A 268,268-nucleotide genomic window follows, 5' to 3' on the forward strand; every position below is an offset into this window, starting at 1 on the left:
ATATACCTCATAGAATACTACACAGCCATAAAAATGAACAAAATTATGTCCTTTGCAGCAACAGGGATGCAGCTAGAGGCCATTATCCCAAGCGAATTAGTGCAGGAACAGAAAACAAATACCGCACGTTCCCACTTATAAATGGGAGCTAAACATTGGGTACTCATGAACATAAAGATGGCAACAATAAACACTGGGGACTGATAGAGGAGGGAGGGAATTAGGGGAGCAAGAATTGAAAAACTAGCTTTTGGATACTATGCTCAGTACCTGGGTGATGGAATCAATCATACCCCAAACCTCAGGATCATGTACGATTCCCAGTAACAAACCTGCACACATACCACCTGAATTTAGAAGTTAAAATTGTGTTTTCTAAAATATATATATACATATTATATATATAAGCATTAATCAACTCATCCTTGGGAACCATTCTTGTGATTGGGCATTAACTTGCATCAATTGACAAATGAGGAGGAAGGATGGTCATTAGAAAAGAGATCATGGCAACCCCTCCTAGGAACTCTTCTCTTTATTCTCTTCCAAATAATCATAAACCTTTACTGTTAACTTATATGCTATGTTATGACATATTTTACTTCCTGAACTTGATGCTGATGTGCTTGACAAGTGAAACATTTTTTCAACCTTAAGTTTTCTACTATGCCTAAGGTAATACCTTGCATACTATAAATATTTTTAAATTTATAAATGAAAAGACTGTGTGTACATGTAACTGTATTCTGTAAATTAACAGAGCTATCACTGATATTGGCTAATTTTGAATAAATGAGTAGGGTTTACTTATAAAAAAAAGAAAGAAAAAAGATGCCCATCTGGGCATCTGATCTTGTGGCCCCCACCCAGGAACTGACTCAGCGCAAGAGGACAGCTTCAATTCCCTATGATTTCATCTCCTACCTAACCAGTCAGCACTCCTGGCCACTGGCTTCCTCATACTCACCAAGGTGTCCTTAAAACCTCTGATCCCCAAATGCTCAGGGAGACTGATTTGAGTAACCATAAAACTCCTGTCTCCCATGTAGCCGGTTCTGTGTGAATTACTCTTTATTGCAATTCCCCTGTCTTGATAAATCAGCTCTGTCTAGGCAGCAGACAAGGTGAACCCACCGGGCAGTTACAGTGTAAAGTCAGGAGGGACAGAGCTGGGAGTTCAGCCTCGCCTTCCCTGGTTGCCCGGTGCGTGACAGGGCCTCTGCTCCTCCTTCCCATGCAGGGAGGGGTCCCTCCTTGTTTGAATCATAGGCCTTCAATTTCTTCATCATTTCTACATCTCCACTAGTTCATGCATGATGTGAAGCACAGAAATGTGAAAAGCCTGTTTCTGCTGAGCAGCGAGGAAGACACAGCAGGAACAGACACATCCGTGATAAGAAGAGGAGGTGGAAGGGGTCTCTGTAGCATTCCCAGCAGGGCAGGGCCCTGGGACGCTAAGCCATTAAACCTGGCCGCAGAATGGAGACCCGTAACAGAGGCAGGGCCAGCTGATAGCCACAGCACAGCCTATAAGATGTGCCACGTCAGTGGCCATCCTCAAGAGTAGGGGAGGAAACCCAGGTGAGGTGGAGCACAGGGAGGAAAATAGATTCACAGAGGGTGCTTCTCGGGTCATCCAGGCAGTGTCACATTTTCCTGCCACCACCCTCCCTGCAACTGGCACCTGAGGTGGGGGATGGCATTATGAAAATGAGCTCTTAACCTGGGGGATCTGCCCTGACTCAGGTTGGTTTCAGAAGTGAGTAAAATTGGAGAACACCAGCTCGTATTGGAGAATTGGTCAAGAAAACCCACACATCTGGTGTCAGAAATGAAGTATCGAGAGTAATAGTGGAGTACTGCGGAAAGCAGTGTGTTTTTCCTATTCGCTCCCTCATGAGAGAGTGGCAGAGACCACAGATACCATTTATGCTGAGTTTACCCGACCTCATCACCACCAGCTAATAACAATGTAGCCAGTTCCTCTTTTTGGGACACTGCCCTTTTTTCAAGTGTTCTATAAACAAGGCTGCAATGACAACTACAATAGCCGAGTCATTCTGCTCACTGTAAGATATTTCCTGAAGGCACATTACTTGAAGTGGAAAACTTTCTCATGCAAGTTGCAAAACTGCTCCCAGGAGGGGTCTTCCAAGTTGTTACATCCAAGAGAGTAGGAAATGCTTCAGATCTGTACAACACTATGTGTGTCTGTGTCTGTATGTGCCTGTGTGTATATATATGTGCTTGTATGTGTATGTGCATGTGTGTATATGTGTCTGTGTGTATGTGTGTATATACATATTGTGTGTGTACATGTGTCTGTGTGTGCATGTATGTGCATGTATATGTTTGTGTGCCTGTGTACTTGTTTATGGAGCTTTGCAATTGTTAATTTTAAAATACTACATTATTGTGGCCTCTATTTTTTTATCAACAGTAAATATTTTTCGATATGAACTGACCGTTTGTTTGAATCTGTATGTATGCATTACCTGTGTGTGGCTTTATTGCATTTTCTATCCTGGTTCTTACCTGTTTTAGTTTTAACAGCCTCCTGCCACTCTATATACTATAGATATTAAGAATTTTTAGGATAATAGTGTAATTTATTGTCTAAATCAGGGCATTTGAGAGTAGAAGTGTTACAGTCAATAATTATGCACGAAAACAGGCAGAAACCAGGACTCTCTGGAGCAAATCAGAATCATAGGACATCTAATCATCAGCCCCCATTGTAAATGTTTTTTCTGAGTTGCCATTTGCCTTTCAATTTTGCTTAAGATTTGATGGGCAGAGATTTGAATGTTTGTAGAATCAAATCTTCTCTCTTAATAGCTTCTCCTATTTATAGTTTACATTTATTTATTTATTTATTTATTTATTTATTTATTTTACTTTAAGTTCCAGGATACATGTGCAGAATTGCAGGTTACATAGGTATACCTGTGTCACGGTGGTTTGCTGCACCTATCAACCTGTCATCTAGGTTTTAAGCCCCACCTGCATTAGGTATTTGTCCTAATGCTCTCCCTCCCCTGCCCTCTACCCCGACAAGCTCTGGTGTGTGTTGTTCCCCTCCCTGTGTCCATGTGTTCTCACTGTTCAACTCCCACTTATGGGTGAGAACATGTGGTGTTTGGTTTTCTGTTCCTGTGTTAGTTTGCTGAGGACCATGGCTTCCAGCTTCATCCATGTCCCTGCAAAGAACATGATCTCATTCTTGGTTTTATTTATTTTTATTTTTTTTGACAGAGTCTGTCACCCAGGCTGGTGTGCAGTGGCATGATCTCCACTCACTGCAAGCTTCACCTCCCGGGTTCACGCCATTCTCCTGCCTCAGCCTCCCAAGTAGCTGGGACTACAGGTGCCTGCCACCATGCTCGGTTAATTTTTTTTGTATTTTTAGTAGAGACAGGGTTTCACTGTGTTAGCCAGGATGGTCTCGATCTCCTGACCTGGTGACCTGCCCACCTCAGCCTCCCAAGATCTCATTCTTTTTTTTGGCTGGATAGTATTCCATGGTGTATATGTACCACATTTTCTTTATCCAGTCAGTCATTGATGGGCACTTGCATTGGTTCCATGTCTTTGCTAATTGTAAATAGTGTGGCAATAAACATATATGTGCATGTCTCTTTATAGTAGAATGATTTATATTCCTTTGGTATATAGCTTTGGGTATACACCCAGTAATGGGATTGCTGAGTCAAATGTTATTTCTGGTTCTAGATCCTTGAGGAATCGCCACACTATTTTCCACAATGGTTGAACTAATTTACATTCCCACCAACAGTGTAAAAGTGTTCCTTTTTCTCCATAGCCTCACCAGCATGTATTGTTTCTTGACTTTTTCATAATCACCATTCTGACTGATGTGACATGGTATCTCACTGTGGTTTTGATTTGCATTTCTCTGATGATCAGTGATGTTGGAGTCTTTGTTCATGTTTTTTGGCTGCATAAAATGTCTTCTTTTGAGAGTGTCTGTTCATATCCATTGCCCATTTTTTGATGGGGCTGGTTTTTTCTTGTAAATTTGTTTAAGTTCCTTGTAGATTCTGAATATTAGACCTTTGTCAGATGGGTAGATTGCAAAACTTTTCTCCCATTCTGTAGGTTGTCTGTTCACTCTGATGACAGTTTCTTTTGCTATGCAGAAGCTCTTTAGTTTAATTAGATCCCATTTGTTAATTTTGGCTTTTGTTGCAGTTGCTTTTGGTGTTTTTGTGATGAAGTCTTTGCCCATGCCTACATCCTGAATGGGCATCCTGAGTGGTATTGCCCAGGTTTTATTCTAGGGTTTTTATGGTTTTAGGTTTTACATTTAAGTCTTTAATCTATCTTGAGTTAATTTTTGTATAAAGTGTAAGGAACGGGTCCAGTTTCAGTTTCCTGCATATGACTATCCAGTTTTCCCAGCATCATTTATTAAATAGGGAATCCTTTCCCCGTTGCTTGTTTTTGTCAGGTTTGTTGAAGATCAGATGGTTGTAGATGTGTGGTATTATTTCATAGGTCTTTGTTCTGTTCCATTGGTATATATGTCTGTTTTGGTACCAGTACCATGCTGTTTTGGTTACTGTAGACTTGTAGCATAGTTTGAAGTCAGATACTGTGATGCCTCCATCTTTGTTCTTTTTGTTTAGGATTGTCTTGGTTATACAAGCTCTTTTTTTGGTTCCATATGAAATTTAAAGTAGTTTTTTTCTAATTCTGTGAAGAATGTCAGTAGTAGTTTGATGGACTAGCATTGAATCTATAAATTACTTTGGGCGATATGACCATTTTCACAATGTTGATTCTTCCTACTCATGAGGATGGGATGCTTTTCCATTTGTTTGTGTCTTCTCTTATTTCCTTGAGCAGTGGTTTGCAGTTCTCCTTGAAGAAGTCCTTCATGTCTTTGTTAGCTGTATTCCCAGGCATTTTATTCTCTTTGTAGCAATTGTGAATGGGAGTTCATTCACGATTTGGCTCCCTGACTGTCAATTGTTGGTATATAGGAATGCTTGTGATTTTTGCACATCGATTTTGTATCCTGAGACTTTGTTGAAGTTGCTTATCAGCTTAAAGAGTTTTGGGGCTGAGATGATGGGGTTTTCTAAATATGGAATCATGTCATCTGCAAAACAAGACAATTTGACTTCCTCTCTATTTGAATATGCTTTATTTCTTCTCTTGCTTGATTGCCCTGGCCAGAACTTCCAATACTATGTTAAATAGGAGTGGTGAGAGAAGCCATCCTTGCCTCGTGCCGGTTTTCAAAGGGAATGCATACAGCGTTTGCACATTCAGTAAGATTATGGGTTTGTCATAAATAGCTCTTATTATTTGGAAATATGTTCCATCAAAACCTAGTTTATTGAGTTTTTAACATGAAGGGATGTTGAACTTTATTGAAGGCCTTTTCTGCATCTATTGAGGAAATGATGTGGTTTTTGTCAATGGTTCTGTTCATGTGATGGATTACATTTATTGATTTGCATATATTGAACCAGCCTTGCATCCCAGGGATGAAGCCAACTTGATCATGATGCATAAGCTTTTTGATGTGCTGCTGGGTTTTGTTTGCCAGTATTTTATTGAGGATTTTCACATCAATGTTTATCAGGGATATTGGCCTGAAGTTTTCTTTTTTTATGGTGTCTCTGTCAGGTTTTGGTATTAGGATGATGCTGGCTTCATAAAACGAGTTAGGGAGGAGTCTCCCCTTTTCAGTTGTTTGGAATCGTTTCAGAAGAAATGGTACCAGCTTCTCTGTGTACCTCTGGTAGAATTCGGCTGTGAATCCATCTGGTCCTGGGCTTTTTGTGGTTGGTAGGCTATTAATTACTGCCTCAGTTTCAGAACTTGTTATTGGTCTATTCAGGGATTTGACTTCTTCCTGTTTTAGTCTTGGGAGGGTGTATGTATCCAGGAATTAATCTATTTCTTCTAGATTTTCTAGTTTATTTGCGTAGAGGTGTTTATAGTATTCTCTGATGGTAGTTTGTATTTCTGTGGGGTCAGTGGTGACATCCCCTTTATCATTTTTTATTGTGTCTGTTTGATTCTTCTCTTTTTTCTTCTTCATTAGTTTAACTAGTGGTCTATTTTGTTAATTTTTTCAAAAAAACAGCTCCTATATTCATTGATTTTTTGAAGGGTTTTTCCTGTCTCTCTTTTAGTTCTGCTCTGATCTTAGTTATTTCTTGTCTTCTGCTAGCTTTGGGGTTTGTTTGCTAATTTTTCTAGTTCTTTTAATTGTGATGTTAGGATGTTGATTTGAGATCTTTCCAGCTTTCTGATATGGGCACTTAGTGCTATAAATTTCCCTCTTAACACTGCTTTAGCTGTGTTCCAGGGATGCTGGTATGTTGTCTCTTTGTTCTTACCGGTTTCAAAGAACTTCTTGATTTCTGCCTTAATTTCATTATTTACCAAGGAGTCATTCAGGACCAGGTTGTTCAATTTCCATGTAGTTGTGTGGTTTTGAGTGAGTTCCTTAATCCTGAGTTCTAACTTGATTGCACTGTGGTCTGACAGACTGTTATGATTTCGGTTCTTTTGCACTTGCTGAGGAATGTTTTACTTCCAATTATGTGGTCAATTTTAGAATAAATACCATATGGCATTGAGAAGAATGTATATTGTGTTGATTTGAGGTGGAAAGTTCTGTAGATGTCTATTAGGTCCACTTAATCCAGAGCTGAGTTCAAGTCCTGAATATCCTTGTTAATTTTCTGTCTTGTTGATCTAATATTGACATTGGGGTGTTAAAGTCTCCCACTATTATTGTGTAGGAGTCTAAGTCTCTTTGTAGGTCTCTAAGCACTTGTTTTATAAATCTGAGTGCTCCTGATTTGGGTGCATATATGTTTAGGATAGTTAGCTCTTCTCATTGAACTGATCCCTTTAGCATTATGTAATGCCCTTCTTTGTCGTTTTAGATCTTTGTTGGCTTAAAATCTGTTTTATCAGAGACTAGGATTGCAACCCTGGCTTTTTTTTTTCTTTCTATTTGCTTGGTAAATTTTCCTCTATTCCTTTCTTTTGAGCCTATGTGTGTCTTTGCACTTGAGATGGGTCTCCTGAATACAGCACACCAATGGGCTTTGACTCTTTATCCAATTTGCTAGTGTGTGTCTTTTAATTGGGGCATTTAGCCCATTTACATTTAAGGTTAATATTGTTATGCATGTATTTCATCCTGTCATCATGATGCTAGCCGGTTATTTTGCACATTAGTTGATGCAGTTTCTTCATAGTGTCATTGGTCTTTATATTTTCATGTGTTTTTGCAGTGGCTGGTACCAGTTTTTCCTTTCCATATTTAGTGCTTCCTTCAGGGGCTCTTGCAAAGCAGGTCTGGTGGTGATGAAACCCCTTAGGATTTGCTTGTCTGGAAAGGATTTTATTTCTCTTTCACTTATGAAGCTTAGTTTGGCTGGATATGAAGTTCTGGGTTGAAAATTCTTTAAGAATTTTTTTTTTTCTTGAGATGGAATCTCGCTCTGTCACCCAGGCTGGAGTGCCGTGGCACAATCTTGGCTCACTGCAAGCTCCGCCTCCTGGGTTCACACCATTCTCCTGCCTCAGCACCCTGAGTAGCTGGGACTACAGGTGCCCACCACCACACCCAGCTAATTTTTTGTATTTTTAGTAGAGACGAGGTTTCACCGTGTTAGCCAGGATGGTCTCAATCTCCTGACCTTGTGATCCACCCACCTTGGCCTCCCAAAGTGCTTTAAGAATGTTGAATATTGGCCCCCACTCTCTTCTGGCTTGTGAGGTTTCTGCTGAGAGATCTGGTGTTAGTCTGATGGGCTTCCCTTTGTAGGTGACCTGACCTTTCTCTTTGGCTTCCCTTAATATTTTCTCCTGTGTTTCAACCTTGAAGAATCTGAAGATTATGTGTCTTGAGGTTGCTCTTTTCCAGGAGTATCTTAGTGGTGTTCTCTGTATTTCCTGAATTTGAATGTTGGCCTGTCTTGCTAGGTTGCGGAAGTTCTCCTGGATAACATCCTGAAGTATGTTTTCCAACTTGGTTCCATTCTCCCAGTCATTTTCAGGTACTCCAATCAATTGTAGGTTCGGTCTTTTTACATATTCCCATATTTCTCAGAGGTTTTGTTCATTCCTTTTCATTCTTTTTGCTCTAATCTTGTCTGCATGCCTTATTTCAGAGGTCTTCAAACTCTGATATCCTTTCTTCTGTTTGATCAGTTCAGCTACTGATACTTGTGTATGCTTCACAAAGTTCTCATGTTGTGTTTTTCAGCTACATCAGGTCATTTATGTTTCTCTTTACAAGGTTATTCTAGTTACAGCTCCTGTAACCTTTTATCAAGATTCTTAGCTTCTTTGCATTGGGTTAGAACATGCTGGTTGAGCTCAGTGGAGTTAGTTATTACCCACCTTCTGAAGCTTACTTCTGTCAATTCACCCATCTCATTCTACATCCAATTCTGTGCCCTTGCTGGAGAGGTGTTGCAATCATTTGGAAGAGAGGAGGCATTCTGGCATTTGGAATTTTCTGCATTTTTGTGCTGGTTTTTCCTCATCTTTGTGGATTTATCTACTTTTGATCTTTGAGGCTGATGACTTTTTGATGGTGTTTTTTGGGGGGGCGGGGGGGTATTTTTGTTGATGATGTTGTTGTTGCTTTCTGTTAGTTTTTTTTTTTTTTTCTAACAGTCAGGCCCCTCTTCTGCAGGTCTGCTGCAGTTTGCTCCATGCACCAACCTGCTCCATGGGGTATACATGGATTATTTTCCCAGTGCTGACACTGGTGTCCACAATACCACCTGTAAGTCAGCAGAGCAGAGCTCAGTAGGACAAACGTCAGCTCTCCTGCAGGACTGTCTACACCCAGAATAGAAACCACAGCCATTGCCATGCTGGTCCATTGCTCTGGCCAACTGAGCTTGCAGTTGTGCCATTCGCTGACTGGGCTCAGTGCCCCAACGTGCTCTCCCACACAGGAAGCTCTGGATCTTCAAAAATGGCTTGAAGAGAACTGAAAGGTGTTCTTCTGGGATGTCATTCAAGTCAAATGCATCAGCAGCCCAGAAGGCTCTCTTTCCTCACTACAGCCCCCAAGCTAATTACACGAGGTTTTTACAAGATGAACTATTGATTTACTGTCCACTGCCTCAAGCCAGTGTCTTGGAAATGAACACCAGAGCCTGAGAGCAGGAGGACTCATTCTATGAATATGTGCAGGTGAAACCCTGCCTTGCAGCTCATGGAAACTCTAATCTCCTACCGATTTCACGGCATGGAGCATCTCTTCCCCTTGGTTCAAACCCTGCAGGGACAACAGCTCTCCAGGGTATTCCCCAGCACCAAGCCCATGGCCACACCAGGAACTGCTCCAAACAGAGCTTCTTGCCATGGGGCAGGGGACCACAATCCTTCTCCCCCAGGCTAGGGTACCTCTGGTTTCTGCTCAGGGAGCTGCAGGGGAAGTCAGGCTACAGATTCCCCACTCAGAAGCTTCTCATCTGCTTTGTATTCATCTCTTCTAGTCAGTGATGTCTTAGGTGTGCTTAACATTCAGAGCAGAGCAGTTTTTAAAACCCACCTCTTCTATATGATAAAATTATTTTCAGTAATAAGCAACTACAAATTTACAAAAATAAAACCAGTGTAGTATTGGCACAGGTCATCACATATATCAATGGAACAAAATTTTCTGGAAATAGACTATGCATATATGATTAATTGATTTTTTTTTTTGAGACGGAGTTTCGCTCTTGTTGCCCAAGCTGGAGTGCAATGGCGTGATCTTGGCTCACTGCAATTTCCACCTCCTGGGTTCAAGCAATTCTCCTACCTCAGCCTCCTGAGTAACTGGGATTACAGGCATGTGTCACCATGCCTGGCTAAGTATTTGTGTATTTAGTAGAGACAGGGTTTCTCCATGGTGGTCAGGTTGGTCTCAAACTCCCAACCTCAGGTGGCCCCCCTGCCTCAGCCTCCCAAAGTGTTGGGATTACAGGAGTGAGCCACCACACCCAGCAATTAATTGATTTTTACAAATGTGCCAAGGTAATCCAATAGGGAAAAGATAGTCTCTTCAAATGGTGCTGGAACAAGTGAACAATCATATGCATAAAATAACTTCAACCCTTACCTTCCACCATATGCAAAAATTAACTCAAAATGAATCATAAACTAAATGCAGAAGCTGAAACTACAAAACTTCCAGAAGAAAACATGAGGAAAAAAATTTTGTGACATTGGTTTGAAAAGTAAGTTGTTGCTAGAATACCAAAAATGACTCATAAAAGAAGAAAATGATAAACTAGACTTGACGAAAATGAAAACCTTTTGTTTTACAAAGAGACACTATTAAGAAAATCAAAACCCACACACTGAGAGAAAATATTTACTGATTAAGGCCTGCATACCTGATAAAGGAATTGTATCTGAATGTATATAAAGAAATCTCAAAACTCAATAATAAGAAAACAAACAGTCTAACTTAAAAAGATGGGAAAAGATTTGAGGAGACACTCCATTTAGAAGAGCTATGGGTGGTCAGAGGCTCTGCATCACTAGGCAAGAGGGAAATGCAAATGAGCCCTCACCTCACCTCACCTCACACTAAAATGATTAAAATTAAGAGTACAGACAGCGAGCTGGGGGCAGTGGCTTACACCTGTAATCCCAACACTTTGGGAGACTGAGGCAGGATGATTGCTTGAGCGCAGAAGTTCAAGACCAGCCTAGGAAACACAGCAAGACCTCATCTCTAACAAAATTTTAAAAATTTTAAAAAAGTAGCCAGGTATGGTAGCGAATGATTTTAGTCTCAACTACTCAGGAGGCTGAAGTGAGAGGGTAGCTTAAGCCTGAGAGGTTGAGGCTGCAGTGAGCTAGGATTGCACCACAGCATTCCAGCCTGGATGACAAAGAGAGACCCCATATCATATATATATATATATATATATATGGCTATATATGTGGCTATATATTTGTGGCTATATATATATATAGATAGATAATCTAAACAGAAGAATACAGATAATGACAAGTGATGGTGAGGTATGAAGTGAATGGAACTTTCATACTTGGCTGGTGGGAATGTAAGTAGTACCACATTTTGAAAAAGAGTTTGGCAGTTTCTAATAAAGTTAAGTATATGTAATTGCTCAATGGGTTCTTCCAGCCCATTACACAGACAAAATCAATTTGCTGAGACCATGCCATTGCAGTAAATAAAAAGTTTAATTAACACCAGGCCAGCCATGCAGGATAACTCAAGTTATCACTCAATCAGTCTCCTAGAAGGCTCAGAGGTTACGGTTTTTCAAGGACGGTTCGGTGGGCCAGGGTCTAAGGAATGGGTGCTGCTGCCTGGCTGGGGATAAAATCATACGGGTGTGGAAAACAGTTCTTGTGCACTGAGTCCACCTCTTTGGGGGGGGCATGGGACCATTGAGTCACAAGCCTCAAGTCTAGGTAGCATCACTAGTTATCAGAAATGCAGAAGTCTGGGGGAAAAAAATCTCAAAAGGCCAATCTTGGGTTCTACAATAAGAATGTCATCTACAGGAGTAATTGGAGAAGTCACACTTCTTGTGACTTCTGGAACAATGGCTAGTATTGGTTAACTACACCTGCATCTTAGTAGAATTCAGCCCCTCTCAAAATCCTAAGCTTGTGGCCTTTCATTAGTTTTTACAAAGGTGTCTTAGTTTTGGGGAAGAGCTATTATCATCCTTGCTTTAAGGTTAAACTATAAACTAAATTTCTCCCAAAGTTAGCTTGGCCTATGCCAAGCAATGACCAAAGACAGCTTGGAGTTAGAAGCAAGATGGAGTCAACTCTGTTAGATTTCTCTCACTGTCATAATTTTGCAAAGGCGGTTTCACATATATTTACCATACAACACCATAGTCAAACTCTTAGGTTCTAACCCAAGAGAAATCATCAAATTGTTCACGTAAAAGGGTGAGTTTTAATCTGCAAATTATACCTCAATAAACTTAACTTTAAAAGTAAACAGTCATGTGATAATCATTAATAATCATTATTTTCTTGGTTTGTTTAGATTTAAAGTGATTAACAATTTTAATGGAAGCAGAAATTTCTGCTAATGTTATTAATCAAATTCAGCAAAGTATTTCCTGCGAGAAAACAAAAGAACTTTTGCCTGAGGAATGCAAGTCCTTTTAAATTGTCAGATCCAGAGAGAGTTAAATGAGACAGCAATCGCATCCTACCCAACCTTGAGCTATGTGAACATCTCCTGAAACCACTTCCTAATGACACAAGTAGCTGTAAATTAACTGAATAATGCCACACCAGACACTATTACCCGCACCCTACATACAGCTTAACAATGTACGGCCCATCACTAATCAATGTTATTTCTGTAAACCAGTGAGAATCCCTGACAAACAACTTTGTATCAGCCACCTCCCTGTCCCTTGCTACTTTTTTTGCCTTTAAAAATCTGCTTGTAACAGGTTACTTGAGGCTGAGTCTTTCAGGTAGCTCTCCTCACCTTGACTCAAGTAAATTCTTTAAATTATATTTTGTGTTTCAGTCTCCTCCTTTTAGCTTTACATAAGAACCAAAATTTGCTCTTACAAAAAAAAAAAAGGAAAAGAAAACCTCAAAAGTCATTCTCTATTTCACTGTTTTAAATTTTAATCATAAATTAAAACTGAATGGTCACACAGAATGATAGAATTAATAACTCAAGTTCTCTTCATTGCCTTTACAGATACATTGCAATCATGTTTTATTTAGAATTGAAACCACCTCTGCAAAGATTATGACAGTGACAGAAATCTAGCATGGCCAACTCCATCTTGCTTCTAGCCTCACAGGCGGGCTGTCTTCACTCATTCCTGGGTATGGGCCAAGATAACCATGAGAGGAATTTGGTTTATGGTTTAACTTGGAGGCAAGGATAAAAGTCCCTCCCCAAAACTAACTCCCTCCTGGCTCAGGGACTGAAACTACTAAAAGGCAATGAGATTAGCATTACAGGAGAGGGCTGAATTCTGCTAAGATATCAGCATAGTTCCTATAATACCTTACTGCTCAGGAGTCATGTGGCCAGAGGTCACAAGATTTGTGATTTCCCCAATTGCTCCTATAGGTAACATTACTTATTGTAAAACCTAAGATTGGCCTTTTGATATGCTTTTCAGATATTTGCATTCTGGCCACTAACTGATCCCATCTGAACTCATGACTCAACTGGTCCTGTGGCCCCACCCAGAGGCAGACTCAGTGCATGAGGACCATTTTCCACATCCCTATTAATTAATCCCCAGCTAGTCAGCAGTACTCATTCCCTAGTCCCCTACTTACCAAGTTATCCATAAAAACCCTAGCCTCTGAGTTCTCAGGGAGTCTGATTCAAGTGATGACTCCAGTCCTCCCTCTCAGAGGCCCTGCATCAACTAAACTCTTTCTCTACTGCAATACCATGGCCTCAGTGAATTGGTTTTGTCTGTGCTGTAGCCAGGAAGAACACATTGGGTGATTACAGAACCAACAGTGTAAACACAGGAATGTGGAGGACCATGGGGTTTGAAGCCATCAACTGCAAAGACACACCTGAGTCAAGCTCAAATAATCCTGCATGGCTGTGGATGGACACTCAAAACAAAATCAGATGGCTAAATCTAGGTGTGCCGGGGCTGCCTCTGTAGGTGAGAGTTCGCCGATTAACTGTTCTGTAGAAAATACTTTTTTAAAAGATAATACATGTCTGTTAATTTGAAGCTTATATATAATATACAAACTGACAACCAAAATGAGTGATTGCAGCATAAGTCTCAAACCACTAAGGCTTTTTGAGCCAGCTGGAGGATGTGCCCAGGAGAAAGTCAAGTCACGGAGGCATCTGTGGCTGTTTTATCCAAAGAAGTTCTTAGAGGGGTTCTTATATAGACATTTTCCTTAAAAAGGAGGGGGACAGCAATGAGAGAAATGATTACATAATTGTGAGATTTGAGTTAATGCCAAGTAAATCTAAATTTTACATAAGATAAGGTGAACATTTGAAGAAAAAGGGAATGGAGCAAGCAGAGATCTTGGGGAGGGGTGAAGGAATGATGAGCTTAATCTCATGCTTTGTCTTTGCTCTGTACCTGGGAAGATCAGCTAGCAGTCTTTCGAAAGGCCTAATTTCTCTTTAACTCTTAGGGAAGAAAACCTAATGGCTGTTCACAAGGGAGGGGTCAGTGAGGTTATGTCTGATCTCCCATCTCATCATGGCCGTGAATTCAGCTTCCAAGGTTCCCCTGGTGTTCCATTGGCCAAGAGGGGATCCATTCAGTCAGCTGAGGGAGCTTGGAATTTCTTTATTTCTCAATACACATTATATATATATATATTCAACAATAATCAAAGCAATTGTTTAGAGCTTAGACCAACAAGAGTTTTTTTTCAGGAAGCAATATTTTATCACTGACACTGTTTAGTATTGCCAGTGCACAGTCATAACAACAAGCAGAGAGATGTCAGTTTTATTATCGTTGTAAAATTCTCTACAGGCAAGGCCTTCTCTGCCTGCACTGGAGGTCCCTCCTTGGGGCACCTGTGTCAGTTTCACTGTGACCTAGAGCATGGGCACTGACTTTCCCCCCTGTCAAGACCCCAAGCCCCAGCTTGTTGGATGCTCCCTACTTCTGCCAAGAACCCTCCCCTCTTCCCAGTGCTGATGCCCCCATCTTTCTTTGCACCACTTGTTCAGTGAATGTAGCAAGACCAAGTCACAGAGCCCTCAACATCCTTCTGTGGTAACCTGTCAATGAGAGATAAAACACAGACATGTCCTTTGGTTACTCCTGTAACAGATCTCTCTGATGAAAGGATTTCAGAAGCCAACAGAGCTCCAGTGGGTGGTCCGCTTATGTGGGGGTTCCTCACAGCCTCTCAGTGCCACAAACACCCATATGTGCATCCACTCTGTAAAACTGACTGGGTGGCTTTCACCTATTAGCTAAGAAGTCACAAGACAGGCAGTCAGAAAGCTGGCCTGGTCACTGTGCCCCCTGAATAAGACACAGAGCCTTTGGACAAATCACATCCCATCTCTGGGTCTCAGTTTCCTCATCTGTAAAATCAGAGAACCAGACCAGGAGGTCTTTAAGACACTTCCATGCCCCAGGGTTAAATGTCTTGCCATATCTGTTACACTGAGTTACCTAAGCCAAAACCACTAAGTGAAAATGGGGGAAATTGCCCTGTAGCTAACTTATCTGCTCATTATCTCAAATGATTGTTTTTACTCAACTGACTGAAGGGACTTGCTGTCTGGTGTTTTTAAATCATGACAATTTTAGGCATAATGAAATTACCTTCGCAAAATTTTGACAGTGAGAGAAATCTGACATAGTTGACTCCATCTTGCTTCTAACTCCAAGCTGTCCTTGGTCATTCCTTGGCATAAGCCAAGCTAAGTTTAGAAGGAATTTAGTTTATAGTTTAACTTTAAAACAAGGATGATAAGAGTCCTTCCCAAAACTAAACCACCTTTGTAAAACTAATGAAAGGCCACAGTTAGGGTTATAAGAGGGATTAAGATATAGATGTAGTTAACGAATACCAGCCATTGTTCTGAAGGTCACAAGATTTGCAACTTAACCAATTGCTGCTGCAGATGACATCACTACTATAGAACTTAAGATTGGTCTTTTGAGATAATTTTCAGATTTTTACATTCTGGCAACTGACTGACCCCACCCAGAGGTGGACTCGACTCATGACCCAATCAGTCCTGTGGTCCCCATCCAGACGCAGATTCCATGAAGGAGGACCATTTTCCACACCCCTATGATTGCATCCCAGCCAATCAGCAGCACCCATTCCCTAGCCCTCCGCCCACCAAACCATCCTTGAAAACCGTGACCTCTGAGCCTTCAGAGAGACTGAGTGAAACCTTCACCTTCCATATGGCTGACCTGGCGTTCATTAAACTCTTCTTTTCTTCAATGCCCTGGTCTCAGTGAGCTTATTTGGTTTGTGCTGTGGCAGGAAGCACCTGTTGGGTGATTACAGTAACACATGAAAGAGGAGAGCCCAGCCTTTGAAGGAGGAGATGTTTGAGATAGTTATGCTAATGGGTCAAAAATTAAAGAAAATGAGCTTAAAGGACAGGGCAGCCCTGGAGCACCATCCCCCGGCTCTCTGAGCCACCTCCTCTATATCTGCTCCCTTCCTAAATCTGGTCTTTGAACACCTGCAGGGCAAGTGCCACCCTCCGTGGCCTCCTGAGCTCTATGAAGACCTCCCCAGAGTCCATCCCTGCCTGCTGCTTGGGGCCAGACGTCCCTAAAGAGCCCACCGCCCAGCGCTCAGGGCTGTGAAGATGGTGGCCGAGGAGGGGCCATCCCATCCTGAGGAGTGGGAGTGAGTGGGTGTCATCTTCAGGCTTGTTGCAGGTAGGGGGCTGCCATTATCACACCCTCACCTTCAGACGGAGGATAAAAGACACGCTCCCACCACAAGGGGCGAGGGAGGCCCTGCAGCCCTGGGCGCTGAATCCCTTGTCCATATTCCAGGGCACAAAGCAGGATGAGATGAGGGATGCTGCAGAGGTGCTGAGGTCCCAGGAAAGAAAGCGGAGAGGCAGACAGGGGTACCCCTCACACTTCCTTCTGTCTGGGTGCGGCCTGAACTCCACATCTCACCCTCCCAAGGACTCAGAGGGCAGAAGATACATGGTTTGTGCCCGTTTACAGCTTTTCAACCTGCTAATCCTCCATTGGGAAATATTACTTGTCCACAGAAAGTTGTCTTGCCTCTTGCGAATGTGAAAGACGAGCCATGTCAACTCTGGCACCATCATGCCACTGCAGGTCCCTGCACTGCTCCCTCCTCCCAAGCCCTCAGGGCCCGCTAAGTGCACACACGGTGCCTGCTCCCCATGCCACGTGGTGCTGCCCACCAACCCAGCCCCGTGCCCACATGCAGTTCCTCTATGATTGACCTACCCATTTTTGAAAACCTGATGTTTAAGAAATGTGAAATTAAAGATTTCTAACCACTTACACAATTGTCCATTCTTTCACAAATAACAAAGAGATGACCTTGCGATTTGGGTTTCCACAGTGCCCCACAAAGAGGGGGGACTTTCCCGTTCCTCCACACTCTCGTCCTGAAAGAAATGGGCAGCCCATGGCCTTCCAACTTCCAAATCCGTCAAATGAAGGGAAGAGGTGTGTCCGGAATTGGTTCCTTCAGGTGGGTTCTTGATCTGGCTGACTTCAAGAATGAAGCCGCAGACCCTCGCAGTGTTACAGTTCCTAAAGATGGTGTGTCTGGAGTTTGTTCCTTCAGATGTTCAGGTGTGTCCAGAGTTTCTTCCTTCCGGTGGGTTCGTGGTCTTGCTGACTTCAGGAGTGAAGCCGCAGACCTTCGCAGTGAGTGTTATAGCTCTTAAAAGTGGAGCATCCAAAGTTGTTTGTTCCTTCCGGTGGGTTCGTGGTCTCACTGACTTAAGGAATGAAGCCACAAACCCCGGTGCAGTGAGTGTTATAGCTCATAAAGGTAGTAGGGACCCAAAGAGGCAGCAGCAGCAGCAAGATTTACTGTGAAGAGTGAAAGAACAAAGCCTCCTCAGCATGGAAGGGGACCCGAGTGGGTTACCACTGCTGGCTCGGGTGGCCTGCTTTTATTCCCTTATTTGGCTCTGCCCACATCCTGCTGACTGGTCCATTTTACAGAGTGCTGATTGGTACGTTTACAATCCTTTAGCTAGATATAGAGCGCTGATTGGTGCATTTACAATCCTTTAGCTAGATACAAAAGTTCTCCAAGTCCCTACCCTATCCAGAAGGCCAGCTGGCTTCACCTCTCAGAGGGACCAAAATCACGAGTTAGATTGGGTGCATGGAGGCCAGCTGGCAGTGCACCAACCACAGGACCTCTGCCTGCACACTTTCTAGGGGCTGTCAGGATGACAGGAAGGCCCTGGTGCCAGCATCCTGGTGCCCAAAGGAGAGCACTGGGAGGTCCTCAGATACCTAAAGGCGGGTTCACAGGGGTACAGACCACCCCCAAAGGAAAATCCCCAGCGTCCAGTCCCTGCACCCCTGAGGGAAGCCGCCCCCAGGTACTGTTCTAGTCAACTTTGATCAGCAGCCTACAGGCGGACCCTCGCAGGACCAACCACACGGGAGGGGCACAGGCGGACCCTTGCGGGACCCACCAGGCAGGAGGGGCACAGGGCTGGGAGGGAAGGCGCATCTATTGACAGCAAATCAGAGAGGCCCTGGTGGGCTAGCATCGGGCCAAAAATCACCTGATGTGAGGTCCTGCATTTGACCTCAAACATTTATTATCCAGAAATGATATAGAAGAGACTCAAATTACCAGCAGTTCCTGTGGAACTGCAGAACATTTTTAACTCCTCAGAAGCCTCCATATGAACCAACACTAACTTGGCTATTAGAACTGTTAGTGTATGAGCTGGGGCATCTGCAGAGGCTCCAAGGAGTTCTGTGGCTGCCGCCAGTCACCTCCCTGTCTCTGCCTCCATCACCCTCACATCGCTAGTATCCACTCCGTCTTCGTCTTGCAGTTCATACCTGAGCTTCAGACATGTCTCATCTACCCGCGAGGCCTTTCTGCCTGAGCATCTCACAGACACCTAAAAGTGAACACAGCACCCACTGTCCACCTGCCACAATCACGCCATAACCGTTCCTGTCAAGCCTGCAGCCCAATTCCCACGGCTCCAGGTGGCCCCAGCACCACCACAGCCACCAGCGTAGATGCCTGAGTGTTGTCTCGAATCCATCCCCGTTCCTCTTCCTCACCCTCTGCCAACACCACTTACCATAGGGCATCCTCTGCTGACCAGTGACTGCCTGCCTTGGCTCTGGCTACCAGCATCTCTTGCCATCAGCACCCCCTGCCTGGGCCACAGCAACAGCCTCCCATTTGGTCTCTTTTCTTCATTTCACTTCCTCTGGTCCATTCACCGAAGAGCAAGCAGAATTATTTTTCAAAATGCAATTCCAATTGTTATCACACCTCTTCTCCACATTCCTCATCTCCTGCAGAGTAAAACCCAAACCCTGCAGCAACGCTTCTGAGGGCCCTCGTGACCCAGCTCCTGCACTCTCTCCCAACCTGCCTGCCACTCCCAGTCTATGTAGGACCCCCTCCCCCTTGCTGTACATTCGTCCCTACCACGCTGTCAGTAGGCGCTGTCAGTAGGCACTCCCATTTCAGCCCACCCCAGCTCCTTGGTAAGTCTCCACCGCTCCTAGCAAATGTCAATTCTGTGACGAGCTCCCCACTCCAAAAGCAATCTTCTCCTCTCTGCTTGAATGTTCTCCAGTGATGGCACTCATCACACTGTATATGAATTTCTGCTTACGTGTCAGTCTCAGACACAAGACTGAGCAACTTGAGGGCAAGACCATGTCTTGTTTCTGTAACCCCAGCAACAGGCTCAGAGTCTTCAAATGCTTATACAGAAAAGTTAGTTTGTTTGTTTGTTAATGCCTAAATAAATGGGTGGATAGATGGAGGGAGGTTTGGGTGGATGGAGGTTTCGGTGGAGAGAGCTAAGGGAGGGAGTTTTGGGTGGAAGCAGGTTTGCAGGGAGGGAACTGTGGGTGGGTGGGTGGATGGATGGATGGATGGATGGATGGATGGATGGATGGATGGGTGGGTGGATGGGTGGATGGATGAGTGAGTGGGGTCTACCCTCCATTCCTTTGTATACTACATTGCCCCCTCCTGCTGCACTAGCTAAGTCTCCATCAGGCATCTTCTCCTGGTGGCTTTTACAGCAGCAGGTGCTGTCCTTCCAAAGCCAGCCCAGGGCCCACCAGTGTGCGAACATGTATATGGCAGGCATCTCTAATAAGACCCAAAAGGCAGAGGGAGCTTTGGGGCATAGCAGGGTGCTGCCTCTTGAGCTGCTTATGGGAGCTGTGACCCTAGCTGCTGGAAGGAGAAGGGGGCCTTTCCAGATGGGTGTGAGAGCCACAGATGAGTTCCTAAAGGAAGTCCTCAGGACCAGAGGAAAGTCATTGCATCACTGTCTCCAGTTGGAAATTATCCCTTGGAGGAAATGAGATAGAGGGAATGACACCCAGAAGAGGAGAGGCAAAGCAACTTCCCTGAACTTTTCATAGCCTGCAACTGCCAAGCAACCAGTGACTCTGGAAGCCATGCTGAATAATGAGTAGGGAGCAGTGACTGTTTGCAGATCCATTACATTGAAAAATGGAAGGGAATTTTATTGACTACTAATTAAAATCTTATCCCCTTTCAGAGCATCTGGCAATACAGCAAAAGCACTCATTACGTGTACAGGACTCAAAATATATGGGCAATCAGTGTATTTTTATCCTTTGAGAAACATTCAAAGGACTTAATGCCCAGATCTTGAGAAGGGTCCAGTGATTGGAAAACATTCTAGTGGTGTTTAAATGCCAACATCCAGAACGCCTTTAAAGGTCTGCACTTTTGTTGGTTGTCATTTCATGCAGTGCTATTTACTTATCTCTCATGACTTAAAAGCAAGAGCTACTTGAATTCTGGTTGAAGCTTTATTACATCAGCTATCAAGAGATATTTTTATGTTAAGGCCCTTTGTTTTGTTGTCTGTTATCTTGGCAAATCAGAGAGGCAATAAGATGCCAGCAGGATAGATCTAAAGGTGAAATATTTTCTAAGGAACCATTGTAATATTGTAAGTCAAGCTTCCATCTAATTTAATACGTGGTCAGGTTTCTATTGGCCTTGGTTTAATAGTCACTCAAAGTGAAGGAAAATGGATAGAAAGAACAGACAAAGAGAGAAGAAAGAAATAGCTGCCATTAGGGTACTAATATGTGGCCATTTTACAGACATAGAAACCAAGATTGAGAGAAATTTTTAAAGGGTAGCCCAGGGTCACACAGCTGTTGAGTTGTAAGGCCAGAATGTGAGGCTGGACTTACCATATGTCTGAAGTGGGTGAGGAGGAAGATTTGCAAGGAGAAAGCAATTGCAAAGCCCCCGCAGGGCAGCGTGGGCCCTGGGATCTGGCTGAGGCAGAAGGGGTTGTGGGGGCAAGGAGCTTGTCTAACACCAGAACCTGTCAGGGAACAAGGCCAGAGCCTCGGCTGTACAGCAGGGGGAACTGACACAGTTCTGATGCTGAAAGGAGACCTTGGAGTTTTGAAAGAGAAAGACCTCTCTGCTGAGAAGACAACACCTCTGTGGGCTGGGGCTGGAAGTCCCATTGCCTCTGTGGTGGAAAAGTACAAACTGAAAATCCAGGTTAAGGTAGACCTAGATCCGCAGTCTCCAGGCACCTGACAGAAGCAAACTTATATCCTGCCTGGAGGTATTTTCAACACAAACCACAAAGAATCCCCGCAGATAAACTTGAAATGCTGGCATCCCAGGTGATACTGGCACTGCTGGTCAAAGACCACACCAACAGGCACAGCTGACATCACCTCCGAGAGCCTGCTGTGTGCCATACATCATGTTGAATGATTAACAAGTGGGCACTCACTTAGCCGGTCCTTATCAGAACTTCAAAGCAGATAATACCGTTCCCACCAGGAGATGCTGCCTTAGAGAAGGCAGCGCGGTTTGCCATAGCAGGATAAACACAGGCCCTGGAGCCAGAGACCCCAGGGGCACATGCAGGCTACTCAGCAGGCAGAGGGTGCTACACGCCACTCTCTCCAGGCTCTCAAGTGGGCATCTGGCATGGTCATCAGCAAATGTCTAGGGAATGAAATTAGCCAAATAATTAATGCAAGAATAACATATAACAGACACATCTGAAATATAAGGCTACAGAAGAGTTGAAACTAAAATAATAAGAAAAACCTATTGTGGCAATGCTAACATCAGACAAAAAGCAGTAATACAGATAAGGGGCATTCTAGAATGACAGAAGGTGACAACCAAACAGAAATGCAATGTTCTAAACTATTGGCATGAAATAACATGCATCCTAAGCAAAACCTTGCAGAACCAAAAGGAGCAGTAGACAAGTCCACGACCATAGGGGTAGATTCAAACCTCTCTCTATATATAACTGACAGAACATGAAGGGAAAAAATCAGCAGAGATCTAGGAGAAACAACACAATGACCCAATTTGACCTGAATCCCAACAACCGCAGAGTGTGCATTGCTTCCGAGAGTACTTGGAGCATTCGCAACACTCAACAAAGTTCAAAGGACCAGTCATATGGGGAACATACACCATGTAACTAAGCTAGAAATCATTTTAAAATAACTAGAAAATCCCCATATGTTTGGATATTATGCAATACACTTCTAAATAACATGAGTCAATACATCTTTTCAGCCAAATTTCTCTTGCAAGCATTTGCACTAACCTCAACTCTCATGTTTAAGAAATTCCATTTCCCCACATCCCTGTCACTGCTTGATATGGTTTGGCTCAGTGACCCCAACAAAATGTCATCTCAAATTGTAATGCCTGCTTGTTGATGGAGGGACCTGCTGTTCTGGTGATAGTGAGTGAGTTCTCACAAGATCTGATGGTTTAAAAGTGCAGGACTTCTCTCTCTCTCTCGCCATCTTGTGAAGAAAGTGCCTGCTTCCCCTTCGCCTTCAACCATGACTAAGTTTTCTGAGGCTTCCCCAGCCATGCAGAGCTGTGAGTCAATTAAACTTCTTTTCTTTATAAATTATCCAGTCTCAGGTATTCTTTATAGCAGTGTGAAAATGGTCTAGTACAGGAAAATGTTACCAAAAGTGGGGCACTACTATACAGATAACCTGAAAATGTGGAAGCAATCTTAGAACTGGATAATGGGCAGAGGTTGGAATAGTTTGGAGGGCTCAGAAGAATACAGAATGATATGGGAAAATTTGGAACTTTCTAGAGACTTGTTTTGACCAAACTGTTGATAGTGATATGGACAATGAAATCCAGGCTGAGGTGGTCACAGGTGGAGATGAGAAACTTATTGGAAACTGGAGCAAGGGTCACTTTTTCTATGCTTTAGTAAAGAGACTGGCAGCATTTTGCCCCTACCCTAGAGATCTGTGGAACTTTGAACTTGAGAGAGAAGATTTAGGGTACATGGCAGAAAACATTTCTAAGCAGCAAAGCATTCAAGAAGTGACCTGGCTGATTCTGAAAGCATTTAGTCATACGCATTCACACAAAGATGGTTTGAAATTGGAACTTATGGTTAAAAGAGAAGCAGAACATAAAGGTTTAGAAAATTTGCAGCCTGACCATGTGGTAGAAAAAAAAAGAAAATCATTTTCTGGGGAGAAATTCAAGCTGGCTGCAGAAATTTGCATAAGTAACAAGGACTTGAATGTTAATAGCCAAGACAATGGGGAAAATGTCTCCAGGGCATTTCAGAGTTCTTCATAGCAGCCCCTCCCATCACAGGCCTGGAGGCCTAGGAAGAAAACATGGTTTGTGGACAGGCCCAGGGCCCTGCTAATCTGTGCAGCCTTAGGACATGGCACCCCAAGTCCCAGCTGCTCCAGCTCCAGCCATGGCTAAAAGGGGCCAAGGTACACATTGGGCCATGGCTTCCAAGGGTGCAAGCCCCAAGCCTTGGCTACTTCCACATGGTATTGGACCTGCAGGTGCACAGAAGACAAGAGTTGAGATTTGGAGTCTCCACCTATGTTTCAGAGGGTGTATGGAAATGCCTATATGTCCAGGCAGAAGTCTGCTGCAGGGGTGGAGCCCTCATGGAGACCCTCTGCTAGGGCAGTATGGAAGGGAAATGTGGGGTTGGAGCCCCCACAGGGAGTCCCCACTGGAGCACTGCCTAGTGGAACTGTGAGAAGAGATCTGATGGTTTTATAAGGGGCTCCCTCCTTCATTCACTCTTGGCTGCCACCATGTAAGATGTGCCTTTGCTTCTCCTTCACCTTCTGCCATGATTGTAAGTTTCCTGAGGCCTCCGCAGCCATTTGGAAATGTGAGTCAATTAAACTTCTTTTCTTTACAAATGATCCAGTCTTAGGCACATAGTTCTGGAGGCTGGGAAGTCCAAGAGCATGGCACTGGCATCTTGTGGGGATCTCCCTGCTACAGCTTCCCATGGAAGAGGGCATCACATGGAGACAGGACAAGAATGTGCCAGATGAGGTCTTCCTCTTCTTATAAAGCCACTGGTCCCATCATGGGGGCCCCACTGGGATGACCTTTTGTAACCCCAATCACCTCCCAAAGGCCCTACCTCCAATCAACATATGGATTTGGGGACTAAGTTTCCAACACCTGAAGTTTGGGGAACATATTCAAACCATAGCAGTCCCATATCCTGAAAGGCTCCTCCTGGCCCAAGTCTCAGGTGTGTGAGTAGAGCCAGCCCTGCAGGTGTGAGAAATTGTTTCCCTGACCCATAATATGGGAAACCCAGGTATGGATGCATGTGTCATGTCACATGAGCTCTGCAGGGCCAGGTGTGGGAGACAGTTTTGCTGTGGTGTGTGAGGGCATGTGACATCTCCACAGTGGGACAACCAGATATGGAGCCACAGATGTTCATGTCTCTGGCTCAGCTCCTGCCCTCAGGAAACACAGAGTGGGAAGAGAGACAAAAATCACACAGGAAAGGTGATAACAAGGTAGAATACAGGTGTCCTTAAAGTGTAGGCACAGAGAAGGCTCTAGGGTCATTCACAGGAGCAGTTCCTCCCTCTAAAAGAATCAAGGGCATCTGGCAGGGAAGCTGAGCCTCGAAAGGGGTTGGTCAGGAACATGGGGATAGAAGGGAGTGGAAAGTGTGGATGGAGGGAGCATGTGTGCATAGGTGTACAGGTGGGCACACATTAGCATAAGTGCTGGTTATCTCCTGCTACAAAACAGATTACCCAAACCTAGTGGCTTAGCACTCCAAGCATGTATTATCTCACACAACATCTGAGGGCAGGGATTGGGAGTGGCTCAGTTGGGTGTGGAGTTTCTGACTCAGGGTCTCTCACAGGCTGGTGGTCAAGGTGCAGCTGGGACTGTGGTCATGGAGGCGTGACTGAGCAGGAGAACCCACATCCATGGTGGCTCACTCACAGAGCTGTAGACAGATAGTCTCAGTGCCTTGCCTCCTGTACCTCTCTGTACAGCTGGTGGATCAGATGGGAACTGATCAGCACATGCTGCAAGGAAGCCTCCTGACACAGGAAAGAACCCTGGAAAGGAAGAAAGGGAGTTGTAGTCACTCCCACTCAGGGCCAGAAGTGGTGACAGCTCCCACCAGCCACACCAGGCACTGAGAAGAGTCCTCGAAGAATCTGGCCCCATTTGTGGGAACATCAGCCCTCAACTAAAGGCCTTTCTTGCTTGTTCCACTAATAATGTTTAAAAGTCAGACCAAAATGGATCCAACTGTTTCCAAATAACTTCATTGCATCCCAGAACAAAGCTCAAAAATATTTTAGAAATACAAAAGTGCCCAGCACCCAACAAGGTAAAATTCACAATCTATGACAGCCAATCAAAAATTACCAAGCGCATAAAGAAATAGGAAAATATGACCTATAACAAACATCAAAAACTACAAAATACTTAGTGATAAATCTGGGGAAAAAAAGGTGATGATGACCCATTGATCCTCCTCCCAGGTGTCCTGAGGAAACACACAGGAATGTTCTTCAGGTGTCGTGATAGCATTCAAGACAACCCACATGCCACCATCAGAAGGAGGGAGTAACTGAATGTCAAAGGCACATAAAAAGACTAACAGCTGACTGGGCACAGTGGCTTATGCCTGTAATCCCAGCACTTTGGGAGGCCAGGGCAGGTGAATCACCTGGGCTCAGGAGTTCAAGACCACTCAAGGCAACATGGTGAAACCCCGTCTCTACTAAAAATAGAAAAAAATTAACCAGGTGTGGTGGTGTGCCCCTGTAGTCCCAGCTACTTGGGAGGCTGAGGCAAGAGAATCGCTTGAGCCCCAGAGGCGAAGGTTGCAGTGAGCCGAGATTGCGCCACTGCACTCCAGCTTGGGCTACAGATTGAGACTCCATCTCAAAAAAAAAAAAAAAAAAAACACTAACAGCTGCACAAAGCAATGCCAGAGGCCCAGGAAGGACCGTGTGAATCTGAAAAGCATCAGGCTGAGAGCAGAGGTAAGAAATAGGAGATGGATAGTGCACTTGCATTCATTGAAAACACACAGATAGACCTTCACATCTCACAGAGTTTCAGAGTGGAAGTGTGTGGGGCAGGCTGAGGATGGTGACATGGGAGGAGCGGAGCTGGGGGCAGACAGAGTCCATGGAGCAACGACGCAGAGGCACTGCCAGCTCTGCAATGCCCTGCAGGCTCCACACCCCCGGGACCCCTCTTCACACACACCAGGTCACTGCTGATCCATCTTGAGGGTCCTCTGACCCTCAAGGGATGAGAAGATGGAAAGAGATACTGACAGGTGAGTTTATAAATGTGTTTTGGTCACAATAGCTAAATTTTGAATAACGCAGAATTATTGACACATAACAGACATCGGACTCTCTGTGCCTCCCAGGAGGAGACAAATGTCATTCTTTATCAGCTCTGTCCTGTGCATGCGCACGCCACACCTGCCTGCAGTAAAAGCATCCAGAAGAGTTTGAGGCTGTCCGTCTCCCACACTTCTTCCTACCACAAGCATTGCTGGGCACTTCCTGTGCGCCCGGCACCCCTTAGAGATCCATCCCTGGCCTCCCAACGCCTTCAGTCTGGCTACAGAGAATAGCTCAGGGTCTGATGAGGGCTATAAGGGATCCACCATGGAAGCCCCAGGGGAAGACTCCCCTCTCACACACTCCTCCATGTAGCTAGTTTTGAGCCCACTTATGTCAGATGCTGAGCTTGACGCCTACTCGGTGAAGAACAGGATGACCTAGACATGCTTTATGTCTGGTAGCCTGTGAAGGATGCTTTGGACAACACTGTAGATTGAGCCATAGTCTGCAAAAAACAGTCAGCTGAGCTCCAAGGTGTCCCCTGGGCCATGGGCAGATTAGCACTGCCTGGGAGTGTCTGCCCCAGAACCCATGGACACAGAGACACCACCCAACTCAGGCCGCTCCTGCTGGTACCCTATTTGCCAGCCTGCCCACGCCAGTGTCATTCATGGAGTCTCTCCCTGCGTCATCAAGTCCTCCCAGTGCCAGAGCCAGGTCTGTCCAGAGCAGGAGGTGGATCAGCTACCTCTGCCCACCAGGCAGGAGTTAGAGGATAGACCTGGAGTGGGAGTTTCAGCTACCCCAAAACTCAGCCACTTAAATTAACGGTCACTTTGTTTGCTAGGATTCTGCAAGCAGGGCTGGGCTCAGCTGGGGACATCTCCTGCTGGCCTAGCCAGCGGTCAGGCACATGCTGCGTGGAGCTGAAGGGTCAGTGGGGCCGGGCTCAGCTGGGAGGCTGGGGCAGCTGCACCTCACTCTCTCCACAAGTCTCGGGGCTCAGCACATTTTGCGGCAGCTCAGGCTCCCCCAGTGCAAAAGCAAAAGCTTAGGCCTCCTCGAGCTTAGGCCTGGAACTGGCACAGTTCCCTGTCACTCCCTCCTGCTTCATTGGTTACAGTGAGTCACATGACGGGGGACCCCGAAGCATAGATACCAGGAGGCTTGCTCACCAGTGACCTCAAAGTGACCGACTCCAGCAGAATGTGCCCCTAAACTTGGAGCATCCCTGCTCCCTCCCACCTTCCCCTGCTCCCCAACTGTGGCTGCATCCTGGTCCTCCAGCAGAATCCCATTCCCCTTTGGGCAGAACCTCTGACCTAAATTTCAGGCCACTCCCTGACGGCCCATCAGGTCTTGCCCACCCTCTCCTCCCAAAGGGATGGTGGCTGTGGCCAGACTGAGTCTCAGAGCGGCTTGGTTCCTACCAGCCTGAAAATGCCTGAGTCTCACTGCTGCTAAACCCCTATTCTCCTCGTGCCCACACACCCCAATCACCCACACAGAGGAGGAAGTGCTGATGGGATTGGCCAGGGCCAGGCATTCATGAGGCCCATGTTACTAGTGGGCAGGACTCCCATGCCTTCAAATTCACCATCCTCGCCTGACTCTAAGGCTCCACTTCTGCTTCTTGGTCATCGCATCTTCTCCCAACCCACCCACCAAGCTGAGCAAACCTGTCCTGAGATTCACATTGGGTTTGAGGTAGATACCTGCTTCGGCCCTCCAGTGTCAGCTACATTTCCAACCCATCCTCCTCCAGTGGCCCTGCATGAGGAAACAGTGGGGGTGCCTGCATCCCTTTATCACAGCCATGCCCTGAAGAACCTCTCCCAGTAGAAAGGCACTTGACATTTAATACTCAGAGTTCACAGAAAGGACATATCTCTCAGCTGATTTTTAAATGCAATCATGCTCTGCATGACGACCTTTTGTTCAACAACAGACCACATATAGGATGGTGGCCCCATAGATTATAATATCATATTTCTACTATACCTTTTCTATGTTCAGATATGTATAGATACACAAATACTGACCATTATGTTATAGTTACCCACAGTAGTCAGTACAGGGACATGTTGTACAGATTTGCAGCGTGGGAACAATAGGCCATACCATACAGCCTAGGTGTGCAGTAGGGTCTGCCATCCGGGTTTGTGTAAGTACACTTCCATGTTCATACGATAACAAAATCACATAAGGACACATTTCTCAGAACGTATCTGTCATTGAGCAATTTATGTCTGTACTTTTTTTCTGAAACAATTTTTATTAAGACATAATTCACATACTATGGAATTCACCCTTTCAAAATATAAAATTCAGTGGGTCTTCTTAGTATATTTACAAGGTTGTACAACTATCTAATTCGAGAACACTTTCATCAAAGAAATCCCATCCTCATTAGCAGTCACTCTCCACCTCTCTGTCCCCAGCCCTGGTGACCAGCAATCCACTGTCTGTATCCATGGATTTGCATATCAGAGGAATTCTACAATACGCAGCCTTTTGCGTCAGGCTTATTTCTCTTAGCATCAAGAATTATTCATGCTGGTGCATAAGTTAGTACTTTGTTCCATTTTATGGCTGGATATTTCCTCCTATGGCTATTCCACATGCTGTTGACCTATTCATCAGATGAACATCTGAGTCTGAGCTGTCCCCACCTCTTAGATATTATGAACAATGCTGCTATGAACGTTCATGTACAAGGTTTTGTGCAAATGCACATTTTCAATTCTCTTAGATGTATATGTAGGAGTGGACTGCTGGATGGGCTTAACTTCTTGGGGAACTGCCAAACTCTTTTCCAAAGTGGCTGCACCACTCTCATTCCCAGCAGCAGTGGCCAAGGGCCCTGACTGACCCACATCCTCAGCAACACTTGTTACCATCCATCTTTTATATCGTAGCTCTCCTAGCAGGCCTCAGCGGATTTACAGGGGAACATTTCATTTTTACGTTCCAAAAATTTCAGTACACAAGTTTTAACAAAATGATGGCAAAAAAAGTCTCAAGCCACTTTCCAAGTACAATTAGTAGAATGTGTGAATCACATGTGATGTTTACAACTACATGACTTCTCTACTCCACAAGCTGTTCTCCAATGCAGCCCTAACACTGCTCCACTGAGAAGGCCCTCCTCCCTGGACCTACCGACCAACAGACAGAGGTGACGTGATGTGACTTTGAGACACGTCCTAAGGCAAGGCAGCTCCACCTGTTCTCTGCAGCCCTCACTCCTGGAGCCCTGGCCATGTCAGAAGTCCCGCTGTGATGAGCTGCCACACGCAGAGCCCCTGAGAGGGCGCTGGGGGATGACACGGCCCCCCGCTGCCAGACTTGGGCTTTCCCAGCTGAGGCCCCAACACTGTGGAGCAAAGTCCAGCTGGCCCCTGTATCCTCCCCAGCCCAGACTCACAGAAACTATGAGCACAACAAAATGGCCACCCTGGGCCCCCTGCTGTAGGGTCAGCCTTCACACAGTGACAGTACTGCAGCTGCGGTGGCGATTGCCCTGAACAGGGCTGGTCCAAGGGCAGTGCAGTCACCCCTTGTGGTCCTTGCACAGCTGTGCTGAAGTCATGCACCGCTGACCATGCAGGGACAGGCTGAGCATGGGTCATCACAGCCCCACAGATTCTCCCTCACCAGGAGGCACGATCTCATGTTTCTGTTATGTTTGGGGGACTTGTTCAGGGATCTTAATTATAAATAAGCACTTTATCGTGTTTTAGATACATTTTGGGGACTTGCATGGAGGGTTTAGGGCAACAAGCAATGCATTATCATTTTTCCCATTTAAAGTAATGGGAGCAGGCTCCCGGTTTGTGCTGTCAGACAGGAAGTCTCATTTTAGCAGCAGATTGTCAGCATCAAGCAAGCCATGCTTGGACTGGCCTCTGCCCAACCTGTGTGGGTGACGCCCTCAGGACCCCACATGGAGGCGCACTGTTGGCATCAGGCTGTACTCAGCCCAGGATCTTATGCCCTCTGACCCCATCAGACAACATCAAAAATCCCCTCGAGGTACCACCCTTCTGCTGGAGGGAGCCCCTGCTCCTGCCCCAGGCACAGGGTGCTTTGAGAATCTGCCGGCTAAGCCTGCACATCCTGCAGCCACGGGCATGCCCCAGGCCAGTTCCTCCTGCTTCCACCTTCCTCCCTGCCCCTCCTGGAGCCCGGGCTCCCCAGCTGCCCCTCAAGACCCAAGTATCCATGAGGAGACGCCAGAGGGAAGGGAGTGTGGCTGGATGTGCAGCGAGGGTGGGAAGACCAGAGGGTGTCAGTGGCTCCTAACTCCCACTCATTGCCTTTCCTTGCCAAGTCCTCCTTCCAGAGCCTCCTGCTGTGCGCAGAAGGAGAAGAAGGGAGGGACAGGAGAGGAGCTGGGAGGTGGGATGGGGGAGGCACAGCGAGGCTCTGAGATATTTCTCAGGGGAGCAAGTGCAGCCCTAAGCAAGGCGGGCCATTCTGGGCTGGGGTTTTATCTGCTGCACTGGAATCAATGAGATAAACGGGAGGCCTTTCACTAGGAGCCTTGGCACACAGCAGCGTCAGGGTTCCTCTCATGATGCAGCAGGGGAGCAGAGTGGGGCTCTCCATCAGCCCCTGCAACTAGGGGCTCTCTTTGATACTTAGAGAAGAGAGAGCAGAACCAGGCTGAGCCCCAGGTAAGCCCACTCTACCCTGAAACACACACACATGCACTCCCACAGTGGCCCTGGAGACCACCAACACATTCGTCACCCGGTCACTCACCTACAGCCCTCATTCCTCCAGCAGGACACAGCAGTCAGGCATCAAGGCCATCTGAGGTCAGGAGAGGCAGCTCATGTTAGAAGGAAAGGGAGGTGGCCCCACATTAGGCATGGGCTGTCTGGGGCCAGGACACTCAGTGGGAAGCAAAGCTGTGATCCCTCTCCCTGACATGCCCAGGCGGCAGTGGGGCTAGGGCCCTCAGGCCTGCAGGTGGAGTTGGCTCCCTATGGTCTGGAAACATAATCGCTTTATCCCCATAGTGACTACCAGCAGCATCCCCAGGGGAAGGGGGAGGGTGGCAACCAGCCCCCACCATGGGGACCAGGAGGAGGAGAGGCTTCTGCTGCCGCCTGGCTGCCCTCCAGCTTGGCCCCTGCACCCTGTGAGGAGGGATGGGGGTTCCCGACTTCATTTCCTCTCCTGCTTCTCACTCTTTAGAGCTGGTGAGCAGCTGGCTGGGGGCCAGGGCGCTCAGGCACCGAGGTCGGGCTGCCCAGGTGGTGCAGGTCCCCGGGGTCTGAACCTGCTGGGAGGTGGCAGGGGAGGTGGTGCATGGGGACAAGCCTCAGCAGAGCCTGTGTTCAGCACACAGGCTTCCTCCCTCGAAGTGGGGTAACGGCAGCAGCTTCCAAGGGAGGCCAAGCACCCCAGCTCCCGTGCTGGGGACTGTGTGTAAAACCACCCAGGCTGGAGGCGCTGCTGCTTCTGTGCAACGCCTGTGCAACACAAGGACAGTGCTTGTGGGCGAGGGCCGTGTCCAGGGAGTGGAGCGGCTGTCCTCGCTGCCCCCACTGACTGACACACGACAGATGAAACAAAAACAGCGCTCACTGGAGTGTGCTGGGTGGGTCACCCTTGAGTGAGGCAAAGCAGACACACAGAGATGGTGACCTGATCACTGGGGTTGCAGGGAGAGCCTCGGCCCCCAGACTCAGGGACCAGACAGCTCCACCGGCCGGGCACGTGAACCCCGCAGGCTGCGGGGAAGGAGGCCAGCCTCCGTGGGGGTGCTTCTCGTGGGGTCAGACTGCCGCGTCTTCTCTGGTGTCCTCTGGAGGGAGGCAGCACAGGACGGAGCAGCTGAACAGGAAGGAAGCACGCAGGGAGACAGGGACTGCCGGGGCCGCTGTCATCGCTGGGTGTCCTGATCCTACTTCCTCCTGACACCCCTGCCCCTGTCTGGTCATGGCAGGAAGGCCTCGTCCAAGGGAGCACATCCCCGACCACAGGGGTACTGAGGCCACCTCGCCCTCTGCCCAATGACTTCAGCACGCTAGCTCCATCAGAAGGTCTCTGTTGGAGGAGAGGATGCCCAACTGCTTAGGGCTCCAAATGAGAAAGGAAACATTGCTGTAGGAGGCCACCACCACCAATCATTTCCTTTCCAAAGGAAGCCAAAAACACACACAAAGCCACGGCCTCCTCATGACCACTGTGTCTGGCACCACCTTGGACCCTAACGTCTGTCTGGGGCCCTGTCCCATGCCGCACCCTGGGTCAGCTCCCACCACTCAAATCTTCACCCCACACCATGTGCCCTCACCCCAGGAGGGATTACACAAGGGAGGGCAGAGGGTGGAGAACAGTTACACACCCCCAATTCCTGAGCCAAGGACTGCCCAGACAGGGGTTCACATGGCCACTCAGAGACTTTGTCCTCACTCCTGCCCAGGATGCCATGGGGAAGAGCAAGATAGCATCGAAGCCTTCATGAGTGGGGGTTCCCGAATGTCTGCCCAGGCCTTTGAGAAGGACCCTACACCTGACTGTGAGAATGCGGCACGAGAACTGTTTCCTTTTGTGTTCTCAAATGAAGGGCTCGGGTGAAAGCTTTCTGTCCGATATCCGCCTGTTAGAGTTCTAAACCTCTTGCTTTCTACCTGATAAAATTGGTTTATGTATACGTTTGGGGCCTGGCAGGGAGAAAGGAGAATGTCCTGCTATCTGGGCACAAGGCCCCCAGAGCACCCTCTAGACTCCCCGCTGCAGCCCCACCCCGAAGGCCCCACAGAGAACAAAGCAAGCCTGGGTCTCCAATTCAAGATCAGTGTGGGGTCTCATCCACTGCTCTTGCATCTGGTGCCACCCCTGCACCCCCTGTTCTTCCTTCTTCCTGCTCACGCTGGGCCTCAATACCGTCAGCCTCCTGGAAGCCCCCAGACACAGGTGGAGGCCTCCCATTCAGACGTGGCAGGCCTTCTCCAGCAACCTGTGCTTCAGATGCCTTTTCAGGGACAGGCCACTGGCATCATTTGTGCTGGAATGTAAATGACTGACTGGCTCCCTGACGCGTGGCTGCTTTCTAAGAGGAGGGCACTCCTGTCTGTGGCTCAGCATGTACTTGCCTCTCTTCCCTCCCAGGCCAGCAAATGAATTCTACAGGGAATGAACCTCTTGCCACAAAAAGAACTGGAAGCAGGTGGTCAGCAAGCCAGCACGAGATTACAATCAATTTCTGGAAGGCAGAAGCAGATGGAAACGTGTTGGTGATGAAACAGGGCGGGAGCTGCATCCCAAAATACAGGCAGGTGGGCAAGTCTTCCTGGAAGGACCCAGAGAGGCCTGGGCTCAACCACAGGGAGGGGACATTTGGGAAGCATCGTTGGGAAAGAGCAGCAGGACACACCAAGGAAGGGGGACCCACCTCCTGCCCCTTAAGCAGGAAAGTCAAGGAGACTGGCCTGTCCCATCAGGTCCCAACAGACAGCATGTTCCTTCCTGCTCAGAGCAGCTCCTGGACCTGGGGCAACCAAAAGCAAAGTGAGACCTTCCCAAGTCCAGGCGAGGACTCTCCCTCACCTGGCTCTCCCTCCCTGTGACTGCTGACCAGCAAAATGGGTTATGCCAGAAAGAGCCCAACCCAGCCAGGACCTCAGAGCTCAGGCCTCCTGCTTCGCCTGCCCAGGAGGGACCAGCCAGCCCAGCCCAACCTTCAGCTGCCCTGTGTCCAGGGCGTGCCTGGCATGTGCCCAGAACACGACTGATGCTGTGGGAGACAAAGAGCACCCCACCCGTAAGGGGTCCCAGCACTCACGGTATGATGCAAGCAAATAAAGTCAACGGATGACAGAGCACCCTGCAGGAACATAAGCTTCCCACGTCCTCAGCTCTTCCTCCTCTATCCCCACAGACACACACACCTGGGGCCTGGAGATCCCAGTGAGGAGAAATGCCTCAGGTGGCAATTTATACACCCCAGCCTGATTCAGAGCTGGATCCATTTAATCCTCATTCCAACTCTATGCAGTAGGGATCATCACCCTCCTTTTACAGAAATGGGAACCAAGGCACACAGCTAAGTAAAGGGGCCGGGACTCGAACCCAGGGGTCTGCCCTGAGAGGGAGCACTTACCCTGCTCAGTACTGCCTGGCAACAGCACACTGTTCATGCTTTAGTTATTTCTTAAATGTATACACAGTAAAAGTCATTGTTTGGGGTTACAGTTCTAAGGGTTTTGACAACTGTATGCAGTCACACAACCACCACCACAATCAAGATTCATAATGGTCTCATTACCGCAAAACAATCCTTATGCCGTCCCTCTGTGGTCAGCCTCACACCCACCCCAGCCCCTGGCTGCTGCTGTTCTGTTCTGTGTCCAAATATCAACAACACATTTGTTTGGTTGTTTTGTTGTTTGTTTTTTGAGACAGGGTCTTGCTCTGTTACCCAGGCTAGAGTGTAGTGGCGTGATCTTGACTCACTGCAGCCTCAACCTCCCAGGCTCAAATGATCCTCCTACCTCAGCCTCCTGAGTAGCTGGGACTACAGGTGCATGCCACTATCCCTGGCTAATTTTTTTTCTAATTTTTGTAGAGACAGAATCTCACTTTGTTGCCCAGGCTGCTCTCGAAATCCTGGTCTCAAGTGATCCTCCCACCTCAGCCTCCCAAAGTATTGGGATTACAGGTATAAGCAACCACACCCCACCAACAGCACATTTTTAAAGACAAGTCTGTTGGTATACAGGACTTCATCCCTCTCCCAAAGCCATGCCCCTTAGAATCCAGGGACAATGTGAATTAAGACCAAAAACATGTGAGTGACCAAAACTTAGAAACATTTATGACATGTCTCCCACATAACTGGAGTCAAAAGTTACCCGGCCAAGCCTGGATTGAATAGAAAAGCTTCACAAAGATTCAATAAGCCCCAAATCATATGACTTCCTGAGTCTTCTCATTCCTAGTTGTAAAAGTTAACAGTAACCACAACCTGACATGGTAGTCACATGTAAAATAATGAAGTTGTGCCCTACCTCACACCACGTACAAAAAATTAACTCAAAGTGGGTCAAAGACCTAAACATAAGAGGGAAAACTATATAGCTCATAGAGGAAAACAGGTAAAGGTTCATGACATTGGACTCAGCAATGATTTCTTGGATATGACAACAAAAGTGCAAGCAACAAAAGGAAAATGCACAACTTGGACTTCATGAGAATTAAAACCTTTTGTGCAACAAAGGTACTATCGACAAAGTAAAAGGGCAACCCATGGAATGGGAGAAAATATTTGCAAATCACTTATCTGGTAGGGGATTAATATCCAGAATTTATAAAGAACTCCTGAGACTCAATAACAATAAAACAAACAATCCCATTTTTAAATGGGCAAAGGACTTAATAGACATTTCTTCAAAGAAGACATAAACATGGCCACTAATTGCATGAGGCCAGGTGTGGTGGCTCATGCTTGTAATCCTGTCATTGTGGGAAGTCAAGGTGGGCAGATCACTTGAGGCCAGGAGTTCGAGACCAGCTTGGGCAATATAGTGAGACCCCCATCTCTACTAAAAATTTTTAAAATTTTTTAAATAAGTGCATGAAAAGATGCTCAACATGACAGATCATTAGGGAAATGCAAATCAAAACCACAATGAGATACTACCTCACACCAATTAGGATGGTCAAAATACAGAGAAAGAGAGAGAATAACAAATATCAGTGAGAACGTGGGGAAATTGGAACGCTTGTGCATTGCTGGTGGGAATATAAAATGGTGCAGCTGCTGGGAAAAATAGTATGGTGGCTCCTCAAAAACCTAAACATAGAATTACCTTACGGCCCAGCAATTTCATATCTGGATATACAGTCAAAATAATTGAAAGCAAGGTTTTGAAGAGATATTTGTATACCTATGTTCATAGCAGCATTATTCACAATAGCCAAAAGATGAAAACAACTCAAGTGCCCATCGACAGATGAGTGGATAAACAAAGCACGGTGTACACACACAATGGAATGTTATTTAGCCTTAAAAAGGAATGAAGGTGCAATACATCCTACAATGTGGATAAACCTCAAAAGCGTTATGCTAAATGGAATAAGCCAGACATAAAATGATAAATAATGTATGATTACACTTACATGATATACCTAGAATAGGCAAATTCAGAGAGACAGAAAGTAGAATAGTGGATACCAGTGGCTGGAGGGAGGAAGTGTGGGCACTTACTGGTTAATGGTTACAGAGTTTCTATTTGGAGTGATGAAAGAGTTTTGGAAATGAATAGCAGTAACCACAACACTGTGAATGTAATTAATGCCACTGAATTATATACTTAAAAATGGTTAAAATGGCAAATTTTATGTTATGTGTATTTTACCAAATTTTTAAATTAATAATACACCAAAAGCCATTGAATGTATACTTTGAGTGAATTGTATAATATATGAACTATATCTCAATAAAACTATTTAAAAAGAGAAAAAATCTTAGTAGTGGCCACCACCTGGCACAAGGCACTGGGGAAGGCTTGTGCCCTTGGCCTTTGGTGCTGGGACAGTTAGTATTTTGTGGTCATTAGCATCTGCCTGTAAGTCACAAGGCACACCAGAAACTTCAAAATTTCAATTCTTCTGTGCCAGATTAAAAAAAAAAAAAAAAAAAAAACGGATAGTTTCCACCTTTCCTGGCCACAGCCCCATTTTTTTTATTATACTTTAAGTTTTAGGGTACATGTCACAATGTGCAGGTTAGTTACATATGTATACATGTGCCATGTTGGTGTGCTGTACCCATTAACTCGTCATTTAACATTAGGTATATCTCCTAATGCTATCCCTCCCCACTCCTCCCACCCCACAACAGGTCCCAGCCTGTGATGTTCCCCTTCCTGTGTCCATGTGTTCTCATTGATCATTAAAAAGTCAGGAAACAACAGGTGCTGGAGAGGATGTGGAGAAATAGGAACACTTTTACACTGTTGGTGGGGCTGTAAACTAGTTCAACCATTGTGGAAGTCAGTGTGGCGATTCCTCAGGGATCTTGAACTAGAAATACCATTTGACCTAGCAATCCCATTACTGGGTATATACCCAAAGGATTATAAATCATGCTGCTATAAAGACATATGCACACGTATGTTTATTGCAGCACTATTCACAGGCCTATTTACAAGAACTTAGCTGAGCACCAGGCCGGAGACTTGTTTGCACAGCAATGACCTGGGGACCCAAGGACTGCCATGGACCTGCCGGGAGCTGCGAAGCCCGCACATGGGACACACTAGGAAAGGTGGCTGGTCTTAAGTTCTCTACCCTGCTCCTCACCAGCTCTATTTCATGTTAGACCTCATAAAAGTGGTTAGCATTATAATTGAAAGAACACGTGCAAACTATTGGCTTCATTATGTTGTTATCAATCTCCTGGAGGCATTACATATGACTTATTGATTATTTAAAGAGGAAGAACACCTCATTTCTTTATATGCACATTCTCTTCTGGACATTAGCAGCACTGCATATGCACAGATGTCAAATCGAGTGAGAAATTCAGACTGGAGAGAATAGGCTAGGATCCATTGTGGGCTCTTCATCAGGAGAGTTGCTGGAGGGAAGCAGAAATTGGGGATTACTCTGATAGCCCTATGCAGTGCTGGACAAGACAGACTGGCCTAGACCTCACCAACTAGAGTCTGATATGACAAATTGTCATTACCACGTGCAGGACTCTTGTCCACAGTGGGCCCTGGAGCTACCAGGACAGGCCTCACAAAACTGCAGCAATGAGAACCATTAACTGGACTGGTTCTCCATGCCAGACACAGCTGCCTCTGGCCATGCCTGAGAAAACTGAGCCTTCGTGAGACTGAGAATCCCTAAGCCACACAGAGTGGAAGCAGCAAAGCCAAGTGCCTAGACAAAGCCACCTCCTTCCCTGAGCCCCACACCCTGATTCCTCAGCAATGGCCACTGGGCTCAAACAACTCCAAATAAAGTGAGAAGGAGGCAGCACAGAGGGCCTGGGGTACGGAGCACCTGGATCAGAGCTAAAGCTCAGCAACATCTGCCGACATTATTCTCAACTGCATACAAGTCACGAGACTATTCACAGGGTCCACTGACTGGCACTATGGTCATCGGAACACTAATTCAATCCACTGCACCACCTTACTCTGAGTAGCAAGATTACACATCCAGAACCTTGCCATGCACTTTGTGGTTGCCCCACTTAAGAGGCAGGGGACATTTCCCTGCCCCTGGCCTCTGGGTTTGGCCAATAGGATAGAAAAGGGCAGAAGTAATGGTGCCCCGACCCCAAGAAAAGCCCTGGAGGCCTTGTGTTCTTCCACTTGCCTTGTCGTGCTTCTCCCAGGACCACGTGCACACTCCCAGGCCTGCCTGCTGGAGCACTGGAAACAGAGGGAGCACAGCCCCTGGCCTCCATCAGCAACTCCCAGCCAGCTGGCCCAGCCGCTGGGCCTCAGCACCCTTGGTTACACAGCAAGAACTGGTTGGCTCGATGGTCATTTCTTCTTGCAAGGTGAGCAGTGTGGGCATCACTCTCCCACCCTGCTGAGGAGGCTGGGGTGCAGGGGTGCCCGAGATCATCTCAGTTGTATGTGATGATGCTGTAAGTTAAACACAGGTTGTCTGGGTCCCAGGCAAAGCACTCTGCTGTCTTCTTGCCACCCTTCCTGGAACAGAGCCAAGGTTCCTGAAATTACCTTTAACTGGATAGCTGTTTTCCACTGAAGCTTTCTGCTTCTGCTTCTGTTTCTGTTTCTTGGGCTCGGTGCATCAAGTTTCTTGGTTTCCATTAAAAGCCAACACCATGACGAGAAAAAAGAAAAGCTCTGGAAATGGCACAGGGCCTTTCTTTAAGGGATGTGGTTGTCAGCTCCGTGCATGAGACTGGTGTGTGATTGGACTCTCTGTTGGCAGCCTTCATGGGAATGTGCCAACTTGTGGTCTCCAACTTCCCAGCCAAGCCTTGTTCACAAATGTGTGAAAAATAAAGCTACCCTTTTTCAAGTTTTAACAGCAACTGTAAACTCATTCCAAGTCTCATGGTTAAGAGGTATGGGACATCTTGTTTTTCAGCCTGCTTCAGCTTAGGGGCACAGTCCTTGGTCATTTGTATTTATACATGATAGGTCTAACTTCTATATTACTAACATAATTAAATAGCATCATCTACCTTCACTCCTGGAAAACTGAGGAATTTTTAGGAGCCCAGTTCACTGCATAAATCAGGTCTTGAAACATGGACCAGTGCTCCCTACAGACAGTTACCAGCCTACTACATTTCTAAGACACTAGTGTGGCAAATAAAGTTAGCTGACAGGCATTTCTCCTTTTTCTGGCCAGCAAACCTCACTGGTGTTCACACAACTACAGCCTAACTCCAAGGGGGTGAGGGTGCATCATAAATTGGGCCAAGCCAGTCTAAGAAGACTAATTCCTTTTGAAGTGACTTGTTCATATGTGGACATACAACCCAGTACTGGCCAATGAGACATTAGGAGAAATCTTCTGCGGACTTTGAGGAAGACATTTTTCCTCTATGATAAAAAGAAAGGAGAAGCCAAGATGCATCTCTTTCTCTCTCTCTCACTCCCTCCCTTTTCACCCCCTCTCTTCTCAGGCAATCGATTTGCTGCTTGCCTGTGATCTTGTCTCTGAACATTATACATGGGGGAGATAGTGTGGGAAAACAGAACCTGGAGCTGAGGCAGCTGTCTTGTGAACACGATGCAGCAAGCCCAAAGACAAAAGTCCAACAGACCCAGGGTGGCAGACAGAAAAGATGGACAGACCCTGGGCCCTGGATGACAGCAATGAGCCACTGATTCAGCCCTGGCACCAGCTCCCTCTCTACTTGTAATGTGAAATAATTCTGTGACTTTTTCTGTTAAGTCTGGATGCTCAATTCCTTGCAATTGAAAGCAACAAACACACAGATGCAGCAACTTGTTTTATGAGGCCATGATAACGTTACTTCCCAAACCTGAAAAGGACACTTTGAGAATGGAACATTAGATGTCATTCTTTCTCATGAACATAAATGCAAATATCTTAAAGAAAATATTAGCAAATCAAATTCAACAGTATATTTGAATGGTAATAGAATGTTCAAGTTGGGCTTATTCCAGAAATGCAAGCTTGACCTATCATTTGTATTTCACCACATTAACATAATAAAGGAGAAAACCTATGGCCATTTCAATAAGTGCAGACAAGCATTTGATAAAACACCCACACATAGGTGGGGACAGGAGGGGCTACAATGGGACTGATCTGGATGATGGTCATATAAGTGTGTTCACTGTAAAAATTCCTGAAGTTGTAACTAATGAACTGGACATTTTTCCATATGTATGTTACAGTCCATTTGAAAAGCTTACTTAAGAATGATGGCTCAAATTTTCTCATAACAATTAAAATTAAATTGAATTAAAAGTTAAAATCTTTTCAAATAAAAAGCACCAGGCCCAGATGGCTTTACAGGCAATTTCCAGTCAGGTGACATATTGAACAAAAGTTCTCTGCAATTGCACAACTTCTCCAGAGCATGTAAGCACTTGAGTTACAAGGATGGTAAAACAAACCTAAATGACTCCTAATGCAAGATCACTCAAACCTAATGACTTCTAATGCAAGATCACTTAAAAATATAAATTTGAAATCCTACACAAACCTAATGACCAAACCTAAATGACTTCTAATGCAGGATCACTCAAAACTATAAATCTGAAATCCTACACAAATTTTAGGAATTTGAATGTAGTAATTAAAAACTGATGGCATGGCAAAGTAAGGTTTATCTCAAAAATGCAATGTTGGTTTAAAATTGTTGAAGGTAGTTTACCACATAATGGATAAAAGAAAAAGTCAAGACTATCAATAGATGCAAAAAAAAAGGCATTTGATAAAATTCAATAGCTCATGAATTAAAAACTCTTAGCAAACATTCTGGGAAGATAGCAGAATAGAAAGCAAATCTGTCTCTCCACCAAGATGACAATTGCACTGGTGGAATCTCTCTGACGTAGCTATTTTGGAACTCTAGAGTCTATTTAAGACGGTAACTTCATGGAAAATGTTAGGGCATTCAATTGCAGTTAACTACAGTCAATTCTAGCTCTTAGCTACCCTTAGTACCAGCTACACAGCCCCAGCCCCCAGCCCTGTGGCAGGCAGCTGTGCACATGTTCCTGGAGCACACAACTAGTGGATTCCAGAGTGGACAAAAAGATCATGTCCTCCATATATCTAAGATTGGTGCTCTGATTGCTGCTCCTGATCACAGAGATGCAGAGAGACAGAGGTAGTGGCCATTGTGGCACTCCCAGGCCCTCACCACATTATTGTATGCCCCTCTCCTTTGGCCAAAGTGACATCCAGGGCATTTAAAGGGCTAGCGCCCTTCCCACCATACCCTTTGTTTTATTTTTCTTCCCTTCTTGGGAGCTAGGCATTGAAGACTAAGTCACTCAAAAGCAACCACTTTTAAGTGGGAAACAGACCCAAGGGGTCTGTTTAAGTGGGAAATAGACCCAAGGTTTAAGTGGGAAACAGACCCAAGGTTTAAGTGGGAAACAGACCCAAGGTTTAAGTGGGAAATAGACCCAACCACTTTTAAGGGGAAACAGACCCAAGGAAAGGCAGAGACTCAGAAAAGACGTGAGAAGATCTTGAGTTTACACTTTAGGTTGATCCTTGGCACAGAGATGCCTTATAGCAATCAAAAAATAATAACATGATATAAGAGACTAACACATAAAAAAAACAGCAAGCCCTAGGGAAGTGAAAATATCTGATTTTCAGAATTATCATATTATTAGACTCAAAGTTCTAGTTTTCAACAAAAAATTACAAGGCATACAAAGAAATAAGAAGTTATGGCCCATTCAAAAGAAAAATAATCAGCAAAAACTGTCCCTACAAAAGACCTGATGGCAGATGTACTGGATAAACATTTTAAAACACCTGTCTTAAAGATGCTCAAAGAACTACAGGAATACGTGGAGGAAGTTAAGAAAGCAATTTATGAACAAAATGGAAATATCAACAAAGAGATAGAAAATCTAAAACAAAACTCTGGAGCTGAAGAGTATAGTAACTGAAATAAAATTTGGTAGAGGATTCAAAAGCAAATTTGAGTGAGCAAAAGAAAGAATCAGCAAACTTGAAGATAGGAGAATGGAAATTATCAAGTCTGAGGAACAGAAAGAAAAAGGATTGAGAAAAAGTAAACAGAACCAAAAGGACCTGCGCCAAGAAGACCAACATACCCATTGTGGAAATCCCAGAAGGAGAAGAGCAAAAAAGAGGCAGAATGAATGTTTGAATAAATAATAATCAAAAAAACTTCCCAAATTTGATGAAATACATGAATATAGACATCCAAGAAGCTCAATGAATTTCAAGTATGATTAATTCAAAGAAACCCACACTAACACACTTTACAATTAAACTGTCAAAAGCCAAAGACAAAAAGAGAGTTTTGAAAGCAACAGAAGATATGCAATTTGGCACACACAAAGGATCCTCAATAACATTATTAGCAGATTGCTCATCAGAAACTTTGGAAGCCAGAAGGCAGTGGGCTGATATATTCAAAGTGTTAAAAGAAAATAGCCTGTAAACCAATAATCCTATACCCAGGAAAACTGTCCTATAAAAGTGAGGGAGAAAATTAAGACATTCTCAGATAAACAAATGCTAAGGAAGTCTGTTACTTCTAGACACTCCCTGTAAGAAATGCTGAAGGGAATCCTGCATGTTGAAATGGAAGAACACTAGACAGTAATTTGAAGGCACATGAAGAAATTAAAATTTTAGTAAAGGAAAATACACAGGAAATTATAAAAGCTAGTATTGTTGAAACAATAATGTGTAACTTCACTTTTCTTTCATGATATAAGAGACTAACACATTTTAAAAAAAGACTAAAAGTTAGTATTATTGTAACTTTAGTTTATAACTCCACATTTGTTTTCCACTTTTTAAGAGACCAATGCATTAAAAAATTATTAGTTTATGTTTTGGACATGCAACGTATAAACATGTAATTCTGTGATATCAACAAATGAAGGGATGAGGGCAGAGCTCTTAAAGGAAGAGAATTTTTCTATGTTGTTAACGTTTAAGCTGTTATAAATTTAAATTAGAATATTATAACTTTAGGACGTTGCATGTAATCCCTATAGCAACAACAAAAGACATAACTAAAGAATACACACAAGTGGAAATGAGAAGGGACTTTAAATGTTTTACTACAAAAATATTGACTAAACATGACAGAATACACTAATGGAGGAAATGAGGGACACAAATGCAATAAGGCACACAGAAAGTAAATAGCCAAATGGCAGAAGTAAGTCTTTGTTTTAGTCCATTTGTGCTGCTATAACAGAATACCACACAGTAGGTAATTTACCAATATAAACTTATTTTCTCAAAGTTCTGGAGGCTGGGAAGTCAAAGTCCAAAGCACCTTTTTTGTATTATCACATGACAAAAGGCAGAAGGGCAAAAGACACAAGGGCATCAAACTCAACCATTTAAAAGGGCATTAATCCCACCCACAATAAAAGAGCCTTCATGACCTAATCACCTCTCAGAGGCCCCACTCCTTAGCACTGTTGCTATGGCAATTAAATTTTAACATGAGTTTTGCAGGGGACTAATATTCAAACCATAGCACCTTGTTATTACTAATTAAGTGTAAAAGGGCTTAAGCTTTCCAACCAAAAGACAGGGATTTGCAGAATGGATTTTTAAAATCATGATCCAAATGCATGCTGTCTATGAGAAACTTACTTTAGATCCAAAGAGGTTGAAAGTGAAAGAATGAAAAAAGATATTTCATGTAAATAGTGACCAAAAGAGAGCAATCATGGCTATACTAATATGAGACAAAATAGACTTTAAACTTCAAAAGATTGCAAGAGACATAAAGGATATTATATATTAATAAAAGCTTCACTTCACAAGAAAATATAACACTCTTCAAAAAGTGTTATATATTTTGAATTGAAGCTCTTGTGAAAAGCTTCAATTCGCAAGAAAATATAAACATTTATACATCTAACAACAGACCATCAAAATATATAAAGCAAAACTTGATAGAATTGAAAGTAAAAACAGGCAGTCCTACAATAAAATTTGGAGACATCAATACCCTACTCTCAATAATAGACAAAATAACTAGACAGAAGATAAGTAAGAAAACAGAAGATTTGAACAATACCTACTAGATCTAACAAACGTCTAAAGAACAGTCTACCCAGCAACAACAGAATACATAGTCTTCTCAAGTGCACTTGAGAAGTTTCCAGGATAGGCCATATGTTAGGCAACAAATTAAATTTCAATAGGTTTCAAAAGATATGTATCACATGAATTATCTTCTCCAAGCATGACAGTATATAATTACAAACCAATAACAGGGAAAACTGAAAAATTTGCAAAGCTTTAGAAATTAAACAACACACTCTTAATCAATGGATCAAAGAAGAATTCCAAAAGAAAATTAGAAAATACTTACAGACAAATGAAAATAAAAATACAACATACCAAAATTTATGGGAGACAGTGAAAGCAGTTCTAAGGGAGAAATGTATAGCTATCAATGCTTACATTAAAAAAAAAAAAAGACAGATCTCTCAAATCAACAACTTAACTTTATATCTTAGGAACAAACTAAACCCAAAACTAACAGAAGAAATGATAAAGACTAGAGACAAGTTAAATAGAGAATATAAAAATAAGAGAAAATTAACAAAACCAAAATTTGTTTTTTCAAATCTTTAGCTAGATGGACTAAGCAAAAAGAGAAGACTCAAGTTACTAAAATCAGAAATGAAAGTGGGGACATCACCATCAATTCTACAGCAATAAAAAGGATTATAAGATAGTACCAAGAGCAACTACACTCCAACAAATTAGATAACTTAGATGAAATGGGAAAATGTCTATAAATACAAAATCTACCAAGATTAAACCACAAAAAAATAGAAAATCTGAATAGATCTGTAACTACTAAGGAAATTGAATCACTAATCAAAAATCTCCTGACAAAGAAAAGCCCTGTAGCTGATTGGTTTCACTACTGAATTCTACAAAACATTTAAAGAAGAACTAACACCACTCCTCAAACTTTTCAAAAAAGATTGAAAAGGAAGAGACACTGCCTAATTCATTCTATGAAGCTAGTATTCCCTGATACTAAAGTCAGGTAAAGATATTATGAACAAAACATCCTTTCATGATAAAAGCACTGCAAAAGTAGTAATAGAAGGAAACTACCTCAAGATAATAAAAACCATATATTAACACCCTACAGCAAACACCATACTCAATGGTGAAAGACTGAAAGCTTTTCCGCTAAGATTGGGAACAAAGCAAGGATCCCTGCCATCAAAACTTCTATATAACACTGTACTAGAAGTCTTGCCAGAACAATTAAGCATGAAAAAATAATGAAAGGAATTTAAATAAGAAAGAAAGAAGTAAAATTGTCTTTGCTCATAGATAATATTATCTCATATGTAGAAAACCCTGAGGATTTCACCAAAACACTGCTAGAACTAAGAAACAAATTCAGTGAAGCAGCAGCGAAGTCCACACACAAAAGTCAATATTTGCATTTCTATATACTAACAATGGAAAAAATCCATAAAGGAAATTAAGATAACGACTCCATTTGCAATACTTAGGAATTAACCTAACCAAGGAAATAAAAGTTTTGTACAATAAAAACTATAAAATATTTCTGAAAAAACATCAAATAAGGCATAAATAAATGGAAGACACTCCTGATTATAGATTGGGATACCTAATATTGCTGAAATGTCAATATTAGGCAAAGAAAATCTACATATTTAATGCAGTCCCTATCAAAATTTCAATGATGTGTTTTAGAGAAATTTTTAAAAACCCATTCTGAAATTTATACTGAATATCATGAAACCCTAAATTGTCAAGAAAATTCTGAAGTTGGAGAATCAAATTATATCTATCTGATAAGGAATTGTTATCCAGAATACATAGAGAATTCCTAAAACTCAATGACAAAAAACAAACAACCCAATTTAAAAATGGGCAGACAGACATCTAGACCAATGAAATAGACTAGGCAGGCCAAAAATAAACCCTCACAATAATGTCCAAATAATTCTCAACAAAGGTGCCAAGACCATTCAGTAGAAAAAGATCTCTTTTCAACAAATGGGCTGAGCAAACTGGATTTCCACATGCAAAATGATAAAGTTAGACTCTTACCTAATACCATATACAAAGATTAACTCAACAGGGATCAAAGATCTAAATGTAAGAGGTAAAACTATGAAACTCTTACAAGAAAAATAGGGGGAATCTTCATGAAAGTGGATTTGGCAGTGTTTTCTTAGATATGACACCAAAGGTGCAGGCAACAAAAGAAAAAAAAGTAGACAAATTAGACTTTATTTTGTAAAAATTTAAAAATTTTGTGCATTAAAAGACACTATCAACAAAGTAAGAGGGCAATCCATAGAATGGGAGAAATTATTTGCAAATTATATCTATCTGATAAGGGATTGTTATCCAGAATACATAGAGAATTCCTAAAACTCAATGACGAAAAACAAACAACCCAATTTAAAAATGGGCAAAGAACTTTAATAGACATTTATCTAAAGAAGATGTAAAAATGATCAATAAGCAGACGGAAAGATGTTCAATATCACTATTAGGGAAATACAAATCAAAACTCTAATGAGCTACCACCTCACATCTATTAGGGTGGCTATTATCAAAAGAAAACAGAAAATAAGATGAATTGGTGAAGACGTGAAGCAATTGAAACCCTTGTACACTGTTGATAGGAATATAAAATGGTGCAGACACTGTGGAAAACAATATGGCGGTTCCTCAAAAAATTGAGCATAGAATTACCACATGATGCAGCAATTTTACTTCAGGTCATGTAGTCAAAAGAAAGCAGAGCCTCAAAAAGATATGTGTACACCCATTCACAATAGCTAAAACATGGAAGAAATCCAAGTGTCCATCAATGGATGAAAGAATAAGTGAAATTTGGTGCACACAGAAAATGAAATTTGGTGCATACAGAAAGTGAAATTTGGTGCATACAGAGAATCTATATGGAATCTCACCTCTGAAAAGGAAAGAAATTCTGACACACACTACAACATACACAAACCTTGAGGAGCTTATACTAAATGAAATAAGCCAACCCCAAAAAGACAAATATCATAGGACTCCCTTATATGAGGCACTTATAGTAGTCCAAATCATAGAGACAGTAAGTTGGAATGGTGTTGCCAGGGGCTGGGGGGAGGGTAGAATGAGGAGTTAGTGTTTAATGGGCATAGAGCTTCCGTTTTGCAAAATAAAGAGTTCTGGAGATGGATGGTGGTGGTGGTTGCACAATGATATGAATGTACCTAATACCACTGAACTCTACACTTAAAAATGGTTAAGGCCAGGCATGGTGGCTCACACCTGTAATGCCAGCATTTTGAGAGACCGAGGCAGATAGACCACTTGAGGCCAGGATCTCGAGACCAGCTTGGACAACATGGTGAAACCCTGTCTCTACTAAAAATACAAAAATTAGCCTGGCATGGTGGCAGGCGCCTGTAATCCCAGCTACTCGGGTGGCTGAGGCACAAGAGTCACTTGAGCCCAGGAGGCAGAGGTTGCAGTGAGCCGAGACCACCCCACTGCACTCCAGCCTGGGTGACAGAGTGAGACTCAGGCTCAAAAAAAAAAAAAAAAAAAAAGATGGTTAAAATGGAAATCTTATGTTTCTTATGTTATGTGTGTTTTATCACAATAAAAAAACTGGAAAAATATCTTTGATAAAAACGTTTGTTAAGTCTTAGCACATTAGGAGTACAAAGACATTTGCCCAACCTAACAAGTTGAGCAAAAAGACTCGAGCAAACCTCATACACAATGCACAAAGTTGAAAAGCAGACCCCTTTAAAATCAGAACATAACAAGGACATCTGTGTTCACAACTTCTATTCAACATCCACTGGAGGTGCTTAGCCAGCAAAAGAAGACAAGTAAAATTCTTTTTTAAGCATGTAAGAATTGGAAAGGAGGAAACAAATGTGCCAATTACAATTGATTTGGCTGTCTACATAGAAAACCCAAGGAAAAAGAAGTGACAGGCAAATTATTAGAATTCAAATTTAGCAAGAGCCCTAGATAATGAAATCATATTCAAAACTCAACTGTATTTCTATAGACCAGAAAAACATAGAAAATTTGAAAAATAACAGTTACAGTGGTTTACTTTTTAATTAAATCAATTTTAAAAGTGCATAAAAATAAGTCTAACAAAAGATACATGAGACTTTATGGGGGGGAAATGCATAAGATTGATTGAGAGACATTTTAAAAGATCTAAATATTTTAAAATACATTTTATTGTGTATATTCGAGATTTACAATATGATGTTTTAGGATATGTATGGATAGGAAAATGGTTAAATGAAAAGCTATGGATAGGAGGACTTGATATCACAATGTTAGTCCTTCACAACCATCAGTGGATTTAATGTAATCCCATCAAAATCTTCATAAGATTTTTTTTTGGAAATTGACACGTTGGTTCTAAAATGCACGTGGAGAGTCAAAGGCCTTAGCAAAGCCCACACCTACCTGAGGAGGGAAAGTCCAGGGGAAGACTTGCCCTACTTGAGACTTGCCCTACAACTCAATATAAAACCAAATAATTCACACTGAGATAAAGAGTGGGCAAGAACAGAACAGAATGCAGAGTCCAGAAACAGACCCCGAGTGCACGCAACCTAGTGTAAGGCAAAGGCAGAGCTTCAGACCAGTGGAGAGGGACATGCATGAGTGCCGTGGAAGAGAGTGAAAATGGGTCGCCAGCTCTGCCATACACACAACCGATTCCGGCTGGATGGAGACTAAATGCACATGTAGCACCATGAAGACTTTAGGAGCTAACACAAGAAAATATCGTCAGGACTCTATAGAAGAAAACGGTTCATTCAACAAGACATGAGATTCGATACTGGTACATTTGCTTTTGTTATTTAAAAATGTTCAACAGATGCCAGTCTACAGAGATTGGAAAGATAAGTCAAACACTAGGAGAATATTTGCAAGGTATGTTTCTTAAAAGAGATTTTGAAGCCACAATATATGCAGATCTCTTTAAAAATATAAAAATTACAAACAATCTAATGGGAAAACACATAGATTTGCATTTCACTGAAGACAAACCCCAAATGGTCAGTAAACAGATGAAAAGGTGCTTAACTTCATTTCTAATCAGAGAATTCAAAATATAACCGTAAAGAATTACAACTTCACAGCAACCAGACTGGGGAAGAAATGAAAACTTTAAATCTGAAAATTTAAGACTGGGCCAGAATGTGGAGCTAGGGGAACTCTTGCTCATAGGAAAAGTAACTGGTACACCCAACAAGAAAACCATTTGCCCTCAGCTAGAAAGGCTGCAAGAGACCATTTCCTGCAACTGGAAATTCTGTTTCCCAACAATGCCCTAGAGAACCTTCTAAAAAGTGCATTGCTTATGGCCACATATACATGCAATAATAATACTAAAACATGGATAGAAAAGCTGAATATCCGCTTCCGAATAGTTGGAGGGAGGGGACTGTAGTTAAGGATGTGCAGAAATGGCTTTCAACTGTGCCAATAATGTTTGTTTCTTTAAAAAATAAGTTAATCTGAAGCAAAGAGGATAAATCATGAACACTGGTTGAATCTGAGTGACAGGTGTACAGTGATAGGACCGTGACGCTTTTCTGTAAGTTTGAAATATTTCATAATTTTAAAGTCAGTATCAGTTTTAAAGAGCAAGAACCTCGGTTAGCTTTGTAGTCCTGGTGGAGTGGCTGGTCTCTCTTCTATGGAGCCAGAATCTGCCCTGAAATTTATGAACAAGGAGGAAAAATATCCCAAAAAGAAGGTGCTGGGTTAGGACCTAGGCAAAGGGGGAGTGTGGAACTTTACAGTGGTTTAGCAGGAGGGAGGCCACTACAGCGTTCGGGAGTCTAAGGGTGCGCTTGTGAAATCTGCCCGCAGTGTTAAGGGGAGTCAGGTGCACTCTTAATCCGATTACACATGATCAGCCTCTGCGGGGAGGTGGAGATGGAGGCCCTCGCCAGCCACACCCTCTGAGCTGCCTGCCTTTCCCCAGGATCCCGAGATGACTGGCACCCACCATTCTCTTCCCAGCATCCCTGGAGCTTCCAGGCAGCCGGTACTCGGGATGGGGTGAGAAGCAAGGCACCGGGAAGGGCCCGCATACAGCCGCAGCAGCAGCAACAACCGCGCAGCCTTCGGGGAATGCCTCCTGGGGGTCAGAAGCCTGAGGGCTCCTGTCCTTGGTGATCCAGCTTCCTTCCAAAGGGCCCCGAGGTTCTCGAGACTCAAGGACCCGGACGGGAGCCCCTCCCAGCCTTTGCGATTGTGGCGGCCACAGCTTCCCCTGTGGAGGTGGTCCTCACAGGGGTAGATGGGCCTGAGACGTGCACAGAATCCGCTCCCAGGAGGGCAAAGGCCAGCGGGACCCCAGATGCCGCCCTTCTGTTGTCCTCTCACAACAGGAACATCGTGGCTCGAAATCTGGCCCTGGGTGTAAACCACTCCAGCAGGCTCGGGGTGTAGACTGATCTCAGCCGCCCACCCTTGCTGCACGGACACCCCCAGCCCCGCAGATGCCCTGCAACAGACGGAAACGTCCTAACAATTCCAAATGTCTCACGTCTCTGGGAGTGCCCACAACGAACATCCATTCCCTGCATGCCTTTGGCCAACCCTAATGGCTACAGGTGCCCGGTCCAGCTATGTCAATGAGGACACACTGGGGTCACCTCCTCTCCTTGAAGAAATACCTTTCTTTCCAACAGCCAGGGCCCCCTGTCTCCGGCCACAGGGGCTGTCTTCTGCCCTTTTGGACAGGTGCAGCTTCTCTTTTCTACCCTCACTAGGCTCTCACCCGCCGGCAGGCTGTGCTGAGAGGTTCATTGAGCCAACAGGGGCTAATCTCCCGGATGCCTCCCACTCCCTGGGGCCTGAGCAGCATCTGTGTGAGGAGACGGGCTGGCTGGTGGAGAGCAAGGGACCGCAAGGGAGGGGGTGAGCAGGGTCTTGAGCGTGGGCTTGAGCGAGCTGCAGGCTTGGCAGGGGTTTAGAGGCGAGGGCAGTGGCCCCAACCTGTGCCAAACTCTGGCCCATTCATGGGAGGTCTCACGAGGTCTGGGTAGGTGGTAGGGCTCTCTCGGGGTCCTGACTCAGTTAGGACTTGGCCCATTTGGGGAGCAAAACACCTCAAGCAGTCATTTGGTCACAATACCAAATTTTATGACCGAGTGGCATGAGAAGCAGAGTCCCCCAGACTCGGGCATCCCGGCGTGGGGTCCTCGCCTGGGGCCACCTGATGAGTGCTCGGGATGAGGTCAGACTCGGGCATCCCAGGGTGGGGTCCTCGCCTGGGGCCACCTGATGAGTGCTTGGCGTGAGGTCCAGATTGGAGGACCCTGGCCAAGGCCCTGCCCCCATGTGGGGGGATGGACATCCAAGGTGGGGCTGGAAATGGGGGAGTGACATGTAGGAGGGAGAGGAGGTGGAGGTGGGCGAGAAATGGGGGAGGACCCAGCAAGGCACAGGAACTGGATGGCATCTTATAGCATGGAAGATCACGGCATTTCCTCCACTGTGTGGCAGCTCCCCTACATCCAAAGACCTCGTATGGGTTCCACTGCTGGCGAAAGCCAAGTAAACTCTCAGACCAACCTTCCAGTAGATAAAAACTCTAGGCAGAACACAAAGTCAACCACCTGCAGGTCTGAGGAGCCCCCGGGACAGGCAGATGCCAGTCAGGCACTGACGTGTAGAGGAAAGGGGACCTGAGGGAGTTTCTGATGCCCACATTCCGCCCTGTGGTGTCCCCCACCAGCACCTGAAGCAGCTGGAAGTCTAGGAGCAAATGCGCAGAAAAGGAGAGGACAACATGGGGCTGCCACAGCCTTTCCGAGAGCAGGCAGGTGGAGCCCCAAGTCCCGCACAGCCTGCCTGACCCCGCTGAGCTTGAATCCCAAGCATCTGACTGGGCTCCCACGAACCCCCTGTGGATTTTGCACAAGCCCCTGAACTCTCCCAGCGGCAGCACACCCAGAGCTGTCAAGAATGCAGACTCCCAGGCCCTGCCCTAGCTAAACTGAATCAGAGTCTCTGTGTGGGGCCCAGGACTTTTTTTAAACAAGATCCGCACCTGACTCACATGCATGCCAAAGTTTGAGAAGCAAGCCAAAGGTTCTCTCTATCTCTGAAGTAATAGGTTTGGGGTCTTCAGTCTTCAGTTAGGGGATGGGAGTGTGAGGCTGCAGGGCCAGTGACCTGGGCCACATTGGAGCTCTGCAATCTGGGTACAATGCTGGGCTTACTCACCAAACCCAAATTCAGCTGCAGTTTGCTTGGAAGGCAGAATTAGGACCCCTCACTGCAGTGAGAATGAATCGAGGTCACGCATGGAAGCAGCTTGCTCATAGCGAATGCTCTTGGTGCTTCATAACTGCTAGCTGTGGTCGTGGCAGTAAGGGCCAAGGTGTGCTCATGGCTGCAGAGCAAAGGGCAGGGAGACTATCTCCCTCTTCTCAGGTTCCGCAGGATCCTACGGATGCGGTAAAGTTACTGGAAGACCACTCCAAGCTCAGGGTGTACTGGACACTCCCCCTGCAGGGCTCCCTGTAATGGGAGTTGTTACATGGATGATTTCCACCCCCGTGAAGCAAACTGCAGGACGAAAAAATGCTGAGAATGGTCCATTTTTCCCACCCTCTGTTCCTTACTAAATGCAGAGTCCAGTGGTGTCCAGATACATGGGGCCCTGTTCCTGTCCTCTTCCCACATCCCAAATCCACCCAGGCTCTAGAGCTGCCTCAGGGATGGGGCAGTGAGCATGGGGTGCAGATCAGCCTTCAGTGGACATGACCAAGAAGAGGCAACTCAGCCCAGCCCACATCAACAGCTGAAGAAAGTGTGGCACAGTAGAGACAGGCCCCGGCTCTAGACCCAGACGTCTGGGATTCAGATCCTGCCTTGCAGCTTCTCACTGCTGACCTTGGGCAGTTATGTGACCATTTTGTGCCGTGGTGTCCTCAGTCATGAAATTGAGAGAATGACAGTTTATCATTACATTATGCCTCATAGGATAGAAGTGGCGTGAGGATTGATAGGAGCTTAGGAAGCTCAGGAGGGGGCCTGCACATATTAATGCTCAATAGATGCTGCTTGTCATGACCCCATTTGGGATCCATAAAAACACAAAATCCAAGCAAGTATGTTCTCACAGCTGAGAGGGGAGGGACTTGTGTGGAAGTCGATCATACAAATCAGGTCATTTTTGTCATACCCAACTAAAACAGAGTTGAGAGGCCAGGGGAGAAAACCACTCAAGGCACAAGACATTGCTCAAAAATGTAATTCTCTGCAAGCCTGGCTGCTGAGACTGCCTGCTATTGCCTGAAACCAGTTTTATCTGTGGCTACTGAAACAAGCTGCTACAACTCTAAGACTAATTTTACCCACCAAGGTCACTCACCAGTCAGAGCCTGCCAGCTCCCATAACCTTAAAAGTGACAATGAGCATCCTGGACAAACAATACATCCTTTCTTTGTGTAAAACTGCAACCTCCTCTTTGTCCTTTGGATATAGTGAAGACCACTCAATCTGTGAGAACACCCCTGAATACTATGTTCTCAATTGCTATAAAGAACTACTAGACTGGGTAATTTATAAAGAAAAGAGGTTGAATTCGCTCACGGTTCCACAACCTGTACAGGAAGTATGGCTGGGGAGGCCTCACGAAACGTACAATCATGGCAGAAGGCAAAGGGGAAGCAGGCATGTCCTACATGGCTGGAGCAGGAAGAAGAGAGAGCAGGAGGAGGTGCTATGAACTTTTAACAACTAGATCTCATGATAACTCACTCACTATCACAAGAACGGCAAGGGGAAGTCCACCGCATGATCCAGTCACCACCCACCAGGCCCCTCCTCCAACACTGGGGATCCCAATTTGACATGAGATTTGGACGGGGACACAAATCCAAACTACATCAGCCTCAAACTACTATTATTGCATCCCAAATAAAACAGTAAATTTAGAGATTTCTCTCCACATTTTTTATTTGACTTCAACACTTGGAACCATTGTTCTTCACTCAATACTACTGAGCCTTTTGCTGGGAGGGCACGAAGACCTGGGCCAGCCCTCAAGAGCCACCAATGGTACCCTGTCTGTCATGCCACCTGCGTCCTATGGGAAGGGAGACTGCAGGACTGAGTCAAGGACCACGCAGCCCTAGGGAGGGCTACTTCCAAGGAGTCTCATCAGCGGGGTGGGAAGAGAGTGCTGGTCCCCTCATTTAAGAGAGACATTGACTAACTGGCCAGGAATGCCTTCCCAAAACCAGGATGAGGGTGCTGCAATCAAATTTGTTTCCGATTCAGGGAAAGCAGGGCCCTCCAACCATGAAATGGGCTGGCCACCAAATGCAGTCACGCAAACACTGGAAATTTTATGGAAGAGCCATCCCGGGATCCCCTTACACACAGCTTACACATGGAGATTGTGGGATTCCAGTCACAAACTTGTGACTCATGTGGGAGGCTTGTATGTTCCCTGCATATGTCCTGTGGCCATGGGAAGCTAGACCCATCTCTACAAGTGCTCTGAGGTCAATAGCATCCACGCAGCCCCTTTCGCAGCTCTAACCTGCTGTGGTGCAGACTGCGTGTGTGTATCGTGTTTTTGCATGTCAGCATTAAGACATGCACAGCTGCCACTTGATGTGTGACCCTTGTCTGGAGGCAGATTCAATCAAAACAGTTGTGAGAAGTTCCCATCTTCCTGGTGGGGGGAATGAGACAGTGTTAGGAATGGGCCATGACAGAGCAGGGAGGTTATGTTCTTGTAGAAAGTCCTCACCAGGCAGGGATGTGTAATAAAGTATCTTCTAGTGAAATGACATGATGTGTGGGATTTGCTTCAAAACATTCCAACAAGAAAAAATGGGTAGTTTCTGTCTTGGGGCTGGGAGGCATAGATAACAGAGGCCTGGCAACACCTGCCAAGGGCAGAAGCCATGATGTGAACACGGGGACTCATTATACTGTTCTTCTACTACTGTATATGCTGGACATTTTATAATAAAGAGTTAAATCATTTTGATCACTGTTTTTAAGGCTTGTCTGTGTGTAAAAACACACACAAACACATACACACATAGTTTTTCCTCTGCGTTCTGTATGGCAGAACCACCTGACAGCAACAACTCAAGCTCATCCTAAGAATGACCCTAGGGTCTAAGAAGGATGTGGGCTGGGTCCCGAGCTAGGGAATCAGGAGTGGCCAACCTGGAGGCTCACACCTTATCTGCAAAGGACTTTTGCAGATAAGACCCCTGACTCATTCCTTGGAAATCAGAACATGCAAGGAAGCAAGGCCCTTTGTTTTGGGTTAAATGGAGGTTGCCAGGTGGAGGGTGCTAAGTGAAAATGCTAGAGAACTGCATGCTTTTTGTGAACGGCAGCAGTTTTCCTGTCCAGCCAACCACTCCTGGATTGCCCGTTATGTAAGTCCTTGATAAACCCTACATCTCGTTCCACAGCTATGGGTCTCTTCTTCAGCCTCTCAGTCACATTGGTGTCAACAGGATCCAGCAGGACATTTTTACACGGCAATAAACACAAAATGCTTCCATGACCAAATATGGGGGAGCCTCCCCACACACTAAGCAAGCGATTCTGCAGCAGACACCAGCGGGGTGTCCTCTAATTCGATTCATTTCCAACCCTGTCTACCTGGAGACAGAGCCAAATCACACAGCTCAGTTCCCAAGGGTGCTCCCCCACCCCATCTTGTGAGGCCAGTGTGAGCCCCAGGTTATGACCTGTGCTTCTGATGGACTGGCTATAAATCAGGGGTTCCCATGACCCCTTGCTTGGGTTCAGCTAATTTGCTAGAGTGGCTCACAGAACTCAGAGAAACACATTTACTGGTTTATTATAAAGGATATTACAAAGGATATAGATGAAGAGATGTGTAAGGCTAGGTATGAAGAAGGGACACGGAGCTTCCACACCTTCCTGGGCACCACCCTCCAGGAACCTCCATGCATTCTGCTATCTGGAAGCTCCAGGAACCCAGTCCTTCTGGGGTTTGTGGAGGCTTCACTGTGTAGGCATAATCGACTAAACCACTGGCCATTGGTGATCAACTCGACCCCCAGCCTCTCTCCCCTCCCCAGAGGTCAGGGGTTTAGGCTGAAAACCTTAACCCTCAAACCTGCCTTGGTGTTTAAGATGACCAGCCCCACCCTGAAACTACCCAGGGCACCCAGCCACCAGCTATCGCATTAGGATATAAAAGACATTCTTTGTGCTAGAGATTCCGCAGGTTTTAGGAGTTGTGTGTTAGGAAATGGGTCAAAGACCAAATACAGATCTCAGGTATCAGAGTGAGTAACCATCTCCAGCAGCCCAGCCAGGCTCGGGAGTGTGGATGTGCACTGGCCTCCTCCACCTGCACCCAGGGACCTCACAATGCGGCTGGAATTGGCATGGGTGGAAGTACCTATGCCTGAAAACCAATAAGGGCCTCTCTCTCACTTTCTTTTTCTTCATATAACCAGTAGAGAAAGAAAAACAAACAAACAAACAACCCTTATTATCTGAGGAATGCAAAGCTCCTTTAAATTATCAGGCTCAGAACAGCTTTGGAATGAAACAGCAGTCAGTGCTGCATTCGCCCCTGAAGCTAAATCATCACCTCCTGAAGGCAGCTGCCACATGGGCTCTGGACTGATGTCATGCAACCATCAAACACCAAGGGCTGATGCCATCACTCACACCCTGCAGCTTGACAGCAGGAGCCACTCTGTAACCGATGTAGGATTTTTCTTCTCAGTCACTTTGCAAGCCAGGGACCCCCAGCCAGTGATGCCCCACTCGGGCCTCACTCAGCCATGCTGGCATGCCCCAGCTCACCTGTGTTATAGCTTGTACCTACATTCAGTGGTTCCCAAGCTCTTGTACCATACCCAGAGAGAAAGAGGATACACTGGACATTGAAGGGTGAGGAAGGCAGAGAAGATTTTTATCGAGCAATGAAAACAGCTTTCAGCAGAGAGGGGACCTGGGGCCTCTTATGGACTCAGAATGGGGAGTGCATGCTGATTGTGAGCATGCAAAAAAGGTTAAAGGGAGGACACCACTCAAAGGTGGCCACAACAGTGTAGAAAACCAATTAGGAAAGGGTAGATATTTGTAAAATAGGTGAAGGCTGGGGACCAATCAGAGGAAATCACACCAAACAGGAAGACAAGTTCTCAATCTGATCCAGTGATTTAACTTGTAGCTTGGCTTTCAGGGTTTGGATTGGAGGTGGGGCTTCACCGGGACCTGCCTCTATCTGCCTGGGCATTTGGCTGCCTCCTGCCTCTATCATTTCACCCCTCTGAAGAGGTACATCTAACTGCCATAAGAATAGGGACGATGACTGATCTTAACTGCTTCCTGCCAACAAGGGGCACTGTTTTGGGAAGACAACAGTGAGATTCTTATTGCACAGATGCAATAACCATATTGCCATAACTTAAGAATACTCACAAATAGTTTCCAAATTCTAGAGAAACCAGGCAGAGCAAAATAAATATGCACCAAATTTTGTTCACAGGGGAATATCTTACTTGATTCAAAGGTAGGCATGACAGTGTAGAAAAACAATTAGGAAAGGGTAGGTATATATAAAATAGGTGAAGGCTGGGGACCAATCAGAGGAAATCACACCAAAACAGGAGGACACATTCTCAATCCGGTCTGAGGATTTAACTGTAGCTTGGCTGTCAGGCTTTAAACTGCCTTCAGCTTGGAGGTGGGGTTTCACCAGGACCCATCCCATCTACCTGGGCATTTGGCTGCCTCCCGTTGCTATCATAATCAAAGCTCTTCCTGTGAAACACAGAGCACTCCTGTCAAACACTTTTATATCTGCACACTCATTTTCCCCTGTTTACCTTAAGAACCTGCTTATAACAAAAGCTGAACAGGAGCACTTCCCAAGGCAACTTGGAAATGTGTCCCAGGCAACTGGCCTCACTTTGGCTCAAGTAAACTCTTTAAATTACATTTTATGTCTCAGCCTCTTCCTTTTAGGTCAACACAGTTGATTACTATTTCCCAAAACCCCTCTGAACAGAGCCTTCTAACTCCTGCTCTGGCTGATGCATGCACCTCTAGACACACAGATTGGATCCTGTCCTCCAACTCCCAGTGGCTTCTCACAGGCAGCTGGCCTCACTGCAGTGGATATGCATGCTCCCCCTGGGGAAATCCCCTGGGATTTCCACCTCCAAGCATCTCTCCCACACCGCCCCTCACCTGGAGGGCCCTCTACACCCCTGCAGGCCCATGCTGCCGACCTTCAGGCCCAGGCTAAAGGGCACTTCCATGGAGCTTGTTACCTGCTGCGGGACACAAGTTCTCTCATGCCCCACTAACCTCTGCTTCCAACTGCCCATAGCACACATTACCTGTGCATTCCAGGAGGCCTGGGCTCCTACCAGTGGGATGGAGCAGGGACCCCTCACATGGGCCTGCTGGACCACCCCACACAAGGAAATAAAGGAAAATCTTGAGTTATTTCGAGGGTCTAATGAGGCTGGACCTGCAGTCAGACAGCTTGGAGTTGGTGGGGGTCGGGGGGTTCCGCTTTCCTCCCCTGATGCTGGGCGCCTCTGTGACTGTCCCAGCAGCTAGGCTGGCCACACATGTGGGTCACAGCTGAGACAGCCTACAGGCAAACTCACAGAAGACACCTCTATCTTCCTGTGGAATTCTCTCAGGGACACTCTCCCACCTAGAGGGCTGATTGATTTGTGAGTATGCTTAAAAAGGTCTAACTGCAAGGAGGAGCCAAGATGGCCAAATACGAACAGCTCCAGTCTACAGCTCCCAGCGTGAGCGATGCAGAAGATGGTGATTTCTGCATTTCCATCTGAGGTACCAGGTTCATCTCACTAGGGAGTGCCAGACAGTGGGCGCAGGTCAGTGGGTGTGTGCACCGTGCACGAGCCGAAGCAGGGCGAGGCATTGCCTCACTCGGGAAGTGCAAGGGGTCAGGGAGTTCCCTTTCTGAGTCTAAGAAAGTGGTGACAGACGGCACCTGGAAAATCAGGTCACTCCCACCCGAATACTGCGCTTTTCTGACGGGCTTGAAAAACGGTGCACCAGGAGATTATATCCCGCACCTGGCTTGGAGGGTCCTACGCCCACGGAGTCTCACTGATTGCTAGCACAGCAGTCTGAGATCAAACTGCAAGGCAGCAGCGAGGCTGGGGGAGGGGCGCCCGCCATTGCCCAGGCTTGCTTAGGTAAACAAAGCAACCAGGAAGCTCAAACTGGGTGGAGCCCACCACAGCTCAAGGAGGCCTGCCTGCCTCTGTAGGCTCCACCTCTGGGGGCAGGGCACAGACAAACAAAAAGACAGCAGTAACCTCTGCAGTCTTAAATTTCGCTGTCTGACAGCTTTGAAGAGAGCAGTGGTTGTCCCAGCACGCAGCTGGAGATATGAGAATGGGCAGACTGCCTCCTCAAGTGTGTCCCTGACCCCTGACCCCCAAGCAGCCTAACTGGGAGGCAACCCCCAGCAGGGGCACACTGACACCTCACATGGCAGGGTATTCCAACAGACCTGCAGCTGAGGGTCCTGTCTGTTAGAAGGAAAACTAACAAACAGAAAGGACATCCACACCAAAAACCCATCTCTACATCACCATCATCAAAGACCAAAAGTAGATAAAACCACAAAGATGGGGAAAAAACAGAGCAGAAAAACTGGAAACTCTAAAAAGCAGAGCGCCTCTCCTCCTCCAAAGGAATGCAGTTTCTCACCAGCAATGGAACAAAGCTGGATGGAGAATGACTTTGACGAGCTGAGAGAAGAAGTCTTCAGACGATCAAATTACGGGAGGACATTCAAACCAAGGGCAAAGAAGTTGAAAACTTTGAAAAAAATTTAGAAGAATGTATAACTAGAATAACCAATACAGAGAAGTGCTTAAAGGAGCTGATGGAGTTGAAAACCAAGGCTCGAGAACTACGTGAAGAATGCAGAAGCCTCAGGAGCCGATGCGATCAACTGGAAAAAAGGGTATCAGCGATGGAAGATGAAATGAATGAAATGAAGCGAGAAGGGAAGTTTAGAGAAAAAAGAATAAAAAGAAATGAGCAAAGCCTCCAAGAAATATGGGACTATGTGAAAAGACCAAATCTACGTCTGATTGGGGTACCTGAAAGCGATGGGGAGAATGGAACCAAGTTGGAAAACACTCTCCAGGATATTATCCAGGAGAACTTCCCCAATCTAGCAAGGCAGGCCAACGTTCAGATTCAGGAAATACAGAGAACGCCACAAAGATACTCCTCGAGAAGAGCAACTCCAAGACACATAATTGTTAGATTCACCAAAGTTGAAATGAAGGAAAAAATATTAAGGGCAGCCAGAGAGAAACGTCAGGTTACCCTCAAAGGGAAGCCCATCGGACTAACAGCGGATCTCTCGGCAGAAACCCTACAAGCCAGAAGAGAGTGGGGGCCAATATTCAACATTCTTAAAGAAAAGAATTTTCAATCCAGAATTTCATATCCAGCCAAACTAAGCTTCATAAGCGAAGGAGAAATAAAATACTTTACAGATAAGCAAATGCTGAGAGATTTTGTCACCACCAGGCCTGCCCTAAAAGAGCTCCTGAAGGAAGCACTAAACATGGAAAGGAACAACCAGTACCAGCCGCTGCAAAATCATGCCAAAATGTAAAGACCATCCGGACTAGGAAGAAACTGCATCAACTAACGAGCAAAATAACCAGCTAACATCATAATGACAGGATCAAATTCACACATAACAATATTAACTTTAAATGTAAATGGACTAAATGCTCCAATTAAAAGACACAGACTGGCAAATTGGATAAAGAGTCAAGACCCATCACTGTGCTGTATTCAGGAAACCCATCTCGCGTGCAGAGACACACATAGGCTCAAAATAAAGGGATGGAGGAAGATCTACCAAGCAAATGGAAAACAAAAAAAGGCAGGGGTTGCAATCCTAGTCTCTGATAAAACAGACTTTAAACCAACACAGATCAAAAGAGACAAAGAAGGCCATTACATAATGGTAAAGGAATCAATTCAACAAGAAGAGCTAACTATCCTAAATATATATGCATCCAATACAGGAGCACCAAGATTCATAAAGCAAGTCCTGAGTGACCTACAAAGAGATTTAGACTCCCACACATTAAAAATGGGAGACTTTAACACCCCACTGTCAACATTAGACAGATCAACAAGACAGAAAGTTAACAAGGATACCCAGGAATTGAACTCAGCTTTGCACCAAGTGGACCTAATAGACATCTACAGAACTCTCCACCCCAAATCAACAGAACATATATTTTTTTCAGCACCACACCACACCTATTCCAAAATTGACCACATCCTTGGAAGTAAAGCACTCCTCAGCAAATGTAAAAGAACAGAAATTATAACAAACTTTCTCTCAGACCACAGTGCAATCAAACTAGAACTCAGGATTAAGAATCTCACTCAAAACCGCTCAACTACATGGAAACTGAACAACCTGCTCCTGAATGACTACTGGATACATAACGAAATGAAGGCAGAAATAAAGATGTTCTTTGAAACCAATGAAAACAAAGACACAATATACCAGAATCTCTGGGACGCATTCAATGCAGTGGGTAGAGGGAAATTTATAACACTAAATGCCCACAAGAGAATGCAGGAAAGATCCAAAATTGACACCCTAACATCACAATTAAAAGAACTAGCAAAGCAAGAGCAAACACATTCAAAAGCTAGCAGAAGGCAAGAAATAACTAAAATCAGAGCAGAACTGAAGGAAATAGAGACACAAAAAACCCTTCAAAAAATTAATGAATCTAGGAGCTGGTTTTTTGAAAGGATCAACAAAATTGATAGACTGCTAGCAAGACTAATAAAGAAAAAAAGAGAGAAGAATCAAATAGATGCAATAAAAAATGATAAAGGGGATATCACCACCAATCCCACAGAAATACAAACTACCATCAGAGAATACTACAAACACCTCTACGCAAATAAACTAGAAAATGTAGAAGAAATGGATAAATTCCTCAACACATACACTCTCCCAAGACTAAACCAGGAAGAAGTTGAATCTCTGAATAGACCAGTAACAGGATCTGAAATTGTGGCAATAATCAATAGCTTACCAACCAAAAAGAGTCCAGGACCAGATGGATTCACAGCCGAATTCTACCAGAGGTACAAGGAGGAACTGGTACCGTTCCTTCTGAAAATATTCCAATCAATAGAAAAAGAGGGAATCCTCCCTAACTCTTTTTATGATGCCAGCATCATTCTGACACCAAAGCCGGGCAGAGACACAACCAAAAAAGATAATTTTAGACCAATATCCTTGATGAACATTGATGCAAAAATCCTCAATAAAATACTGGCAAAACGAATCCAGCAGCACATCAAAAAGCTTATCCACCATGATCAAGTGGGCTTCATCCCTGGGATGCAAGGCTGCTTCAATATACGCAAATCAATAAATGTAACCCAGCATATAAACAGAGCCAAAGACAAAAACTACATGATTATCTCAATAGATGCAGAAAAGGCCTTTGACAAAATTCAACAACTCTTCATTCTAAAAACTCTCAATAAATTAGGTATTGATGGGACATATTTCAAAATAAAAAGAGCTATCTATGACAAACCCACAGCCAATATCATACTGAATGGGCAAAAACTGGAAGCATTCCCTTTGAAAACTGGCACAAGAGAGGGATGCCCTCTCTCACCACTCCTATTCAACATAGTGTTGGAAGTTCTGGCCAGGGCAATTAGGCAGGAGAAGGAAATAAAGGGTATTCAATTAGGAAAAGAGGAAGTCAAATTGTCCCTGTTTGCAGACGACATGATTCTTTATCTAGAAAACCCCATTGTCTCAGCCGAAAATCTCCTTAAGCTGATAAGCAACTTCAGCAAAGTCTCAGGATACAAAATCAATGTGCAAAAATCACAAGCATTATTATACACCAATAACAGACAAACAGAGAGCCAAATCATGAGTGAACTCCCATTCACAATTGCTTCAAAGAGAATAAAATACCTAGGAATCCAATTTACAAGAGATGTGAAGGACCTCTTCAAGGAGAACTACAAACCACTGCTCAAGGAAATAAAAGAGGATACAAACAAATGGAAGAACATTCTATGCTCATGGGTACGAAGAATCAATATCATGAAAATGGCCATACTGCCCAAGGTAATTTACAGATTCAATGCCATCCCCATCAAGATACCAAAGCCTTTCTTCACAGAATTGGAAAAAACGACTTTAAAGTTCATATGGAACCAAAAAAGAGCCTGCATCGCCAAGTCAATCCTAAGCCAAAAGAACAAAGCTGGAGGCATCACACTACCTGACTTCAAACTATGCTACAAGGCTACAGTAACCAAAACAGCATGGTACTGGTACCAAAACAGAGATATAGATCAATGGAACAGAACAGAGCCCTCAGAAATAATGCCGCATATCTACAACTATCTGATCTTTGACAAACCTGAGAAAAACAAGCAATGGGGAAACGATTCCCTATTTAATAAATGGTTTTGGGAAAACTGGCTAGCCATATGTAGAAAGCTGAAACTGGATCCCTTCCTTACACCTTATACAAAAATCAGTTCAAGATGGATTGAAGACTTAAACGTTAGACCTAAAACCATAAAAACCCTAGAAGAAAACCTAGGCTTTACCATTCAGGACATAGGCATGGGCAAGGACTTCATGTCTAAAACACCAAAAGCAATGGCAACAAAAGACAAAATTGACAAATGGGATCTAATTAAACTAAAGAGCTTCTGCACAGCAAAAGAAACTACCATCAGAGTGAATAGGCAACCTACAAAATGGGAGAAAATTTTCGCAACCTACTCATCTGACAAAGGTCTAATATCCAGAATCTACAATGAACTCAAACAAATTTACAAGAAAAAAACAAACAACCCCATCAAAAAGTGGGCGAAGGACATGAACAGACCCTTCTCAAAAGAAGACATTTATGCAGCCAAAAAACACCTGAAAAAATGCTCATCATCACTGGCCATCAGAGAAATGCAAATCAAAACCACAATGAGATACCATCTCACACCAGTTACAATGGCAATCATTAAAAAGTCAGGAAACAACAGGTGCTGGAGAGGATGTGGAGAAATAGGAACACTTTTACACTGTTGGTGGGACTGTAAACTAGTTCAACCATTGTGGAAGTCAGTGTGGCAATTCCTCAGGGATCTAGAACTGGAAGTACCATTTGACCCAGCCATCCCATTACTGGGTATATACCCAAAGGACTATAAATCATGCTGCTATAAAGACACATGCACACGTATGTTTATTGTGGCATTATTCACAATAGCAAAGACTTGGAACCAACCCAAATGTCCAACAATGATAGACTGGATTAAGAAAATGTGGCACATATACACCATGGAATACTATGCAGCCATAAAAAAGGATGAGTTCATGTCCTTTGTAGGGACATGGATGAAATTGGAAGTCATCATTCTCAGTAAACTATCGCAAGAACAAAAAAACAAACACTGCGAATTCTCACTCATAGGTGGGAATTGAACAATGAAATCACATGGACACAGGAAGGGGAATACCACACTCTGGGGACTGTTGTGGGATGGGGGGAGGGGGGAGGGACAGCATTGGGAGATATACCTAATGCTAGATGACGAGTTGGTGGGTGCAGCGCATCAGCATGGCACATGTATACATATGTAACTAACCTGCACAATGTGCACATGTACCCTAAAACTTTAATAAAAAAAAAATAATTAAAAAAAAGGTCTAACTGCATCTCAGTCAAAAGTAGATGAAGTTGTAGAAAGTAGAAAGCACACATCAAAATTCTGCTCATGAAAAGACTATATTTAGAGAAAAAAAGACAAACCACAGACTGGGGAAAATTTTTATGATGTGTATATCTGATAAGGGACCAATATCTAGCATATATAAAGAAACACAAATCAATAAAAAGACAAACAATCCAATTTTAAAATGGGTAAAAAAACATGAAAATATGTTTTACAAAATAAAGTATATTGATGTCCAATAAGCACATGAAAGTATGCTCAGCATCATTTGTTATCAGGGAAATGCAAATTAAAACCACAATGAGATGCTGTTCCACATCCACCAAAGTGGCTAAAATTAAAGACAGATAGCATCAAGTGCTGATGAGGAAGTGGAGCAACAGGAACTCTCTCATTCATTGCTGGTGAGAATACAAAATGGTGTAGCCACTTTAGAAAATGGTCCGGCAGTTTCTTATAAAACTAAACACACACCTACCCAATGACTCAACAATTCCCCCAAAAGAGAAATGAAAATATATGTCCACACAGTTTATTGTGCAATGGCAGATATGGCAGCATTCTTCATAATAGCCAAACACTAGATAAAAGATAACATACATCAACAAGTTAACAGATAAAATGTGGTCTGTTTATAAAATGTAATACTACTGGTCAATAAAAATGAGTGAATGACTAACACACACAGCATGTTCAACCTCAAAAAACATTACATTACACAAATGAAGTGTGATACAGCAGAGAGTGAACTATACGATTCCACTTACACAGAGTAAGAACAAGCGAGGCTGACCTAGGTGATGGAATTGGAATAACAGTTGCCTAGGAAGCAGGGTGGACTGACTGCTGGGGGCACCAGGGAGATTCTGTGTGACAGATTCACTAATTCAATTGGGATGTGGGTTACCCAAGTGTATATATGTATCAAAGCTCATGGAATCTCAGATCTTATGTTTCACTGTAGATAAATATTACCTCAATCAAAACAAATTTGCCAGCTGTTCTGGTTTGAATGGGTGTCCCAAAAGTTCAACTGTTGGCTTCTCAAAAGAAGACATACATGCAGCCAACCAACACATGATAAAAAAGCTCAACATCACTGATTGTTAGAGAAATGCAAATCAAAACTACAATGAGATACCATCTCATACCAGTCAGAATGGCTACTATTAAGTCAAAAAACCACAGATGCTGGCAAGGTTGTGGAGAAAAAGGAATGTTTTTACACTGTTGGTGGGAGTGTAAATTAGTTCAGCCATTGTGAAAGACAGTGTGGTGATTCCTCAAAGACCTAGAGAGCAGAAATATCATTTGACCCAGCAATCCCATTATTAGTTATATATCCAAAGGAATGTAAATCATTCTGTTATTAAGGCACATGCATGCATATGTTCATTGCAGCACTATTCACAATAGCAAAGACATGGAATCAACCTAAATGCCCATCAATGATAGACTGGATAAAGAAAATGTGGTATATATGCACTATAGACTATTATGCAGCCGTAAAAAGGGATGAGATCATGTCCTTTGCAGGAACATGGATGGAGTTGGAGGCCATCGTCCCCAGCATACTAATGCAGGAACAGAAAACCAAATACTGCATGTTCTCACTTATAAGTGGGGGCTGACCAATGAGAACACATGGACACATAGGGGAAAAAACACACACTGGGCCCTGTTGGAGGGGTGGGAGGTGGGAGGAGGGAGAGCCTCAGGAATAATAGCTAATGGATGCTGGGCTTAATGCCTAGGTGATGGGATGATCTGTGCAGCAAATCACCGTGACACGTGCTTACCTATGTAACAAACCTGGACATCCTGCACATGTACTCCTGAACCTAAAATAAAAGTTGGAAATAAATTAAAAAGAAATTGAAACAGAAATTCATTGAATTTAAATAAAATTTAAAATTCAGTAACTTAAGAAATGTGTTGGAACTTGGTTCCCAAAGCAATAGTGCTGAGAGGTAGAACCTTGGGAGGTGACTGAGTTCCAAGGGTCCTGCTCTCAGGAATAGACTAATCCACTCCTTGATTGATTAATGGATTAATAGGTTATTGAGGGAGTGGGTTAGTCATCACCAGGGTGGGTTCTCTAGAAAAACTGATTTGGCTCTCAGTGCATCCCTGTGATGCACTGTGATGCTCCTCCGGCCCTGTGATGCTGTCTGCTCATGCCAGAAGCTACTGCCATGCCCTTGGACTTCCCAGCCTCCAAAACCATTAGCTAAATAAATTTCTTTTTTTATACAAATTACCCAGTCTCTGGTGTCCAGTTATAGCTACAGAAAACAGACTAAGACACCAGCCTCAAAGATCAACATTGGATTTATTTGGATTTGGTGTCACAGGGAATTCAAGGCAGGCTGAGGCACCTCCACCCAACAGAACTCAACCCCTCAGCCATGAAAGACCTCAGTCTTGTGCCTCAGGGCAGTGACTACCTGCCAGGGACCTCCTGGCTCCAGGGTGCTGGAGTTTATGACCTGGGTTTGGGGAATGATGTGTACAAATGTGTATTTCAAATGAAATTCTCATTATTTCTTCCCATTTTCTCCACGGCCTCCTCCTCAGACCGCCGTCCATGCTCTGACCTTTCCCCACATCACCTCACCTCTGACATCTTTGTCTTTATTGGGCTTCCCCAAAGCATACTGGGAGAAAGGGCTTGCTGTGGGCAGTTTACTGGGAGGACTACTCCAGGCAACAGGACAAGGGTGGGTGGCAAGGCCCGGAAAGGGGCTCACTATTGCCCACAGCTCAGCCACTGTCTCACCCATCCCGCTGGGAGTTCTGACACTGTGGAAGGTGCCCCTCGGGGGCCCCCCATAGGCAGGCAGTGTTCACCCACTGACCCTGTCCCTCCCTGGTTGGGGCTGGCTGCCTCCCAGCCCTCCTGGTTCTGTGGGCGGGGATGCAATGGGCAGGTAACCCCAGGAGGAGCCACACACTGCTGACATCCGATCCCCTTGACAGCCCCGAGACACAAAATGGAAAAGCTTAATTCCTGCTCCTTCCCCAGGGGGGCTGGCCAGCTGTGGACCCCAGCCCAGTAAACTTCAGGGGTCAGCAGTGATGTGCCCACATGGGGCCTGGGGTGAGCCCCTTGCCTCACTTCTGTAGGGCAACATCCCTGATCCGCACCCCACCACTTACAAGCGATGGTCTGGACCCGAGCATGAGTCTTCACAGGCCACGTCTATGCATGCCTTTGATGGCCAAGGTCTTGTTTCCAAGTTCAGCCCTTTTGTTTCTGATGCAGTAAGTTCTCACTGCAACCTTGGGTGCCCCCCCGTAGAAAAGTGACCATCATCATTTCTGATGGAGAGGAATTGCCCTCTAGCCAGAACACATAAAGCAACTTAATCCACCCCATGGCAGAGCATAGCACCAGCCTCCGTCCTGGCAGCCCAGGAGCATCGAAGTAAATTGGACACCAGGGGAGGCTGTGGGCTGCAGAAGGTAATAAAACATATTGACACCGGCAAGAGTTAATTAAAGATTTTATAAGAGTTCACTCAAGGAAGGCCTTTGAGTTCAAGCCAAACCCCAAAGCATGGAGAAATTAATGAAATCCACACTCATCCCTGCCTGGACATCTTCATCAGTAACAATAAGCACCTACAATTATCACAGGTTCACTCTTTCCTTAATTACTTAATTTGCAAGAGCAGAGGGTGAAATTCAGCATTCCCCAGCCTGCATAAAGAGGTAAAAGTACTGTCCAGGCACGCATTTGTCTTTTAATACAACATTTTAGCTTTGGACAGTGAGGAAATAAATTGGGCAAAGATGGGTTGCTGGGTGCCAGGGTTCATCCAGTTCTAATGGTGACACCACTCTCTGGGGACTTGGCCAGGACCCCAGCCCCAGGTGCTCAGCAGAGCTAGTGACACGTGGGAATGGAGAGAGTCACAGAGGGTACTCTATGGCCTGGCCAGCCCCTGAGAAGACCCCACCTGAGAGGGAGCCATGCACCAAATGCAAGCAACCTGCTCCAGGGAGGCACCTGCCCCTGGCTGGCAGCCAGAGTGCCTGAGGCCACCTGCAGAGGGGCTGGTATGGCTGCCTCGAGAGTAAGACAGGCATCCTCAGGCAGGACGCCCAGGACTCTGGCTACCACTCTAGACCTTCTGGCTTTTTTAGGGACAATTGATTCCCCAGGAAACTGTGTAAGCTTAGACCAGCAATTCTCCAGGTGGGGCCCTGGGTGGGCAGCACCAGCCTCCCCTGGGAGCTGGTGAGAGAAGCTGGAGAGTCCCCTGCATAAGAAGACCTGGGCATGGGCCCAGCCCTGTGCTCTCCATCTCTTGAACAGAGATCAAGCAGGCATTGGGACGGGGGGGTCCTGGGAATTTAACATTCACTGTAGTGCAGTTTACTTTGAAAAGTGCCAAAACAATAATCAAATTCATGCATGGATAAATGGATAGATACAGGATAAATGAAGAAAGAGTTCACTGTGAAATCTAGCGTGTGGGCATGTGAGTGTTCACTGAACAATTCATCCAGCTTTCCTGGAAAAGTTTAAAAACCTTTATAATAAAATGTTGCAGGAAGAAATCAAATGAAGAACTGAGTGAGATCCCTTCCAATCCCGGATCGCGGTTCTCCCACATCAGGTGGTAACTGACACCAACACCAACCACATGGAATAATCTGCAAATCTAAGCCAGCTGAACACACCTAGGGCAGAGCCCCCTGGAGACTAACCACGGTCACCAAGGATGGGTCAAGGGCGAGAGAAGAGGGGAAATCAACCCTAAACTCATCCACACAAAGGGGGGTTTGCTCAATAAAGACCAATGCAGAAATTGCAACCTGGAAATTTACACAAGAGCTACAGAAGTTAATGATAGAACAAAAGCCGGTGAAATACATTTATCCTCAGTTCCATGTCAGCACTGGGCAGATGAGTGACACCCGGGAGCTACAGATGCCTGCGGGGAAGATCCACGGGAGCTTAATTACACAGTCATAATGGGTCATCAGAGCAGAAGGGGATTGAGGCAGAAACGCCATCTCCATAAATTTACATCAGCACTCATGCTGGGAGAAACAGGAGGGAGGTCCTGGAGAGAAAGTGAGTGAGGCGGGGCAGGAGCCTCAGCTGGGTAGCCTGCCTGTGAACCCCGTGGAGACACCATGCACAAGGTTCTACCTGGGTGCATGGGAGCCTGTGAAATGCTCATTCCTGGGCTCCACACTCTGATCTACAGAATGAAACCAGAAATAAAATTCTGAGTCCCCTAACCGACTGCTGGACCCCTCCTCTCAGCCAAGGACATTCCAACATAAACCTGAACATCTAATTCTGGCCATGATGGGAAGGTGGGGGCCGGACAGACCTCATTATTTCCTCCTCTCATTTGAATCCAGGCACAGCTGACCAGCATTGACATCAAAATAGGGCAAGACCCTGTAGCAATGAGACACCAAATTCCAACCTAACTCTAGTATAGCCCCACATGACAGGCAGCAGGCCCTGAAAGAAACCGAAGTATTTTACACTAAAATATCTTTTTTTGACATGTTTTGAAATGTCCCTGCAAAGCTGTCTCTTGTGGGGAGAATCCACATTCTGTAGAGAATCCCCTTCCTTTCCAGGTCTCTTCCATGATCCAGGAGAGAATTAACTAAGGGCCTGGCACCCGTTCAGGTCTGATAAGAGCTCTGAAGCCGCTACCTGGAGGCTTCATCTGCGTGATAAATCCTGCTCTCCACAATCCCCCATCTTAACCCATACATTCCCTTCTATTGATTCCAGGTCTTTGGATAATAACTCTTTCAGCCAGTTGCCGATCCACCTATGACCTGGAAGCCTCCTCCTCTTTGAGTTGCCCTGCCTTTCTGGACTGAACCAATGTACACCTTCCATGTATTGATTGATGTCTTATGTCTCCCTAAAACTCAAAAACAAGCTGCAGCCCGATCACCCTGGGGATCTCCTGGGGCTGTGTCATGGGCCCTTGGTCCTTATATGTGGCACAGAATAAATTTATTCAAATATTTTATGGAGTTTTTCATGGAGAAGAATGAGGGGTCCTTGAGGAACATTGGCTGCGTGTTCCCAGGTTTGCTGGCTGTTCTGATGAGCAGCACTGGAAGAGCCAGAAAGCCCCAGGGACCCCACCCACACCCCAGTGCCTCTCTGGGCTCCAACCCGCTGACCCAGGGGCCACCGCCAGCACCATCTCTGCCTGCTCTTGCATGCGGGAGGCACAGTCCAGGGCTGCTGCCCTCCACCTTGAGCTTAGCAGCCACCTCCCCTCCTGTGGCCAGCATGAGGCTCCCAGGGAGCCTGAGCCCCAGTGTCCATGGCCACAGCTGCCTTAGCCCTCCCTGTTCAGATGGCTCATGACCCTGCCCGGCCCATAGCCTGCCCTCCCGCCATGTGCCCTGGCACAGAAACAGACAAAGACCATCCAAAGGAGCCTAGGGGCTCAAGGCATGCAGCAGTGGGAGGCAGCACCACCAGGCGGGACCTGCATGCAGGCAGGGGTGGGAAAGCCTCATAGAGGAAAGAGGGGGCTTCAGAGGTGCCCCAGTGAGGGTGGCTATTGGGCAAGCAGGAAGGGCTGCTAGAAGTGGGGTAGCCCCTGTGACTGGTCAGCGGAGCATGTCTGGCTTTCTTCTCTGGCTGATCCTCAGTTGAAGAAGGATGAGGGAAACTGGCAGTTACTGGCCAAGCCTGTGGGCAGTAGTGGTCTGGCTTCCTGGGCTGGTGCTACAGGCTACGGGTCCGAGTTCTCCCGTCCTGCGTGCTCTGGCGGTCACCTATTAGTATATTTCATCTCTCTCTGGGGTGCCCGCCCAGAGGCACTGCCTGTGCTGCAACCTGTGTCTCAGGGTCTGTTCTGGGGGACTTAGCACAAGATCCTCCCTGGGGAATGAGGATGAAGGCTACCTGGGGAATGAGGATGAAGGCTACCTGGGGAATGACGATGAAGGCTACCTGGGGAATGAGGATGAAGGCTACCTGGGGAATGAGGATGAAGGCTACCTGGGGAATGAAGATGAAGGCTACCTGGGGAATGACGATGAAGGCTACCTGGGAATGAGGATGAAGGCTACCTGGGAATGAGGATGAAGGCTACCTGGGGAATGAGGATGAAGGCTACCTGGCTGTAACTGGTCTGAGCTGCAGGGCACGCCCCGGAGCCCTTACCAGCCCCCTACTGTGGCAGGCCAGGTCCCACTAACACAGGCCTCCATAACAACTGTTTCAGCTCTGACTGAGTGGTTAAGTTAAATACTAAAAGCCGAGAGAGCCAGTCCCCTTATACAGAGGCTGGAATGTAACAAAAGCCCACCAAGAGTTTTGCCTAGGCCTTTCCTGGGCCTTGAAGCATGACAAAATAACAAAAGAATTCTTAACAGAATCTATTTAGGATTAAACAAGTTTTACTGGGGGTTCTGAAGAAACTCCCCAGTCCTCCACAAACAAGTTTACTGGGGTCTGAAAGAACTCCCCAAACCTCCATGATTTAGCAGGAGACAAGATAAGGGTAATCACCCCAGCACCTGGACCCAGCTAGATTTAGTCAATTTACTGAGGCTACAAAGGAAGGTCTTCAGGACTCAGACCTCAGTTATAGATTAGAAGAAGTTAATCACTTATGTCTTTAGATGATTGCACACTTACACATAGACATATAGCTTAGAAGGTGTATAAGCTCTGGAAAACTTTGTAATTTTGAGTTGGTCTGGTGATATTTTCCAGGCCTTCTCCCTATACCCGGTTACAGAAATAAAAACTTTCTTCCTCCCCAGTTCATCTGCATCTTGTTAATGGGCTGCCAGAAATAGCAGCCCAACCCTCAGTTAGGTCTGGGAACACTACCCCCCAACACACACACACACACAAAGGGCCAGACGGGTCCGGCCGGAGCTCCCCGGCAGCACAGGGGGCTGCTTCTTCCTCCTTCCTGATAAGCCCTGCAGCCCCCAGCGATGCCCCTCCTAACCCTGGAACCTGTGACTGTGTGCCTTGAGACAGGAGATTGGCTTGGATCATCCAGGTGGAGCCTAAATCTTATCATGTGAGTTCTCAAAAGTGAGGAACCTTTCCCAGCTTTGGTCAGAAAGACATGAAGAGGGTAGAGGGTCAGAGAGCTGCCTCCCTCAGCCATTGCCAGCCCCCAGGGTTCCCCTGAGGCCCCAGTGCCAGCAGCTCCCTGCCCTGCACCTTCCCCTCCCATCCTCAGGCCTCAGCTCCCTGCCCTGCTCCTTCCCCACCCGTCCTCAGGCCTCAGCTCCCTGCCCTGCGCCTCCCCTGTCCTCAGGTCTCGGCCTCTCCCAAGGCTTTCCCAGATTTCCAGGTCCCGTCCTTGGGGGAGAGGCTACTAGTTCTAGGCTATGAAACCATCTGAGGGCTGTAGCTGGAGGTGCTCTCAGCAGGGCAGGGTGGGGTCGTCTTAGGGTGGACACGGAGTCCAGATCCACAGACAGCCCTCGGTTCTCTCAGTGCCAGGAAACAGGTCACATGTCCATCTGCAGGGTGAGCCACTGGACATGTGGCCCTGCTGATGACTGCAGAACCAACTTCTTCCCTTGGAGCAAACCGTTCTGGGGTCAGGAAACTCCAAGAAGTGACCAGAGACCCATGGGGGACCACATGATGTCTGATGGGCAGCAGAACCCCCCAGACCCTGCTCCAGCCACAGTGAGCTGCCTCAGTGCCCTAACAAGGAGCACCCCATGCCACAGGCCACACCTCTGCTCACGCTGTCCCTCTGCTTTCACCCCTCTTTCCCTTCCAAGAAAACTCTTACACCAGCATCACAATCCAACTTAAATACCCCTTCTACGGAGACTGTGTGTCCCACTTGTTACATGTGAGCACCCAGTGGTCAAAGGAGAAGGCGCTCTGAGCAGGAGCCTGGGAGACGCGGGTGGTGGGAACCCGGGCTGCGATGGGCCTGCACAGATGTCCTGCCATGAGCCACAGCAGCCCTTACAAAGGGCGTGACTTTGTGGTAAGTGGCTCTTTTCTGCCAAGGGCAACTCCAGAGAGGCAGCTGGGGGGTGAGCATCTGAGTCCTGCTGTGGGGCCTGAGTGGTGCACCGAGTCCACCAAGCAGCCTCAGGTCAAGTGAGCAACTCCATCCCCAGCTCCCTGCAGATTCTGCAGACAGGTTCATCCCTGTCTAAGCGATGTCTGTCCTCCCCTCCAGGGGTGAGCCTTTTGGATCCAGCCTGGGCCTCAGTCAACACTTAGGCAGGCACCGAGAGCTCTGCAGACAGATCTGCTATCTCCCGACTCCCACCTGGAGTTCAAGGGAGAAACCACTGCAGCCTTCAAAACCCCCAGTAGGAGCTTAATGCCAGCAGCCAGCCCTGATAAACTCTCCAATGAGCCCACTGGCCAGGGCCAGAATGCAGACCCCACACTGCTGAGTGTGACATCAGGGCCCCTGAGAGCGCTTCGTGCGTGCAAGCCATGAGGGGCCAAGGCGCAAAGGGCAATAGGAGTGCTGTCCTGCCGATACCAGGTGCTTCCCTTGCTGGTGACCAAGCCCGAACCCACAGGCTGGCCATGGTGGTCAGGCTGGCCCCCCAGGGCTCCAAGCTGTGAGCTCCCCAACTCCACAAGACAGAAGCCCACATAAAGAGCCAGCCACTTCAACCTTCTATAAAGTTCTCCAGGCTACCGAAAGGTAGGCTGACAGATTTCACAGATAAAGACACAGGATGCTCAGTTAAATTTGAATTTCAGATCATGAATGATTTTTAGTATAAGCGCATCCTATGCAATATATAGGACATATTTATGCTAAATATTTTTGTGTTGTTTATCTGAAATTCAAACTTAGTCTTTCTACTGGCCACTGTAGGTAGCAGGGAAGCCACACAAGACCTGAAAGTCATCCCTGGGTGAACACCACAGTGCTGGGCACAGCAAGGCAGGTTCATCTGCCTCCAAGGACCAACCCCACCTTTGCCTGCTCAGAACTGACCATGCATAACCCCTGTCATCAGCTCTAACCTTCAATCCTGTCTTCCATCACCTGGGAAAGGCTCTCAGTTCTTCCAGTAAATATCATTTCCAGGCTCTCCAACCCTCCCCCGTTCCTGATGATCTGGCCACTGGCAACTTGCACCCCTGATACTGACCCAGCCACAGAGCTGCTTCTCATCTGTGTCAGTTACAGTCCCTCCATGCTGAAAGCAAAACCGGAAAACTCAACTGGAATCATCTTAAACAGTAAGGGGATTTATGGGAACTCCTACCTGGAAAATCTAGTGGTAAGTGAGTTTCAGGGTGGGCTCGATCTAGGGGTTTGTCATGACTGAGTCTCTACAATTCTCCCCCTTCCAGCTTCTCCTGAGCCTGGCTGCCCCTGTGTACCAAAAAGGCTGTCAGCAGCTTAGGGGCTACACACAGCTTCATACATATCCATGGGAGGGAAAGTGGGACAGAGAGAGGGGTAGATACTTTTCTCCCACAATGATAGAACATAAGTCTTTCACAAGACGCTGACTGAGCCACCTTCCATCCCTGCCCACCTCTAAAGCAACTGAACCAAAGTGGGCCAAGAAGAATCGCTGCATGAGCTGGAATGGGCCGGCCCCTCCTGCACCGGGCACTGCAGGACCACAGTCTCCACTGCCCCAGCTGTGCCCAGCATTGCGGGAAGCAGGCGGCCCCTGCGCAGGTTCATGAAGCTCACTTACTGCTAGATTCTCCAGGTAGGAGTTTCAGAAATCCCTTTACTGTTTAAAACCATTCCAGTTGGGTTCTCCAGTTTTGGTTGGCTTTGTTTTTCAGCATGGAGGAGCTGCAGCTGACACAGGTGAGCAGCAGCTCTGTGGCTGGGTCAGTATCAGGGGTGAGAGTTGCCAGTGGCCAGCAAGTGGGGAATGGTGAGGGCTAGAGAGGCTGGAAATGGCATTTCTCCGAAGAACCGAGAGCCCTCCTGGGAGGCTTAGACTTTAATTCTCTCTGGACACACTTGAGCAGATGACGTTCCAAAGGTGCCACACCAGTACGTCCCTCCCATCTGCTTTCTGGTGATAGGACCTGACACTGTCCCACCAAGAGGTGGGGTCTGCTTGGTTTCCCATCTCTTGAATCTGAGCGGGTCTGCAATTCTGGCAAAAGTGATACTAGGTGACTTTCGAGGCTAAGTCATAAAAAAGGATGACTTCCACTTGCTGCTCCAGGGAACTCTCATGCTCAGAGCCCGGCCACCAGGCTGTGAGGAAGCCCAGGTGGCCACCAGGCAGGCCACGTGGAGGCGTTCCCACCCCAGCCCACCGAGATCCAGCCAGCAGCCAGCGCCACTCCAGATATGTGAAGGAAGAGCCTTCCATGATGCCAGGCCCCACCCTCGGATCCCCCAGCTAGCATCCCAGACCTGGTGGCCACAGGCCCCCACCACGTGGTCCCGATCCCTGGCCTCAGAAGGTCTGAGAATGATGGAAGGGATGGTGGCTCCAGGACTAAGCTTTGCAGTGACCCGTGCAGCTAAGTTAAGTGGAACCCTCCAACCCCCAAACGCCGAGATTCTCCACGCCAGAGGCCCGGTGGGTGGGTGAGGGGCCTGCCAAGCCTGGGAGATTTATTTGCAGGATTTTCCCCACGGACTCATAACTGAAATCGCAGAAGGCCTTGCGGTTTAGAGGCCCTGTCTCATGCCCCAAATTGCATTTTCCCGGAAAGGGCTCAGGGCGACTGAGGTCCCCACCGCCGCTGCGGAGCAGGCTAGGGACTGGGGCAGGTCCCGGCACAGGGGAGGGGGGCGGGGGCGCTGCCAAGGTCTCACAGCTGAAGAGGGAAGCCAGCCGGGGCCTACGGAAAGCTGGAAAATGCGCTCAGGCCGGGCCGTGCTCATGGCTGGGATCACAGCGCCACCCTGTGGCCGACGCTCTCCTTCGGCTCGCAACAGTCTGGAGAAATTGAATTGCATTCTTCATGGAGAAACACAGACCGAAAAAGATCTTCCAGCCCAGCAGCAAGAAAACCACCACTGACTTTTAGAAGTCGAGTGCAAACAGAACAGAAAGGTAGTGAACGCCACCTCCCCCTGACTCCTCTCTTTCTCTGGAAATCTGCCCCAGGAGGTTTTGTGTTTCTTTCATACATTGTTTTTGCACAGAAAAAGTCTCTCTCATGCACACATGAGACTCCTGAGACCACCTCACTCCTGCCCTGCACACTTTGTGCACACTCCTGGATCAGCGATGCCCTTCTGTCTCCTGGCACACGCAGGCCACAGCCAGAGGCCACCCCCACCCCACTGGCAAGTTGGCGTCTGCAGGCAGAGTTCACGGGTCACTCAATCCCAGGCCTGGGCCCAGCAGGGGCCTGAGTGGTCCTTGCCCACAAGGCGGACAGCCTTGAGGACCCAGGAGCCAGGACCATGCTGCCGGGGCCTGATCCCCAGCCTTGCGTAACTTCTGGCAACTTCTTGCTCTCTGCATGCCCGTTTCCTTGTCTGTAAAATGATAGGATTCAATGAAGACACAGCTGGTTCAAGAGATCTGTTGTACAACGTGGTGACTCTAGTTAGTGACAGTGTACACCTGCTTGAACATTGCTACATAGGATCTTAAGTGTTCTTATGGAATGAGACCACCACTTCTCCTGTTGTCCTTCCCAGCTTCCCCACCTCCCCTTTTCCCTAGTTTATAAGACAGTAGAAAAGGGAGAAAGCAAAAAGTTGGAAAGAAACAGAAGTAAGATAAATAGCTAGACGACCTTGGCGCCGCCACCTGGCCCTGGTGGTTAAAACAATAATAATAATATTAACCCCTGACCAAAACTACTGGTGTTATCTGTAAATTCCAGACATTGTATGAGAAAGCACTGCAAAACTTTTTGTTCTGTTAGCTGATGTATGTAGCCCCTAGTCACGTTCCTCACACTTACTTGATCTATCATGACCCTTTCACGTGGACCCCTTAGAGTTGTAAGCCCTTAAAAGGGCTAGGAATTTCTTTTTCGGGGAGCTCAGCTCTTAAGACTTGAGTCTGCCGATGCTACCAGCCGAATAAAAACCTCTTCCTTCTCTTCCTTCTTTAATCCGGGTCTGAGGAGTTTTGTCTGCGGCTCATCCTGCTACATTTCTTGGTTCCCTGACCGGGAAGCGAGGTGATTACTGGATGGTCGAGTCAGCCCCTTAGGCAGCTTAGGCCTGCCCTGTGGAGCATCCCTGCGGGGGACTCCGGCCAGCTCGAGCGACGTGGATCCTGAGAGCGTTCCCGGGTAGGCACTTGCCCCTGTGGAACGCCTCATCAGAGCAGTGTATGGCAGGCCCCCATGGAGGATCAACGCAGTGGCTGAACACCAGGAAGGAACTGGCACTTTAAGTCTGGACATCTGAAACTTGGTAAGACTGGTCTTTGGAACTTGCCCCACTCCATTTGAGTGGAAGCGTGGCCTGATCACCCATGGTGTGCCTGTACTGGCATTTTGGTTTTTGTTTTTGACTTGACTTGAATTGCTTGATACTTTGGTTTTGGTTTTGACCTGGCTTGGATTTCTGGATGCTCTGATTTTGGTTTTGATTCTGTTTGGTGTAAACTGAAAAAGTGTGTTTGTGCCCTTTTAACCCGTTCTTTGTTCTGTGGTGTGCGTGGTATGAGCTTGGTGTTTTGTCTCGAGGAAACATGGGTCAGACACAAAGTAAGCTCACTCCACTAGGAACTATGTTGAAAAATTTTAAGAAGGGATTTAATGGACACTATGGGGTTACTATGACATCAGAGAAACTTAGAACTTTGTGTGAAATAGATTGGCCAACATTAGAAGTAGGTTGGCCATCAGAAGGAAGCCTGGACAGATCCCTTGTTTCTAAGGTATGGCACATGGTAACTGGTAAGTCAGGACACTCAGACCAGTTCCCGTACATAGACACTTGGTTACAGCTGGTGCTAGACCCCCCACAGTGGCTAAAAGGGCAGGCAGCAGCAGTGCTAGTAGCAAAGGGACAGATAGCCAAGGAAGGATCCCGCTCCACCTGCCAAGGGAAATCAACTCCCGAAGTTCTGTTCAACCCAACATCAGAAGATCCATTGCAGGAGATGGCACCAGTGATCCCAGTGGTGCCCTCCCCTTACCAGAGAAAGAGGCTCCCCACTCTTGAGCCCACAGTGCTTGCACCTCCACAAAACAAACATATCCTTAGGCCACCCAGAGTAAACAAGAGAGGAGTTGAAGCCTCCGGAGAAACTCCTCCCTTGGCAGCTCATTTAAGACCCAAAACTGGGATACAAATGCTCCTGAGAGAGCAGCAGTATACTGGGATAGATGAGGATGGTCATGTTGTGGAGAGGCATGTTTTTGCATACCAGCCCTTCACCTCTGCCGACCTTCTCAACTGGAAAAACAATACCCCGTCCTATACTGAAAAGCCACAAGCTCTAACTGATTTGCTCCAAACTATTATCCAGACCCATAACCCCACTTGGGCTGATTGCCACCAGCTGCTCATGTTCCTCTTTAACACAGATGTAAGGTGGAGAGTGCTCCAAGCAGCAACTAAGTGGCTAGAGGAACGTGCACTGGCTGATTACCAAAATCCCCAAGAGTATGTAAGGACCCAGTTACCAGGAACCGAACCCCAGTGGGACCCAAATGAAAGAGAGGATATGCAAAGGCTAAACTGATACAGGGAAGCTCTCTTGGAAGGATTAAAGAGGGGATCCCAGAAGGCCACAAATGTTAACAAGGTCTCTGAGGTCATTCAGGGAAAAGAAGAAAGTCCAGCACAATTCTACGAGAGATTGTGTGAGGCCTATCGTATGCATACTCCCTTTGATCCTGATAGCCCTGAAAATCAGTGCATGATTAACATGGCTTTAGTTAGTCAAAGCACTGAAGACATTAGAAGAAAACTGCAGAAACAGGATGGGTTTGCAAGGATGAATACATCACAGTTATTAGAAGTAGCTAACCAGGTGTTTGTAAACAGGGATGCAGTAAGCTGTAAGGAAAATTGCAAAGAGAATGAACGTCAGGCCCGGCGAAACACCGACCTGTTTGTTAGCTGCAGCAATCAGAGGGGTACCCCCAAAGAGGCAAGGGAAGGGGAGCCCTGGGAAAGAAACTCAGCCTTGAGAAACAGCTCCAGTCTACAGCTCCCAGCGTGAGCGATGCAGAAGATGGGTGATTTCTGCATTTCCATCTGAGGTACCGGGTTCATCTCACTAGGGAGTGCCAGACAGTGGGAGCAGGACAGTGGGTGCAGCACACTCTGCGAGAGCCAAAGCAAGGTGAGGCACTGCCTCACTCGGGAAGTGCAAGGGGTCAGGGAGTTCCCTTTCCTAGTCAGAGAAAGGGGTGACAGACGGCACCTGGAAAATCGGGTCACTCCCACCCTAATACTGCACTTTTCCAACAGGCTTAAAAAAATGGCACACCAGGAGATTATATCCCGCACATGGCTCGGAGGGTCCTATGCCTGCGGAGTCTCACTGATTGCTAGCACAGCAGTCTGAGATCAAACTGCAAGGTGGTAGCAAGGCTGGGGGAGGGGCGCTTGCCATTGCCCAGGCTTGATTAGGTAAACAAAGCAGCTGGGAAGCTCGAACTGGGTGGAGCCCAACACAGCTCAAGGAGGCCTTCCTGCCTCTGTAGGCTCCACCTCTGGGGGGCAGGGCACAGACATACAAAAAGACAGCAGTAATCTCTGCAGACTTAAATGTCCCTGTCTGACAGCTTTGAAGAGAGCAGTGGTTCTCCCAGCATGAAGCTGGAGATATGAGAACGGGCAGACTGCCTCCTCAAGTGGGTCCCTGACCCCCGACCCCCAAGCAGCCTAACTGGGAAGCACCCCCCAGTAGGGGCAGACTGACACCTCACACGGCCGGGTACTCCTCTGAGACAAAACTTCCAGAGGAACGATCAGGCAGCAGCATTTGCAGTTCACCAATATCCGCTGTTCTACAGCCACCACTGTTCTGCAGCCACCGCTGCTGATACCCAGGCAAACAGGGTCTGGAGTGGAACTCTAGCAAACTCTAGCAGACCTGCAGCTGAGGGTCCTGTCTGTTAGAAGGAAAACTAACAAACAGAAAGGACATCCACACCAAAAACCCATCTGTACATCACCATCATCAAAGACAAAAGTAGATAAAACCACAAAGATGGGGAAAAAACAGAGCAGAAAAACTGGAAACTCTAAAAAGCAGAGCGCCTCTCCTCCTCCAAAGGAACACAGCTCCTCACCAGCAATGGAACAAAGCTGGATGGAGAATGACTTTGACGAGATGAGAGAAGAAGGCTTCAGACGATCAAACTACTCTGACCTACAGGAGGAAATTCAAACCAATGGCAAAGAAGTTAAAAACTTTGAAAAAAAATAGACGAATGGATATCTAGAATAACCAATGCAGAGAAGTCCTTAAAGGAGCTGATGGAGCTGAAAGCAAAGGCTCGAGAACTACATGAAGAATGCAGAAGCCTCAGGAGCTGATGGAATCAACTGGAAGAAAGGGTATCAGTGATGGAAGATGAAATGAATGAAATGAAGTGAGAAGGAAAGTTTAGAGAAAAAAGAATAAAAAGAAACAAACAACACCTCCAAGAAATATGGGACTATGTGAAAAGACCAAATCTACGTCTGATTGCTGTACCTGAAAGTGACGGGGAGAATGAAAACAAGTTGGAAAACACTCTCCAGGATATTATCCAGGAGAACTTCCCCAGTCTAGCAAGGCAGGCCAACATTCAGATTCAGGAAATACAGAGAATGCCACAAAGATACTCCTCAAGAAGAGCAACTCCAAGACACATAATTGTCAGATTCACCAAAGTTGAAATGAAGGAAAAAATGTTAAGGGCAGCCAGAGAGAAAGGTCGGGTTACCCAAAAAGGGAAGCCCATGAGACTAACAGTGGATCTCTTGGCAGAAACTCTACAAGCCAGAAGAGAGTGGGGGCCAATATTCAACGTTCTTAAGGAAAAGAATTTTTAACCCAGAATTTTATATCCAGCCAAACTAAGCTTCGTAAGTGAAGGAGAAATAAAATCCTTTACAGAAAAGCAAATGTTGAGAGATTTTGTCACCACCAGGCCTGCCCTAAAAGAGCTCCTGAAGGAAGCACTAAACATGGAAAGGAACAACCGGTACCAGCCACTGCAAAAACATGCCAAAATATAAAGACCATCAAGGCTAGGAAGAAACCGCATCAACTAACAAGCAAAATAACCAGCTAACATCATAATGACAGGATCAAATTCACACATAACAATACTAACTTTAAATGTAAATGGGCTAAATGTTCCAATTAAAAGACACAGACTGGCAAATTGGATAAAGAGTCAAGACCCATCAGTGTGCTGTATTCAGGAAACCCATCTCATGTGCAGAGACACACATAGGCTCAAAATAAAGGGATGGAAGAAGATCTACCAAGTAAATGGAAAACAAAAAAAGGCAGGGGTTGCAATCCTAGTCTCTGATAAAACAGACTTTAAACCAACAAAGATCAAAAGAGACAAAGGAGGCCATTACATAATGGTAAAGGGATCAATTCAACAAGAAGAGCTAACTATCCTAAATATATATGCACTCAATACAGGAGCACCCAGATTCATAAAGCAAGTTCTAAGTGACCTACAAAGAGACTTAGACTCCCACACAATAATAATGGGAGACTTTAACACCCCATTGTCAACATTAGACAGATCAACAAGACAGAAAGTTAACAAGGATACCCAGGAATTGAACTCAGCTCTGCACCAAGCAGACCTAATAGACATCTACAGAACTCTCCACCCCAAATCAACAGAATATACATTTTTTTCAGCACCACACCACACCTATTCCAAAATTGACCACATACTTGGAAGTAAAGCACTCCTCAGCAAATGTAAAAGAACAGAAATTATAACAAACTGTCTCTCAGACCACAGTGCAATCAAGCTAGAACTCAGGATTAAGAAACTCACTCAAAACTGCTCAACTACATGGAAACTGAACAACCTGCTCCTGAATGACTACTGGGTACATAACAAAATGAAGGCAGAAATAAAGATGTTCTTTGAAACCAACGAGAACAAAGACACAACATACCAGAATCTCTGGGACACATTCAAAGCAGTGTGTAGAGGGAAATTTATAGCACTAAATGCCCACAAGAGAAAGCAGGAAAGATCCAAAATTGACACCCTTACATCACAATTAAAAGAACTAGCAAAGCAAGAGCAAACACATTCAAAAGCTAGCAGAAGGCAAGAAATAACTAAAATCAGAGCAGAACTGAAAGAAATAGAGACACAAAAAACCCTTCAAAAAATTAATGAATCCAGGAGTTGGTTTTTTGAAAAGATCAACAAAATTGATTGACCGCTAGCAAGACTAATAAAGAAGAAAAGAGAGAAGAAGAAGAAGAAAAAAAAGAAGAAAAGAGAAGAATCAAATAGACGCAATAAAAAGTGATAAAGGGGATATCACCACTGATCCCACAGAAATACAAACTACCATCAGAGAACACTACAAACACCTCTATGCAAATAAACTAGAAAATGTAGAAGAAATGGATAAATTCCTTGACACTTACACCCTCCCAAGACTAAACCAGGAGGAAGTTGAATCTCTGAATAGACCAATAACAGGCTCTGAAATTGTGGCAATAATCAATAGCTTACCAACCAAAAACAGTCCAGGACCAGATGGATTCACAGCCAAATTCTACCAGAGGTACAAGGAGGAGCTGGTACCATTCCCCCTGAAAATATTCCAATCAATAGAAAAAGAGGGAATCCTCCCTAACTCATTTTATGAGGCCAACATCATCCTGATACCAAAGCCTGGCAGAGACACAACCAAAAAAGAGAATTTTAGACCAATATCCTTGATGAACATTGATGCAAAAGCCCTCAATAAAATACTGGCAAACAGAATCCAGCAGCACATCAAAAAGCTTATCCACCATGATCAAGTGGGCTTCATCCCTGGGATGCAAGTCTGGTTCAACATATGCAAATCAATAAATGTAATCCAGCATATAAACAGAACCAAAGATAAAAACCACATGATTATCTCAACAGATGCAGAAAAGGCCTTTGACAAAATTCAACAACCTTCATGCTAAAAACTCTCAATACATTAGGTATTGATGGGACATATCTCAAAATAATAAGAGCTATCTATGACAAACCCACAGCCAATATCATACTGAATGGGCAAAAACTGGAAGCATTCCCTTTGAAAACTGGCACAAGAGAGGGATGCCCTCTCTCACCACTCCTATTCAACATAGTGTTGGAAGTTCTGGCCAGGGCAATTAAGCAGGAGAGGGAAATAAAGGGTATTCAATTAGGAAAAGAGGAAGTCAAATTGTCCCTGTTTGCAGATGACGTGACTGTATATCTAGAAAACCCCATTGTCTCAGACCAAAATCTCCTTAAGCTGATAAGCAACTTCAGCAAAGTCTCAGGATACAAAATCAATGTGCAAAAATCACAAACATTCTTATACACCAATAACAGACAAAAAGAGAGCCAAATCATGAGTGAACTCCCATTCACAATTGCTTCAAAGAGAATAAAATACCTAGGAATCCAACTTACAAGAGATGTGAAGGACCTCTTCAAGGAGAACTACAAACCACTCCTCAAGGAAATAAAAGAGGATACAAACAAATGGAAGAACATTCCATGCTCATGGGTAGGAAGAATGAATATCGTGAAAATGGCCATACTGCCCAAGGAAATTTATAGATTCAATGCCATCCCCATGAAGCTAGCAATGACTTTCTTCACAGAATTGGAAAAAATTACTTTAGAGTTCATATTGAACCAGAAAAGAGCCCACATCACCAAGTCAATCCTAAGCCAAAAGAACAAAGCTGGAGGCATCACGCTACCTGACTTCAAACTATACTACGAGGCTACAGTAACCAAAACAGCATGGTACTGGTACCAAAACAGAGATATAGATCAATGGAACAGAACGGAGCCCTCAGAAATAATGCCGCATATCTACAACCATCTGATCTTTGACAAACCTGAGAAAAACAAGCAATGGGGAAACGATTCCCTATTTAATAAATGGTGCTGGGAAAACTGGCTAGCCATATGTAGAAGGCTGAAACTGGATCCCTTCCTTACATCTTATACAAAAATTAATTCAAGATGGATTAAAGACTTAAATTTTAGACCAAAAACCATAAAAACCCTAGAAGAAAACCTGGGCAATACCATTCAGGACATAGGCATGGGCAAGGACTTCATGTCTAAAACACCAAAAGCCATGGCAACAGAAGCCAAAATTGACAAATGGGATGTAATTAAACTAAAGAGCTTCTGGACAGCAAAAGAAACTACCATCAGAGTGAAAAGGCAACCTACAAAATGGGAGAAAATTTTCACAACCTACTCATCTGACAAAGGGCTAATATCCAGAATCTACAATGAACTCAAACAAATTTACAGGAAAAAAACAAACAACCCCATCAAAAAGTGGGCAAAGGATATGAACAGACACTTCTCAAAAGAAGACATTTATGCAGCCAAAAAACACGTGGAAAAAACGCTCATCATCACTGGCCATCAGAGAAATGCAAATCAAATCCACAATGAGATACCATCTCACACCAGTTAGAATGGCAATCATTAAAAAGTCAGGAAACAATAGGTGCTGGAGAGGATGTGGAGAAATAGGAACACTTTTACACTGTTGGTGGGACTGTAAACTAGTTCAACCATTGTGGATATCAGTGTGGCGATTCCTCAGGGATCTAGAACTAGAAATACCATTTGACCCAGCCATGCCATTACTAGGTATATACCCAAAGGATTATAAATCATGCTGCTATAAAGACACATGCACACGTATGTTTATTGCGGCACTATTCACAATAGCAAAGACTTGGAACCAACCCAAATGTCCAACAATGATAGACTGGATTAAGAAAATGTGGCACATATACACCATGGAATACTATGCAGCCATAAAAAATGATGAGCTCATGTCCTTTGTAGGGACATGGATGAAACTGGAAACCATCATTCTCAGCAAACTATCACAAGGACAAAAAAAACAAACATCTCATGTTCTCACTCATAGGTGGGAATTGAACAATGAGAACACATGGACACAGGAAGGGGAACATCACACTCCGGGGACTGTTGTGGGGTGGGGGGAGGGGGGAGGGATAGTATTAGGAGATATGCCTAATGCTAAATGATGAGTTAATGGGTGCAGCACACCAACATGCCACATGTATACATATGTAACAAACCTGCACATTGTGCACATGTACCCTAAAACTTAAAGTATAATAATAATAAAATAAAATAAAAAGTTATTTTCAGTAATTAAAAAAAAAAAAAAGAAACTCAGCCTGGCTATCAGAGCTTGCAGTGTAACCAGTGTGCTTATTGTAAAGAAATAGGACATTGGAAGAACAAATGCCCTCAGCTAAAAGGAAAACAAGGTGACTCAGAGCAGCAGGCCCCAGACAAGGAGGATGGGGCCCTGCTCAACCTGGCAGAAGGGTTACTGGAATGAGGGGGACTGGGCTCAAGGGCCCCCAAAAAGCCTGTGGTCAGGATGAAAGTTGGGGGTAAAGACATTGATTTTCTTTTAGATACCGGTGCTGAACATTCTGTAGTAACCACCCCGGTCGCCCCCTTATCCAAAAAGACTCAACATAATTGGAGCCATGGGGGTTTCAGCAAAGCAAGCTTTCTGCTTGCCCCGGACTTGTACTGCAGGAGGACATAAAGTGATTCATCAGTTTTTGTACATGCCTGACTGTCCCTTGCCCTTGTTGGGAAGGGACTTGCTTAGCAAGCTGAGAGCCACTGTCTCTTTTACAGAGCATGGCTCTTTGCTGCTAAAGTTACCCAGAACGGGAGTTATTATGACCCTTACGGTCCCCCGAGAGGAGGAATGGAGACTTTTCTTAATGAGCCAGGCCAAGTGGTGGCCAAGAGTGTGGGCAGAAGACAACCCTCCAGGGTTGGCAGTCAACCAAGCCCCCGTACTTATAGAAGTTAAGCCTGGGGCCCAGCCAGTTAGGCAAAAACAGTACCCGGTCCCCAGAGAAGCTCTTGAAGGTATCCAGGTCCATCAAGCGCCTAAGAACCTTTGGAATTATGGCTCCTTGTCAATCTCCATGGAACACTCCCCTCCTGCCTGTTCCCAAGCCTGGGACCAAGGACTAAAGGCCGGTACAGGATTTGCACTTGGTTAATCAAGCTACAGTGACTTTACATCTAACAGTACCTAACCCGTACACATTGTTGGGGTTGCTGCCAGCTGAGGACAGCTGGCTCACCTGCTTGGACCTTTCTTTAGCATCAGATTAGCCCCTGAGAGCCAGAAACTGTTTGCCTTTCAGTGGGAAGATCCAGAGTCAGGTGTTACTACTCAGTACACTTGGACCCAGCTTCCCCGAGGGTTCAAGAACTCCCCCACCATCTTGGGGGAGGAGACCTCCAGAAGTTTCCCACCAGAGACCTAGGCTGCATGTTGCTCCAGTACATTGATGACTTTCTGCTGGGACACCCCACGGCAGTCGGGTGGGCCAAGGGAACAGATGCCCTACTCTGGCACCTGGAGGACTGTGGGTATAAAGTGTCCAAGAAAAAAGCTCAGATCTGCCGACAGCAGGTACGTTACTTGGGATTTACTATCTGACAGGGGGAGCGCAGCCTGGGATCAGAAAGAAAGCAGGTCATTTGCAATCTACCAGAGCCTAAGACCAGAAGGCAGGTGAGAGAATTCTTAGGAGCTGTGGGGTTTTGCAGACTGTGGATCCCAAACTTTGCAGTATTAGCCAAGCCTTTGTATGAGGTCACAAAGTGGGGGGAACAGGAACTTTTTGAATGGGAATCCCGACAACAACAAGCCTTTCATAAGTTAAAGGAAAAACTTATGTCAGCCCCAGCCCTGGGGCTACCCGATCTGACAAAGCCTTTTACATTGTATGTGTCAGAGAGAGAAAAGATGGCAGTTGGAGTTTTAACCCAAACTGTGGGGCCCTGGCCGAGGCCGGTGGCCTACCTCTCTAAACAACTACATGGGGTTTCTAAAGAATGGCCCCCATGTTTGAGGGCCTTGGCAGCAACTGCCCTGCTAGTACAAGAAGCAGATAAGCTGACTCTTGGGCAAAACCTGAACATAAAGGCTCCCCATGCTGTGGTGACATTAATGAATACTAAAGGACATCATTGGCTAACGAATGTTAGACTCACCAAGTACCAAAGTTTGCTCTGTGAAAATCCCTGTATAACCATTAAAGTTTGTAACACCCTGAACCCTGCTACCTTGATCCCAGTATCAGAGAGCCCTGTCAAGCATGACTGTGTAGAAGTGTTGGACTCAGTCTACTCTAGCAGATCTGACCTCTGAGACCGGCCTTGGGCATCAGTAGACTGGGAACTATACGTGGATGGGAGCAGCTTCATCAACCCACAAGGAGAGAGATGTGCAGGGTATGCTATGGTAACCCTGGACACTGTTATTGAAGACAGATCATTGCCCCAGGGCACTTCAGCCTAGAGAGCTGAACTCATTGCTTTAATTTGGGCCCTAGAACTCAGTGAAGGTAAGACTGTAAACATTTACACTGACTCTCGGTATGCCTTTTTAACCCTTCAAGTGCATGGAGCGTTATATAAAGAAAAGGGCCTATTGAACTCTGGGGGAAAGGACATAAAATATCAACAAGAAATTTTGCAATTATTAGAAGCAGCATGGAAACCCCACAAGGTGGCAGTTATGCATTGCAGAGGACACCAGCGAGCTTCCATCTTGGTGGGTTTGGGGAATTCCTGCGCTGACTCAGAGGCTCGAAAAGCAGCATCTGCCCCCTTCCAGGCATCAGTCACAGACCCCCTGCTCCCTCAAGCACTTGATCTTGTAGCTACTTATTCGGGAGAATAGCTCTGCCACAGCTGCTAGGAGCCGCAATTGTACTGGTTTTGCATGAAACCACCCATCTAGGTCAGGAGTCACTTGAAAAGTTGTTAGGCCGGTATTTCTACATCTCATATTTGTCAACCCTTGCCAAAACAGTGACGCAGCAGTGTGTTACCTGCCGACAGCATAATGTGAGGCAAGGTCTAGCTGTTCCCCCCCGGCATACAAGCTTATAGAGCAGCCTCCTTTGAAGATCTCCAGGTGGACTTCACAGAGATGCCAAAGTGTGGAGGTAACAAGTATTTACTAGTTCTTTTGTGTACCTACTGTGGGTGGGTGGAGGCTTATCCAACACTAACTGAGAAAGCTCGTGAAGTAACCTGTGTGCTTCTTCGAGATCTTATTCCTAGATTTGGACTGCCCTTACGGATCAGCTCAGATAATGGGCTAACGTTTGTGGCTGACTTGGTACAGAAGATAGCAAAGGTATTGGGGATCATTTGGAAACTGCATGCCGCCTACCGGCCTCAGAGTTCCAGAAAGGCAGAGCAGATGAATCAGACTATCAAAAATAGTTTAGGGAAAGTATGTCAGGAAACAGGATTAAAATGGATACATGCTCTCTATAGTATTATTTAAAATTAGATGTACCCCTTCTAAAAGAACAGGATATTCCCCTTAGGAAATATTATATCATGGGACCCTTCCCATATTGCAGGGACTTCCAGGCACTTCCTGAGAGTTAGGTGAAATTGAGTTACAGCGACAGCTACAGGCTTTAGGAAAAATTACACAAACAATCTCAGCCTGGGTAAATGAGAGACCCTGTTAGCTTATTCTCCCCAGTTCACCTTTTCTCCCCAGGTGTTCGAGTGTGGATCAAGGACTGGAACGTAGCCTCTTTGTGCCCATGGTGGAAAGGACCCCAGACTGTCGTCCTGATCACTCCCACTGCTGTGAACGTAGAGAGAATCCTAGCCTGGATCCATCACAACCGTGTAAAACCTGCAGCGCCTGAATCCTGGGAGGCAAGACCAAGTCTGGACAACCCCTGCAGAGTGACCCTGAAGAAGATGACAAGCCCTGCTCCAGTCACACCCAGAAGCTGACTGGTCCACGCACAGCCGAAGCATGAGGAAGCTCATTGTGGGCTTCATTTTTCTTAAATTTTGGACTTACAGTAAGGGCTTCAACTGTTCTTACTCAAACTGGGGACTATTCCCAGTGTATTCATCAGGTCAGTGAGGTAGGACAGCAAATGAAAACAATCTTTCTGTTCTATAGTTATTATCAATGTATGGGAACGTTAAAAGAGACTTGTTTGTATAATGCCACTCAGTACAAGGTATGTAGCCCAGGAAATGACTGACCTGATGTGTGTTATAACCCATCTGAGCCCCCTACAACCACCAGTTTTGAAATAAGATTAAGAACTGGCCTTTTCCTAGGTGATACAAGTGAAATAATAACTAGAACAGAAGAAAAAGGAATCCCCAAACAAGTAACTTTAAGATTTGACGCTTGTGCAGCCATTAATAGTAACAAGCTAGGAACAGGATGTGGTTCTCTTAACTGGGAAAGGAGCTACAGAGTAGAAAATAAATATGTTTGTCATGAGTCAGGGGTTTGTGAAAATTGTGCCTTTTGGCCATGTGTTATTTAGGCTACTTGGAAAAAGAACAAAAAGGACTTGGTTCATCTTCAGAAAGGGGAAGCCAACCCCTCCTGTGCTGCCAGTCACTGTAACCCACTAGAACTAATAATTACCAATCCCCTAGATCCCCATTGGAAAAAGGGAGAATGTGTAACCCTGGGGATCAAAGGGACAGGGTTAAACCCCCAAGTTGCCATTTTAGTTCAAGGGGAGGTCCACAAGCACTCTCCCAAACCAGTGTTTCAAACCTTTTATGAGGAGTTAAATCTGCCAGCACCAGAACTTCTGAAAAAGATAAAAAATTTGTTTCTCCAATTAGCAGAAAATGTAGCTCATTCCCTTAATGTTACTTCTTGTTATATATGCGGGGGAACCACTATCAGAGACCGATGGCCTTGGGAAGCCTGAGAGTTGGTGCCCACTGATCCAGCTCCTGATATAATGGGGGCTTGTCCAGGATCTCATCAGGACTGGATGGCTCTCGCTGGACTATACTGGATATGTGGGCAGAGAGCCTACATTCAGTTACCTAATGAATGGGCAGACAGTTGTGTTATTGGCACTATTAAGCCATCCTTTTTCTTATTACCGATAAAAACTACTGGTACTATCTGTAAATTCCAGACATTGTATGAGAAAGCACTGTAAAACTTTTTGTTCTGTTAGCTGATATATGTAGCCTCCAGTCACATTCCTCATGCTTACTTGATCTATCATGACCCTTTCACGTGGACCCCTTAGAGTTGTAAGCCCTTAAAAGGGCTAGGAATTTCTTTTTGGGGGAGCTTGGCTCTTAAGACATGAGTCTGCCAATGCTACCGGCCAAATAAAAACCTCTTCCTTCTTTAATCCAGTGTCTCAAGAGTTTTGTCTGCAGCTCATCCTGCTACATTCTCTTCATCAATAAGGATGTATGGTAGTGTAGATGTTCATTGGCTTGATTTAGCCATTCCACAGTGCAGACAGACATACTTGCAAAACTTCATGCTATACACCATATGTGTTCAATATGTATTTGTCAATTAAAATAAATTTTGTTAAAGAGAAAAGGGAAGAAAGTCATACAGTGTTAAGGAGGTGCCTGGTGCCTCGTAGTACTATAAACACCTTCCTCTCATCATTATTATTTCTAGCATTGTAATTAATGATATTATGTTACCCTGTGGCCCCCTGGTGCCCTTGGTGGAGGCTGTAGTTTTGGAGGCCACAAGTCAACTCAGGTCCCTGCCCTTCTCACAGGGTGGCACGGCAGGGCCACTGGGACAGGACAGCCCCACCATGAGCACTGCATGATTCCATCAACCCACACCCACATGGCACAAATGCCTCCCTGCAGGAGCCCGGCCCTCCCAGCCTCTCCTGGGAGCCCAGTCCCAGCACTCTGGGTCAACCACGACCTCCCTCCCAGTGGGGGCTCTGATGGCCACACCCTGCTGTCCCTGCAGCCCTGCAGCTGGGTGTGGTGAGGACTGCATGCTGAGGTCCATGCTGATGTCAGCACCAGCTGCAAGGACAGAGGGTCCCCTTCCCAGAACTGAGCACACTTGCTTCAGATGACCGCTCGCAAGGACCCCAACTCACAACCCACCAAGCCGTGTTCTGGCCCCCACACTCATCCTTGCCTCTGCAGAAACAACAGACACTCAGGGAGTCACAGGTCAGACCTGCAGGCCTTCCCTTCAGAAAAGGGGTAGCCTCCAGCGGTGCCCTAGGCTTGCAGTTCCAGAATGTTCTCAAGTCACCAGATGGATGCATTTGCAAGCAGACAGCTATGCAGATGGTCAGACCATGGCCTGAGCTGTCAGAAAGGGCAGGGAGTAAATGAGCCTCACTGCCCTGAACCTCAGTTTTCTCATGTGTAAAGTGGGGACACTCACATGCACCTGAAAGGGTCATGATGAAATGAATGGAACCAATGTGAGAACGCACACAGGAGGCCATCAGTACATGTCAACTACTCTGAGGATCTCCATCCACTCAGCCACCTCCACGTTTGCTGCCTCCAGCTGCAGCTCTTGGGGTGGCTCTGGGTGTCAGTATAGGTGAGTCGACCCTGGGAACGCAGGTGCAGGGCCACACAGCCGGCTGCTTTGACATGTCTTTCAGGAAACATGGCTTTTCACAATCAAGACTATAACAGCTGCTGCTTTTTGAGTGCTGTGTGGGGACTGCTCTAAGTGCCCCAGGGCACTGTCTCATTTACCCTCACAGGGCTTCCAGCATTGGCCATTTCACCCCCATATGTCTTCAGATGAGATGGAGGCCAAGGCTGGCTTCACAGGTGCGGCACTCCCCACAGCCCCACAGAACCTGGCTGGGGCCCTTCGTGCAGGGCAGAGTCCGAGGTTCAGAAGGCCTGTGTGCCACCTGCAGTCACAGAGGCAGCTGAGCTGGGGCCAAACTCAGGGTCCCCGACAACCAGGCCCATGCCCACCCAACAGGCCTGACTGCCCTCAGCCTCTAGCACCCCCAGCCAGGGTCAACAGCATGGGACCCGCCCTGACAGGAATCCTGTCTTGACTAGGCCCAGGAATGCTGTGTCACATCAGGCCTTCCTTCCCATGCACCCTCAAAACCCCACGGTGGGCAGCTGCAGGACAGATCCGCAACTCCCTTCAGAGTTCTAGGCATTGCCCTGTTCTTCATTTCTGTGGCTCCCCACCTGTCCCATGCAAAGGCCCTCAAACCCAAGCCCCAGATGGCACCAGAGATGCTCTGAGCAGAGGCAGTTCCATCTGCCTTTGTAAGTGAATATGAGCATCTGCACACTATACATGCTTCTAAAGGCTCTGAGAAGTCCTGCATCAAGAGACTGCTTGGTTTTCTTTACCTCCACATTCCTCATGTGTTTTTGTGCAAGAGAACGTATGGGTACACACACCTGACATCTGAGAGTTTGGAAGCCCCATTCCTGCTATAAGGATAACAGAAAACCACCTAGCTGTCAGGGAGCTCAAACTGAGCCATGCCCCATCACTCCTCTCCACCTCACACGAAGCCTAAGAGATGAACAGTCAAACCTCTCCTTTATCCCTTCTTTTGTTTGGGTTTGTTTTGTAACAGACAGGGAAACTAGAGTATGGGGAAGTCCAGCGAGCCCCCTGCATCCCACAGCCGGCACCCAGGAGACCCCTGAGGCCTCCCAGGAACATGTCATTCCATGGGTCAAGGAGGGTGGCAGGGTTCCCAGTGCAGAGAAGGGCTGGGCACCACTTCTCCTTCCTGAACTTTCTGAAGGCCAGAAGGACACCACCATGGCTGGGCATGTGGCATAGGGATCAGTGCCTGGGAGAAGGGGCCCCACTGGCCCCACAGCCCTTGGAGGTTGCAGAGGGATTATAATGATTCTCATTGTCATCATTATCAGTATCATATGGATCTCGATGCTTTTTAAATATCTGTGTATTTTAATCCCCTGTAGTTATTATTCTTATTGATGCTAACTTGTCCCTTCCCTGGGCTGGTGGGAGCCTCTTCAGCTTGGCTCCCATGCCTTTGACATGGCCCTGACAGGCTTTGAGGGTTTCCCTGCTCTCTGGAAGGGGAGATGTTTCTGGCTTATCTTGTACATTTCCTGCCCTGGCCTGGAATCAGCCATTTCTCCAACAGCCTTAGTCCTTAGTGAGAAACCACTTTTGGGGTGCTCACTGCCACCTGGTTGGTCACTTTTTGTGGCCTCTTCAGTGCAGAGTTAGCGAGGGTTTGTAGTAAACTTTAGTAAGTGTGGCAACAGGCTCTGTGGTGGCTCCATGGTCCCAGCCCTGTGCTGTCCCTCCCCTTCAGTGTGGGTGGGACCTGTGACTCACTTCCAGCCACTGGAATATGGCAAAAGTGATGGGAGGTCACATCCATGTTAATGGCATGTGAGACTGTAACCCATTTTTCCAAGATGCAATCTCTCCTGTGCCAGCTTTCAGGAAGCCAGTGGCACTGTCAGGAAGGCCCACATGGCTAGGAGCTCAAGGCGGCCTCCAGCCAACAGCCAGTAAGGAGGTGAAACTGACTATCTCAAGGAACTGACAGCTGAAAGCCCTTCACCTGAGAAGCAGCCCCTTCCACAGTTGAGCCTCTGATGAGACTGCAGCCCCTGCCCGCCCTACATTGCAGCCCCAGTCACATTGCCCTGCTCCAGCTCTGGCCAGCTTGGTGAGACTCAGAGCACCCATCTCAGCCAGGCCAGACTCCAGGCCCACAGAAACCATGAGACAGAAGAGTATGTTGTTTGAGCTGTGAAGTTCGTTGTCATTGCTGCAGTAGATGACTAATACCAATAACAGCCCACTTCATTAGATTCTCCTTACAGGTTGCAGAATTGATCCACAATCATAGTAACAAGGCAAGTGACCCTGAAGGCAGGGCCTATCCAGGGCATCTACACAGCAATGCCATCTGTACTGAGATGGGACCTATCTAGTAAAATACAATGGGATTGAACTCTGTGCTGAGCTGTAGGAGATGGGGTACAGGACAGTGGGGGAAACCCAGCAGCCAGCTTCCCAGGGGTCCAGGCCACCCACACTCCACCTCCCTCTTCTTCACCCCAAGGCCAGGCAGGGAAGGGCTCCCAGGAGACACACAGGGGAGGAGAACAGAAGACAGCCTGTGACTGTTGGAATCCCTCCAATTACACAGACAGTCCTTCCTGCCCACCTGAGTGAGAGCAAGGAGGCTCCCTGCAGCATGGGCCAGCCTTAGAAGTCCTGGCTCCACAGAGCCTGGGGGCTTCACAGCCAGTGAAAGATGCATCAGTGGGCGTGGCACACCCATGGGGGAGAAGCACATGCCTGTAGCCTTGGCTTTGCTGTGCCCACGTCTATAGGCCACCCCTTGTCCCTCCCACATTCACTCACAGCCCTCGGGACAACAGATCTTGTGCAGGAGCCCTGCCTTATGACCAGGGAATGGGCAAAGTTGAGTTCTCTGCAAGGTTAGATGACTGGCCAAGGTCAGCACTGGGCACACCATGGAGGCCAGAGGACATCATGCGTTACAGGAAGGAGAGGATGGGGAGCAACAACACAGGTTAAATCAAAGCTTCTCAAACCTTGGAGGCCAAAACTTCTCCTGGAGGGTTTGTGACGACAGACCCTGGGCCCCACCCTTGGGGAGTCGAATCCAGCAGGTCTGGGATAGGGCTGAGAATGTGCATTTCCACCAGGTTCCCAGGGACGCTGGTTCTGCTGGCCCAGGGGCCACATTTTAAGTAGCAAGGGGCTAAAGGATGGGTGAGTGAATGAATGGATGAATGAAGAAATGAAGGACTGACACTCAGCACGGAGCCCATCACCCCTGCAGCAGGTCAGTGGTGCCTTGGATGAGAAATAGTGCACTTAACACATACAACCACACATGGACACAGAGAGATACACGCAGACATGCACACATCCACACATGTGCAGTTTCACACACATGTTCACTCACATGCAGAGACATATATACAGAGCCTTTCAGCCAGACTCACAGAACACAGACACATATAAACACAAACACACAGACATGAAGACACAGACACACAAACAATATGCACTTGCACACATTGAGACAGAGGCACAGACACAAGTGCACTTGTGTCACTTGTTTCTAGTCAGGGCTCTCCCGAGATTGAGCATTCAGCCAGCTTGGCTTTGGTGGGTGGAAGTCCACATTGCTGAGCCCATGCACAACCTCCATCCCTGCCACCATGGCCACCTTGTTCATGAGCCTATTGGTGATGGCAGGGGGTGCTGGGGAAAGAGGCTGACTGGCATCCACAGACTGGGTCATCCTATCCAGTTGATTATTAAAATCCTCCTGTGCTGAGGTCATCCTTTGATGAGCATTCACATAAAACACAAATATCATCATGCTTTTTGTTGCCCACTCAGAGGAATCTGTCCACATGCCTCTTCCCCAATTTCCTTCTAACTAATTTTCCAATTATGCTCCGTCCAAGTCCCTGACCATCAGTCAAGCCATTAGCTACAGCCCATGAATATATATATTATCACACATCTGGCCATTTCTCCTTCCAAGCAGAGTTCTTGTCTGGAGTTCTGCCCACAGGGAGGATTTCCCTTTACCACTGTCCTTCCGGGATGTCCCAGAAAGGGGTTGTGGTGCTGCAGCCTCCACTTTCAGGTGGTGCCTGCCTATCATGCAGAACCATCTGTAAACCAGGCTAGAGTCTTCTCTTTCTCTTCTCTTTCCTTGATTGTAGGGAATTCCCCATGAGGCCATTAGTGTGTCTGGAAGAGGGAAGGCAGCTTAACAGGAATGGGAACCTTGGGCATCTGGTCCACTGCTTCATGTAACTTACTTGTGTCTTCAGAGCCTGCTGAGGCCTGATCTTGTATAGACCACTTCCATTGGTGATGGAGTGCAGCTGTGCATGCCTAAGTTTATGGCTTTCGGGGTCAGATAACACCCAGTTCATGATAGACAGCTCAGGGCGCATGGTGACTTGGTGGTCCATGGTTAATTAAGTGTTCAGCCTGTACTAAGGCCCAGTGGCAGGCCAAGAGCTGCTCCTCAAAGTGAGAGCAGTCTTCTGAGGAAGATGGCAGGACTTCACTCCAAAATCCTAACGGCCCGCACTGTGATTCACATAGAGGGGCCTGCTAAAGGCTCCACACAGTATCTCCATCTGCCACTGACACCTCAAGCAGCATAGGATCTGCTGGGTCGCATGGCCCACCTGGCAGAGCAGCTTGTGCAGCAGCTGGACCTGTTTCAGAGCCTTGTCTTGTTCTGGGCCCCACTCAAAACTAGCAGCTCTTTTAGTTGCTTGGTACCTGGGCTGGAGTAGCAGCCCAAGTAATGAATACGTTGCCCCCCAAATCCAAAGAGGCCCACTAGGCATTGTGCTTCATTTTTGGTTGTAGGAGATGCCAGAAGAAACAACTTATCCTTAGAAGGGCTTAGAAGGGCTTAATCTTAGAAAGGTTGCTAGGGCCCTAGAAATTTCACTAAGGTAGGAGACCCTGAGTTTTTTGTTGGATTTATTTCCTAGCTCTGACACACAAATGTCTTATTAGTAAGTCTAGAGTATCTGCTCCTTCTTGTACGCTCACTGGCTCTGATCAGCATCATGGCATCAATGTAATCGACCAGTGTGACATCTTGTGGCAGGAAACAGCAATCAGGATCCCTGAGAATGAAAGTGTGGGAGGGGGCTGGAGTACTGATACATCCTGAGGCAGGATAGTGCAGATGGACTGCTGGCCTTTCCAGCTGAAAACAAACTGCTTCGGGTGGTCTTTATTAGCAGGGACAGAGGAAAAAATAACATTTGCCGGATCAATGGCTGTATACCAGGTACCAGGAGATGTGTTGATTTGCTCAAGCAATGAAACCACATCTGGCACAGAAGCCTGTGATTGTAGTTACCACCCAGTTAAGCCTATGCTTAATTGTCATTCTCCAAGATCCATCTCTCTCCTGCACAGGCCAACAGGAGAGATGAATGGGAATGCAATGGGAATTGCCACCTCTGCATCCTTCAAATCTTTGATGGCAGCAGTAATCTCTGCCATTCCTCCAGTAATGTGGTATTGCTTTCTGTTTACTACTGGTGGGGGGTGGTTAGAGAAGGCACTAGTGGCTTCCACATGGTCTTTCTCATCATAATAGCCCTCACTATGTAGGTTAGGGAACCAATGTGGGGATTCTGCCATGTGCTGAACATGTCTTCAATTATGCATTCCAGAACTGGGGAAATAGCCATAGCATGGGCTCTGGGGCCATTGGACCCACTGTGAGATGGACCTGAGCTAAAACTCCACTGATCTCCTAACCTCCATAAGCCCCTATTCTGACTGGAGGGCCACAGTGACATATCAGGTCTCCTGGAATTAGTATCAGTTCAGAATCCGTATCCCGTAGTCTCAGAAAGGTCTGATTATTTCCTTTTTCCCAATGCACAGTAACCCTGGTAAAAAAAAAAAAAAAGCTGTAGATCCCTTTCGAGAAGGCTGGGAGAAATATTGACAGTATAAATGTTTGGGACTGTACTGGGGTTCTTTCTCAAAGGAAAGTGACGTCCCCTTCATTCAAGGGATTCTGGGTCTGTAAACTGGCTCAAGTCTTTGAATTGATTGAGGGAGTGTGACTCCCTGTTTTTATGATTCAGGTTCGAATTTTGTTCACTTGACCTAGAACTTTTCTGCTTATTCAGATCAACGAGGAATTTAATGGGTATCCTATCCATTTCACTTCTAGGAACACCATGATCAACTAGCTGATGTCATGGGTATATGGGAGTCAGACTACTTGATTGCTGCCTTGACCATGCCGTCCATCAGTATAACCATTCTCACCTTGTCTTTGGTGGTGCCAAGAATGCTGCCTCTTGGTCTCTGTCACCCCAGGATGCAAATACTCCCACTGCGTTTAGGTTTCCCAACTGAGTGGCTGCCATTTTGGCCCAAAGAGAAGAGTGACCACAGAGGTCTTCAAAGATGCTGGGGTTCCCCCTCACAAATCTATTTCTCAAAGGAGTTGTAAAAGGGGAGTCTTTTGGGCCTTCCCAGTGGGGGAGTAGCCCTTAAATAACAAATTCACTCTAACACTCCAATCTCCTAAAGCCTTTCAATCCTTTTCTCTACATTAAACCAAAGCAGGCCAGGCATTTTCAATTCACTTACTATGCGTCATCATTTGATCCATGTTTCAGCCAACCAACGAGCCAAACGGCTAAAGCCCTTTCTAACTCTCTGAGCTGCAACATTAAATGCAGAATTTTTGCTTAGTGAGCCTATGTCAATAAATTCAACTTGATCCAACTTTATGTTTCTTCCACCATTATATTATACAAAACCCTCAATATCTATTTTCACACATGTCCCCTAGATTTCTATTCACATAGATTAGAAAACCTGAGTAGCTCTTTAAGAGTTTAGCACATCTCCTCATGGGTCATACCCTGTACCTCACCTTGAGGGACCTGATGGGACTTGAGCCTAGGTATAGGCCTAGAAGCAAAGGGGGTGGGTCCTGAGAAGAATCAGTATTGTCTTCCTTCCAGGACAATTGTCATTACAGTTTCCTCAGGAAATGCAGAGTTAACTCCTGAGAGAGCGGGATGCACCTTTCACTGAAAATGGAAAGGCCTCTCCACTGGCAAAGAAGACCCATTAGAATTTAGGGGCTCAATGTCTCCAGTTTCATCAGAATCTTCCCACATGTCCCCATTCTAACTTATAGGATCTCATTTTTTCCCAGTCAATGCCCTCACTTTAACAGTCAACCTCAGCAAGGCTGAGAGTTCAACTTACATTCAGCCAATGGAAAGATGAGATTCTATGTTTGATTTTCAGCAATCTCAGCCTTGTGGCTTCAGGGAATACCAAGCAGCTTTCAGGTCATGTATGCAACACTATTGAGCTGGGAATTCAAATCCTTGAGTTCATCTTTTACTTTCACCACTTTGTCCAGTGACATTAGGAACAACCAGCCAACCCCATTATATTTGTTAGATTTACAAAAACGTTTGGAAGTATTATATGCATGGTCACCCAGAACTTGTTTCTTACAACTGATTGATTAGCAGAACCCAAAGAAGATATTTTTCATATTGTTATTGCCAGATCACACCAGCTCTGGCACACACACAGACTACCAATGCTCTCTTTACTACTGGAAATACAGTCACTAACAGTCTTTAAATCTAATCATATCAGAGAGCCAATTCCAGAAATTCCAGAACAAATGCAGAAAACTTATCCTTAAAATTTTATTCCTTTACAACCCCACTCCTGACAAAATCTGTATTAACCAGGGTTCTCCAGAGAAACAGAATCAATAGAAGTATAGAAAGACAGAGATAGAGACATATAAAAACATACATACATTTATTATAAAGAATTGGTTCACACAATTGTGGAGGCTCAGAAGTCCAGACCTAGGATAGCTGGATGGTATAAGTTCCAGTATAAGTCTGAAGCCCTGAGAACCAGGAGAGCCAATGGTGTAAGTTCCTCCACAAATCCAAAAATCAGGAGAGTCAATGGTGCAAGTTCCAGTCCAAGTCCAAAGGCAGGAGAAGACTGATGTCCCAGCTCAAAGAAAGGCAGAAAGAGAGAATTCTTTCTTACTCAGCCTCTTATTCTATTTAGGCCTTTAATGGATAGATGAGGCCCACTCACACTGGGGAGGGCAGTCTGTGTCACTGAGTCCACCAATTCCAATGGTGATCCCATCCAGAAATGCCCCCCAGACAAACCAGAAATATTTAACCAAATATATGGCCACCCTATGGTTCAATTTGACACATAAAATCAACCATCACAGCAAACATACACAGACTTACACACATGCATATAAGCACATATACATTCAGAAAATATTTACACACATTCACACTAGACAAAGACAGACTTCTGGACACACATGCATACAGACACAGAGACACAAACACATTTACACACATCTACACACATATCATGTACACACGCACACATTTCCCCAGAACCCATGACCATGTTACTGTAACAGTAGCCGCTCACTACTGTGGCATTTTATGACTTAACTGGGGCCACCATGTGCCTTTGTTTGCCTGGCAGGCCTCGGCATGGCAAGGCCAGAGAGTGTGAGCGACCATCACCCACATTCACAGATGGGAGGGCCTAGGCTGAGTGAAGCTGTAAGGACCGAGCCAAGTCCCACATCCACTCTGAGCTTCGTCCAGTGAGTCTGAAAGTGAGAAAAGCACATGACACTACCAGCAGCAGCAAGCAGTGACAACAATCTGCCCTCCCGGCTCCCTGGAGGGTAAAATCTGTTTCCCTGCCTGTGTTTGGTCATGGGCAAAGTCACCAATGCTGAGGCCCCTGAGGTCTTGCCTCTCCCTCTGCAGGAGTGAATCCCAGATGGGACACATGAAATCAGGGCACAGAGGCCTGGAGAAGAGTCCTCGCCCACAGCCCTGGTGCACAGTGGCCAAAAGCCAGAGGATTTGAGTTTCAGGACCAGCAGAGCAGGACAGGCAGAGCAATGGGGGACAGTCGCAGCAGCTGCTTTTTCCTGAATGCCACCTTCTACCATGTGCTAAATTCCTTTTCCTGGTAACAATCCTCACAACAAATCTCCAAGTAGGCAAAGACCTGAGAGGCCCTGAGAGATTATGTGGCTTGTTCAGTCCTGCAAACCCAGATCTCCCTGCCTGAAATCTGGTATGACCCAGCAGGACCCACCTGGGGCACAGCTTCCCTGGGATGGTGTTAAAATGAAGGTTCTGACTCTGACTCTGATGGCCGGTCAAGCAGCTCCTCCCGCCATGACCTTCAAGGCCCAGGTGTCTCCCTCTCCTTCCCACTGCCTACACCGCCCAGTTCAGAAGAGGGTACAGGAACTCGCCTGAGGCTGAAGCCATAACTGCCAGCTCTATTCCAAGCCCTGAGCATTTACACTGAGGAAGTCTGCAAATCCTCACCACAGCTTCTAGGGGGAAACTGAGGTTGGGAGGGACTCTTCCTTGGCTAAGGTCACCGAGGTGTTGGGAGGCAGAACAAGGGTTTTGATGCAGGCCACCTGGCTCCAGGGCCCCACCCCAACCATGGGCTGAACATGGAAATGAATGCTTAGGCCAGGAAACCAGAACCTCTGGGTTCTTTCCTCCTGGGCTGCATACTGTTCTTTCCCCTCTTTTATAGAATTTGAGCCAAAGATGGAAAGTGATCAATTGCTTCATCAGCAAACCCTGCTCATCTGTTTTCCAGGTGCAGAAATCACCAAAGGCAGGGGGAGGACACGTGCTGAGATGTTCATCCTCGGAAGCTGCAGTCAGGACCTACCTTCCCATGGAGTTGCCACAGCCAGATGCCCACTCACCCCATAGGGAGAGAGAGCCTCCTGCCTGGGGCCACTTGGAACACCAGAAGTTTGGGCAGGAGGGGTATACGGTTTGGAGAAGAAAATCAAGTGATTTCTCAAAACTGGTTATTCTAGTTAGCAATTCATCTAACTTTTTTTTTTTTTTGACCTGATGTTGTTGAAAAACACAGCATGAGAACTTTGTGAAGCATACACAAGTATCATAGCCAAATCAATCAAGTGGAAGAAAGGATATCAGAAATTGAGGATCAACTTAATGAAATAAAGCAAGAAGACAAGATGAGAGCAAAAGGAATGAAAAGGAATAAACAAAGCCTCCAAGAAATATGGGACTATGTGAAAAGACCAAATCTACATTTGATTGGTGTACCTGAAAGTGACAGGGAGAATGGAACCAAGCTGGAAAACACTCTTCAGGATATTATCCAGGATAACTGCCCCAACCTAGCAAGACAGGCCAACATTCAAATTCAGGAAATATAGACAACACCACAAAGATACTCCTTGAGAACAGCAGCCCCAAGACACATAATCATCAGATTCACCAAGCTTGAAATGAAGGAAAAATGTTAAGGGCAGCCAGAGAGAAAGGTTGGGTTACCCACAAAGGAAAACCCATCAGACTAACAGCAGATCTCTCTGCAGAAACCCTACAAGCCAGAAGACAGTGGGGGCCAATATTCAACATTCTTAAAGAAAAGAATTTTCAACCCAGAATTGCATATCCAGCCAAACTAAGCTTCATAAGTGAAGGAGAAATAAAATCCTTTACAGACAAGCAAATGCTGGGAGATTTTGTCACCACCAGGCCTGCCTTACAAGAGCTCCTGAAGGAAGCACTAAACATGGAAAGGAACAGCTGGTACCAGCCACTGCAAAAACATATCAAATTGTAAAGACCATTGACACGATGAAGAAACTGCATCAACTCATGGGCAAAATAACCAGCTAGCATCATAATGACAAGATCAAAATCATAATAATAATATTAACCATAAATGTAAATGGGCTAAATGCCCCAATTAAAAGACACAGACTGGCAAATTGAATGGAGTCAAGACTCATTGGTGTGCTGTGTTCAGGAGACCCATCTCACATGCGAAGACACAAATAGGCTCAAAATAAATACATGGAGGAATATTTACCAAGCAAATGGAAACCAAAAACAAAGCAAGGGTTGCAATCCTAGTCTCTGATAAAACAGACTTCAAACCAACAAAGATCAAAAACGACAAAGAAGGGTATTACATAATGGTAAAGGTATTAATTCAACAAGAAGAACTAACTATCCTAAATATACATGCACCCAATACAGAAGCACCTACATTCATAAAGCAAGTTCTTAGAGACCTACAAAGAGACCTACACTCCCACACAATAATAATGGGAGATTTTAACACCCTGTCAATATTATAACAATGAGACAGAAAATTAATAAGGATATTCAGGATTTGAACTAAGCTCTGGACCATGCAGACCTAATAGACATCTACAGAACTCTCCACCCCAAATCAACAGAATATACATTCTTCTCAGCATCTCATTGCACTTATTCTAAAATTGACCACATAATTGGAAGTAAAACACTCCTCAGCAAATACTAAAGAATGGAAGTCATAACAAACAGTCTCTCAGACCACAGTGCAATCAAATTAGAACTCAGGATTAAGAAACTCACTCAAACCTGAACAACTACATGGAAACTGAACAACCTGCTCCTGAATGACTACTGCGTACATAATGAAATTAAGGCAGAAATAAAGATGTTCTCTGAAACCAATCAGAACAAAGACACAATGTACCAGAATCTCTAGGACACATTTATAGCAGTGTGTAGAGGGAAATTTATAGCACTAAATGCCCACAAGAGAAAGCAGGAAAGATCTAAAATTGACACCCTAACATCACAAGTAAAAGAACTAAAGAAGCATGAGCAAACAAATTCAAAAGCTAGCAGAAGACAAGAAATAACTAAGATCAGAGCAGAACTGAAAGTGATAGAGACATGAAAAACCTTTCAAAAAATCAATGAATCAAGGAGCTGGTGTTTTGAAGAGATCAACAAAATAGATAGACCACTAGCAAGACTAATAAAGAAGAAAAGAGAGAAGAATCAAATAGATGCAATAAAAAATGATAAAGGGGATATCACCAGTGATCCCATAGAAATACAAACTACCATCAGAGAATACTGTAAATGCCTCTAAACTAATAAACTAGAAAATCTAGAAGAAATGGGTAAATTCCTGGACACACACACCCTCCCAAGTCTAAACCAGGAAGAAGTCGAATCCCTGAATCGATCAATAACAAGTTCTGAAATTGAGGCAGTAATTAATAGCCTACCAACCAAAAAAAAGTCCAGGACCAGATGGATTCACAGCTGAATTCTACCAGAGGTACAAAGAGGCGCTGCTACCATTCCTTCTGAAACTATTCCAAACAAGAGAAAAAGAGGGAATCCTCCCTAACTCATTTTATGAGGCCAGCATCATCCTAATACCAAAACCTGGCAGAAACACAACAAAAAGAAAATTTCAGGCCAATATCCCTGATGTCCCATCAATGTGAAAATCCTCAATAAAATATGGCAAACTGAATCCAGCAGCACATCAAAACTTATCCACCATGATCAAGTCAGCTTCATACCTGGAATGCAAGGCTGGTTCAACATATGCAAATCAATAAACGTAATCCAGCATATAAACAGAACCAATGAGAAAAACCACATGATTATCTTAATAGATGCAGAAAAGGCCTTCAACAAAATTCAACACCCCTTCATGCTAAAAACTCTGAATAAAGTAGGTTTTGATGAACTGTATCTTAAAATAATAAGAGCTATTTATGACAAACCCACAGCCAATATCATACTGAATGGACAAAAACTTGAAGCATTCCCTTTGAAAACTGGCACAAGACTAGGATGCCCTCTCTCACCACTCCTATTCAACATAGTGTTGGAAGTTCTGGCCAGGGCAATTAGGCAGGAGAAGGAAATAAAGAGTATTCAAATAGGAAAAGAGGGAGTCAAATTGTCTCTGTTTGCAGATGACATGACTGTATATTTAGAAAACCCCATCATCTCAGCCCAAAATCTCCACAAGCTGATAAGCAACTTCAGCAAAGTCTCAGGATACAAAATCAATGTGCAAAAATCACAAACATTCCTATACACCAATAATAGACAAACAGAGAGTGAAATTATAAGTGAACTCCCATTCACAATTGCTACAAAGAGAATAAAATACCTAGGAATACAACTTACAAGGGATGTGAAGGACCTCTTCAAGGAGAACTACAAACCACTGTTCAAGGAAATAAGAGAGGATACAAATAAATGGAAAAACATTCCATGCTCATGGATAGGAAGAATCAATGTTGTGAAAATGGCCATACTGCCCAAAGTAATTTATAGATTCAGTGATATCCCCCATCAAGCTATCATTGACTTTCTTCACAGAATTGGAAAAAACTACTTTAAAGTTCATAGGGAACCAAAAAAGAGCCTGCATAGCCAAGACAATCCTAAGCAAAAAGAACAAAGCTGGAGGCATCATGCTATCTGACTTCAAACCATACTACAAGCCTACAGTAACCAAAACAGCATGGTACTGGTACCAAAACAGATATATAGACCAATGGAACAGAACAGAAGCCCAGAAATAACACCACACATCAACAACCACCTGATCTTTGACAAACCTGACTAAAACAACCAATGGGGAAAGGATTCCCTATTTAATAAATGGTGTTGGGAAAACTGGCTAGCCATTTGCAGAAAACTGAAACTGGACCCCTTCCTTACACCTTATACAAAAATTAACTCAACATGGATTAAGGACTTAAGACCTAAAACCATAAAAACCCTAGAAGAAAACCTAGGCAGTACCATTCAGGACATAGGCATGGGCAAAGACTTCATGACTAAAACACCAAAAGGAATAGCAACAAAAGCCAAAATTGATAAATGGGACCTAATTAAACTAATGAACTTCCACACAGCAAAAGAAACTGTCATCAGAGTGAACAGGCAACCTACAGAATGGGAGAAAATTTTTGCAATATATCCATTTGACAAAGAGCTAATGTCGAGAATCTACAAGGAACTTAAACAATTGACAAGAAAAAAACAACCCCATCAAAAATTGGGTGAAGGATATGAACAGACACTAAAAAGAAGACATTTATGCAGCCAAGAAACATATGAAAAAACGCTCATCATCACTGGTCATTAGAGAAATGCAAATCAAAACCACAATGAGGTACCATCTCATGCCAGTTAGAATGGTGATCGTTAAAAAGTCAGGAAGCAACAGATGCTGGAGAGGATGTGGAGAAATAGGAACGCTTTTACACTGTTGGTGGGAGTGTAAATTAGTTCAACCATTGTGGAAGACAGTGTGGTGATTCCTCAAGGATCTAGAACCAGAAATACCATTTGACCCAGCAATTTCATTACTGGGTATATACTCAAAAATCATTCTACTATAAAGACACATGCACACGTATGTTTACTGCAGCACTAGTCACAATAGCAAAGACTTGGAACCAACCCAAATGCCCATCAATGGTAGACTGGATAAAGAAAATGTGGCACATATACACCATGGAATACTATGCAGCCATAAAAAAGATGAGTTCATGTCCTTTGCAGGGACATGGATGAAGCTGGAAACCATCATTCTCAGCAAACTAACACAAGAACAGAAAACCAAACACCGCATGTTCTCATTCATAGGTGGGAGTTGAACAATGAGAACACATGGACACAGGGAGGGGAACATCACACACCAAGGACTATCTGGGGATCCGGGGCCAGGGGAGGGATAGCATTTGGAGAAATACCTAATGTAGATGATGGGTTGATGGGTGCAGCAAACCACCATGGCACGTGTATACCTATGTAACAAACCTGCATGTTCTGCACATGTACCCCAGAACTTAAGTAATTAAAAGAAAAAGGAAAATCAAGTGATTTTGCTTTTGAAAATTCCTGCTAATGTTTTTCATGCAACATCTCTTTCGTGTGTGGCTCAGGGGTAGAACATTGCATCAGGATTTGCTCATGGGTCTCATGTCTCTTCCTCCTCCCCCAGCAAATGACGGCTGCTCGGAAACTTTTATAAAGGAAGCGGTTGCTTTGTGGCTGATAGATCTGAAGGTGAAGAGCTTCTGGCCAAAATGATTCAGCAGCAAAACACTCCCCTCCCCAGCACCACGCAGGCAGCCCCCTAGCCCCGCCCCTGCCCCATCCCACAGTGGTTTGCAGGGTGGGGTTCCATGCTGTGGCCCTGGCACCTGCCCCTGGGCTGGGACAGCCCACTGTTCCATGCTGCCCAAGAAGGCTCAGCACAGGCACAAACCATTGCCCGGCACTGGCCCGTGCTGCCTGAGAAGGATTGGCACGGGCACAGACCACTGCCCCCACCTGCCCTGCGCCATCTACCCAAGAAGGCTCGGCACGGGCACCAACCACTGCCTCCAACTGCCCCATGCTGCCTGAGAAGGCACTGCACGGCCACCCCCAACTGCCCCGCACTGTCCCTACCCGGGCAGCCATGCGAGCGGCTGGAACTCTGCTGGCCTTCTGCTGCCTGGTCTTGAGCACCACTGGGGGCCCTTCCCCAGGTAAGTGGCGTTCTCCCCTGTCCGCTCCCCGGGGGTCTCTCCCTGAGATTGGCCACTGGTGCCTTGGGTCTTCCCCAGGGCACTTTCCTAGCTTGGAGCCCCCACAGGACCATGCGGTGGTGAGAGGTGCTGGGAGTGGTGAGAGGGGCAAGGGGCTCCATCTGGCTGCAGCTACCTTTGGGGGTAGCAGGCTACAGGGATGAAGGGTTTGGGGGCTGCCCCAGAAGGCTAGGGGCAAGGGAAGCATCTTCTATTCTCTGGCTCTTCACAGAGGTCTGAGAAAGGTCTAAGTAAGGCAGGTCTCCCGCAGCTCCTCTGCGGGACGGAGGCGACAGGGCAGCCACATGCCTGTGGTTAGCCGCTTCTATCTGATGGCTTGTCATTCCTTCCTGCTGGCTGTTGTCCTGTGACTTGGCTCCAGGGACCCTAACGATCAGACTCTTTCACCCTTCCTGAAATCCACTCCCTGAGGGTCAGCACTCAGGGGGAGGGGGGACAGGGAGGAAAGAGCCACTGCCTGTGCACTGGGAAACTGAGACACAGCCAGGCTAGGTGATTTGCCCAAGTCACACAGCCAGGGACAACCTGCTCTCCCCCAAAGGGAACTGGGCCATGGCCTCCCTGGCACAGGAATCAGACCAGGATACTGATGGGGACTTGGGAGGCCCCCACCTCATTTAACCAACCAGGAAGCTGGCACCAGAGGGCTGAGGTGACCCGCTCAAGTCATATGACCCCCACCCAGCAGACAGGGACAGAAGGGGGCTGGAGCCTGGCCAAAGGGGCCCAGGTGGGGGCTGTGCAGCAGGACCACTGACAAGAGGATGGCTCCAGAGCACCCAAGGGGTTCTTGGAGGGTTCTCACCTCCTCCTGGTGAGTCAGGATACTGAGGACTCAGTGATGCTGGGGGACACTGTGTCGAGCTCCCAGGCCTGGCCTAGGGCGGACGCTGCGACTGAGCAGCCAAGGGGACACGGCAGGCTGGAGGAGGGGCCGGGGGCAGCTTCTGCTCTCACTGATGGGAACATGCCACCGCCACCAGCTCTGGGTAGTGCTCAGCGAACATGGAGCTGACCCATGGCTGGCAGAAGGCTGGGGACAGCATACCCGGCCCTGCCTCCCAGCTTGGGAGCCTTCTTAGCTCACGCAAGGAGCCCTCCACCTGCTTCCCAGCCTCACAGGGGCCTCTCCTCCTGGCCCTGTCCTGATGCAGTGCTGCCTGCCTGCTGCCATTCTGTGCCCTGCCCCTTCGTGTCTCCAAGGTCCAAGGGGGAAGCAGGGAAGAGAGGCAAGTTCACTCCAGAGAAGTGGCTCGTTCTCACACCTCAGAAAAGGCTCTCCTGGAGGGGACATGGAGCCAGCTGTCCTAGCGTGTCCTGGGATCTAATTAAACCTACTGACTGCTGAGGGGTTTCAGAGCTCTGCTCATCTCACGGAGCAGGCTAGGGACTATAACAGGGTGGCGTGGGAGCCGATGTGCTGGGCAGCTGGCAACGTCATTTTCCTGGGTGGTGTTCCCGGCCCCTCGCTGGTATGTAATGCTGCACCAAGCCTTTCCCTCCATTCTCAGCAGACCTGCTGTCAGCCACCAAACCCCAGAGAGAAGCTCCAGAGCCCACGTTCACACACACAGAGCGGGCCCTCAGCCTCAGTCCTACCATCCATGAAATGGGAAGATAACTGCACCCCGTCTCCGGCCCTGGGGAGGCTGAACAGAGGTGGCTCGGGGAAGGCACAGGCATGGAGGCACATGGGGCATGGGGTGCTCTCCGCCAGCCTCAGCCCCCTGCTCTGTCTAGTGCAGGCCCTTCTGCCACTGTGCTGGTGACAGCCCCCAGCACCCTGCCCAGGCGCTGTGATCATTTCTGGTGCTTCCAGCAAGGGCCTTCAGTCTTCGGCTGTATAGGGAGGGTGCTGGGAGGCCCCCAGTCTAGCAGCAAAAAAGAGATGGGAACCTGGGCCCCAGACACAAGCATGCGTCCTGCCCCCACTCCACAACTCCTACAGCCCCTCCGCTGCCTCCTCTGAGAATAAATTACAGAGCCTTCCTCATGACTGAGGGGGGTAGGGGGCGGGGAAGCAACAGGGACCCCAAGGGTGGTGCCGTCTGAGCATCTGGCCTCTCTCCACACCCATGCACTGAACTGCACAGACCATAGCGCTGAGCCCCTCAGGGCACCTCTCCTCCCTGAGGCTTTCAGAACCTAGGAAATTGCCACACTGGCTTCCGCCACCCTTTTGAAAAGGGCTGTTTCTTTCTCAATCTGATGGGCATCTCTTCTGGGAAGCTCTGCCAGGTGCCATGTCATCCTCTGCCCCCTCCACTCTAGCTGCAACGGCCCATCTGCCTGGACAGGGGCCCTGGGGTCAGGGAGCCATTTCAGCTTCCCTCTGCAAGGTGATGTCAGTCCTTACTTCCCAGTAGCAGAGAGACCACTTGCAGCCCGGGGACCTCCTGCCTCCTGGGGAGCACTGGGAGCTGCCGCAGGCTGAGCCACCGTCTACGTGGCAAGATTTGTTTTTCCCAATGGGGGCATTCATTTGCCCTGAGACCCCTGCTGTGGCCATGTGCATTTTGATATATTGATAATGATTACAGTTTTGCACATCATTTATTGACAAGTGCTTCGTGTATGTTGCCTCATATATTCTCACTGTCGTCAGCATCCTCATTTTACAGGTGAGGACACGGAGGCTCAGAGAGGTTAGGCAGCTTGCCTGAGATCATACAGCCAGTGAGAAGCAGAGCTGGAATTCAAACTCCGGGTGTGTCCCAGTGGGTTAAGGTCGGGACTGATCTGGTAGAGCTCAGTGTCCTGTCTGTGCCAGGGGCATGTGTGTGCCCTCAAAAGATAGACTCCGCCATTAGCCATCAGGCAGAGACCCAAGAGCACAGCGGGCAGGTGTGGCCCCAAGGACCCAGGCTCTCTGAATTTTGATGGTGTCATGTGAGAGGGCTTGGGGTGAAGCGTCTCCAGGTGGGCAGAGTGAACACCAGCACCTCTAAGCTGGACTTGCACCCCCCCAACACCCCAGTGCTCAGGCACAGCCATGCAGACCTTATGCTCTGGGTGATGGGGGCCGATGGGGCCCCTCTCAAAGGGTCTCCCCACCCAGCTCAGTACTGGCCCATGGAAAGGGCACCCCCTGAGGTGACACAGGGAGGGACACCAGCAGGGACCATCTGCGTCCAGCTCTCGGCACCCAGGTCCCCATCTCAGGGATGGTTTCACAAGCAGGGGCTTCCCAACCTCCCGGCCACACCTAGAACACTCCTGAAAGAGGGAGGAGGTGGGCAATGCCAGCCCCCGCTGTGCCCACCCATTTTCCTACTAAAGGCAGGTGGGAAGGGTCTGCCTGGTGCCACCACAGCGATCCCTGCCCATGTTTTCTCTCCTCAGGTTGGCTTAGTGCCAGCTCTGCCACTGGGCCTATGCTCTGAGGACAGGAACGTACCCTGCCCAGGGCATGCCCAGCAGCTGTCAGAAACTGCAGCTCCCTGCTGCCTTGGGCAGAGGCCCTGGCAACTCCCCTGGCCTGGCAGCTTCACATCTGCACCCCATTGCACACTGGTCCTCGGGCACCCGGACAGGACTTTGCCCCATGCACACAGCCAGTAGATGCTCAGAAACACGGGGCTGCAGCAGAAAAGCAGGGTGATCGCAGGATCACCAGACAAGGAGATGGAGGAAACTCAAATCCATCTCCCCGAGGAGGCTGGGGCCCGGGTTTTTAAGGGTTCTGGAGCTCGATAGCTGGAAGGGGCAGCGTGATGTCACAGCACAGGGAGAGGAAGAAGCTGTATTTTCGTGATGATCCTGTTCCTCCGTGGGGGGTTTCCAAACTGGTTGCTGGAATTGGGATCTGAAAAACATCTTGGGCCAGCAGCAGCCTGATTCAAGCTTAATTATGAGTATCTTTCTGTCCAGAACCTGGCATGCAATTCTTGTCAACCTTAGGGGACAGTTTCATTTGCCTTCCTGTGACCATGTGTCCTGGGGCCTGCTCAGCACCTGGTATCATCAGGCCCTGCCCGCCCCTGCCTCACCTCCAGCTTCTACGTCTGGAAGCTCCCTACCTGTCTCAGGCATGGCCCACCTCCCCTCCCACCCCGCATTAGAAGCAGTGGTGGGCTGGGGTCAGGCTGCCCCGGCAGGCTCCTGGTGCGAGCCTCGCACATGGCAGGTCCCCCATTCCCCTCGAGCAGGCCTGGCCTGCCCCAGGCATTGTTTCTATACAGACGGATTTTATGTGCCTTTTGTTTCTTCTCACAAGCCTGACGGTCCGTGGGTTCTTTCCGTTGACGTCATCGCGGCCATCACCACCATCACCCTCTGCACCCAGCAGCAGCCTCCAGCGGGGTCTCCCCAACTCTTCCCAGCACGTAGCTCCCTCCTCCCCTAGGCCAGTTCAGCCACCTTGCAGCTGCTCCCCCATCCCCTGCCCCTCTGCTCACCCATTTTACCCTCAGGTTGGTGTCCTCTCCTGTGCCCCAGGCCTGCTCTGCCTCCCCACCACTGTGGGCGGGGCCTGTCTTAGAGTCCACCCTGCATCTCCCCTAGCACCTGCCAAACAGTCCGTCTTGAATGAGGAAAAAGTGAGAGTGGTGTTTCGAATTAGTCACACCTGGGTTTAGCCCCCCACCCTGCACTCCAAGCTCTTGGTCTCCTCGCCTGCAGAATGGGCACACATGAGAAGAAACAGCATCGCAGGGCCCTCCAGACAGAGCAGGCAGAGGAGGAGAGCACCCATTCTCCCGCTCCCTGCCTTCAGTTGCACGGAGCAAACCCAGAGCCCCCTCCCTGGGGGGTCCTCTTCACAGTTCCTTGACTCCATCGGAGGCTCTCAAAGAGCTGCATTCGCTCACCACCTGCTGGACTGCTTGTTTTCTTCCCTGAAGATGAGTGGCCTCTTTGGGGTGTTAATTCTTAATGATCAACATTTCCTTGTTAATTTCTCTAAACAAATCATCCTAAAAATAGGTTTGACTTTTAAACAATTTTAAATTAAAAACTGAGCTTTTAATATCTGTTTAGACAACTGTAAGACAGTGAAAGGTTTATTGACTTGAAGCCTACATTTTAGGAAACATGTAGTTAAATAAAAAATACCAATTTCAGTATTTTTCATAACCTTTTTGTAACTTTACCACAATCTTTTAGGAACTAACGTCATGAGCTTGGAAGGGAAATTTATTTGAAGTTCAGCGTAAACTGAGTTTCACTTCATTTTTAAAATTCTGTTAATCTCAAGCAAAAGTAAATACATTTTATTTTTTAAAAAAGTTAATAGTGGTTAGCTTTAAGATATTAAAAATAATTATTTTTTGTTATGCTCCTCTGTATTTTTCAAATTTCTACCAAAAATAGGTAAGTTTATAGTCAGAAAAAGCCATAAAATGTAGTTTTTACAAAGAAAACAATGGACAGCCATATTAATGTAATGTGAGGAAAGAAAGCAAAACAACAACAACAACAACAAAAAAAAACGCTAATCTGACAGCAAAAATACACTGAACACATGCTACCCCTTCCATACACGTGTCTCTTTCTCTGCTGTTCAGATGACAGTGATGAGCTGAAACCAAGCTGGTTTCCAGAACAGTTTTTTGTTTTAACTAAAAGCCACATTCAACTTCCTGTCATCAACAAGCACAAGGACCAGAAGGAGCTGCCTTTGGCTCTGGGGACCCCTCCTTCCTGATGGTAACACTGCAGGTCCCAAGGGACCCCTCACTGCCAACACCAGTGTCAGAGTCACCTGAGAGCCTGGGGAAATGCAGGTTCCAGGACCTCCCCTAGATGGCCAAGCTCAGCCCCTGGTGCTCAGGAACAGAGCGGTTTCTATTCCATCTTCAGAGGCCTAAAGTCTTTTTTTTTTTTTTTTTTTCTGAGACGGAGTCTCGCTCTGTTGCCCAGGCTGGAGTGCAGTGGCGCGATCTCGGCTCACTGCAAGCTCCGCCTCCCGGGTTCACGCCATTCTCCTGCCTCATCCTCCCGAGTACCTGGGACTACAGGTGCCCGCCACCATGTCCAGCTAATTTTTTGTATTTTTAGTAGAGACCAGGTTTCACCGTGTTTGCCAGGATGGCCTCGATCTCCTGACCTCGTGATCTGCCCGCCTCGGCCTCCCAAAGTGCTGGGATTACAGACGTGAGCCACCTAAAGTCTTCTTAAGCAAAGGCTGCAGCAGTTTCAGGGGGGATGTGTGTGACACTAATTAGTGTGAAGGACAGTCCCAGGGCATGCCAGCGCAGGACACAGCTATCCACCAGCACACAGGACCAGCACGTGGCCAGCATTCTCTATGGGGTGGGGCACCAGCACTGCGCTGCTTTTTTGGGATGGAAGGCCAGGCTCCCTGGGCTGCTAAAGCACAAGGCAGGCACAGTCATCCAAAGCCCAGCCATGAAGCTCACCTTCTGGCCCAGAACCAACCACGGGACAGCCATTTGCCAGGTGGCCTCCCTTCACAATGGAGACTCTTTACCGGGATGGGGCGACAATCCCAAGGCCACAGAACTTCCAGTCCCATGCTTCTCTGCCCACTCCCGGCGCTGCACCACCCAGCCTGGGGGTGCCACGTGGTGACCAGAAACCTCGTCATCCTGTCTACCCTTGGTGGGGTCTGGTGTGCACCCACAGACATCCAGGACCCAGGAAAGGCCTCTTGCAGACCTCACACAGCAGTGGGAATGGCCTCCTCTGGGGCCCTCGCTCTGAGTTGACACTGACGTCCTGGCAAGGCCTCCCTGCAGTGCCCAGCTATGAAGCCTGTCCCCTCCCATTCCCCAATCACCCTGCCCTCAACACCCTGGGGCCCAGCTTTCCATCCAGTCCATAGCAGGCACAAAGACGCACGTCCTGCAGCCTCAGGCACAGATACTAGGGGACATGACTGTGGGGGAGGCCCCCGATGCTGCTTCCCCATCTTTTATCCAAATATAGCCCTCCTTGGTACAGGAAGGGCAGGCCTCCCCGACCCCAACGAAGCTTGGGGACACAGTGCACTGTCACTCATAGGAGTGAAAAAGACTGTCCCTGGAAAGTCAGGAGGCAGCGCAGGGGTACCAAGTGCTGCAGGCTGCCAGGAGGGGTGCCCTCCTGGGGGCTGGGCCTGAGACTGAGAGCCAGGCGGGCAAAAGGTCTTGAGACGAGGACGGCGCCATCTCCTTCCGGTGGGAGGCACTACCTCCATCTACCGCCCAGAGGGCCAGGCTGGGGTTGACTTTCCCTACATCCTAAGGCTACATCCCGTACTGAGGATCTCACCTGTGGGACATGTTCCGCTTTTAACACTTACGTTGGAAATAACCCTGGGTTCTGAAAGTGGGGGACAGGTTCATTGCACCCCCTGGCACCTGGTCCTCAGCTCTGAAAATGGAGCAATAAATGCACTGCAGGGGTGTCGGGGGGGACAGGTGAGGGGGCAGGTGAGGGGGGCAGGTGAGGGGAGCAGGTGAGAGGGGGCAGGTGAGGGAGAACAGGTGAGGGGGCAGGTGAGGGGGGCAGGTTAGGGGTGGGTAGGGTGGGGGCAGGTAAGCAGGGACAGGTGACAGGGGTAGGTAAGAGGGGGAGCAGGTGAGGGGTGGGTAGGGCCAGGACACACACGCCAGCAGAGAACTGAGCATCACAGAGGCATGAGGCGTGACACCTGGACTGAAGGCCCCACTAACATCAGTGTTCTTGTCTGGCTCTTTGTCTCTTTCAGATACTTGTTCCCAGGACCTTAACTCACGTGTGAAGCCAGGATTTCCTAAAACAATAAAGACCAATGACCCAGGAGTCCTCCAAGCAGCCAGATACAGTGTTGAAAAGTTCAACAACTGCACGAACGACATGTTCTTGTTCAAGGAGTCCCGCATCACAAGGGCCCTAGTTCAGGTAACGGTCTGGGTTCTGGTCACATATCACGGACACCCCTAGGAAGCCGAGCTGCTACAACGCGACACCTAGGAGAGCAGGGCGGATATAATGTGAAGTCCCTGCTGAGTGCAGAGCTCTGAGCAGAAAGCAGATGCACAAGGGGTGGGAGTGGACAGCAGCAGCTGAGGCCAGCATCCCCCAGGGCCAAGCGCAAAGGTTACACAAAGCACACGGCTCCTGGGTGGTTACCAGGCCCCTGGCCCAGAGCCTACTAGGCATGGGGTAAGGAGGTGCCAGGGCCCTAATGGGGCTCCTGAGGCAGGCGCCAAGGCTGATGGGGGAGAAAGCCGCTGTCCGAGGAGCTGCCCCTGCTGGGACCAGGGTCCTCACCCGGCCTCACCCCTCACGTGCCCTGCAGCCCAGAGGTGTCTTTGCCACTTTCCCCCTGGAGTGCTCACTCACATCCCAGAGTCCAAGAGCTCTGCCCAAGCCACTGCCCTTTCCCTGACTCATTCCTACTGCGCCCGCTCAGCACCCTCCCTCCTAGAGGACCCTTGTCTGTGTCCTGAGAACACCCACTTGCTAATGTGGGATGCAGGCTGTGGATGACACCCACCACCGTGTGCTGGTGCCTGTAAGGGGCAGAAGCAGCCCTGTCCAAGGCAGTCTTCACAGTGTTCATGGTTATGCTGGGTCACAGGGAGGGGTGATTTTTATAACCTAATTATTTTTGACAATTGCAAACTTGTGAAGGACAGCATGTTTTCATATGAGAATCGTGGGTGTGTAGCCAGGGTCCTCGCTCTGCAGCCTGGCCTCAGGGACAGGGGATCTTCCCTGGGTGATGCAGGCCCTCCCTCCTTCTCCGGGTAGGCCAGTGGGATGCCCTGGTTCTGAGTCCTTGGGGTTCTCTGGGAGGGGACTTGGAGGTTGTCTCTCTCTAGCTTGGTGATATTGGGGACAACGTAATTCCCCTAAAGCTGAGACTAAAACCTGAGGAATTTTTCTTCAACTCCTCTAAGACCACAAATGAGAATGAACAAGGCGGCTGCCATATCCAAGTGGAGAAGGGCTGTCCAGAAACTCAAAACTCCCGACCCCAGGAATGGAGAGGGGAAGCCCGCAGACCCCAGGCCTGACACAGAGGCCACAAGAAACAGCCATCATGGGGCTGGAGTGAGGGCTGCAGGGCGGGCCCAGCAGGGCATGCAGGAGACCTAGTGTGACGTCCCTCCTGAGTGCAGAGCTCTGGCCAGAAAGGAGACATCTGTCTCAGGAAGGGGCACAAACCCAGCACGGGGCAGGGAGGGGAGTGGGAGGGGTCTGCAGGCTCTGCCGTAAGCCCGAAGCATTGCCCCAAGATGCTGGCCCACTTCCCTTCTCCTCGGTGGGCACCTGCACCACTGTCTTGAGGCCCTGCTTCCTAGTGGAGAAGCCTGCCCTCCCTCCCCTGTGCCCAGTAACCCAGTCCCTTTGCTCCCTCCAGATAGTGAAAGGCCTGAAATATATGCTGGAGGTGGAAATTGGCAGAACTACCTGCAAGAAAAACCAGCACCTGCGTCTGGATGACTGTGACTTCCAAACCAACCACACCTTGAAGCAGGTAAAGCAGCAGGCCCTTCTCTCAGATGTGCCCTCTCTTCCCCAGCCCACTCCCTCCCAGGACTGTGAAAAACACCGTCACCACGTCTCTAACGCAGCGCCCCAAACCTCACCCCTGAGGAAGCCAGGCCTCCCAGACTCCCGCACGACTGAGGATCCGGGAGAACAGGAGGTAGAGCCTGTGCCAGGAGCTCCTCAGATGACATCCTCCCGTCCCAGAGGCGGAGACACAGCTCTGGAAGAGCGTCCTGGGGTGCGAGTGGAGAGGGTTAGAGTAAGAAAAGCTTTCAAACAATCCAGAAATTATATATGTATCATATACATACATATGATATGTATCATATGTATATCATATATAGCATATCTCTGCAGAGAGAGCAAGAGAACGGGAACACAGCAACATTTAGCAATTACAGAGGTGAAAAGCACATTTTCTTAAATCGTTCTTTCAAGTTTTCTGTAGGTTTGAAATTTTTCAAAATGAAAAATAGGGGCAGGAGAAGAGCTCCTCCATGAGGACCACCCCTCCACGGGCAGAGGGCTCCCCGCAGGGAAAGTCTAAGCTCTCAGGTGTGCCCTTCTCTGTTTCAGACTCTGAGCTGCTACTCTGAAGTCTGGGTCGTGCCCTGGCTCCAGCACTTCGAGGTGCCTGTTCTCCGTTGTCACTGACCCCCGCCTCTTCAGCAAGACCACAGCCATGACAAACACCAGGATGCATGCTCCTTGTCCCCTCCCACCCGCCTCATGACCCAGCCTCACAGACCCTCTCAGGCCTCTGACGAGTGAGCGGGTGAAGTGCCACTGGGTCACCGCAGGGCAGCTGGAATGGCAGCATGGTAGCACCTCCTAACAGATTAAATAGATCACATTTGCTTCTAAAATTAACTCCTGTTTCTGAGGCTTCCCACCTAGATTCCGGGTCTGGGTGCAGGGGACTGAGTCAATGGAGGGAGTTGTGAAACTAAGGGATGATCCCCTGTGGCTACAGGCCCCCAGGAGAGCAGGGGTACAGCTCTGGGTCTGAATAATCAGCAGAGATGTGGGTGGGGACACTGTTGGCCACTGGGCGCCTTGGCCGGTTGTGATGAACACAACTGGGAATCAAGATGAACAGCCAGCAGCAGCCATGCCGGCCCTTTTACGGGAGAGTCGGGAGGTGAGGCAAGCCTTACCAGGGATCTCCCTTACCAAGGGGTCTGACAAGTTGAAGTTACTTCCTCTGGGGGGCTGGCCAGCCTGAGCTGCTAGCTATAACCCCCCGAAGGCCAAAGCCCCAGAACAGGTGAGCTGTCCGCACCAGGAGGAGCAGGGCCACAACTGTGCCTCCCTGAGTTTCAGGCCTCCCAGGGACTTGCCCTGCTGCCTGAGTGGGGGCAGAGCAGCAGACCGCTCCCCAGAGCCCTCCAGAGAGGACGCCCCACTGAAGATGACTCTGTTGGGGGTGCACGAGGAGGGAGAGGCCACCGAGGGCTGGAGGGCACCAGGATTGGAAGAAGACTGGAAGAAGTGCCAGACTGGGCTACCTTGAGCCCTGGGCGCCCCAGAGGACTCTGCTGTGCAGCCAAGGCTCGAGTCAGTGCCCTGCCATGATCCACAGGCTGCAGGGGCCACTGCCCAGTCAGGCACTGTCACCCTTGCTCCCAGCTTCACCTGCGCTTTCTCCAGTCACATCCCTGGGAGGCTGGCTCGGCTGTGCCAGCTGTGACTCTGGCAGTCACTAACCTAACCCCTTGGAGCCTCAGTTCCCATTGGTGCAATGAGGCCATGTCTTCTGGAATCATTAAGAGTCAGCGTATGTGAACAACTTTCAGAACTACAGGCCACTCTGCAAGTGTAGTAAGCTGATGATAAAAATCTCAAACTGATATCTCTGTCCTATGAAACGTAATAGCTGAATCTTGATGGAGTTTCTGTAAGGGATAACAGAGGCACATAATGAGTCACCTGATTAAGAGCATGTTAGTAATTCAGGTTAGAACGAATCCCTTTTATGTTTACAGCAAAAGCTATCACATATTTAAACCTAATAAGAAGACTCTATTTCACACCTCACCATGTCAAATTACCAGATAAAACACAGGAAATGACACTTGGAGACAGAAAATCAACAGCTAAGTCAACATCAAGACTCCATTGCTAAAAACTGTGAAAACCAGTTTGCCAGCTTCTCTATATTTGTGAAAATTAAGCACTGAAAGCAAAGCTCTCTGTTCTCAATTTAAAAAGGGAATCTACCTATAAGCCCAGCACATTTAAATTGTTTGTATGACAGAATGATTAGGTATTATTTTCTTTGTATACTTGACATACAAGGCACATCATTTATTACTAAAAGTATTTCTAATGACCACTAATTTTCTTTCCTATAGAGTCACACAAAAAACTTTGAGTTGTTTATCTGACACAATGTGGGTCACACCAATTAGACAGAAGCCAATCTTTGCCTCTGTCCTACTGGTGCTGCCTCCAGGAGCCAGCCTTGAGAAGCGGGGACACTCCCGACTCTCTACCCCCAACACGGGGCCTGACCAGCCCTGGGGGAATTAACCATCAGACTCCCAACTCTCTTCCCCCAATATGGGGCCTGACCAGCACTGGCGGAATTAACCATCAGACTCCCAACTCTCTTCCCCCAATATGGGGCCTGGCCAGCGCTGGAGGAATTGACCATCAGAATCCCAACTCTCTTCCCACAACACGGGGCCTGACCAGCGCTGGGAGAAATTAACCATCAGACCCCCGACTCTCTTCCCAACACGGGGCTTGGCCAGAGCTGGGGGAATTAACTATTGGACTCCCAACTCTCTTCCCCTAACATGAGGCCTGGCCAGCGCTGGGAGAATTAAACATCAGACTCCCGATTCTCTTCCCCTAACATGGGGCCTGACCAGCACTGGGGGAATTAACCAACAGACTCCCGACTCTCTTCCCCTAACATGAGGCCTGGCCAGAGCTGGGGGAATTAACTGTCAGACCCCCGACTCTCTTCTCCCGACACAGGGCATGACCAGCGCCGGGGGGAATTAACCATCAGACTCCCGACTCTCTTCCCAACATGGGGCTTGGCCAGAGCTGGGGGAATTTACTATCGGACTCCCGACTCTCTTCCCCTAACATGAGGCCTGGCCAGCGCTGGGAGAATTAAACATCAGACTCCCAACTCTCTTCCCCCAACATGGGGCCTGACTAGCACTGGGGGAATTAACCATCAGACTCCCGACTCTCTTCCCCCAACAAGGGGCCTGACCAGAGCTGGGGGAATCAACTACCAGACTTCCGACTCTCTTCCCCCAACATGGGGCCTGACCAGCACTGGGGGAATTAACCATCAGACTCCCAACTCTCTTCCCCCAACAGGGCCTGGCCACCACTCAGGGGAAAGGAGGACACAGGAGTCCAAGGCCAGCCAGTGCACACAGATGGTCCCAATGTTACCACAGCTATCAGTTCTCTGAATTTTTGTATCATTACATATTTATCTGATTTTTTTCTGACTTTGATATCTATTTAAAATACTGTCTGTGAAGTTATTCCAAACATCTTTGGAGACACAATCTCTTGTTACTCTCACAAATACCCAGGAAAGAAAGGAACAGATGTCAGCCCCATTTCGTAGGCTGGAAAACAGGAGGGAAGTGTAATATCAACTTACGCCAGAGGGAGTCGGCATCAAGAGCAGATGGTCTAAGGTCGCCTGCTCCTTGCCTGAAGACGGCTGCCTGAGAGAAGTCCCACAGCTTCCCTCCTGAGCTAGTCGGATGGACTGTTTGGCCTTAAAACATCATCCTCACCAAGACAATCCTTACATTGACACCTGATGGAATTAAATTTCAGTACTGTTAATTAAAGTAGAGAAGAAACTCCCAGGCCACACCATCAAAAAAGGTTAATCAGCAGAAGTCGATTTATCGTTATTTATTATCAAAATCATGACCAGTGTGTAGACATACTTGTGAAAATATACAGCAACTTGGGGCTTATAACACATGAGCAAAGATGACATTAACACGTGCACTGTTCACATCTTGGGGTCTAGAGGTCAAGAACAAAGATCACAGACAAGACGTTACTAAACGGACCCCTGCAGTAGGTCCCGAATTGCAGAATCATCCAATTCCAGCATGGTCAGCACGGAGATATTCACAGAAAGAAACCCAGCAAAGTCCTCTCTGAGCCGCTAGAGTCAACAAGCTTTTCATACACACTATGGAGAGCCCACGCCCCACATAACCCTTGAGAACACAGTTCCATGTCTTGGCTAACACGGCTCTCACCGCTGGCCTCAACACCCCTGGGCCATGCTCCCTCTGCTCTTCCATCCCCACCACAACGAAGAAAGGTATGACCGCACGTTATATATAGTAAAGAAGAACTTTGAGGCCGCAGGACAGGGCCGCAGCAGCAAGCTCTCTGGGTAGTGCCTTACTGCTCCACCCACCTGAGCCCTGTTCCAAGTGCAAGGAGCTTCCCAAATCCTAGAGAATGACTGTACTTAGAAAGTTTTGTTTTGTTTAAGAGAAAATGGCTTTACATGAATTTATGTTCCTCATGGCAGATATGTTACACTTCCCTCTAAACAGAAAGACAAGCCCAGGTGGGGCCCGGGCATCCTCGAGGAATGAAGCAGCCATTCCCACCACCTCTCAGGGACTAACAGGTGCATGTGGACACTTGAACCACGACTGTGTCCACAGCTCCTCCTGGACCAGGCCTGGTGCCTGAGTGTGAAGACTCCTGGCCTGCGTGGCAGGGGCAGCTATCTGGGAGGGCTAAACAGCCTGGAGGCTGAGTCTGCAGAGGAAGGGGGACCTGAAAGAGCCCAGGTACAGGTGCCCATCGTGTTCGTGCACCTCGCTGATGTAGGTGGCCACCAGCCCATCGGGATCATGCAGGCTTCTCCGGAAGGCACCGCTGTCGCTGAGTTCTAGGACGAGGCTGTACCGCGGCACAAACTTCATCACCGTCTCTTGACTAAAGAGCTAGAGGGAAGCACAGTGCAGGGAAAGTTCACCAGCTGGCCAAGAACACTGTGCGCAGATCAACCGTGCCGCCCCCACCATCCAGGAACGGTCTGACTCCTTCCCATGACAGGGCAGCCCCACAGGGCAGTGCCCCACAGGACAGCTAATCCAGCTCCCACTCCCAGCCCAGGGGCCCCAAAGCAGGCCCCACCCCACCCCTGTCCCTGTGAAGATCAGGCCAAAGAGGCTCCCCAGCACAAGGACAGCAACGCAAGCACATCTCTGGATGGCCTGGCTGAACTGAGAGAGACATATCACATCCGACGTGGTCACAGCACTGCAGCCAAGGCTCAGAATGACCTCCACTCACCAGATCACAACCAGCGCAGCTTCCCTGGAATACACAAGTCTTCTGTTTAGATTTAAAACATTTCAAATAGGCAAGGTGCAAATGATGGAGATTTGAGAGCAGCTCACATTCAAAAAAAGCAAGCAGGTCCACAGACCACACAACATGGCTTCCAAAACAAAAAGCAAAATCCCACTGCTTTCCTCAAAGCGGGGCGTGCAGATCCTGAGGGACGCCTACAGGGACGGAGGCAAAAGAGCTTAGACCTGGACTCTGTGGTCACACGGGACTGTTGAAGAGTATTAAGCAGAGAACAGATGGCGAGAGGCGTGATTTCTGGCAGAGCAGAAGGACACCTGGTCGGAAATTATGACAAAGCACTCCACTGCCTAAGACCAAGGAATGGAAATTAACAGACAGATTTCTAGCTTTTAATACAAGGGAAAATACCCAAACAAGTGTCCAACGAATAATGTCTCCCAGTCACTGGAAATGTTCAAGCAGACAGACAAGCTGACTAGACTCTAGGTTCAACAGCGATAGATCAACTGCATTACAGCTCAAAAAATTCCCAAGGCTTCCCACTACCTAGGAAATGCCATCTCCTGCTGTTCGGCCGTGGATCCTTCCCACTCTCCTCTCTTCTCTCTTCCCCCTAAGAGATCTCATCCTCTCTCACTATTACAACTAGTCACTTTCCCAGAAAGCTCTCAAATCGCCATCTCCAACACCAGTGCTAAGTTTCTCACTGTCTGGGACCCATGTCTGCCTGGCCTTTCTAATAGCACTTCAAATTCAACAGCCTCCCCAGCTCTGGAGACAGGGCCAGGACCCCAGCCTTCCCTTGATCCCAGTCTCTCTGTGCCCTACAAGCCCAGCTGCCAGTCTTGCCATCTGTTGTGTGTGTCCCTGGCCTGGGCCCTGCCCTGCCGCCTCTCCCCAGTCACTGAGACAGCTTCCACACAGGCTCCCACAGCCAGCTGAGCCCTGCTGCAAGCTGTTCTCCTTGCAGTAGCTGCAGTTCTCTTTAAAAACATTCTTTGTACTACATCACTCCCCTCCTAAACAACTCCATCAGGAGCATGGGGCTGAGCAGGGTACATGTGTGCAGGGGATGGCAGACCATGGTGACCCAGACAAGCCCACTCCGCTTGGGTGAGGAGGTGTCCCTGCAGGGGAGTGGCCTGGCACGGGCTGTCAGGGCCCACACGGGGTGAGGAGGTGTCCCCACAGTGAGGCCCAGATCAGGCTGTGAGAGCCCATGCAAGTGAGGAGGTGTACACCCAGGGACAGCCCGGTGCAGGGATCACAGCCCTTGAGGCGAAAGGCAGCCTCCAGCACATGGTCAGGGAGGAAGGGGACAGCCCAGCATGGGGTGCTACAGCCCTGGATGGGGCCATGTGACAGGGCACAGCAACCACAGATTGGTCACATGCACAGAAAATGGTTGAACAGGTAAACCTAGGGAGGACAATGGGATCCAGGTTTCTCACTGTTGGAGAGGTACAAATAGGGGGAAAAATAAGGGGAGAAAACTTGGATCAGTCCTGTGGTGTTGTCATGGTTTTCAATTTACAGATGACAGATGCAGGCATAAGCGTGAGTGGTGTGTGTGTGTGATGTCTACGCGTGCAGGTATATGTGAGTATGCATCGTGTGCTTGTACTCCCAGCGTTGTCCCTTAGGGACCTGGGAGCAGCGACACCCAAAGCAGCGAGTACACTCAGCACCCAGATCTCCTCCACAAGGAACCAGGGCTCCTGGGAGAAATGGCCGATTGCAGAGCTGAAGCAGGGACAATACAAGAGGAAACTGGAACGACTTATGTGCTGGAAAGTGAGGAGCTAGCCCAAGACAAGAGGACATGCCCAAAGGCCCAGAAGCCACACTGAAGGGGCTCCTCCTGGCCACAGATGGGTAATTTGAGCATCAAAATCAATGATGACTGTAACATAATCACCATTAAGAACATGGGAAACCATAAGATGGCACTGGTGATTACTTACAAAAACCACCTCTCTGCGAGCAACTCAGTAATTAGACATGAAAGAACCACGTCCAGGTGGAGACACCTGGCATTCCCTGCCTGAATCAGGTGGCCAAAGTTGCCACCACCCCAACAGAGCAAACTGGTATCGCGCCCTCATGACAGCCGCGCCAAGATGAGCACAGCTTCACTGCTGCGCCACTGCTGCCAACGATGCGAGAGCAGAATCTAAATATGAAAAACAAACCCTACTGGAGGGACATTCTGGGACACAGCTGACCTGTACGCTTTCAAAGGATCAAGGCCAAAAATTCAAAAAAAGACAGGAGCTGAATATCCCCCAGACTGAAGGAGATTAAACAGCTGACAACTAAACACCACTCCTGATCCTGGGTTGAATCATTTGTTATAAAGGACAACACCGGGACAACTGGCAAAATCTGAATGGGGCCTGCAGACCGGACAGTCACAGGGGAGCTGTGGGCATCTCCTGGTTTCACTCAGTGGTAATGAAGGAGAATGTGCCAAACACATGCTCAGGCATCTGCAGTGAGTGACAGGGCATTAGGCCAGCCGCTAACTCGGAAACAGTGCTGGGAAAAAAATCCCTTGTACCCTCCCTCTTTCCACAGCTTTGATACTGCCTCGAAATTAAAAAAAGAAAAAAATCAGGCCGGGCATGGTGGCTCACGCTTGTAATCCCAGAACTTTGGGAGGCTGAGACGGGTGGATTACTTGAGGTCAGGCGTTCGAGACCAGCCTGGCCAACATGGTGAAAACTCGTCTCTATTAAAAATACAAAAAATTAGCCAAGCGTGGTGGTACACACCTGTAGTCCCAGCTAGTCAGGAGGCTGAGGCAGGAGAATCACTTGAGCCCAGGAGGCAGAGGTTGCAGTGAGCCGAGATCACGCCACTGCACTCCATCCTGGGTGACAGGGCGAGGCTCCGTCTCAAAAACAAAAAACAAAAAAATCTTCAATGACTTGGATTACATTTTGAATAAAACTGAACCTTCTTTCCAAGTCCATGGGGCTGTGGTCCTCCCTCTCACCCCTCCTCACCCAGCTGCAGGAAGACTCCATGTTCCCTCATGCTTGCAGCCCCCTCCCTAACTGTGCCCTCAATCAACGGTACGTCCTCGCACCTACATGTGCCAGGCACTGTTGCAGGTGTGGAGGATGACAAATGAACTATGCATGAACTAAACAGAAAAACACCTGCTCTGATGGTATGCACATTCTATTCAGGGGAAGAGACACAACCACCACTCATACTACCCTACGCTAAGGGCACTATGTGCAGATTCTCACTAAATGTTCCCAGCACCTGATGAGGCACTATTATTCTTTCCACTTTACAGACAGAGCACCTGAGGCAGCGAGTCCAAGTCCCCGGCCCAGGATCCCACAGCTGGTCTGGCAGCCTCCAAAACCCCTGTGCTAGCCCACCTGCCATTTTGCCTCCCCCTAGGTCCCAGCAGGAACAGATGCTGTCTCTGGAGCCAATAAGGCAAAGAGAAGGACAGATTTCTCAACAGATTAGGACTTCCCACACAGCGACCCACAGAACTCACATCACTGAAGGCCGTGAGCCAGTCTAACTGAGAATGTGCACGCAGCCCCCAGGAGGGGTCCAGACACACAGCCCAGCAACAGGACTCAGCAACTGCTGCCTGTCAGCCCCAGGACCATAAGCTAGTATTTCCATATCGGTTCAAATATTCAGTATCAATTTAAAATACCTATTCAGCCTGTGACACGGAGCTTGCTGGAAAAGCAGATCTCTGTATTACACAAGTGCCCACATCAGCAAGTGACCCCTCCACAGTGTAAACGTGCTGAGTTATTATGTGGGGTGCTTCATGGAAGCCACTGGGAAAATGGCAAGATTTAAAGGCTGTGTTGAAGGGGCTGTTGTGTTGAAGGGGCCATGGCTGGCCATTGGTGGGGGTGGGTGACTTTTTTTTAAAAAGGGAAAGATTTGGGTGTGGTAAGAGGTCAAAGGGCAGAACTCCATAGAGAAGAGTGCCTGGCAGTGAGGCTGCAAGAAGGCAGCAGGGAGCAGGCGGGATGGCAGCTGTGGTGACTAGGTTACAGGGGTGGCCACACCTGCAGGGAGGGGAGGAAAGGGCACCTGCCGACTCTTTCCCTGAGGAGGCAGAGAGGGGGGTGGAGAGCACAGAAGGCCTGGCAAAGCCATGGCAGATGGAGGAGCAAGACTGACAGGCACGCAGATGCCCAGAGCCACGATGGTGAGGGTGGCAATCAAAACACCCAGAAACAGGGAACCAGAGACTGACAGGCAGGCAGATGCCCAAAGCCACGATGGTGAGGGTGACAATAAAAACACCCAGAAAAAGGAAAACCATAAGAACCAAAGGGTCCAAATGTTTAAATCTGCATTTCAGGATGAAGAATGAAATGTGTTTCTAAGTGTCATTCAGAGCCAAATACTACAAGCAGAACTAGATTTTTAAGCTATAAGGGTCAAAAAAATATGATTCAATTCATTTCCATTTTCTTTCTTGGAATAACAGTTTTCACAGTTACCTTAAAAATCATCCTTTTAATCCAGGGTCTCTCAGATAAGAAATCCAGCATGGAAAACCCAGGGTTAGGGCGGATGGTCGACATGCCCACCCAGTACCCCCCAGAGCTGCTGGGCCGGATGTTGTCTGGAAATCCAGGCATGTTCTCCACAAACAGATCAGCCCCGCCCTTCATCAGGCCAGAAACGTAGACTCTGAAAAATTCACCCAAGCAGAGAGTGAACCATAGCCCCTCAATTTCAGAAAAAAAATTTTAGCCAAGCACCAAACTGGTCTTGGTCCAAATATATATATGGAAAGTGCTCTATGACCATCATGAACAAAGGCTCAGCTGCTGAGAAGAAACCTTTGTGCACAGGGCCCAGTATGAACAGAGGGGAAGTAGGTCAGGGGAGGACCAAGGCCCTGCCAGCAGGGGAATGGGGCCCGGGCTGCACCAGTCAGCCTTAAGACACTCTTCCGGACTGCGACTCGCAATGGGAGAAAGAAAGCGCACCCTTGAATTTTCTTTAACATGCCATGCAGAAGGTGCGCTGCTGCCTCTGATTTCTGTCGATCCCATTTCCATGCCCACCCCACCCCGGCCATGATGCGCTCTGGCCAGTAACTGATGGCTCAGCTAATCCCACACACACCTTCGTATCCTGGCCATGGTTGTTTCTGCCACCAGGACAAAGTCTTCTGCAGGAGACAGCTGGACTCCATTCGGGAACCGCAGCTGGTCCAATAAAACTTTTACTTCCCTGGTCACAGTATCATACTCCAGCAGGCTGTGGAACACCAAAAGCAGAGGGTTATGGGGGAGAATCCCTGGCTCCCACTCTGGGCCTTCAGGGTATGGGCCTGAAGAAGGTGACTCCGCCTCACCCCGGAGCAACAGGCCCTGGGTGCCCTGCTCAAACTTGATTCGAGGCTGGCCCCTGGGGGCCCTTCCCCATCCACAGCAGATCCAGTGTCCCCTCCAGGGAACCCCAAGGTCAGTTATCTTGCTCACCTGGGAGCTGGACAGGAATACCCCTCAGAGAGGCAACCCAAAGCCCAGGCCTGCCTCCGGGGTCTCTCTCGACTGCCTAGACTTGCACCCTCAGACGGACTGGCCTGTTTTATTTCCTCAGAGAAAACGAAAGCACCTTGTTCCATTTTGTGACATCCATCACCTGCCTCCAGAAGCCACTAAGGTCCTGTCCTAGAAGCTGAAATATGATGCTGGAAATACTCCCTTGGTCCCTAGAAGTAACAGGCTCTGCTGAAGCAACTGGCCTGGCTGGTGAACTCAACAAATGGGAGACCTGGAGCAAGGCCTCACCGCCCGTCATCTGTGCCCTCCATCACCAGAAGCAGGTAGTCTCGTCTTTGCCATTTGCTGCTAGAATCGGTGAAATAAATCTTCCTCCCATCCTGAGTGACTGTAAGATCATTCACAAAGGACATGTTCTTCCCCTCAATGGGTGTCTCGGAGGACAGCAGCAGTTTCACTTCACCTGAAGTTTAAAAAGAAAGAAAAAGATTGACTTGAACTAGGAACTTCTCAATAATTGCAAAATATTAACCAACCTAACTGATTTAAAAAGAAAAACTGAAACTTCTCCATGTCATTTGTCAGAAGATTTATTCCTTCTTATAGTAAAAACAGTATTAGGTGTTAAATGATTTTTTTAGACTAATTTCATTAAAGGCAGAATCTTTTCTATAAGGATGAGGAATTCCTTCTTTTACTAAGGCCAACTGACTTGATAACATCTACTGCAAGTGTTAGGCAGGCTTCAGTTCTATTTGTTAGTTCTATTTGAGAGAAATATGACATTCTACTCATCTCCTTTTAGAAAAGAAAAGTAGTAGTAAGTTTTGAAAAATAATAGAAAGAACATGGATTGAGTGCTAAGCACTCTCGAGGTGTGATCGCCTTTAAACCCTCGCAACAATCCCACAGGCAGGGCTACTATGACCCCAATTTGATGAGGAAGCTGGGCAGAGAGCAACTAAGGGACCTGCAGTCACAGCTGGTGGCCAGCAGAGTGGAATGCCCCCAAGCAGCTGGGCTGCAGGGCCTATGTTCGGGCCCCCACGCACAAGACAACGGACTCCTCCCCAGCAGGAACCTCCACTGAGACACACAGCACGTATTACAGCCTGATCAAGGGGACTCATGAGCAATCAGGGGAGAGAAGAGGAGGAACTACAGGAGAAAACAGAAAGGAAGAGACAAAGGGGAGGGCCACAGAGAAGAAAGAGAGAAAACAAATAGACAAGACGCAGAGAGACACACAGAAAAATCAAGACAGAAAGAGGTCTAACTTCCTCAAAATAAGTCCTTTTGAGACCCTGTGGCTAAAATATAAATACTAGGAGGAAATTAGGATACGGACCAAATGGAATCATGGGTAGGGAGTTTTCTGGTGTTTAAAACTAGCTGACTTTTGCAGGCAATGTTTTCAGTACTGTTCAGTGAATAAGAAATATCAGAGTCTTTAGTAGACTGTTGCTAACAAATCCTATTAAGTCTACACATACATATATTGTTTAAAAGATCTAAAATCTTCATAGAAGGAAACGAGATATTGTCACATACGTTTCCAGGGATTTACTTCAAATAGTCCCTTGTATGCATCGGCCACAAAGAGAGTCCCATTGGGCCCTGCACGGATACCCAGGGGTCTCCCACACACAGGCTCATCATCTCGGGTTTCTAGAAAAACAAACAGATGGGGATTGGTAGCTGGTCCCGGATTCTACATGTGCTGTTCTCAGTATCCAAGCATCTCATCCATCCCTTCCCATACATCATGCTGTACAGAACAAGACAAGACCATGGCATTAGAGCTACAACTGCCCTGCAGGTGCTCACTGCAGGTGCTTATTGCAAGGTGTTCATTGTGGGGTGCTCACTGCAGGGTGCTTACTGTAGGTGCTTACTGCAGGGTGTTCACTGTGGGGTGTTCACTGCAGGTGCTTATTGCAGGGTGCTCACTACAGTTGCTTATTGCAGGGTGTTCACTGTGAGGTGCTCACTGCAGGTGCTTATTGCAGGGTGTTCACTGTGGGGTACTCACTGCAGGTGCTTATTGCAGGGTGCTCACTGCAGGTGCTTACTGCAGGGTGTTCACTGTGGGGTGCTCACTACAGGTGCTTACTGCAGGGTGTTTGTGTAGAGTGCTCACTGCAGGTGCTTATTGTAGGGTGTTCACTGTGGGGTGCTCACTGCAGGTGGTTATTGCAGGGTGTTCACTGTGGGGTGCTCATTGCAGGTGCTTATTGCAAGGTGTTCACTGTGGGGTGCTCACTGCAGGTGCTTATTGCAGGGTGTTCACTGTGAGGTACTCACTGCAGGTGCTTACTGCAGGGTGTTCAAGTGGAGTGCTCACTGCAGGTGCTTATTGCAGGGTGTTATTGCAGGGTGTTCACTGTGGGGTGCTCACCACAGGGGCTTATTGCAAGATGTTCACTGTGGGGTGCTCACTGCAGGTGCTTATTGCAGGGTGTTCACTGTGAGGTACTCACTGCAGGTGCTTACTGCAGGGTGTTCAAGTGGAGTGCTCACTGCAGGCGCTTATTGCAGGGTGTTATTGCAGGGTGGTCACTGTGGGGTGCTCACCGCAGGGGCTTACTGCAGGGAGTTCACTGTGGGGTGTTCACTGCAGATGCTTATTGCAAGGTGTTCACTGTGGGGTCCTCACTGAAGGTGCTCACTACAGGTGCTTATTGCAGGGTGTTCACTGTGGGGTGCTCACTACAGGTGCTTATTGCAGGGTGCTCACTACAGGTGCTTTTGTGGGTCATTAACTGTAGGGTGCTCATTGCAAGTACCACTGCAGGTGTTCACTATAGGTGCTCACTGTAGGTGCTTACTGCAGGGTGTTCACTGTGGGGTGCTCACTGCAGGTGCTTACTGTAGGGTGCTCACCATGGGTGATCACTCCAGGTGCTATTGTAGGTGCTGACCATGGGTGCTCACTGCAAATGCTTATTGCAGGGTGTTCACTGTGGGATGCTCACTGCAGGGTGCTTACTGCCAAAATGGCACGGAAAAAGGCAGGTTAAAGAACTGATGTAGGGTATAATTCCATCATACGTGTGGGTGTGCATGTCCATGAACAAAAAGATGTCTGAAAAGTGAACCACTAAAATGTTCATAACAATTACATCTGAAAAGACTCAGGTGATTTTTATTTTCTCCTTTGTACCTTTGTGTTGTTTGTGTTTATGAAAATACATCACTTTAATAAAAACATTCCAGCTATTAAAAAATGATAACTATTAAGTCTATAGACTATCAGTTTTAAACAGTGAGTCTTCTACTCTAGTTTTCCAAAATTTGAATGACTTAAGGGTATTCTCACTTACAGGGCTGAAATTCCTGAGACCAAGGCAGAATAACACTTACACATCCAAGTAATGACAAGGCCACCTACTTTTCCACAGCAGCACTGTGATAACACCTATTAGCCTCTGAAGTACCGCAAAGGTAAACGGGGACCCCAATAAAATGGTGAGGGGCGAGGCCCATGCAGTACCAAGCAGGGGCCACAGCCACTACCCAGCTGCAAAATGGGGACTGTAGGTGACCATCAGGCACCGTGAGGCCCAAGGACCACCCGGCAAATGAAGAGCTCGTAGTGACGTCATGTTCCATCTACTAGATGGTCAGAGGTTCTTTTTCTCCCACAGGCATTCTAGGGAAAAGCAGTTCCACACAACGATCCAACATCTTTCTGAAAGACTGGAAGAGACACATCGAGGGATTATCACCAACTTACTGCAAGGGCCCGAACCAAACCGGGCAATGGTCTCTATTTCACCATTTTCAAGTTTTACGACCCGGCCATCTGCTGTCCCAGTAAACATCACATCTGTTTAAAAACACAAAAAGGAGGAAGAGCAATGTTAGCCTAAGAAATGTGACTAAGCCGCCTTCTCCTACAAGAGGGCTTGTTTACATGTTCCCCCTGCCCTATAGAGGAAATGCCAATTCTCAAGATGGAAGAGAAGCAATTTCTGGGAATATGAAAAATCCTTAAAACTTACAGTGATAAAACTGCGGGGGCCTAGGGAAGCAGCCTGTGGGCATGAACCTGACTCAAAAGCAAGGGTGCAGCAGATACCAGTCAGTGATGAGAACTGTGAGGATTTTCTCCAGTCCTGAAGCACTCAAGCTGACACTCAGCACTTAGGGGCATGAGTTCATATTCACCTCACATCAGTGTCTGCTGCTGATATTGATTATATCCAACTAAAGGAGAAGAACTGCCAGAAATCCTTTAGAAGAAAATTACAGCACATTAAGTGCTTACTTCAGCAGCACATATACTAAAATTAGAATGATACAGAGAAGACTACTAGCATGCCCCTTGAGCAATGATGATACACAAATTCATAAAACATTCCATAGTTTTCAAATGTATATTGCAAACTCAAGGGTAACCACTACAAAAAGTAAAAAAAAGAAGTATAACTGATATGCTAAGAAAGGAGAGAAAATGGAATCATATAAAATACTCAGTTTAAAACTACAAAAGACAAAAAGAGAGTAGAATGCAAAAATAGAAACAAAGAATAAGGGCAAAGAATAGAAAACAGTAACAAATACGGTAGATATTAATCCAATATATCAATAATCACTTTAAACATAAATGGTCTAAATATACCAACTGAAAGAGAGACATTGCCAGAATTATTCAAAAAACAAGACCCAACTCTATGTTGTGTACAAGAAACCCACTTTAAATATAAAGACATATATAGATTAAAAGTGAAGGGATGAAGAAAGTACATCATGTTAACACTAACCAAAAGCAACCCAGAATAGCTGTATTAAATTCAGACAGAGAACACTTCAGACCAAGGAAAGTTATCAGGGATAAAGAGGAGCATCACACAATGACAAAGGGGTCAATGCCTCAAAAAAACATAAGAACCTTTAATGTGTATATGCTTCACAATAGAGCACCAATATGTGAGGCAAAAACTGATGAAACTGCAAGGAGAAACAGAATCCACTATCACAGTTAGAGACTTCAACAATCTAAACAAGAATAATCACATGATCATATCAACAGATACAGAAAAAAACATCTAGTAACATCCAACACCCATTCATGATTAAAAACTCTCAGCAAGCTGGGAGTAGAGGGGAAACTTTCTTAACTTGATCAAGAATATCTATAAAAAAATCTACATATAACATCATACTTATGGATGACAAACTAGAAGCTTTCCTGCTAAGATCAAGAACAAGGCAAAGATGCCCCTATCACCACTCCTTTTCAGTATCATACTTGAAGACCTAGCTAATGCAGTAAGACATGAAAAGGAAACAAAAGGTATACAGATTGAGAAGAAAGAAATAAAACTTTCTTTGTTTGCAAGTGACATAATTGTCTAGATAGAAAATCTGAAAGAATCAACAACAACAAAAAACCCTCCTGGAACCAAGCAATTATAGCATGGTTGCAGGATATTGCAAGATATTGACTCACCTTCCTTTATACTAACAATGAACAAATGGAATTTGGAATTGAAAACACAATACTATGTACATTAGCATCCAAAAGATTGGCATACTTAGGTATAAATATAATATAATATACACGAGGTCTATATGAGGAAAACTAGAATATTCTGATGAAAGAAATCAAAGAACTAAATAAATGGAGAGATATTCCATGTTCATGGACAGGAATACTCAATATTGTCAAGATGTCAGTTTTTCCCAACCTTAATCTATAGATTCAATGCAATCCCAATCAAAATCCCAGCAAGTTATTTTGTAGATACAGACAAATGAATCCTAAAGTTCATATGGAGAGGGCGAAGACTCAAAATATCCAATACAATATTGAAGGAAAAGAATAAAGTCAGAGGACTGAAACTACTCAACTTCAAGATTCTCTATAAAGCTACAGTAATCAAGACAATGTGGTATTAGCAAAAGAATAGAAAAATAAATCAATAGAACAGATAAAATTTTTAGCCCAGAGACAGACCCACATAAATACAATCAACTGATCTTTTGACAAAGGAGTAAAGGCAATGCATAATGGAGAAAAGACAGTGTTTTCCACAAATGGTGCTGGAACAAATTTGTTTGCATCCACATGCAAACAAATAAATCTAGACACAAACCTTATACCCTTCACAAAAATGGAATTCAAAATGGATCATAGACCTAAATATAAAATACAAAACAAATTCCTAGAACATAGGAGAAAATCTAGGTATGATGATGAATTTTTAGATATAACACCTAGGGTATGATGATGAATTTTTAGATATAAAACCAAGGTGAGATACATGAAGAAATAATTAATAAGTGAAACTTCATTAAAATTAAAAACTCTTGCTCTACAGAAGATACTGTCAAAAGAATGAGAAGCCACAGACTGGAGAAAATATTGGCAAACAACATGTCTGATAAAGAACTATTATCCAAAATACACAAACAACTCTTAAAACTCAACAATAAGAAAATGAACAACCCAATTACAAAAATGGGCAAAAGGCCTGAACAGACACATCACCAAGAAGATATACAGATGGCAGGTAGGCATATGAAGATATTCCACATCAAATATCATCAGAGAAATGCAAATTAAAACAACGAGACACCACTATACACCTATTAAAAGGGCCAAAATCCAAAACACTGACACCACCAAATGCTGGCGAGGACATGGAGCATCAGGAACTCTCACTAATTGTTAATGGGAAGGCAAATGGTACAGCCACTTTGGAAACGCTTGGTGGTTTCTTACAAAACTTAACTCTTACCATACAATCCAGCAATTATGCTTTTCGGTATTTACCCAAATGAGCTGAAAACTTAGGTCCACACAAAAACCTGCCCACAGATGTTTATACCAGCCTTATTCATAACTGCCAAAACTTAGCAGCAACCAAGATGTACTTCAGTAGGTAACTAAACTGTGGCACATCCATACAATGGAATATTACTCAGTGCTAAAAAGAAATGAGCTATCAACCCATGGAAAGACATGGAGGAATTTTAAATAAATGCATACTACTAAGTGAAAGATGCCAATCTGAAAAGGCTACATACTGTATGAGTCCAGCTACATAACATTCTGGAAAAGGCAAAACTATGGAGATGGCAAAAAGATCAGTGGTTGCCATGGGTTAAAAGAAAAGGGTGGAATGAACAGGCAGAGCAAAGAGGATTTTCAGGGCAGTGAAAACACCCTGTAAGATACCATAACAGTGGATACATGGCATTTGTCCAAACCCATAGAATGTATAAAACCAAGAGTGAACCCTACCGTAAACTACAGACTCCGAGTACTATTGACGTATTGATGTGAGTACATCACTTGTAACAAACTTACCCTTGTGGTGGGGGATGTTGATCATGTGGGAGGCTGTGCATGGCATGTGTGCAGAAAAAGTATTTGACGAAATGCAACACCCAATCGTAATAAAAACTCTTTTTCAGAAAATCTCTGTACCTTCTGCTCAATTTTGCTGTGAACCTAAAACTGCTCTTAAAAATAAAGTCTACTTAAAAACAAATAAAATAAAGCCTGCTATAGTTGGTGGTTACTCTCTCCCAGCACTCCCCAGAGCTAGTACCTCCTTCCACTGTCAGCAACCTGCCAGCCAGCCCCCAGGACAGCTTCCAAATGAGGTGGCAGAGACAGCAGTGGCAGGTCCCTGCGGCTCACACCCACCAGAGAGGACCCCACTGTGCCTGGCCAAGAAATGTCACCAGCTCATCAAAGAAAGAGAAAAAGCTGGGACCTGGTGACAAAGTACAATGAGAAGTAACCCAGTGAAAAAGAAAAAGACAGGAAAGTGCTCTCTTTGGGAGGTAAGATCATTGGTTTGCACTTCAACTGCTGTTAAGTTTCAGTTTTAAAGAGCAAGATTTGATTTTTCACCAAAAAAAGCTAAAGCTTTTAAAATTTACACAAATAAATGCCAATGTCTTTTTAAGAGAAATACAAAGTTCTATCATGATATTTACTCTTCTTGAAACAATTTTGACTTTGACAGCCAAGAAAACAAACCAACTGCAGAAATGGACCAGTCCTTGGGGCCTGTGTCAAATAACAGGGCCCAGGCAAGAGAAGCTGGTCAAACGTCACTAGAAGAGAGGCCACTGACCGGCCTTGAGAGCACAACAGAAGCACCCTGTGTGCACATATCCACAGCCACCCACTGCCTGGAGAACAGTGTGCTTCAGAATAACAAGCGGCACTTCCAAAGAAGCTGCTCAGCAAGCCCATACCAGATTAAGTTTTAAACTATCTGTGACTATCTGTGCCTTCCCAATACTAAACTTAATTCTCATTTTAACAAACAGAAAATGCCTTGTTCAAGGTTGCTAGAGATGCAAGTATTAGAACCAGACCCAATTCTAGTTCTGAGGCATGGGCAAGTGTGATGCAGATGGTTACCCTTAAGTGTACCCATCAAGGTGAGATTTCAAACAGTCAGACAAAAACAGTGGAAATATTGAGAACCATTTGTCTTCATCACAGTGAAATCTATACAAAGCAAATGGAACTAAGAAATACTGTGCTGTCAAATAGCTATTTAACTTTGATAAATGAACTAAAAATCAGTATCTGTATTTGGCCTTTTTCCTTTCACAACACTTTGAGCACAACAAAGTGTTCCATAGAGATGAATTCAAAATCACCCAGTGCTAAAATGGCATGCAAACTGGGCAGATGAGACCAGCAGAAAGAGCCACTAGGGCCTCCCATGTGATGTCTGAGGGCCAAGTCCCACGTCCGCAGCTAAGAAGGATGTGCAGGGCCCCAGTCCAGGGGCAGCGTGCCACTGCAGCTGCTCCCACAGAACCCGCCCCCTCAGACAACAGACAGCCTGGAAGGCTCCCCCCCCACCCAAGCTTAGACTTACCCCCAATATGTGCTATGGACTCCGGTCCAACAAGTTGATTTTCAAACAGCCTTTCTGCCTGTCGCAGCTTCGTATTTGGATGCAGAACACCAAGCAAGAGCGGGGGTTCTTTGAAGCTGCAAAATAATGCAATTCCAGAGATCTGTCTATAAATACACATGTGAAGAAAATGTGTACCGAGCACCTGCTCTCAGTTCTTTGATAAAGATGGCACTTTCTAACAACATCCTCAGTTGCCAGAAATACAAGGGTTAAGAAAAAACTGTTCTAGGATATCAGAAAACATCATGGTACAAAAGAAATATAAAAATATAAATGTGCTAGTGCAAGACCTTCAGCAATCTTGTCACCTGAGAGCATCCTGAGGCCTGTGCCCACCCATCCTCCAGCCTCCCCAGCTCCCCACCCCCATCCAATGCCTCAGGGCAGCTGGACCTCCTCACCCCTGTGACTCACAGCCCTACAGCCACTGGAGTCTACCTAGGGTGGTGGGGGGCAGTGCCCACGTTTCACACCTGATGACCCGGCCTCGTATTTCACAGAGAAGATGGAAGGAGCAAGGGGAGACCTTCCTGGGACTGGAGCCACCGTCCCATGGTCCAGCACAGGGCACGCCACCTCCCGCTGATATTCTCGAGGCCCACCAGGCTCTTCCTGAAGCAGGAGCCTGAGCTGGGCCCTGGAGCCCTTCTACTCACAGACACGGCTCCAGAAACTCCTGCCTCTACTCGTCCTTCCCATCCACATGCCAGTATGTCACGCCTCCCAACCCACCATCAAGTTCTGCTGAGGCCACTTTGAAAAGACACCATTGAACCCGTCTCCCCATGTCCTCCTTACAACCCTGGCTGGGGCCACCATCCTCTCGCCTCGCCCCTGCTCCCTCCCTTGACCCCTGTAGTCTATTCTCAATCCAGCAGCCATGCCGGATCATGACCTTCCTCTATTCAGAGCCCCACAATGGCCCCCTCTCACCTAGAGCCAAGTCCTGGCAGCAGCCTCTGAGCACCGCAACCTGGCCACAGCACCTTCTTGCCCCCTCTCTCCCTTGTGCCTTCTGCATCCCTCACACCAGCCCCTCCCTGCTGGGTCCTAACCACACCAGCATCTCCCTATCCAGGGCCTTCACACCAGCTCTTTGCTCCACTTGGAACAGCAACCATCCCCCACCCAGGAGGCCCACTCTGACCACCCAACTAAATATCCGATACCTCCCCCGAACCCAGGCCCCTGCCCTACTCCATGCTCCTCATAGCACACACCAGCTTCTCATGCACTGTGTGATCTGCTTCTGTTATGTTTATGGTCTGTTTGTCCCCACTAGAACATACGCTCCATGAGATCAGGGATTTCTTTCTGTGTTTTTCTCTACTGTATTCCCAGCATCTGGCACCCAACATGGCACACAGAAGGCTCCCAACGAGCACTGCTGGAGGAAACCAAAGTAGAGAGGAATATCTTCCGATTATCCCCTGTCCCCTGCCTCCAGCAAGGCAGAGAATTCAAGAACAGGAAGGAGCTAAGCGTTGGGGAAAAGTTTATGACAACAGCAAAAAGAGCTTCTTTAAAGCTCTCTTCACAGCAAAAGAGGAAGGAAGGGAAACCCCACCTGGGGCAATTGGTGCCATGCTACGATGACAAGCAGAGCTGCCAGCTTCGCTCGGCCTCGGTCACCTCAACACGCCGGGCAGCATGGGGTCACCATAGTCAAGAGGCCATGCTCGGCCTCGGTCACCTCTACACGCTGGGCAGCGCGGGGCCACCATGGTCAAGAGGCTATGCCACGATGACAAAAGCAGACCTACCAGCTTCGCTTGGCCTCGGTCACCTCTACGCGCCGGGCAGTGCAGGGCCACCACAGTCAAGAGGCCATGCTACCATGACAAAAGCAGACCTACCAGCTTCGCTCAGCCTCTGTCACCTCTACACACTGGGCAGCGTGGCGTCACCATGGTCAAGAGGCCATGCCACAATGACAAAAGCAGACCTACCAGCTTCGCTCGGCCTCGGTCACTTCTACACACCGGGCAGTGTGGGGTCACCATGGTCAAGAGGCCATGCCACGATGACAAGCAGAGCTGCCAGCTTCGCTCGGCCTCCATCACCTCTACACGCCAGGCAGCGCAGGGCCACCATGGTCAAGAGGATCAGGCCAGCAGACGGGGCAGAAACGGCCACTCAGCTGATGGACGGGTGTTTGGGAGTCTACCCAGGATACTACATCACTCCCGTGAGAGCTTAGACCACACTTAGAAATCTCTAAAAAATCAGAGAACAGGCAGACCAGGAGTATGGAGGGACAAAGAGAAGGATGGTCGCTCTTCCAGTCTGGACTATTACACAGCTGGTTTCAGTACTTGAGAACAAAATCACCAGGAAGGCTGCAGGGCTTTGCCAAAAACCTGCCCTGCAAAGTCACTTTCCCTTCTTTCTGGGAAGATTAGAGGGCTGTCATAGACACAGCATATATGACATCCTGATTCCTATAGCATGTACAGAGTAGTTTTCAAGATCCCTGTGACAACGTGGGGAGATGTGAACAGAGTAACAGGGCATCTGTATGATCACGGATGGCTGGCACAAGTGAAGAAAGCCTGCACTAATGCAGTAATACTCAACTGCAGAGAAGTGACCCACTGTGACCCACAGACTGCACAAAGGTTTTCCTAAGCACTTCTGAGAACCAGCTCTCTGAGGTCCCCCACATCTCTCTCCCTAACACAGGAAGCCAGGGTGTGGGGCACTGCTCTCTCCCTCCCCAGCGGGTCTCCTGTTGGCCCTGCCTGAGTTTTATACAGTGCTTCTATTTGCTCTTGATGTCCCAGACCACCCATAAAGGTTGTTGCTATTTTTTAATATCTCTCAGTTTGACAGTTTCACCCGATAGTAAAATGTGTACTTCTAACAGTACTGCAACTTTCAACTCCCAGTAGAATTACTCTTTCTGTTGGTCTTTAAAATTATAGCAACCAAATCCATTCTCCAAAATGCTGCTCTATTTTTTTTTACCATAAATTTGACTTTAACTGATATTTTTTCAGTGACTAGAAACATTCATATCCTTCTATGAAAAATAAACTTTTTGTTCCCTTCTGGAGAGAAACCATGTCCTTCCACAGAGTGACTGTGGGCTGAGAGGGCTGCAGCTGAGTCAGCACCCGCTGGGATGGCGTGCATGGGGCATGGCCTGTGTTGTGGCCACGTTCTTGCATGAGACACACCAAGCTCTGTCATGTACCAGGCTTCTGCTTCTGCTCTGCATTTTGGGGCCTATCTTCCTGTTTTTGAGTGTGCCATGCCAAAAGCAGAGCCCAGGAGAGAGGCCCCTGTTGGCTGTGATTCCAATGCCATAAGCTGAGCCCAGGAGAGAGGTCCCTGTTGGCTGTGATGGTTCCACTGCCATTCTGAAAGCTGAGCCCAGGAGAGAGAGAGAGACCCGTTGGCTGTGACAGTTCCACTGCCATTCCAAAAGCTGAGCCCAGGAGAGAGGTCCCTGTTGGCTGTGATGGTTCCACTGCCATTCCGAAAGCTGAGCCCAGGAGAGAGGTCCCTGTTGGCTGTGATGGTTCCACTGCCATTCCGAAAGCTGAGCCCAGGAGAGAGGTCCCTGTTGGCTGCAGCGGTTCCACTGCTTCTCTTCCTTTCCTTCCTCATCAGGCTTTTCTACTCAACAGATAGAACTCACTTTGTACAAACAACTTCCAATCCCCAGTAGGCTCTGCTTCCTTTCAGTGTCTGGCCAGGGCCACATACCCCATTTCCCAATGCATTTCTTCACCACTCTTTCCACACATAAAATCATCTTTCCTGAGATCAAAGGTCTTCAATCACTGAGGCTCCAACCTCTCTCTCCAACTCAAAACTCAACCTCAGCCTCCTTTTCCAAGGCCAGCCCCCCAACCCAAGCTTCTAATCCCCAGCTGTGGACACAGTTCACTCCCCCACCTTAGCCAACTGGACTATCTAAGAAGGCCCAGGTCAGTTTCCCTTTGGCTAGAATGAGCCATCCTGCTCTGTAAAGAAGGGTTAGAAAGAGAGAAGCCCCTCCCTCAACACATCAGGGGACCCCCCCCCGCCACCCACCCCTGACGCCCCTCCTTTGGAGACAGGATGTCCTCAGGCCTGGCTCAGGCAGAAAAATCCATCTGAAGACCCACTGGCACACCAGGAATTACAGAGCTGACACTCTTGGAGCGGACTAGAGTCCCCAGTCCTTCACCCATTCTCAATCTTACATGAGCAAATTGTGTGTTTACAGCACCTTGTGCCTTTACTATTCTAAATCCAACAACAAAAAGTTCACTCAGCTACACATGTCAATCTAAGGTCAGAACCGTGTCCTCTACATTCTTAGTGAATCGGATCCAATATAAAGCCTTAATTTTTATGGATAAAACACTACATTATTCAGCTAGTATGTTATATTCACTCTTTAACTAGGTATAATTCTTGTCTGAAGTTTTTAAAGCCTTACCTGGACTAACTCATTTAAAATAAGCTTCAGATGGCTTCACCCCATCAGCAGTTGCAAGGGGAACCAGGAAATTACTGAACCAGACTGCACAACCCTCCTGCAACTATGTCAACATGGAAGTCATAGATCGTCACACTGATGAGAGCCTGGCTCTATCCCACTATAATTATAAACATGAATCTATTTCAGGGGGCTTTACATATACAATAGTTTTTTCAAATTATAATGGACTGCATTACTCATAGATCTCTATCGGTGAAAGGTAACTTAGGAAAAAAAGAACACTAATTATGGGTTTTGTAGAAAATCAGTTACTTACAAAATTTAAATGAGGTAACTGAAGCTCCATTTGTGTGTGTTTTTGCTACCTGAAATGAATTATAGTTGACTGTCTAATGATTATTAAGCTTCTCTAATTTTGAATTTTTGTTTTTGGTTGATGCAGTTTTTTTAAAACAATGACAGGGAAAATACCATGCATATTTCCTGAGTAACATCTAATTCAGCATAAAAACCCAGGTACTAAAGAAATCACAAAACTCTATTTCTCCTAACTTACCTTTCAGATCAGATTGATTTAATCACCCTCCTTTCCTTGGAAATTATTTCAGCCTATTACATTTTGTCAAGCAACCCCTCCTGAGGACTGCGGGGCAGCCTACCTGAGAGGCTGTGGATCTATAGGAGATTCCAGCAGCATCATGGCTCCAAGCAGGGGAACGGTGAGAGAAACAGCCAGCATCAAGAAGGTCACTCGGAAAACTCTGCCGCTAAAGGAGCTGCCAGAAATAAAAGATACAAAGGCAATCAGCTGAGTCTCAGACAGTGACAAGGTTGGCTGGTCCGAAAGCCCTCCCGGCAGGAGCAGGGACGCTCATCCAGTTTCCCCACTGCAAGCTGGCCGACCTCTGGCTTGTGATTAAACTCTAGCACTATTTGCTAGGATTGGCAAACACACTTTTGTTGTTGTTCTTTTTTTTTAATCTTCCAGCTTCCCCTGTGTGGGATACGTTGGATCAGTTACTTTCCAGATCTTGAATCCTCCAGGAGGGTTTTAAAGAAGGCAAACTCAAAGAACTGATGAACACAAAATGTAATGGGGAAAAAGAGTTCTAATGACATAAATGATACACACTCATCCACAGAAAAGGTGGGTAATTCTCAAAAGCTACGCATTCCCGGTGTATGGATTCAAAGCAGCAACACTCAGTACTATGCAGCCCTAAGATTCTCACAGATAGAAGAGACAGCTAAAGTCATGAAGGAAATGGAAGCAGAACAACTTCCTGAGGATCCAATTCCCCAATCACTTTTCCCAACCTACTTCTAAGAATTTAAAAGGAAATCCCAGATCTTCAACCTAATAGAAGAAGTCTGGCAGATACTGACAGTTATCCACACAGGATCTATAAAATTACAATTCAAAGTCATCACTCCTGAACCCTTGGGAAGATATGAAAGCTTCCCTGGGAATCCTGGGTGAAGTTTTTGGACAAATGACCAGTAGTGCCTTAAATATCTCTGAACCAATCTTCACATACAGTATCTCTCATCTGGCAAACAAGTGAAAGCATTTGGCCTCTTGCTACTAAATAAACCTCATAGGATCATTACTTGCTTACATGAATTGAACTCAAATTTACTAAATGCTTGGCATTAATATTAACTTAAACAAAATCATGAGTTCCTAAGGTAGAATTTTTTTCTTCCATGAAAAAAAGTGTTGACAAAGAAAAAAGTCAAGACTCACACTTAACAAAACAGACTTGATTTAAGGGGGCAGGGTTTGATTTTTGACAGAAGTGTAGTCTTCTGCCATTTAGACGTGTTAAACTCTGTTCTGGGTATGGTGTAGAAACATAAAGGCCAAGCCCTCTTTCCCAACAACCAGCCAGGGAACTGCAGGCCAGTTTCTCCACTCCAAAACCCACAGTTTCCCCCAGTGTGAAACGGGGTGTTGGGCAGGGTAACTTCCTGAACATGCATGATCCAGTCCTGAACATGCAAGATTTTTCACAAACGAATAAAGCAGAAAAGAAAAGAAATCCCTCTATTTCTACTGGGGTAGGTGGAAATAAAGACAAAGGAAAGACTAAGGGGAAGAAGAGGGAGCAGCTTTCACAAAGTGTCCCTTGCATTTTGGACAGCACCTCTGCAGAGTGGCTGGGTTCTGCCACCAACCTGAGTGGGCAGGAAACAGAGCCTCCCCAGAGCCTCCAGAAACACAGCCCTACTGACACCCTGATCTTAACACAGTGAGACCTGCCCAGGACTTCTGGCCTACAAAACTATTACATAATAAATCTGTGTTGTTCAGGACACTCATTGTGTGGTAATTTGTTAATGGCAGCCATAAAAATTAACAGTTTTCTAAGTAAATTAGTTTCCAGCACCCTGGAAGTGGGGTGTTGCTGTAACAGATATCTAAAAAAATGTGGAAGTAGCTTTGGAATAGAGCTGTGGGTGAAGGAAGGAAGAATTCTGAGGAGCAGCACAGAAAAAGCCTAGATTTCCTTGAACACATTAGTAAAACTACGGATGTTAAAAGACTCTACTTGTGAGGTCTCAGAAGGAAGAGGGGAGCATAGCAGGAAAAAAAACCATTGCCTGGGAGAACACCTAACTGGGCACGAACACTGCTGGCACTGCTGGGGAGGGTGCAGAAGGATGTCACGAGCATGGGATTGGAAACTGGAGCAAAGTGGATCCTGTAACACAGTGGTAGAAAGCTTGGCTGAATCGCGTCCTGCAGTTATGTGAAAAGCAGAGCTTCTAAACACTGAAACTGGACCCAGCTGAGGACATTTCCCAGCACAGTGTTGAAGGCAAGGCCCGGTTTCTCCTGCTGCTTCCTCCTCCAGAGCAGGACAGGCCCGAGGGCAGTGTTAACCACTGCCTTCTTCCTTTGCCATTTCCCTTTGCTGATGAGAATTCTGTGTCTATTTTTCTTCTAATAATCTTCCAAAAATGAATTTTGTCCCTAACTTCCTCCCCTTCACTCATAAGGGGTTCAGAGCTCACCCCGTACACCTGAGGCCAGGTAAAATGCCACATTGCCAGTCCTTACCCCTTTTATTAGGTGGGAAAGGAGGTGGTCCAGACCCTACAAACACAAACAAAATGCCACAGACACACCAGGGAGAGGCCAAGGGAGCCCAGCTCCTGGAAGAGGGCAGGTGAGAATGAAGGGGAAAGTCAGGTCAACCTCTCCCTCCCAGTCCTGTCTCCAAACCCCAGGACCAAATAATCTTCTTCTAATGTGACTGACTTATACCAGTCATGGGTATAAGCACCACAGGCATAAAAATGTCTACAAAGCACAGAACTACGACCTGACATGACGGCAGGCTCATGCAACCTGAGAGGTCTGCAGCAGGGAAAGGAGTAAGGGCCAGGAAAAGAGGAATGGCAAACAGTCCAAATGAGAGTATGCCAAGAAATGTGCTTTACGTGGGCAACCAGATGGAACCAGGTATCTCTCTCCTTCACAAATGAGGGAAGTGGGCAGGGAAAGGCTCAAGTGGCTTTCCCACAGCCAATGCAAGAGCTGGAAAAGCGCAACTGAGAGCCAGATGTGACTCTATGGCTGCGGTCACCATTAGAAGCGCTGCCTGCCAAGAGCAAGAGGAGGGAGTGGAGGATGCCCAGACCTAGAGCCCTCAGAGCGGGAGTTTGAAAGCTCTGTGAAAATTCATGGTGATCTGCCTATTCTAGGCATTTCATATAAGTGGAATCATACAACAAGTGACCTTTCATGACTAGCTTCTTTCATTCAGTGTGTTTTCTAGGCCCATCTAAGTTGCAGTATGTATCTGTACATGGTTCCTTTTACCAGTTGATTATGTATGTATCTACCACAACTTGCTGCCCACTCATCTGGTTTTTTGTTTTTTAAATATAAAGACACGGTCTCAGTATGTCAACCAGGCTGGAGTACAGTGGCATGATCATATCTCACTGTTATCTCAAATTCCTGGGCTCAAGTGATCCTCCTGTCTCAGCCTCCCAAAGTAGCTAGGACTACAGGTGTGCACCACCACACGTGGCTAATTGTTTTACTTTCTGTAGAGAAAACATCTTGCTACATTGTCCAGGCTGGTCTTGAACTTCTGGCCTCAAGCAGTCTTCCCACCTTAGCCTTCCAAAGTGCACCCTGAGATGAGCAGGCATGAGCAACCATGTCTAGCCCCACTCATCTGCTGAACATTTGTGTGGGAGGGGGAAATGGGAGTGATTACTTAATCAGTACAAGGTAAACACCTTGCTTTTATGGGGTGATGAAACAGTTTTGAAAGCAGAGAGAGTTGGTGGTTGCCCAACATTGTGAATACACTAAATATCACTGAACTGTGCACTTTAAAGTGGTTAATTGTATGTTATGCGAATTTCACCTCAACTAAAAAAAAAAGTTGACAGTGACAAGAATGTTCTAAACTTGGATTGCGGTAATTACTGCAAAACTGGCCATTATACTAAAAATCACTGATTTGAACATTTTAAGTAGGTTAATTTTATGGTATGTGAATTACATCTCAATAAAGATGTTAAAAAAAAACAAAAACAAAACAAAGTCAGTGACTCCACCATGCAAACTGCCACTCCAATGGCTAGGACACCCTTCAACCCAAGTGATTTTCTTTAAGTGACCTAAAGTCTTCCAACACAATAGAAATGAAGTACTTGTACAATAAAGCAGGGCTGGTTACAAGTAAATGACAGAAACGCTTCTGACAGTGTGAACCCCAAAGAGAGACAAAGCATATGGAAAGGTGGATGGTGAAGATGTGTGGCTGCCAGCCCTGAGAGCTGCCCTCACTGCACTCTGGTACTGAGTCCAACAGGGACTGCCTGCCTTAAAGGAAGCTGATGCCATCACCCACCCCACTCCCAGGAGAGAAGAGTCCCTCTAGGGAAGGTACATTGTGTTTTCACCTCATGACCTTCATTATAAACAGTAACAATCTTGCCAAAACGCTACTTTTTCCTTGCCTAACATCATTCTACCTAAGGCAGATTTTCCTCATCTGTCTTGACTCCAACATTGTGACCTCTACTTTACCACACTGCAGCTTATATTTTTAAAATCTTGATGTGGTAATCTGATTCAGAGCTGGTGGCACCCCATTTAAATACCTGGTTGCCCCTTCACACAATAGTTAGAGGCTCAATTATGTCCCAAACAAAAAGTCCAGCCAGGACTGAAAGCCACGGGGCTTACAGCCAGAAAGGAGGCCAAAAGTCCATTGACAAAGATTTGTGTCCCAATGCTGCGGGATCTACCATACCAGTAACACTCTCCTAAAGCTGGAGAAGAATTTAGAGGCCACTCAGTCTACTGTTCCCAAAGGCAGCCAACTCCTGGATGGGCTACATCAAGATGACCTGGGCCAGAGATTCTGCTTTGGTAGGTACAGGGTGGGCCTGCGAACTCTTTCATCGGTTGTTCCTCATGTGCAGCTGGACACCACTAACTCTATGCAGCTCCCTTCCCAGTCAGACTTCACCAACACCTCCTCAACCTCACCTGATCAGCATCCAGCCTCCACTGGAAAGTTCTGTGGTCACGTATTAGAAATACTAGCTTAAATTTAAACAAAACTCCTTGAGCTGCACTGTCCAATAGAACTTTCTGCAACGATGGAAATACAATAGCTACTAGCCATGTGTGGTTCCTGAGCACTTGAAATGGAGTTAGCTTGTTATATAAATGAGGTAAGCACAGCTCCTGGACCCCTGCTCTGGGTGCCACACTTATTTTAGCCCAAGGTCCATTAACTTTTCGGCAGGCCCTCATCAGTGTTGCTTCCTGTAAACTCACAGTTAACCACAATTCTTCTGTCTTTTCTCGGTGTCTGCCTCCCTCTTACTCTTTTTTTAACTTAAATAAAGAACACTGTATCGATCCCTATCCATTTTCACTGACAAAGCATTGCAGGTTCCCAACCTGTGCTGACACATCCAGGAACGCTGGCAACTTAGTTCCCAGGCGCAGTTTGAGAAATCAGTTTGTTTGCCCCAATCTCTCGGAAGAGCCTGGAGGGATGCCCATCTCCATGAGGACATCTGCACCCTGAAATTGCCTACACTCTCTGAAGGCAAGAGCACAACCACAGTGATGCAACAGGATTTGACAACTGCTGTTGGCTGGGCCATGATTTACACAATCTTCTGTAGATTCACCAGCCAATTTGGCAGATTTTGAAGGGTATCCTCTAACTCTGCACACAGGACATTAGGGCCTTGGGTCCTGAACTGAAGTCCCAACAAGCAGACTCCAAGAGATCAAAATTCACCTGTGATTGTTGTGGAAAACCTGATAGCCCCAAATCCATGGGGTACCAGCAACCTCATGTGTCAAGGTGATCCCTGGAACCTGAGAAAATCAGATAGCATCAACCCATCTTTTTTAGTGACAGCATCTTGAATTTGTTCATTTTTCACAATCCTTTAAACTGGGGCTCCTAGATTCATCAATTTATCCTTGAAAAAAATTAAGAAATCAAGAAACAAGTTTAAAAAGCCATCTGAAAATACACACCTGGGGCAAAGCTGAGACAAACACTCCAGCTGCCTTACTCCTCATGAATTCGTGAATGCCCAATCTGTTTCTCCATACTTCCTCCCTTACTCTTCAGTCTCCAAGAGGAAAAAGGAAAATGGACCTAGCAGACTTTTAATTAAACTAAAATCCTTCAGAAGTTTATTGAAAAAGGAGAATTATACAGAATTTAATGTATTGAAACATATTAAATCCTCAATGTATTTATTCTGCATCCCTAAACAGTCACATATGGACATTAAACAGTTCTCTTCCTAGATAGAACTGTGTTTCAAACAGAAAGGAATAGTTCCACAGAGTACAATTAAGTTTCTAAAGCATTTCGGGAAATCAATGTCAAATAATAATTATAAGCTTGCACCGGTATGTTAAAGTACTTAGCTCATCTATGTTCCACACTGAATAAAAGAATTTACCAACCAAATTCTCCATTATATTTCAAATACAGTAATTCAAGAGCTTTGGCATAAAGTCTTATTTCCAAAGCATAATTTTAAAAATACACTTCTCAGTCATTGTCCAGCTGCCAGTTCTATCCTTCTTCATTCATTTTCATTTCTCTTTTGACTCTATTCTCTGTAACTTCATATAAACCACCTCACACACATAGACCTCAATGATCTCATCAGCAAAACAAAGCAAACACCCACCTTTTGTGCCAAGAGTTGGGAGACCACCCAACGTATTACTAGGGGTCCCTACCACTGCTAAAATCTATGTCTTAGTTCTGTCAGTTTAGTAATATGTCTTTCAAGGCTTCCTTTATTCTATTTAGCACATCTAAAGTGCTAAAGTTTATTCTAATAGTTTCGTGTTTTTACTTCTGAATTTAGATTCCTTTACTTCGCCCACTATACACAGGCTTTCCTGGCTTATGTTGAACCCTCGACTTTTAAGGTAATCAAGAATACTATTACATGAACTACTAGAAATGACCACAAAATAAATGAAAAATATAGGAGAAATGCAGAAGAAAAATAAGAAAAACAGCTACCATGTTACAATAATAATTGCGGAAAGGAAGGGTGGTGACAAGACCTCACTTTGAAAGAGATCATTACAGATATACAGAAAAGGGATAAACAAACAAGAAGGACAAACACAGGGAAACAGGAACAATGTTCATGGACAGGGAAGTCAAGGAAATAAGTAAACATAAATGTAAAAGGCACACTGGAAAAGATCAGGCAGTAAAAGATGACTTTAGAATCAGATTTACTTACTCATTAAGGAAGAAATCCCCACAGAGAACCTGAAAAAAACAATTAAGTCTGCCTGCTTGCCCTGGGGCCAGAAGTGTGAGCCAGCCAACTTGAGAGTTGGGACTACCTAACCGGTGCCCTCAGGGGCTGTAGGCCCTGGTTTTCAACACACTGCACCTAATGACAAACTCAGGCCACTGCTCTTCCATTTCTCAGGTAAAAATGCCTTGTTTTCAAGATTTCTGTAGGAAAGTGTTGCCAATTCTTGCATGTCCATTCTAAATGGCTCCTCAATCATCAACAGATGATTAATTCACAATATTCACAGTAAGTAGGGTGATCAGATTGTCCCAGTTTGCCCAGGTTTAGCACTGAAAGTTCTACATCCTTGGAAACCCCAGTCCAGGGCAACGCAGGATGGTTGGTCAGGATATATGGGAGCATCTTCCCGATCTTTTCACTGGCCCAAGGAGTCAACTATCACCGCAAAGTCTTCTCTCTAAATTGCCTCTCTAGAGCCTAAATGCTCCTTCCTGCCATCGCTCTCCTTCAAATGTGTTCCTCTTATCATCAGTCAATAAACTCAGTCTACAGGGGCAAAAACTGCCTCTCATTCATATGTACCCCACCACCTCTTGGCACACTACTGATGAACAAATATTTCCAGTATTTCTATCAAATATAAGTCAATCAGTCCCACAACTTCAAGCTTGGTCTATGGGGCCTCTTGATTCTCCCTGAAACTTAAAAGTTATGAAATTCAGGACACAGAATTGAAAAGTGAATTTTAAGTATCTTATATTGAAATCTATGCTTACGAATCATGATTCAGTTTTTAGCTAACAAAACACAGCATTCTTATATTCTGAAAGATGGGAGAGGAGGCAAAGGGCAAAACCTGATATTTCTTAGGTGTCAACAACTACAGTTTCCTATGTTTCTCCATCCCTATCAGGAAAAACTGCCAGGCTGAATTCTCACAAAAATTGCCTACAATGTCACTACTGTTCTCCACTCTTTCCAAGAACCGCGGTGAGGACTGGTCACGCAGCGTGAGGGGGGCAGGTGCAGAAGAGCAAGTGTAGAAGCCATCTCTTCGCCGGATAACGAGGCAGGACCCCAGCATCTCGTGGGACCTCCTCCCTTCGGGAAATTGCGAGCGGGGAACCAGGAACACGCAGGGCCCCGGCCAAGTAGCTGTGCTCAGGGGGATCATTTAAGCCAAAGGAAGGACAGCGCGAGGGGAGCGAGGGAAAGGCGAGGAAGCAACCGCTATGCAGGGTGGGGCAGGAGTGAGGGAGGGAAGGCAAAGGAGCGGCGCGAGGCGGTCTCGGGTCCGGAGAGCCGAGGACAACGCGGCGACTGGGCGCAGGGTGCACCCGAACCTGAAAGACCTGGCAGGTACATCCGCCTTGTCGGAGCCTGCTTCCTCGGAAAAATGAGTTTTTCTTGGGGATGAAACGAGAGGACTCTGACAACGCGCTCGGCACCGCATCCCCAGGTTACTGTTACTGCCGTCGCCGCTGTCCAAGAGGGTCGCCCTCCACTCCTAGCGGCCCGGCTCCAGCGCCCAGTCTGGGAGTCCGCCCTACCTGCCGTCCTTAGCCTCCGGGGCCTGGCCATCATCGTCTGTGACGACCTGCGGCCGCAGGGGCCGGCGCTGTCGCAGCCCGTCCGCCTCGCTCATGGTACGGGCGCCAGCCTCACCCGCAGAAACCACCTCACACTGAGCGGCGCCGGCTCAGACTCCAGGCCCGCCCTCCCCCGTACGCGGAAATGACGTTGCGCCCAGGGACCATTCCGCAGCGTTCTCCCCGCCCCTTCCGGCCTCATGGGCGGGAGGTCCCCGGCGCGTCGTTGCTCGGCGCTCTGAGGCTAATTCTGACCGCCCGGAAGTGGGGCTCGGAACCCGCTCAGAGATAGCACCGGGAGCTGCCGGGGTCCCCGCCTGTCTCGGACTCCGGGGCCCAGAACGCGAGTGGTTCAACCTCGGGCTCGTCTAGCCCAGTGCCTGCGCATGCCGCCTTCGTCTCACGTTTCTGAGGACGGGGATGCTCATGACGCACTTGGGAATTGCTAGCACGAGATGTTGGCCACTTTTATCGTTGGAGAGGATAGCGCTGTTTATTCAGTGTCAGCGACCCTGCTCTTACAGGCAGCGTCAAAAATAATGCATTCACACCCTTGGAACGAAGTCACCTCTGCCTGAAAATTACATCCTTCCCCGACTCAGCCGGTTAAGGGGAAAACTTGGGCTAGAAAATGTTTCCCTCTGGTTAAGGCCAGATGTTGAGTATTAAATCTTTTTGTGACGATTACAACAGACATTTGATAAAGTTTATTAAGTTTTGATAAAGTTTATTAAGTTTTGATAAAGTTTATTAAGGATTACCCTTAAGTAAAGTCCAGGTAGAAGTAGAAATTATCACTAACAAAGTTTAAGAAAGCATAGAGAGGCATTGTTCTTTCAACAGTATTGCAGGAAACCAGAAATGTTCCCAGGTGCTGGGAGACGATGGTGGGCAAATCACAGACAAGGCCCCTCCTTATAGAAATTAAACTAGTGGGAAAGATGACTTTAATCAGATCATCATCATAAAATAGACGTAAAATTATCAAACGTAATAATTGCTTCAAAAGGGAAGAGCTGAATCTTGTGAGAGCATTTGAGATTCAAAGAGGAATCGAATCTGGAGGAAGTGACAGGCAGAAGAAATCAAAGCCCGTTACCAGTGGCACGAGGAATTATCTCTGGAAAAGCCATGTTCAAAATGCAGTGTTAAGAAATAATTTCCTCTTGGAGGCTTTTACCTTTTTAAATGCTAGATGGCACTAGAATTCCATGTGAATGCTTTTTATTTATTCATTCAAAGAGCGGAAGAACCAGCTTGAGGGAAGTGGAGAGCTGTGCAAATCCAGTTCTCCAGAGATCCCAGGTAATAATTCAGGCCTCGACAACATTTTACTTCATTCTGTGTCATTGAGAATAGCCAATACAGCTATTAAATCAGGGATAGTGTTAACAAAGTACTGTATGATCTCACGCCTTCCTGCCTGTCTGGACTATCCCTCTTGCTCCCCACCCCCCATTTCAGACATTCAGGATGGCTTAACATGTCTAATCTCATGCCTGGCTGCCTTTGTCCTTGAGGTTCCTTCTTCCTGTGATACACTCTCCTTCACCTCCACTTGGCCAATTATTTTTATCATTCAGGACCCACTTCAAGTATCCTTGCTGAAAATTCTTCTCCCAGTTTCCCAAGCAGAACATCTTCCTCTTTGTCTTCAAGGCACTTTAAACATGTCCCAGCCATAACATTGAACTCACTGCATTGGAGCTATTTGTGTTCCATGCCCAGTGTTAAAGCCCACGCACTGCAAACACCCAGGGACACATTCAGAAGAAAAATAATGGCAGTAAGTTGGGTTTACTGAACTTGCTGCAGCAAAGAAATGCACCAGAGGACCGGTGAGGTTCCTCAAAATGGGGGAGTCATGGGAGACTCCTTGTGGGGTTTGGGGGCTGGAGTTAGTCCATCGATAGTCTTGCCCAGGGTTGGTCAGAATCCGTTAACAACGGGAGTCACTGGAGGAACCGTGGCCTTAGCTCTGGGACATGTAAGTCCATTCGGAGTTATCAGGAGGTCAGCTCGTGGGCTTATCATGAAGCACGTAGGTAGTTGGTGTTACAGTGGTCTGAGCTAGATCATTTGTGCTGCATAGCACGGGTTCAGTACAGTTTTTCTGTTTTCAAGTCACGGTGAAGCACGCTTTGCTTGTTGTATTTGTTTCAGTTATCAGTTCTCCCACCCCACCTTCCAACCAGACCGACTTTGTTTCTCATCGTGCTGATGCCAGTTGTTGGCAGAGGAATGGGACCACTATGATTAATTTGATCAGGTTTCTCAGCACCACTGATATTTTGGGCCAGATAATTCTGTTAGGAGGCGGAGGGGGGCCTCTCCTGTGCGCTGGTGTTTCAGCAGCATCCCTGGGCTTCCCCCACTAGATGGCAGTAGCATCCCACCTAGTCGTGATGATAAAAAATGTTGCCAGACATTGACAGATAGCCCCTGGAGGACAAAACAGCCCTTGGTTGAGAAGCGCTGAGTGAGACCAACCAAAACCCACACCCAACCCTGGCACTGGGGATGAGGCTCACTTCCATCGGAACACTGGCCCACGTGGAGGGCATTTATCTCAACAAAAGCAGGCTCTGCCAGCATGGAAGAAGAAGCGCATGATGCTGGCAGGGAGCCCACAGTATGCCTCGCAGCTCAAACCAGAAGCAAACCCTACTTCTAGTCCAGTGCTTTTTCCCAGTCCCATGCTGTTTCAACTCCTTCCACAGAGATCTCCTGAAAGCCTGCCAGATGCCAAGTGCGGTGACAAAACAAGGGTGAAATACAGTGATCCAGCCTGCACAGGCGTTATCATCTTGGAGGGGAGAGAGGAAGCGTAACGAACGACACTATAAAGCACTGCTGCAGAAGAGCTGCAGGGTACCTTGGGGCTGCAAGGAGGAACAAGTGCTATTAGATGGGACTGACCAGAGATGTCTTCTTGGAGGAAGGGGCTTTGCACCAGGACTTAGATAAATAAGATTATAATGGCGGGGGGAGGGGGAGGTTGGGGGATAGAGAAGGACAAGAAACAGGCTAAGAGGGATGAGTGGGGTGCCCAGGGATTGTTAAACAAGGGGGTGATGATCAGGGATGGACATCAGGGTTACTGAGTGATCAGAAAGAATAGCCACAAATATATACGCCTGTTATGTACCCACAAAAACAAAAAATAAAAATAAATATTTTTAGCAAAGAAAGAATAGTCTGAAAAGGGCAAAGCAGAGCAGGAAGTAGCTGAACCCCTTCTTCCCCACAAGTCCAGGAAAGCACAGAAGGCGCTGCCAACTCGGAAAAGGGCTGCAAGGGAAGTTGTTCTGTCGTGGTGGGATGTCGTGGTGGGAAGCTCCAGTTTTAATTCAGGTGGGACAGTGGAGACAGTAAACTTAGGCAATGTACACTAGTTTGTTCACCGCAGGAAAAGCACCTTAGAGACCATGCAGCTACCAGAAACAGACATCCACCAAAGCTGGCGGAGAATGAGGGAGGGATGCATTGGAAGGATCTGGGGATACCTTATGGAACTCAGGCTCAGAAAGTACAGCCAGGCCTCACAGGGACTGGAACAAAGACCTGGGAACACAGGGGCAGAGTCACCCTCTGCCTCCTGGTGCCTCACACTGTCCTGTCTCTGCACCCCTCCGTGCTCACATGGCACGCCCTGCTGGGCTGGCCCTTTCTCTTTTGTTGCCCTCCCCTGGAGAGCTGGAAAAGATCAGTGTTACTCATCCAGCTGTCAAAGCTAATGCAGCCATAGGCAGTATTTTGGCACAAGATAAAAACAGAAATATAGTGACTATTTTGAACTTTAGGAAAGTTTTTGCATTTCTGATAAAAGGGACAAATGGGACTAGCACTGCCCCTTCTTCTCCTGCCTGGAACCCGAGAGTTAAGCATGGAGCAGCAGCATCTTAACACCACAGGAATACACCTTGATGTCTAAAAAACACACCCAGAACAGAAGAGCCTAGGTCCTTAATGGTGCCCCTGAGCTGTTCACCACAGCCAGCAACCACCTACCTCAGGGCTGCCTATCACATGAGAGAAACAGTCCTTTTATGCATTGAGGCAGCTCTCAGGGGAGCAATTTGCACTGCTCCTCAGGGCCAACAGGCTAGCATTGTCTACCTGGACATATCCATGGTGAAAAAGCATCGCCTAAGCCCAACTCTCCCTGGCTCTCCCATTTCAAGTATCCCACACCAACTAACTATGGTCTCCGTCTCCAAGTCTTGATTCCTGGACTGAGAATCTGATGTTCCCAACTTTGGTGAGGTTGATGATCCATGTTAGAGGATAAGACCCCGTGGCCCATTGACCATTCAACGGGAACAACACAGCAGCCTCCCTGTTGTAGGCAGAAGGGCAGGACAGGCTCACTGAATGCGTGGTCACCCCATGAGAAGCAGGGAGGAGCAGAGGTGAGCACTGAAGAGAGTCTGGCCAGGAAAATTGCCCTAATTGCCCACGTGGAGGATTCTTAAGGTCGACCTAGACTTGGCAGGAAAAGTGCTCAGGAGGAAAGACGTTCAGCAGTCACCTCCACCACAGGCATGTACATTCCTGATTGTCTGTTGTTGAAAAGTGAATGGCCAGCCCCTTTGTTCCCTTTGGAATCTTAACACTGACATTTCATGATTAGCACAGATCACTCATTAATCATGTTTTATTACATCCAGAAACCATCTCTTGAGAGTAACTACACTTGACCCTTGAACAACATGGGTTTGAACTACACAGGTGCACTCATGGGAGAATGTTTTTTCAATAAAAGTTACACCAGCCTCCCCTTCCACCTGCTCCACCTCTTCTGCCTCTGCCACCCCTGAGACAGCAACAACCCCTCCCCTCCCTCCTCCTCCCAGCCTACTCAATGTGAAGACAATGAAGATGAAGACCGTCATGATGATCCACTTCACCTTCATGAATAGTAAAAATATTTTCTCTTCCTTATGATTTTTAATGGCATTTTCTTTTCTCTAGCTTAGTTTACTGTAAGAATACAGTATATAATACTTAGGACATACAAAATATGTGTTAATTCAATGTTTACAGCTATCAGTAAGGCTTCCGGCCAACAGTAGGCTATTCATAGTTAAGTTTTGGGGGAGTCAAATGTTATATGTGGATTTTCAGCTGGACTGGGGGTTGGCACCCCCAACCTCCACTTTGTTCAAGGGTCAACTGTAATCATTTCCATTTTGATGATTCCTGTCCTGCTTTTTTTTCTGTTGAAAAAACTTATGCATATTTGTAAGAGTTCAATGTTTCTTTGGCTCTCAGTAATGAAGAGATGTGTTGTTTGGGTGAGGTAATGTCCTTCTTTAGGAAGGAATTGGCCCAATGTGTTTGTTCATGCAGAAGGCTGTGTGGCAAAAGTTTGGATCTACAGGAACAGAGAGACTAGAAAACCCAAGATTAACCAACTGATGGCTCTTGCCAGAGAAGTTCCACCCTGTTGCAAAAGAAGTTGGCAATGTTAGTTATCTCAAAAGGTTTCCAAACTCAGGTGCGTACTGGTAACGTCCTAGGGTATGGAACACCCAGCTCCCTTCCATCTACTAGTTCTGGGTTTGTTTAGGATAGGCTTCTTGCCCTCTAGCTTGTCACCTCCATAGCCAGGGGTGGCTCCCTGTGGTCCAGTTCCATGGGCACTAACCAACAACTTTTCTTGTATCTGGAATAAAGACTGGCACAGGTGGGAGCCTCAGTTTCACGATTAGCAACAGCCACTGGAACAGAACAAAGTGCAAACTCAGGCACCCACAAGTGGCAAGTTTGGGGGGTAATGGCATTCCTGTAGGATGGCTGATAGGGAGCAAGTTGACAGGGAGACCTCCACTCTCCCATGGCCTTAATAGAAGGAGAAGCAGCAGCTGGACAACTGAACAAAAGCATGACTCTTCTCCCCCAGACGGATAAACTGAGCCTATCTTCTCTGTTTCTTCCCTTTCTGCCCTCCAGAGAGCAGGGTGGGTGAGGACACCCTCATTTCCTCACTCTGATGCTTGTGAGCCAAGGCAGCAGGCAGGAGGATTTTCGTGTCCCACATAGTTCTTGCCTTCTTCATAGGTCTGCCCTGTGCCTTCATAGCAGTTTATTCCCCTCCCTCCACTGCAGAACTCCAGAGCCTGAGCCAGCGCCTCCATTCCCTGCCTTTCTCCACCAGGCCAAAGCTCTGTTCTTCCCACACATCAGCTAGGTCAGTGTGACGTCTGTTCACTCTTCATTCTACAGATACCACTGGGCACTTTCACATGCTGGGCACTGCTATAGGCACTGGGGATTTGGATTGGTGTTATTCGCCGTGTTTATCAGTATGTGACTGCAGACGCAAGCTCTGAACACTCTCGCTTTCACTTCAGTAAGTGTCACAGAGCTCCTAAGTCTTTATAGGGAAGCAAATCATTTATGAACTCACAGGAGGAAGGTCTCCTGAACTCAGTAACTGACTTAAAGCATTTGCGTTTTCTCAGGGGCCAAGTTTCTCGCTCCACTCTTTGTTTACATGCACACACCAGAGAGGCAACCCTAAGGAGATGAACACCTTCTCCTTCCCTTCCCATGGCTCAGGTCCTGCTTCTCCAGTTTCCTTCCTCCGAGTGCCCTATGCCAGGAGGCCATGACAGTGTTGGGCTCCATAATGAGAGTGTGGGTACCTTCACAATGGCAGCAACTGGACTCAGAGGCATTCCATGGAAGGGAAAAGGAGCTGCGTATGCCAGGCAGCAGAGGCAAAGGCTTCAACCGGGCATCATGAATTGTGGCTGTGCTTTATAGTGTCACCCCAGAGGGGCTGAACTTTAAGACAGTGGCTCTCAACTTTGGCTGCATGTTGGAATCATCTGGAAAGATGCCTACGTGACACCCCAGAAATTCTGGTATCACTGGTCTGGGGTACTGCTTGTGCATTGGGAGTTTTAAAATACTTTTAAAAACTAAATTTGCAACAGATTAGCACTTTAAAAGCAAATAGGAAATAGAGAAATACGTAGAGCATTCCAATTTGGGGAACCTGAGTCCAGTGTCTCTGAGACTGGAGACCTTGGAGAATCACTGCCACCACCAATTTGTACTGGGGACCTGAGGGACTGCCCGCCTGCAGAAGACACCTGAGAGGCAGCTCTGGGCTGGGAGGGGCTGCAGGGATGCAGGTGAGACGCTGACGAAACACCCCTCTCCTCTGCTGGGCTGGGACTCTGCAAGGCTGTGATTTAGCCATGGGACACAGATTATGATCAGGAATGGGTGGGGGTGGCATCTGAAATGCTGATGTTTTGTATCATGACCTTGGAGGGGGTTACCTGGGTTTTGTTTTATATCAGCTTGTTTAGCTGCATATTTATGTACACTTTTCTATGTAAGTTTGTACACTTGTACACTTTTCTGTATAAGTTTGTTATATTCCATCCCCTCCCCAAAAGTCTAAAAAATAAAACAAAAACAAAAACACCTGTTGCCTAGCTTGAAAGTTCTCTCTATCCAGGTCCCTATCTTAAGTTGAAATAAAACTTAGGCTTAGTCAGTGATCTCCAAACACTGGTTGACTGGACCAGGGCCTGGCTGACTGTGCAAAACACCTGGGGAGTTGTTAGAATTTACAGATTTGAAGACCCCAGCCTCCTGAGAGTGGAAGGAGTTGAAACAGCATGGGACTGGGAAAAAGCACTGGACTAGAAGTAGGGTTTGCTTCTGGTTTGAGCTGTGAGGCACACTGTGGGCTGCCTGCCAGCATCATGTGCCTCTTCTGACATGCTGGCAGAACCTGTTTTTGTTGAGATAAACGTCCTCCACGTGGGCCAGTGTTCTAATGGAAGTGAGTGCCAGGGTTAGAGGTGGGTTCCGGTTGGTCTAACCCAGTGCTTCCCAACCAAGGGCCATTTTGTCCACCAGGGGACATTTGTCAATGTCTGGCAACAATTTTTATGATCATGACTAGGTAGGATGCTACTGGCATCTGTGGGGGGAAGGCCAGAGATGCTGCTAAACATCAGTGGAACATTATGCAATATTTTCCATTTAGATGATGACTAATTAGATAGACTCACACTCCCAAAGGGGACAACAATGAACAAAATATTTAAAGCATTTGCTTGAAGAAATCGGAGAGCCTGAAACTGGTGTGGAATTGCTGGACCAGGATCTGGGAACAACAGAGACCCAGGATGATGAGCCTGGTGTGTAACCACTTTTGTTTTTTTACACAAGGTCTTGCTCTGTTGCCCAGGCTGGAGTGCAGTGGCACAATCAGGGCTCACTGCAGCCTCAGCCTCCCAGGTTCAGATGATCCTTCTGCCTCAGCCCTCTGAGTAGCTGGGACTGCAGGCATGTGCCACCATGCCCAGCTAATTTTTTTTTTAATTTTAGTAGAGATGTTTAGTAGAGGTCTATGTTGCCCAGGCTGGTCTCGAACTCCTGAGCTCAACCAGTCCTCCTGCCTTGGCCTCCCAAAGTGCTGGAATTACAGGTATGAGCCACCGCACCTGGCCTTGTAGCCATTTTTCCCCTGGGTGTGTATGCAGCCTCCACAGGAGAAAGTTGAGATGCCAAGCCATATTTCTTTTTTTTCCTTTTCTTCTTTTTTTTTTTTATTATACTTTAAGTTCTAGGGTACATGTGCACAATGTGCAGGTTTGTTACATATGTATACATGTGCCATGTTGGTGTGCTGTACCCCTTAACTTGTCGTTTACATTAGGTATATCTCCTAATGCTATCCCTCCCCCCACCCCACAACAAGCCCCAGTGTGTGATGTTCCCCACCCTGTGTCCAAGTGTTCTCATTGTTCAATTCCCACCTATGAGTGAGAACATGCGGTCTTTGGTTTTCTGTCCTTGCGATAGTTTGCTCAGAATGATGGTTTCCAGTTTCATGCATGTCCCTACAAAGGACATGAACTCATCCTTTTTTATGGCTGCATAGTATTCCAAGGTGTATATGTGCCACATTTTCTTAATCGAGTCTATCATTGATGGACATTTGGGTTGGTTCCAAGTCTTTGCTATTGTGAATAGTGCCACAATAAACATACGTGTGCATGGGTCTTTATAGCAGCATTATTTATAATCCTTTGGGTATATGCCCAGTAATCAGATGTCTGGGTCAAATAGTATTTCTAGTTCTAGATCCTTGAGGAATCACCACACTGACTTCCACAATGGTTGAACTAGTTTACAGTCCAACCAACAGTGTAAAAGTGTTCCTATTTCTCCACATCCTCTCCAGCATCTGTTTTTTCCTGACTTTTTAATGATCGCCATTCTAACTGGTGTGAGTTGATATCTCATTGTGGTTTTGATTTGCATTTCTCTGATGACCAGTGATGATAAGCATTTGTTCACGCGTCTGTTGGCTGCATAAATATCTTCTTTTGAGAAGTGTCTGTTCATATCCTTCACCCACTTGTTGTTGGGGTTGTTTGATTTTTTTCTTGTAAATTTGTTTAAATTCTTTGTAGATTCTGGATATTAGCCCTTTGTCAGATGGGTAGATTGTAAAAATTTTCTCCCATTCTGTAGGTTGCCTGTTCATTCTGATGGTAGTTTCTTTTGCTGTGCAGAAGCTCTTTAGTTTAATTAGATCCCATTTGTCAATTTTGGCTTTTGTTGCCATTGCTTTTGGTGTTTTAGTCATGAAGTCTTTGCACATGCCTATGGGCTGAATGGTATTGCCTGGGTTTTCTTCTAGGGTTATTATGGTTTTAGGTCTAACATTTAAGTCTTTAATCCATCTTGAATTAATTTTTGTATAAGGTGTAAGGAAGGGATCCAGTTTCAGCTTTCTACATATGGCTAGCCAGTTTTCCCAGCACCATTTATTAAATAGGGACTCCTTTCCCCATTTCTTGTTTTTGCCAGGTTTGTCAAAGATCAGATAATTGTAGATGTGTGGTATTATTTCTGAGGGCTCTGTTCTGTTCCATTGGTCTATATCTCTGTTTTGGTACCAGTACTATGCTGTTTTGGTTACTGTAGCCTTGTAGTATAGTTTGAAGTCAGGTAGCGTGATGCCTCCAGCTTTGTGCCAAGCTGTATTTCTAACAGCTCTTTGTGAATGAGTGAGTTCAGGGACATATTTTATAAGATTCCTCCTGAGTCCTGAGATGCAGCCCGAGTTGTCTGTCACACCAGCTGACTCAGTCAAATACTTGTATTGGTTCTTGCTCCTTCCCTGTTCCATACCCCTCATTCCTCACATTTGTTCCTAGAATCACATCCGTAAGTAATGTACCTGCATGCAAGCCTTTATATCAGGCTCTGCTTTCCAGGCAACCCAGGCTAAGGCAGCAAGAGATACAGAAATTAGAATTGTGAGAAATTTCATCATATGGGAAGTTGGGGTCCTCAACAAAAGAAGAGAGAATAGGCAAAAATGATATTTAAAGAGATAATGGTTGAGATATTTCCAAAATGATACAGACATCAATACAGATCTAAGAAGTCCTGCAGAACCCAAGCAAGATTAAAAAAAAAAAGTCAACAAAAAATAAAACTGCAAAAACCAAAGACAAGGAGAAATATCAAGAGCAGCCAAAGGAAAAGTGGTAGATTAACTTTAAATGACCATTTGTTAGTTTGACAGCCAACTACTCAACAGAAACATGGGAAAACAGATACCAATGGAAATGAGATCGTTGTAGTGCTGAAAAAAATAATTAACAGGCTAGAGTTATACACCCAGTCAAAATATCCTTTAAGAGTGATCATGAAATAAATACTTCCAAGTAGACAAAAACTGAATGAATTTCTTATCAGCAGACCTTTATTAAAAGAAATGACAAAAGTCCTTTCAGGCAGAAGGTAAATTATTCCAAATGGAAGTTTGGAGGTATAGAAGAGATACCAAAAAATGATAAATATATGGGTAAATCTAAGTTAATATTGTCTATATAGAACAATAATAAGATGCATACAACTATAATAATACTACCTTGTAGAATTAAAATAGAGAGAAAACTAAAATGCATGATTTATAAGTTGGAAGAGAGGTTTATATGTTGTTAAAGTGTGTTCTTAAAGTCTTTGTATTGACTGGAAATAGGGTAAGGTACCAATTAATATTGAAGGCTGCAACTTATAATCTAGGGTAACAATTAAAATGGTAAGAGTTTATAACTTCAAGCTAATGGGGAGAGGGCAAAAATTAGAATAATAAAAAATGGTCACTCTAAAGGAAGGAAAAAAAAAGAGAACATAGAACAAACAGGGCAAATAAAAAGTACTGAGTTAGATGGTGGATTTAAACCCAAATATATAACTAGTTACGTTAAATGTAAGTAGATTAAATGTATCATTTAAATGGCAAAGATTTCCAGAGTGATTTAAAAAACCAAGGTGAAGCTACATGCTATTTAAAAGAGATACATCAAAAACATAAGGCTATAATAAGATTAAAGTTAAAGGAATGATCCACTGGACACCATGGTTTTCTCCTGTGGTCCCAGCTACTTGGGAGGCTGGGGTAGGAGGATTGCTTGAGCCCAGGAGTTCGAGACCAGCCTGGGGAACACAACAAGACCATGTCTCAAAAAAAAAGAAAGAAAAGAAAATTAAAGGGATGGAAAAACTATTCCATGCAAATATTAACAAAAAGAAAGCTGATGTGACTATACTAATATCAGACGAAATATATTTTACAGCCAAAAGAAAGCACATTTAGAGACTAAAGGGGGATGCCTCTTTTAGAGTCAATTCATCAGGAAGTTATAACAATTTTAAATAGCACCTAATACACAACAAATAGATAAATACATAAATAATTGTGCTAGATAAATATGCAAATAGATAAAGCTTCAAAATGTCCAAAGCAAAAACTGACAGAACTAGAGAAACTCACAGTGGAAGTGGGAACTTTTAACAAGTCTGTCTCAGTAAGTGATGAAACAACTGAGTAAAAGTGAGATGGGACATGGATTTGAACAACATGATCAGCAACTTGACCCAGTGGATACGTATACAATCTTCTACCCAATGATTACAGAATACTTCTTTTCCATCTTGAATGGGACCTTTCTAAAAATTGGCGATAGGTTGAGGCATGCAGCAGGCCTCAACAAACTTCAGAGCACAGAAGTCATGGGAGAGCATGCTCTCTGATCACAGTGCAAATAAGCTAAACACCAATAACAAAAACTATAAAATAACAAAAACTAAATGTTTAGAAATTTTAGAAATAGGCCAGGCGTGGTGGCTCACACCTGTAATCCCAACACTTTGGGAGGCCAAGGCGGGTGTATCACCTAAGGTCAGGAGTTTGAGACCAGCCTGGCCAACATGTTAAAACCTCGTCTCTACTAAAAATACAAAAATTAGCCAGGTGTGGTGGCGTGCACCTGTAGTCCCAGCTACTCGGGAGGCTGAGGCAGGAGAATTGCTTGACCTGGGGAGGTGGAGGTTGCAGTGAGCTGAGATGGTGCCACTACACTCCAAACTGGGTGACAGAGCAAGACTCCATCTCAAAAAAAAAAAAAAATTAGAAATATTTTTCCAAACAATCCATGATGCAAAGAAGTCATAATGTCAAGTAGAAAAGCCAGAACTGTACCCCCAAAAGAGCAGGTACCTCTGCAGACCTGGCCCTGGCACAGGATATCTGGGAGCAGGTTGGATAGCCAGTCTGTTTGCTCTGCAAAAATTTCTTTGTGGAATAGCAGAGGGGTGTTGCAGCGATGCCAAATAAACATAGAACAGGATCCTAGAAGCTGGAGAAGGAGGAACCCTTGGCCAGAAGCCCTGGAGCAGCTCTGTTTGTTAATTATTTCTGTAGTAACCAAGGGAACATTGGTGAGCACCCCACAGAGTAACCACAGGTCAGCATCAAAGTAAGCAAGTAGCTGGCTGGCAGTATTTCACAGCATCTTTGCTTTTCTTCCCAAATCTGCAGTTTGAGAGAGGCGGCTTGCCCTGGGAACTCTGCTGGTAGGGCATCATGCAGCATGGTCCAGAATCCCTTTCTTTTTTGTCACAACCTCTGTACAATATGAAGTAGGAAAGTTGTATTCGTTTGTATTCATTTGCTGCTGTAACTAAATATCATAGGCTGGGTGGCTTAAACCACAGAAATCTGTTTCTATGGAGGCCAGGAAGTATAAGATCGAGGGGCTGGCAGATGGGTGTCAGGAGCAGACCCAGACTGCTGAGATTCTGCCTCTGTGGCACTGATTCAGTGTGTCCTGATGAAGGACCAGCCCACCCTAGCGGAGGGATGACCCAGGGACCAGGCCATGCTCCTCATGCACGCTACTCAGAGCCAGGTTGTCCCTCGCTCTTGCCTGTGCTCTAGCCCAGTGCCGCCTGCGGCCTCCAAGTGATGGTGGTAGTGCGCCTATCTGACCTGCTGTGCATGGCCTCTGGGCACTTGAAATGCAGCAACTGCAGACTGGGAACCAAATTTCTATTCTGTTTAAGTTACAGTTAAGTGGCCACGTGTGGCTGATGCATCAGCGCAGTCAGCCATCCTTGGTAAGGCAGGTGAGCTCACCAAGGAGCAGTCAGGGCTGTGAGTGTGAACCCCCCAGGAGAAAAGGCCCCTTCCAATTTTGTCTGTAGGATTATATTCAGGAAAAAAAAAGAGTAGCATTACTGGACCCAAAAAAATCACCACAAAGAGAAAATGAACAAAATAAAGCTTTATTTGAACTCCCTCCCCTACAGATCATTCAGATGCCCGGGACCATGTCCAGGTTCCTCTCAGCAACATGGAAAGCTAAGCCATTTCACAAACGCACAACTGTAGCTACACTACAGCCCCCCATGCCCAGGGCACAGCTTTGTTGCTAAGCCTGTAACAAAAGACCACCACTCAGTATTTGTGTACCCTGCAGCCAACACCACCTCCTGGGCTTCACAGGTTCACTCACCCAAGAGGCCAGCACAACCACGACCGAGTGGGTACTCAGTGGCCCAGACACCCCCCGAACACTGGCACTGCCACAAGGCCCTGAAGGGTAGACTGTGGGGCAAAGAGGACAAACTCTCCCTCCCCTAAGGGACCCGGCTCACTGGGCCTCCTTCCCCTGCCAACCGCCAGCCCCTGCATGCCTAGCAGGGAGGTAAGCACCCACTGGCGTCGTGATTTCCATTATCTTGCTAATGTTGACAGCACCTAAGTCACATTAAAACAAAGAGAGACTGGATCCAGACCTCCAAGTCTCATCATTGGACCTCAGTGGTTCTCACCGCCCCAACCACAGAGTGAAGGTCAGGCAGCGTTTGCCAGGATTTGGCTCTGACCAAGTTAGTGCTCTAACAAGTCACCTGAGTTTCTAATAGCTTCCCTGAAGAACCCAACTATTTGGAGTATGTTGCCTCTCCTATCAAGAGGCATCTGGGGGCACAAAAATCTTTCTGGATCACAGCTTGAAGAAACAGAACATAACTGGAGTAGCTTCAGAACTAAGGCGGCCACATTCACCCCACCGCTTAGGAGTTAGCTCCATTATACACAACCAAGCACAGGAGAAACACTCACCAGGAAAAGATGCCGGAGGCTTGGAAGTTCTCAAGGGAACTGTTTAGACAGAGGTACAAACATCTCCAATTCAGACTTCCAAATACACTAACAATAATTAAAAATGTGGCCTCTGATCCTCATGTTTCCTCACCAGTAGAGGCAAAAAAGGAGATTTTCATAACTACATGTTAAAAAGAACATGTTCAAGTAAATCCACACACTACATGTGAGTGTTGCATGCTGTTCTTCCACAATATAAAAGTATAAAAATAAGATTTCTGACCTTTGTATCTAGACAGATCTGGAGAAAACACGGTTGCTACTAGCTAACTAGCTCTGTGTTATCTGAGCAGGCGCGCTATCCCAGGGCCTCACCTTCCTGTGCTGGCTCAAGAGGGCAGAGGAATGGAGATGGCAATGCCTTTTCATTCCAGGAAACCAAACTCAGATGGCAGAACCAGCCCTAGCCATGTCGCATAGCCTCTCCATGGGTGACACTCCTGGGACCTCCAATGGATGGGAGAAAGGGCTCTCAGCCCAGCTTCACGTGAGGGCGGTGTGGGTCATGTGTGGGGTGGGGGCTGCTTCTGGGACGTAGGAAGACGCCAACCTCAGGGGTACCTTCTGGGAAGGACAAGCCAGGGCTTGGGTGCCCGCCCATCCCAAGAGCCCCACAAGGTGCCAGCTCACTTAGCAGCAGCCTGCTTGTCCTTGCACTTCTGGTAGACACTCAGGATCTCTGCGATGATGCTGGGGTCCTCCAAGGTGGTAGTGTCTCCCAGCTCCTGGGCCTCACTAGTGATGATCTTCCTCAGGAGCCGCCGCATGACCTTCCCAGACCTGGTTTTTGGAAGACGTTTCACCACCTGGCAAGGAACAGGCACAGTGTTAGAGCGTGGATGGTGCCCAGCCTCTGTGCTAGCGTGGACTGCATTAAGATCAGAAGGGCTCTGCTCAGGGGGGATGCCCTCCCGGGGATCCACAGTGGATGTCTAAGCCTCCACCCCAGAGAACGGTGAGGCCCGAGGTCTTGGCTTTATCCTCCTACTGTCTGGACCTAAGCTGAAATCCACCCCGATGCTCTCCGCCAGGCAGGGTCCACCCAGGCCGGGTTCACCCCGTACTGCCGTCCGTCTGTCCTGCCACTGTGCCACGTGCAGGCACCCAGGTGGCAGCAGATCCAAGCACCCACTGGGTGCCTCATCTCCATTCTCTGGCCTGGGACTTGGCAGGTTTTGTCTTACATCAGAGGTGAGAACTACTTAAGAGAAAAATTTTGTCTTAGTGTTTGAAAAGCTAACATGGAGCATGCTCAAACAACTACAGCCCATTCACTGCAAATGGCAATGCATTAAGAGCTGTGTTTGGGATCTTTGACAGTCATTCTGTCTTTTGAAATAGTTCAGTTCACCTAGGGTGAGTCCGGGTCTCCTGAAATTCTGGTCACTGGGCCAAATGTGTCAACTCCTGTAATACCAAGTGGATCCTGGCCCTGCCGCCTCTGAGGGCCGCCAAACCCAGAGTCACAGCGCGCAATGTTCATAAAGGAGGGAATGAAAAGCCGGGGGTTGAAGAGGCAGCCCAATCCTCCCCTGATTCTGACCCCCTGGGTTGGGGGTCTGCGATCTCCTTCACTGCCACCAGGAAAAGTGCTCAAGAACCACACAGGGGCTGGAGAACCCTGGTACTGTCCCCATGTCTCTAATGAAAATCCCTAAGGTTCTTCACCAGCAGCCCCATTTCTGTGACTAGCCTGCACATGCCAACATACGAGAGCAGAAGCCTGCCTAGGTGACCTCCTGGACAGGTGAGCTGGCTGGGCGTGGAAGCCTGCCTAGGTGAACTCCTGGACAGGTGAGCTGGCTGAGTGTGGAAACCTGCCTAGGTGGCCTCCCAGACATGTGAGCTTACTGAGCATGTAGGCCTGCCTAGGCAACCTCCTGGACAGATGAGCCCACTGAGCATGGAAACCTGCCTAGGCGACCTCCTGGACAAGTAAGCTGGCTGAGCTCACTTCTCCCTCTATGACAACACAGAGACCCACCATCCTCACCACCAGCCAGGAAAACCAAACAGCTAGTGTCCGTTTTGATGCTAATTGGAAAAGAGTAATATGCTCCTAAAAGATCATTGTCACTTGACAATTGTGGGAAGAACAGCAGCACAGCCCCATCTTTGTGGGAGGCCCACTCACCAGGATCTCATCAGGCACAGCATATTTGGCGATCTTGGTGGCCACCATGGACTTGAGCTCCTGCACCACCACATCTGAGTCACCCGCACTATCTTTCACCACAATGAAGGCAAAGGCAGCTGAAAATAAAGCCAAGTTTGGGGATGTATTAAATACTAGACAAGGAGCCAACTCCCGAGGCAGGGTGCTATGCACAGACTGCCAGAAATCCGAAGGGCTTTTGAATCCTATGTTAGTGACATTGTAGCAGCTGGTTTCTTTAGTTGCAAACCCAAAGATGCACTTCAGTTTCATGAAAAGTGGCAGCGATTCTAACAGCTCCACAGATGTTCCAGGTGAGTGCACATGTGTGGCTGAGAGCTTGGCATCTCAGCTCTAATGCTGACTGGCTGCGTGTGACCTGGGACATGGGACCTCCCCTCTCTGTGTACACATCTGTGAAATAACCCATAATGTGGTTTGATGGAATGAGACTTCCATGAGAAGGTGCACAGATGCACAGCAAATGGGCACCACCAGCCTTTGGGGGTGTGTGTGCAACATGGTGCCATGGGCCAGGGTAGCTATTTCAGTTCAATTAAATCAGCAGCTCCCTGGCTGCATGAGCCACACTTCAAGTGCCATTCAGCACCATGAGCAGCCAGAGGCTGCCACCCTGGACAACACAGACAGCTGAGAGGCAGCTGAGAGTTCTGCTGGGCAGCACGGGCCAGCCCACATTATAGCATAAATACTAGCTTTCGTTTTTCAGTACCCTGGCATGTTCCAGGAAGAGTTCACACTGTGAAGAGGGATCTAATTTGATTGTTGTCCATATAAGGAGTTGCTCATCCCGGTGCCATCCCTGATAGCCTGCCCGTCCCCACTGGCCTGTGAGGTGCTCTGTCTCTCCCTCGAAGCTTCTATATATGTGTGGCTCTCCTACTGCTCATCTGCCCCAGCCCCATGCCACCTTCACCCATTCTTCCCTGGCATGTAGCACCTAACTGACTGTGTCGTTTCCTTGGTGATCATCTTTCTTGCTCTTTGTCTGTCTCTCTCCTCTACTCTTGACCCCTCTATGGGGTCAGAGACCTTCTCACTCACTGCTGTGTCCCCAGCATCTAGAACCATGCCTGGAACACAGGAGGTGCTCAACACATGGTTGTTAAGTGCATGAATGGATGATTGGTTTTCTGAACAAGCTATGATCTGTAAAGACCTACAGCCTTTGCCTGAAAGGCCTTCCTATATCCATGTGGCGAACTCCTATTCATCCCTCAAGACTCAGTTCAGCCACCTCCTGCTCTGTGAAGCCTTTCCTGACTCCACCCATGAATCTAGTTTATGGCACATGCTATGTGGGAACAGCTGTCAGTCCCCCTGCTGCCACCCCACTAGGCTGTTAGATCTTTGAGGGAAAGAACACCGTTTTTCTCATCTTGGTCGTTGATATGGGATCAGAAGTGGGCCTGGACTGTTGAGTTCTGAGGATGGAGCTGGAGGGAGGAAACCTTCCACATGGGTGGAGGAGCCAGTTAAGAGCCAGGACGAGGCAGGCAAGGCTCAGGACACTGGAGACAAGAGAGACAAGAGCCTGGCCAGCAGCACCAGAGGCTTGCTGGGTCTAGGTCCTAGACAAGGTCCAGGGGCTGCCCTTTTTCAGAGCTGCTGCAAAACAGAGAGAGTGGGGACAAATATACGATATTCACAGGCAGCTTTAGAGCCAACCAAGAGCTGTTCATCAGCTCTTCATAATTATAGAATGGATACTCAAATTCATTAGAAATCAGGAAAATGCACATCATCATACACATGATAGACAAATTATCCCCACACATCTGGCAGACATTAAGAAGCCTGGCAACACCAGACTTGCAATAGCTCCACACACGCAGAACGTGCCCTGGGCAGCAGCGTCCACAGCAGACCATGCCCCAACACCACCCCAACAGACCTAAGGCTAGGCCACCCTATGAAAGACAGTGATTGTGATGCCCAAACGTTTGTCTAAAGGTCACTTCCATTGTCCTTTCCTTGATCTTGCACTTGCTTTATGGAGTTCAATCCAGGGGCTGCTGAATCCCCAGACACAGTGGACCATGCCCGGACCCCTCTCAGTGGCCCCAGGGAGTACTGGCTCAGCCACTGGACTCAGACATAGATGGGGCTTTCAAATCCCAGGACACGTCAGTGCCCTGTGGACCCCCAGCCCAGAGATGTGAAATGCAGGAGTCCTCAGAGGAGGGGCCCAGGCTCCTGCCAGAGCGAGGTAACCTCAGGGGGGCACTAAGTTACCCTAGTCACACCTGAGAAACTGTCCTCGTCTCCGTCCTCTCTGACCCTCCTGATCACATCTGGACATGTCACCGGGCAGGGGTCCCTACCAGCTCTCTCCCACATCCCAGCCTTACCAGCATAGCCTTTCCATGGCAACTGAAAATGCTGTTTGTAAAGCACTGAAACAAATTCTCAATCTTGCAATGCGTCAATTTAAAGAGAGCATTTAAGTAAATAATGGAATAACGGCACATAGAAGTGCAGGGAGGAAGGTGACATCTGGGACACACTGTGACACAGGGTGGCCTCCCAGCGGGAGGGCAAGCCTGACCCCAAGCCACTGGGCAGGGCAGGAGAAGCCAGTCTGCCCAGCAGTGCCCTGGCATGGGGTCAGTGTGTGTCCAGGTCACGCCAGGCCAGGCAGTGTGCCTGGATGGACCTGGCATTGCAACACCTAGGTGCTCCCGCCCCTTCCCAGACCCAGCCACCAAGAAGCTGGCAGACTCGAAACAAAGCGTGGCCTTGGTAAAGGCCATTCTAGTCCCTCATTCTGCATTCCCCCAGCATGTCGCTGTGCAGTGGGAACCACAGGTCAGATTCGTCCAAAGAGTCCCAGCGCAGCACACAGCCTGCACACTCCAGAGCACACTCTGGCACACACGCGTGGCGGCTGCAGAGCTGGCTTGAGTGCTATGACCAAGCCCGTGAGGATACATGAGGCTGGACATTTTCTCATAAACTCTCTGTAATGGGGCTGGACGGTGTCCCCACCAGATACACCATGGACAGAAGGGGAAACCCCCCAAGCTTAGCCAAGCCCAACTGGGTCATGGCCACTGTGGATGTGTGTCCTGAAAGGACAGCAGAACCAGGGCATTTCAGAAACCCGACCGAACACGAGTGCTATTCAGCCTCCTCCCCTACAGTTTCCACTTGAGAGAGAAGAACACTGAGAGCTTGGCCCACAGTATCCCCTATCACTCCACTCTCCAGAGTCTGCTCCTCGTACAGAGGTGCCCATAATGGGTGTGGGGTCAGGAATCAGGGAGGAGCTCATCTCCAGGACACTCACCTTCTCCTTTGATGTCGTGGGGGTAGCCAATGACAGCACTTTCTGGTACTGCAGGGTGGTCGGCCTGTGTACAACAGAGAACAAAAGGGCAAAATGTGGCGGCCCCGGGTGCTAGAAGTGACTCGGGCCAGGGACTCCCACCCCAACTTGCAGGTCCACAGGGGCATCATGGAGGTGTAGGAGTGAAGGAGGAGGCCCAGCCTGTGCTCACGATGGCGTCCTCAATCTCTGCGGTCCCCAGCCGGTGGCCACTGATGTTGATGACATCATCCATCCGCCCTGTGATCTGGTAATAGCCGCCCTCAGTTCGGTAAGCCCCGTCTCCAGTGAAGTAATAGCCTGCACCACAGCAGGGAAATTCAGCACCAGGAACCCTGAGCCAGGACCCATGTCCCAACCTCAGTAAGCGTGAAGCTCTGCAGCCCAGCACGCGGCTGAAGTCTCGCCCATCGGCCCTCCTTGCAACTCCGATGCTTCCCTATGTTCTAGAGCATGGGCAGGTGGCTCCGAGATATCGAGACTTTGGGGAGCAGAAGGTATACAAGCAGCACATCCAAGATGCTTCTCCAAAACACTGAGTCTTGTTTACGACAAAAAGGGAAACTGGGAAAAAATAAAAGTAAACTGGAAGAAAACTCCCAGCCGTAGCTAACAGGATCCTACCATGGGCCTGGCTGCAGTGCAGGACTTCACACCCACACCTAAGTAGCCCCAAGAAAGTCCCCGAGTGGGGAATCACTCCCACTGTCAAGATAAGGAAAGCCAGGGAGGTACAGCAAAGGGAGAGGGGTGCGGAGTCAAACTCTGGCCTCGCGAGCACCTATTCCTGGCCACAGTGTTACGCTGCACTCAAATCCCATTAAAAATGTTTTCTGAGAATAAGATTCCAGCAGTCAGCTGAAAAGGAATGAGAGGGTCCCTGACAGCCTGCTCACCTGGGTAGGCCTTGAAGTAGGCGTCCACAAATCGCTGGTGGTCGCCATAGATGGTCCTGGCCATGCCCGGCCAGGCCTGGGAGATGCACAGGGCCCCGGAGACGTTGCTGCCCTCCACGACGCTGCCCTGTAGACCCCGGACATGCAAGTGAGACAGGGCAGGCTCTGGGTGAGAAGTGTGCCAAAAAATGACAAGCCCTGCCCTCAAGGGAGCTGTCCATAGCTCTCCCCTCTGCCCCTGAGGAGGGCCCCAAGCCACCTGTGTGGCCACTACCCAGTGCATGATACCAGCTGCAGTGAACGCTGCAAGGTCAGCAGCCTCCTGCCAGGTACAGACCTGGGCACACAGGAGAGAGCTGGGCTGGGCAGGCAGGGACAAGGGAGGGCAAGCACATGACCCCCATGTGGGGGAGGCCCATACACACCTTCTCATCCATGAGGACGGGGACGATGCCAAAGAAGGGCCTCATCGCCATGGCAGGGAGGATTTCCGCCCCTTCTTCCGAGGGCCGTGGTGCGATGCAGATGCCACCTGTTTCTGCAGGTATGACAAGAAAGAAATGCATAATCGGCCCCGGACCCAGGGATACGTGTATCCAGAGTGGGTGGTAGGTGGGACTGTCCCTGTTGTGGGCAAGGAAACGCCTCAGGGGCACAACGATCTTTGAGGCAAACCAGATGTGGGTCTGGTGCCCTCCACTGTGGATATGAGAGGCGGCCCCACAGTGGCCTCAGCCCCAGGAGCTCTGGCATCCCACAGCCAGGTGCAGGCCCCCTCGCCATGTCAGGCCCTTGCTTGAAGTGGGAAAGGGCAGAGCCCACCCACTTGCACATGAAGACGGAGAAAAAGAACTGCTTCTGGGCCAGCGCCCATTTGACATGAACCCAACAACGAAAAAAGATGCTCTCAAATCCTACCCTCACATTATTTCCAGCCTGTACCAGGGAAATGCCCCAGTGACTCAGCTAGAGAATCTCTGTCCCAGGTTTTCCTGAATGGATGGGACTGTCCCATGGGAACGCCTCATTTTCTGGCTTGAGGATGAGCCCTCAGATAGTTACATTCATTACATCTATGGTGGTCTCTCGCCCCAAGCCTCCTAATAAGTCAGATACCCAAGAGAAGGGGGGACAAATCCAAACAAAATGTCACAGGAAAAATTCCTTTTCCCACTAAAATTTAAATTTAGACTCATGCTCCCTTAGAAGATGGGGCCTGTCTCATCAGATGTTCCCCTGTTCAGAAAGGGGCACTAGGAAGGGACACGGCCCCTGAGCTCCTGCTGCACACCAGGCCTTGGGCAGCAAGCTGAGCTGTGTCACCTCAGTTCACCCTCACCCAGGCGTGTGGGGGGCGCCCCCACCTCACAAAGGAGGAAACCGAGCCTCAGAGAAGTTGTGACAAGAGGTCCCACAGGTGGGAAACAGCAGCCAGGCGACCTCTGAGTTCCCTCACTCTAGGCTCCAGGGTTTCCGCAGTCTCGGGCGTTGAAGCGTCTTCTATCGCACCTGCTGTTGAGAGCTTGGACCCCAGTCCCAGCCTCACACCTGACCCTGCAGACCCAGCACTTAGACCGGAACCTGTTCCCCAGGCCTCCTCACCTGTCTGCCACCAGGTGTCCACCAGCGTGCACCTGCTGTCCCCCACCACCCTGTGAAGCCACTCCCAGGCCTCACAGTTGATGGGCTCTCCCACTGAAACCACACAGAAAGAAAAAGATGTTAACAGGCTGCAAATAAACCTGAAACCAAAGGGAAGTTTTGTTTTTTGTTTTTTGTTTTTGTTTTTCTTTGAGACTGAGTCTCACTCTGTCTCCCAGGATGATCTTGGCTCATTGCAACCTCCACCTCCCAGGTTCAAGCGATTCTCCTGCTTCAGCCTCCTGAGTAGCTGGTATTACAGGCGCCTGCCACCACACCCGGCTAATTTTTTGTATTTTTAGTAGAGACGGGGTTTCACCATGTTGGCCAGGCTGGTCTCGAACTCCTGACCTCAGGTGATCCACCTGCCTTGGCCTCCCAAAGTGCTGGGGTTACAGGTGTGAGCTGCTGTGCCCAGCCAAATAAAGAGATTTTTAAGGAGAAAACAGCTCCGTGATTTTTATTTTTGAAGAACATACAAGGAGACCTGAAAATGCAGTGAGACATACCGTATTTATGGTCATCAAAGAAATGCACATGACCATGATGTGTTTTTACCATTAGATGATGGATATCAAAAAGCCAGTAAGAATGTGGGGAAAACAGGATTTCACAGACACCATTAGGAGGATAGTTTGGTTCAGCAATTTTGAGGAGCAATCTGGATGTTTCTCTTAACATTTAAAACTCCATACAACCAATACAACTACTCTGAGCAACTGCTTGGGGCAGAATCTACTACAGCTAAATACCTCAAAACATGACCCCTGACGTACACCCCACAGAAATGACTGCAGATGCCACCAGAAGTGGCTATGTAAAGGGTGTCCTCAGCAGCTCTGCTCATGTTAGAAACCACACACATCCCTCAGGAGTAGGTGGCTAAATACAATATGGCACGCTCCTGCAGAGGAACGCCACATTGCAAAGAAGATGGCGAACCTCCACGACCCACAGCGGCACTGGTGAGTCTGAAGCATGACGCTGGGCAAGGGAGGGGTGTGCTGTGTGATCCCACCCAGCTGAGGTTCAAGTGCAGCCGGATCTGTCCGTGGTGATGCAGGCCACACTGTGGTCATGGTTCGGGTAACTCTCGTAACTGGGAGGAGCCATAAGGGGGCCTCTGGGGACTAGGAATTTCTGTAGCACTTATACACGTAAACATCTCTCAAGTTGAACACTTAACATCTGTACCCTTTAGTACACATTATATCTCAATAGAAAGGAAGAAGATATGTGTACACCCTAGGATTCTCAGTGTCTACCTTATGACATTTCCACACCAGGCCAGCACTCAGCCAGAACTCACCAGGCTAGACGTGCTATCACTAAAACACTGAAATACTCTCGTGCTGGTGGTTGCCTCTTGCTCAGGACCACTCACAACCCACAGCCTGTCCCAGCAGTGGCCCCCGCATCCATGCTGCATGATCAGTGCTGGCCACATTGGCAGCTCAGTGTCTTGTGTGTCACACCTGCACTCAGAACATCCACAAGGGGCAGGGAGATGCCCCGCAGCGCTGGTGGACACGCTGGGAGACTGCGACAGCCTGCACCCAGCCACGGGGCTGTGACCACACAAGCCAGGGTAATCCCCACGGCAAAGCAGGTCCGTGTGGAAAAATGCAGATTCTACAATCTTAAAAGAAACATTACAGCATCATAGCACGGTGTGGTAACTTTGGTGTTAAAGAAAACGTCATTTAACAGAGCTGCATCCACTACAGGAACTTAACTGCAGAGACAGGGCCGAAGGCGCAGGAGCAACAACCCCTGGAGCAGAGGTCGAGGAAAACTTCAGCTTTTTTTTTTTTTCTTTTTTTTTGAGAGAGAGAGACAAGGATCTTGCTCTGTTGCCTGGACTGGAGTGCAGTGGCATGATCATGGCTCACTGCAACCTCGACTTCTGGGGCTCAAGGATCCTCCCATCTCAGCCTCCCAAGTAGCCGAGGGACTACAGGCACGTACCACCACGCCCAGCTCCTAAGGACATCAGCTTTAAGTACAATGCTCCAATTTCTTCTTTTCACAAGAGTGTATCCATGTATTACTTATGAAATTGAAAGTTTAAAAAAGCTTTGAGAAATACAAATCTAGGGGGAATGTCTTGAGTGAGTGGGATTCTGACGACTCAACGGATTAAATGTCATGAGGGCTGATCCCAGCTGCCTGGAATGGGTCTGGGCTGTGGAATTGCACCGACAGGTGTGCCAGCACAGCGCTGGCCCTGGCCAAGGTGTGGAACACACTGACTCCCAGCACTGCTCCGAGGTGCTGGGAGCCCCAGGTGCAAGACATCACAAGACGCCACGCTGCCTGCCAACACTGTATACCGAGAACAGAACAGCGAGGTGTGTGATTAGCACCTGGCCTCCCGCAGGGCTCTGCGGCTAGAACCGGTTATGCAACAGGAATAGGAATGTGCCTATCAACCAGCTAAATACACAAAACCCAGCTGAGCCTCTGCTGGGGGCTGGCCCCCTGGCTCAGAGGTGTTCCAAGTCTGTGGGGACCCCTAGGTGAGGCAGAGGCTGCTGGGATACACATCCCACTCTAATGCAGCTGCCAGAGCACACCCCTTCCTGAAATGCACTTAGGGCGGTACCCCTTGTCATTGGACCCCGTGAACCTTCCTTCAGGAGACAAATCCCATGAGTGTATCTGGAAAACCAAATCTTGCCCTTCAGCCCTGTCCCCACCTAATGCCTAGGGCCCACTCAGGTGGCCCTGCTGACAACACCTAGAGGATCTGGGCGAGTTTCTATGGCCCTGGCCACCCCGCTGTTTGTTCCCAGTCCACAAGCACTACATGGCCCAGGCAGTCAGAATCACACGGGCCTCTCAAGCCCAGCTCCAGCATGCCAAGAGAGACCACCCAAACTCACCACTTATTATGGTTTGAATGTTTGTCCCCTCCAAATCTCACGCTGAAATGTAATTGCCATTGTAACAGTATTAAGAGGTGGAACCTTTATGAGGTGATTATGCCAAGAGGTTTCCACCCTCATGAGTGGGATTGGTGCCATTATAAAAGGGTGAGTTCAACCTCCTCTTGCTCTCTCTTGCCTTCTCTTTGCCCTTCCACCATGGGACGATGCAGCAAGAAGGCCCTCACCAGATGCCAACACCTTGATGTGGACTTCCCAGCCTCCAGAAATGTGAACCAATAAATTTCTGTTCATTATAAATCACCCAGTTTCAGGGTATTCTATTACAGCAGCACAAAGCAAACTAAGATTCACCATCTAGAAAGGAACCCCATACTCTTTCTGAGAGGTGGAGGGGACAGTATGGCAAGGGACCTGTTGAGGGTACAGGGTGGGGGCACAGAGCCCATCAATCAGGTGGGGGGCAGAGTGAGTTTTACAGACTCTAGAACCAAGTGCTGCGTTCAACACAGGCTGCCCTACTTGCTGAGTGACCTCAGGCCGGTTCTCTGACCTCTCTGTGCCTCCTCTTCCTTCTCTGTAATGTGAAACAACATCTGCTGTTTGCTCAAAGGACTGATGTGAAGATAAAGGCATTTAATACATATTTGCTCTTATTAATAGTATTCAAACTCCTCCTGCTTTTTAATCTAGAAAGCTGGTTGAGAAACAGAAGGTTTTTACTGTTAATGGGGAAAATAAGGGAAAAGAGGAGGAGGAGTCATTGGATGCCTGCTATTCCTCAGGAGCTCTCTCCATTAATCATCTCCATGCTGAACATTATACTAAGGCTCACATCTGACCCTCTGTGGCATCCTCGCCACCCTGTAGGTAGGTCTCATCCCCATCTCACATTTGGGAACAAGTGGTGAGCTCTGCAGGGCACAGCCCCAGCTGCTGTGCCTCTCAGCCTGTGGCCCGGATGCCCGCATGGCCTCATGGTCACCCAGTAGTAGTGGAATCACATGTTCACTGGGAGGTACATGCTCCCTTCCCAAGGATGTATGTGGCAGAATGGGACACTCTTCCATGGTCACTGCCCTGCATGCTTCCCCAGTGAAAAGCCACCAAGCAGGTGGCTGACCACGCGTGACCACACGTCAAGGCAGACATGAAATGTGGCAGGGACAGGAGAGAGAACAGCAGTCACCAGCACCCAGTCCCTCCCAGCACCAGCCCGAAAGACAGACACTGCTGATACTGTCGAAACCATGCCACCATCACATTTCCAAAATGTTTCCATGTGATTTGGCAATATCCATCAACATTACCAATAGGCCTAAGCTTTGAACTGTCTGCCTGGAAATGTCTACAGTAACAGCAGGGCAAAAGTGCAGGATGGTATCCACTCCACAGACTTGGAGACAATCAAAAGGTCCAACTATGGGGCAGTGTTTAGCAAACTGTAGTTATACTATTATTACTATTATTTAGACGACTGAGTCTCACTCTGTCACCAGGCTGGAGCGCAGTGGTGCAATCCTAGTTCACTGCAGCCTGAAACTCCTGGGCTCAAGCAATCCTCCCACCTCAGCCTTTGCCACCACACCCAGCTAAGTTATACAGTTAAATCCCATGCAGCCACTAAAGAACTGACCTGACCCTTAACTTATTGAGTGGGTAAGTATTCCTAATGAAGATTAAGCTACAGAAATTGGGCACAGAAACAACGGCACAGAAAATGTCTGGAACGTTGTTCCCCAGACAGGTAACTGCTGCCAGCTCTGGGGAGGAGCTTACAGGTGGGAAGAGGTGCTGGTGCTTTCTACCAGATCCGGTCTGGCATTGCGTGAATTCACACATACAAAGCCGGGCAGCTTCATGACTGAAGTCCTGCTGAAGCCCGTATTGGCTCTGAGGGTCTAGGGCAAGCACAACCTCTCCTGCTGCAGGGCAGGCCGCTCACCTGACCCCAGGGTCCGCAGGGAGGAGCGATCATACTTCTTCACCCAGGCATCACCGTATTTCAGCAACAGCCGGACAGCCGTTGGGGCGCCATAGAACTGATTGATCTTCAACCTCTCTACTGTCTCCCAGTACCGACCTACAGAAAGGCCGAAATTCACTGTCAGCAGGAGAGCTGACATGGTTTACTTTAAACTCAGAGATCAGCCAAGACTTCCTGAGTGCTGGGCATGTGCAGACGCGCATATGTCCATATGAAAGGGATCCCCCCAACCCCCCACCCCCGCCAGTGAAAGATGGAAAGAAGCCCCATGGGACAGGTCCCCAATGGCCGCTCTCCTCCAAGCACTCCCCAGATCCATGGGCGGCACATTCAGGAACAGTCTTCACCAGGCTTAGGGTGATGGCCTAGTTCAAGGTGATACTACGTGGATTTAATAACCCATGGAGCATTAACACAGAGCTTTCACTCGATCACACTCACATGGGCTCTAAAGTGGTGACTGGTGCTTCCCCTGGTGACAGTACAGCTGCCACTGCGTGTGTCCCAGGGAGCAGGGCCATGTGCCCGGCATGCACACCCCTGGTTCCTGTAAACCCACTACCCACACCATCCCCTCCACATGGAACACTGAGCTTCTAAGGGCTGAAGTGGTGGCCTGAGACAGCACCTGGGCCATGGCCCTTAATCCCTGGTCTTGCCCCTACAACTTCTTCCTTGAGCACACCCAGCCCCCAAAGGCAGGGATGGAGCACTGGGAGGTGATAACACAGTCCATGCACAGTTGTCAGTGCCATGGAACACTGGAGCAGCAGCCTTTGGGCAGAGCCACCATGATCTGCTTACATTAAAGAAAATATTTGAAGACACTGTGCTGTGTGGGAGGACGATGCCCAAGGGAGCCAGTCATCACCTTGTCTTCAAAGTGATCTCAATTTAATGGAGATGGTTCTAGGCCATGCCTAACATGGTTTGAGGGACAGCCCTGAAGGCTCAGGGGCAGGGCTGGGGACACAGAAGTGGCGGGCAGCTGGCCCTGGCTTTGAGAAAGGGCTGGATCTGGGCAAGCAGCCTAGAGGTGAGAAGGATGCCAAAGCGATGGCCTGAGGCCGGCAGTTTAAGTCAGAGGGCAGGAGTGCAGGAGCAGGGGCCTTGAGATGTCCTCCAGCACCAAGTCAGACTCCCTGCTGCTGCCTGTCAGATCTTTCTGAAGACCTGGGGCCTGGCCCCACCGGGCATTTCGACAGCAGGACCTGGAGAGCCACACCCTCACCAGAACCCAGGCGTCCCCCTTCCATGAACCTCTCCACAAGCCTCGAGCCTCAGGCTCTCTCCCCTGACACCAGCATGGGGTCCCAAACAGGGTTCACCATCCTTACCAGCATTGGGATAAACTGGGGTGCTCTCAAAAAGGACGCTGGTGGCACCATTGCAGAGAGGCCCATACACCACGTAGCTGTGTCCTGTAATCCAACCGATGTCGGCCACACAGCCAAAGATGTCACCTGGCTGGTGGTCAAACACAAGCTGCAGAGACAGGAAAGGAGCATCAGGAGCTTGTCCCCCCACTCCACCATGTTCACACCAGGTCACTAGGAAATAGGCATGCATAGGCTGCAGTCCATAGCTGTGAGAGGCAGCTGGCTCCTCAAATGGCCTCCAGCAGCAGGACAGGTGGGCACACTGCAGAGTCCGTCTAGTTGTACGTTTAACACATGGACACCTTTTTGCATTACCTTATGCCACGATTTTTTAAACCCCTTAAGAACTACAAAAAATAAAAGCAAAAAAGGCCAAGAATGGCATCAAGCATCATCAGCTTCGAGGAGCATGAGAGGACAGACATCCGAATCCCCTTTATTCTTCCACAGCAACTGAGTGGAGCCTGATCCCATCTCAGGATCTAACTGCCCACGTGCAGGAAACACAGAGGCAGAGGGACAACAGGCACAACCCAGACCAAAGGACACCAGAGAAAAATGGCTGGATGTGACTATGGCCAAGTGTAAGGAAATGGGGGAGCATAGGCTTAAAAAGACTTAAAACACATATCAACAATATTTTAGGCCGGACACGGTGGCTCACACCTGTAATTCCAGCACTTGGAGAGGCCAAGGCGGGCAGATCACTTGAGGTCAGAAGTTCAAGACCAGCCTGACCAACATGGCAAAACCCTGTCTCTACTAAAAATACAAAAAAAAATTAGCAGGGTGTGGTGGCAGGTGCCTGTAATCCCAGCTACTCAGAAAGCTGAGACAGGAGAGTCACTTGAACCCAGGAGGCAAAGGTTGCAGTGATCTGAGATCACACCACTGCACTCTAACCTGGACAACAGAGTGAGACTCCATGAAAAAACAAAACAAAACAAAACAAAACAAAACAAAAGAAAAAACAATATTTTAATTGGCAACAGTAAGCTACAGTGCCCACGGATGCTCATATGGGTCACAAAACTATCAAAATAAAAACAGGGCAGGCGCACAAGACACATCAAGACATGCTGGACGGGGCTGTGGCCATATGGGCCTGGAAGGGGCTTCTGAGAAACCGGTGGCCTTCCACTTCTTGATCAAAGTGGCATTTGCCTTATAATAATTCATTAAGCCATGCATTTAATTTGGGTGGTTTTCTCTATCTGTTCTAAAAAGAGTTTTTAAAAATCTTTGGGCGAATGGCCCTTAGTGTCCTGCTGCCGCGTTACATGATCAGATTATCTGGGAGTTTCCAGACAGTGCAGTGGGGGCTTGAGGCAGCCAGGGCCCTGAGGAGCTGTAGGGTGGGAGGACTCGAGGGGGCCCTGCCCCGAATAGGCCAGGAAGAAACACTGACCTCTCACACCTACAGGCCTCGCTCTGCAGCAGGAGGACTTCCAGCCCTGCCCCTGCCTGGATCCCTGCCAAGGGCCCAGCACCGCCCGCACAGGCCTGTACCTTGTGAGTCAGGGCGGCATAGAGCAGGTAGCCTGCCTGGGTATGGACGATGCCCTTGGGCATTCCGGTGCTCCCTGAGGTGTACAGCATGAAGAGCATGTCCTCACTGCCCATGCTCTCTGGGGCGCAAACAGGGTCCTCCTTGGCCATTTCCTGGCAGGGAGAAGAAACAAACAGCCCACCGAGGGCACTCAGCCTCTCTGAGAGCAGCACTCCCCCTCCGCAGCAGGACTCCACACACAGGATTCAGAATTCACCTGCTCTGACCTGTCCAAGTTCAATTCCAAATGTGGAAAGGACACAAAACAAAAGCGTGGGTGCAAGCATTTGTGTTACAGTAAGTGTTCCAACATGCTTGTCGTATAGGAGTTTTATCTTCCCAGTCAGGACTCAAGCTCACCAAATACCACAGAGGAACCCTGGGCACCTCTAGGGAACCCAAATTGAGAACCACAACCCGAGAAGCCTCAGAGCCAGCTAACTTGATATGACCTCGCCTCAAACTGTGCAAAGCGAGGTAACCCACCTGCTCCAGCGGGACGTCCAGATCCCCCATGTGGACCTTGTTGTCTGTCCTGTGAGCCACCAGGACATGCTGCACGGTGGGGCAGTGCTTCACAGCCTCATCCACTATTTTCTTCAGCTCCACCACGCGCCCACCCCGGAGTCCTTGGTTGAAGGTGATAACCACCTTGCACTTGGCTAACAGAGACAACACAGACATTTCTGATCAGTCTCCTCCCGACTTTAACCCTCATAGCTCTGACTCACATAGGACATCCAGGCCTAGGAGTGTGAGAAACTCAGTCCAATCTTGAGTAAAAGACTCAATGGAAAAAGTGAGGGGCTGCCTGCTCTCCAGCCTTTGTGTGCCATGAAGAAGCACCAGGCCTTTGTCCAGTTCTGAGGCTGAGGGGAAGGAACCAGAGATAAATTACTTTGAAGCTCAGCTCTTCCTCCTTGAGTCAGCAGCATAAAGACAATTTCCCAACCAGACTTCCACCTTTCTCTCCTGTCTGCCCAGGAGCAAACCCCAGGAAAGAGGCCATCATGCCACCTGCAGCAATCAAGGTGACAGAGAAATACCGAGAGGCAGAGAACAAGAAAGCTGGACAACCAGAGGCCAAGCCCAAAGGTGTCCCATGTGGCCAGGCCCTGTCTAGAGTGACTTGTGTGGGCCAAGAGCCTTCACTGTCCAGAGATCAGAAACCACACCCCAGTGGATGACTGGGAGCTGCCTGCCCACCTTACCTTCAGGAGAAGGCCCTCCTGATCCCACACCTGCTCTTCAATGACCAATGTTGCTCAGCCAGGCCCAGGGGGAAGCCAGGAGGACCCTAGCTTCCATGGCTAACCTAGGGGTAGGCCCAGAGCAGAGAAGAGGGGTGCACGCACAGTGGGCCTCAAGACCCCAGGAAAAGGAGGTGTCCTCCACGCTGTGCCCCAGTGCGGGATGACCCAGAGGGATCACAGCTGCGGGGGGTTACTACACAGCCCCTCAGGAAGAGCCTGGGACAAATGCCCAGCTGTGACCCTGACTGGCAGGGCCTCACCCACATCCCTTGGGCCTTTCAGTCATTCTGCACCAAAGGCCTCTTGCAGAGCTATGGGCAGAAGTGCTGGGGAACCCTCGACCAATGGCTCTCCATAATTGGGGTACAAATCCTGCAACTCCCTACCCTTTGCATGGAGCCATTTGAGGCATGTGTGCCACATTCCCGTCCAGAGCCACCACTGCCCTACCACACTTCCAAGACAGACTCTGGCCTCAATGTCCCCTCTGGGAGAGTCCTACCTAAATAAATCTGAAAGCACTTTTGCACAACAGGCCCACCCTTTCTCCTCCTAAGAGCCCTGGAGATGTCATGGCCATGAGGGTTCCCTGAGAATTTTCCAGCACACACAGCACCATCCGGGGGTCAGAGAGATACCCTAGACCTGCCCAGATGCAGCCACCCCTGCATCTGGCACCAAGAGCCGTGGCTACACACACTCTTTGGCCTTCAAGCCTCAGCGATAGCTCACCTGGGGAAACCAAGTCAGTTGGGTGGAGCCTATCAGAGACTTTCCAGACCTACATCCCCAAGCAGGGGTTGGTCCAGGTAAGCCCCCTATGGGCGAGGAAGGGAGATGGACCAGCAGGAAGGAATGAACCTTTCTCAAGGGGACGGGAGACAAAGAAAGCTCATGGGGGTCAGAAGCTCTCACGATACAATGACCCCAGCCCATGCAACATGCTGAAATCACACTACACAGCAGGCAGTTCCTTCCCCACCTCCCAAGGCGCACACCTCACTCCTGACTCGCACCTGTCCAGGGCCTCCCTGCCCAGTAGGCTCTCCAGGAGGTCCTCTAGGAAGTACCCAGGAGCTTCTGAGCACCATGAGCATGTCTGGCCCACTGGCGCCCTCCAAGGCTGGGCCACAGCATGGGTGCTGGCAGGAACCACATGCCACTCTGGGAGGATTCAATTTTCTCTCCCTGGTTTTGAGCAGGTACCAGCATCTGCGTTCATTTTCTGCTGCTTCCATAACAAATGACCACAAACTTAGTGGCTCAGAACACTCATTTTTAGCTCAGAGTTCTGTCGTCTGGACAGGCTTGGTGGGGTTCTCTGTTAGAGTCTCACAAGGCCAAAGTCAAGGACAGGGCTGGCTCCTATGTGGTGGCTCTGGGGGAGTATCCACCTCCAGGCCATTTCAGTGGTTGGCAGAACTCAGTTCCACGCGACTGAGGGATTAAGGTCGCCTTTTCCTTGCTGACTGTCAGCCAGGGGTCATTCTCAGCGACTACAGCCACCACCTGCCCTGGTTCGTGGCCCTGTTTATCTTCAAAGCCAGCAACGGCGGGTAAAGTTGCTTTGAATCTCTCTGACCTCCCCTTCTGCTTCACTTCCTCTGCCTCTAGTTGGAGCAAGTTCTGTGCATTAAGGATGTGGGATTAGATGGAGCCCACCTGGATATCCTATTGCCTTATTCATATGTGCAAAGTCTTTCACCATGCAAGTGACATAGCACAGCTTCTGGGGGATTACAGTGTGGCCATCTGAGTGGGTCATTATTCTACCCCCACAGTCTCTCTCAAAGCCATTCTCCTGACCTCTACCCTCCCCTGCAACACTCTCCACTCCTCAAGCAGCCTAAAGCAAGAGGGAAGACAAATGAAGAGGGATGGTCCAACCCTGGAAGCCAGGCCAGGGGACTGAACTCTGGAACTGCACCTGCTGACTAAGGTGGCTGCCCAGACATGTGAGAGCCTAGCGGTCAGACTCACAATATACACCCACCTCCCAGTGGCCAACTGAAGATGGCTGCACATTCTTTCACCTGCTCTTATAGAGAAGCAGGATCCAGGTCTCCTCCCCTTGAATCTAGAATGGCCACGGACTGGTTCGGCCAATCTAGTAAGGCAAGAGTGATGCCAGGCCTGTGCCAGCCTGGACTGTAGGACACTGGCAGTTGCTATTTCCTTCCTCTTGGAGCCATGTGCTGCCATGTGACAAGCCTGACTGCTAAGGCTGCAAGGCTATGAGGAAGCCCAAGTCAGCCATGTGAAGAGGCCACGTGGAGAGAAAGACAGGCCCACCAGTCCCCAACCCTTCAAGTCAACCTGACTAATGTCCCAGATGTCATGGAGCAGAAAACAGCCATTCCCCTGTCCCCATCTGATTCCTGTCCCACAGACCCATGAAATAGAATACTAAAATTTATTGTTTTCAGTTTTATTAAACACTAAGTTTTGGAGTAGTTTGTGACACAGCAATAGAAAACCAAAACAGCCCCTCATTGACCCAACAGGACACAGATACCCATCTCAACAGAATCTTGTCCCCAGGAACCTGGTACCTGCAGAGCTGCACAAAAAGGCTGAAGGATATCAGGGCAGAGTCCTCTTCAGGACAGAGTCATGGCCCCTGCCCTCCCATGCTTGGTTGTTTAGGAATTCTGAGGTTCTGGGAGCTGCCCCAGCATCCAGCTACTAAATCCCCACATGATGAAGTCACCAAGAGTCAACTGCTATTGCTTGTTTCAAACAATCTCAACAGAAGCACTGGGTGACCATGGCCACACCAGCAAGAGAGAAAAGGGGCAGCTTAGCATAATGCTGAAAGCATCAACTATGGCAGCAGAATGTCTGTGTTCAACTCCTGGCTCTGTCACTTACTAGGTATGTGACCTTAGGTAAGTCACTTAAACTCTCTGTGTCTCAGTTTACCCATCTTCTTCCCTTTCTAAAGACCAGAACCAGATGACTTCACTGGTGAATTCTATGAAATATTTAAAGAATTAGCACCAATCCTTCTCAAACTCTTCCAAAAAATTGAAGAGGAGATACTTTCAAATTCATTTTATGAGGCCAGCATTACCCTGATACTAAAGCCAGACAAAGATTACTATAGAAAAGAAAACTACAGACAAATATCTCATATAAACAATGATACAAAACTCTTCCACAAAATGCTAGCAAACTGTATCCAGCAGCATATTAACAGAATATACTATGACCAATCAGGACTTACCCTAGGAAAGGAAGGGTGGTTCAACATGCAACAATTAATCACTGTAATACATCACACTACTACAATGAAGGAAAAAACACATCTCAATTGACGCAGAGCAAGCATTTGACAAAATCCAACACCCTTTGATGATCAAACACTTAAAACTAGGAATAGAAGGGAACTTAATGGATAAAGAGCATCTGAAAACCCACAGCTAACATCATATTAATGGTAAAAGACTGAAGCCTTCCCCCTAAGATCAGGAACAAAACAAGGATGCCCACTTTTCACCACTGCAATTCAACATTGTAAACAAAGTTGTTGCCAGAGTGATCAGGCAAAAAAAAAAAAAAAAAAGAAATAAAAGACATCCAAATTGGAAAAGAAGAAGTAAAACTATATTCAGAGATGATATGATCTACTATGTATAAATCCTAATGAATCCACAAAAAAACTATTTATTAGAGCTAATAAATCATTAAATTTGCAATATACAAGATCACTATGCAAAAATTGCTGTATCTCTACATATTAGCAATGAACAATCTGTAAAGGAAATTAGGAAAACAATTCCATTTATAAAAATTCATAAAAGAATAAGATACTTAGGAATAAATTTAGCCTAGGATATGCAAGACTTGTACACTGAATACCACAAAATATTGTTGAAAGAAATTTTAAAATACTTAAATAAATGGAAAGATATCCCATGTTTGTGGATTAATATTGTCAATATGGCAATACCTTCCAATTTTTCTACAGATTGAATGCAATCAAAATCCCAACATCTTTTTTTGCAGAAATGGAAAAGCTAATCCTAAAATTCCTATGAAAATACAAGAAAGCAAGAAGAGCCAAAACAATCTTGAAAAAAGAAGAACAAAGTTGGGAGACTCACGCTTCCTGGTTTTAAAACTTACAAAGCTACAGTGTCAAAACAGTTTGATACTGAGATAATAATAGATACATAGGTAATCATATGGATAAATGGAATAGGATAGAGAGCCCAGAAATAATCCCTCACATATATGGTCAAATTATTTTCAACAAGAGTACCAAGTCCATTTAACAGGGAAAAGAACAGCCTCTTTAGCAAATGGCGCTGGGACCACTGGATAGCCATAGGACAAAGAATGAAACTGGACCCTTACCTCACACCCTGTACAAAAATCAACTCAAAATTAAAGATCTAAATGTAAAAAGGTAAAACTTAAATTCTTTGAAGAAAACATACGAACAGGGAGGCCGAGGCGGGCGGATCACGAGGTCAAGAGATCGAGACCATCCTGGTCAACATGGTGAAATCCTGTTTCTACTAAAACTACAAAAATTAGCTCGATGCAGTGGCACGTGCCTGTAATCCCAGCTACTCGGGAGGCTGAGGTAGGAGAATCACTTGAACCCAGGAGGCGGAGGTTGCAGTGAGCTGAGATCATGCCCCTGCACTCCAGCCTGGCAACAGAGCGAGAATCCATCTCAAAAAGAAAAAAAAAAGAAAACATAGGAAAAAATCTTCACAGCATTAGATTTGGCAATGTTTTCTCAAATAATACAGCAAAGACACAAGCAACAAAATAAAAAATAGATAAATTAGACTCCATTAAAATTTAAAACTTTTATACACCAAAGTTTACTACTGAGAAAGTGAAAAGACCACCCACAGAATGGGAGAATATTTGCAAATCATATATCTGATAGAGGTCTAATATTCAGAATATATAAGTAACTTACATACTCAACAACAAAAAGACAAGCAAGCAATTAAAATATGGGCAAACAGCTTAAGTAGACTTTGTCCAGTGAAAACATACAAATGGCCAACAAGTACATAAAAGATGTTCAATATTATTAGTCATTAGGGAAATGCAAATCAAAACCACAATGAGATACAACTTCATTCTTACTATGACGGCTGTAATTTTTTAAAGTGAAAAACAACAAGATGCAGAGAAACTGGAGCCTGCATACACTATTAGTGGAAATGTAAAATGGTGCATCTCCTTAGCAAAACAGTTTTACAGTTCTTTGATAAGTTAAACATGGAATTACCACATGAGTCAGCAAGCCCACTCATAGGTATATACCCCCAAAATTAAAAACAGGTGTTCCTATACATGAACATTCATAACAGCTCTATTCACAATAGCCAAAAAATGGAAACAACCCAAATGGCCATCAATGAATGCATATTATTCACCTATTAAAAATATGAAATACCGATACATGCCACAACATGGATGAATGGAGAATGTCTGCTTAATGGGTGTAAAGTGTACATTTTGAGTGATGAAAAACTTCAGGTACTAGATACTGATGATGACTGCATAACACTGTGAATGTACTTAATGTGACTGAATTGTACACTTTAAGATGGTTACAACAGTAATTTTAGGGGAGGGGAATAATAATAGTATTATTGCATAAAATACTTATGAAGAGTAAGGTAAATTAAAGGACATAACCTTTGTAGAGTGCTTAGAACAGTGCCTGGTACACAGTTGGTATTACAGAGTTCTAGAGAGAGGAAGAAAAAGAGAAAGAGGTAGCAGCATCACCCTTGAACGTGGGGGAAGAAACTCTGAAAGGAAGCGGAAGGGCTTCCCAGCCTTTTATACAGAGGGAGGTCAACAGGAGTCTGAGAACTCTACCCATTAGTTCTATTTTCTATGAGGCACAAGAATTCTCAATGGCACCTAGAACCTGGCACCTGCCTTGCGAAGCCAGCTCAGGGACTCCCTCTAGGAGACAGCAGGGTGCAGAGATCAGACTGCATGGACATAGGGCCACCATCCAGACACTCAGTCCTTTGACAACAGCAAAACAAGGAAGTTATTGTTCTGCACAATGTCCAAAACACACTGACCCACATGCAGACAGAAAGACCCCCTTCACCTGACTCCAGATCCCCAAATATGGTCCACACCTTCACTCCTCAGGATAGAAGCCTTCCAGTTGTTGACCTGTGGAACCTTCCCTGTGCATCTCCAGCCTTATCCCACCTCCACACTTCCCTCCTGCCGCACTACACCCACCTGCACTAGGCCCTCATGCTGTGCTCCTCCTCCACTTGGCCTGTGCCTCTGCTGTTCCCTCCAACTGGAACTGTCCCTTTTTCACCTGGCTAAATCCAATGCACTCAGATCTCAGCCCACAGAACAAATTCTCATTCGGCCATGTGCCTGTCCCTAGTACGATCTGTCATTTGTCTGTGTGACATTAATGTCTGCACTCTGATGGTCTCTACACTGATGGCCAGGCCCCCAGGAACAAGGATCAGGGAACTCCAGGGTTCCTCCCTCCCCATGCCCACCTCCTCACCATCATTGATCCTCCCAGCCAAGGACTCTGCACTGAAGCCAGCAAAGATGACTGTGTGGACAGCTCCGATCCTGGCACAGGCCAGCATTGCTGCCACAGCCAATGGGGACACGGGCATGTAGATGGCAACACGGTCCCCACGGTGGACTCCATGCCTCTTCAGCGTGTTGGCCAGGCGGCACGTGGTCTCCAGTAGTTCCCTGCAGCACAGGGAAGAGAAAGCCATCAGAGATGGAGGAGGGCCAAAATGCAGAGCAGTTTGGGGGTGGAGCAATACTGCAAATTTTATGTCATATACATCCAGCCCAGTGCCAGGAAAACAGGCACTTGAATACTTAATGCATGGAAAGTACTTTTCCAGAAAAAGAAAAGTTTTTAACATTTGTAGATTGCTATTGGCAGAGATTCACTGCCACATTGCTAGGGTGACAAGGCTATCCTTAAGTCCGCTTACGGCAGGGTTTTTTTAGGGGAACAGGAGCGTAGGGGAGCCATGGTGACACCATTTTAGAATCAATTCCATCTTAAAACTAGCAAGGCACATTCCTTGCCAGTCATGACCCACAGTCATAAGATGTTTACAGCTGACGAAGTAGCTTAATACCTGCAAAGACAAACTCTTGCAACAACAGAATGTCCAGATGCCCCAATATTGCATAATATATGCTTTTAAGATGATTATAGGCATGCTTTGATGTACTTATGCACTAAAATGCCAAGGATAGCTTTCTTTCAATCAACAAAGTAATAAATGTCACTTCGTCAGCCTACCCGCAGGGAGACATAGCTTAGCTTTTACATAGATAAGACCCCTATATAAGAAAGAAACAAAACAGAGGCATTCCTCCTCTTGCTGAGGATGCCCTACTATGTAACTGAGAAGCTTTCAATAAACTATCTCTTTTCACTGCGCTCTGCCACTCGCCTTGGATTCCTTCCCGGCATGATCCAAGAACCCTCTCCTGGGATCCGGATGGGGACCCCTTTTTCCAGCAGCAGCTTCTCAGGGACCACAAGTGTCTGAGGCATAGATCATCATGGTTCCAAAACTTCCGAAAATGTTTGCCTCCAAAAGAAAGACTGATCTCATAAGACATTTAGTCGAGAAACAACAGGTCCCAGATTTCTGAATCAACACAGTCGAGGGGCACCAAATAATGCTCTCAGGGAGCAGACCCCCAAGCCCAGATAGGGCGGACTCCAGCTCTGCAAAGCCACAGTGAGTTGGGAGTGAAGACCGCAAGCAGGGCAGCCACAACTCCCTGCAGCCCCGAGACAGCACTGGCGGGTAGAGCAAGCACCCTGCTTTCTCCCCAAGCTAGGGGACCATGGACAAGGGGAAGGGAAAGCACTGGGCACAAGGTGGGTGAGCAGCACCCCCGCCCAGCCCCCATGTCGTCCACCACGTTGCCTATGTCTATGGTGTGCGCATGCCCTTCCTCTCTGGCCACTCTGGGGCCTATCACCAGGTTCACCCACCACTCAGGGCGCATCATCTCTCTGGGCAAGCTGATTGGCTCAGGGCCGACACGTGACCCAACCTGGTCCAGTCAGAGTCAACCATACTCAACTCCGGGAAAACTGGGAGCAGGCGAGAGCCGCCAACTTGCCGGCCATGCGGTGCGAAGTGGAGGAAGTGGAAGCGATCCCAAGGTTGTCTTTCCTTTCGGCGCCTCATCCCTCTGAATCTGGACCTGGCAATTGCATTAACCACTTTCCCACTCTTGCTGTACTGACTTTAATTAATTATTTGCAATAAAAAGAGCTAACACAGAACGAAGAATGAGGGGAAGCCAAGGCCCTTTCTCTCTGGGCGGGGCAGACCACCAGCCCGCGACCCCTGCCCTCTGCAGGGGCCCAGAAAGCAGACCCTCCTCGGGCTCTCAAGGCCGCTCGCAGCGTGTTTGCATAGCTCTCCTCTGTTCAAAGGGTAGTCAAGGAAAGGGCTCCCGAGAACAGTGAAGCTCAACGAGGCCACCCGGGAAACCACAGCAGAATGAAAATGAGCTGTCCGCATCACAGGCAGGGGCCTCAAGGAGGCCTTTGTTTCTTCCCAAGGCCATCTGCAGAGGGGACCACATGAGAACCAGATCGCAAGGCCAGCCCGCAGTTCTCCCCGCAGCCAGCACGCCTGCCCAGCCTGGCTCCAGCGGCCTCTTCTGTGGGATTTCATCGTTTTCCCTTCAGGCTTTCAGAAGGAGGACAAAGGCGCCTTTCAGTGGCGCCCCACCCACGCACCCCTTGCCAAGGTTTATGATAAAAGACGGAACACTCCCCCGGAAAACCCCCAGCACCAAGCTCTACAGAATCTAGGGCTCAGAAACACTCCTGCTACTCCGGGGAGGAGGCTGGGGTGGCCTGTGACCGGCTGAAGAGGGAGCCGTGGTCCAGAGTCACTCAACATCTTCAGCCAGATTCCGTTTTCATAGCTCTGAGAGCTTAAGCCTCGCTGCTACCAGAGATGAAGGCTTGAATTATGCTCACCAGTTAAATGGCGATGAAATTTAGTCCCTGTTCTGCAGACGGAGGGCAGCAATCTGAAGCCAAGAAAGGACACTGGACTGTCCCTACAGAAAGGCCTGGGGTAGCTTTCTGTAGTAGCTGCCTAGACATGGGAGCTTATCTTTCTGAGCTGCCATGTGACCATCTGAGAAACAGCAAGCACCCTCCACCTTGTACAGCTGTCACAAGTATTAATAAAAAGCAAGACTGACTTGGAACTCTGCCAAACATTCAGTAGCTATCGTCTTTCCCATCAGATGGAAATTCTCAGAAATCTTTGTTTGAAATCGTTTTCTAAAATGACAAAAACCAGCTAACTCACTTCAGTGAATTCCTGAGATGTTAAAAATCCCATTCTAGGCACCTTGGGAGTGAGTGGGGTGTTTGCATTTGAGAAAGGAATTGACAGGGAGAGTGTCCTCCAGGAGCACAGCTCCGATGAGGAAATGACGGCACATGTGAAGGTGTGCAGGGCACTGAGCAGCTCAACTTGGTGGTACAGCCACTGGGGGTGGCAGGGAAGGGCAGCAGGGAGAGCTTTCTGGATAGATTGGCTGTTGGGAGGAGGACTGGGGCAGAAAGAAGAGTGGATTTTCCCTATAGGGGCAGAAGTCACCCAGTCATTGAAGCTGGACAGCTAAACGACAGCCTCCAGGGAGGGTCTAGAGACCAGGTTTCCCTGGAAGACTGAGGGGCCTCAACATGGGCCCAAGAGCTGAAGCAGGGTCTGGTGAGTCTCACACTCTTGCTGCTGAGTCCAGAGGAGGGGCTCCTGATGAAGGATTTGATCCGGTAAATCTCAGAGCTCTCTCCCTTCCTATTTTCTCTGCCAAGGTCATAAACCTTGAAGTGGAAAGGATCCTTGGACGTCAGGCGGTGCAGCCTCCTTGAGGTTCTGAAATCTGGCAGCCACATTCTGGCCTACAGCAGTCCAGCCTCTACTTAATCATCACACTGCCAGAGCTCACCTCATGGGGCCACATCTCTGTCACTTTAATAGGGAAACAGTCTACCAAAAATTGGACCAAGATTTGCAGCTCTTCAAACTCCACCCCTTAGTCCTACCTCAGACCTTTAAAGCTTCCCAGAATAAATCTAATTTCTCAATGACAGCCCTTCAAATTCCTGAATACTCCTTGCCCCTCATCCTCTTGGAAGCTTTTCCTCCCCAGGTTCTCTGGTCGAGCCCTCCATGACGGCACTCGATCTCAGTAGACACCCCCAGACTTCCAAATGGACCCCCACATTCTCATGGTGCCTGCCCAGAGCTGAATGTGGGTACCCAGACCCTTGACCTCAATTCTATATTTAACCTTTTTTTTTTTGAGGTGGAGTTTCGCTCTTGTTGCCCAGGCTGGAGTGCAATGGCACGATCTCAGCTCACTGCAACCTCCACCTCCCAGGTTCAAACAATTCTCCCACCTCAGCCTCCCGAGTAGTTGGGATTACAGGCATGCACCACCATGCCCAGCTAATTTTGTATTTTTAGTAGAGACGGGGTTTCTCCATGTTGGTCAGGCTGGTCTTGAACTCCCGACCTCAGGAGATCCACCCACCTCGGCCTCCCAAAGTGCTGGGATTACAGGCATGAGCTATCACCACGCCAGGCCGACCATATGGATTTTTTGTTTTTTGTTTTTTGTTTTTTTTGAGATGGAGTCTCGCTCTGTTGCCGAGGCTGGAGTGCAGTGGCGCGATCTCCACCCACTGCAAGCTCCGCCCCCTGGGTTCATGCCATTCTCCTGCCTCAGCCCAGCCGGAGTAGCTGGGACTACAGGTGCCCGCCACCACGCCTGGCTAATTTTTTTGTATTTTTAGTAGAGACGGGGTTTCACAGTGTTCACCAGGATGATCTCAATCTCCTGACCTCATGATCCACCTGCCTTGGCCTCCCGAAGTGCTGGGATTACAGGTGTGAGCCACCGCACCCGGCCGACCATATGCATTTTTAAAATACCTGACAGGTGGCTCAAATTCAACATGAGGTCACTAACCTGCACCCTCCCAACTCCTAATACATGTAACAGATGCCCTTTAACTAGGGCTTGCTCCTATTATGGCCATGGAAATGTTTTGTGTTTTTTTAAAGCAGGCTTTCCATTTATCCCAATCTAATTCTATCTCAATTTCTCCCCATCTTTCCAGGTGACTTTTTTTTTTTTTGAGATAGAGTCTCACTCTGTCACCCAGACTGGAGTGCAGGGGTGCCATCTCCGCTCACTGCAACCTCCACCTCCCAGGTTCAAGGGATTCTCCTGCCTCAGCCTCCTGAGTAGCTGGGACTACAGGCGTGCACCACCACACCCAGCTAATTTTTGTATTTTAGTAGAGACAGGTTTCACCATGTTGGCCAGGCTGGTCCTGAACTCCTGACCTCAAGTGATCCACTGGCCTTGGCCTCCCAAAGTGCTGGAATTACAGGCATGAACCACCACACCCAGCCAATTTTTGAAGCCTGGATTTTTAAGTTTAAACTCTCATTTTTCATTAGTAATATCCTCCAGACATATATTATTGGAAAATATGGTCAGCAAACCTAGGTCTTCAAATCATTGAAAAATAAATGTTGTTCAAGTAAGTGATCCTGCCATTCCAAGTACTCAGGAACCATTTGAAAGCATGTTTTTGGATATTCATAATTTCTCAGACTTCCACAAACCGAAATGTTACTGTTTCTGTATCAGAAAGATAATGCAGCCACTCAGTGACTGGTGCCTTGGGCTACAGTTGCAGGAAACAGTGGCTTCCTCACTACCTGCAGGATCCTCTTATGTAGCACCCTAGTGGGTTTCCAAAGCACGGGGACATGCAGCTTTCTGAGTCACTAAAATGAGTTAGAGTTTTACTTTTAAGTCCAAGAAGAAATATAACACTTGTTGTTCAGGTACTGAGCAGGATATTTAGGTTTGTCTGCAGTGTACTCTGCCGGGTCAAGCTTTTGGTGCAGACGTATGCAAATGATGTGCACAAAAATACAAATGTGGCCTTGTGTTCCTGGTGCTTAACACTAGGAAAACGCTGACTGGCCTTGGGGAAGGAAGAAGACTTATTACCAACTCTTAACATCAATTGGGAATAACTTTTATCCAATGCTAAAGATACAATCTGACTGCAAGTAATTGTGACCAACACGATAACTGCCTGAACTCAGACGGTACAACTGCACCCCTGCCCCCCACCCCCCGCCTCAGAATTTAAAATTAGTCCAAAACAGGAAACAGCTGGAAACAGAGTTCAGAGAAAAGAGAGGAAGAAATACACTGGTATTTATTTTTTCATCTGTCTTTCAATCAGAGCTAGTTTTGTCACGGTTAATATTGAAAGTGTCTTTTCCTCCTAGACATTTCCTGATGAAGGCCCAGGATAAGTAAGTCCTGTGTGTGCTCTCGTGTTTAAGAAATAAACAAATTAAGGCTGGGCATAGTGGCTCACAGCTGTAATCCCAGCATTTTGGGAGGCTGAGGCAGGCAGATCACTTGAGGTCAGGAGTTTAAGACCAGCCTGGCCAACCATAGCAAAACCCTGTGTCTACTAAAAATACAGAAATTAGCCAGGCGTGGTGCTGCATGTCTGAATCCCAGCTACTTGGGAGGCTAAGGCAGGAGAATCGCTTGAACCCAGGAGGTGGAGATTGCAGTGAACTGAGATCCCATCACTGCACTGCAGCCTGGGTGACAGAGCTAGACTCTGTCAAAAAAAAAAAAAGAAGAAGAAGAAAGAAAGAAAAAGAAAGAAAGAAGAAAGAAAGGAAGGAAGGAAGGAAGGAAGGAAAGAAAGAAAGAGGGAAAGAAAGAAATTGAGAATGCATGATTGTTTATTGCTTACAATTATTCTGGCAGTCAGTATTCATGAAATAAACATTAGCTAACAGACTTCTTTGTTGTCCATCAAGTACAAGGTCTGCTTGGGTAGAGATCTGGGTTTTGCTTATTGCCTTCCTCCTGGCATCCACCTAGCTCATATAAGGTACTCAATAAATATTTGTTGAGCAAATGGGCGCAGCAGGTGAGCATGAAGTGGGAAGGACCTCCACCAAGAGCGACACCCACCCTGCAGACACCCTGTGTCCTCCTTCCCCTGAGGGGCTAGGCTGCTGTCACCTTGCATCACGCTGGCATGAAGATGTGCTGCTGCTCTGAGAAGCAAATGGGAAGGACCCCCTCTGAGAAACCAGCCTACAGAAACGTTTCATTTTCTTCTGCCAATAAGGGAAGTAAACCCAGGTAATTGTCTTGATATGTGAAGGCCTCTGACAGACACAAAGCATTTCCTCAGGCTCAGTCACTTCTCTCCAAGCACCGGTGCTGATGGGGGCTGGGGAAGGCCAACTCCATGGTCTAGATCCAAAACTTGAAAGGACATTCCTATGCTGTCTCTAGAATTTGATATTTTCTTCAGCATGCTGTGTCAGGAACATATTCGTAGTAAGAGAAGAAAGGATCAGCCTTAGGGAAGGGAAGCCTGGCGAGGCTGACCCCTTCTCACGCAGGAGGAGCGTGGAAGGCCACGCAAAGCATGGATGGCCAGCTCGCATCTCATGGACCCAGGCCTGGGGAACAGACTCCTTCCCTCCTGGCAGCCTCCTCTGGCCCTGACATTACTGTAGCCACTGACTGTCATTCAATGGTGGTAAGATTTGCTCACTCTGCTGAGAGAACAGAAGACCAGGAAGTCAGCTAGCAGGGCTCATAAACCAAGTATGAAATTTCTCACGTCATTATTTGATGTCATGACCATGACATTTAGCAAAGAGAAGCTGCCGTGAAAACATAAAGTGGCAGCCGCACTTGAACATGAATGGTCCCCTGGGCCAAGGCGGGCCCAGGCACAGCGAGGGCCCCCAGGAGACATGAGCTGAGTTGCTAGTAGTGATGCCAGCTCAGCCAGTAACAAGATCACTAAAGCTATGTGTGTTCTAAATTCCTTATGGAAAGTGAAAGTCTCTTCCCTGAGGTTTTGCTAGACTCTGTGGAAAGCGCTGAACCTGCAAGTTTATCACTCAGGAGTCTCACGGGAGGCCAAACAATGACTGATCAGAGAGCAGGGTTCCCAACACAGCCCCCCACACCACTGGGGCCTGAACTGTCTCATCTGTGAAATGGCCTAATAATAGGACCCACTACCAAGGTGGTCGTGGAGACCAAATATGAAGTTGCAGGCACCTTTGAAGGTGACCTGTAAACAGTGGCCATAATGACTGCAGAAAATACAAGACATGGGAAAAAGAGAATTATTGAACACTGATGGACCTTTAAGAAAGGTGGGCACCTCAGGCACCTCCTTCTCAGGAGGGCAGGTGCAAAATGCTGGTTTGCCTTATGGAAGCTGCAGTCTCCGTGTCGCCGGCTCAGGGCACATGCACCTCAGCTGTGTGAATGCCTTGCAGGAAGCCCTCACCTGCACAGCCTGCCTGCTCCATGCCCCCAAGGCAGGTGCTGAGGGCGGGAGTAGATCTGAGAAGGATGCAGAGCCTCCTACAGTTGGGGTTGCTGCCAGTCTGGGGGTTCCAGGCACTCAGCCCGAGGCCTGTGCTTCCAAAAGGCCAGAGGGAAGGCAGTTCCACCCCACATGCTCTGCACAGCCTACCACCATCTGCCATGTCGTCCTGTCACTGCCCCCCTGCTGGCTACCCAAGCTTCTCCAGCCATGATTGCCTGCCACTGCCAGCACAGGAAACCTCCTCTCCAGGCCCATGGCCTCCTACCTCCTCTGCATCCAGGGGGTATTCCCTCCCCTGCCCCTCCTCCCACTTGTCCTCACCCCACCCTCAGTTCACAGCCCCATCCCATGGAACAAGGACAGAACAGCTATCAAGCAAGTATCCTGTACCCAGGGCTGCTCCCACAGAGCAGGTTCCCATGGAGAACCCACTTAACCCTCACAACAGCCCATAGGTTCTGAGCTCCCCTTCCCTTCTTCACTTTCCTGATGAGGAAATTGAGGCATAGAGAAGTTGGGCCACTTTCTCAAGGCTATTCAGCTGAAGGAGTCAGGGCAGGATTCAAACCCAGGCCCAGCTCCAGGGGCCTTGCTGTCAGCCAGCTCCTCAGTATCAGAACCACTCCTATTGCAAAGGCTCCCAAACTTCAAAAGATTTGCCATCTGCCAATGCTATAATTATTCATGTAACATTTTTCTTGAGTTAGTTCACTTTTTTAATATAAATTTATTCTAAGAATGAACCTGAGGCTGATTCTCATTCAAAAGGGAAAGTTAGCAAGAGAAGTGCCCAAAGTCCCCACACGCATGGGGGTTCAATTGAGCCTTTCTTCTTGTCCCCAGAATGGAGGACAGGGCCGAGGGTGGGTGTGGAATGGCGTTTTCCTTCATCATTCAGTGTTTGGCTCCTCATTCAGGGCCACCTGCCCAGGGCATGCCTCCCCAGGCACAGGCAGGTCAAATCCCACATCCTTAGTTTTTCTTTTCTCCTCTAACCAGAGCCCAGGATGCAGTCAGCTTCTAAGAAAGCCTTGTAGGACTAAAGTACCAGGCCAGACTCCAGAGAAGCTCTGTCCTCATTCCTGTTAACGCCTGGTTTTCCCTTCGACCTCAGCACTTGGCCTTTGGCCCAAGTCTTGTCTCTGGAAAGGAAGTTCTTTCCCTTCCAGACACAAAGCCCAGCTCACATGACTGCGGGAACCAGGTGTCAATGCCTGAAGAACTCTGGAAGCTCCTGCAGGCTGGCAGCCCAGGACAAGAGCACACTGGGGGACTGGAGTCCTGGAAGCCAGCCCCGAGAACAGCTGGTGCCCTGGCAGAACATTCGCCCCTGGCTGGACAGACTTGTTTACCTCCTGGGAGAAAGCCACAGAAGTGAGTCCTTTCCCTTGTGGAATTTGGAAAGGGGTGTAGGTTTTAACATTCTGTAAACATTCACTTTCCCCTGTGGTTAAAAAAAAAACCACAGGAGATTTTTCAGGTCCCACTCCAAGTTTGCACACCCCACATGCCCTCTGTTCCGTCTCTCTGAATGGCTCTACCAGAGCCCATTCGGCTGCCACAGACACAGCACAACACAGGGCAGCCAACTTCACACAGAACGCTCCAGAGCCTGGACGCAGGTTGGGGGTCCTTCTATTTATCAGGCTTTCCTGGGAGTCCACACAACATTCCAGATTAACACCTGGAGGAGAGTAAGCCCTGGAGGGGAAGTTCACAGACACAGCCACACAGGTGGAAATCCAGAGAGCACAGCCACTTGGCATACCTGCCTCGGGCCCAGCGACTTTCCTTGCCTCTTGGCAGCAGCCTAGAGAAGCATCAAACTCCTCCAAAGAACAGGAGGCTCCTGCTCCCCAGTGCTGTGCTGGATAACAGCCAGTTTCTCTGCAAAAGAAGCCTTGACTTATAACATTTGCCAGTGATCATGGTGCAAATATTTCCACCGCTGATTCTCGGCTCCTGATAGGACTGACTGCACAAGGAAGATATGCACACACAACTGCTCCACGGAGCCCGTTTGACACTAGCCCCAGCCTGGGAGCCTGCAGCCCCAATACCCAAACCACCCAGCCCCAGGGGCAGCCTCCTCCTCTATCTTTGCAGCCACACCCCAGAAGCTGCCCAGATGCCCCACCCCAGGCCACCCTTAAAGTTCACTTGAACTAATTTTCCCCTTTATAAAACAATAATTGTTAATAATTTATGATTTCATTCCTTTTATTGAATAATTATTCATTTAAGGATAAGTAATTGCTAATAAAAACCTGTTAATTTGTCCGGGCGCAGTGGCTCATGCCTGTAATCCCAGCACTTTGGGAGGCCAAGGCGGGTGGATCACGAAGTCAGGAGATTGAGACCATCCTGGCTAACACGGTGAAACCCCGTCTCTATTAAAAATACAAAAAATTAGCCGGGCGTGGTGGCAGGTGCCTGTAGTCCCAGCTACTCAGGAGGCTGAGGCAGGAGAATGGCGTGAACCCAGGAGGCGGAGCTTTCAGTGAGCCGAGATTGCGCCACTGTACTCCAGCCTGGGTGACAGAGCGAGACTCCGTCTCAAAAAAAAAAAAAAAAAACCTGTTAATTTGGAAGGAAGGTGAGAAGCAAAAGCATGCAGCTTTTTCAGTCCACCCCGTGTGACCTCCAGGCCACACTCCCTCTGACCCTGGGTTTAAGATGGCATGGAGGGTCTGCATAAGCTCACGGCTGGGCTTCCACAGATGGCACCGTACTCCCGGGCATAAGGCCACGGGCTGAGAGCACGCCCACAGACTCTCCATGGCAGCCCTTGTCCCCAGGCCACCGCACGTGGCCTTGCAGCTCATCCCTGTTCAAAGGCACTACCCCAGGGATGCTGGAATCTGCACCAGGCAGAATACCCCTTTGGGAGGGGAGCCCTTCCACAAAAGTGGCCCCATTCACACTGGGAAAACATGCCAGAAACCATACAAAATGTTAGCCTGGAAAACTGTCCCACAATTTAGTTGTGAAGTCCAAAAATCTAATGGGTTTCTAATGTGAAGATAGAAGACTGTTCTTGTTGAAAACGGGCTGGCCTACTGGGAATCCACATGAGATGGGCCACCGTGGGTGGAATAAATACATCAGGGTGAAGACCAGAGCCTGTTAGTTACAGCAGATTTTGAACAGCTGTGGTGGCCAAAGGCCTTTGCACACTGGAGTGACTTTGAGGGTTTGGTCACCTGCATGAGGAGGAAGGACGCCAGACTCCATTCGAGTGGCCTGGGATCCAAGAAGGTACAGGTGGGATCCTCCTGCCCTAACAGTGGGTTGTGGAGCCCAGGTGTCAGCCCAGTCAGGTTCCACAACCCACCCGCTGGCCTAGAATTGCCTGTGGTCGCCCCAGAGAATTCTCAGAAAGGTCCTGTCCCCAACAAAGAGGTCTCTGTGGACATAAACTCCCTCAGTGTGGGTCACTGTGCTGCAGTCTGAAGATGGGGCCTCTCTAAACTACGACGTGCCAGGACCTCGGCACCCAGGAGAACGCAAGGGAGCACAGGCAGCGTGCGTAGGAAGACCCCAAATATTCCAGTGGCAGCAGCCGCAGCCTGGGGCTGGAGGAAAGGTGGATGCTGCTTCAAAAACAGCCCACCCCGAGTAACATGGGATCCTATCAGATTCTGGCTGTAGCGTGCAGATTCCAGACCAAGGGTCCCAGCCCAAGTCTCAGAGGCTGCCCGGGCACCCTCCTCTCAGGTGGGGCAGCTAGGCCGGGACTCCACGCCTCACCCCACCATGGGAGCCCCACAGACCACACCGAGTTTGCCTTCCACGACAGCCGCTGTGTCACACACGGGTCAACGAGGCTGTTCCCCCACAGCCTCCCGTGAGTTAGGATCCTCCCCCAGCTGCCCTGATGTTTTAATAAGGGAGTGTGCTCACTAGGGTAATTAACTTGGGAGGTGAGCAGAAGAGCAAGGGGCAAGGGTCACCCACTAGGGACATGGGGAGGGGGCACACTTTAGCTGATGTACGTGTCCTCCCAGGCAAAGTCCCGCTGAGTACCGTCACCCCTGAAATCACCACCCACCCACTCTCGGCCCCAGCAGCCATGGGGCCACCCATGTCCTGCCCTTCTTCAAATCTGAAACCCTTTGCTGGCCTTCCTTCACCTGGCCCTGACCTGCAGCTGAAACGGACCCTCATCCTCCAGACACCCCTCTGGTTTTCATCCCACATGCCCCTCTCCACGCCCAGCAGCCCAGTGGAGGAGAAGTGTGACTGCATTTTGCAAATGAGAAAACCAAGGGTGGGAGAGGTGGAGTGACAGGCTCTAGGTCCACAGCCAGGGTCAGGCTGGGCAGAGCACAGCCTCCTGCCTCCACCAGGTCCTGGGCCCTGGCCCCTCCCCCTGCCAGGGACAGGGCAGGCAGGGCACAGCCTCCCGCCTCCACCACTTCCCAGACCCTGGCTCCTCCCCGTGCCATGTCCTCACCAGTCCCCCACTCCTGCCTTCGCCACACTTCCCCTTCCTCTGCCTCTCAAAACTCAACCCTCCACAAAGCCTTCTCCACCTAAGTGTCTGTGACAGGACTTCCTGCTTCCTGCTCCCCCCAAGGGACCAGCCACTTCTGTGACCTCCCTAAATGGCTGTGTTCGAAGACATCCAGGGCTGACAACAGAAACAAGCCTCTCAGAGAGGTGGCCCCAGGCTCAGTCCCCACCCCACCACAGCTGGAGTGTGTGGCAGCTCCCTCTGCCTAGGGTGAACGGCCAGGCCCTGTCATGCACAGCCCTGCAGGCCTCCGCATCAGGTGCCAGGCCTCACAGATTCGCAGTAAAGCCCCATGCCCAGCCCAGCACAGCACACCCAGGGAGAAAACCTCCCTCAGCTTCCTGGGACTCTGAGGTAGGTGGGGTTGGGGGAGGCCTGACATCCCCTCTGCTTCTCTGGTCAGGGGTTTCTCACTGTGCACGACCCCACCCAATAAAAAGGCCAGGAAGGAACAGCCACAGAAATCACCCCCACCAGCAGGAGTTTCCACGGGGGAACAGCTCCCAGAGTGGCACACGATGCCTGTGCTTCCTCACAGACTCGGGGCCCAGCTCTGCTCCTCCGTGCTTCATGCACGCCTGCCAGGGCTGGAATACTGGGGCCATTGAATCCCTCCTTTTACAGATGAGGACACCAAAGCCCAGAGGGATGGGTCCAAGGCCATAGGACAAGCCGGAGCTAAAACTTGGTCCTCTGGCTTAAGATGCTCTCATTTAAGTTCAAGTTTAAGTTCACACCCCCCTACAGAGACCCTCAGAGAAGAGGTTCACTGATTTGGAGGCTCTGCAGGCACCCCCAGCCTGGCACCCACAGTCCACTCTCTCCTCTGTGTGGGGGCATACCCTGCTGGCTGAGAAGATCTGGACCTGCACAGGGCCTCAGGCTGCTTCCTGCACCTGGAGTCCAACCCTAGCCTGGGAATTCCTGGCCCAGACCCCAGGCTCCAGGCTCCAGGCAGGGAGAAACACACCAGCTAGGCAGCAGCCATCTCAAAGCCTCATTCATCTACCTGGGCCACCGCTTTTCCGAAAGAGAGGAACTTGCATTTCTCCACATGGCCACCCCCCAGGGTCTCTAGAACCTGCCCATGTGAACTACAGTGTGAAGGACAGTCTTCTAAAACAGGCACCGGCCAGGCGCGGTGGCTCACACCTGCAATCCCAGTACTTGGGAGGCCAAGGTGGGCAGTCACTCCAACCCAGGAGTTCCAGACCAACCTGGGCAGCATAGCGAGACTCCATCTCTACAAAAAATAAAAAGCTTAGGCTTGGTGGCACACACCAAGCTATTGGGAGGCTGAGGCAGGAGAATCACTTGAGCCCGGGAGGTCAAGGCTACAGTGAGTTGTGACAGTACCACTACACTCCAGCCTGGGTGACATTTTTGAGCCCCTGCCTCAAAAATCAATAATTAAAAATAAAATAAAATGGGCACCTGCTGGAGAAGTGCAGGTAAACAGCCAGAAAGAGCCACTGCCGTCCCAGAGTGCTGCCTGGCCCCACAGCCTTGGGGCCACTAGGCCTACAGCCTCTGGCAGGCACTGTCCTGCTCTGGGCTTTCAGCCTGCTGGCTCACCAGGGGAGAAGGGCTGCCTCAGCTGGCTCCGGGCAGAGGAAGGCTGGAAATGGAGCTGGGACCCTGGAGTCGGGTGGCAGACTGCCCTGGGAGATGGGTGCACACGTCCCAGGCTGAGCCCTTCACCTCCCAGTGGGAATTGAGGACTGCATTTGTGAAGGAGGAAGCGGGGCAAAACCGCGGCAGGGGAGGGGGTCCTCCTCTCCAAGCCCTGCAGCCAGCCAGCACGAGGTCCAACCTCGCTGCCCAGTTACAATGCTGAAAACAGCTCTAGAATCCAGTGAGTACTCAATAAATAGCAGCTACATCATTATCACGGCTATTCTTACTTGCTAGTGCGTTCGGGCTGTCATCTCCCTGTGCCTACTTTACAGTCATCTCCATTGTGATAATTACCCTGGGTGTACAGATGGGAAAGTCACACCCGGGGAGATTAGGGAGCTGCACAAGGTCACAGGCCAGCAGCAGGATGGTACTGAACTAGAACTAGAACGGGCCTCTTTCTGCTGACCCTGCACCCCAGAGGACCTGGGGAAGCAGGGATTGCAAATCCTCCACTTGCAGGGTAAAGGCCATGGGCACCCGTCCCAGGGCTGCATCTGCCTGTGCTGACCCAGCGTCACCTGTGCCTAAGGTCACGGTGGGGACCAGAGTCGGGAGGTTTCCCTTGCCAGGTCACCTGGGATTGTAACACACAGACTTCCTCACACCCTGCAAGCTTCCTGCATCGGCACCAGCGTCCCAACCTCTACCAGCCCCACGGGGTTTCTTTAAAGGGCCCAGGCTGCTAGTCTGGACATTGATCTTCCAGCTGAGGAGGCCTGCAACCATCCTAGGCACCTCGAGTGCTGTGGCACGAGGCCCATGGGCAGAAAAGCACTGTGTTCAGTGGCAGTGATGTGTCTGTCAGGAGGACAACCAGTGCCAATGTCTAGGGGCTTTCCTCAGAGAAAGGAAGAAGAAAACCTCACATCAGAAACCTAGCCTGACCAGGACAATGAGGAACTCACATCCCTCAAATACTAGCTGCAATTACAGGTAACACTTTTCACTCAAACAGTAAATAGAAATGGTCACCTGGTACTAAGCCTGGCTAAAGTCTGCAAACCATTTTAGAAGAAGTCAATTTATTTTTATTTTTATTTTTATTTTTGAGATGGAGTCTGACTCTGTCACCCAGGATGGAGTGCAGTGGCACAATCTTGGCTCACTGCAACATCCACCTCCCAGTTTCAAGCAGTTCTCCTGCTTCAGCCTCCCAAGTAGCTGGGACTACAGGCGCACATCACCACACCCAACTAATTTTTGTATTTTTAGTAGAGACGGGGTTTCACCATGTTGGCCAGGTTGGTCTCAAACTCCTGACCTCAAGCGATCCACCCACCGTCCTCAAGTGATCCTCACCATCCCAAAGTGCTGGGATTACCGGCATGAGCCACTGCGACCGGCCCCTGTTTATTTTTAGAGACAGAGTAATAAGTACTTTGCCAGGGCCATTTCAGTGTCATGGACCTGAAGCTGTCCTTAGCTTCCACAGGCTGGCTGTGGTCCTGAGAATTCTCACATGGTTTATGTTTAACCACACGTCTCCACAGGGCTCCAGCCCCGCTCACAGACCGAACCGCTACTTAGCACACACTCAGTGCTCCCACGGGCAGCGTCCAGCCGAGGGGGCGTGGCACACAACCTGCCTGCCCCAGGGTCCAGGCACACCTGAGAGACTGATGGAGAGAAACTGGCCCTTCGGGGAGTGCCATGGCTGGGCCCTCCCTGCCGGACCTCCAGGTGTCCAGTTAGCTCCTTAGCCCCCGACCCCCAACAGAGGGTTTTCATCTTTTACTGAAGAACTACTCCAGGGGCAGCAGCCTCAAGTTCCTTCTCAGAAGGGGCTTTGTTCGCAGGCAGATGGAGCTGGGCCCACCGTGGCGAGGGGCAGCTGCAGCAGCTTGGGTCTTCAGAGCCAAGCACACTCCAGTGTGCAGGGGCCACCTGGGGGGCCGCTCAGTTGTCCAGTGGGGCCCGAGGATCCAGGGCAGAAGAATGCTGCTGGCCTATGGGCCACACGGCATCTGCAACCAGGGACTAGAGATAAGAAATGCGTGCTGTATAGGCTGTGAGTCTGGCTGGTGGGGGAGACGGGTCAGCAAAGGAGCCCTGGCCGAGGCTGGTGGAGCTGTGATGGGCCTGAGGGCTCCTGGGGGCCGAGGGGAGGAACGAGCAGGACAGGGCCCACTGGGAGCCGCAGCAGATCCACTAGCATCACTCGTCTGCCTCCAAAAGTCAGCATGAGCACGGTTTTAGCAGGTTTGGTGAATTTGGTCTGTGATAAAATTGGAGTTCAAGAAACAAACAGGAAACTACAAGTGCCCCTTCGCCCCCAGGTCACCCGAGTGGCAGGGCAGTGACCGCTGCTCTCAGGCTGCCCAGTGTGGACCTGCCTGTCGGAATGCTCCTCCTCCACGTCCCCTCGCTCCTGTGTCCCAGCCACATGCACCTTCCCTCTACCTCTGGGATCCCTGCACCAGGTCTGCCCCTGTCTTCTCAGGGCTGCTCCTCTTGGCCCACAGGACCTCAGCTGGAATGTTGCCTCCTCCAAGAGGCCTTCCTGACTATTAGCTCACAGTGGCCACCCAGCCACACTCTGCCATGTGCTTGGGGATTGTCTGTTACTGCAACATACTGCAGCCCATACTGACACGAAGGCACCCAGTGAAGACTTGCTAAGTAATTGGACAAGAAGACCCTGGAGCTGCCCCCAGGAGAGTAATCACGCTCGATGATTGTGTGTGATGGGGACTTAGGAACTCACAGTTTAGGGGCACAGTGGGCCTGAGGCATCTCTGTAAGGGTAAGGTGAGCTTCAGGCAAACGGGGTTTGCATGGAGAACCAAGGTGCTGCACCAACACAGCAGCCCCTACAGGAAGCAGCTTGGGGAAGGCCAGTGCAGACCGCCCAAAGCACACAGCATCTGAAGCATGCTTGGCACATAGAATCTGCTTAAGGAATCAGAGACTAAAAAGATCAGCTTAAAAACAAAACAACTCTACTAAAGATGATTTTATTTATTGTCCCATCCTCACAAGGCGCTGAGAGTGTGGCCAGGCAGGCTAGACCGGCTTTTACTGTGTTTCATTCTGCTTGCGTTCACATTTACTTTTCCTGGATAAGAGAGCACTTGCAAAGCCAAAATGCACTCCCTGAGACTCAGACGGCCCCTCCCTGACAGCCAGACTCAGCACACAGGACTGGGCTGGGCGCCTCCCTCGCACCTTGAACATTCGAGGGCACAGTACCTGTAGGTGATCCTCACTTCCGTTCCAGGCTCATCGCGCTCCCAGATCAAAGCAACGCTCTCGGGGGACTTCCGAACATGCTGGTCCAAGCAGTTGACTGTACAAAAAGAGGGTTTGCGGATGTTACACTTGGTGCTTTTTGAGTGAGAATTCGGCCAGGTTGAGGGGTTGGAGCGGGTCTAGTTTGCTGTGGCTCTCTCTTCTTCCACTGACAGAGACCCTGTCCTCATCAGTGATGATGTTTCTACCCCCTTGCAAGGAGAAGGGTGAACAAACATGATCTCAGAGGTACAAGGTGATGTCCTGCAAATATTTTGAAGTGGTTGCTTCACACCAGTGGACCCAACCCTGGCTGCATATTGGCATCTCCTGGGCCACCCCTAGAGACCCCATCCAATGGGTCCTGGGCCTTCAAAGCCTCAAAGCCCCCATGGTTGGTTCTGATGTGCAGCCAGGGCTGGGCACTGCAGCCTAAGCTGTTGGAAAGAACACTCAGTGCAAACAGGTTGTTCCTGTTTCAGGGCTTGGCTCCTGCAGTTCCCATGTGCCCAGTGCTGACCTGCCCCCAAGGTTAAAGGTGCAAGAAGGGACGAGGACCCAACTCCCCCACGTGTTCCACGAGCACCCAGTAAACCAGCCTTGTTCCAAGAAGTGGCTCGTGATGGGGAAATGTCCTGGTTTTGCAGAAGGCTCTGCTCCCTCCCTCTCCATTACCCAAGCTCCCACACATGACCCTCCGGCAGAAACAGCTCTGTGGCACACCGTGAGACTGAGGATTAGCAGCACGGGGCCCCTCCGCTGGCAGGCTGGTCACTACTCATTAGATTCCAAAGCTGAGCCCCTTCTGGCAACCCTCAAGCCAGCTCTCCTCACTCACTGGCTTATCGGAGGGTCCCCAGGTATGCAGGGACATGAGCCCCATGAATGGTTTTGGGGGCAGCAGCACCCACCCACCTGGTCTCTCAGGGTCACCCCTGTAGCCTGTTTGTAAATTACACCTCAAAAAATGTAACAAATGTAGACAGATTCCAGGAAAAAATTACTAATACTAGTAAGAGACACAGGAAAGTTCTTTGAACTACTATTAACAGAAAAATAAAAGAGAAGACATGCCCAAAAAATAGAAGAAAATAAAAACAAGAAGACAAACTAAGAAGGGGATCAGTGGCAGACCTGAATTTACACAACATCTCTGTGTGTGTTGGGGAGCTGGGGGTGCTAACCTCTGTTCACTGTGGTCATGCCAAGTGTAGCATTAACCCCACAATGTTTTGCTGGGTGTTGGGGAGTCTCTTAGGAGCAAAAAGAAGGAGCATACAACCCTGAGATGGTTTAACCCAACCAGTCCTGGGTGCCAATCCTGATCAAGGCCCCACACTGAACACTGAGGGAAATGCCAGGGCAGATTCGAAGCCCCTGCCATGGGTGCAGGAGACAGATGCAAACGTAAGAAACATGCAAAAGTGACCAAACACACAAGGCCGGTGGCGGCAGGCTCATGACACTTGTCCAAACAGGGCACTGGAGCTGAATTTACCCTGGGAAGGCAAACCCTGGGAAGTCAAGAGCAGCCTGGGGCTGAAACAATAATTACTGCAAGAGCCTCCACGGAGACAGCGCCCGCACCACCAGCATCTCCCATTATGGATGGGAGAACAGAGGCCCCGAGAAGTTAAGCTGCCTGGCCAAGGTCACACAGAGGCAGAGCTGGATTCAACGCAGGCAGATTGGCTCCACAGTCTGTCCCACCGCCCCACCCTCCAAAGTCCCCCGGTAACAGTCCAGTTCTTCACCAGGCGGTGAAGAACTGCTCTATGCAACAAGTGGGAGGGAAGCGAGCTTTGCCGGTAGTGGGGGAATTGGGGAGGAGGGATGAATCAGGCTTGGTCTTACAGACGGAAGACAGAACAGTTGAGAAGAATAGTGAGGCCAATTCAGGCAGGCGACAGGAACATGTAAACCCTGAAGGAGATGGAAAAACAACACAACTGCCAGGGAGAAAATTAATACACGGGTACAGCAGATATTAGCCAACGTGGTCCCTAGGCTGAGTCCAGCATACAGTTGTGCTAACCACCCTGACCAGGGTGTGCAGGCATGCGTGTGTGAGTCCAGTCCAATATTTAAAAATCGAGAGCTTTCACATGAAAGCCATGGACTTCTGGCTTCTGAACAATCAGCAGGAGACCATCCCTACACAGAGAGTCCTACACCCCGCTGCCTGCCTGTCACCTCCAGTGACTCTATGATGCTATGACAAGCCTGGGAATGTCTAGCTGAGGATCGACACTGTCTGCACCCACCATCCCCCCCGGGAGCTGGTCACAAATGCAAATCTTCAGCCCCACCCAGACCTGCTGAGTCCCAACCAGCCTCATAAGAAGCCCCAGGAGATGTGAACCCACTCTCATATCTGAAAAGCTCTGCCTGACATACTTGCTCCACTCCAAATTTGACCCTGGAGCCCCCCGGAAGAGTGGCCTGCCCAGGTGTAGATGAGCAAACGCCCTCTGCATGGCCTGGTGACCTGCCCAAGGCCCCAGCCAAGATGAAGCAGGAAGGGCTCGAACCACGCTGGACACTTCGCCTTGGCATTCATCTCATCGCCTCACCTGCTCCCACAGCAGCCAGGGCACCAGGACACTCTTCTCAGAAACAGTGACTGCCCAACTTCAAACAGGCCCTCACAGCCTCCCAGCCCAGCAGGACATCCTGCACCATTTTATACCAAGCAGGAAGGCAGAGGTGAGGAAGGTGGAGAGGGGCAGGCCAGCCCCAGGATGGACAGCACCCAGGTGCGGCTGGGTGGCCCGTGAGATAAGCCCTGTGTCCCTGTCTTTCCAGGGCTGACAGGTGGCCTGGGTCCAGCAGATCAGAACAGAGCCCCAAACACAGTGTCCCCCAGGTGCCTCGCCACATGCAGAGGTGCTCAAAAAGTGGCCACCAAGGCCCCAATGACCTGCCTCTCCCTGCTGACCGGGCCACATCTGGTGAGCTCCCCTGCCCTCAGGCCTTTGCTGTGGCTTCTCCCTGCCTGGGGCACTGTGCCCTCCTCACACCCACACTGCAGCTCTCAGCCCAAGGCGCTCACTCTCCCGAGCACCTCACTGTCCCAGACCCTGCGCATCCCCCAACTCTTCCAGATGCTCACTGCCTGCTGCGCTCCCTAGGGCGAGGGCTGAGTGTCCTGCTCAGGTCTGGGTTCAGGTAGCCTGGTCCAGAGCACAGAGCTGAGGAACAGACCACTTGCGTCCTCGAGCCAAAGGGTCATATTGAGGTGTAACTGGCACCAGGTGGTCCCCTCATGCCCAAGGGAGGGAGCAGACCTCTTCTTGTCTTTGTGGCTTCATCCCTTAAGTAGAAGACATTCTCTTTTTTGGCCCAAATCAGTGCTTCTCAACCTTGAGTGGCATCAGAAGTCCCCAGAGGACGTGTTAGCTGCAGCCAGTGTGCCCCGTCCCCGTTCTGGGCATCTGCATTTCTAACAAGATCCTAGTGATGCAGCCGCTGCTGGTCCTGGGACCCGACTCTGACGATGTGTGCACATGGACCTACATGCACATCCCCTTTCTATGCAGATGCAAGATTTCCAATGGTTTTCTTTTTCCTTTGGGACAGGGGTGATTACACATACTTGCCAGCCTCATGAGCCACTGGTTGGCAGCCTGGAGTCACCACTAAAAACTCAGGGTCTAAAGTCCAGCCCCTGTCCAGCCACTCACTAACCACAGACAATGCACATATCATTTAATCCAAGCCCATTTCCTAATCCTTGGAGTGGGTATAATGATCCTTGGTCTGGGTGGGACTGGAAGGACTAGGTGCCATTGGGTTGTTTCTGGCTGTGGGTCAGATGGAGTCAAGGTGTCCCCCAAGAAGGCAAACAGAACAACCCTCCCCCATCTTTGTTCTGGCCACCATGGCTGGTGCTCAGACCACACAGGCACCTGAAGAAAGCTCCATGTGGGGTTTGGGGGACAGTGGCCCTAACACCCATGTGCACATGGCTCTTCGCACATAGTTATGGTTCCTGCTAGTGCTTCAATTTCAGGATGAAAAGGTAGAAAGGAGGGGGAGGAAGGAGGTAAGAAGGTGAGGAAGGATGGAAAGGAGGAAGGAAGTGGGGAAGAGAGGGAGGAGGAAAAGAAAGTTTAAAAAAAAATCTGCCCAAAGAAATGGGCAGTGAGACAAGAAAATTCCATTTCTCAGCATTTCCAAGAAGAGTTGGGCAAGGACCCATGGCAATTTAAAGTGTAGCTGAAACTCCACCTCCTATTTCCGGCCTTTCCCAAGTTTCCCAGCACATGATGGATGACCTGTCCTTCGCCTCTCAGAGGCCCACACCATTTCACACTGCCCCATGCTCCCTGGTGGTCCCCATTACAGGGCACAATGCCATTCCCCAAGGGCAGGGACTGTGTCCCTAAGATTCCTTTATCATGTAGACTGGCGTTGGGAATTACATCACAATTCCCCTCCCACCTCAGTGTGGACTTACTCATTTACTGACTTATGGTTCATCTCCTCATTAGAATGTGGGCTCTGTGGTATTGAGCATTTTCTGGATTATTCATTGCTGTACATGAATTGGAGCCTTTATTTCCAAATCTGTGCAATGGGACCACCAACCACTTCATGTTGGTGCCATGAGGATGCGACAAGCCATGCGGAGCTGAGGGCCGGCCAGCCAGGGCGCTCCATCTCGCTCACAGATGCCCAGGGCCCCACCCAGGGCCTAACACAGCTGGACGCAGTCGGCCAATGCCCGTGGCTGGGGCAGGGGTTTGGTATTTTGTTTTAAAAAGGCATTATAAGAGTATTGGGATTTCCATTACAATCCTGACACACACGTACGAATTTTCAAGTACTCTTGTTGCTTATTTAAATACATCCCTCACACTCACACACCCTAACTGAAAGTGGAACCCAGCATACAGAAATTCAATTTGAATACGGAGTTACTATTCACAATGAGCTTTTTTTTTTTTTTTTTTTTTGAGACAGGGTCTCACTCCATTGCCCAGGCTAGAGTGCGCTGGCGTGATCTCAGCTCACTGCAACCTCCACCTCCTGGGCTCAAGGGATCCTCCCACCTCAGCCTTCCAAGTAACTGGGACTACAGGTATGCACCACCACGCTCGGCTAATTTTTTTTTTTTTTTTTTGAGATGGGGTTCTCACTACGTTGCCAGGCTGGTCTCAAACTCCTGGGCTCAAGCGATCTGCCCACCTCAGCCTCCCAAAGTACTGGGATTCCAGGCATGAGCCACGGCGCCTGGCCCACAATGGACTTTCTTTTAATAGCAATCTTCCCTGGCAGGCTTTGAGATATTACGTCAGTCACAAAAATTGTTTTGGACAATTTTCCCAAAGCATCTGTTATTTAAAGTAAGTCGTGCCCCTGACAGCTGGGGAGGACTTGGATTCCTCGGGAGGATCCTCCTCCTAAGATTAGGGGTTCCTTTTTCATGTAGAGTTCCCTGAAAAACCTTAGAAAAGTTACTTTAATCACTGGAATCACTAGGAGGAAAATGAAGCACAGGCGCACAGCGTCTTGCCGCTGTCAGTGTCCTGCCTTCTGAACGATTAGAGGCATGCCACAGAGAGGAAACTACAGCAAACACAGAGGAACTACAGCAAAAGGGCCTCTGTTCCTGCAATTAATCTCCAAAAAGCATCCAAGAAATTTCCCAGTGCTCAATGCTTGGTTACAAAGAGGATTTTTACACTCTTGCTTAAGAGTACACACACTGAAAAACATCACTTAAAATTGGGGGTTTTAAAAATAGAGCTTAGCTGTGTGTTTTGAAAGCAACACATGTCATTACCCTCTGGTTCTGCATTTACAACTTCCTGACATCTTGAGTTGATATGCCACAGGGCAAAAAGAGCTGCAGAGCCCTACAAAGGACAGAGCCAAATTTCACAGGTGGGAAAGAATCCCTTTTAGAACCTGGCTCTCCAAAGAACCTTCTGCAAGGCAGTTTTACACAATAGAAGCAAGTCACAGAAGGGCACAGACACTCTGTCTACCCTGCCCAGTGAGTCTCAGACACCATAACCTCAACTGGCTATTGGAGTTGTGGGATGGGCAGGATACTGTGGAGCTTTGAAAGCAACCTCAGCCACCTGCATGCTCTCCGAAGCCTATTCCCCACCTATCCCAGGCTGATCAGATGCAAGCCCATGTGGTCCAGTTCAGATGAAGCTCAGCTCTCTCAGCAGCACTGCCGAAGGCCAAGCACAAGGTCACAGCCTCCCCACATGCTTCATTAATAAATAACAAATAGTCAGTGACTGGGGATGTATAATGTGTTAAGAAAGTGCTGAGTGCCTTACAAGCATTTCCTCATTTCATTCTAACAGCCCTGGGATGGGTGTGCTGATAGATACTCCCATGGATAACAAAACAGGTGCAAACACTCAGGTCCCCTTCCCCAGGTCGGAAGATGCCTGATAACATCTGTGCTGGTCTCTTGGACCTCTGGTTGCAGGAAATTGCCTGGGCCCAGCCACCATGCTGTGACAAGCCCCAGGAGGTGCTTTGGGCCACAGTTCTGGCTGAAGCCAGCCTGCAAGTTGTCCCAAACAAGGCTCCAGACTTGGGAGTGAGAAACAGGCAGATGACTCCAACCTCAGACACTGAGGAGCAGGAGCAAGTGTTAAATAAAATGTATAGGAGGCCACTGGTCTGGACTGAGCTGCATGAGGCCCAATAGATCACACAAAAATGGAGTCACTCTTGCTAAAGTGCGGTGTCACCAAATGGAAACTAAGTTGTTTATCCGACCTTCTAAGAAACAAGGAGAGTGAAAGATAGCTAAATCTCCAAACAAGCTGGCATGATAAGGGAGCTCCTTCCACTTTCACCTTTACAACAAAAGTAGCTTTGAAATAACCAGTCCACTTTTTGTTCTCCATGTCTGCATCCTTCAGCCCCTTCTGTCTATAAAACCATCCTCCTCTGTTCAGCTCATCAAACATTCCTTCTGTTTTATGGAATGGGGTGTTTCCCAATTCTATAATCACGAATAAAGTGAAGTAAGGTCTTTAAACTAAATTTGTCCTAATTTTGCCCTTTGACATGAGTCATCCCCATCGGGCCCTGTCCAAAGTCCTGACTCACAGACTCTGCGAGGAATATAAAATTGTTGTTATCTTGTGTCACTAAACTTAGGGGTGGTTTGATGTACATCAATAGTAACTAGGACAGAATTCAGTTACATACGGCCCTTGTTTTACAGATGAGGAAACATGCAAAGTACAGTACAGGGAAAGCAAGAAATCAACCCGAGTCATGATTCTAAAGACACCTGGAGCCACGAAACTGTGTTGCGCCATCCACAGCCCATCATTTGCTTGCTGTTTGTTTAATAGGGCCAAGGCCAGGACACTAATCCCAATTCTGTTTTAGAAGTGCCTTCATCTGCCCTGGTTTGAGGCGTACAGGCCAGTGGTTCTCAAGCCCGAGTGTCCTCTGGAGCATCTGAAGGGCTCGTTATAAACACAGGTGTCAGGTCCCATCCCAGGGTTTCTGATTCCAGATGTCCAGGATGGGCTCCAGAATTTGTATTTCTCAAAAGTTCTCAGGTAATGCTGATGCTGCAGGTCTGAAGACCATGCGTTGAGAACCACTGGTATTCTTGAGGGGGTGAGGTGAAGCTTTCTTCAAGAGTGATATTCCTTTGGAACAAGCCATCTGACTTTATCACACACAGCTGACAGATCAGACCAAAGTGTTCTCATCCATCCCACGACTTTCTAGATGCTCCCAGAAGAGTCATGGCCTGGCCTGGCCCTTTTTCATACTGTCTTCTCTATGGTTTGCAGACACCGGCAAAGGAAAGAGATATTGCTGACCCATGAACAGGAGGGCACGCACATCCCAGGGGAGAAAGCTGCTGAAAAGCTGTTTTTCAAGTTAGTTTTCTGAAGCTCAATTTCTGGCTAACGTAGCCATAAAGGCCATATTATCAGAAGAAATAAGTGAAGGAAAAGGAGACAGAAGAATGCTTGCTGACCACACCCTGATCCTGACCGAGCGAGGTTCAGAAGGTCCTTGCTGTTGGCCCCAGGAGGTCCGCCCCACTGTCTTATCTGAGTGGGGCTGCAAGTGTGCACAGGCCAACTGTGAATGTTCCCCATGACCTTGGCCTCACAAGTCCAGAGCAGGTCACTTTCCACCTCTGTCCTTGGGCAAGCTGCTCTAGTCTCCTTCAAGGGCACATTGCCCCAACTCTGCAAACCAAAGGGTTTGGTTTTTTTCCCACTAGTTCAAGGGCACTTGCTGCTGACTCAATGTTAAAGAAAACACTTATCTAGTAAGTGACTCATTTTAATTAAACCAGCAAAGTAATATACAATTTCGGGGAGTGGGGGAGGTCCAAAGTTCCTTCCAATTTCTTTGAAAAATAACTGCAAGACACTATCTATAATTGTATGACTATTTCTGAAGTTATCTAAAATCGCTACTGCTTATGGGTCACCAGTAAGCGCTGGGTCTGCTGCACACCTTGCAGCACTCAGCCTAACCTCTGAGCATGACTGCCCCCATCCTCACAATGAGGAGACTGAGGGCTGGGGGGGCAGAACAACAAGGACAACTGAGGGAGGAGTTGGAGAAAATGGGGCCCTGGTGACCCTGCCATAAAGACCCGCAGGTCCTTTCTTAAACACTCCCAAATCCAGCAAGCTGGTTATGACCACCCTTCTGGTCTGCATCCCTCTGATCAACACCGTGTCTGCCAGCCCCTCCCCGCAGGCCCCACACCCAGGCCCACCCTGCATCCGGAGCCCACCTCGCACTTGGCACCCACCCTGCGTGGCCAGCCCTGCCTGCAGTTCAGGGCCTCCCCCTCGGTGCCCAGTCAGCGCCTTAGGTGGGGGCGAGGGTGCTGTGTACGACCCCCAGCCCCAAATCTTAGCAGAGCAGCAGGGCCTCTGCTCAGCAAGTTCCAAACAACTGACCACCAGTCAACTGTTTGGGGCCGACGTCAGACCCCGCGGGTCCAAAGCAGGCCCCAGGTCGCTGGGGTGCAGTTCTCTGAGGCCGAGAACGAGAACGGGGAGGCCGCCGTTACTTCCTTCCCGTCCACAGGCCCCAGGCCCCAGGCCCGCAGCGAAGAAATAACTGGTTCCAGCTGCCACGCCGAGTTTCCTCCTCCCCAGGTCGCCCGCCACAGCTCTGTTTGTTTACGTGGGCAGGGCTTGTCCCCAGGCTGATCCCCGGGCACCGCAGCCCGCAGTGACAACCGCCACCGCTTTGTTTTTCCCTCCACCCCGGTATGGGAACGGGAAAGTCCCGACTCCGGGGCGCTCGGGTGTAGCCCGCGGCTCCCCGCCGGCTCTTGCTCAGCGGCGCTATGCACCCGGTAACGCAACTCTGGAGTCCGCCGAGCGAGGAGCCGCGCCGAGCAAGGCCAGCAGCGGGGCGTCCCAAGCGGCCGCCGGGTCCCCGCGGGCGCCGGCCCGAGCTGGGCACGTGGATCTGGGGCCCGATGGGATGAGGGACGGGGTGACGTGGAGCCACTGCTTAGAGCGGGCGGGGCGGACGGAATACCGGAGGAGGGGCCCCTGCAGGGCTGCGATCCGCGCTGCCCGGGGACGGCTGCCGCTGGCGAGAGGCTCCGAGTCCCCTCGGGACCCAAGAGTTGGGGGCGTCCTGGGTCTCCCGAAGCCCACTCACCAGAGACATTTAACTGGCCTCCCAGGAACCAGCCGATCTTGCCAGTGCTGAAGTCGCAGTCCCAGACGGTGTGGTAGGGGGTGTCCCACACGAGAGTGTCCCGCGCCAGAGGCCCCCAGAAGGCGGCCGGCTCCCGGGCTGCCTGTGCACTCAGCGCGGGATACGAGCCTGGCTGTGCTGCTGCTGCTGCAACTGCGGGAGCGCTGCCCGAGGGTCCCGAGGCCGCCCTGCGCGGCGCGCTCACCCCGCACGGCGGCCGCGCGGGCTGCCCCGAGAGCCCTCGCAGGCTGCCCAGCAGCCTCCCGACGCCGCGGCCCAGGGTGCGCGCCGCCATCTAGGCAGGCTACCTGAGCTCTCTGTGCTCCCAGAGTGGGTGCCTCACGCCCGGGGCGCCCCGTGGAGTCTCCGCGGGCCCCGCCCCTGCTCCGCCCTTCCGCCACCATCCATTCCTCCAGGGCCCCCTCCCGGAGCCCGCCCGGGTCCCACCCCTTCTTCTGCTGCCCGGGAGAGGGGGGGCCGCTTAGGAAGAGGGGAGCAGCGTGGGGAAGGGGTGCAGGGGAGCGCGGGGCGGAGCAGGGTCCCAGGCCCTGGCCCAGGCGCTGCGCTCCGGTGAGTCTGCGGTCCCACCCGGATGTTCCTCGAGTCGGCCTGTTTTGGTTTCAGTTTGCACGCTCTCCTGCAAGCCCCGACAGCTTCTTCGAGCTGCCAGAGGCACGTGCGGCCCAGGACCCCAGGACGCAGGCTCAGGGCCTGGGGCGAGGGGACCCTCTGGGATGGGGAGGAGCCGGGAGGGAGCCGGCACCAACGTTAAGGGGGCTGGTGCACCCAAGCGCACTGGTGGGTCCCAAGACAATAGGTCGGTCAGTTCCGCATCTCAGAGGCTGAAGCCAAGGTTTTCATGCCTTTGTGCGCCCCTGAGAGTGAACCCCACCCCTGGAGTCTCAGCAGCACGCGAAAGGGGCTGGCGCCTTTCTAGGCTCCCGCCTAGAAGCCAGGAGGCTGCGCAAGCCTGAGTCCGTGTTCTGGGTCCCATGCTCCAGCCCCCCAGCTGCCGGCCTCCGTCCTGGCGGGGGTCACGTCCTGCTGGGGGTCGGTGGTGGGTGATATGGGGCGATGAGGACTTTCTCCAGTTGCTGCAGCATCTGTAGCCTGAGTTCAAACTCTGTGACCTTGAGCAAGTTCCTTAACTTCTCGGTGCCTCGTTTTCCTTTTGGGGAAGACGGAAGTAATGTCTCCCTGGGGGGCGGGGACGGCGGGGGTGGGCAGCTGCAGTAAGGAATACATTGGACAATGTCTGTCAAGCGTCTACCCTTGCGTGGCCCCATAGTAAGCTCAGTAGTGGGGATGATGTTTTTGCAGCTGTGGAGCCAGGAAGGACAGAAGGAAACGTATAAAACTGGTCTCCACCGAGTTCTTAAATATTCTGACACCCAAGAAGTAAATTCATAACAAACGGGTAAACACAGGGAAGAGAGATTTTGGAAAACTGGTTTATTGAGTTCTCTGTGATGGGAAAGTTTCTTTCCCTTGAGCTGTAGGGCTTGCAGAGGGGAGGAGCCTGCCATTGGAGGAGCCTCTGCGTGGGCTAGCCACCAGCCCCTGCTGGGGAATGCTGCTGTCTGCCAGAGAAGACAGGAGTGTACCTAGAGCTGGAGAATCAGTGACATCTACTAGCATAACACATGCCCTGCACAGTGCTAGCGCTTGACCTGCATTTTCTCCTTTATTTATTTATGATACTTTTTTAGAGATAGGGCCTGTAGCCCAGGCTGGAGTGCAATGGTTCCCATCACAGCTCACTACAGCCTGGAACTCCTGAGCTCAAGCGATCCTCCTGACTCGGCCTCCTGAGTATCTGGAACTACAAGCGTGTGCCACGGCACCCGACTAGTCTACTTAATTTGAAACTTATCTAGTGCTGTCCATTCCCACCAACTGTCAAACTCCAGGTGGAAAAAATGAGGAAACTGAGCCCAAATAAATAAAAGGACTTACTAAAGAGCATGCAGCTGGCTAAGGGAAGAGCAAGACTAACACCCAGTGCCCCCAGTGGGGAGCTCGTTGGCCTAAGTTCATTTGAATAGAATATTAAAGACACCCAGTACAGGGCACTGAGAGGCAGAGGTCAGTGAGTAGTAAAATTGTAAACTGAGAAAGCTCCTAACTGTGGCAGGGGGTCCCAAAGACGGCCACCAACTCTTCCTTCCCACGCCTGCACCGCCTGCACATGATGGTGTGCTGCTCTGTCCAGAGGAGGACCCTGGCTGGCTGGATTGCTTTGGCCAGTACAGCCTGGTGGGAGGGATGCTGTGACAGTTCCATGTGGAGGTCCTGAGAGACCCCGTAGCCCCAGCTTATCCTCCCATGGAACCCAGCTGCGAGCTGTGAGGAAGCGGGGCTGGCCTTCCAGAGGAAGGGACCCAGGGCGAGGATGAAGCTGTCCCATCCACAGCCAGGACCAACTCCCAGACAAGAATGACGCCAATGTGGAGGCTCCTGTCCCAGCCAAGGCAGCCTCATGAGTCACCCCAGATAACACCTGGGATGCAAAGGAACCTCCCAGTCCACTTACAGAATTGTAGAAGGAATAAATTTAAGCCACTAAATTTTGGGATGGTTTGTAACTCAGCAGTGGTAACTGATACAACAACTGAGGCTGAAAAATGCATGGTTCTTTCACTCACTGACTATTGCCTCTCAGTGCCCTGTACTGGGTGCCTTTCTTCTCTCTGCCTTCCAAGTGTTGAAGTGCCCAGGAGCTCAGCCCTCAAATCCCCCTTTCTCCCCTGCCCCCTAGGAAACAGCAGCCAGCTCTCTAGCCTCTCACTTTCATATTGACACCTCCCGCCTGGACCTTTCCTCCACATCTCAGTCCTGTATTCAAATGTCTCATTCACATCTGAAACATACCAAGTCCTGGGATTCTTCCCCACAACACGGATCTTCCATGTCAGTGAATGGAAATGGCATTTTCCTGTTGTTTGGGCTCATACCCTTGTCATCCTAGATTCCTCCCCCTCACACTCCACATGCAGCCTGTCAGCAAATCCTGTGACTCACCTTCAGAACACCTGCAGCACTAACCTCTTCCCCCATCACCATCCCCTCCTGCTACCATCCTAACCATACCTATCTCTTTTAGGATTATTCAGTAGGCTTCAAATTGCTTTCACCCTTGCCCCTGACAGCCTAACCAGCAGCCAGTGCAATTCCTTTAAAACAAGAGTCAGAGGAACTTGCTCTGGAGCTTGGAACAATCCAAAGGCTCCCCAGTCTCCTCAAAACAAAGACCACATCATTCCCTGGCCCACAGGCCATAGCCTCACTACTTAACGTGTGGTCCATGGGCCAGCAGCATCACTTGGATACTTTGTAGAAATGCAGAATGCCAGGCTCCATCTCAGACCTGCTGCCTCAGAATCTGCATCTTAAGCCCCAGGGGAGCTGCATGCACATTCACGTTAGAGAAGCGTTGCCCTCCCTGATCCAGTGTACCCTCTTCCTCTGCTCTCACTCATTGGGGCTCCAGCACATCAGCCTCCTCCTGTCCTTCCCATCACCCAGCAGGCTCCCACCTCAGGACTGCCACACGATGTCCCTTCTGCCTGGAATGCTCCACCCAGTTGTCCACAGAGACTCCCCCTCACCTCCTTCAGGTGTCTTCAAACATCCCTTCATCCAAGAGCCCTTTCTTCCCTGTCACCTACATAAAGTTATACCTCCGCCCTCATTCCCTAGTCTCAACCCCTGACTTGACTTTTCTCCATGGCTGTTACTTATTAGCTCTGTGTTTATCTTCCTAGTCCTCCTACCAGGAGGGAGCCCTGTGAGAGAAGAGACCAGCTATGCTGCTTGTGACTGGGCCTGGCACCAACAGCCACCCCATGGAGAGTGCACGGCAATGGCTCCTTCTTCCTACTACCTTCGTTTCTAAGGTCTTCTACAGTTGCAATGAGAAAAGTAGGTAGAACTAACTCTGTTTTAAAATAAATGCTACCTCGTTCCTTCTGGTTGGATAAGAAGAAGTGATCATTTCAGAACCAAACATGTCAGAACCAACCAGGTGGTGCAGAACTGCACTTCTTGCTGCCCGAGTTACCTAGAGGTGGCCTTGAGACCTTCCTTCTGAGTGTCACAGCCCAGGCCAAGGTCGTCCCCACTGCCTCCCTCCTGGCAGCCAGTCATCAACTCTTGCAGAACAAGCACAAGATTGAACAAGCACAAGGAGCACCCACTCTTGGCCCTGCATCCCGAAGGACCCTCAGAGGTTTGGACAGGGCAGCAGGCTATCTGGGCAGTGCTGGTCACATCTTCTCCCTAAGAAGCCGCTGGCCTCAACTTCAGGAGAGCTCACTTGGAACGCTGGATGCTGTCAGGCAGGGGCTGCAGACACACGAAGTGCTTAGAGGGCAGGGTTCTTGGGAATCCGGGATTCGCTTCTGTCTCGGTACTAATGTTTAGGCCAGAAATGCCAACACAGCTGTGACTACTGACCCTACAACCTGCAGCAGTGAATGCTCTTGCCCTTGCTGTACATGTGTGAAAATAAGCAGGAGGACAGAAGCTCACCCGAGGCCACCAGCTAGTAGGTAGCAGAGCCATAGCGTCCAGAGCATCTTAATTTAACAGCTTTAGGGACAGAGCCCACCAACACGGCCTTCGCCATTTGCCTTCATAGCTCCTGCCATGCCCATTACTCCAGAGTCGCAGTGCTCAGATGCTCAAGAAACAGTCCTGGCTGATAACGGATCCCCAACCACTCCCTGTGCACTCAGTGGTCTCCAAAGAGCTGGTAAAACCCTCCCTTCCTCTTCTCTCCTCCATCTCTCCCTCTTCCTGTTCTCTTCATTTGTCTCTGTGACCCCACACACACACACCTCTTTCCAATGACACTCAGAAGAAACCTGTGAGCTTCTCCCATGTGCACCACCAAGAGCTGAGGGCTCTCAGTTGGACAAGGACGGTCCAGTTTTGGTCCCTGCAAGCAAGCAGGTCACAGTTCAAATTGGGGAGAGACAGACACTGTTCAAATAGCTGAAATGCACAGTAAAACCAAAACACAGAATTTAGAAGAGCATGGCAGAGCTCAGATCAAGTACAGGACCCAGATGCTGGGAGTCTGGAATTGGCTTCGTCACCAGTTCACTGAGTTCTTTCTCTACTCTGCATCAGCTACAAAGAAAGATCACCAGATTGGGGAAAAGGAAAAGCAGGTTTTATTCCCGGCCAGGCATGGAGAAGGAGAGAGCACTTGCTCTAAAGACAGCTTCTTCCAGAGCGGTGGGGAGCTGGGGAATGTAACAGGGTTAGATGTGGGGCAGGAGCTATGTAAGCTTATGTGGGGAGGAACTTCAGACACGCAGGTGCAGATCATGAACAGGCTCTTCATACGACACGTGTGCAGAAAGTGGCAACGATTCTCTTCTATGATTCTCTTCTATGAGTGGGGACTTTAGCATTATAATGATATGCTAATGATCTAAAGGTGACAGGGGCCACTGGTTCTGGTTTGCTCGGTTTTGGGCAAGCCTTACTTCCTCTGGTAATTGGCGAAGCGTCCTGAAGTTACCAGGCCACCCAAAGTTCTTTTAAGCAAGCTTACCTATAGATAAAGAGATGAGAAAAAAAATTGAGTAAGAAAAAATGAGGAGCTTTCTCAGCTATATCTCTAGGGCTGCCATGGTGGCAGCTTCACAAGGTGACAGGGCTCCCTTCCCTTCTGGCTCCTATTTCTCGATGTCCCCATGAACTCCGGGTGAGGATGAGGTATGTGGAGTCTGCGCATACATCTGCTTCAGCAGGGGGCTTGAGGATCCCATATGGCTGCAACACACCATAGCCTCATGCACTGTGGCACTGTGCACAAAGCCCTGCAGAAGTGCAGTGCGCCCCTGACCCTGCGGGGTCAACCCAACAACACACAGCGAAGCACAGGACGAGAGAGGGTGGCCACAAGCGCAAGAAGAGCTGGGAAGTGGGAGTGCAATCCAGCAACTGCCTGGCGTCCTTCCTGGGGCTGCGGGATACCCGGCCAGGCAGCTATGCTCTCTGATGCTCTGAGGGCGGTGCAGGAGGCAGAACAGTTGGGCTCTGTGGTGGGGCAGCTCCTGGTCAGCATGAGCGACATGGTAACTCAATTCCAGCAGCACCAAATCCTGGTAACTCTTAATCACTCACCCCAGCCATCCATGAGCATGCACGGCTGGGGACATCATCCATCAACCACCCATAGAACAGACTTCCCCACAAGACCCCTTGCAGCCCTCAGTGTTCAAGGAAGACACCATGAAAATCATTACACCTGGGAGAACAGTCCCTAACTGCCAGGCCTGCAGGGCCAAGGGGGGCACAGCAATTGCCCCCACATGCCAATGCCCTTCCCCATTCCCAAGCTGCCTCTCCTGGGGTTCCCCTACTGTGGTAGCTGCACTGCCTTCTCTCGCTCAAGGCCAGGCGTCACTTTTAGTGCTATTTGAGAGCTGTAAGTCTCTGAGATCACAGGGACATCTTGGGGTCACTCCAAGGGCAAAGCTCTGAGAACTTTGAGCTGTGGCCACTGTCCTGCCTCCTGTGTGGATCAAAAATGGCTTCCTCCTTCATGGAGCTCCTGAGTGTACAGATAGCACTAGACAGGGAGCCAAGGGAGAGGCCTAGAACCCCTCCTGGCTTCTGCCCTCTGTTCTGCCTCCAACCTGCCATGTGGCAAGGCCCCTGACATCTCTAGGCCTCAGTTTTCTCATCTGCAAAATGAACCAATGAGATCCAAATTCTGAATCCTTGAGCTCTAAAATTCCAAGAGGTGTATGAGTCCCATTAAGAACATGCCAGACTTAATAGCCAGAGTTTCTACTCCTTTCCCAAAATCACAGCCTCTGCCAGTGTGGGGCCCTCCACAGATTTCCCTAAGGACCACCGGACTCTGGCTCTGGAGAACTCCTGCCCTCCTTCCTTCCGTTCAATGTCTTCTTTGTCTCACAACTGCCCCATCCCCATCAGCCGTCACTCTGGGCCAGGGACAACCGCTGTTTCTCACACTACTTTAGGGCTGGAGCAGAGACATAGCCACCCAAGCCCATGTCTGAGGGATATAGACAGGAACACCCTTTGTGGTTTTCTTTTCATGTTAGTTCAACTAGAATTAACTTTATCTTGGACTTAAGTGCAAGCAGGCATTGACATTTTGGTAGATTTCCAGTCCAGTAGCTTCTGAGAATGGCAGCCAGCTCTGGCTGGGAAGGTTTAGATTTTGACTTGCATAAAACTAAAAATTGAGAGGTGAAGCTAGGAAATGGATCCTCAGCTAGAACTCGGCGTTTGCTTTAGTTTGAATTTGAGTGACAACTAGAATGTGGACCTTAGAGGAGGAGGCTTATAGTCCAGAGGACAAAAGGGATAGTCCCAAGTTCAACACTGTGCTCAGAGAAACAGACTCCCACACCCAGGCAGAGGCACCGGCAGCAGCAGGGTTTCCACTGTGCCTGAAAGACCAGGGGCCACCTGCCCTCATGGCTTTGTCCTGTAGTTTCATCGTCCAGCAGAAGCCTGAACCAGTCCCCACACACATGGAGGGCCAGGGGTCCTGATGCCTGCTGGTAGCCCACCCTGTCCCCTGAGTGGTCTTGGAGCCAGGTGCACTGCTTGAGTCATCACGCAGATATTGCTCGGTTGCTTGTTTTGCAGCAATCACCTGGTTTCTTGATCCCTCCATGATAAGAGGCTACAAGGGGGAGAGGGAAACCAGGGAACAGCCTTTGGCTAGATCTGAGCTGTCGGCCCCTTTGCTCTGTCCTGAGAAGGCAAAGGTCACTAAAACTGCCATCGCATCTCTGCCTACCGCCTCAGGAACTTCTTGGGCTTCCCAGCCTCTCAGCTCAAACTCAGGTGTGAAGGTTTATGATGCAGTCACAGCTTTGAGCAGAGACCACAGGCAGGGGAGGAATTAGTCTGCAAAGGTGCTGATCGCTAGGGCTGGACATGGCTTTCCCAGAGACCAGTTTCTGTGGGTCCCAAAGAGAGATGAAACATGGCCCCAGCCCTGAAAACACCAGCGAGGACCCAAGAGGATGTGTATCTATTGATGAGGAACTAATAGCATTAGTCAAATTTCTTACCGGGCTGAATGTTGAGAAATTGTAAAGCTGGCCAACACTGCCCCCTGGCTCTGTAACTGATGCTGCTTTCCAGCCTATCTAAGCAATCTGTCAAATCTTCCACAGGACAAGCCAACCAGAAGAACTCACGCATTCCTTAAGATCATATCGCCATCAAAGGAAGCCCAGGAGCATTTCCCTAATAATGAGCCCTCTCAGAATAACCTTTGTCTCCTTAGTAAATTAATCAACACAGATTGACTATGGCCAAGACAGTGTGATAGTCCTGAACTCGGGGAATTCTGGATGAGGATATGAGAAATCTGTTCGCCCTCGCAAAGATACATACTCCATCAAGACGGACTGGGTACAGGAAGTGTATAGATGATAGATAGATAGATGATAGATAGATAGATAGATAGATAGATAGATAGATAGATAGATGATAGATAGACAGATAGATTCCTTTAAAAGTCTGATAAATTGGGAAAACACAAATCCCTTGGTGGAAGAGAAATTCTGAGGAGGAGCCCCTGGCAGGTAGCAGGCAAATGGGTTAGAATTCAAGGCAGAAACTATAACTGAGGGATATAGTCAGGAACACCCCTTGTGGTTTTCTTTTCATATTAGTTTAACTAGAATTAACTTTATCCTGGACTTACGTGCAAGCAGGCATTGACGTTTTGGTAGATTTCCGGTCCAGTGGCGTCTGACAATGGCAGCCAGACCTGGGAAGTGGCTTGAGAGGGCAGCTGGGAGCACTGCGAAGGTGCTCTGGGGAAAGCGTCAGGTTTTTTGGCTGGGGACCAGGGAGAAGTAGAAGTAAAGTAAAGCCATTTTTGTCCAGCCAAAGTTTTTGTCTGGATGGAGGAATGATATAAATGCAGGCTAACTCTACATAGTGATAGAAACATGTTTATTAGGTATGTTTAAATTTTATGTATAATTATTAGAAAACTAAAAAGAGTATGTGATTTCCAAACCATTGGTGAAAGAAATGGAAGAAAAGTTGGTCAATTTTAATAAAACAAAACAGGAAAGGGTGGAGTGGGGAAGGAACAAGCAAGGATGGCAAGTTGGGAAATATAAAATAAGATCAAGAGATATGTCCATACATCATATCAGTAATAACTGAATTAATTAAATTTTCCCATTAAATAGAAATTGTAGCATAGAGTAAAAAAGAAAGAAAATTTAGAAAAGAGGATGCAAGACATGGGGCATGGGATAGACACACATACACTACACACACACACCACACACACACACCACACACACACACCATACACAGCACAAACACACCCTCACACCCCCCCACACCACACACACACACCACACACACGTCATGCACATGCACACACCACACATAGGCACCACACCACACACACACCACACACACGCACACACCACACACACCACACACAACCACACAGCACGCACACACACCACACACCACACACACCCCTACACAACCACACCACACACACTCGCACACACACACCACACACACTACACATAATGCACACACCACACACACGCACACATCACAAACACACGCCACACACATGCACACCCACACCACACACATTCACACATAGACACACAACACACACACACCCCACGCACCACATACACACAGCACACACACACAACACAACACACACACGTGGTCACAAATACCACACACACGCACCTGCACACACCACTAACACACACATGCACAAACACCACACACACATTACACATACCACACACACACTTCACACACACCACACATATGCACTCACACATACCACACATGTGCCCACACACACATACACCACACACACATGCACACACCACACACACTCCCACACAACTACACCATATGCACACAAACCACACACAGGCACACACCCACACACACACGCACACACACACCACCACACATACACACATGCACACACCGCACACATGCACACACATGCACACACACCAAATACCACACATGCGCATGCTCACACACACATGCACGCACATACACCACACAGACGTGCACAACTTGTGAGCAAACACGCACACACACGCACACACACATTACATATGCCCATGCGCACACCACACACACGTGTGCACACACACACCACACCACACACACCAAACACATGCACACACCACACATATACCACAGGTGCACACACACACCACATGCACACACACCACACACACGCACATGCGGGCACACACATTTGGAGTTTTAGAAGGAGAGAAGGGGCGAGGAAATATTCAATGAATTAAAAGCTGCAACACTTCTAGAATTAATGAAAGACAATACTCAGGCTCAGGAAGTACACAAATTCCAATCAAGCTAAATAAAAATGAAAGCGGCACCTCTACACATGATTGTGAAACTGTCACAAACCAAAGATCAGCAGCAGGTCTTTAAAGAGCCAGAGAGTGAAGATAGATTACCTACACAGGAATGGTGTTTAGACTGACAGCTGACAGCTGAGTAAAATCTTTAAAGTATTTCAGGAAAATAATTGTCAACTTTGAATAGTGTAGTTAGTGAAATCATCTTTCAAGAACAAGCACAAAATACATTTTCAGACAAACAAAAACTATAGGCTTTTCACCCTATTACTTCAGGATTACTTCCAGAAGAAGGAAAATTATCCCCCAAATGAGGACAATAAGGGTGGTGTGCCTGCAATGGAAGGACAATGAGCAAGGAAATTGTTACGCTTGTGGGTAAATCTAAAGAAACATTAGTGATATGAAATTATAGCAATAACGCCTGCATCATGGGATTAAGAAAAAAAACAAGGTAAAAGAAAAATCCTGAACAAGAGTGTAGAAAGTAATTAAGAAATCAAAAGTAGCATCCTATAATTTCTCGAATGTTCAGGACAGTTTTACATTTACATCAATATGCATGTCAAATTTTCTAGATTAACCACAAATAGAAGCAGAATATATACCTTCTAATCCAGTAGAGGGGGAAAAGGGGTAAGAAAACTGAGCAGTTTGAAAAATGAAAAAAAGGAGAAATAGATTTAAAAGAAAGGGTAAAAAACATTTGCAAATACACACAAAAAATAAATTTGTTAAAATAAAATTTAAATGTCAACAATTATAATTGATGTAAATGGAGTAAATTCTCTAGTTAAAGACAAAGATTTTTGGAATGGATTTTCAAAATCTCAACTATATACTCCGCAATAGACAAACCTAAACCTAAAACATATTTAGAAATGTTGATAGTAAAAGTATAGAAAACATTTACCAAATAAATATGAATTAAATATCAGACAAAATGCACAGTAAGACAAAATGCAAGAAAGTTAAAAGGGGAAACTTTGTATGATAAATGTTCACCAGGAAGATCTAGAAGTTCTTAACTTGCAGACAACTCCAAAAATATGAGCAAAAATTGATGGAAATACAAGGGGAAACTGAAAAATTGACCCTCATAGTATTTTCAGGCCATGTATAAGAAATCCCAAAATCATTTTTTTGATTGGGGCAGTGACTGTATTTCATCTAGATTCACAAAAGTGGCTATTTCACTGGATGCAAACTTTGTTTACAAAACTGAACTTGGTAAAACCAGTTTGCGTGTGCAGGAGGAATTTTAGGTCGTAATAACTCTTCCAGATTCTGTGATGCATTCAGTCATGGCTGGGGTTGTTGTCCCTAGCATCCTCTCCCGCTCCTGCTCCCAGTCTTGTGGGCTTGTGGGTAGGTGCCTTGACTTGGGAGAGGATGCAGGACTGAGGAGTGGGAGAGGGGATGGACAGAATACCCAGCAAGTGTTCCTTCTCCAGTCTGTCACGCCAAGGGCAACCAGGGCTAGGTGCCACCAGGATCTTCACGTTGCTGCATAGAATGACTTCAGAGGTCTCCATCACAGAGGCAGAAGAGGAGAATTTATCACAATAACTCCCCCGACTGGTCACGGGCTGCCTTGTGTGTGCTATGGACTTCTAGGAAGCCCTTCAGGGTCCACAGTTGGAAGTACCAGGCAGGGGTACCTAAGGCATCCACATCTCAAAGTCAGAGAAGCCCCAGGGCAGTGTTAAAAGAAAAATCTTAGGCAAACTAAATGTAACAGAGTTTAATTGAGTAAAGCATGATTTGTGAATTGGGCAGCCCTGAACCAGAATAGGTTCAGAGACTCACCAGTGCTGCCGCATGGCCAAAGAAGACTCATGAACAGAAAAAGCAAAGTGACACACAGAAAACAGAAGTGAGGTACGGAAACGGTTGGACTGGTTACAGCTTGGTGTTGTCTTATTTGAACACGGTTTGAACAGTTGGCCCCCTGTGATTGGCCAAAACTCAGTGATTGGTATGAGAGTAGGTTATAGCCTATTTACACATCCAGTTAGGTTATAGTTTACTATGTACAAAGAAACCTGTTGGCCAGACTTAAATATGTAAGGAGGCAGCTTTAGACTAAACTGAATTTAAGTGGGAAGCAAGACCAGTTGCTGTGGCAATGGCTGGAGTAAGAGATATTTGAGGAGATGTGATCTGTGGCAGAGAAGTGTCCCACGCAGGAATTTCTTGTAAGACTCATTGCATTACTTGGGAAAAGGAATGCCCCCCCCCAACCCCCTGCACACAGACACTCCTGTGCAATATTGGGCTTCACCTTGGTCATTGTTATGGAATCCCTGGCCCTCCAAGGGCTCCCTACATGGGACAGTAAAGGAGATCCCAGAATCTCCCCCACTTCCCAGTTTAGTTACTGCACAAAATTGACTGTGTTAAAGAGGGAAATAGAAAAGAGGCAGCCTGGTTGGTCGAAGGACAAAAAATTTCAGTTCTGCAGGAGGAATGAGTTTAAGTCCTGTATAACACTGTGACTATAGTTAATAACAATGTACTATATACTCAAAATCACTAAGGGGGTAGATTTTCAGTGTTCACACCACAAAAAAAACTGTATGTGAGGTAATGCTATGTTAATTAGCTGGATTTAGCCATTCCACAATCTATACACATTCCAAAACATTATGTCTTACACCATAAATATATGCAATTTTTGTCAATTAAAATTTAATTAATTCTTATAAAGAAAGAATGAAAAGGAGGAAGTACTTCTTAGTAGGTGATCTTCAACAGAAGAAAGTGAAAAAAAGTCTTAAAATGTCAGTATGAGACAACAGATTCTGCAATGACAGGAAGGATGGGTAATGGACAATTATGTGAACAAACACATTTCAAAGCCCGGGTTGAGATCAGGGGTCAAAGAGGAGACGACCACAGCTGGTGACTTAGAGGGTCAGTAAGAGGAATCAGGGCAGAAAAGCACAGAAACTCCTCCATTTAAAATTTCAGGCTGCAAACTCACATGGGTGCCAAGCTGAGCACCCAGGCAGGCACAGGTCAGCCATGCTAGCCGAAGGGGATGCCCATGTGTCATTCATGATGGAAGGAGAGGAGAAGGGCAGCCAGCCTTGGGGGAACTCTTAAGTTGGAGTAGCTGGGGCAGTGGCTCACGCTGTAATCCTAGCAACATAGGAGACTGAGGTGGGAGGATCACTTCAGCCCAGGAGTTAGAGGTTGCGGTGAGCTATGATTGTGCCACTGCACTCCAGCCTGGAGACAGAGTGAGACCCTGCCCTAACACTCAGGGTCTTTTTTTTTTTTCTTCAAGGCATTTTGGGTTGAGGAAGTCCAGAAAAGTCAGAACAATGCCCTGGTATGGACAGTTCCCTTTCAACAGATAATCTTGAGTAGAAGCAGTTCCGAGTGATAGACAAAGCCTCTTAATAAGGAGGGGAGTTTCTGTAAGAGCAGCTTTCTGCACCTGTCACTAGGACCTAGCTGTCATGACTGCAGGTTTATTCTCATCAGCTGGTAATAGATACGGAAAAGAACACACTGAACTTGGGAGACCAATGCTTTCAACTCCTAGGTTGTTGAATTCCTTGCACATGGGGTGCCCTGCAGGGGGCAAGTCTGGTAGCAGTGATCATCAAGGATGACACAGGAAAATCGGCATGCTTCCTGAGGCAGAACAATGCTACCTGAGCACTTCTCCAGAGGGGCAGACTTTAGCAGCATTACAGGGTTCAGCTGAAGGTCATCAGGCACCACCACGGGGTCTGGGGAGCCTGTGTGTCTCCTGCAAAGTCCAGTGAACGGGAGCCTCCAGGAGCAGAAGTTTGCACTGGAAAACAGGGAGAGTATTTCACAACAACTCTTGCATATATGTAGATAGAAAGAGAGAGGGAAAGGTGGGACTGAGAGAGAGCGAGAGACTGTGGCTTAGTGAACTTAGCTGAAACAGATGCACACAATTGTGACCTTAAAATGGTTGTTTTAAGCCACAGTTTGGGGGTAATTGAAGGATCTTCTAAACCAAAACATCTGAAAGCTTTATAGTTTTGCCTTTCACACATCCCACACATACACCATGTCTTTAATCCACCTGGAAGTGTTTTCCTGTAAGGTGTGAGGTACAGGTCCAATTGTATGTTTTCCCATATGGACAGTTGTCCCAGTAACTTACCAAAAAGCCAGCCCTCCCCCAGTGTCAGCCGCACCCACTTTCTGTCCACACGTGTGTGTGCTGCCTGCTCCTATTCCTGCTGCATGGGTCCATTTGTCCCCCCAGGCCGATACTGTCCTGCTGTGATGATCACAGTCTTATCAAAGCACTGAGCTGGGACAGACTCAGCCATCACCTCGTTCTTTAAGGGTGTTTTCCCGATCCTTGGCTCTGAGTTTCTCATCCATTTGACAATCGGCTTAGCAGGTTCACTTCATTTCTCTGCAGCCCAATGTCTCACCCTCTGAGAATGCAAAGAGATAATGAATTTGAACATGATTCATTGACCACAGAAAACAATTGTGTTTTCATATATTGTTTTTATACGATTAAACCTAAGGAAAAAGCATTATTTGTTATATCTTGTTCTTCTATCATTTCTGAAAATATCACCTTAATTCATGAATGTCCTCAAGTCCTGAGATGCTGCCTCCTGCTGCTACAGGGCCAAGAGTGTTACACTGGTTCCTATTAAGAATGTTTCCAAATTCGCCTTACTAAAACTGTAATTTTTTGAAATCTCCTTTTGGATTTTAACAGCCACATTTCAGCTGGCAAACAATTTTGAACACTGGAAACAATTCAGTCCTGCTGTCAGTCTGTAGCCAGATTCCAATCTGACGTGCTGGGGGATTTGAGTGAGGGTTGAGAGGACCACGTGTAAAATCCTGCTGGCCTCTCCATCCTCAGATTGGCACTGTGAGAACCACGCAGGAGTCACTGGCAAGATGTGAACTCTTTATCCTGAAAAATTTTCATATGATATTTTTAAAAGCGTTTTTGTCTCATGTGAATTTAACCCTATATTGAGAAAGCGGTGTTAATATTTTAATAATATTAATATTAAAAATTATTTTATTTTTACATACTAATTTTACAAAACTTAGAACATATTTAAAAATTCAAAGTATCCATTTGTCCATGATCTGAAAAATGTTATGAATATTTTTTAAAATTTTCGTCTATTTTTTCGTCTTTATGCACGTTTCTTGTTTTCTCTCTTAATATCACACACGCACTACTTTACCTTCTGCATAGGGATGACCTATTGGTTGGCTGGTTACCAGTCATTCCCCTTTCTTTCTTCTTTGTTGAAAGGGGCCAAATTACATTAGTTAATGGGCAAAAAGAGCGGGGGCTGGCCACGACCTAGCCCCAGAGGTGAATTTTGATTGGACTAAACCAAACAAGGAATTCTGCCCACCTGGCTGGTGATGATTGGCTTAGGCCTGAGCGTGACATGCAGTGCTGACCAATGAGGAGTGAGAGACGGTCTGCTAGCAGGTGGGGGTTTACTCCTTGATGAAATGTGGCCATAGGTAATCTCCACTGTGATGTCTGAACTTCAGGAACCTCCAGTGACCTTGCAGGGACAAGCTTGAGTCCTGGATTCCTGATGATGTTCGTGAGCGGCTCAAAGTCCTCGTCTCCAGACTCTAGTCACACAGGACAGCGGTGGTCCTCTGTGGGGCGTGGCCAGTTGAGCTCCTGGTCCTTGCACAGCCAGGGAGAGAGCAGCCCAATGACACACCGAGCCCTGCTCTTAGGGCGACGTTTTGCTGTGTTCGTAGAGTTCTTCTTGAGTTGTTGTTGCAGACCATTCCAACAAGCTATTATTCCATGATTTATTTTGTTTGTCCCATATTGTCAAAAAATGATAATGATAAACTTTCTCGTTTGATTTTTGATATTAATAGAAATGCCAATAATTACAGTAATAATAGTTAATATTTAATTTGCTCCTTCCTCAGAAACTGAGCCAAGTATATTACTCATGTCATCTCATTTAATCTTCAGAAAAATGAGTGTTCTGCTGTCATCCCCATTTTACAGTTGAAAAACCAAGAGATCAGAAAGGTAGTGAAACTCATCCAAGGTCACATGGCTAGAGTTGGCAAAGCCGCCTCAAAGACTCTGCTCTTATATATGTACATATAAACACGTGTATGTATGTATACATTATAAAATATTAACCTGCCATATTGAAGAGAGTTCCTTATGTTAAGAAAGCATCCTTCCATTTTTACTTCAGTGCTTCTAGCCCCTTTCTCTCGTGCCACTTCCTATTTTCTCCTTTTCCTTTGTAATATTACATAGAGATTTGTCCACTACTTGTATATTTTGTATGCAGAACCAGTTGTTAAGGTTATTCATTTCATTTTCATTCTGCTTTACATATTTATTTCTATCTTTTTTCTTTTTTAGGGATTTTTTTTACTCAGCAAAATTTTGTCAGCATCATTCCACATTAATAAATAAGCCTTACTGTTACAATTTTAGTGGCTGCCCGTATTGTCTAAGTGTGATGTATGTAAGTTGCACAGCTTACTGGTTCCCTCTCCCAAACTCAATCCTGGATAAGCTAAGGAAGAGGGATGGAAGCAACAACCGAGGAGTAAACATGAGGAAATGTGTTGAGAACCAACCCTCTGGGAGGCAGAACCTGTGTGGCTACAGAGCCTGGAGCCAGGGCTGCTGTCTCTAAACAGGAAAGACAGAAGAACTTCTAGAGTTCATGCCAACTGCTCATTATGGGTGCAGTCTCAGGCCTCAGTTATGATATCTGTTAGCCAGAATTAATACAAGAACATAGGGCTTATCATTTTCTGTTGCTACAGAAAGGAACTGGTGATGTTTAATTTTCCCAAGAGTATGGAACTAACATAGGATGAGAAAAATAGGCCAAAGGGAGAGAGCTTCTGTTTTCTCACCTGCAGAGATGGGAGCACCAAGCCTAGCCTGACAGATCACTGGGCCAGTTCCCAGAGAAAGCCCTCACAATGAGCAGTTCCACACTTTCCTTGTACTGCCCTTCCTTCTTCAGGAAGCACCATATTTTCCCATCAACTAGAAGGTATCTTTCTGGCCTCTGAACTCCAAAGAGTGTATCAGACACAGCTGCTGCCCCAGAGGAGTTGACAAGGCAACACATGGTAAGAGCTGCAGCCTGAAGAATAAAACATGTCACATGTCCCCAGATTGAGAAGGGGTGAAGGGAGAGCCTGGCTGGGATCAGAGATAGTGGAGATGTACAAGTGTGTAATAGAGGAGTGCCTTGAAAAGTAAACACACCACAAAATGTTTATTTTTAAAGAATAAATAAATGGCAAAGGAAACGCAGGAAAGGAAAGATTTACAAAATCCAAGTCACTAAAGTGCTTTCAATCACAAATTTTGAAAGACCAAAAGCCTGGTCTGACCTAAAAACACTGTTTCCAGCTATCCAACAATTGTTTAAATATGATCCCATGCTATTTTTAAAGGAAATGCAGAAACGACTAGAGTATGGGTTTCTTTGAATTCCAATATGCATAGCCTATCAAGTGACACTCAAGAAAACACAAAATTACTCCCTAACAAGAAAATTGAAATATCCAAGGCCAAGTTCAAGGTAAAGACAATATAATTCATTCATGTGTCTGTATGGAGTCTTCACTATGATGATATCAGATTCTTCTGGATATTAAACAATTTTATATTTCCTAATTGAGAATGAGGACATCAGACCTAACCTATTCATCTATACAGTACATTGAACCACACATCTCAAATGATGCCCAGCAGTGAAATCATTTTTGAACTTCGGATCCTCCCTGCTCAAGCTACAAAAGAGAATCAAAAGTTTTGCACCAAGTTAACTGGTTAAAGTGCCATTAAGGAACCGTTTCCATTCTAGAATGAAATAGAATTTTCCCTAGGTCACTCATCTGTCCTCTTAAAGCAAGTGGCATTGCATTTTATCTTGACATTGTCAGAAGAAAATCAAACTGAGAGTATATGTCTTGGACAATTTTTGTCTTTTGGAAAATGCCAGTGAGGAATATGCACATTTTCAGCCTTTGACAGTGGGACCTGTGGGTCTCATGTGGCTCCCACCTTCCCTGGCTGGGGCCCCTCCAGTGCCGTGGAGTTGGAGCCTCCTTGAGCACCAGCCCCAGGGTGCACTTTCTTGGTCTCCTGCCGGGCAGAGCTGGAGAGGTCAATAGCCACATCTTCCAAGCCATTCTCAGGGCTCACTTTATCTGAGCCTCTCTGTGATCCTGACTCACTCTGGCTAGAACCTTCTTTGAAGTGGTCAGAGCCCCAGAGTCCTGCCAACTTATCTTCACTTCCTGGCTTCCTTATCATCCCCATGGATTTTTTATGCATCCCTTGTAAAAAAAAAAATAAAAAGGAAAAAATAAAAATAAAAATTTAAATTCAGCAATGAAGTAAATTTCCTTCTTATTGTTCTCTAAATCCCACTAGAATTGTCCTTGTCAGTGCCTATCTCTGGGGCCTACAGGAGAGGCAGGTAGGTAACTCCCACCTTAGGGGTTTAAAGCAGGTGTCTGACCCCGGGTCACATCCAGCAAAGGTGTTTAGGATGACACAGTGATTGGCATTGGGCCCACTTTCCCCTAGGCTGCGGTCTCGCAGATGCCAGTAAGTGCCCTCCCCCACCTGTTTGTGCAATTTCAGATGAGCCAGTTTGGGTCACTGCCTACAATGCTCCCTCTAGTGTTTCAGTCCTTGAGAGCAAAGTCAGGACATATCTATGATTGGAACCTCCAGTGCCCAGGATAGGGCTGCTTGGTAGCTGTTCAAAAACTGTTCGCTGAGCAAAAAACTTCCTCCATCTAAACCTAAAATGCCACCATGATCCTCCTAACTAATTACCCCGTGCCCGGAGGTACTCATCTGTGACTCATTCCCACAATCTGTGATCCCTGCCTGTTGGTTTCTGGCGACAGCAAACAGGGCAACAAGGGTGGAGCATCCTGAGAGTGCTGGGTCTCAGCAGCGGAGACTCTTTGAGCACCAAAAATCTAAGGGACAGAAAAGCCACTCGGCAGGTTGTTCATGGCAGAACCAAGCCCGGGGCCAGCCCTCCTGACTCAGATGGAGGGGCTCACTGTCCCCAGGGGTCGCTGCTCAGCACTGCCCTGTTTCCTATTACCAAGTGCCCTAAATTGTATGGTTTCTAAAAATTCTAACAGCATTCAACACTTGGATGCTGTTAATGCAATGATGTCATTTCACCCTTAAATCCCAAATACATATTTAGCATGCATAGCCCGGTGAGACTTCCACACAGCCTAGACAGTCTCTGTGAAAAATGAGGCAACCATCCAGTTGCTGCAAGCTTTGTTATTAATTAAAAATAATAAGAACGGTTCTGGACCTGAATCTCAGTAAACTGACGTTGCTTTGCTTTGGAAATGGCTGCCTCGGTGGGGACACCCTGGGATTCCCCCACCTCCTACAACACCTCGAGCCGTGCGATCCCGGGGGCCCTTCCTTACCCAGGAGCCAGGGCGCGCAGGAGCCCAGCAGGCCGCCCTCGGCGGAGTTGAGCACGGAGTCTGGCAGCGGGATGCAGTGGCGCACCATGGCCCCGTACAGCCCGTACTCGGCCATCACGCTGCTGCCGCCCCAGCGCTTCTCCCGCTTGCGCCATTTGGCCCTGCGGTTTTGAAACCAGACCTGGTTGGAGGCAGGAGAAGCAGAAGGCACACAGAAGAGACAGTGAAGAGGGGCGCCTGGAGGAGCGGAGGCGGCGTCCCAGGGCTCGGATCTTCTCTCCCGAGCATGATCCCATGCTATTTCTGAAGGAAATAGCTCCCGAGGGCCAACCAGCCGCCCTCAGGGAGAGCGCCCAGGAGCCCCCAGCAGCGCCCACGTGCGGTCCGGACTCACGGGCATTCAACGCAGTAGGGACACTTGTGACCACGTCCACTGAAGTTTCCATAGAGTCAGGAATGAAAAAAACTAAAGAATCAAACTCCCTTTTCCCACATTGTGTGAAGAGGTCAACTACAGTGTTTCCTGCTTTTTCTCATTAATTGGAATGAGCTCACTGGGGCACTGGCTCCTTCCGAGCTTAGGCTATTGGGTTGCTGGTGATATTTCTCATTAAAAACATTATGTTAATAAAGGACTATTATGAAATACGGTTTAGCTGTTAAAAAAAGAGTTAGTGACATATCTTCTGATAAAACCAAGAGGAAAATTCTATGTATGCATGTGAGTGTGTGTATATATGCATGTAGATATGTATATGCACATACATATTCAGGGGCAGATAATATACTCCACAAAGTAGAGAAAGGTCTCCTCAGGCATTTGTGTTGATTTCTTTCAGGGTTTGAGATGGAGAGGTAGTCTCTTTTTTTTTTTTTTCATTGACATATCTTTATAGTTTCTAGTTGCAGCACACATTATCATGTGATTTTAAAGAATGATTTGATACTAAATAATAATAAAATGAAAAAAGGCATGAGGGTCATAGGGGCAAGCTCTTGTGGTGCCTTCAGCTAAGGGACCCTCAGTTTCTATGCAAAGGGAGCGTGTTGGCTATAGAGAAGGGACTGCTGATTGGCTCACTGAATGTGGGAATGACACGTTCTCTGTGGTATCTTTGGAGCGGAGAAAAGGGACCCCAGACACCTGTATCCGGTCTTCGGGGAGCTCAGTTTTCACAGCCAGCATTTCTCGGGCATACACATCAGGGTAGTGGGCCTCGCTGAATGCCTTCTCCAACTCTTCCAGCTGGTGAGCAGTGAAAACTGTCCTGCAAGGACCCCAAAACACACAGGTGGGCACATGTCCCCTGGGGACAGCAGCCTCCCTGGCCTTAAGGACCACCGTGCCTGCTTCCTCTGCTGTCCAGACCCTAGAAGCCACTTCATGATAATGGAACACCCCACCTCTGAATGATTAGCTGATGTCCAGAAATTTGATTCAAACGAAAACAGTTCTTTAGCTCTTTCTTAATGAATTCCATCAGCTCATTCTGACAAAATCCATTTGACAGATCCACAAAATTGTCTTTAAAATGCTCCCAAAAAAATGCTAGCAAGATTGTAGCATTTTCCCAGCCTCCTAGGAACTGCAGAATTATCTTCCCAAATGGCTTCTGTGCCCTTCCCATTGCCAACCAGGAAACCACTGGGCCTGCTATCATGCCGGGCCATAAATTCTCAGATGCAGGTGCCATAAACCTTGGGCTGTGTCCCGAGGAAAGGCAGGCAGAGGGGACTGCCTGGCCCTATACCTGTGCCGCCGCTTCTTCCTCTTGCCCAAGGTGGGGGATGCCTTTAGGTCATTCCTGTCTTCAGACTGGCTGTCCTCATCTGATGGCACAGAAAGAAGAAGAGGACTTTAAGGGTGATCATATCCCCTCTATTTCCTGGATTTTAATGTGAGGATTGAAGTTATGAACCTCTTGGGTACTTAAGTAGTTTACAGTATGAGCCAGCATTTTTAGTGCCTACTAGATCCCAGGCTCTGTGCTTAACACTGTCCATACATTATCTCAAGTATTCTTAATATAATAATAAAACACCAAAATGGCTGCTGCTATTATTATCATCCTATTTTTACAGATGAGGAAACTGAGGCACCGAATGGTTAAGTAATTTGCCCAAAATCACACAGGTAGTAAATGGTGAAGTTGAGAATTCAAATCCCAGATTATCTGAAGCCAAAACTACTCAGCCACTGATTGCACTTTCTATCCCCACACTGCTTCCAAACACATCCACCCCTATGCCCCCAGCCTCATCATCTTAACCTCTACACCAACATTTCCCAAAGGAAGTCTGGGGCTTGTGACATCAGAACCCTCGTCAGAACTGCAACCCTTCCCTGATGCACCAAATCAGAATCTCTGGAGGTGGGATCTAGGAGGCTCATTCTTGACAAGTGTGCTCAGATGATGTGTAGTTGCCCTTGAAAATTTGAGAACCACTCCACTGTGCTTTACCTTTTTATATCCAATACATCAAAAAGTCTAGATGGAAAAGAAGGTTAGAAGGCCAAACTATTGTGAGATTCATTGCTAGAAGGCATAATTGCCTCAAAATATCTTTAAAATGAATAAAGGCAAAAATAACTAAATAATACTAGTTTTACTCATCCATCAATTAGTTCACCAGAAACCTGGCTTGGATTAAAACATTCTGTATTGGGCTGTCCAACCTGATGAGACATGAGACACATAAGGTTATTAAGCACATGAAATGTGGCCAGTAAGATCAAGACATGCTGTAAACATAAATCACTTAATGGAGTTAGAAGACTTAGTGCTCCTAAAAAGTAAAATATTTTTGTATTGATTATGTGTAAAATGATAATATTTGCTATCATTGTTGGGTTAAAATATAGTATTTAGATTCATTTCACTTTTAATGTGACTGTGAGAAATTTCCGTCAAACATGAAATCACATTTCATTTTTCTTGGACAGCTCTGCTCCAGACTTTCAGAAATGCTGGCAGAGTTGGATTTAGCTGCCTTTGGTTTTGTAAGAAAGAACCCATCCCATGAAAACAGTTTTGCATTTTTAGTGACACTAATAGGGAGTTTCATTTTATCTTACGTAGAGCTCATGAAATAAAGTCCTTTTAGAGTGGAGCAAAAACCTGCCTGCCTATTGATCTGACATGCTTCCTTTTAGTATCAGAAGACCCAGTCTACTCTTTTTGCCTTGGCTGCCTGGATGCTCAGCTCTAGATTCTACCACATACCATCCTTTCTTGTGTAATTCTTTCTTTTCTCTCCCACACCCAAAACCACTCGTTTCCTTAGCCCTTGTCCTTTATAGAATTTCATTGCTTCCTTCTCTTTCCCCGCGACCCGTCTGGATTTCTTTGGGGAAATGGGTAGGCCAGGAACACATCTCTAGGCGTAACTACAATGAATCCCCAAGGTTGCTTCTTTCTCCTGCACAGGGGACTGGGAGGACGCTGCGCCGGCAGAGGAGCGCGGTACCCGGGACTCCCTTTTCAGCACCCCAAGGGGCGGACAGTTCCAGGGCTCGAGGCCCCGTACTCTTCCAGGACCCGTCAATCATTCGATCATTTCCGCCCGCGTTTCCACCTGGTACCTTGTTCGGTGCTGCTGGTGACCACCACAGGCCCGGGCCTTCCCGACCCACGCAGCTGCCAGAGGCGGAGACTGGCGCCTGGCGCTGGGGGGAAAAATGGCCCTCTGGAGATGGTTGTTGAAGACCCCAGGGTCTCATCAAAAGGTTCCACCCGGAACCAGGTGGTGGCGGTCTCACATCGCTGAGGGAACAGGACCCCGGATGAGAGGCAGGGATTTAGGATGCAGCAAGGGGCAGGCGGCGCAGCTCCGCGAATGCCCCTCCCGCGACGGGGCCTCGCTCTGGGCTCCCCGCCTAGATCTGGGCCGCTGGGGCCAGGGGTGCGGTGGGGCGATGGTCTGTGACCCCTGCGCGGCTCAGAGCCTAGGGGACAGGGGCAGGAGCGGAAAGCGCGGGCCTGATTACCGGACGTGGAGACGCTGTCGCTGCGCTTCTGGCGGCCGAGCGCAGGCGGCGGACGGCTGGGAGCCAGCGGGGCAGCGGGCTCGGGGCCCCTGGGCGGCAGGAACGGCACGTCCGCTAGGAGCAGGCAGGGTGCTCGAGCGGCCGCCGGCGGCTGCGTGCCGAAGCCACAGAGGAGGCCGAGTCCCAGCGGTAGGGCCCCACGCGCCAGGCTGGAGCCGTCAAGCCCCGGGCCCGGGCACGGCGCGACTGCCGGACCCTCGCAGCCAGATCCCTGTCCTGGGCCAGCGGGCGCCGGCAGCTCGGCCTCCAAGCCCAGCAGGTCCGTGATGGCGAAGCCCCGGGGGCGCGAGCCCCTAGGGGAACCGCCAGGCACCAGCGCCCTGCTGCTAGTGCGCCCGTCGGAAAGCGAGTCCCGGCCGGTCATGGTTCCTTAGCAAGCAAGGCGCGAGCCTCTCTGGATCCCGTTTGCGGAGGGCCCAGCTTAGAGGAAGCTTTATAGGATTGGGCTGCCGGTCGGGCGCGGGAGGCCTGAAGGGCTCCAATCAGCTGGGCGCGGGCGCGTCGCCGTTCCGGACCCCGCGAGATGGGGACGCCACCAGTTCCCCTCCCCTCGGTTACCGCCCACCCAGCTGCAGTCCCCTCAGTCACCTCCTTCTCCTCCTCTCTTCTGTCCAGCCCACCCCACCCCACCCCACCCCCATTCTAGGAGGGAGGGGAGGAAAGAAGGTAAGGGACAGTGACTCCGCTGTCTGCCTGTCCCTCGAAAAGTCGCAAGTTCTACATCCTGGCGTGGCCTTCTCCTTCCTTCCAGACTCTCTGGGTGGAGGCCCCACTCCCAGCTGCCCTGAAGCTTCTTTGATGCGACCCAACTGCCTATTAAGACCTAGGACCCCATTCCCAACCACACCCCGATGGCTACCCCATATATGTCCCCAGCCAGCCCTCCACCTCCGCCGCCGGTGCCACGAAGGCCTTCCTGTAAGAAGGCCTTCTCTGAAAATCCCCAAGGGGAAAGGAATGAAAACCGTGTATTTAATCCATGGTCATCCTACCTCCATCCCTTTAATCCATGGTCATTCTACCTCCATCCAAATCCACCCCCAGGTCCATCCCCAACACTCCACGGGCTGAACTGTAGGGGGTGGCAGACTCACAAGAGCTGGGGAAAGGGAGAGAAGCAGAGAGAGGAGTGGACTGCCCGGGGCTGAGACGGGCAGGGTACCAGGTTTAACCAACAAAACACTGTCGGCTCAGTGAAATGTGATTTCAGATAAAAAAGGAGGGCTTTTTTTTTTTGTAGGAGTATGTATCAGTATTTTATCCAGCAACCCTAAATTGGGGAGGAGTGGAGGGAGGTAAATTGAAATAAAATAGAGTCTGTCTACTGGAAAGCACACCTTTTCATCGGGGCTTACAATTTATTGTCCAATTTCACGATTATTCAAAGAAAGCCTGATTCTTTGAATAATCAGTGAAACTCTGATATTCGCTAAAGTTGGCCCCAAGCACGTGGGTAAGTAACTACTGGTTCGCGCTTTGAACCCAACCAGCCCTCATCGCTCGGAGCCCTGCGTCCCCCGCTTCCCAATCCCAGAACCCCGGAAGCAGATCTCCTCAGTCCCACTCCCTGAGGGTCCTACAGTCCGAGGTCCCGCAGCGAGGGAGGAGCAAACGCCTGAGCTCCGCGGGAACCCGGCGCGGCTGCCTGCGCGCACGCAGGGACCGGAGCCCGAGCCTGGGCCCTGCAAAGTGGGTCTCCCACTCGCTGCGCGTTCGAGTGGGGCCTCCGCTAAACATGCAGATTAAACAAGGGGCTTCCGATAAGGATAATTACAGGAGGCTGCGCATTGACTTTCCGTTACTAAAGGAAGACCCAAATCTCCCCCTTGCAAGCTGTTCCCGGGATTACCAAAACAATCACTTTCTTTTGAGATCATTGTCTTTTGAACCACTCCAGCTCGGGGCAGAACGCTTTAGACGCTGGCGTTGTTTTCCGCTCCGCGAGGAATTTTCCCCCAGATTTATCTCTGGGTTTAGGGAAGGCGTTGGGCATTCGGGACTGCGTAGTCGTTTGTAAATCCGAATTTGGGGTAGCAGTTAAGTGAGATACCTACGCTTCCACACAGTTTGTAGCCCGAGACCAGTCAGGCAGGCAGGGTAGTCGATTCTAAGGTGGCCCGACCGGGGTCGCCCGCGAATGGAAAGCCTAAGGGGCGAGGGCGGACGCGGGCGCCGTGCCTGCAGCCCCGGGTGCCGACCAAGTGGCCTCACCTGGGACAGGTCTTGGGGTCTCCCTCCCCTAGGTCTCCCTGGAAGGTAGGCGATCACGGGAGTGACAGACCCCGAGTAGATAGCCAGTGATCCAAAGACACCAAAAGGCCAGGCGGTAGGAGCCCAGCCTCAGACACTCTCTATAGTGACCGCGGCGCCTCGGGAAGGATCGTCTTAAACTCATTTTGCAGGTGAGAGCAACTGGGACTTATTAACCCAGTCACATCGGACACAGAGACGTGGCGAGGGCGACACAGAGCAGGAGACTCAATCAAGGAGCCCGTATTGGAGCTCTAAGGGGACTCAGAGATGCAGAAGGAACGAACTTCTAAGGGGTCTTGCAATTCCTGGACTGGGGCGTTCCTAATGCATCCCGGGACCCCAATGCCAGGGAGGGGCCTGCAGGACCCCAGCGGTGGGCGAGTTGTGTCCTGGGTCACCTTGTGTTTCGCAGCGTGGCGGTGGCAGGAGCCCAGCGCGGGAGGACATTTTCATAGCCTCCTACAGTGAGAAACGCCCCCCACCCGACGCTGCGCTCATCTGTGTCCCCGCTGTTGCCGGGGCTCTGGTATCCACTTGCGCGCCCTATGTGGTGGGGATCCACCCAGAGCCCAGCGTCAAGTTATACGGGCGCTTCACTCAGCGTCAGCCAAGACCAGGGAAGCGCTTCTTGCCGTTTAGGAGACGTCTGCAAGAGATAAAAAGCTAGCCCACGATCCACCCACAATCCTCGTGTCCCCGGGGTGCCCTCGCAGTTGCCAAACCTACGGGCCGCGTTTAGGGGAAGCCTCCGCGTCCTGGCGGCCAAAAGAATGGGCTCCTTCCAGCTTCCCCCTACCGGATACCACCTGCAAATCTATTGCCAGAGGCGCAGCTCCCGCGAACGTTCCCGCCCCGGGCGGCCCCCAGGAGTCGTTTTGGGTCCCTAAATCCGTTGAGGGTTCCGAATCTGTCTTCATCAGCCAGGATTACCCGGGATTTAACTAATGAATAAAGGTTCCTCAGCTCATTATTTTCTAAGGAAGATTTCCAGCCCCTCTGTCGCCGACCGCGAATGTGCCTTGGCAGCGCCAGGCTGAGGTTGGACCTGCTGTGAGTGGCTCAGCAGGCACCCCTCTTGGGCTTCTCAGAGCCGCGGCTGGCCAGGCTGGCGCGATAAAGTGCTCAGACACAATGGGGTGGGATGCCCCGAGAAGGTGAAACGGATCGCCCTGTGAGTCTGCAGAAATGACCCCCCACGGCTCCGTTCTTCTGATTTTCCTCCCACCTCTGGCTGCTCCATCTCGGATGCTTTTGTGTCTTCAGTTAAAAGTCCGGGCACAGTGGCTCACGCCTGTAATCTCAGCACTTTGGGAGGGCGAGGCGGGCGGATCACAAGGTCAGGAGTTCAAGACCAGCCTGACCAAAATGGAGAAACCCTGTCTCTACTAAAAATACAAAATTAGCCGGGCATGGTGATGCATGCCTGTAACCCCAGCTACTAGGGAGGCTGAGACAGAAGAATCGTTTGAACCTAGAAGGCGGAGGTTGCGGTGAGCTGAGATAGAGCCATTGCACTCCAGCCTGGGCAACAAGAGTGAAACTCCGTCTCCAAAAAAAAAAAAAAAAAAAAAAGTTGTGGCAGAGGCTGTTTGGCCCCACCCACCTCCAGCCTGACCCCTCCAACTGCACGCCTGCCCAGCCTCCAGTGCCCGCCACATCTTTACCTGGGGACTTTTCTCGACCTTCAGAGCTCACTCTGCCCACTAGCTAAAGGTGCCAATAATTAACACGTGGAGAAATGCGACACCAAACACTGACGGGAATTGCAATGTAAGCACCCCCCGCTACACACACACAAACACACCCCTGCACAGAGTGACTCTTAGAGGTGCCTTCTACTCCGCCTCCCAGAGATCCAAGCAGGAGGAGCTTTAGTTACTTGCTGATGATTGCATTCCATATTGCCTCGTATCTAAATGCTGTTGTGCCTACCCAGACCCCCTTTCCAGAACTGTCGCACCTTCTTCCAGCTGTTGTGAGTGTGGGGCCCTCGAATAGGAAGAATTGCCCTTGGCTGACAAAAGCCCCTTAATCCAGAGCCCCCCACCCCCTGACAAACACACACACTGTGTCATCAACTGACAGAGGGATGATAGGAGGCCTCTCCTCTCGTTTCAAAGGACAGCTCTGCAGAGGCGTTTCTGCTACAAGACCCTCTCCCTTCATGGATCAGACCAAGTCAGCTCCTTGCTCAGCTTGTTCCCACCCCATCTTGGCCCCTCATTCCTGAGACCTTGTCTCAATATCTCTCAGGCGCCCAGACCCTGTCCCTGGCTCTGCTTCTAGCCACCTGAGCTCAGACACTTCCTGTCTCCATCTCGCTTTTACCTGGGTGTTCCTGGAATGCTCAGCTCAAAGTCTACAGAGCCCTTCTTTCTTCTCAGGTGGAACCCCACGGGGCAATCACCATCTCCCTGCCCAGATCTCTGGAATCTTCTCCAATCTGGACCCCACTCTTGAAGCCCAGGCTGTTGTCTCAATGTACTCCTGCATGTCTGAACCAGTCTCCCGGGGCACTGAAATGCAACACACCCAGAGCTGAACACAGCAGCCTCCCCTGCAGCCTGCACCTCCCCAGGTCTCCTCTTCCTCCACCCCGGGGCCCACACAGAATCGAGTGTCATCCTCAGGCCCTCACTCTCCCCACAGGCTCTCCTCCCACGACTGAAAGTGATGAAGATGGCCAACCTCTCTTGGCTTCTTACTGGGGGGCAGCTATTATTATAAACACCTTATCACAATGGCCACATTTCATCCTGACCACAGCTCTATGGGTAGATAATATTATTGTCCACATGCTTCAGATGAGGAAGTGAAAATTTCAAGTGATTAAATAATTGCATAAATTGCCCAAGGTCACTCACTATCCAGTGGCAAAGACAGGATTTGAATACAAGCAGTGTCAGCTCACGGCCTAACTCTGACTGTGGGTGTCTTGCTGCCCTGCATCTCTCTTCAAACCCTCTCAAAGTGGCATCTTCTTTCCTTTGCCTGCTCTGATTTGACTGTGTGCCCTGAAGTTCGTGTGTTGTGCCTTAATCGCCAATGCAACAGTGTTGAGAGGTGGAGGCTTTAGGGAGTGATTAGGTCAGGAGGGCTCTGCCCTGAGGAGTGGATCAATACCATTGTTGCAGGAGTGGGTTAGTTATTGTGGGAATGGGTTAGTTATCGTGAGAGTGGGTTAGTGACCATGGGAGTGGGCACATGAGTTTGGCCCCTTCCCGCCCCCTCTTCTGCTCTTCCTCTCTCACCATGTGACACCTTCCACCATGTGATGTGGCAGCAAGAAGGCCCTCACCTGATGTGGTCCCTTGACCTTGAACTTCTTCCCAGTCTCCAAACCATGAGCCAAATAAACCTGTATTGTTTATGAATTACGCAGTCTGTGGTATTCTGTTACCGCAGCACAGAACAGACCATGACACCACCCATTGCCACAACATGGCTCAGACCAATTGCTCACTTGCTGGAGTGGAATTTATTTTTTAGTCTAGGGCTACTCAGTATACAAATGAGTTTCAGAGTACCCTAAAGAGGTGGCTTCTAAAAAAAAAAAGAAAGAAAGAAAGAAAAAAAACAGCAGGTAAAGTCCTCCTTGTCCCACTCCTTGGCAGTTCTGTGACCTTGACCCAGGGACAAAAGGAGAGGGAGGGTTTTCTGCAGCAGCAATGGTGGGTGTCCCGTGGCTACCCTGCATGCTATGGCACACTCACTGCTGTGCCCTGTGGTGACTTGGCCTTGTTCCCAGGTGCCTGGGCTGCACATCCCTGCCCTTCCTCTCCAGCTGTCCATCAGTCTGGGGAGGGGGTGTATGGGGGAGAAACAATGCCATTCAGTAAGGCTATTTTCTGTGTAAATTGGCTGGGTGACATTTCTGTGGTTTGCATCCAATAACCCTGTCTAGGGTGTATGGCCAGGGCTCTGCCCTCTGGAATCTCCTTCTACCTCCTTCATGCCCCTCCCCATACCCCACCACTGCCATCTTTATTCCACAGCCACAGTGATCCTTGCCTGAGCACAGCCTATTGCTCCCTACTGCAGTTTCCTCAATGGCTTCCCCTTGCCACATGGGCAATGCTAACTCCTAACTCCTTCCTGCTAGTGACTGAAGAAGTGATGGTATCACATGCCCAGCTCATCAGTGAACAAGCAGGCTCTTGAGAGTCAGCAATGTGGTATATCCTATAAAACTGACCCAGGGTGCGGAGATCAGGGTTGTCCATCCTCTCATCAGCCCCATGAGAGCACCAGCCCCCGAGTTCCCTTTCTTGGCTGGATGTTCCGGTTACTATTTTAAGGTAACACATTATCCCAAAACTCAGCTACTTACAAACCATTTCATTTTGGTCACAGTTTTGTGGCTCAAAAATCTGGGGAGAGCTCAGCAGGCCATTATCACTTAGAGCCCTCCTGTGGTTGCTGTCTGGGGTGGCAGTCATCTGAGGGCTCAACGGGGCTGTGCTGGGTGCTCAAGGCAGCCCGCTCACATGGCCCAGGCTGATTGGCCTTGTGGGCTCTCGGGGAGTTGGGAGCATCCCACAAGAACCAGGCAGATGCTGCACAGCCTTTGCTGGCCCTTCCACAGAAGTCAGAGCATTACTTCCATCACGTTCAGTCAGCGAGGCCATAGCATGAGTTTTGGGGGAGTGGCACTTCTGCTTTCATGGGCCCCTTCTTCCATAAAAATATTTAAAGTTGTATTTTGTGCCTATGTTGGCATAAAGGTGAATATAATCCAGTCTAGATTCATTATTGTATATTCTTTATTATTGTACTCATTTTTCCTTCTGATTTTAAAATATATTCAATGGCATTAGAAGCATAGGCCCTGGGCATTGTACCCAAGGCATTAGTGTGCACTGGCCCTGCTGACTGGTTTAAGCAGCCACAAGCCACCAGATTCAAGGACAGGACACAGATTCAAGGTGGGACACAGGACCCACCACATCGCACTTGCAGGGCCAGGCGCCAAGCAGTGCTCAGCCACCCATCAACGCCCAGCCCAAATGGTTCCTCACCGCAGAGCCTCCCCAGGTTTTCCTGCCCCAGCTGGAACAAAATCACTGCTGCACTCTTGAAGCACTTGATGCTCCTTTGGTCTTATTTTCTTATTCTTAAGTTCTTTTGTGTCTGTTCTCATCTCCTACCTGGCTCCAGGAGCCCAGAACTGAGTCTTTTCATTAACACATCCCCTGGACAAATGTTCTTTACCTTCCAGGACAGTGACTTCCCTGGTGGCCTCTGGAAGAGGCCTCCTTACTATGTGCCAGTGGTTCTCAAAGTGTGGTTCCCAAAAGTGGTTCTGGCCACCTGGGCATTGGCCAGAAAAACAAACTCTTGGACCCCATCCAGACCTCCAACATCAGAGACCTTGGGGAGACCCATGATCTGTGTGTTCACAAGCCCCCCAGAGGACCCTGAGCCCCACTCAAGTTTGAGAACCACATCTTCTATTAATGCTTCATGAACCATATATCCTGACTGGTTTTACAAATATGTTGTGGGTGCAGAAACACCCAGTTATTCTCAAATGCTCTGAGGAGCTATGAGGAAAGCTTGAGTTCAGCACTAAGATAATAGTCAGCACCAGACATGAGCTTAGGGAATCAGGAAATTGAGGTTCTAAAAGGAGAAGGAAAAAAGAAAAGAGAAAATTTTATTTTAAAATGTTACATATCAAAAAATACATTAGTGGGAAAACTCACAGCCACCATCGGTGGGGCCCTTGGTCTGCGCCAGGCACTGCAGAGCTTCTCACGAACCCATTCACTTACCACTTGTGACAGCTCTGATGAGGGAGGTCCTGTATCGTCCCCATTCTGTGGGTGAGAAAACGGAGGCCCAGAGCTGGGACCAGCCCAACAGCCAGGGGAGCGGTCAGGACCCAAATCCTGACGGTCAGGCTAGAAGCAGCGAAATCTCCACGGGGCCTGGTCTGTGGCTTAACCTTGGTTTTGTTCTTCATGTTGCAGCGCTTGGGATCTGGCGAGGTCTGACTCTTACACTGTTCCAACTGCTGTAGACGGATGGCATTATGGGCTTGAGGCAGATTTCCCAGAGGCTCACATGCCCCATGGCCGGTCTTTTCCCTTTAGGTCCTGAGACAATAGGAAAATCCTGGGTAGGAATCCAGGTAACACTTTGATTCCAAAGAACATACTTCTCTTCCTCCTTTTCCAGCCTCTTCACTGTCTCTCTCCTCTCCTCTCTTCTCTTCCTTAGCTTCTTCTGGTTAAGTTCCATCTGTAAGACAAAGGAACCCAGAGCCAAGTTAAGCTTAGGAGAGGACACACCATCCAGTCCCTGAGCTAAGCCCACCCTCGGACCCCACTGCAGAAAAGGTCATGAGCAGAGGGCACAGAAGGATCTGCCTCTCCTCCTCTCCCCCATGGCAGACAAAAGCAGGTGCACTGTGTGGACATCAAGAAGGTGAGAGGGAGGTGACATAGGCCACCCTAACCAGAAGGTCACACCTGGGCATGTGAGGGGCCGCTGAAGGACAGCCCAAGAGCTGCTGCTGAGCTTCATTTCTGGTATTAAACAAGCACTAGGTCATCTCTTGGCAATTGAGAAACCTGGCCAATGATAATGTGCTTTTAACCAGCTCATATTAGAAGTGAATGTGATCACTATCCCAGCTCACAGGTAGCACCGAGGCTCTAGGCAAAGGTCAGAACAACTCTGCCAGGGTGGCGTGACTGCGGGTTCCTGCCTCTGCTTGCTGGGGACCTACTTACTCCAAGGAGGCAGGCACCGGCCATGACCCTATTTGAAGGAGGTCTTTGCTCCTCCCTCTGTGCTCAACTCCCAGTCAGCTCCCTCCAAGGCATCCGCCACAATTGCAACCGTTCACTCACCTGCTGGTTTACTGCTTTACCCATCTGCCTTGCCGGATGCTGTAGCTGACAGTGCTGGCAGGCTGCCCTCCGGGTCGCCTGCAGCCTCTGTAGACAGTTCACACACACACCACAGCTTCCTGCCTGCAGCACCTGCCACTCGAGCGGAGGATGCCCCAAAGCCAGGAGTGCACCAGCTAGGACTGAAGTCCTGGGGGGCAGAGGGTGATGCCTCCAGCAGCCACTCTTGACAGATGACAGGGGTTGATGGATGATACCTGGCCAAGGGGTGCAATGATCCTGTGGTAGGAAAATCCCGAAGAGAAATCACCTTGCATAGTCACCCGAGGTCCTGGTGTGATTGAGCCTTGGGAAATGCCACTTGCTGTCACAGCTTCTCTGTGTCCCTGCCCCTCCCCTACTAGAACTTCCTGGGTTCCTCCCACATTACTTACTTCACTCAAATCCCTGTCTCAGAGTCTGCTGTGCAGAACCCAAGCCTAGACTGACCATAAGCTCCAGAGCAGGGCTGGGGCTGGCCTGGGGCCCCTGCATGCCAGGGCCCCGCACACTCCTGGTGCAGAGCCAGTGCTTAGTGAAGGTCTGCAGCGGGGGAACAGGCCATAAGATGGAGGAGTCTGAACCATATGCCTGTTGCCTGACGGGGTCTCCTGGGAGAAACTTAGCTCTTCCCCATTCACTCCACATTAGATCTGGAGTCCTCTCCCCAGTCCTGTCCCCATGCTCAAGGCCTGGTCCAAGGAAGGTTGGCTGGGAGCATGTCATCCACTGTAACCTGAGTGCTCAAGAGGAAAGAAAGGCGCCCCAACATCAGACTCTCACAGCCCAGCCCTGGGACTGCCCTCCTGCAGGAAGAAGCTGAATATTTTACAAAATACTAGAAGAAGAGGCTGAGAAATTTACAAACCTGTTTCACTCACCGGTTTCAACAAAAGTGTGGAAATGAATGTCACTGAGCTGCCACCCTGAAACTGCTTTGTTTGTGCTGAGTTTTCACTGATGAAGGCTAGCAGAAGCGGCAGCATGGCTAGGGCACCTTGGGGACTCTGGCAGGGTTGGCTGCAGCAGCCATCTGTGTGGACCCAGTACCTCCAGTCCATCACCCTGAGTGGAGGGTTGCAGCATGCTTGTCTGATTACTGACTCTTCTTCTAGCTCACTCCCCCTAACACACTAATAACCGGACATGCTCAGATCGGTCAGAGAAATGCTCATGAAAGAGTGGAGGAAGAGAAGGAGAAATCAGAAAGGAGAGGGTACAACAATGAAGAAGACCCATCCATCGCAGACACTGGCCACCACATGCATTAAATCAGCCCTTCCTGGACACAACAAAGGCCACTATCCTAAGTTCAGCTCCCTGTAGAGACAGGAAATGGCAAATGCTGAGACATTTTATTCCTAAACTACCGTTATAGTCAAGTCTTTTGTCTGCCAAAGGGGAAAGGATTCTGCAGTGGTTTATGCTCTTCATCCTCTCACACACTTAGAGGAACTTTGAGTACATACTTCCCATACTGCTGAGCATACATCTTCGGGTCCTGAGGGTTCTTGTCTTTCATTTCAAGTAGGAGGTAAATTTTAGAGTGCCCTGGCCAAGGAGGGAGCCCATTCAGATGGTTGCAAGGAAGTGGGGGGCCTTCGAATTTTATTTTTGGTTTACATAATACTTCAGATGCATGCACCTAACAACAGAGTATCAAAACACAGGAAGCGAAAACTGATAGAACAGCAAGGAAAATATAAGCTATATAAAATTCTTTACTGCATTAATAGTTGGAGACTTCAACGCTCCTTTATCAGTAATTGATAGATCTAGTGGGCATAAAATCAGTAAGGGTATAGTAAGGAACAGCACCATTTATCACTGGATCTAACTGACGTCTATAGAGTACTTCATCCAACAACAGCAGAATACATATTTTTCTCAAGATCACATGGAACATTCATCAAATAGGCCATATTCGAGGCCATAACACATACCTTAACAAATTTAAACGAATAGAAATTATCCAAAATATGTTCTCAGAGCACAGTGGAATTAAACTAGAAGTCAAAAACAGAAATCTACCAGAAGCTGAAAAAAAAATCCCCAAATATATGGAGATTAAGCAATGTACTTCTATTTTACATAAGAATTAAAGAAGAAGTCTCAAGAAAAATTAAAAAGTATTTTTAACTTAATGAAAATAAAAATACAACTTACCAAATGTGTGGAATGCAGTGAAAACAGTGCTTAGAGGAAAATATGTAACATTAAATTCATTTGCTAGAAAAGAAGGAAGGGCCGGGCGCAGTGGCTCATGCCTGTAATCCCAGCACTTTAAGGGCCAAGGCGGGTAGATCACCCGAGGTCAGGAGTTCGAGACCAGTCTGGCCAACATGGGGAAACCCCATCTCTACTAAAAATATAAAAATCAGCTGGGCATGGTGGTGCACGCCTGTAGTCCCAGCTACTTGGGAGGCTGAGGCAGGAGAATAGCTTGAACCTAGGAGGTAGAGGTTGCAGTGAGCCAAGATGGTACCATTGCACTCCAGCCTGGGTGACAGAGTAAGACTCTGTCTCCCAAAAAAAAAAAAAAGAAAAGAAAAGAAGGAAGCTCTTAAATCAATCATCCAATCTTCCAACTTAGGAAATTAGAAAAAAAGAAGGGCAAATTGAATCAAAAGTAGATATAAGAAAATAAATTTTAAAATTAGAGAATAATTCAATAAAATGGAAAGTAAGAAATCATTAGAAAAAATAAATGAAACCAAAAGCTGATTCTTTGAAAAGAACAATAAAATCAGTAAACCTCTATTCTGGCTAAGTGAAAAAGAAAGAGATACAAATTGCTCATACTGTAAATAAAAGAAGGGTCATCACTGCTGATCCCATGAACATTAAAAAGATAATAAGGAAGTATTATAAACAAATATATGTATACAGTTGATAAGCTGGATGAAATGGATCAATTTTCTGAAAGACACAAATTACCAAAACTCACAAAAAGAGAAATAGATATTCTAAGTAGGTCTATATCTACTAAAGAAATTAAATTAATAAGTAATAGCCCTCAAAAAATAAAGCACTAAAGACCAGGTTATTTCACTGGTTGCTTCCACCAAACCATTTAAGGAAAAAATAATACGAATTCTCAAAGTCTCTTCCAAAATATAAAAACAAAGGGAATTCTTCCTAACTCATTCTATGAGGCCAACATTACACTAACACCAAAACTAGATAAAGACATTACAGGAAAGGAAAAATACAAACCAGTATCTCTCATGAACATAGATGCCAAAATCATCATCAAAATATTAGCAAATTAACCCAAAAGTGTATAAAAAGAATTATGCCAGGGACAGTGGCTCACGCTTGTAATCCCAGCAACTCAGGAGGTTAAAGTGGGAGGATTGCTTAAGGCCAGGAATTAGAGACCAGCTGGGCAACATAGAAAGACCCCTGTATCTAAAAATAAAAATAAATTCAATAGCGAGCCATGGTGCTGTATGCCTTTAGTCCCACTACTAGGGAGGCAAAGGCAGGAAGATCCTTTGAGCCTAGGAGTTCATGACTCCTAGCTATGACTAGAGCTATGACTGTGCCACTGTACTCCAGCTTGGGTGACAGATTTAATCCCAGGTATGCAAGCCTGGTTCTACATTTAAAAATCAATCAATGTGGCCAGAAGCAGTGGCTCATGCCTGTAATCCCAACACTTTGGGAGGCCAAGGCAGGCGGATCACTTGAGGTCAGGAGTTCAAGACCAGCCTGGCCAACATGGTAAAACCCCATCTCTACTAAAAAGATACAAAACTTACCTGGGCATGGTGGCAGGTGCCTGTAATCCCAGCTACTCAGGAGGCTGAAGCAGGAAAATTGCTTGAACCTGGAAGTCGGAGGTTGCGGTGAGTCAGGATCACACCACTGCACTCCAGCCTGGGCAACAGAGCGAGACTCTGTCTCAAAAAAAAAAAAAAATCAGCTAATGTAATCTATCACATAGAAATGAAGAAATCATATTGTCATATTTTCAAATGCAGAAAAAATGACAAAATCTAACACCCATTCAAGATAAAGAAAAAAATCCTCTCAGAAAACTAGGAATAGAGGAAGACTTTCTCAACTTGATAAAGAACATCTACAAAAAACCTACAACTCCACAAAACAACCAGAAAACAACAAAATGGCAGGACTAAGTTCTTACTTATCAATAATAACATTGAATGCAAATGGACAAAACTCTCTAATAAAAAGATATAGAGTGGCTCAACGAATTAAAAAACAAGACCTACAAGAAACACATTTAGTCCATAAAGACACACATAGACTGAAAATAAAGAAATGGACAAAGATATTGCATGCCAATGGAAACAAAAAAGAGCAGGAGTGGCTATGCTTATATCAGACAGAATAGATTTCAAGATAAAAACTATAAGAAAAGACAAAGTAGCTCACTGCATAGTAATAAAGGGGTCAGTTCAGCAAGAAGATATAAAAATTGTAAATATATATGCACTTAACTTTGGAGCACCCAGATATATAAAGAAAATATTATTAGAGCTAAAGAAAGAGATAGGCCCCAGTACAATAACAGTTAGAGAATTCAACCCCCCACTTTCAACATTGGATAGGTCTTCCAGACAGAAAATCAGCAAAGAAACATCAGACTTAATCTGCACTACAGAAAAAATTGACATAGGAAGTGGAGATCATTATGTTAAGTGAAAACTGCTCCCATGTTTTCAGGTATCTTTATAGCAATGCCCCACGTCTCTGGTACCAATTTTCTGTATTAGTCCATTATCACACTGCTCTAAAGAACTACCTGAAACTGGGTAATTTATTTTAAAAAGAGGTTTAGTTGACTCGCAGTTCCACAGGCTATGTAGAAGGCATGGCTGGAGAGGCCTCAGAAAACTTACAATCATGATGGAAGAGTGAATGGGAAGCAAGTATGTCTTCACAGGGTGGCAGGAGAAAGAGAGAGAGAGGGTGAAGGGGAAGTGCTATACACTTTAAACAATCAGATATCATGAGAACTCACTCACTATCATGAGAAGAGCCAGGGGAAAATCTTCCCCCATGATCCAATCACCTCCCACCAGGTCCCTTCCTCAACACTGGAGATTACAATTCAACATGAGATTTGGATGGGGATAGAGAACTAAACCATGTCACCCATAAATGTATACATCTACTATGTACCGACAAAAATTAAAAATAAATTTTTTAAAAACCTACAGCTAACATCATACTTAGTGGTGAGGAACTAGATGCTGTCCCCTTAATTTTGGGTAAAAGGTAAGAATGTCCCCTGTCACCACTCCTATTCAATATCATACTGGACGTCCTAGTCAATGCAATAAGAAAAGAAAAGGCATACAAATTGGGAGGGAAGAAATAAAACTTTCTTTGCAGATGAAATGATTGTCTATGTAGAAAATTTCAAAGCATCAAGAAAATAAACTCCTGAAGCTAATACACCATCGTAGCAAGGTGGCAGGATACAAGAGTAATAGGCAAAGTTAAGTGCTGTCTTATATAGCACCAATGAGTAAATGGGATTTCAAATTAAAAATATAACACATTTACATTAGCACAAATAAATGAAATATTTATACCTAAATGAAATGTTTAGGTATAAATCTCAGAAAATGTGTACAGAATCTATATGAGGAAAACTATAAAACTTTGATGAAAGAAATCAAATATCTAAATAAATGGAGAGATATCCATGTTCATGAATATGAAGACTAAATATTGTTAAGATGTCAATTCTTCCTAACTTAATCTATAGATTCAAAACTATCCCAATCAAAATCCCAGCAAGTTGCTTTGTGGATATCAACGAAGTAATTCTAAAGTTTGTGTGGGAAGGTAAAAGACTCATAAAAGCCAACACAGTTGCATTGGCTGAAATAGAACAAGGCCAGAGGACTGACACTACCTAATTTCCAGCCTTGCTATAAAGCTACAGTAATAAAGCCAAAATGGTATTCATGAAAGAAGAGACACATAGGTTAATGGAACAGAACAGAAAGCCTAGGAGTGGACCTACCTAAATATATTCAACTGATCTTAACAAAGACAATTTACTGGAGACAGGATAAGTTTTTCAGCAAATGATGTGGGAATAATTAACACCCACAGTCAAAAAAATAACGTTACACCTTATCCAAAAAATAACTCAAGATGAATCATAGACCTAAATGTAAAATGCAAAACTATAAAACTCCTAGATGATAATTTAGGAAGAAATCTAAATGATCTTGGATTTGGTGATGACTTTTTAGATACAACCCCAAAAGTACAATCCATGGCAAAAATAATTGACGTTAGACTTTATTAAAATTAAAAATATCTGCTCAGTGATACACATTGTTAAGATAATGAAAAGACAAGACACAGACTGGGAAAAAATATTTGCAAATCACAGATCTGTTAAAGGTCTTGTATTCAATATATAGAAAGAACTCTTAAAATTCAACAAGAAAACAAGCGACCCAGTTTTTAAGTGGGCAAAAGATCTGAACAGACACTTATGAAAGAAGATATCCAGATGGCAACAATTATATGAAATGATGCTCAACATCATATGTCATTAAGGAACTTCAGATTAAAATAATGAGATAACACTACACGCTGATCACAATGATGAAAACCCAAAACACTCACAACACCAAATGCTGATGGGAATGTGGAGCAACAGGAACTCTCATTCATTGCAGGGAATGCAAAATGGTGTAGCCAGCTTGGAGGACGTGTGGCTGTTTGTTCCAAAGCTAAACAGAGTCTCACCATGTGGTCCAGCAATCACACGCCTTGCTGTTTACTCAATTGAGTTGATAATTTATGCCCTCACAAGAACCTGCATAGGAATGTTGATAGCAGCTTTTTCCTAGTAGCCAAAAACTGAAAGCAATCAAGATGCTCCCTCAATTGATGAATATATAAACAAATCCAGGCAATGGAATCTCATTCAGTGATAAAAAGAAGTGAGTTATCTAGCCAAGAAAAGACATGGAGCAACCTCATATGCAATGCATGTTGGTAAATAAAAGACACTAAAGTGACACATAAGTGACATACTTATTGTATGATTCCAACTATGGGACATTTTGGAAAAGGCAAAACAATGCAGACAGTAAAAAGATCTGTGGTTGCCAGGAATTTGGAGGGAGGAAGGGAGAGATGAATAGGCAGAATGCAGAGGACTTTTAGGACAATGAAAGTGTTGTATATGATGCTATAATGGTGGATACACAACATTATACATTTGTCTAAACCCATAGAATGTACAACATAGCCAGGCACAGTGGCTCATGCTTATAAACCCAAAGCTTTGGCAGGCCAAGGTGGGAAGATTACCTGACCCAGGAGTTCGAGACCAGCCTGGGCAACATAGTGAGACCTCATCTCTACAAAAAATTTTTAAAAAAATAATATACAACACAAACGATGAACCCTAATGTGAACTGCAGACTTTAGTTAATAATGTACCAATATTGGTTCATTGGTTATAACAAATGTAGCACACCACTGCAAGATGCTAATAATAGGGGAAGCTGTGGAGGAGGAGGGGTGTATTGGCAACTCTCTGTACTTTCTGCTCAATTTTTAAAAATAAAGAAAAAGTCTGGTTGCTAAAGCTGGCAAGGTCCACAAAGCAGTTCTTCTCACCACTCTGGTTTTTACCCTTTATTTGTGGCCACTGAAAATTCCCCTTAAGTGATGAGAGATAAGCTGTGACTTTAAAAGGTCACGTATGACATCCAAGTTCAAGAAGCATGGTATTGCAGCCTAGACTCTGTGCTCCCTGATTCCTCCAGAAAAGCACAAGGATTTAATCCAGATAGATATAAATTTCACCTGGGATCATTTATCAGTCCACCTTCTTCTTTAAGAAATATGCTAGGCCGGGAGCGTTCGCCCACGCCTATAATCCCAGCACTTTGGGAGGCCGAGGCAGGTGGATCAAGAGGTCAGGAGATCAAAACCATCCTGGCTAACACGGTGAAACCCAGTCTCTACTAAAAAATACAAAAAAATTAGCCGGGCGTGGTGGCGGGCGCCTGTAGTCCCAGCTACTCAGGAGGCTGAAGCAGAATGGCGTGAACCCGGGAGGCGGAGCTTGCAGTGAGCAGAGATCGCGCCACTGCACTCCAGCCTGGGAGACAGAGTGAGACTCTGTCTCAAAAAAAAAAAAAAAAAGAAAAAGAAATATGCTAAAGAGCCGCAGATTGGGTCTTCATGAAAACAAAGAAAAAGCCATGAAGTTTCTACAGCATAATTAGCATCATCATTACTCTGGCTGGAGCAATTGCACTCATCATTGGCTTTCGTATTTCAGGGAGACACTCCATCACAGTCACTACTCTCACCTCAGCTGGGAACATTGGGGAGGATGGAATCCTGAGCTGCACTTTTGAACTTGACATCAAACTTTCTGATATCATGATACAATGGCTGAAGGAAGGGGTTATAGGCTTGGTCCATGAGTTCAAAGAAGGCAAAGATGAGCTGTCAGAGCAGGATGAAATGTTCAGAGGCCTGACAGCAGTGCTTGCTGATCAAGTGATAGTTGGCAATGCCTCTCTGCAGCTGAAAAACATACAACTCACAGATGCTGGCACCTACAAATGTTATATCATCACTTCTAAAGGCAAGGGGAATGCTAACCTTGAGTATAAAACTGGAGCCTTCAGCATACCAGAGGTGAAAGTAGACTATAATGCCAACTCAGAGACCTTGCGATGTGAGGCTCCCTTATGGGTCTCTCAGCCCACAGTGGTCTGAAGATCCCTAGTTGACCAGGGAGCCAAATTCTCAGAAGTCTCCAATACCACCTTTGGGCTGAACTCTGAGGATGTGGCCATGAAGGTTGTGTCTGTGCTCTACAATGTTACGATCAACAACACATACTCCTGTATGATTGAAAATGACATTGCCAAAGCAACAGGGGATATCAAAGGACAGAATCTGAGATCAAAAGGCGGAGTCACCTACAGCTGCTGAACTCAAAGTCTTCTCTGTGTGTCTCTTCTTTTTTTGCCATCAGCTGGGCACTTCTGCTTCTTGCCCCTTACCTGATGCTAAAATAATGTGACTCGGCCACAAAAAAGCATGCAAAGTCATCGTTACAACAGGGATCTACAGAACTATTTTGCCACCAGATATGACCTAGTTTTATATTTCTGGGAGGAAGTGAATTCATATCTAGAAGTCTGGAGTGAGCAAACAAGAATAAGAAACAAAAAGAAGCCAAAAGCAGAAGGCTCCAATATGAACAAAAATAATCTATCTTCAAAGACATATTAGAAGTTGGGAAAATAATTCATCTGAACTAGACAAGAGTAATAAGTAAAATGCACGAGGAGACAAGTGCATCCCCAGATCTCAGGGACCTCCCCCTACCTATCAACTGGGGAGTGAGAGGATAGGATAGTGCGTGTTCTTTGTCTCTGAAATTTTAGTTATATGTGCTGTAATGTTGCTCTAAGAAAGCTCCCAGAAAGTCTCTATCCCAATATATACACATCTTATATTCCATGAATTAAGCTGTAGTGTATATTCTAAGATGCTGCTAATTGACTGCCACTTTGCAACTCAGGGACGGCTGCATTTTAGTAATGGGTCAAGTGATTCACTTTTCATGATGCTTCCAAAGGTGCCTCAGTTTCTCTTCCCAACTGAAAAATGCCAAAGATAAGAAAAATGATCATAATTTTAGCATAAACAAACCAGTCTGTGACACCGATTTTATAAGTAAACTGAGCACCATCTTTTCAAACAAATGCGGGTTTATTTCTCAGATGATGTTCATCTGTGAATGCTCCAGGGAAGGACCTTTCACCGTGACTATGTGGCATTATGTCATCACAAGCTCTGAGGCTTCTCCTTTCCATCCTGCGTAGATAGCTATGACCTCAGTTTTCAATAGCATCTAGAGCAGTGGGACTCAACTGGGGAGATTTTCGCCCCCCATCCCCGGGGGAATGTCTGAAGACAATTTTGGTTGCCACAATGAGGGAGTGGAGGAGGAGACGGTGCTACTAGCATCTAGTGGGTAGAGGCCAGGGATGCTGCTCAACCTCCTACCATGTACAGGACGTCTCCCCATTACAATTACCCAGTCCCAAGGGTCAACTGTGTCAGGGCTAAGAAACCCTGATTTAGAGTAGAAAAGGGCCTAGCAAGAGGGGAACAAACAAGTCTGTCTGCTTCCTCACATTAGTCATTGGCAAATAAGCATTCTGTCTCTTTGGCTGCTGCCTCAGCACAGAGAGCCAAAACTCTATCGGACACCAGGATAACATCTCTCAGAGAACAGAGTTGACAAGGCCTGTGGGAAATGCCTGATGGGATTATCTTCAGCTTGTTGCGCTTCTAAGTTCCTTTCCCTTCATTCTACCCTCTAAGCCAAGTTCTGTAAGAGAGCTGCCTGAGTTCTACCTCAAGTTTTCTTACTCTGAATTTAGATCTCCAGACCCTGCCTGGCCACAGTTCAAATTACGGCAACAAACATATACCTTCCATGAAGCACACAGAGACTTTTGAAAGCAGGGACAATGACTGTTTGAATTGAGGCCTTGAGGAATGAAGCTTTGATGGAAAAGAATGCTTTGTTTCCAGCCCCCTTCCCACACTTTTCGTGTCTTAACCACTGCCTTCCTGGCCCTTGGAGCCACCGTGTCTGTGTTACATTTTGTTATAGAAAACTAGCTTTGGAGTTCTGATCGTTCAAGAGAATGATTAAATATATATTTCCTTAAAAAAAGGACACATAGATTTTGTTTAGCATTTCTAGAGAAAGTTTTCAGTTTAACCAGTTCACAAATACTATTAAAAATGGAAATCAAATACTCTCCTTCAGATAAAATTTTCAAGATGCTTCTGGTTGCAAGCATCAAAACCAACTGTGACTGATTTAGGCAAAAGGGGAATTTATTGGCTTGTGGAATGGCCTGTTAGTCAATTTGCATTGCTACAAAGGAATATCTGAGACTGGGCAATTTATAAAGAAATGAAGTATCTTGTTTTGTTTTGTTGTTGTTTTTTGTTTTTGTTTTTGTTTTGTTTTGTTTTTTGAGACATAGTCTCACTCCGTCACCCAGGGTGGAGTGCAGTGGCATGATCTCGGCTCACTGCAACCTCCACCTCCCAGGTTCAAGCAATTCTTCTGCCTCAGCCTCCCAAGTAACTGGGATTACAGGCACCCACCACCCAAACCCAGCTAAATTTTTTTTGTATATTTAGTAGAGACGAGGTTTCACCATGTTGGCCAGCCTGGTCTCAAACTCCTGACCTCAGGTGATCCACCCGCCTCGGCCTCCCAAAGTGCTGGGATTACAGGCATAAGCCACCATGCCTGGCCAAGAAATGAGTTTTACTTGGCTCTTGATTCTTCATTTATACAAGCATGGCACGGGCATCTGCTTGGCTTCTGGTGGGGCCTCAGGAAGCTTTTAGTCATGGCAGAAGGTGAAGCAGGAGCCAGTGTATCACAAAGTAAGATGGGGAGCAAGACAGAGAGGGAGGGGATGCCAGCCTCTTTTAAATAACCAGATCCCATGTGAACTCATAGAGAACTCACTCATCACCAGGAGGAGAGCACCAAGCCATTCATGAGGCATCCCCACCATAACCCAAACACCTCCCACTAGGCTCCACCTCCAACACCAGAGATCCCATTTCAACAGGAGATTTGGAGGGGACAAAACATCCAATCTATGTCAAATGGGACCCCATATGTGATAACTGAGAAGAGATCATAGTGCAGCTGAACCTTCAGAAACAATTGTGGGGAACCCCCCCCTCCTTTGGCTCCATGTCTAGGGGCCACAGGCTCTGCCTCACTGAAGCATGTTCTCTGCTATCCTGCAGAGCAGTGCCCCACATGGGCTCTGTGCCCAGGAAGGACACTGTTGGGGCCACACACTCGCCCCTATGGGCCCTCTGGAGGGAGGGAGCATTTGGAGGAAGAGACAGCCACTGCAGGCACAGAGTGTATTGTGTCCACACTTTCACCTCTTTTCTACCTCCTATGTGTTGTGATGAAACTGTCCTGGAGAGAGAAGGAAAGGTGATGGATTTAGCCAGGGCACTGTGGTCACAGCACATTGCAGGAGTGCAGGAGGCTGTAGAGTCAAAGGCAGAGAGGCTGGTCTGCCCACAAAACGAGAGGCCCTGGCACTGGAGCTCAGGAGCTAGAGGTGCTGACCACTTCTTGACAGAGCAGGAGTTTCGCCATCTTGGACAAGCACTGTCATTTTAAAGTTCACGTTAATCAAAAACCACCTAAATCCAAGGGGCAGCAGCCTAACGGCTAAGGTCAACATGACCATAAACCACAAATAACATCTCTGATGAGAAACATTCCAAACTCCTCTCTGACCAGAGATATGCTAGCCCCAAGATAAGCCCCCTCCGGCCAGGAAGATGTCAGCCCCAAGGTAACAGACATTCCGACCCCATCATAAACTTCTCCCCACACAGAAACATTCTAAGTTTGTAATAAGCCCCATCACCCTAAAACCAATATATACTTAGTCTGTAAGAGAAAGCACTCCTGACCAAAATCACCCAGAAGCCCCTCTCGGATTTTTTTTCTTAAATAAACCTGTGTTTAACTGTTAAGCTGTGTTTCATGTTTCTTTCCTCTTTAACTCTTACACTTCTCTTCTAGCTTTGCTCCGCAGAGAGGCGGGCTGGGATGCCCAGGGTAGTGCAGGGGTAGGACACCTCTATCAGTAGTTCTACCGAGACACCATGAAAGCAGGCCGTGTCCCCAAAGAGAAATGCAGGTGGCCCCAAAAGAAGGAGGAAGGATTGCTGGGCAGGCAGAGATGACAGATGGGGTTTCAGAAGGACAGGGCCACTGCCAGGGCCAGGAATTAGGCAAGAGAAGGAATCTCTCTCCTGGTATAAAACTAGACAATGCTGTGTCCACATCACATGATGAGACCTGTTCAAAAGAACTAATGGGGAAATAGCCTGGAGCTCTCCTAGAGGGACAATGAACCTGAATCAGAGTTAGGAAAGGGCCAGAGCACAACTTTCCCCAACCCCAAGGCATAGCACAGAGCCCAGCCTCCTCCTTCCCCAGTGATGAGGCCAGAGCCCAGCCTCCTCCTTCCCCAGTGGTGGGGCCACAGCCCAGCCTCCTCCTTCCCCAGTGGTGGGGCCACAGCCTAGCCTCCTCCTTCCCCAGTGGTGGGGCCACAGCCTAGCCTCCTCCTGCCCCAGAGACGGGGCCAAAGCTCAGCCTCCTCCTTCCCCAACCGCAGGGCTGGGGAATTGCCCCAGGCCATCCACCTCGGAGTCAGCAAAGTCTAAGCAAATATCTCCTTTGCGTCCAGTGGGTACTGGAGGTTGGCAAGACCCAGAGAGGAGTACCTCTGTCACCTGGGGGACTGAGGAGGGTGGAGGGAATGGGAAAGGGGGGGCTGTTGAGACAGGAGGGCTGCTCAGGGACCCCTCCTCTGTCCTTTCCACCACACACAGCTTTCCTGAGGTCCTTCGACTTCTGGGTGAAGACTTTCATGCTCTCATGGGACATGGGCCAAGGGAGCATTTGGGGAGCACTTGTGTGGGGGTGGGGCTCAGGCACAAATGGGGTTAGAAGGGCATGGGCCTATGGACTGTCCAGGGCCTTGTGGGTCAGGAAGACCACCGGCATGAAGACCCTCCAGTCTCGAGACTAAAAGCCATTCCCTGCAGGGCTCAGCTGGAAACTAAGGAGCCCCATCGCCACTCTCCACGGCCTCCCATTGTAATGGCTGCTGCTTGCTCGGTAACCAGGAGAGCACAGGCAATGTGGGACTCAGCAAGAGGAACCGGGGGCTGGAGAGGACCCATCTCCGATGTTCTGAGCTTCCACTACCACATGACTGGCAGCTGTGCTGCCCCTATAGGCTCCACACCTTGAACCCTTGCCTGCTGCCCTCCTTCCCCTCCACAGCCAGGCTGCCTGCTGCATCTGCAGCCACATAGTGGGTGGCCTCATCCCGGTGGGTGAGACCAGAGCTCAGAGAGGCTCGGTGCTTCCTGCAGTCACAAGGTGAGTGGGGCCTGGCTGTCTCCATCCTGAGGCTGTGTTCTCTCTGTGACACTCAGCTTCTCCCACTCCCCAACTGAGGATTAGTCATCAGTAGGGCCACCTTCAGCTTCTCCTGAGTCCCAATAGCAGGGAGCCCAGAAGTAATGTGGTGTTGTTTAAGCCACTGTAGTCTGGAATGGCTTTTGACATAGCAATACATCACTGAAAGAGTTCACGTTTTAAATAGTTACAAAGAATATTCCCAGCACACTGTCCATATGAAGAGCTTTAAGTGAAATTATTAGAGTGCTCTTTTTAAATAAAAGGCAATTTGATGCCCACCATCATCCACTTTAGAAAATGCATTAACAAACATTTCCTGGAGAAGTTCCAAGATGGCCAAATAGGAACAGCTCCAGTCTATAGCTCCCAGCGTGAGCAACACAGAAGATGAGTGATTTCTTCATTTCCAATTGAGGTACCGGGTTCATCTCACTGGGGCTTGTCAGACAGTGGGTGCAGGACAGTGGGTGCAGCCCAAGGAACGTGAGCCAAAGGAGGGCGAGGCATCACCTCACCCGGGAAGTACAAGGGGTCGGGGAATTCCCTTTCCTAGCCAAAGGAAGCCGTGACAGATGGCACCTGGAAAATTGGGTCACTCCCACCCTAATAGTGTGCTTTTCCAATGGTCTTAGCAAATGGCACACCAGGAGATTATGTCCCGTGCCAGGCTTGGAGGGTCCCATGCCCACGGAGCCTCGCTCATTGCTAGCACAGCAGTCTGAGATTGAACGGCAAGGTGGCAGCAAGGCTAGGGGAGGGGCACCCGCCATTACTGAGGCTTGAGTAGGTAAACAAAGCACCGGGAAGCTTGAACTGGGTGGAGCCCACCACAGCTCAAGGAGGCCTGCCTGCCTCTGTAGACTCCACCTCTGGGGGCAGGACATAGCTGAACAAAAGGCAGCAGAAACTTCTGCAGACTTAAACGTCCCTGTCTGATAGCTTTGAAGAGAGTAGTGTTTCTCCCAGCATGGAGTTTGAGATCTGAGAACGGACAGACTGCCTCCTCAAGTGGGTCCCTGAACCCCTAGTAGCCTAACTGGGAGGTACCTCCCAGTAGGGGCCGACTGACACCTCACACGGCCAGGTGTCCCTCTGAGACGAAGCTTCCAGAGGAACAATCAGGCAGCAACATTTGCTGTTCTGCAATATTCACTGTTCTGCAGCCTCTGCTGGTGATACCCAGGCAAACAGGGTCTGGAGTGGACCTCCAGCAAACTCCAACAGACCTGCAACTGAGGGTCCTGACTGTTAGAAGGAAAACTAACAAACAGAAAGGACATCCACACCAAAACCCCATCGGTACATCACCATCATCAAAGACCAAAGGTAGATAAAACCAAAAAGATGGAGCGAAACCAGAGCAGAAAAGCTGAAAATTCTAAAAATCAGAACACCTCTTCTCCTCCAAAGGAACGCAGCTCCTCGCCAGCAATGGAACAAAGGTGGACAGAGAATGACTTTGACGAGTTGAGAGAAGAAGGCTTCAGACGATCGGTAATAAAAAACTGCTTCGAGCTAAAGGAGGATATTCGAACCCATTGCAAAGAAGCTAAAAACCTTGAAAAAAGATTAGACGAACGGCTAACTAGAATAAACAGCATAGAGAAGACTTTAAATGACCTGATGGATCTGAAAACCATGGCATGAGAACTACGTGATGCATGCACAAGCTTCAGTAGCCAATTCGATCAACTGGAAGAAAGGGTATCAGTGATTGAAGATCAAATGAACGAAATGAAGCAAGAAGAGAAGTTTAGAGAAAACAGAGTAAAAAAGAAATGAACAAAGCCTCCAAGAAATATGGGACTATATGAAAAGACCAAATCTACATTTGATTGGTGTACCTGAAAGTGACGGGGAGAATGGAACCAAGTTGAAAAACACTCTTCAGGATATTATTCAGGAGAACTTCTCCAACTTAGCAAGGCAGGCCAACATTCAAATACAGGAAATAAAGAGAATGCCACAAAGATACTCCTCGAGAAGAGCACCTCCAAGACACATAATTGTCAGATTCACCAAAGTTGAAATGAAGGAAAAAATGTTAAGGGCAGACAGAGAGAAAGGTCGGGTTACCCACAAAGGGAAGCCCATCAGACTAACAGTGAATCCCTCAGCAGAAACTCTACAAGCCAGAAGAGAGTGGGGGCCAATATTCAACATTCTTAAAGAAAGGAATTTTTCACCCAGAATTTCATATCCAGCCAAACTAAGCTTCATAAGTGAAGGAGAAATAAAATCCTTTACAGACAAGCAAATGCTGAGAGATTTTGTCACCACCAGGCCTGCCTTACAAGGGCTCCTGAAGGAAGCACGAAACATGGAAAGGAACAACCAGTACCAGCCACTGCAAAAACATGCCAAATTGTAAAGACCATTGATGCTAGGAAGAAACTGCATCAACTAATGAGCAAAATTACCAGCTAACATCACAGTCACAGGATCAAATTCACACATAACAATACTGACCTTAAATGTAAATGGGCTAAATGCCCCAATTAAAAGACACAGACTAGCAAATTGGATAAAGAGTTAAGAACAATCAGTGTGCTGTAGTCAGGAGACCCATCTCACATGCAGAGACACACATGGGCTCAAAATAAAGGGATGGAGGAAGATATACCAAGCAAATGGAATACAAAAAAAAAAAGCAGGGGTTGCAATCCTAGTCTCTGATAAAACAGACTTTAAACCAACAAATATCAGAAAAGACAAAGAAGGTCATTACATAGTGGTAAAGGGATCAATTCAATAAGAAGAGCTAACTATCATAAATATATATGCACCCAATACAGGAGCACCCAGATTCATAAAGCAAGTCCTAAGAGACCTACAAAGAGACTTAGACTCCCGCACCATAATAATGGGAGACTTTAACACCCCACTATCAACATTAGACAGATCAATGAGACAGAAAGGTAACAAGGATATCCAGGAATTGAACTCAGCTCTGCACCAAGCAGACCTAACAGACATCTACAGAACTCTCCACCCCAAATCAATGGAATATACATTTTTCTCAGCACCACATTGCACTTATTCCAAAATTAACCATGTAGTTGGAAGTAAAGCACTCCTCAGCAAATGTAAAAGAACAGAAATTATAACAAACTGTCTCTCAGACCACAGTGCAATCAAACTAGAACTCAGGATTAAGAAACTCACTCAAAACCACACAACCACATGGAAACTGAACAACCTGCTCCTGAATGACTACTGGGTAAATAAAGAAATGAAGGCAGAAATGAAGATGTTCTTTGAAACCAATGAGAACAAAGACACAACATACCAGAATCTCTGGGACACATTTAAAGCAGTGTGTAGAGGGAAATTTACAGCACTAAATGCCCACAAGAGAAAGCAGGAAAGATCTAAAATTGACACCCTAACATCACAATTAAAAGAACTAGAGAAGCAAGAGCAAACACATTCAAAAGCTAGCAGAAGGCAAGAAATAACTAAGATCAGAGCAGAACTGAAGGAGACAGAGACACAAAAAAACCCTTAAAAAATCAATGAATCCAGGAGCTGGTTTTTTGAAAAGATCAACAAAACTGATAGACCACTAGCAAGACTAATAAAGAAGAGAAGAGAGCAGAATCAAATAGACACAATAAAAAATGATAATGGAGATATGACCACTGATCCCACAGAAATACAAACTATCATCAGAGAATACTATAAACACCTCTACGCAAATAAACTAGAAAATCTAGGAGAAATGGATAAATTCCTGGACACATACACCCTCCCAAAACTAAACCAGGAAGAAGTTGAATCCCTGAAGAGACCAATAACAGGCTCTGAAATTGAGGCAATAATTAATAGCCTACCAACCAGAAAAAGTCCAGGACCAGACGGATTCACAGCTGAATTCTACCAGAGATACAAAGAGGAGCTGCTACCATTCCTTCTGAAACTATTCCAATCAATAGAAAAAGAGGGAATCCTCCCTAACTCATTTTATGAAGCCAGGATCATCCTGATACCAAAGCCTGGCAGAGACACAACGAAAAAGAGAATTTTACACCAATATCCCTGATGAACACCGAAGCAAAAATCCTCCACAAAATACTGGCAAACCGAATCCAGTAGCACATCAAAGAGCTTATCCACCACGATCAAGTCCATTTCATCCCTGGGATGCAAGGCTGCTTCAACATACACAAATCAATAAAATTAATCCATCATATGAACAGAACCAAAGACAAAAACCATATGATTATCTCAATAGATGCAGAAAAGGCCTTCAAAAAAATTCAAGAGCCCTTCATGCTAAACACTCTCAATAAATTTGGTAGTGATTGGACATATCTCAAAATAATAAGAGCTATTTATGACAAACCCACAGCCAATATCATACTGAATGGGCAAAAACTGGAAGCATTCCCTTTGAAAATGGCACAAGACAGGGATGCTCTCTCTCACCACTCCTATTCAACATAGTGTTGGAAGTTCTGGCCAGGGCAATCAAGAAGGAGAAAGAAATAAAGGATATTCAATTAGGAAAAGAGGAAGTCAAATTGTCCCTGTTCGCAGATGACATGATTGAATATCTAGAAAACCCCATCGCCTCAGCCCAAAATCTCCT

At 47.6% G+C, this 268,268-nt stretch overlaps 4 protein-coding genes, 3 long non-coding RNA genes and 2 pseudogenes across 26 annotated transcripts, besides 34 other annotated features; 4 read left to right on the forward strand and 5 right to left on the reverse strand.

Moving 5' to 3' along the window:
* Positions 2,105 to 2,304: an enhancer, noted in NCBI's record as "active region_17647". NCBI's record gives its function as "activates an Ori minimal core promoter by ATAC-STARR-seq in GM12878 lymphoblastoid cells {active_cell/tissue: GM12878}" and the evidence as "EXISTENCE:reporter gene assay evidence [ECO:0000049][PMID:35858748]".
* Positions 27,328 to 27,827: an enhancer, noted in NCBI's record as "H3K4me1 hESC enhancer chr20:24849215-24849714 (GRCh37/hg19 assembly coordinates)". NCBI's record gives its function as "activates a minimal SCP1, AML or CMV promoter by ChIP-STARR-seq in naive H9 embryonic stem cells {active_cell/tissue: H9 hESC(naive)}" and the evidence as "EXISTENCE:reporter gene assay evidence [ECO:0000049][PMID:30033119]".
* Positions 30,040 to 30,099: an enhancer, noted in NCBI's record as "active region_17648". NCBI's record gives its function as "activates an Ori minimal core promoter by ATAC-STARR-seq in GM12878 lymphoblastoid cells {active_cell/tissue: GM12878}" and the evidence as "EXISTENCE:reporter gene assay evidence [ECO:0000049][PMID:35858748]".
* Positions 31,284 to 31,343: an enhancer, noted in NCBI's record as "active region_17649". NCBI's record gives its function as "activates an Ori minimal core promoter by ATAC-STARR-seq in GM12878 lymphoblastoid cells {active_cell/tissue: GM12878}" and the evidence as "EXISTENCE:reporter gene assay evidence [ECO:0000049][PMID:35858748]".
* Positions 31,464 to 31,553: an enhancer, noted in NCBI's record as "active region_17650". NCBI's record gives its function as "activates an Ori minimal core promoter by ATAC-STARR-seq in GM12878 lymphoblastoid cells {active_cell/tissue: GM12878}" and the evidence as "EXISTENCE:reporter gene assay evidence [ECO:0000049][PMID:35858748]".
* Positions 33,599 to 34,099: an enhancer, noted in NCBI's record as "H3K27ac hESC enhancer chr20:24855486-24855986 (GRCh37/hg19 assembly coordinates)". NCBI's record gives its function as "activates a minimal SCP1, AML or CMV promoter by ChIP-STARR-seq in primed H9 embryonic stem cells {active_cell/tissue: H9 hESC(primed)}" and the evidence as "EXISTENCE:reporter gene assay evidence [ECO:0000049][PMID:30033119]".
* LOC124904881 (uncharacterized) lies at positions 37,479 to 39,216 on the reverse strand. Its single transcript, XR_007067554.1, has 2 exons — positions 39,089 to 39,216; positions 37,479 to 38,992 (listed from the first exon to the last, which is right to left on the reverse strand). It is a non-coding gene; the product is annotated as an uncharacterized LOC124904881 (long non-coding RNA).
* Positions 59,476 to 59,655: a silencer, noted in NCBI's record as "fragment chr20:24881363-24881542 (GRCh37/hg19 assembly coordinates)". NCBI's record gives its function as "represses an EF-1alpha promoter that drives an FKBP-Casp9 reporter gene in an ReSE screen in HepG2 liver carcinoma cells {active_cell/tissue: HepG2}" and the evidence as "EXISTENCE:reporter gene assay evidence [ECO:0000049][PMID:32094911]".
* Positions 76,914 to 76,983: an enhancer, noted in NCBI's record as "active region_17651". NCBI's record gives its function as "activates an Ori minimal core promoter by ATAC-STARR-seq in GM12878 lymphoblastoid cells {active_cell/tissue: GM12878}" and the evidence as "EXISTENCE:reporter gene assay evidence [ECO:0000049][PMID:35858748]".
* Positions 77,134 to 77,193: a silencer, noted in NCBI's record as "silent region_12737". NCBI's record gives its function as "represses an Ori minimal core promoter by ATAC-STARR-seq in GM12878 lymphoblastoid cells {active_cell/tissue: GM12878}" and the evidence as "EXISTENCE:reporter gene assay evidence [ECO:0000049][PMID:35858748]".
* Positions 77,250 to 77,883: an enhancer, noted in NCBI's record as "H3K4me1 hESC enhancer chr20:24899137-24899770 (GRCh37/hg19 assembly coordinates)". NCBI's record gives its function as "activates a minimal SCP1, AML or CMV promoter by ChIP-STARR-seq in naive H9 embryonic stem cells {active_cell/tissue: H9 hESC(naive)}" and the evidence as "EXISTENCE:reporter gene assay evidence [ECO:0000049][PMID:30033119]".
* Positions 77,313 to 91,734, forward strand: LINC02967 (long intergenic non-protein coding RNA 2967). 2 transcript variants are annotated; one of them, XR_001754563.2, is made up of 3 exons: positions 77,313 to 78,743; positions 89,388 to 89,523; positions 90,096 to 91,734. It is a non-coding gene; the product is annotated as a long intergenic non-protein coding RNA 2967 (long non-coding RNA). The 2 variants fall into 2 exon arrangements; XR_937399.3 differs by lacking the exon at positions 77,313 to 78,743 and adding an exon at positions 87,966 to 87,980.
* Positions 107,684 to 107,733: an enhancer, noted in NCBI's record as "active region_17652". NCBI's record gives its function as "activates an Ori minimal core promoter by ATAC-STARR-seq in GM12878 lymphoblastoid cells {active_cell/tissue: GM12878}" and the evidence as "EXISTENCE:reporter gene assay evidence [ECO:0000049][PMID:35858748]".
* CST7 (cystatin F) lies at positions 108,018 to 118,677 on the forward strand. The gene is made up of 4 exons (NM_003650.4): positions 108,018 to 108,324; positions 116,036 to 116,208; positions 117,677 to 117,793; positions 118,384 to 118,677. The coding sequence occupies exons 1-4, from the start codon at positions 108,255 to 108,257 to the stop codon at positions 118,459 to 118,461; spliced, it is 438 nt and encodes a 145-aa protein (NP_003641.3). The 5' UTR covers positions 108,018 to 108,254; the 3' UTR covers positions 118,462 to 118,677.
* Positions 113,997 to 114,126: an enhancer, noted in NCBI's record as "active region_17653". NCBI's record gives its function as "activates an Ori minimal core promoter by ATAC-STARR-seq in GM12878 lymphoblastoid cells {active_cell/tissue: GM12878}" and the evidence as "EXISTENCE:reporter gene assay evidence [ECO:0000049][PMID:35858748]".
* A 2,996-nt stretch (positions 118,678 to 121,673) lies between the features above and the next one.
* On the reverse strand, positions 121,674 to 151,500 carry APMAP (adipocyte plasma membrane associated protein). 2 transcript variants are annotated; one of them, NM_020531.3, is made up of 9 exons: positions 151,343 to 151,500; positions 142,652 to 142,768; positions 137,516 to 137,631; positions 132,394 to 132,486; positions 130,209 to 130,325; positions 128,946 to 129,120; positions 128,275 to 128,409; positions 127,641 to 127,833; positions 121,674 to 122,771 (listed from the first exon to the last, which is right to left on the reverse strand). In NM_020531.3, exons 1-9 carry the CDS (start codon positions 151,435 to 151,437, stop codon positions 122,562 to 122,564), a joined length of 1,251 nt encoding a protein of 416 aa, NP_065392.1. In that variant the 5' UTR covers positions 151,438 to 151,500; the 3' UTR covers positions 121,674 to 122,561. The 2 variants fall into 2 exon arrangements, with proteins under 2 accessions (NP_065392.1, XP_005260820.1); XM_005260763.4 differs by lacking the exon at positions 127,641 to 127,833.
* RNU6-1257P (RNA, U6 small nuclear 1257, pseudogene) lies at positions 132,920 to 133,029 on the forward strand (annotated as a pseudogene).
* Positions 138,134 to 138,634: an enhancer, noted in NCBI's record as "H3K4me1 hESC enhancer chr20:24960021-24960521 (GRCh37/hg19 assembly coordinates)". NCBI's record gives its function as "activates a minimal SCP1, AML or CMV promoter by ChIP-STARR-seq in primed H9 embryonic stem cells {active_cell/tissue: H9 hESC(primed)}" and the evidence as "EXISTENCE:reporter gene assay evidence [ECO:0000049][PMID:30033119]".
* Positions 139,396 to 139,896: an enhancer, noted in NCBI's record as "H3K4me1 hESC enhancer chr20:24961283-24961783 (GRCh37/hg19 assembly coordinates)". NCBI's record gives its function as "activates a minimal SCP1, AML or CMV promoter by ChIP-STARR-seq in naive H9 embryonic stem cells {active_cell/tissue: H9 hESC(naive)}" and the evidence as "EXISTENCE:reporter gene assay evidence [ECO:0000049][PMID:30033119]".
* Positions 151,053 to 151,553: an enhancer, noted in NCBI's record as "H3K27ac hESC enhancer chr20:24972940-24973440 (GRCh37/hg19 assembly coordinates)". NCBI's record gives its function as "activates a minimal SCP1, AML or CMV promoter by ChIP-STARR-seq in naive H9 embryonic stem cells {active_cell/tissue: H9 hESC(naive)}" and the evidence as "EXISTENCE:reporter gene assay evidence [ECO:0000049][PMID:30033119]".
* Positions 151,053 to 152,054: a biological region, named in NCBI's record as "H3K27ac hESC enhancers GRCh37_chr20:24972940-24973440 and GRCh37_chr20:24973441-24973941".
* Positions 151,112 to 151,171: an enhancer, noted in NCBI's record as "active region_17654". NCBI's record gives its function as "activates an Ori minimal core promoter by ATAC-STARR-seq in GM12878 lymphoblastoid cells {active_cell/tissue: GM12878}" and the evidence as "EXISTENCE:reporter gene assay evidence [ECO:0000049][PMID:35858748]".
* Positions 151,192 to 151,271: an enhancer, noted in NCBI's record as "active region_17655". NCBI's record gives its function as "activates an Ori minimal core promoter by ATAC-STARR-seq in GM12878 lymphoblastoid cells {active_cell/tissue: GM12878}" and the evidence as "EXISTENCE:reporter gene assay evidence [ECO:0000049][PMID:35858748]".
* Positions 151,402 to 151,641: an enhancer, noted in NCBI's record as "active region_17656". NCBI's record gives its function as "activates an Ori minimal core promoter by ATAC-STARR-seq in GM12878 lymphoblastoid cells {active_cell/tissue: GM12878}" and the evidence as "EXISTENCE:reporter gene assay evidence [ECO:0000049][PMID:35858748]".
* Positions 151,554 to 152,054: an enhancer, noted in NCBI's record as "H3K27ac hESC enhancer chr20:24973441-24973941 (GRCh37/hg19 assembly coordinates)". NCBI's record gives its function as "activates a minimal SCP1, AML or CMV promoter by ChIP-STARR-seq in naive H9 embryonic stem cells {active_cell/tissue: H9 hESC(naive)}" and the evidence as "EXISTENCE:reporter gene assay evidence [ECO:0000049][PMID:30033119]".
* Positions 153,906 to 154,065: an enhancer, noted in NCBI's record as "active region_17657". NCBI's record gives its function as "activates an Ori minimal core promoter by ATAC-STARR-seq in GM12878 lymphoblastoid cells {active_cell/tissue: GM12878}" and the evidence as "EXISTENCE:reporter gene assay evidence [ECO:0000049][PMID:35858748]".
* On the reverse strand, positions 164,986 to 216,888 carry ACSS1 (acyl-CoA synthetase short chain family member 1). Of its 7 annotated transcripts, none has more exons than NM_001252675.2 (14): positions 216,518 to 216,888; positions 206,834 to 206,930; positions 189,508 to 189,707; positions 182,215 to 182,390; positions 181,689 to 181,841; positions 180,138 to 180,285; positions 178,759 to 178,896; positions 173,887 to 173,979; positions 172,710 to 172,816; positions 172,285 to 172,411; positions 171,561 to 171,688; positions 171,350 to 171,413; positions 168,019 to 168,137; positions 164,986 to 166,690 (listed from the first exon to the last, which is right to left on the reverse strand). In NM_001252675.2, the coding sequence occupies exons 1-14, from the start codon at positions 216,849 to 216,851 to the stop codon at positions 166,511 to 166,513; spliced, it is 2,064 nt and encodes a 687-aa protein (NP_001239604.1). In that variant the 5' UTR covers positions 216,852 to 216,888; the 3' UTR covers positions 164,986 to 166,510. The 7 variants fall into 7 exon arrangements, with proteins under 7 accessions (NP_001239604.1, NP_115890.2, NP_001239605.1 ...); NM_032501.4 differs by having other exon boundaries at positions 172,710 to 172,822; NM_001252676.2 differs by lacking the exons at positions 206,834 to 206,930; positions 216,518 to 216,888 and adding an exon at positions 191,118 to 191,455 and having other exon boundaries at positions 172,710 to 172,822.
* Positions 195,142 to 195,436: a silencer, noted in NCBI's record as "tiled region #14776; HepG2 Repressive non-DNase unmatched - State 7:EnhWF". NCBI's record gives its function as "represses a minimal TATA promoter and a strong SV40 promoter by Sharpr-MPRA in HepG2 cells {active_cell/tissue: HepG2}" and the evidence as "EXISTENCE:reporter gene assay evidence [ECO:0000049][PMID:27701403]".
* Positions 201,775 to 201,834: a silencer, noted in NCBI's record as "silent region_12738". NCBI's record gives its function as "represses an Ori minimal core promoter by ATAC-STARR-seq in GM12878 lymphoblastoid cells {active_cell/tissue: GM12878}" and the evidence as "EXISTENCE:reporter gene assay evidence [ECO:0000049][PMID:35858748]".
* Positions 201,985 to 202,134: an enhancer, noted in NCBI's record as "active region_17658". NCBI's record gives its function as "activates an Ori minimal core promoter by ATAC-STARR-seq in GM12878 lymphoblastoid cells {active_cell/tissue: GM12878}" and the evidence as "EXISTENCE:reporter gene assay evidence [ECO:0000049][PMID:35858748]".
* Positions 215,984 to 216,113: an enhancer, noted in NCBI's record as "active region_17659". NCBI's record gives its function as "activates an Ori minimal core promoter by ATAC-STARR-seq in GM12878 lymphoblastoid cells {active_cell/tissue: GM12878}" and the evidence as "EXISTENCE:reporter gene assay evidence [ECO:0000049][PMID:35858748]".
* Positions 216,214 to 216,483: a silencer, noted in NCBI's record as "silent region_12739". NCBI's record gives its function as "represses an Ori minimal core promoter by ATAC-STARR-seq in GM12878 lymphoblastoid cells {active_cell/tissue: GM12878}" and the evidence as "EXISTENCE:reporter gene assay evidence [ECO:0000049][PMID:35858748]".
* Positions 216,614 to 217,143: a silencer, noted in NCBI's record as "silent region_12740". NCBI's record gives its function as "represses an Ori minimal core promoter by ATAC-STARR-seq in GM12878 lymphoblastoid cells {active_cell/tissue: GM12878}" and the evidence as "EXISTENCE:reporter gene assay evidence [ECO:0000049][PMID:35858748]".
* Positions 216,614 to 217,369: a biological region, named in NCBI's record as "H3K27ac-H3K4me1 hESC enhancer GRCh37_chr20:25038651-25039256".
* Positions 216,764 to 217,369: an enhancer, noted in NCBI's record as "H3K27ac-H3K4me1 hESC enhancer chr20:25038651-25039256 (GRCh37/hg19 assembly coordinates)". NCBI's record gives its function as "activates a minimal SCP1, AML or CMV promoter by ChIP-STARR-seq in naive H9 embryonic stem cells {active_cell/tissue: H9 hESC(naive)}" and the evidence as "EXISTENCE:reporter gene assay evidence [ECO:0000049][PMID:30033119]".
* On the reverse strand, positions 221,711 to 225,346 carry LOC124904882 (uncharacterized). Its single transcript, XR_007067555.1, has 2 exons — positions 225,270 to 225,346; positions 221,711 to 222,119 (listed from the first exon to the last, which is right to left on the reverse strand). It is a non-coding gene; the product is annotated as an uncharacterized LOC124904882 (long non-coding RNA).
* On the reverse strand, positions 229,629 to 240,890 carry VSX1 (visual system homeobox 1). 12 transcript variants are annotated; one of them, NR_165181.2, is made up of 7 exons: positions 240,017 to 240,080; positions 238,185 to 238,263; positions 237,578 to 237,701; positions 236,434 to 236,866; positions 232,353 to 235,299; positions 231,285 to 231,392; positions 229,629 to 230,767 (listed from the first exon to the last, which is right to left on the reverse strand). NR_165181.2 is itself a non-coding variant. In NM_001256272.2 (5 exons), exons 1-5 carry the CDS (start codon positions 240,843 to 240,845, stop codon positions 230,670 to 230,672), a joined length of 906 nt encoding a protein of 301 aa, NP_001243201.1. In that variant the 5' UTR covers positions 240,846 to 240,890; the 3' UTR covers positions 229,629 to 230,669. The 12 variants fall into 12 exon arrangements, 7 of the variants coding, with proteins under 7 accessions (NP_001243201.1, XP_016883326.1, NP_001243200.1 ...); NR_045948.2 differs by lacking the exons at positions 232,353 to 235,299; positions 240,017 to 240,080 and adding an exon at positions 240,422 to 240,890 and having other exon boundaries at positions 236,434 to 236,614; NR_045951.2 differs by lacking the exons at positions 232,353 to 235,299; positions 236,434 to 236,866; positions 240,017 to 240,080 and adding an exon at positions 240,422 to 240,890.
* Positions 230,336 to 230,856: an enhancer, noted in NCBI's record as "OCT4-NANOG hESC enhancer chr20:25052223-25052743 (GRCh37/hg19 assembly coordinates)". NCBI's record gives its function as "activates a minimal SCP1, AML or CMV promoter by ChIP-STARR-seq in naive H9 embryonic stem cells {active_cell/tissue: H9 hESC(naive)}" and the evidence as "EXISTENCE:reporter gene assay evidence [ECO:0000049][PMID:30033119]".
* Positions 240,879 to 241,408: an enhancer, noted in NCBI's record as "H3K27ac-H3K4me1 hESC enhancer chr20:25062766-25063295 (GRCh37/hg19 assembly coordinates)". NCBI's record gives its function as "activates a minimal SCP1, AML or CMV promoter by ChIP-STARR-seq in naive H9 embryonic stem cells {active_cell/tissue: H9 hESC(naive)}" and the evidence as "EXISTENCE:reporter gene assay evidence [ECO:0000049][PMID:30033119]".
* Positions 242,172 to 242,776: an enhancer, noted in NCBI's record as "H3K4me1 hESC enhancer chr20:25064059-25064663 (GRCh37/hg19 assembly coordinates)". NCBI's record gives its function as "activates a minimal SCP1, AML or CMV promoter by ChIP-STARR-seq in naive H9 embryonic stem cells {active_cell/tissue: H9 hESC(naive)}" and the evidence as "EXISTENCE:reporter gene assay evidence [ECO:0000049][PMID:30033119]".
* Positions 242,777 to 243,382: an enhancer, noted in NCBI's record as "H3K4me1 hESC enhancer chr20:25064664-25065269 (GRCh37/hg19 assembly coordinates)". NCBI's record gives its function as "activates a minimal SCP1, AML or CMV promoter by ChIP-STARR-seq in naive H9 embryonic stem cells {active_cell/tissue: H9 hESC(naive)}" and the evidence as "EXISTENCE:reporter gene assay evidence [ECO:0000049][PMID:30033119]".
* VTCN1P1 (VTCN1 pseudogene 1) lies at positions 257,792 to 258,874 on the forward strand (annotated as a pseudogene).
* Positions 263,918 to 264,854: an enhancer, noted in NCBI's record as "H3K4me1 hESC enhancer chr20:25085805-25086741 (GRCh37/hg19 assembly coordinates)". NCBI's record gives its function as "activates a minimal SCP1, AML or CMV promoter by ChIP-STARR-seq in naive H9 embryonic stem cells {active_cell/tissue: H9 hESC(naive)}" and the evidence as "EXISTENCE:reporter gene assay evidence [ECO:0000049][PMID:30033119]".

Source organism: Homo sapiens, chromosome 20 (genome assembly GCF_000001405.40).
Source record: "Homo sapiens chromosome 20, GRCh38.p14 Primary Assembly".
NCBI classification, from domain to species: domain Eukaryota; kingdom Metazoa; phylum Chordata; class Mammalia; order Primates; family Hominidae; genus Homo; species Homo sapiens.

What these genes read in the sequence shown, in the direction of transcription:
- APMAP (NM_020531.3), bottom strand. Translation starts at nt 151,437, where the DNA reads ATGAGCGAGGCGGACGGGCTGCGACAGCGCCGGCCCCTGCGGCCGCAG. An exon ending in GTCCATAGCACATATTGGGG is followed by an intron (nt 132,487 to 137,515) that starts GTAAGTCTAAGC and finishes GTTTTTAAACAG; the next exon opens with ATGTGATGTTTACTGGGACA. An exon ending in GAGGGCACAGATGACGGGCG is followed by an intron (nt 128,410 to 128,945) that starts GTGAGGCCTTGC and finishes GGTGTTCCACAG; the next exon opens with CCTGCTGGAGTATGATACTG.
- ACSS1 (NM_032501.4), bottom strand. Translation starts at nt 216,851, where the DNA reads ATGGCGGCGCGCACCCTGGGCCGCGGCGTCGGGAGGCTGCTGGGCAGC. An exon ending in GGCTGGGAGGATCAATGATG is followed by an intron (nt 182,391 to 189,507) that starts GTGAGGAGGTGG and finishes TGTCTCTGTTAG; the next exon opens with CCAAGTGCAAGGTGGTTATC. An exon ending in CCGTCCTCATGGATGAGAAG is followed by an intron (nt 172,412 to 172,709) that starts GTGTGTATGGGC and finishes CGGGGTCTACAG; the next exon opens with GGCAGCGTCGTGGAGGGCAG.
- VSX1 (NM_014588.6), bottom strand. Translation starts at nt 240,845, where the DNA reads ATGACCGGCCGGGACTCGCTTTCCGACGGGCGCACTAGCAGCAGGGCG. An exon ending in CGACAGCGTCTCCACGTCCG is followed by an intron (nt 238,264 to 240,421) that starts GTAATCAGGCCC and finishes CTGTGCCATCAG; the next exon opens with ATGAGGACAGCCAGTCTGAA. An exon ending in TCCCCGAAGACCGGATACAG is followed by an intron (nt 236,615 to 237,577) that starts GTGTCTGGGGTC and finishes GCCTCCAACCAG; the next exon opens with GTCTGGTTTCAAAACCGCAG.
- CST7 (NM_003650.4), top strand. Translation starts at nt 108,255, where the DNA reads ATGCGAGCGGCTGGAACTCTGCTGGCCTTCTGCTGCCTGGTCTTGAGC. An exon ending in CACTGGGGGCCCTTCCCCAG is followed by an intron (nt 108,325 to 116,035) that starts GTAAGTGGCGTT and finishes TGTCTCTTTCAG; the next exon opens with ATACTTGTTCCCAGGACCTT. An exon ending in TCACAAGGGCCCTAGTTCAG is followed by an intron (nt 116,209 to 117,676) that starts GTAACGGTCTGG and finishes TGCTCCCTCCAG; the next exon opens with ATAGTGAAAGGCCTGAAATA.